The following is a 288,358-nucleotide window of genomic DNA, read 5'->3' as shown; positions in this document are numbered from 1 at the left end:
GCTCCTCCCACCAGCCTCCACTGATATGTATAGGATCATTTGTGCACAATCACACACAGCCATGTACACCACATACTTCACCCCTGTTTGTGATTTCAATCATGAGCGTGTGAATATTTTCCTGCCCATGCATTGACTGTCAAACAATTCCAACACGTTATACCACAACCTCATAACAACCATATTACACAGATACACTATTGAACATAACACCACAAATTCACAGAAATGGCGCTGGAGGGAATAGCAGCCGTTTTACGGGCTCCTGACCAATTGTACTATGTTGTGTATTTTTTTACTTTTTTGTACATAATGTTTCCACCATAATTTCCAATGACCGAAAGAGCTTCTGGACATCAGAACAGCTATCACTAACCTTGATTTGGATGAGGACTTCTACTTCAATGAGTCAGAGGCGAGGGACATATTGCTTAACCCGGACCAGGCCCAAATCCCCGACACTCAGAGAAGGAAGCGCTATAGAGCCCGGCGTGCAGGATACCTGAAGAGACTAATCGGAGAGTAGATAAACAGCCCCTACGCTCCGTTCTATTGGCGAATGTGCAATCACTGGAGAATAAATTGGATGAGCTCCGCTCGAGACTATCCTATCAACGTGATCTAAAGAACTGCAATATCCTATGTTTCTCAGAGGCGTGGCTGAACAAGGATATGGAAAATATACAGTACCAGTCAAAAGTTTGGACACACCTACTCATTCAAGGGTTTTTCTTTATTTTGACTATTTTCTACATTGTAGAATAATAGTGAAGAAATCAAAACTATGAAATAACCCATATGGAATCATGTAGTAACCAAAACATTGTTAAACAAATCAATATATATTTTAGATTTTTCAAAGTAGACACCCTTTGCCTTGATGACAGCTTTGCACACTCTTGGCATTCTCTCAACCAGCTTCACCTGGAATGCTTTTCCAACAGTCTTGAAGGAGTTCTCTCATAAGCAAAGAAGAAAATTCTCATCCAGAGGCGACGCTCCTAGTGGCCAGTAATTTTAATGCAGGAAAACTGAAATCCAGTTTACCTCATTTCTACCAGCATGTCACCTGTGCAACTAGAGGTGAAAAAAACTCTAGATCACCTTTACTTCACACACAGAGACGCATACAAAGCTTACCCTCGCCCTCCATTTGGAAAATCTGACCAATACTCTATCCTCCTGATTCCTGCTTACAAGCAAAAACTCAAACAGGAAGTACCGGTGATGCGCTTAAAACAGAAGTGGTCCAATGAAGCAGATGCTAAGCTTCAGGATTGTTTCACTAGCAGAGACTGGAATATGTTCCCGGATTAATCCGATGGTATTGAGGAATTTTCTGACAAACCATCAAACAGGCAAAGCGTCAATACAGGACCAAGCTCGAATCCTACTACACCGGCTCTGATGTTCATCGGATGTGGCAGGGCTTGCAAACTATCATGGATTGCAAAGAGAAACCCAGCCGCGAGATGTCCAGTGACGCGTGCCTACCAGATGAGCTAAATACATCTATGCTCGCTTCGAGGCAAGTAACATTGAACCTTGCATGAGAGCACCAGCTGTTTTGGAAGACTGTGATCACACTCTCCATAGCCGATGTAAGACCTTTAAACAGGTTAACATTCACACAGCCGCAGGACCAGACGGATTACCAAGACGCGTACTCGGAGCATGCGCTGACCAGCTGGCAAGTGTCTTCACTCACATTTTCAACCTCTCCCTTACCCAGTCTGTAATACCTACATGTTTCAAGCAGACCACCATAGTACCTGTGCACAAGAATGCCAAGGTAACCTGTCTAAATGACTATCGCTTGGTTAGCACTCACATCTGTAGCCATGAAATGCTTTAAAAGGCTGGTCATGGCTCATTTCAACACCATCATCCCAGACACTCCAGACCATCATCCCAGGCCGAATCCAATTCGCATACCGCCCCAACAGATCCACAGATGAAACACACCAAGACAGTTGTGAAGAGGGCACGACAACACCCTTTTCCCTCGCGAGACTGAAAAGATTTGACATGGGTCCCCAGATCTTCAAACATTTACACAGCTGCACCATTGAGAGCATCCTGATCGGTTGCATCGCCGGTTGGTATGGCAACTGCTCGACACCCGACCTTAAGGCGCAACAGAGGGTAGTGGGTATGGCCCAGTACATCACTGGGGCCAAGCTTCCTGCCATCCAGGACCTCCAGTTGAAGTCGTAAGTTTACATACACTTAGGTTGGAGTCATTAAAACTCGTTTTTCAACCACTCCACAAATGTCTTGTTAACAAGCTATGGGTTTGGCAAGTTGGTTAGGACATCTACTTTGTGCATGACACAAGTAATTTATGCAACAATTGTTTACAGACAGATTATTTCACTTATAATTCACTGTATCAATATTCCAGTGGGTCAGAGGTTTACATACACTAAATTGACTGTTCCTTTAAACAGCTTGGAAAATTCCAGAAAATGATGTCATGGCTTTAGAAGCTTCTGATAGGCTAATTGACATCATTTGAGTCAATTGAAGGTGTACCTGTGGATGTATTTCAAGGCCTACCTTCAAACTCAGTGCCTCTTTGCTTGACATCATGGGAAAATCAAGAGAAATCAGCCAAGACATCAGAAAAAAAACTTGTAGACCTCCACAAGTCTGGTTCATCCTTGGGAGCAATTTCCAAACGCCTGAAGGTACCACGTTCATCTGTACAAACAATAGTACGCAAGTATAAACACCATGGGACCACGCAGCCGTCATACCGCTCAGGAAGGAGATGCATTCTGTCTCCTGGAGATGTACGTACTTTGGTGTGAAAAGTGCAAATCAATCCCATAACAACAGCAAAGGACCTTGTGAATATGCTGGAGGAAACTGGTACAAAAGTATCTATATCCACAGTAAAACGAGTCCTATATTGACATAACCTGAAAGGCCGCTCAGCAAGGAAGAAGCCACTGTTCCAAAACCGCCATAAAAAAGCCAGACTATGGTTTGCAACTGCACATGGGTGGGGACAAAGCTCGAACTTTTTGGAGAAATGTGTTCTCATCTGATGAAACAAAAATAGAACTGTTTGGGCATAATGACCATTGTTATGTTTGGAGGGAAAAAGGGGGATGCTTGCAAGCTGAAGAACACCATCCAAACCATGAAGCATCATGTTGTGGGGGTGCTTTGCTGCAGGAGGGATAGGTGCACTTCACAAAATAGATGGCATCATGAGGGAGAGAAATGATGTGGATATATTGAAGCAACATCTCAAGACATCAGTCAGGAAGTTAAAGCTTGGTCACAAATGGGTCTTCCAAATGGACAATGACCCCAAGCATACTTCCAAAGTTGTGTCAAAATGTCTTAACTAAGGACAACAAAGTCAAGGTATTGGGGAGGCCATCACAAAGCCCTGACCTCAATCCTATACAAATTTGTGGGCAGAACTGTAAAAGCGTGTGTGAACAAGGCCTACAAACCTGACTCAGTTACACCAGCTCTGTCAGGAGGAATGGGCCAAAAATGTTCAGTCTCCTGAGGGGAAATAGGTTTTGTCGTGCCCTCTTCACGACTGTCTTGGTGTGCTTGGACCATGTTAGTTTGTTGGTGATTTGGACGCCAAGGAACTTGAAGCTCTCAACCTGTTCCACTACAGCCCCGTCAATGAGAATGGGGGCGTGCTCGTTCCTCCTTTTCCTGTAGTCCACAATCATCTCCTTAGTCTTGATCACATTGAGGGAGAGGATGTTGTCCTTGCACCACATGGTCAGGTCTCTGACCTCCCTATAGGCTGTCTCATCGTTGTTGGTGGTCAGGCCTACCACTGTTGTGTCAACAGCAAACTTAATGATGGTTTTGGAGTTGTGCCTGGCCATGCAGTCATGAGTGAACAGGGAGTACAGGAGGGGACTGAGCACGCACCCTTGAGGGGCCCCCGTGTTGAGGATCAGCGTGGCGGATGTGTTGTTACCTACCCTTACCACCTGGGGGCGGCCCGTCAAGAAGTCTAGGATCCAGTTGCAGAGGGAGGTGTTCAGACCCAGGGTCCTTACCTTATTGATGAGTTTTGAGGGCACTATGGTGTTGAACGCTGAGCTGTAGTCAATGAATAGCATTCTCACATAGGTGTTCCCTTTGTCCAGGTGGGAAAGGGCAGTGTGGAGAGCAATAGATATTGCATCATCTGTGGATCTGTTGGTGCGGTATGCAAATTGGAGTGGGTCTAGGTTTTCTGGGATAATGGTGTTGATGTGAGCCATGACCAGCCTTTCAAAGCATTTCATGGCTACAGACGTGAGTGCTATAGGTCGGTATTCATATAAAATCAAATTTTATTTTATTTTATTTTTCACATACACATGGTTAGCAGGTGTTGATGCGAGTGTAGCGAAATGCTTGTGCTTCTAGTTCCGACCATGCAGTAATATCGAACAAGTAATCTAACCTAACAATTTCACAACAACTACCTTATACACACAAGTGTAAAGGGATGAATAAGAAAATGTTCATAAAAATATATGAATGAGCAATGGCCGAACGGCATAGGCAAGATGCAGTAGATGGTATAGAGTACAGTATATACACATGGGATGAGTAATGTAGGGTATGTAAACATTATATAAAGTGGCATTGTTTAAAGTGTCTAGTGATACATGTATTACATCAATTTTTTCATTATTAAAGTGGCTAGAGATGAGTCAGTATGTTGGCAGCAGCCACTCAATGTTAGTGATGGCTGTGATGGCCTTGAGATAGAAGCTGTTTTTCAGTCTCTCGGTCCCCGCTTTGATGCACCTGTACTGACCTCGCCTTCTGGATGATAGCGGGGTGAACAGGCAGTGGCTCGGGTGGTTGTTGTCCTTGACGATCTTTTTGGCCTTCCTGTGACATCGGGTGGTGTAGGTGTCCTGGAGGGCAGGTAGTTTGCCCCCGGTGATGTGTTGTGCAGACCACACTACTCTCTGGAGAGCTTTACGGTTGTGGGCAGAGCAGTTGCCGTACCAGGCAGTGATACAGCTCGACAGGATTCTCTCGATTGTGCATCTGTAATAGTTTGTGAGTGTTTTTGGTGACAAGCCAAATTTCTTCAGCCTCCTGAGGTTGAAGAGGCGCTGATGTGCCTTCTTCACCACGCTGTCTGTGTGGGTGGACCATTTCAGTTTGTCCGTGATGTGTACGCTGAAGAACTTAAAACTTTCCACCATCTCCACTACTGTCCCATCGATGTGGATAGGGGGCTGCTCCCTCTGCTGTTTCCTGAAGTCCACGATCATGTCCTTTGTTTTGTTGACATTGAATGTGAGGTTATTTTCCTGACACCACACTCCGGGGGCCCTCACCTCCTCCCTGTAGGCCGTCTCGTTGTTGTTGGTAATCAAGCCTACCACTGTAGTGTCGTCTGCAAACTTGATGATTGAGTTGGAGGCGTGCATGGCCAAGCAGTCGTGGGTGAACAGGGAGTACAGGAGAGGGCTGAGAACGCACCCTTGTGGGGACCCAGTGTTGAGGATCAGCGGGGTGGAGATGTTGTTATCTACCCTCACCACCTGGGGGCGGCCCATCTGGAAGTCCAGGACCCAGTTGCACAGGGCTGGGTCTCGAGCTTAATGACGAGTTTGGAGGGTACTATGGTGTTAAATGCTGAGCTGTAGTCGATGAACAGCATTCTTACATAGGTATTTCTCTTGTCCAGATGGGTTAGGGCTGTGTGATTGCGATTGCGTCGTCTGTGGACCTATTGGAGCTGTAAGGAAATTGGAGTGGGTCTAGGGTGTCAGGTAGGGTGGAGGTGATATGGTCCTTGACTAGTCTCTCAAAGCACTTCATGATGACGGAAGTGAGTGCTACGGGGCGATAGTCATTTAGCTCAGTTACCTTTGCTTTCTTGGGAACAGGAACAATGGTGGCCCTCTTGAAGCATGCGGGAACAGCAGACTGGGATAGGGATTGATTGGATATGTTCGTAAACACACCAGCTAGCTGGTCTGCGCATGCTCTGAGGACGCGGCTGGAGATGCCGTCTGGGCCGGCAGCCTTGCGAGGGTTAACACGTTTAAATGTTTTACTCACGTTGTCTGCAGTGATGGAGAGCCCGCAGGTTTTGGTAGAGGGCCGTGTCAGTGGCACTGTGTTGTCTTCAAAGCGAGCAAAGAAGTTGTTTAGTTTGTCTGGGAGCAAGACATCGTTGTCCGCGACGGGGCTGGTTTTATTTTTGTAGTCTGTGATTGACTGTAGACCCTGCCACATACGTCTCGTGTCTGAGCCATTGAATTGCGACTCTACTTTGTCTCTATACTGATTGCCTTGCAGAGGGAATAGCTACACTGTTTGTATTCGGTCATGTTTCCGGTCACCTTGCCCTGATTAAAAGCCATGGTTCGTGCTTTCAGTTTTGTGCGAAAGCTGCCATCAATCCACGGTTTCTGGTTGGGGAATGTTTTAATAGACGCTGTGGGTACAACATCACCGATGCACTTGCTAATAAACTCGCTCACTGAATCATTGTATTCATCAATGTTATTGTCTGACGCTATGCGGAACATGTCCCAGTCCACGTGATCGAACCAATCTTGAAGCGTGGAATCCGATTGGTCGAACCAGCCTTGAACAGACCTGAGCACGGGTGCTTCCTGTTTTAGTTTCTGTCTATAGGCTGGGAACAACAAAATTGAGTTGTGGTCAGATTTTCCGAAAGGAGGACGGGGGAGGGCTTTATATGCGTTGCGGAAGTTAGAATAACAATGATCCAGGGTTTTGCCAGCCCGGGTTGTGCATTCGATATGCTGATAAAATGTAGGGAGCCTTATTTTCAGATTAGCCTTGTTAAAATCCCCAGCTACAATAAATGCAGCCTCAGGATATGTGGTTTCCAGTTTACATAGAGTCAAATTAAGTTATTTTAGGCAGGTTATCTTAGTGTTCTTGGGTACAAGGACTATGGTGCTCTGCTTGAAACATGTTGGTATTACAGACTCAAACAAGGAGAGGTTGAAAATGTCAGTGAAGACACTTGCCAGTTGGTCAGCACATGCTTGGAGTACACGTCCTGGTAATCCGTCTGGCCCCAGCGGCCTTGTGAATGTTGACCTGTTGAAAGGTCTTACTCACATCGGCTGCAGAGAGCGTGATCACGCAGTCATCCGGAACAGCTGATGCCCTCATGCATGTTTCAGTGTTTTTTTTAACAAGTTACACAACTCAAAATTAGTGGAATGACCTTTTTGACTCAAACATAATCATTTCAATCCTTGATTACATTGGAATATGATCACATATGTGATATGTCTCTATTTATGTGTGGGAATACTTGGGAGCAGATTTCCTAAATTAAAATCACTTTGAGCTATTTCGTGGTTATTTTACAGTCATTTATGTCCAAAATATATATATTTCCAGGAAGAAATACTTAGTGATATAGGCTATTGTAGTGTGGCACACAACTAGGCTAGGATATGGGGTCGTAATAAAGTGAGTCTGCTCGGTGCTCACTAAACCAAACAGCTTAACAGACCGACATGTGACACGCCGCCTCCGCATGTCCATGTTACCCATGTAGCCAAATAGTGTCCCACGGCCAAATAGTGTCCCCCTCTACGTCACAATGGGATTCAATGAGTTTTAGCTTCAACTTTAAGGTAATAAGATAAGTAACTGTGTCAAGCAGATAACACGTTTGCTTTGCCATTTCCGAAACGTAGCAATGTTTAAGACATGGATTTCATGTTGTAATGTTAACAAGGTACCCAAAAGTAGTTTGAATTAGTGTTTTCATTTTATTAGCTAAACAAAACTTGTTTAAACAGCGAAATTGTCGTGGAAATCAGCCTTGTTTGCATAGCGATGATGAAAATAATGTAATTTAGGCTGTAATGATCTCCAAAATTCTAATCATTAGGTTATCACCCCATTGATATAGCAACGGACGCTAATAGTTTATTGAAAATGTTCCATTTCATGCACTTATCAAGAGAAGACGTGGTCATCCCCACCTCCGCTGATCTGGCGAGAAGGGTCCAATTGCGGCCTGCAATTTGGGGTGATCCTGCATGTGGGTATTCCTGCATCTGCAATAACCCCTCTTTATACTTCTATTGATCCCCTTTTAAGCTCCGTTACACAGGCGGAAGGCAGGGGGCACTCCAGTACAGTAAGTGGCGGTAATGCACCATAACTTTGGATGCCAACCGCAGATAAACCCCACAGAAGAGGAGGTGGGGGCGACAACGGTAGCTAGCTAGTATGGACACCGGTAGACAGTGGTTAGCTAGGTAAGACTCATATACACAGCAGGCGGGTTGTGGAATAGGTAGCTAGCTAGCTAGGACACCGATAAACAGTGTTGTTCGCTCCCACCTGTCGTGCACTGCTTTCCCTCAGTTCTGTTAACGACGGCAAGGGCAGGTGTTTGGCAAGCGGGAGCGAAGGACACTGTGTGCTAGCTAGCTAGAAGGACTCCGGTACACAGCAGGCGGTAGGCTGTGGCGACACCGGCAGCTAGCTAGGACACCAGTAGACAGTGTCCTTAACCCCCCCAAAAAGTCTCAATACATGTATTTCCCTTTTAACCCACATTTTAAATTGCATAGATAATCAGGGGAAATCCAGAATATCAAAAGTGTCACACAAGCATGAAGATGGCGTGTTTGAGGGCATGCGTTCTTTTTATCAGTCAAGGAGGGTTTAGTATTATTTTTTTATCTGGTCCAGGGGAGGGTCATGTAATTTGTAATTGATGAAATTTCTATATTTCTTAGTGTTTTAGAATGAGTTGCTTATTAGGCTATATATCGATATGTGCCCAATGCTGCTGGGCACACAATATCAAGTGTGCCTATATGCTATTTAGTGTGGTCTCAATCAAATTATCCATAGCCAATAGGCTACGAAGTGAATGCTCGGAGAAGAAGAGAGCAAAGTTATATTTCTGAGATATCTGCTGGGATGGTGTAAATAAAACTAGGCTGCATTACACACTGCAATGGATATTCCAACCCTGAGCCCCGGCCTGCTCCGCTCTTGCTGATCAAAACCTTTTTTGTGTGCTGCTGCCTAACCAATGCTGTGCTGTGTAAGCCTATAGTGGCAGTTCAGGAGGAGAGGCAAAGGCTTCTTCGGAAAATAATTTTTGATCTTACACATGGACTAACCTATAGCCTATGTTCTGTTCACTTTGAGAAGGAGAGCGCTAAGATGAGGAGGACCAGAGATCAACTTTGATAGCTTGCTACTACTATAATTAATGTGATTAAAAACAATATATTTCTTGCCCATTATGTATTGATCAGAGTTATTGACCTCACAATAAGCCAGATTCAAGTAACTTGCATTGTGGTACTGAAACTTGAAGCAGATCAATCGAAAATTTACAGGTCATGGTGCTGAAAGTAAGTAAATTTGAGTGGGCATAATTAATTTAAACTGTCTTCATTTTAATTCGACTTTACTAACAAGAGGACTTTGTGTTGGAGCCTATTTAAGAAATAAGAGGTAGACCTACCTGTTTGACAGACAAAATTAGGCTATAGGCTGTTATATCCATAGATTTGTTGGTCAATTCCTCCACCCACCATGCGCTCTTTAACATCTTGACTGTAACTAAATGTAATTAACAAATATCTACATAAACCCCAAAAGTAATTATTTATCATGAGAGGGTCCTAAACAATAACTAGTAATGTTGCATACTTCAAGAAATGTTAAAATCTCACCTTTCTGGTCATTAAAAAATAAAAAATTACTGAGGTGCAGTCACTTTTGAGGAAACAAGCTCAAGTACACAGTACAAATATCATAAAAATATGAAATATTTGATATTATGTATTTCCTATTCAACAAAACTATGAAAAATACTTAGTCGTTTTATAAATAGATATTTAGAAAAAATAACTATAAGATTTCACCTTCTTTATAACTGTAAAATACATATTTGTATATTTAGTGTTAGAGAAAATGTGCATATTTTCTAAAGGTCTCTTGATCAAAACCTCTGCCCCCATCGTTGTGAACCTCACACATAGCTCTAGCTTTTCTTTCTGAACTCATTAGGAACTCGCCTTTCATCTCATAATAATCTTGTCCGTCTATGACAAACAAAGTGTTTTTTGTTTTAAATTCATGAATTCTTTTAGATTACTGGGTATGAATCGAACTCTGAATGTGCTACAGCCACGAAACCACTCTATCGCGCGAGGGCTGCAGGAGCTTCTGAAGCGCGCAGAAAGTGGAGCACGGAGAACACAACGCACGCATGCTCATCTATGATGTTGCTCAGATTATTGCAATCGATTTTCATTACTGAACTCGGAGACAAACACACTTCACAAGATATGCCTACTCTATTTCTCCGGAGCTAAAATCCTGTCATGAGCAGTAGTTTACACATTTTCGAAATAGAGACGCATAAATAGGACACAACGTGAGGAAGACTAGGCAGCCAAACCAACCGTGAGTGAGACAACATTTGGTCACAATTTGAAAATTCAAACATTCGAACTCGAAAAGGGGGCAGGGTACGTTTTCTGAACCCGTCCAAAACGATGGAGTTACATAACTTCAGAAAACAACGCCAGTTTGTGGGCAAGGCAAGCCCACTAGATGCTAATCAACCAAGGGGCACACACACCCCTCTATCGTCAACGCCCCCTCCACAATCTCCCTCCCGGATAGGTCCAGGCAGAGATGGAAAAAACAACAACAAGGGCTTTAAAAACATCCACATTGTTCCGTCCATCAGTAACATCTGGTCATCCAACCGGGGTACTGTGGCTACATTCTCCTGTTTTCCGGCGCATTTTTTATTCTCCTCCATCTCCGGGGAGGACAGAAATCAAAGTTTATAGTTCTTTCTTGCGTGAACCCAAAACGCGAACATGCCCAGCAAGAGGAAGAAGAACAAGCGCCGCATGAGAAGGGTGGTAAGTGCGGACCACCTGGGCTCGTTCGGTGTCTCAGTGTTGTAGCTAATCAGGCCAGTGGTTCACAACCAGGGGTACTAGGACCTGGGGGTACTTGGCCTATCAACAGGGGGTAATTGAGAAGACTCATGAGACTATTGGCAAACTGTTAAAATGCACATGAGGAGTACTTCAGGGGTACTCTGGGCAGAGCAAACTTCAGTTGGTGGCACAGTAACCGAAATAGGTTGGGAACCACTGAATTAGGCTATGATCACCTGCGATGTTTGGATGGAATTTGTGCTCCATGTTCACATCCACTCAGGTAATTGAAGTTCATTGAACATTTCATCCATTCAAATTATGCAATTTCAATGGATGAAATGTTCAATGCACTTCGATTACTATGTGTGTTTATGTGTGTGTATATGGAATGGATGAAGGATCGGTACCATGGATGAACAAACCTTGTATGCTAACTAAATTGTTTTTCAAACCTAAATTACTTCAGTCATGCATTTTTAAACCGAGTGGATGCATGTGAAGAAACCACTGCCAAAATGTCCGTCATACATGCCTAACATAATTTCCAATCCATCCATTCCAATCCACCCAACTACATGCCGGGCACACATTGGTTGTGGCTTTCCGTTCCTCTCCATGCGCGCGGTAACACAGCGCGCTGTTGGCAATGTTTGATAAGGGCCGTGCATAAAGTTTGATCTCGCTGTGTATGCTTCTCGGCCAAGTAGGTTATCTATAAATTGTTATAAACAATCAATGACGTGGTCATGCTGGTTCGTAGAGTTTGTCAATTGAATGAACGGTTTATCACAAGCACGCAACATCGGTGCAAATTGCGCTCATATGCAGTGGGTGCGCTCGAAGTTTGTGGTTGCAATTGCTTGGTCAGTCATTGGGCATAAACTGTCACCTATTCATTGAATTGTCGTGAGCGGAGTTATAGCATTTAACGTACTGGTCGGATTAGTATAACATCTTAATTGTATATTCAGAGGTGGAATGGCAATAATTTAGTATTTTACACAAGCACATATCTTGCTCTGCACACTCTGTACCTGGGGCTTGGGTGGAGGGCGGCAGAGCCTTTCCTTCATGGGGGGGGGGGGGGGGGGGGGGGGTTGATGGGAAGGGCCAGAGAACATGTGCCCCCCCTCCATTTATACCATGATCACCTTATGCAACAAAGGGCCACATTTCTCCAATGTTACCACCTCACAATGTGTATTCTTCAATTAACATCAATTAATTAGCATGTATATTCAACAAATCATTTAGATGTTATCCAAGGCTTTTTCATAGGTCTGCCGTAAGTCAGTTAACATTGTACATGCACTACACTTAAGATCCCTTGCAAATACTTCTCAGTATGGTGAGATTGGAGTTCTCCTAAGCACCCTCCCCCCTAACTCAAACCAAGGCTGTATTGGATAATGAATTTTATGCATGCCATGGGCCTGTGCAATCTTTGAAACCTGTCACAGAAGCCCAGATAAAAACTTATTATCCCAAATCCTTATCACCTTTGCATGCTCAAGATATCTATAGATGGGCATGGGTGTCTTTGATATTTACATGGATGATATTACTAAAGAAGTATGGTGAACAGTAATGTATAATATGCATTGTCATTACTAAATAAATATTGTGAACAGTAAAATTTGGAAGACAAGATGTCTATAAGAATATATATATATATATTTCCATGCACACTTAAATCTGTATAATGTTATGTAATTATGAACCTAAATGTATTGTTGTGTATTTATGTGAATGATTTGATAGTAAAATTAAAATGTGAAACTTCAATAAATATCTTTTTTTAACAAAAACAAGACAGCAGGGGACTCTCTTGCTGATTGACGCTCCGATCACTAACTAGGGCACATGTTCTGCTTCAGTGCTTTTCTTAACTTGTGCTTTTTACATGTGCTCCCCTGCCCCTTCAAACAAGTCTCTCTAGTTTCTTTCCAAAGGATGACGATGTCTGGTAAATGGTTTTAAGACTACTCCTATTGACTGGCTCAACTCTAAATCGTACCAGTGCGAAGGGGCGGGAGGGGTTGTTTTGACTGACAGACCAAAAGGCAGAGCTGTTTTTTTTATGTACACTTACTGGGCTTATGCGCTTGGCGGCTCTGTAAACTCTGCTGGCTGGCCGGGCCTCTCTCACAGCTAACGAGGCATAGGGTGTGATTATAACATGATTATAATAAGATTGATGTGATTAGTTCAGTCTGCCCTGCGGGGCCCCATCCCTAGCCCTGAGCCCTGCTGACTCGCAGGTTTCGGTCCCGCCTGACTTGACGTGTCAGAATCACTCGGAGTCAGACAATTTACCACCATTATCCAACACGTTTTGCCCCCCCTCCCCCCTCTCCGCCACATTGATTGGCACCATAGCCCAAAGGTTTAGTCCTCTGTCCTCTCTGGGAAAACATGTTTGTCCTAGTTTGATATTCCTGGTACTTCATCGAATAGAATAGGCCCTCTCCCCTTAACTCCAAACTAGACAAGTAATTCAATAACAAACAGCCCTCTGGCTGGATTACCTTCAGCAACCTCTCCTCATCTTTTTTCTCTCCATCTCTCACTGTTTAATCAAAGCAGAGGGATTCATAGTAAAGTTCATCAGACACACTTCTCTCTCTGTCTTTGTGTTGAGCAGCAGGCCCAGAGGAGAGTCCTTGAGGAGCAGCATTCTACTGGCGCAGGCAAAGGAACCCCAGGAGTGGCTGCCGTGGCACCCCCTGAAATATTAAATTGTCCCCCCCTTCTCCCACCCCCTCCAGTAGTAAAGGTTCCAGTCGTAAAGCCCCCTGAAATATCCAATTGTCACCCCCTTATTCCCCCCACTATAGTAGTAAAGGTCCCATTCGTACAGCCACCGGCCCCAGTCAAAGTACCAGAGTCTGAGCCTGTGGTGGCGGTGGTAGAGCCTGAAGTGGTAGCAGCTGAGGTTGAAGTTGAGACCCCAGTCGAAGCTCCAGTGGAGGTTGAAGTCGAGGCCCCAGAAGAAGTCCCAGTCGAGGCCCCAGAAGAAGTCCCAGTCGAGGCCCCAGAAGAAGTCCCAGCTGAGGCCCCAGAAGAAGTCCCAGTCGAGGCCCCAGAAGAAGTCCCAGTCGAGGCCCCAGAAGAAGTCCCAGTCGAGGCCCCAGAAGAAGTCCCAGTCGAAGCTCCAGAAGAAGTCCCAGTCGAGCCCCCTACAGAAGAAACTGCAGCAGGGCAGGAAGTTGAAGAAAGCATCATTCCAGAGACTGAGCCAGTAACTGAGGTAAGGACCCGCTCTCCCATTTTGAATTTGTTTGGGAAGGATATGGGTTCAGGTGGTTTCTGACGTGTTGGGCATGGACTGGGATTTTTTTACATTTCTTTTCACAAGTGACATAGTTTCTGTACTTAACATTAAACCTGCACCCAACACTTGAGTAAAGTTCTGTCTTTGCTGTGCAAAATGGTTCCCTGGTTGCTTTGCTGTGCAAAATGGTTGCCCTGGTTGCTTTCTATGGAAATGAGATGAAGTAGCGTTAGCGTGGTGTTGAAAGGAGATGGGGGGGCAGTAGGAGAACAGCATGTTCTATTTAACAGAGGCTGTACATGTACAGGAGTGTGGGCAAGCCCCTGTTGCAGTCACTATACATTAACCTTGTCTACTGTAATTTGTCTTGGATGGATTTGTCTGTTCTAAAACTGATTTCACTTGTGTTTTCCAGAAGATTGTGGTAAGAGTAACTTAATAACATGAGATTACTTTCCTCTAAAGCTGTTTTAAGGTTTTCTAATGAACCAGGTTAGCTAACGCTTTCCCCTACACATGACTGGCGTTAGTTCAGTTGCTATATTTTCTAAAGTTCCTCCGATGCTGTAGCTATGACCACATATGACGTGTGTGCTGACGTGCTCTCACATGTATGTGAGTGTGTAGCGAGGGATAAGGGGGTGGTTATATATGATGATGGACTCACGGTCAGCCGATAGAGCTCCACAGTAAAGTACCAGCCCCTCACTCCCCTTGCAGGCTCTGAGGGCCCAGGTGGTGTTCAGCCCTTGGATCCCCGCCCCCCCCAGCCCACCCAGCCCTCTTTTCCTCAGCCCTCTTTTCCTCAGCCCTATGCTGCTGCGCTCACCGTAGACAGGCCAGAAACGCCTTAGACACACACACACACACACTTTCATAAAAGTACTTTGGACTCACGCGCACACATAGTGGGTGTGTTATACACACTCGGTATCCGGATAGTTTTATTTAGTTGGTAAGATTTGCACATCCTTGAACTCTTAACATAGGAGCACTGAGACACTGCACTCGCCCAAATCCATAAGCCGTAGGTGCTGGTAGAGAAAGGCTTGACAGTTGGTGGCTCTGGTCAGTCAGTCGGTTGCGGTTTCTTCACGATGGGGCTCATATTCAGCTGGCTGAGGGGGCCAAGGCCCCTAGACTCCACACCCCTACTGGACGTCACCGTAGAGACACAGGTGAGCCCCTCTCTGATGGGGGGTGTGGTAATCTTATCCTGGAGGGAGGGGGCGGGGCATCTGAGACCAAACATTTTGTACCAGGCAGCTTTCTCTCTTGGCTCCTCCTCTTTCCTGCTCTTCCCCTCTTGTGTGCCCACTTATGGGGCCCCTATAGAGGTGCACTTTCTGTCTGGCACCTGTTGTCACCTAGTGCCTCTGCATGATGTCCCCCCACCCTTGAGCCCTCCACCTTTCTAGTGCCTGCCTTCCTGGGCTGACTGAAACAAGGCATTTGTTATGAAAGGTGACCATTTATTTTCTCCGCTTCACCCATCTCTCTCTGTCTCCCACATGTGGAAGCATTTACCACATAGGAAGCTTCTCCAGAATATAACACGAGGCTAGCTCTCCTATATGTGCTGAATCATTTCTCTATTTTGTTCTCCAAAAGTTCCCCTCCATTGGAATTGGAGTGCCATTTAGCTCTGTCCGGATTTCTGTAGTAAATGTCATTGTTTCATTTTTTTACATTGTGGGTATATTGTTCCCTAGCTTCTACAGCAAAAACAGGAATTTGGCTGCTAGGAAGGAGGAGGAGGAAGGGGGTGTGTACTAGGAACATTATGTCCATAATGTTCTCTGAAGGGGTTAAACTGTGGTCTGTCTGATAGAAAGGGCTGCACTAGGATCAGTTTTGTACATTTTAGTGCGACAGAGCTGCGATCAGACCAGTTTGGTACACAGTGTTCCACAACAGCTAGGGATGGTAGTAGCGGCTGTGGCTATGTGAATATAGGCTGCCAGTAGAAGGCCTGTAGCCCACAGTCTCTTCCTCCCTCTACACAGCTCTACCCGAGCTATATATTTACTTACCTGGAGCTATAGACTACGTGCTTGTTCAGTATAGTTATGGTGGCTCCTTTAAAGGTTCCTTCAACGGATCACTTTTAGACCCCTTATCTTAGTAACATAACGTGCTAGAAAAATGCTGCTGACTTTTTCTGTTAAAGGTCCCCAAAACACACACATCCCTGGGATGCTCGTCTTTTCAGTTCGCTGCAGCTAGCGACTGGAACGAGCTGCAACGAACACTCAAACTGGACAGTTTTATCTCAATCTCTTCATTCAAAGACTCAATCATGGACACTCTTACTGACAGTTGTGGCTGCTTTGCGTGATGTATTGTTGTCTCTACCTTCTTGCCCTTTGTGCTGTTGTCTGTTCCCAATAATGTTTTTACCATGTTTTGTGTTGCTATCATGTTGTTGTCATGTTGTGCTGCTACCTTCCTGTGTTGTCATGTGTTGCTGCCTTGCTATGTTGTTGTCTTAGGTCTCTCTTTATGTAGTGTTGTATTGTCTCTCTTGTCGTGATGTGTTTTGTCCTATATTTATATATTATTATTATTATATATATTTTTTAATCCCAGCCCCTGTCCCCGCAGGAGGCCTTTTGCCTTTTGTTAGGCCGTCATTGTAAATAAGAATTTGTTGTTAAGTGACTTGCCTAGGTAAATATAGATTAAATAAAATAAAAACATATAACTGCCCATTTGAACAGAGGTGTTCTATCTGCATTTTGTATAATTTCGGTGTTTGACCATGTTCTCTGAGGATTGGTCAATGTGGAGGTCGTGTATTAGTGTCATCTGCTGTGTTGGAAATGAGTAGGTGTGTTTTGTTAACGTGTTATTCTTGTTCACTTGCTAATGGAACACTATCTATCTCCCTCCAATAGGGTACCCATTTTAGACAGGCTTTTTTCTGGCCTGGTTAGTGTCATTTGTAAAGTAGCATATCGACTTTATGTAGGAGGGTATGCTCCAGTCCCAGAAATGGTCAATTATTTACAATCTCTGCACAAATGATGTGCTGTAGACCGTGTCAGTATTGGTCAACACACCTGATAGCACAGTGTGTGTGTTCAGTACCAAGTGTGCATGCTGTGAATTACACACCGAGGTGGAGAGATGGACCATGTGGCACAGAAGACAAAGGCTTGGCAGAGGGGAGGGGGTGAGGGCAAAGATGGTTTCCTCGCAACCTCCATCTTGAGCCATCAATAGATATTTGTTCTCTTTTCTCCGCCTGCTATGGAGAGAGGGAGAGAGGAGGGGGGCGTGGCAGATCTCTGGCATTATGTAATTGGCTCTAACGTTACTTCGTGTTCCATACCCCCCCACACACAGACTCCTATGTAGCCGAGACAAAGCCAGCACTGAGGGAGGTGTGTGTGCAGTGCACCCCTAGTGTATTTTCTAAGGAAAGGTTTATGATCTCTGAAAGTATATTTAGCAAAACCTTGCATTTTTTACACATGGATGAAAAACATAACAATTGGGCACCCACCACTGTTTCTAAAATAAAATGCCATCATGTAGTTGTATTAATGATTTAATACAGAATTTAAATCTGAATCTGCTTAATCCTAACCTGATGTTCCAAACCGGATGACTGCTGCTCTGCCACTCCAGTATCAGGCTAGTTTAACTTTATATCCATTTGACTATAGCAGTCAGTGAAATGTATATTTATAACAACTCCTTTCTCTCCACTTCTTCCAGGCCATACTCATTCCTGAGGCCCCTGTGTCAGCTCTTGCTGAATTTAAGGTAACCCCCCCCTTACCCCCCCTCCAATCAACTCACTGAACTCTGTTCCTCAACTCGCTGAACCAGTCATGGAGCCTCTGGGCACCCTGAAATTCTCCCACAAGTCATCTGCTGTTGCTCTAACATGGCTCTGGTTGAGCAGCAGGGTCTGAACAAAGAACAAGCCTGTCTACAGAAAGGTGTTCCTACATGCAGCTAGCAAAAATACATGGAAATGTCTGCTCTGTCCAAAATTACAACCAACTTATTGCAGCATTACCACAAAAATGGAAGAGGCAAGTAAGGAACTCGTCTGTTAGCCCTGCATTAAAGACCAACATTAGATAAAGAAAATTGTTATAGAAAAAATAAGTATACCAGTTTTATGTAAGGACCAAAAAATGTACAGATGTGACATACAGATTGCAAAATAGTTGGGAAGAGATTTTTGATGTACCGATTCCATCACACTTGGTTTATAAACGGATACACAAAACGACGCCGGATGCAAAATGTTAATTATTATACAAAATTCTTGCAACCAATAGAATGTTATATATATGGGGGATACAACCATCCCAGCTTTGCAGATTTTTCTGCGAAGAGGCAGAATCATTAGATAATTTTGATTTGGTACTGTCCATATGTAGCTTGTTTTTGGTTGCAGGTTCAGGAATGGCTGAAGAATTGCAACATTTACCTGGAGTTAACTCTGCAAATAGCAATGCTGGGTGGTCTGAAAAGTAATAGTCAATCGATCAATAATATAAATACACTCATAGCAAAAGTGTCTATCTTTAATTGACAATCTCTAAACTACAGTATGAGAATAGAAAGAAACATCACAGCACAGTTGAACAATTCTGAAAGTATTCAGGCCCCTTGACTTTTTCCACATTTACATCAGTATCCAGACCCTTTACACAGTACTTTGTTGAAGCACCTTTGGCAGCGATTACAGCCTTGAGTCTTCTTGGGTATAAGATTGGCACACTTTATTTGGGGAGTTTCTACCATTCTTCTCTGCAGATCCTCTCAAGCTCTGTCAGGTTGGATGGGGAGCGTCGCTGTACAGCTATTTTCAGGTCTCTCTAGAGATATTAGATCGGGTTCAAGTCCGGGCTCTGGCTGGGCCACTCAAGCACATTCAGAGACTTGTCCCGAAGCCACTCCTGCGTTGTCTTGGCTGTGTGTTTAGGGTTGTTGTCCTGCTGGAAGATGAATCTCTTTGCCCCAGTCTGAAGTCCTGAGCACTCTGGAGCAGGTTTTCACCAAGGATTTCTCTGTACTTTGCTCTGTTCATCTTTACTACTCTCCCAGTCCCTGCCGCTGAAAAACATCCCAACAGCATGCTGCCACCACCATGCTTCACCATAGGGATGGTGCCAGGTTTCCTCCAGACATGATGCTTGGCATTCAGAACAAAGAGTTAAATCTTCGTTTCATCAGACTAGAGAATCTTGTTTCTCAGTCTGAGAGTCTTTAGTTGCCTTTTGGCAAACTCCAGCTGGGCTGTCATGTACCTTTTACTGAGGAGTGGCTTCTGTCTGGCCACTCTCCCATAAAGGCCTGATTGGTGGAGTTCTACAGAGATGGTTGTCCTTCTGGAAGGTTCTCCGATCTCCACAGAGGAACTCTGCAGCTCTGCCAGAGGGACCATCGGATTCTTGGTCACCTACCTGACCAAGGCACTTCTCCCCCGATTTCTCAGTTTGTCCGGGCGGCCAGACTTCTTCCATTTAAGAACGATGGAGGCCACTGTTTTTGGAGACCTTCAATTCTGCAGACATCTTTTGGTACCTTTCCCCATATCTGTGCCTCGACACAATCCTGTCTCTGAGCTCTACGGACAATTCTTTCGACCTCATGGCTTGGTTTTTGCTCTGACATGCACTGTCAACTGTGGAACCTTACATAGACAGGTGTGTGCCTTTCCAATTCATGTCCAATCAATTGAATTAACCAGAGGTGGACTTGTAGAAACATCTCAAGGATGATCAATGGAAACAGGATGCACCTGAGATCAATTATTTGTCTCATAGCAAAGGGTCTGAATACTTATGCAAATAAGGTATTTGTTTTTTATTAGCAAACATTTCTAAACCTGTTTTCGCTTAGTCATTATGGGGCATTGTGTGTAGATTGATGAGGAAAATGCTTTATTTAATCCATTTTAGAATAAGGCAGTAACAAAATGTGGAGAAAGGGTCTGAATACTTCCCGAATGCACTGTATTTCATTAACACTACTAAGAATGCAAGATGCCAAAGCGAGGAACCCCCAATAAAGAACTGTCCATTCCACACTGGAACATAGTTGTACTTTGCAGTCATTAGAGGAAATGTTTAAATTCCATTAAATGTAATTGAATCTCCCAGAACTGTTACTGGCCTCAGCTCTTCCTTCCTATTTTGTTTTATTACAGATATCACATGTACACACAGCAATGCCGATGAGTACCTTGACAATGAAGACTGTGACTGATTTAATATATTTTAGAATAAAGCTGTAACGTAAAATGTGTAAAAATTCAAGGGTTCTGAATACTTTCCGAATGCACTGTATATGGCAAATCAAAAATCTAAACTGGATGGTGTTCAGAGATAGATGGGAGGGGTTGAGGGTAGCTGAAGCATGAGACTAAAAACAAACAAAAATAACTAATGTATTATATACTGTGTCCATAAAATGTATATAGTATGTAAAGCTGGAAGTTGAATCCATTAGCTTAGTCCAATTAGGGGAGGGGTGGTAGGGTTAGGGAAAAATAATAAAGTACAAATATATACATACAATTGCATTGACAGAAGCCACAATCTATTTGCATTATTAAATCTGATCCACCTCCTTAAATAAAAAAAGTTGTTCCTACTAGTATGACGCATTCCTCCCACCTTTTCACTACCAGTGTGTTCAACAACTTCCTCTCCTTCTGCATTAAGTTGGACCATTAACGGTACTCCTTATTTTATAAATATGTACACTAACTCCTTGTTGTCCCTATTCAGGTCCAGGTCGAAAACTACGTAGTCATTACCACAGAGATCGCACAGGTAAAATATTACCTTTGTCACTAGTCTGTCACTGTTCAATATGAAAATAATATAGTGCATGCCATTTTAGTCCAAGTGACACTGGGCCCGGTTTCCCAAAACCATCGTTATTAATGTTGCACTTGAAAACGTTAGTAATTTAATGTCTGCCTCAGACCACTCGTAGAACAGCTAAGTGCGTCGTAGGATGCTTTTTCCCCCCCTCCGGTGTCACTTTACACAGAAGATCTCCACTAAACATACAATCACAGGGTTTATCCATCTCTGTTGAGTTCTATTTATCTACTTCTAGACTACTGTCTGTAATTTCTCAATATATTTCATGATGTGTAGCCTAATGTGCACAATGATGAATTAATGGATTTTTATTGGGTAAGCATTAGAATTAGCCACCTCAATATTTACACCCGTAGGTGGTAATATTGCTCTAGGAGCTGATCAGTCATCTGTAGTGTGAAATAATTATAATGTTATGGTAAGATTTGAATAGAGAAAGCTGATCTGAGAGCAGCGCTCTCTTTTGATCCTATCAGTATTGGCACATGCTCCAACGATGCACTTAGCGACCGCTCTCTCTGAGGGGTGTTTTGGGAAACGCATCTTCAGCCGTTGTAAGAAAGATGCATCGTTAAAACACTCGCAAGCCTAAGTTCCATCGCTATCGGGAAACCGGGCCCAGGTGCAAGGTAGAATCTGCAGTGAATCTAAGGTGTTTCAGTAGTAGCCTACTGTGTGTATATCAGCCATACTGCTCTTGCATGGTGTGGCGTTTGACGGTGTTCCACTGCATGTTTAGACTCATGACGAGCCGTGGCTCGAGGCTGAAGTGGAGGCTGAAATAGTTGACGAGGTCCAAGCGAAAGTAGAGGCAGTAGTTGAGGAAGAACCAGAGCCCGATCCCGTGGTCAAGGCCGAAGCTGCCCCAGTTGTAGAAGCTGAACTTGAAGAGTCGGGAATCAAAGACGGAGACAATCCTATCGTCAAAGCTGAAGCCATTCCTGAAGATATTGATGCAGAAAAGGTGCTACATCTCTCTGCCTCTGTTGAAAACTCAACTCCAGCCCTTTGTGTTCTGTTACGTGATGTTGTCTTGTGTGAATGTGCATGTAGTGTGTGGTTTGCTCTGTTCCTTCCCTTTTCTCTTAAACAGCATTCAGAAAGCATCTGATAATTTTTTTCTTTTAGATGTTTTTCTTGTAATTTCTCCTCTTTTCAGCATGAGACTGTTATGACAGAGGCACCTGAAGAGGTTCCAGTGGTAAGCTGACATTTCTTACTACATTGAACAAAAATATAAACGCAACAATTTCAAAGAATTTACTGAGTTACAGTTCATATAAGGATATCAGGAAATTGAAATGAATTCATTAGGCCCTAATCTATGGATTTCACATGACTAGGAATACAGATATGCATCTGTTGGTCACAGATACCTTAAAAAAAGGTAGGGTCATGGATCAGAACCAGTCAGTATCTGGTGGGACCACAATTTGCCTCATGCAGCGCGACACAACTCCTTCGCATAGAGTTGATCAGGCTGTTGATTGTGGCCTGTGGAAAGTTGCTGGATATTGGCGGGAGCTGGAACACGCTGTTGTACACGTCGATCCAGTTCATCCCACATGCTCAATGGGTGACTTGTCTGGTAAGTATGCAGGCCATGGAAGAACTGAGCCATTTTCAGCTTCCAGGAATTGTGTACAGATCTGTCCAGTACAGTTGAAACTGGGATTCATCTGTGAAGAGCACACTTTTCCAGCATGCCAGTGGCCATCGAAGGTGAGCATTTGCCAACTGAAGTCGATTACGACGCCAAACTGCTGTCAGGTCAAGACCCTGGTGAGGACGATGAGCACGCAGATGAGCTTCCCTGAGAAGGTTTCTGACAGTTTGTGCAGATATTCTTCTGTTGTGCAAACCCACAGTTTCATCCTGGACTGGCGTGGTTACACGTGGTCTGTGGTTGTGAGGCTGATTGGACATACTGCCAAATTCTCTAAAACGACTTGAGGCGGCTTATGGTAGAGAAATGAACATTCAATTATCTGGCAACAGTTCTGGTGGACATTCCTGCAGTCATTATGTCAATTGAAAGCTCCCTCAAAACTTGACATCTGTGGCATTGTGTGTTGTGTGACAAAATTGCATGTCTTAGTGGCCTTTTATTGTCCCCAGCACAAGGTGCACCTGTGTAATGATCATGCTGTTTAATAAGCTTCTTAATATGTCACACCTGTCAGGTGGATGGATTATCTTGGCAAAGGATAAATGCTCACTAACAGGGATGTAAACAAATTTGTGCACAAAATATGAGAGAAATTAACTTTTTGTCCGTATGGGAAACTTCTGGGATATTTTATTTCAGCTCATGAAACATGGGACCAACACTTTACAGCACTTTATATTTTTGTTCAGTATCTTTTTTTTAATTGTGCAACTTCTTATACATTGTAACAATGTGTGCTGAGAGTCAGAACATAAAATGGGGCGGCAGGTACCCTAGTGGTTAGAGCATTGGACTAGTAACTGAAAGGTTGCAAGATCGAATCCCTGAGCTGACAAGGTAAAAATCTCTTGTTCTGCCCCTGAACAAGGCAGTTAACCCACTGTTCCTAGGCCATCATTGAAAATAAGAATTTGTTCTTAACTGACTTGCCTAGTTAAAGGAAAAAAATATATAATTAAGTGAACATTAAACAAGAAGCACAGACAGGAAACAGAAACAATGACGCCTGGGGAAGGAACCAAAGGGAGTGACATATATAGGGCAGGTAATCGAGGGAGTCCAGGTGAGTCATGGTGACAGGTGTGTGCCATAATGAGCAGCATGTTGACCTAGAGGCTGGAGAGGGAGCGCACGTGACATACATGGGACATATATTATCTAGATGCGTTCGTATCAGTTCAACGTAGGCTGGGCTTTTGAACTAGTGATCGTTCCTATTAGGAAGGATAGCTGGAGCACTTCACAAAGTTGACACTTCTGTGTTTGCTTAATACAAACAGGAAGCAATGGTAGATTGTCACCTAATTTTTGCTTTGATGTTAAACTGACACATGCCCCAACTTCTCACCTCCCAGGAGACAGAAATTATCCCAGAAAAGCTGTGGAAGCCCGTGGAAGCACTGGTCAAAGAAGCCCCCGTAGCCGAGGTCGCTCCAGCAGAGCTCCTCGTGGAGGTATGGCTTACCAAGATATGGTATTCTCAGTCCTTTCACTTTTCTATGTAAGAAAGTAGAAATGGAAGTGAAGTTGGAATTTGTATATCTGAACATTGGGCTCATGTGTAACTCTGTTCACTCTCTCCAGCCCCCAGTAGACCCTGTCATCAACATAATGGCTGACTTTGCCATCACAGAATCTGTTCCCGTTGTGGAGGCAGCCATGGCTGAACAGGTGAAACTCATGCTCCAATCATACCCACTCTTGACACATACACGCAATGACCACGTTTAGATGTGCACATGTAACCGATGTGAAATGGCTAGTTAGTTAGCGGTGGTGCGCACTAATAGCATTTCAATTGGTGACGTCACTCGCTCTGAGACCTGAAGTGGTTGTTCGACCTTGCGTTGCAAGGGCCGCGGCTTTTGTGGCGGGATGGGTAACGATGCTTCGTGGGTGTCAGTTGTTGATGTGTGCAAGGGTCCCTGGTTCGAGCCCAGGTTGGGGCGAAGAGAGGGACGGAAACTACACTGTTACATTGCATCCGGGTCATGGCACCAATGTAACAGTGTAGGTTCCGTCCCTCTCTTCGCCCCAACACAGTATTCCAGATAGTAGCACATACAGTGCCTTGCAAAAGTATTCATCCCCTTGGCGTTTTTCTTATTTTGTTGCATTACAACCTGTAATTTTAAATTGATTTTTAGTTGGATTTCATGTAATGGACATAACAAAATAGTCCAAATTGGTGAAGTGAAATGAAAAAAATTACTTGTTTAAAAAAAAAACTGAAAAGTGGTGCGTGCATTTGTATCCACACCCTTTGCTATGAAGCCCCTAAATAAGATCTGGTGCAACCAATTGTCTTCAGAAATCACATAATTAGTTAGATTGCACACAGGTGGACTTTATTTAAGTGTCACATGATCTCAGTATATATACACCTATTCTGAAGGGCCCTAGAGTCTGCAACACCACTAAGCAAGGGGCACCACCAGGCAAGCGGCACCATGAAGACCAAGGAGCTCTCCAAACAGGTCAGGGACAAAGTTGTGGAGAAGTACAGATCAGGATTGGGTTATAAAAAAATATCATAAACTTTGAAAATCCCACAGAGCACCATTAAATCCATGATTAAAAAATGGATTAAACCACAACAAACCTGCGAAGAGAGGGCCTCCCACCAAAACTCACAGACCAGGCAAGGAGGGCATTAATCAGATAGGCAACAAAGAGACCAAATATAACCCTGAAGGAGCTGCAAAGCTCCACAGCGGAGATTGGAGTATCTGTCCATAGGACCATTTTAAGCTGTACACTCCACAAAGCTGGGCTTTATGGAAGAGTGGCCAGAAAAAAGCAATTTCTTAAAGAAAGAAATAAGCAAACACGTTTGGTTTTTGTCAAAAGGGATTTGGGAGACTCCCCAAACATATGGAAGAAAGTACTCTGGTCAGATGAGACTAAAATTGAGCTTTTTGGCCATCAAGGAAAACGCAATGTCTGGCACAAACCCAACACCTCTCATCACACCGAGAACCCTATCCCCACAGTCAAGCATGGTGGTGGCAGCATCATCCTGTGGGGATATTTCCCCCCCCCCATCGGCAGGGACTGGGAAACTGGTCAGAATTGAAGGAATGCGCTAAAAACAGGGAAATTCTTGAGGGAAACCTGTTTGTCTTCCAGAGATTTAAGCTGGGACGGAGGTTCACCTTCCAGCAGGACAATTTATTTTTATTTTACCTTTATTTAACTAGGCAAGTCAGTTAAGAACATTCTTATTTTCAATGACGGCCTAGGGAGAGTGGGTTGTTCAGGGGCAGAACAACAGATTTGTACCATGTCAGCTCAGGGATTCGAACATGCAACCTTTCAGGTTACAAGTCCAACATTCTAACCACTAGGCTACGCTGCCGCCCCATTAGCGACAATGACCCAAAGCATACTGCTAAAGCATCGCTTGAGTGGTTTAAGGGGAAACATTTAAACGTCTTAGAATGGCCTAGTCAAAGCCCAGACCTCAATCCAATTGAGAATGTGGTATGACTTAAATATTGCTGTACACCAGCGGAACCCATCCAACTTGAAGGAGCTGGAGCAGTTTTACCTTGAAGAATGGCCAGAAATCCCAGTGGCTGGATGTGCCAAGCTTATAGAGACCTACCCCAATGGGGGGAAGGAATAGTTATGCACGCTCAAGTTCTGTTTTTTTTGTCTTGTTTCACAAAAGAAAATATTTAGCATCTTCAAAGTGGTAGGCATGTTGTGTAAATCAGATGATACAACCCCCCCCCCCCCAAAAAAAAAATATATATTTTAATTCCAGGTTGTTAGGCAACAAAATATGAAGAATGCCAAGGGGGTGAATACTTTCGCAAGCCACTGTGTACAGTACATTTCTACAAAAATATTGTAATTTTGCTTCATGAACAGGAGTAATGTGATTTCTTTCTTTCAGCATCTTTTAAGAAAACAAGTTACACGTGCATTTGCATTATCTTTGACACTTATGCAAGCAGACAGTATTTCAACCACATAAAATATGCACCCAAGACAAACTGAAGTCTTATCAGAAACGTGTTTAATTATTTTCTCAGCTACCTAAACGAAAGAGACAACTTTACTGGTGTTAACTACTGTAGATTACTAGTGCATTCATTCTGGTGAACACTACTTTTCACTTCTGAGCAACAAGTTATGACAAGAAGAGAAGCTGCATGTATCTAACTATAGTTGACAAATGGCCTACCAAATGTTGGAAATTATACGCAGAAAAGTATCCAAATTAGGGGTGAAAGTAGCATAAGCCAGTAGGCTATACGGTCCACTGTTGTATCAGCAAATAAATTATGGAGGATCGAACTACACAGATATAACATACTTTTTTAAATGACTTGTTTGACAGATGAAAACATCACACAACACCCATATGTGAAATAGCACCTGCACAGACCATGAAAAACAACAGTAAACGGGATAAGATGTTTGCATGCCACAGTATCCTGTCAAAAATCAACATATCCCAGGCTTCATATCAGGGTTTCGCATAACCGGGATACAAGCTTCTTCGTGTTATTGTAAACGGGATATGATGTTTATATGCATCAACTAAAAAAACAGAATACTTAAGTATCCAGAATAACAGGATATTGGTGTGCATGTAGATGTGGTCACATGTTGTTTTGGCACACCTTTAATCATACAGTATGACCACCTGCTGATGTCCCCTTCCTCAAGTCCAACTGCGTGTCATCTCTGTTCAGGTGCCCGCAGTCCCAACGGATTCACTTGACGCCCTATCGGAGTTGCTGAACGACATCACTCTAGTCACTGAGCCCGCCCCTGTCACAGCTGATAAAGTCATTGACGTGAGTCTCCTACATTTCTCTATGCAGATGCTTTAGTAGAGCAGACGTGACACACAAAACACACTCCTGTAACCCTGTTGTCTGGTTGGTCTCAGGAGCCAGAGTGTGAGGAGAAAGAGGTGAGAGACGACGTACTTCCACCCGATTACCGGCCCTGCTCGGAGGACCTGCTGGTCAGAGTTGAATCATAACCTAAACTTCTCATCCACTCACTAATTTTGAATTCAACCAACTTTACTCAATCACCTTGCTATATAATAAGCCTTAACAAAATCAAACACTTGGGTGTAGGCTATCCTCATTTTAAATGCTCTTGCACATTTTGAAATGTGGCATTTCAGGGGTTCTTCCTCTCTCATGGGTTTCTCTCTACCGTCTGTGGATCAATCCTCCCTCGACTCTCCTTGTGGTCTTCCTTTTTACATTCTGTTCTTTCCCTTGGTTGTGGGCTGCTCCAGCTTGTTGGGCACGCCAAATACTGTTGTGGGACTACTGGCTTATTTTTTTACTACTCTGGATATTGATTAATTAGGATCCCCATTAGCGACAGCTAGTCTTACTGGGGTCCGACACAACTAAAAATACATTACACCAAAAAAATACTTTACAATTGTTACACACGCCTCTTGGAGGAGGGAACGCAACACCCTGCTACACTCAACTCCCCGTGGAGTGAAAGAGGTATGTGATTGCAGGTAAGGATGACAAAGGCAGGGAATTTATTTCTTCACGCGGTAATTCTGGGAAAAAGGGGCTGGATGGAACCAAAGCAAAGAAATAAAAGTTAAAGAGCCCCCTCTCCTACCTTACCTACCCACAACTTATCTATTAACGCCATCTGGAATGCTAACCAAAATACAGGGGCTGTTCCACCCAGGTCTTACCTAGTGTGTATAGACAGAGTACATACTACGGGTTATGTCTGCCCGCATGCCTCTTGCCTAAGCACTCCCAAGGTGCGTTCCCCTTCCCCCCTGGGAACAAATGAAACAGAATAATACAAACAATTTCAATAATCAAAACAGTCCTTTTGACATAAACATACCTCTGCAGGACCGGCTACAAAATACTTTACAAAAAGTGTCTGAGCAACAACCAACACAGAACCTCGACGCTCTCCCTGAGCAACAAACAATACTGTGGCATACCCAGAAGCTATTTCCTCCTAACAAAGGAACTCTGGCTTTTAAGCTGCAGAAGGAGTCTAATTGAAGACAGCTGTATCCTTTGACGAGAGGGCGGGGTCAGAGCTCCAATTATCGATGGGGCCGACCAATCAGCTGACTTCAGGAAGCCATTTCCTAAAATACACACACAGACACATACAAATCCACAACAACACAGAAACTGGGGAACGTACCACAATTTACATACATTTAAAAACATGTAATGTGTGTGCATCTATCAGTTACACATGTCAGTACATACACACAAGTAGGTCACATGGGGTAAGAAGCATTGTTGGGAAAGAGCTTGCAAGAAAGGCACTTCACTGTACTTGTGCACGTCACAACTTGAAACTTAGTGGTGCGCTCAACAACATTGACTGTCTGCGTTTCCTTCCACAGGCTAAAGAGGAAATTGAAGCCCAGATGGAAATCGAGGCTAAAAAGGATGCCATAGATGAGAAGACAGTCCTTCACGTCATCTCTGGAGATTTATCTGCCCCCGACCCTGTCATCTCAGAACTGCAGTGTCACACGCAGCTCGCCGCCCCCAAGGTAGGAACCTATAGCGTATTGAACTCTCCCAACCAATTGTGATCAGTCTTTAAGTATTTAAAATCAACCACCCTCTGTTCTAAACTATTTTCTTGTTATTTTAGGATATCCCAGCAGAGGCAGTGCTAAATGGACAGATGGCAGCTGAGGTGGCCATTGAGGGATAGATCTCTATGGGTGACGACTTGTTTAATCTCCCTAAACACTGCGTTTGAATGCATAAGGTCTGGATTAGCATTAACATTCTGTTATTGTTCCTGTCTCTCCACAGATTTCCTTAGTCAGTATGAAGGACTGAAGAGAGCCTGACGGTGAGCCGACCAGCGAACTTTACTTTTCATTTTTTAGGGCTTAAAGGGACCGCTGGGAAATTTGACAGACATCCAACAATCAGTGCCTTTCTTGCTTGGGTTCTTACAAAAAAAATATTAAACAAGTTTAAAATGCGATATGAAGGTGGGGGAATAAGACTCTTTTTTTAAAAACCAGAATGTGAGAATTTGGAATAAACAAATGATGGCTTTCATAGATTTCTGTATCCCATTGCATGTATTGTAGATTTGCATCAATTGTAAATGGCATGCATTGTGTATGAATACTGTAGAATTGATGAATGTGGCAATGGCTTGTCTTCACATTTGGACCATGTTTGTATGGATGAGAGGGATTAATTCCTTGTACATGTTTCCTGTTTTAACCTGGTTTGACTCCTTTTTGCGAAGGGACAGTATCGCAGTTTGTACAGTACCATAGCTACCCCCTCTTCTCCCTATCACCATTGTGGTACTTTTGTTTTTTCAGGGACTGTATGATGACAGCTCCACCCTCTTTATTGTGTAGTGTCAGTGTGTCTACAGTCCCAAGTCTGTCCTGGGCAATGTGAAATGGTGTGTAGTTTTAGGTCCTCTGACCAGATGCTCTTAACATTTAATTACCTACGCTGCCAACTGAAAACAGAGTACGGGGCCTGTAGATCCTGTTTTTCTAATTCTGTTTTGTATAGACCATATGATGTGGTACAACCGCTGTTTGTGTTCAGTTACGTGCTTTGGAAGAGACCATGGAGTTGTCATGTAATTGAGGAGCTGGGTTGGATTTCATTCACCTTTTTGAATAAAGATGTTACTCACCAAGTCCTTGATTCAGTTGTTGGCCTGTGTTCTACATTCCTTAGTAATCATGTTTTTGTTTGTTTTAACACATTCAGCTTGAATTCCACATTAGCATGACGTTTGAAACTATAAATACTTTCAGGCAGCTGAAGTAAGCACATTTTGTGGGATGGAATACAGTTGTCATTGGCTCATGATCCTTTATCAATATTTAATAGTACCACAATCTAGAAATGTTGTGATCACACAGTTGGAGAGTGTTAACATTACATGGCAAAGCATAACATACGGGTATGTGAACTTGTTACTTTACCAAAGTGAGACATAATTACAATCAGGATTTCTGTCTGAAACCTGGTCAGGAAAAACTCCAGGCTCTAGTCCTCTGCTTCTAGGATGTTCAATTAGGAGACTGGAAGCATTTGACTTGTTAGGTGATTTATGTATTTATTTGGAGGATCTCCCCAGATCCATAGATGTCTGCTACTTCGGCTGTGTTTACACAGGCAGCCTAATTCTAATTCTAAAGTCCAATAAGTGGAAAAATATCAGAATAGGGTTGCCTGTGTTAATGCAGCCTTAAAAGGATTCTTCGGGATTTTGTAACCGAGATTAACTTCCCCAGAGCCAGATATACAAAAATACATGAGTTTCTCTGTTTGCAGTTTGAAGGAAGTTGCTAACTAGCATTAGCGCAATGACTAGAGGTCTTTGGTAACAGTTAGCATGCTATTACCATAGACTTCCAGTCATTGCGCTAACGCTAGTAAGGTTGGCTTCATGGCATTTATTACTATGGTTATTAAACACATGCTCCGGAACTTTGGCAACTAGTATATATTTTTTAAACCTCCCATTTTGGGCTGGATGTGTCAATATGTAGTTCATACATGTATAATCTATGAGCAGAATTACTGTCTTACCTCAATTAGCCACAAAATCCCTAGTTTGAAAGCGACTGTTTTATGGATCTGTGCAGCGCCATTTTCCCAAAAATGTTCCTCATGTGGGCCAGCCCCATAGTAATTCGAGTTCCAGCCAATCTGCTTCAGCCCCTTGCCATTTGAGTGACAGCTAGAAAGATGCGCACACACAGCAGAGCGCGACAGAGAGCAATGACGTGGTGCACATATCTGCACGTATGTGACGTAGTACACAATTTTAGGGGACCACTTTTGGCTCATGAGCGCTATATTCAGAACTACTGGCTAAAAACTATACAAAAGTGAAATCAAATCAGCGATCCAGAGTAAAAACTATAATTTAGAAATAGTAACACAAGAAGAATAAAATACACAAGAATGAAGCTACAGTATATACAGGGAGAACCAGTACAAGATCAATGTCCAGGGGTACGAGGTAGATATAGATATATATATACTATATATATATAAAAACTGAAATATCACATTTACATAAGTATACAGACCCGTCACTCAGTACTTTGTTGAAGCATCTTTGGCAGCAATTACAGCCTCAAGTCGTCTTCGGTATGACGCTACAAGCTTGGTACACCTATATTTGGGGAGTTTCTTCCATTCTACTCTGCAGATCCTCTCAAGCTCTGTCAAGTTGAATGGGGAGCGTCATTGCACAGCTGTTTTCAGGTCTCTCCAGAGATGTTCGATCAGGTTCAAGACTGGGCTCTGGCTGGGCTACTCAAGAACATTCAGAGACTTGTCCCGAAGCCACTCATGCGTTGTCTTGGCTCTGTGCTTAGGGTTTTTTTCCTGTTGGAAGGTGAACCTTCGCCCCAGACTGAGGTCCTGAACTCTCTAGAGCAGGTTTTCATCAAGGTTCTCTCTGTACTTTGCTCTATTCATCTTTCCCTCGATCCTGACTAGACTCCCAGTCCCTGCCGCTGAAAATCATCCCCACATCATCATGCTGCCACCACTACGCTTCACTGTAGGGATAGTGCCAAGTTTCCTCCAGACGTGACCCTTGGCATTCAGGCCAAATAATTCTGTCTTGGTTTCATGTGACCAGATAATCTTGTTTCTCATGGTCAGAGCCTTTTGGTAAACTCCAAGTGGGCTGTCATGTGCCTTTTACTGAAGAGTGTCTTCTGTCTGGCTACTCTACCATAAAGGCCTGATTGGTGGTGTGCTGCAGAGATGGTTGTCCTTCTGGAAGGTTCTCCCATCTCCACAGAGCTGGAGTGCTGTCAGAGTGACCATCGGGTTCTTGGTCACCTCCCTGACCAAGGCCCTTGTCCCCCGATTGCTCAGTTTGGCCAGGCGGCCAGCTCTAAGAAGAGTATTGGTGGTTCCAAACTTTTTCCATTTAAGAATGATGGAGGCCACTGTGTTCTTGGGGACCTTCAACACTGCAGAAATCTTTTGGCACCCATTTTACATTTACGTCATTTAGCAGACACTTTTATCCAGAGCAACTTACAGTAGTGAATGCATACATTTCATACAATTTCATACAATTGTTATTTTTTTATTTTTTTTCCTGTGCTGGCCCCCCATGGGAATCGAACCCACAACCCTGGCGTTGCAAACACCATGCTCTACCAACTGAGCTACAGATCTGTACCTCAACACAATCCTGTCATGGAGCTCTACGAACAATTCCTTTGACCTCATGGTTTGGTTTTTGCTCTGCCATGCACTGTCCTTATATAGACATGTGTGTGCTTTACCAAATCATGTCCAATCAATTAAATCTACCACAGGTGGACTCCAATCAAGTTGTAGAAACATCTCAAGGGTGATCAATGGAAACAGGATGCACCTGAGCTTAATTTCGAGTCTCATAGCAAAGGGTCTGAATACTTATGTAAATAAAGTATTTCTTTAAAAAAATTATACATTTGCTAACGTTTCTAAAGACTTGTTTTCGATTTGTCATTATGGGGTATTGTGTGTCGATTGACAATGATTTTTATTTTTTTATACATTTTAAAATACGGCTGTAGCGATACAAAATGTGGAAAAAGTCAAGTGGTCTGAATACTTTCCAAATGTAAATGTTATTTAACTAGGCGCGTCAGTTAAGAACAAATTCTTATTTACAATGACAGCCTATCCCGGCCAAACCCAGACAATGCTTGGCCAATTGTGCGGCACTCTACGCGACTCCCAATCACAGCCGGATGTGATACAGCCTGGATTTGAACCAGGGACTGTAGTGACACCTCTTGCACTGAGATGCAGTGCCTTAGACCGCTGTGCCACGCAGGAGCCCAAATGCACTATACACTACACTACACTACACACCACACACACACAGTGTGTGATAGGATGTATAGACATTATCTGGATAGAATATTTTGTATATCTGTATACAACATAGGATAGAATAGCACATATACAGCAATAGTTGAACAGGATGGCCTTTACTATAATGCAGTATATACATATGAAATTAGGCCTTCCCTGTGGCTCAGTTGGTAGAGCATGGTGTTTGCAACGCCAGGGTTGTGGGTTTGATTCCCACGGGGGGCCAGTATGGAGAAAAAAAGGGAAAAAATTTATGAAATATATGTATTCACTACTGTAAGTTACTCTGGATAAGAGCATCTGCTAAATGACTAAAAAAATGTGAGATTAGTAAAACAGTATGTAAACATTAATAAAGTGACCAGGGTTCCATTATTAAAGTGACCACAGGGCAGCAGTGTGTTGCAATGGTTATAAAATGTACCGCAGCAATGGAATGTAAATCACAGAAAAGATATGTTCTGGTGGCAGCTGCAGAGAAGTATTTGTGTATATGAGATCTGACTTCAGAAGAGTTACTGGATGTGTTGACTGGTGGTGTCCAGTCCCCTCAGGCCGTTGGTATGGTGCAAGAGTAGACGGGTCAAGGTAGTGGGTTTTTAATTAGTGATGGGAGAGTGTTTTATTTATTATTATTTTTCCCATTTTGTATCACAAAGTATGATGGATTTATATTATAGTCCAGTTGGGGGCGGTAATGCTACATATTGGATGCCAACCGCCGTTAAACTCCGAAGAAGAAGGTCAAGAAATAGTATGGAAGCATGCGCGTTGCTACTTTTCCGCCTAGCTGGTTCTGTCAGTACTTCCTCATTGGATGTAAGAAAGTGCCAAATTTATTTATTTTTTTTACAATAAGCAACGTTTTCAGAATAAGAGAAGGCGTAGCTACGGTTTAAAAGTCTGAAGATGTCCAAACCGCCTCCCAAGCCAGCCAAACCAGGTAAGTATTTTATGATAATTAGCTAACATTAGATAGCCAGTCTCCCGTCCCATCAAGCAAGTGAAACCTAAACACCTAGGGTGTGTTCCGTAAATTCAATTCTGGAGTGTGCTCTGGGGGTTCTTATATTCAGATTGTCTGTTCGTACATTTAGAGCGTTTCGCTCGCGGAGCTACACTGACTGGACGCTCTGGCCGAGGAGTTGGGTTGATCCGAGCGTTCTGACCTCACAGCGGAAGTCAAGCACCCAAGCTAACTGGCTAACGTTGGCTAGCTACTTCCAGACACATGAGAGAACACCTCACTCTGACAATTTTGCTCGCCCTAGATATCAGAGCTGGTTAGGCTGTTTTCATGATATCCAGATCATTGGTGACTGTAACTGTGCTGCTGGCAACAATTTAATTATGCCTTTTCGCCGATGTTTACTGACACCTGACATTCAAGGGGTGTTGAGCGTTCGTAAATTCTTCAGTTATTCTTCGCACTGGCACATTCAGAGGAGGTGATAGCGAATTTACCAACGAACCCCGAGAGTGACCCAGCCAGTCAGCAAACGTTTGCTAGCAAATATGCTGGACCAGTTCTCATTGAATAATTGGACATTTCAAATGTCAGTGTCTCTGCACTCTTCTTATCGCGGTTGTTGTCGATCGTTATGTGCAAGTATGTGGCCGCGATGGTCTGAATTTACAAGTGAACTAATGTGACTTCCCCATTTCGAGTAGCTGACGAAATCTGTTTGCAGTGGCGTATGTATGGGAGGAACTGGGTGCCTGCACACAAAAAAATCGGAATGGTGACATTTGCGAGATCGGTTTTCTATTGCTCATTTGCACGTCACGTCAATGATATCATGTCACCGTGTGGGACTGTGTCAATTAACCTTGTCGGAGTGGGCGCCCTGATTCTAGTTTGTGAGTTAAGCAGGCTGATAAGGTTTCCCACTCAGAAGTACGAGATGGGGCGGGGGTAGGTTGACCTCAGGACTCTCCACTGGAAGCCGGAGGTAGGTGGAGCGGGGAATCAAATAGCGCACCTCTAACTTTGTACAGTAGTAATGCAATTAGTTGTGCAATTTAGTTTGTGTTTTCTTGTTTGAAGTGCAATAGTGTAATAATCAGGTTCTCTTCTTTATAAGTGTGTTATTCTATTTGTGCAATTTAGTTTTGTGTATTTTTGTTAGCAATAGCGTAATAATTCAATTCTCTTTTTTATTTGTATCTATACTACAACCTGTTTTTATTTGTTTTTGTTACTACTTTTTGATATTTTAGTTATTTGTGTATATATTTTATATAGTTTTAAATGTTATTATTTATTTGTGGTGTTCCAAATGTCTGAATAAAAATTAGTTAGTGCAGAATGGTGCGATTCTCGTTATTTTTATTTTGTTACTTTTTGTAATTTTTTTACTTTTAGTTTATTTAGTAAATATTTTCTTAACTCTTTCTTGAACTGCACTGTTGGTTAAGGTCTTGTAAGTAAGCATTTCACCATAAGGTCTACACATATTGTATTCAGAGCATGCTCCACTCTCATGAAAAGCAAGAGCAGCAGCATCAATTATACAATTTCTCTCTTTACTGCAGCAGTTGCGTTCGGGAAATGCATGGGACCTTCCGGACAAGTTAGTTAAAATTGCACATACCCGTGACAATCATATTAGATCCAACTGAGAAATGTGACATTATTTAGAATTCTAGATCTGGACCCGCTCAGGTCCTGGATTGGGTATTCGGGTACAGGTGGATCCATGAAGACCTCTAGCTAAGAGTAGTGTGGGTGAGCTAGTCAGTACAGGCCCCAGAGTTTTCACAGGGGCAGGATGGGGCATGTAGGACCACAGTCACAGAACAGAGCAGGGTTTGTCTATTAACTAAACTGCACTGACTCACTGGAACACTGGACTAGTGTGTGGCTCAGTTAGGGTGTATGTAAAGAGAGGAAATCCCTCAAGGCTTGCATACCCCGTGTTTTTAAGTAGCAAACTGATTCCCATTCAAAGCCTTTTCTGTGTTTTGTTATTGGACAAGTAGACCTACAGGTATCGAACCCCTCCCTGTAACACTCAGTTTTGTGCCTAATGTTCATAACCCTGGTTTGTCTGTGCCTATCAACTAGTTAAGCTTTCTCTCAACACCACTCTGGTCACATTCAACCCTTGGGATTGAGACAAGGCAGTACAGTATTTCTTCAGAGGCCCTCCAATCTTGTAGCCTTGGGTGTATGGACGAGGGCCCAATGTCTGTTCACTGAGGATGGATCTGATAGAACAACATCTGAAAAGTTGAATAATTAAATTGTTTCTGAAGTTAGAAACCGATAAGATTAGCATTCCTGCAACATTATTTTGATGAAATTTGATCTGAGAAATTAAGCTAATTGTTTACTCGCTTTATATTTAAATACTATTATTGGCATAGCTCATCCATATAAATACTGTACATACCTTTAAAAAAAATGTCATACCGGACTCTGACATTGCTTGTTCATTTCTTCTTAATTTTTTTGGTGATTTATTTGTGTATTAGTATTGTACTGTTATTTACTGCACTGCTGGAGCTACATTGAACAAAAATATAAAGGCCACATGTAAAGTGTTGGTCCCATGTTTCATGAGCTGAAATAAAATGACCAAGAAATGTTCTATACACAAAAAGCTTATTATTTTAATTTTGTGCCCAAATTAGTTTATACCCCTGTTAGTGATCATTTCTCCTTTGCCAAGATAATCCATCCACGTGACAGGTGTTCCATGGCCTGCATACTCACTAGACATGTCACCCATTGAGCATGTTTGGGATGCTCTGGGTCGACGTGTAAGACATTGTGTTCCAGTTCATGCCAATATCCAGCAACTGCGAACAGCTATTGAAGAGGAGTGGGACAACATTCCACAGGCCACAATCAACAGCCTGATCAACTCTATGCAAAGGAGATGTCTTGCTGCATGTGGCAAATGGTGGTCACACCAGATACTGACTGGTTTTCTGATCCACGGCTCTACTTTTCTTTTCAAGTATCTATGACCAACCGATGCAGATCTACACTGCTCAAAAAAATAAAGGGAACACTTAAACAACACAATGTAACTCTAAGTCAATCACACTTCTGTGAAATCAAACTGTCCACTTAGGAAGCAGCACTGATTGACAATAAATTTCACATGCTGTTGTGCAAATGGAATAGACAACAGGTGGAAATTATAGGCAATTAGCAAGACACCCCCAATAAAGGAGTGGTTCTGCAGGTGGGGACCACAGACCACTTCTCAGTTCCTATGCTTCCTGGCTGATGTTTTGGTCACTTTTGAATGCTGGCGGTGCTTTCACTCTAGTGGTAGCATGAGACGGAGTCTACAACCCACACAAGTGGCTCAGGTAGTGCAGCTCATCCAGGATGGCACATCAATGCACGCTGTGGCAAGAAGGTTTGCTGTGTCTGGCAGCGTAGTGTCCAGAGCATGGAGGCGCTACCAGGAGACAGGCCAGTACATCAGGAGACGTGGAGGAGGCCATAGGAGGGCAACAACCCAGCAGCAGGACCGCTACCTCCGCCTTTGTGCAAGGAGGAGCAGGAGGAGCAGGAGGAGCACTGCCAGAGCCCTGCAAAATGACCTCCAGCAGGCCACAAATGTGCATGTGTCTGCTCAAACGGTCAGAAACAGACTCCATGAGGGTGGTATGAGGGCCCGACGTCCACAGGTGGGGGTTGTGCTTACAGCCCAACACCGTGCAGGACGTTTGGCATTTGCCAGAGAACACCAAGATTGGCAAATTCGCCACTGGCGCCCTGTGCTCTTCACAGATGAAAGCAGGTTCACACTGAGCACGTGACAGACGTGACAGAGTCTGGAGACGCCATGGAGAACGTTCTACTTGCAACATCCTCCTGCATGACCGGTTTGGCGGTGGGTCAGTCATGGTGTGGGGTGGCATTTCTTTGGGGGGGCCGCACAGCCCTCCATGTGCTCGCCAGAGGTAGCCTGACTGCCATTAGGTACCGAGATGAGATCCTCAGACCCCTTGTGAGACCATATGCTGGTGCGGTTGGCCCTGGGTTCCTCCTAATGCAAGACAATGCTAGACCTCATGTGGCTGGAGTGTGTCAGCAGTTCCTGCAAGAGGAAGGCATTGATGCTATGGACTGGCCCGCCCGTTCCTCAGACCTGAATCCAATTGAGCACATCTGGGACATCATGTCTCGCTCCATCCACCAATGCCACATTGCACTACAGACTGTCCAGGAGTTGGCGGATGCTTTAGTCCAGGTCTGGGAGGAGATCCCTCAGGAGACCATCCGCCACCTCATCAGGAGCATGCCCAGGCGTTGTAGGGAGGTTATACAGGCACGTGGAGGCCACACACACTACTGAGACTCATTTTGACTTGTTTTAAGGACATTACATCAAAGTTGGATCAGCCTGTAGTGTGGTTTTCCACTTTAATTTTGAGTGTGACTCCAAATCCAGACCTCCATGGGTTGATAAATTGGATTTCCATTGATTATTTTTGTGTGATTTTGTTGTCAGCACATTCAACTATGTAAAGAAAAAAGTATTTAATAAGATTATTTCTTTCATTCAGATCTAGGATGTGTTGTTTAAGTGTTCCCTTTATTTTTTTGAGCAGTATATATTCCCAGTGATGTGCTAGTCCATAGATTAGGGCCTAATGTTTAAGGCAGCCCTCCACACCTCTGATTCAGAGGGGTTGGGTTAAATGCAGAAGACACATTTCAGTTGAATGCATTGTTGTACAACTGATTAGGTACCCCCCTTCCCTTTTAATTCATTTATTTCAATTTACTTTCCTTTATGAACTGTAAAATCTTTGAAATTGTTGCATGTTGTGGTTTTTATATTTTTGCTCAGTGTGGAAACCAGCATGTGTATGCGACAAACTTTTTAATTTGATTGAATGTTTGATAGTCTGGTCCCAGGGTTCATTTTGTGCTTTACAGCCAACAATGAACAGGCAACGTTTGATGCACTGCGCAGTTATATACATTCACACTAATGCCCGTTTCCCTCTCTGTTCTCTCATAGGCCAGGTCAAGGTGTTCCGAGCCATGTTCACCTTTGACCCTCGAACAGTGAGTGTTTCTTGTCCTATAGGTTGGTCTAGTCCCTCCACTCCACCTCACACCAATCCAAATTAAAGTTGGTGTTTGTTTTGATTTTTGATTTTCAGCCAGATGAGCTCTACTTTGAAGAAGGAGACATCTTGTATATCTCTGATACGGTCAGTTACTGTTAACATCCCTTTCCCTCCTCTTGTCCACTTTTCTCCCTTTCTCTCTTTTAGTCCCTAGTATCATTTCTTCTTTCTGTCTCTGTTGCCCTCTCTCTGTTTTGTTCTGTTTCTGTTGTTTTTTTACTCTTCATCCATCTCCCTCAATTTTTCTCTTGTCTTTACCGTATCCTGTTCTTTTTTTTCTTTCTTTCTGTCGGTCTTTTCTCTCACCTCAGAGATGCTTGCTGCAATAATTCATTTCCACTGGCTCTCACTGCCTGTCTATCATCCTTAGAGTGACAGCAATTGGTGGAAGGGGACCTGTAGGGGAAGGAACGGCCTCATCCCAAGCAATTATGGTGAGTAACTTAACCATAACACTCCATGTGATGATATTGCAAGTGGCATGCAGGGATTGACATTTTAAGGGTTACCCTATTACCCGGGGTAAGTGGCCTGCGCAAGTGGTCATGCAAGTTGAGCCTGCTCTGTGGCTGCCCTATAGGGCAAGTGATATATTTTTACTGATAACAAGCAAAAGGCAAAGAATTCCAGTAGTCTGATCTTTCTGGTTCCACCTCTGTGTGTAGGTGAAAAATAGCCAGTGCTACTTTAACTTTTAATCTCTCGGGCAACCAAAAAAATACTCCTGACTTGCCCGATGGGTGAGTGCCTTTCAGACCTTAATGTCAGTGCCTGGTACGGTAAGGTGGACGTTGTGTCAAAATATAGGTGCCCATCCATGTTGCTAAATACATTATTCCATTGACTTGTCTTTAGATTGAGAAAGCAGGTTCTCTGTGTTTGATAATGTTGCCAAAACCACCTCTGTAGGCATTGTAGGCAACCCTTAAAGGGAAACTTCAACATTTTTCAACTTCATATTCATGATCTCCAGCACCACTCCAACATCAACATATGTGAAAACGGGGCTTTTCTATATATTTGTAAACTCAGCAAAAAAAGAAACGTCCCATTTTCAGGACCCTGTCTTTCAAAGATAATTTGTAAAAATCCAAATAACTTCACAGATCTTCATTGTAAAGGGTTTAAACATTGTTTCCCATACTTGTTCAATGAACCATAAACAATTAATGAACATGCACCTGTGGAACGGTTGTTAATAAGACACTAACAACTTACAGATGGTAGGCAATTAAGATCACAGTTATGAAAACTTAGGACACTAAGGAGGCCTTTCTACTGACTCTGAAAAACACCAAAAGAAAGATGCCAAAGGTCCTTGCTCATCTGCGTATACGTGCCTTAGGCATGCTGCAAGGAGGCATGAGGACTGCAGATGTGGCGAGGGCAATAAATTGCAATGTCCGTACTGTGAGACGCCTAAGACAGGACGGACAGCTGATCATCCTCACGGTGGCAGACCACGTGTAACAACACCTGCACAGGATCGGTACATCCGAACATCACACCTGTGGGACAGGTACAGGATGGCAGCAACTGCCCGAGTTAAACCTGGAACGCACAATCCCTCCATCAGTGCTCAGAATGTCCGCAATAGGCTGAGAGAGGCTGGACTGAGGGCTTGTAGGCCTGTAGTAAGGCAGGTCCTCACCAGACATCAACGGCAACAACGTCGCCTATGGGCACAAACCCACCGTCGCTGGACCAGACAGGACTGGCAAAAAGTGCTCTTCACTGACGTGTCGCGGTTTTGTCTCACCAGGGGTGATGGTCGGATTCGCGTCTATCGTCGAAGGAATGAGCGTTACACCGAGGCCTGTACTCTGGAGCGGGATCGATTTGGAGGTGGAGGGTCCGTCATGGTCTGGGGAGGTGTGTCACAGCGTCATTGGACTGAGCTTGTTGTCATTGCAGGCAATCTCAATGCTGTGTGTTACAGGGAAGACATCCTCCTCCCTCATGTGGTACCCTTCCTGCAGGCTCATCCTGACATGACCCTCCAGCATGACAATGCCACCAGCCATGCTGCTTGTTCTGTGTGTGATTTCCTGCAAGACAGGAATGTCAGTGTTCTGCCATGGCCAGCGAAGAGCCCGGATCTCAATCCCATTGAGCACATCTGGGACCTGTTGGATCGGAGGGTGAGGGCTAGGGCCATTCCCCCCAGAAATGTCCGGGAACTTGCAGGTGCCTTGTGGAAGAGTAGGGTAACATCTCACAGCAAGAACTGGCAAATCTGGTGCAGTCCATGAGGAGGAGATGCACTGCAATATTTAATGCAGCTGGTGGCCACACCAGGTACTGGCTTACTTTTGATTTTGACCCCCCTTTGTTAAGGTACGCATCATTCAATTTCTGTTAGTCACGTTTGTGGAACTTGTTCAGTTTGTCTCAATTGTTGAATCTTATGTTCATACAAATATTTACACATGGTAAGTTTGCTGAAAATAAACGCAGTTGACAGTGAGCCCGTTACTTTTTTTGCTGAGTTTAGTAAAAAAAAGAGGTTTCCAATGACATCAGCCAATTAGAAGGCAGTGTCTACTCACAATTTGTCAAAATCACACGATGCACACACATCTTAAATCGGTCAATTTTACTACAAAACCATAGAAATGCACAATTTTCTCATACTGTATGTTGATGGTGCTGGAGATAAATATGAAGTTGAAAAATTGTGAAGTTTCTGTTTTAATAGCTCCATCTCCTTACTAAGGCTTTCATAGAATTATGGTGCTCTGTTGAAATCCCATTCTGCTCTGACTTCCTCAACCTACAGTGGCCGAGCAGGCGGAGTCCATTGACAACCCAATGCATGAAGCTGCTAAACGAGGTGAGGGACCAAAAGAAGCCTGCTGCGTCACTCACTCTTCCCCATTAGCAACTACTGTGCACTGCACAACCAATAATCTTAAACTATGGAATAGTCCGATAACAAACTTTACATTTTTCTTCATATTGATTGTTTGTTTGCTCTACACTTTCTGTAACCTGTATGAATATGAATGGTGTGACTCTAGCTTTATTTGCATTGGGGTGTTTGTGTGTGTTCATTTGCATTATTGTGTGTGTTTGTGTGACGCAGGGAATCTGAGTTGGCTGAGGGAGTGTCTGGAGAACAAAGTGGGAATTAATGGACTGGACAAAGCTGGGAATACTGCCCTCTACTGGGGATGTCATGGAGGACACAAAGGTCACAGATCATCTACGACACACATACCACTACTCTCATTGACTGTATACAGAATGTACAGACACGTGCCTCAACAAAATCACACACTCAGCTTTTTTTCTTGAATGACAGGGCAAATGCATGTCAGCCCACACACACACACACACACACACTGCAGTGAGATGTATGACAATGTTGTGTTGTCATTTTTGTGACAGATGTGGTGGAGATCTTGCTGGGGCAATCTAACGTTGAATTGAACCAGCAGGTGAGAAGAACAGTTTAACATTTGTAAAAGGCTGTTTCAAACAAATATGGTTACATTTGAGTTATTTAGCAGACGGTCTTATCCAGAATGACTCACAGGAGCAATTAAGGTTACGTACCTAGCTCAAGGGCATAACAACTTTTTTTTTTTTTTTTTCTTCACCTAGTCGGCTCGGGTATTCCAAACAGCAACTTTTCAAATCAAATTTTATTGGTCACATACACATGGTTAGCAGATGTTAATGCGAGTGTAGCGAAATGCTTGTGCTTCTAGTTCTGACCATGCAGTAATGTCTTTCACAACTACCTTTTACACACAAGTGTAAAGGAATGAATAAGAATATGTACATATAAATATATGGATGAGCGATGGCCGAACGGTATAGGCAAGATGCAGTCGACGGTAAAGAGTACGTATGAGATGAGTAATGTAGGGTATGTAAACATTATATAAAGTGGCATTGTTTAAAGTGACTAGTGATACATTTATTACATCCAATTTTTAATTATTAAAGTGGCTAGAGATTTGAGTCAGTATGTTGGCAGCAGCCACTCAATGTTAGTGTTGGCTGTTTAACAGTCTGATGGCCTTGATAGAAGCTGTTTTTCAGTCTCTCGGTCCCAGCTTTAATGCACCTGTACTGACCTTGCCTTCTGGATGATAGCGGGGTGAACAGGCAGTGGCTCGGGTGGTTGTTGTCCTTGATGATCTTTTTGGCCTTCCTGTGACATCGGGTGGTGTAGGGGTCCTGGAGGGCAGGTAGTTTGCCCCCGGTGATGTGTTGGGCAGACTGCACTACCCTCTGGAGAGCCTTGCGGTTGTGGGCGTAGCAGTTGCTGTACCAGGCGGTGATACAGCCCGACAGGATGCTCTCGATTGTGCATCTGTAAAAGTTTGTGAGTGTTTTTGGTGACAAGCCAAATGTCTTCAGCCTCCTGAGGTTGAAGAGGCGCTGTTGCGCCTTCTTCACTACTCTGTCTGTGTGGGTGGACCATTTCAGTTTGTCTGTGATGTGTATGCCGTGGAACTTAAAACTTTCCACCATCTCCACTACTGTCCCGTCGATGTGGATAGGGGGCTGCTCCCTCTGCTGTTTCCTGAAGTCCACGATCATCTCCTTTGTTTTGTTGACGTTGAGTGTGAGGTTATTTTCCTGACACCACATTCCAAGGGCCTTCACCTCCTCCCTGTAGGCCGTCTCGTCGTTGTTGGTAATCAAGCCTACCACTAGTGTTGTCTGCAAACTTGATGATTGAGTTGGAGGTGTGCATGGCCACGCAGTCATGGGTGAACAGGGAGTACAGGAGAGGGCTGAGAACGCACCCTTGTGGGGACCCAGTGTTGCGGATCAGCGGGGTGGAGATGTTTCCTACCCTCACCACCTGGGGGTGTCCCATCAGGAAGTCCAGGACCCAGTTGCACAGGGCGGGGTCGAGACCCAGGATCTTGAGCTTAATGACGAGTTTGGAGGGTACTATGGTGTTAAATGCTGAGCTGTAGTCGATGAACAGCATTCTTACATAGGTATTCCTCTTGTCCAGATGGGTTAGGGCAGTGTGATTGTGTCGTCTGTGGACCTATTGGGGCGGTAAGCAAATTGGAGTGGGTCAAGGGTGTCAGGTAGGGTGGAGGTGATATGGTCCTTGACTTGTCTGTCAAAGCACTTCATGATGACGGAAGTGAGTGCTACAGGGCGGTAGTCATTTAGCTCAGTTACCTTAGCTTTCTTGGGAACAGGAACAATGGTGGCCCTCTTGAAGCATGTGGGAACAGCAGACTGGGATAGGGATTGATTGAATATGTCCGTAAACACACCAGCCAGCTTGTCTGCGCATTCTCTGAGGATGCGGCTAGGGATGCCGTCTGGGCCGGCAGCCTTGCGAGGGTTAACACGTTTAAATGTTTTACTCACGTTGGCTGCGGTGAAGAAGAGCCTGCAGGTTTTGGTAGCGAGCCGTGTCGGTGGCGCTGTATTGTCCTCAAAGCGAGCAAAGAAGTTGTTTAGTTAGTTTTCAGTTTCTGGCCCAATGCTCTTATCTGCTAGGCTACCTGCCGGCCAACATTGATACAATGTTTTTAAAGCCTGATTGGGCTGTATGCGATTGATAGCATATTTAGAGTCTAAATGCGCTAGGCTCTATTTAGGCTCTTAAAGGAATAATCCACTCAACTGAAAATTCCTACGATTTACATTGTTAAATAATGAAAATATGTGAGAACAATATATATTGTGAAAAATGTTTGCATTCTGTCGTTATAATAAATTTAGGAAGTTGTTGTGGAAATCTGTGGCGCTCAAGTCGATTACAAACCCCACAATACAATGCTCTTTAGAAAGGCTAGGTGGCTGGCTAGCTAGCTAGTTAGACAATTTAGCTACACACTATACTACGAAAGTCAATATCAGCATTTGAAGTAATTAGGTAGTTGGAAAGGCCCTGAAACAAACTGCACTATCAATTTAGGAGTTAGCCTACAATATCACCATGTTCAACCCGGTTGAGATCGCATTTCTAGCTCAAAGCTGTGTGAGTCGGGTTGATATGGCAACGGGCAAGGGCACTGCAAGCAGGGTGAGCAGAGGAGAAAAATGCTTTTGCGCCATGCTAGTTGAAAGAACAAAGGATATTAATCTGACGGCACACTTTGAGGACATTTGAACAAAATCTATACTTTGTCATGATTACATGGACAGATGGATGTTTTCTAGACAAGTATGCCCATAACATCTATTGGCTTATTTGGCGATCTGGAGTGCAGGTAATTGTTTTAAAAGCATTAGTTTATCTCTAGTGACAAGAACATTATCATGATGAAGTATCACGTCACATTTAAATCTAGGACTAGATTAAGTTTAGTCCTGAACTTTAAGTGTTATTTTTTTGTTGTATTTTCACCCCTTTTTTCTCCCCAATTTCGTGGTATCCAAATGGTAGTTAGTCTTGTCTCATCACCTAAACTCCCGTACGGACTCGGGAGAGGCGACGGTTGAGAGCCATGCGTCCTTTGAAACACAACCCAACCACGCTGCTTCTTGACACAATGCCCATTTAACCAAGAAGCCAGCCGCACCAATGTGTCGGAGGAAACGCCGTACACCTGGTGACCGTGTCAGCGTGCACTGCGCCCGGCCCACCACAGGAGTCACTAGTGCGCGTTGGGACAAGGATATCCCTGCCAGCCAAACCCTCACCTAACCCGGACGATGCTGGCTAATTGTGTGTCGCTCCATGGGTCTCCCGGTCGCGGCCGGCTGCGACAGAGCCTGGACTCGAACCCAGAATCTCTAGGTGGCACAGCTAGCACTGCGATGCAGTGGAGGCCCCTTTTTTAAAAAGTGTTTCAATGGAAATTTGCTATTGCGCAATCATTTTATGTCCAGGACTATGCTTAATCTGTGTCTGGGAAAATGTCCATATATGATGAGAATTATGCTACGATGTGGGTATGGTCTTTGATTAACATGTGGGCTGTTTTGTTCTACTGCAGAATAAACTGGGAGACACTGCATTGCATGCTGCCGCCTGGAAGGGATACTCGGACATAGTAGAGATGTTACTGAATAAGAGTGAGTCCATCTACTTTCTGTTTCAAGTTATCTTTTTCGTGCTCTACCAGTTTCATTTCCCATCTCTGTGTGTATGAGCCAGGGTTGGGGTAAATTCACATAGAAGTCGGTCAATTAAGGAAATTATATGAATTTTAAATATTAAAATGACACACATACCTTCTCTTTTTCAATTGATTGAGAATTCAAATACAAATAATTGTAGATTATTATTTTATTTTGTTTGCTCCCGGAATTGACTGACTTCCATTTCAAATTGACCACAACCCTGGTATGAGCATATCTGGTTATTTGTGTGTTTCTCATCTTTTGTCTTTGTTTATTTCTCTTTGTGTTTCAGATGCTAGGATGGATATTAAGAACAATGAGAAGAAGCTGGCTCTGGAGATGGCCACCAATGCCCAGTGCGCCTCTCTCATTAAGAGGAAACAAGGAGGCAGTAAGTCATTTAGGCCATAAGATGGAAGCCTTACGCCATCTTGGTCGGTTTCCCGGACACAGATAAAAGCCCTAGTCCCAGAACTCAAAAGCACTTTCAATGGAGAATCTCTATTGCACATGCTTCTTAGTCCAGGACCAGGTTTAATCTTTTTCCGGAAAACTGTCCCTTATTTTCAGTCGACTGATCCGGTTCATTGACTGTTAATGAGCATTTCTCATTTAGACACATTTATATATACACAATACCAGTAGAAAGTTTTGACACACCTACTCATTCATGGGTTTTAATTTATTTTTACTTTTTTAGAATAATAGTGAATACATCAAAATTATGAAATAACACACATTGAATCATGTAGTAACCAAAAAAAGTGTTAAACAAATCGAAATATATTTGAGATGCTTCAAAGTAGCCACTCTTTGCCTTGACAGCTTTGCACACTCTTGGTATTCTCTCAACCATCTTCACCAGGAATGCTTTTCCAACAGTCTTGGAGTTCCCACATATGCTGAGCACTTGGCTGCTTTTCCTTCACTCTCTGTGGTCCATCTAATCCCAAATCATCGGGTGATTGTGGAGGCCAGGTCATTTGATCCAGCACTCATCACTCTCCTTCTTGGCCAAATAGCCCTTACACAGCCTGGAGTTGTTGGGACATTGTCCTGTTGAAAACGAATCCCACTAAGCGCAAACCAGATGGGGTGGTGTATCGCTGCAGAATGCTGTGGTAGCCACGCTGGTTAAGTGTGCCCTGAATTCTAAATAATCAGACAGTAACACCAGCAAAGCTCCATCACTCCTCCTCCATGCTTCATGGTGGGAACCTACTGTCGCGATGTTGTATTGATTAATGTGACGACTGCTTTTCATCAAATGATTAACTGTTTTATAATTACGTGATTAAATCGGGTAATTATTAACTCAGTAACCGGGGGCACCATGGGATAGTTTGGCTTTATTGAGTTTCTATTTCCCAAATTAACTCAAAGAATATAAGAATATCGATTTTACAACAGTCGCTAATTAATTTCCTCTGTCTCATTCTGATCGTCACATAATCCGGGAATCTGCACAAACCCGAGTCCCACTAAATAAGTCCGTACCACACCAACTGAGTTGATTATTAATTTACTAGAAGCTAAAATGATAATATAAGATGCACACAGTCTGGGCTATTGATTAGAACTTAGTACAATGAAACAGGTCCCTAGTGGGCCAACGCAATATGAGTTACACAAAATGGGGATTTCAAAAGAGAAAGAAAAGCAAACTTGGGTACATTTGTAAACATTGCTTATTTTAACCCTAACCTTACCCTGAACTGCTGCTCTTATGGGTCAGACTATAATGATGTAATTACGTGTCAAAGGTCTCCGATGGGTTGTCTCTTCGTGGACCAGGTTCGCCTTCTCCTCTGATGACGGCACTTCTTTGGTTACCGAGTGTAACGCTGTCATCACAATTTCAGTGTCCTTTGTCTTAGTGATCCGTTTCCTCGCCCTTGTTCTGAAAGAGGGGTCTTCTGAGGATGGCTAATCAGCCATATAGGTGGTTCCAGCGTGGAAATGAAAGCAGTGTAGACACACGATTCCTTGGATAGAATAACCAGGTGGTCCTGCTTGAATTCACCCTCTTAGACACAGCTACTCATCCGTAACATAGATTGTTAAAAGATTCCTTTTGTCTTCTTCAACCTCGTGTTGCGTTTTGGAGTTACAACTAATTGGACCTTGGCTGCAGCTCGTGGTCACCTAGTCATAATTCTTAACTCACATGTTTTATACCCCTGGGTCAGAAAGTTTCCACCTTTTTAGGGCAAGTTCTCTGGGCGTAACTTGTTACGAGGCAAGGTCTGGATTTTACTCAGATCCAATTTAGACAACTAACTTCACATTTCATCAATACAAAAACATTCACTTTGATCTGGACATTTTCCACACAACGTGCATATTGTGAAAACTCTTCAAGTTACAATTTTTTCGTTATAACGTCGTCATTTAACTTTTAATAACATAACAAAAATGACATTCATTTTCATATTCCATCTATTGTCATTACTACTATGTTGGCTGACGAAACATATTGTCCCAAAGTCCATTTATTGCATGTTTCTGTTCTGAGGTAGGTTCTCCATAGGCCCATCATACATTCCATTCCTCCACAGTGAGAGGACAAAAAGGGATTTTGTCTGCTGTCTTAAGATTTAAAATGGGTATGAGGTGTTATAAAACCCCACACCTCCATACTTCTCGATCTCTCCCCCTCTGGCGGGTGTGAGAGATGTCTCTTGTAGGAGTGTGGTCCACGGTAACCTGACTCGAACAGGCCAGTCATGACACCACGCATCCGGCGATCATCCGTTTACCTACTCTGCATCTCAGAGACACAGCGGTTGGAACCAAAAATCTCAAATTTGGACTCATCAGACCAAAGGACAGATTTCCACTGGTCTAATGTACATTGATCGTGTTTAACTTATCCTTATTTAACTTATCCTCTGCAGCAAAGGTAACTCTGGGTCATCCTTTCCTGTGGCGGTCCTCATGAGAGCCAGTTTCATCATAGCACTTGATGGTTTTTACGACTGAAACTTTCAAAGCTCTTGAAATGTTCTTGATTGACTGACCTTCATGTCTTAAAGAAATGGACTGGCATTTCTCTCTGTTTATTTGTGCTATTCTTGCCATAATATGGACTTGGTTTTTTTTCCAAATAGGGTTATCTTCTGTATACTACCCCTACCTTGTCACAACACAACTGATTGGCTCAAATGCATTAAGGAAAGAAATTCCACAAATTAACTTTTAACAAGGCACACCTGTTAATTGAAATGCATTCCAGGTGACTACCTCATGAAGCTGGTTGAGAAAATGCCAAGAGTGTGCAAAGCTATCATCCAGGCAAAGGGTGGTTACTTTGAAGAATCTCAAATATAAAAATATACACTTTTTTTTGGTTACTACATGATTCCATATGTATTATTTCATAGTTGAGATGTCTTAGCTATTCTACAATGTAGAAAATGGTAAAAAAGAAATACCCTTGAACAAGTAGGTGTGTCCAAACTTTTGACTGGTACTGTACATGCACACATACAGTGCATTCGGAAAGTATTCAGACCCCTTGACTTTTTCCACATTAAGTTACAGCCTTATTCTAAAATTGATTTAAATATTTTTTTTCCTCAATCTACACATACCCCACAATGACAAAGCAAAAATAATAATACATTTACATAAGTTTTCAGACCCTTTGCTCAGTACTTTGTTGAGGCACTTTTGGCAGCAATTACAGCCTTTAGTATTTTTTATTTTACCTTTATTTAACTAGGCAAGTCAGTTAAAAACAAATTCTTATTTACAATGACAGCCTAGGAACAGTGGGTTAACTGCCTTGTTCAGGGGCAGAACGACAGATTTTTACCTTGTCAGCTCTGGGATTCGATCTAGCAACCTTTCGGTTACTGGCCCAACACTCTTAACCGCTAGGCTACCTGCCGCCCCACAGTATTCTTGGGTAGGACGCTACAAGCTTGGGGAGTTTCTCCAATTCTCTGGAGATCCTCTCAAGCTCTGACGGGTTGGATGGGGAGCGTCGCTGCACAGCTATTTTCAGGTCTCTCCAGAGATGTTAGATCTGGTTCAACTCCGGGCTCTGGCAGGGCCACTCAAGGACATTCAGAGACTTGTCCCGAATCCACTCCTGCATTGTCTTGGCTGTGTGTTTAGGGTCGTTGTCCTGTTGGAAGGTGAACCTTTGCTCCAGTCTGAGGTCCTGAGCACTGGAGTAGGTTTTCATCAAGGATCTCTGTACTTTGCGCCGTTCATCTTCCTCTCGATCCTGACTAGTCTCCCAGTCCCTGCTGCTGAAAACCATCCTAACACCATGATGCTGCCACCACCATGCTTCACCGTAGGGATGATGCCAAGTTTCCTCCATATGTGACGTTTGGCATTTATGCCAAAGAGTTCAATCTTGGTTTCATCAGACCAGAGAATCTTGTTTCTCATAGTCTTGAGAGTACCAAAAGGCACCTAATGCAAACCCCAAGCAGACTATCATGTGCCTTTTACTAAGGAGTGGCTTCTGGTCGGGCCACTCTACCATAAAGGCCTGATTGGTGGAGTGCTGCAGAGATGGTTGTCCTTCTGGAAGGTTCTTCCATCTCCGCAAAGGAGCTCTGGAGCCCTGTCAGAGTGACCATCAGGTTCTTGGTCACCTCTCTGACCAAGGCCCTTCTCCCCCAATTGCTCAGTTTGGCTGGGCGGCCAGCTCTAGGAAGAGTCTTGATGGTTCCAAACTTCTTTTAGACTGAGCCCACTGTGTTTTTGGGGACCTTCAATGCTGCAGACATTTTCTTCCACAGAACTGTGCCTCGACACAATCCTGTCTCGGAGCTCAACGGACAATTCCATCAACCTCATGGCTTGGTTTTTGCTCTGACATGCACTGTCAACTGTGGGACCTTACATAGACAGGTGTGTGCCTTTCCAAATCATGTCCAATCAATTGAATTAACCAGAGGTGGACTTGTAGAAACATCTCAAGGATGATCAATGGAAACAGGATGCACCTGAGATCAATTATTTGTCTCATAGCAAAGGGTCTGAATACTTATGCAAATAAGGTATTTGTTTTTTATTAGCAAACATTTCTAAACCTGTTTTCACTTAGTCATTATGGGGCATTGTGTGTAGATTGATGAGGAAAATGCTTTATTTAATCCATTTTAGAATAAGGCAGTAACAAAATGTGGAGAAAGGGTCTGAATACTTCCCGAATGCACTGTATTTCATTAACACTACTAAGAATGCAAGATGCCAAAGCGAGGAACCCCCAATAAAGAACTGTCCATTCCACACTGGAACATAGTTGTACTTTGCAGTCATTAGAGGAAATGTTTAAATTCCATTAAATGTAATTGAATCTCCCAGAACTGTTACTGGCCTCAGCTCTTCCTTCCTACTTTGTTTTATTACAGATATCACACGTACACACAGCAACGCCGATGAGTACCTTGATGATGAAGACTCTGACTGATTGCCATCTTCGGAGTGGGCTGTCTCATGGGGTGTGGGGAGTTCGGAGGTTGCAGTGTGTGGGACATATATAGCTTGGTGGGGGGGTAGGGGGTACATTCCAATTTTTACACATTTTATCCTAACATCTGTTAACAAAAGTAATATATTTCATAATGTGATGGGAACATGGAATTTTAAAACCTTAGGGCCTTGGTGAGGTGATGGGGTCGAGAAGGGAGAGACAGATGTTGTCTTTATAATTTAGACGATCGAGGGTTCCACTGTTGCTGCATCTCCAGGTGAGTCTGTGATTGCTAACATCAGAGAGGTTGAAACAGCTGGACCAATAAGCCTCTCTCACATTAAAGGTGGTCTAAACTTACATCGTGGCTTTTGCAGGAAGTGACCACATGTTGAGTCTCTGGGTTTATTTATCTCTGGCGCTAGTAAGCAATGGCTCGCACAAAGATGGCGCGATACTGGAATTAGGCTATCGACATACTTTCCTCTGCTTTGTTTGTTTACACATAACCTCATGCTGAAAGTAACTTAATGGAGTCGTAATGCATACGCAATAATGGTCTGTCAATGCATTTTCTGCATTGTCAAATGTGAACATTTACTGTCACCAATCATGCCATCTCTCATGGAATACGGTAATATTAGGTGAGCTGTGCAAAACATTTCCTTCAACATATCTTCTTTCCTGGGGATTTGGAAAGTGTCACTGCATTTTCTCAATTTCCTTTCTATTCCTCTTCATTTGTTGTTCGTCACCCACTGCTGCGCCATTGTTAAAAGATAAGTGCCTAATGAAGCCGTAAAAGATTGAATTTGTCTACAGATATTCATGTGATTGTATGTGAATGAGTCACCTGATCTGATGTCTTTCATAAAGATGTTTTCATCAGTCTTGATTGATTTATTGTCTAACTGCTTTGTCTGTCCTGTCAACTATGCAATAAAAACATTTTATCTAATGATTTTGTATATAGAATATTATTTGGGAAATGGAAATGTTGTTTATTGAAACCCCATTTTATTTTGGTTATTGTGCCACCTGCTTGCCATTTTATGTTATCACCACTTAGAACCGAATTTAAGCGATTAACCCTTTAACCTCACTCCAAAACTTAACCCTAACCGCTAGCCTAGCAACAGCACAAAGTGTTTGGGTCACTTTGTACTACTCCCACTCCGGCGCTCAACGTCGCTAGTCTACTAACCACCGGCCCTGGCAACCATCATTACGCACATCTGCTGCCCATTATTACTCACACCTGGACATTATTATTTCCTTGATTACTCTCCCTTTATTTAGCCCTCCATAGCCATCAGTCACTGGGTAGTTTTGTCTTGATTTACGTTCTGTATGCTTCTCTTGTTTATCTGCATTTATCCTTATTAAACTCACCCTCTGCACCTGCTTCCTGACTCCCGGCCTATACATAACAGAATACTACCTCGGCGTATGGAAGCAGCAGAAGATAAAACCATCTTCCAGGCGTTCAACAAACAGGGTCATCTACTCCACCAACACCATGACCAGCTGGTGCAACTGGGTACGGCTATGGAGGAGGTCCTCCGCATTCTCCACCACCTCGACACCACCAAAGATCTTCATACCACAGGTTGTCACACAGTGAGCCAGTCCAGCAGTCTGCCCAGGTCAGGAATGCCCGACTGTCCCTTCCATAGAAGTATGATGGCACTCCATCGAAATGCTGTGGCTTCCTACTCTCTCTCGCCCAAAAGATGGGAGCCCCCACCACAGAGGTCCAAAGTTGCCACAGTCATTTCCCTGCTGACCGGGCGGGCGTTGGAGTGGCCTACGGCAGTCCGGGAGAGGAGGAGCTGGGTTCCTACGAGAGGTTCATGGCTCTGTTCAGGGCGGTCTTTGGCTATCCTCCAGAGAGGGAGGTGAGTGACTTCTCCAACTCCATCAGGGTGCCCAGACTGCTGTGGAATACTCCCTCACCTTTTCTGACTGTGACAGCCTCCAGTGGATGGAATGAGCCACCGCTCCGCACCCTATTCCGGAGAGGACAGAGCAAAGAGGTCCAGACGGAGTTGGCGTGTCGGGATGACAACCTTTCCTTGGACGCACTCATCGCGATGGCCATCCGTCTGGAAAACCTTCTTCGGGAGCACTGGTATCCACCTCGCCACCCTCTTTGGCCATCCTGAGGCAGAGCCTGAACCCATGGAGATGGGTTCCACACACCTCCCCGGCGTCGCTAGAGACAGTTGGGGCTCTGCGCCTATTGTGGTCAGTAGAGGCTTCCGCGATGTCCTGTGTCCCAAACCAGGATCCATGAGAGCAGAGGGGTGGCCCTGTGAACATCTGTCTCCTGGCGCAGCAGTGGATGACGAACGACAACAAATGGCGTGAGTACTCCATCTTTTGCCGCCAAATCGTTCCTGGTTTCCATTTCTTTGGTTGGCTGTCCCTCTCGTGGTGTTTTTTACCGCTCTAACGGATTCACGGTGCCGTGGGGAATTTCATCAACCAGTCCCTCGTCTCCTCCATGATTGTCTTCATACCCACTCTCCTCTTCCCGTCCACGCCCTGGATAATCGACCAGTGGGAACCGGCATTATCTCACACGTCACAGCACCACTCCCCTTCACAGTGGTATCACAATGGCGCCAGAGGAAATGGCTGCCGTTTTTAAGGTAGCCTAAACAATTGTGCTATTTTGTTTTTGTGTTATTTGTAACTTATTTTGTACATAATGTTTCTGGCATTGTCTCTTATGACCGAAAAGAGCTAGATATCAGTACAATGATTACTCACCTCGTACTGGAAGATTTTTGTTCTTTAACGAGTCGGCCCCTAAGGATTTACTTCAGACATCCGATAAGGCCCTCATCTCAATCATATGCAGGAGAAAGAGACTGAGTTATCGGGGACATAGGTCGGGGTGCCTTGTAAGGATCCGACGGCGAGTGGGTAATCTGCCTTTGTACGTTGGCTAATAGCACTGATGTAATCATTGGATGACGAACTACGATCACATATCCTACCAACGGGACATTAAAAAATAAAATCTTATGTTTCACCGAGTCGTGGCTGAACGACGACATGAATAACTTACAGCTGGCTGGTTTTAAGCTGTATTGGCAAGATAAAACAGCCGCCTCCGGTAAGACGGGGTGGCGGTCTGTGTATATTTGTAAACAACATCTGGTGCACGAAATTAAAGAGTAAGTCTCGAGGTTTTGCTTGCCTTAGGTAGAGTACCTCATGATAAGCTGTAGACCACACTATTTACCAAGAGCGTTTATCTATATTCTTCGTAGCTGTCTATTTACCACCACAAACCGATGCTGGCACTAAGACATCACTCAATGAGCTGTATACGACTTTAAGCAAACAGGAAAATGCTCATCCAGAGGTGGCGCTCCTAGTGCCCGGGGACTTTAATGCAGGGAAATGTAAATCTGTTTTATCCTCGTACAAAGCTCTCCCTCACCCTCCATTTGGCAAATCTGACCATAATTATATCCTCCTGATTCCTGCTTACACTCAAACTAAAGCAGGACGCACCAGTGACTTGGTCAATAAAGAAGTGGTCAGATGACGCAGATGCTAAGCTACAGGACTGTTTTGCTAGCACAGACTGGAATATGTTCCGGGATCTTCCGATGGCATTGAGGAGCTGTGGTGTAAAAATACTATAAAGATTTAAGTAATTTTTTGGGTATCTGTACTTTACTATTATATATTTTTGACAACATTTACTCCACTACATTCCTAAAGAAAATAATGTACTTTGTACTCCATACATTTTCCCTGACAACCAAAAGTACTCATTCCATTTTGAATGGTTAGCAGGACAGGAAAATGGTCCAACTGACACTTATCAAGAGAACATCCCTGCTCATCCCTACTGCCTCTGATTTGGCAGAATCACTAAATACAAATACTACACTTGTAAATTATGTCTGAGTGTGACCCTGACTATCCGTAAATGTAAAAAACAATCTTGCCGTCTGGTTTGCCTGATAAGGAATTTGAAATTATTTGTACTTTTGGTACTTAAGTATATTTAAAATCAAGTAGTATTTTACTGGGTGACTTTTACTTGAGTCATTTTGTTATAGTAACTTTACTTTTAGTATGACAATTGGGTACTTTTTCCACCACTGTTGAGTACACCACATCAGTCACTGGCTTCATCAAAAAGTGCATCGATGACATCGTCCCCACAGTGATTGTACATATATACCCCAACCAGAAGCCATGGATTACAGGCAACATCTGCACTCAGCTAAAGGGTAGAGCTGTCGCTTTCAAGGAGAGGGATCCTAACGCGAAAGCTTATAAGAAATCCCGCTATCCCCTCCGACGAACCATCAAACAGGCAAAGCGTCAATACAGGATTAAGATTGAATCGTACTACACCGGCTCTGATGCTCGTTGGATGTGGCAGGGCTTGCAAACTATTACAGACTACAAAGGGAAGCACAGCCACGAGCTTCCCAGTGACACGAGCCTACCAGACTAGCTAAATTACTTTTATGTTCGCTTCGAGGCAAGCAACACTGAAGCATGCATGAGAGCATCAGCTGTTCCGGACGACTGTGTGATCACTCTCTCCGTAGTCGATGTGAGTAAGACCTTTAAACAGGTCAGCGTTCACAAGGCCGCAGGGCCAGACGGATTACCAGGACGTGTACTCCAAACATCCGCTGACCAACTGGCAAGTGTCTTCACTGACATTTTTAACCTGTCCCTGACTGAGTCTGTAATACCAACATGTTTCAAGCAGACCACCATAGTCCCTGTGCCCAAGAACACCAAGGTAACCTGCCTAAATGACTACCGACCCGTAGCGCTCACGTCTGTAGCCATGAAGTGCTTTGAAAGGCTGGTCATGGCTCACATCAACACCATTATCCCAGAAACCCTAGACTGCCCCAACAGATCCACAGATGATACAATATCTATTGCACTCCACACTGCCCTTTCCCACCTGGACAAAAGGAACACCTATGTGAGAATTCTATTCCTTGACTACAGCTCAGCGTTCAACACCATAGTGCCCTCAAAGCTCATCACTAAGCTAAGGACCCTGGGACTCAACACCTCCCTCTGCAACTGGATCCTGAAATTCCTGACGGGCCGCCCCCAGGTGGTAAGGGCAGGTAACAACACATCTGCCACGCTGATCCTCAACACGGGGCCCGTCGGGTGCGTGCCCCTTCCCATCCTGTACTCCCTGTTCACTCGTGACTGCACGGCCAGGCCTGACTCCAACAACATCATTAAGTTTGCTGATGACACAACAGTGGTACAGTAAACCTGATCACCGACAAGACAGCCTATGGGGAGGAGGTCAGAGACCTGGCCGTGTGGTGCCAGGATAACAACCTCTCCCTCAACGTGATCAAGATAACGGAGATGGTTGTGGACTACAGGCAAAGGAGGTCCGAGCACGCCCCCATTCTCATCGACGGGGCTGTAGTGGACCAGGGTCCTCAGATCCTCAAAGTTCTACAGCATCGAGAGCATCCTGACTGGTTGCATTACTGCCTGTTATGGCAATGGCTCGGCCTCCGACCGCAAGGCACTAAAGAGGGTAGTGCGTACGGTCCAGTACATCACTGCGGCCAAACTTCCTGCCATCTAGGACCTCTATACCAGTCGGTGTCAGAGGAAGGCCCTAAACATTGTCAGACTCCAGCCACCCTAGTCAGACTGTTCTCTCTGCTAACACATGGCAAGCGGTACCGGAACGGCAAGTCTAGGTCCAAAAGGCTTCTTAACAGCTTCTACCCTCAAGCCATAAGACTCCTGAACAGCTAATCAAATGGCTACCCAGACTTTTTGCATTGTCCCCTCCCCCCCTATTTTACACTGCTGCTACTCGGTTTATCTATGCATAGTCACTTTAACTCTACCTACATGTACAGTTGAAGTCGGAAGTTTACATACACTTAGGTTGGAGTCATTAAAACTAGTTTTTTAACCACTCCACAAATGTCTTCTTAACAAACTATAGTTTTGGCAAGTCGGTTAGGACATCTACTTTGTGCATGACAAGTGATTTTTTTCCAACAATTGTTTACAGACAGATTATTTCACTTATAATTCACTGTATCACAATTCCAGTGGGTCAGAAGTTTACATACACTAAGTTGACTGTGCCTTTTAAACAGCTTGGAAAATTACAGAAAATTATGTCACGGCTTTAGAAGCTTCTGATAGGCTAATTGACATCATTTGAGTCAATTGGAGGTGTACCTGTGGATATATTTCAAGGCATACCTTTAACCTCACTACCTTCAAACTTTGCTTGACATCATGGGAAAATCAATAGAAATCAGCCAAGACCTCAGGAATTTTTTGTTGTTGACCTCCACAAGTCTGGTTCATCCATTTCCAAACGCCTGAAGGTACCACGCTCATCTGTACAAACAATAGTACGCTAGTATCAGCATCATGGGACCACGCAGCCGTCATACCACTCAGGAAGGAGACGCGTTCTGTCTCCTAGAGATGAATGTACTTTGGTGCGAAAAAGTGCAAATCAATCCCAGAAGAGCAAAGGACCTTGTGAAGATGCTGGAGGAAACAGGTACAAAAGTATCTACATTCATAGTAAAATGAGTTCTATAGCGACACAACCTGAAATTCCTCTCAGTATAGAAGAAGCCACTGCTCCAAAACCGCCATAAAAAATGCCAGACTACGGTTTGCAACTGCACATGGGGACAAAGATCACACTTTTTGGAGAAATGTCCTCTGGTCTGATGAAACAAAAATAGAGCTGTTTGGCCATAATGACCATCGTAATGTTTGGAGGAAAAAGGGTAATGCTCGCAAGCCGAAGAACACCATCCCAACAGTGAAGCGTGGGGGTGCTTTGCTGCAGGAGGGACTGGTGCACTTCACAAAATAGATGGCATCATGAGGGAGGAAAATTATGTCGATATATTTAAGCAACATCAGTCAGGAAGTTAAAGCGTGGTCGCAAATGGGTCTTCCAAATGGACAATGACCCCAAGCATACTTCCAAAGTTGTGGCAAAATGGCTTAAGGACAACAAAGTCAAGGTATTGGAGTGGCCATCACAAAGCCCTGATCTCAATCACATAAAACATTTGTGGGCAGAACTGAAAAAGCGTGTGCGAGCAAGGAGGCCTACAAACCTGACTCAGTTAGCCCATTCCTCTTGACAGAGCTGGTATAAAGTTCACCCAACTTATTGTGGGAAAGTTGTGGAAGGCTACCCAAAATGTTTGACCCAAGTTAAACAATTTAAAGGCAATGCTACCAAATACTAATTGAGTGTGTAAACTTCTAACCCACTGGGAATGTGATGAAAGTAATTAAAGCTGAAATAAATCATTCTCTCTAATATTATTCTGACATTTCACATTCTTAAAATAAAGTGGTGATCCTAACTGACCTAAGACAGGGAATTGTTACTAGGATTAAATGTCAGGAATTGTGAAAAACTGAGTTTAAATGTATTTGGCTAAGGTGTGTGTATGTATATATATCACACTCACACTGCAGAACACCCATTTTTTTATACACTTTTCAGGACCTTGACAAAAATGTCTCTACGGTCTACAGCAGATGTTTTTGCTAAATCTGTAACAGTTATGTACATAGAGTGCAAAGTCTATAAGCAGTGCATTTTGGAACCTGCTCTTTTGACTAATGCGAATACTGTGTATTTGTCTGTTATACTGCAGTATTCACAAATGTGGTGGAAGATATGATCCAGAGTAGTGCATCGCAGTTAATTTATTAAAAAGGTTGCTGAAGTGTGGTTTGGCTCTTAAGTCTGCCAGTGAAGTAGTAGCTCACTTTTGCATTGTTGCACATTATAATGTACCAGACATACGTTTAACCATGCAGACCACCAAATGCACAATGGACATGAATTACACAGTTCTATAAAATAACTAAACAGAACATATAACCTGCAACACTTTTGTGTAATATTGCTCTATAATTTGCTGTGAGTTATTATCTAACAATGTCCCATGTCAATTGTTGCATTTACAATATAGTTTTAAAATATGTTGTGTTTGGGCCCTGTGCCAATCCCAAATGAACAATGTTGTGGTCCTTAGCAGGTAATGATTACACTGTTCAAATATGGTGGCTTGCCAGTACCAAACAAACGTCATGTTCAACCCCGGGACAATTTACTCCAGAAAAACATTCATTATAATAGTTTAAAGGCCCAGTGCAGTCACCACTTCAAATTAGTGGATTCGGCTATTTCAGCCACACCCGTTACTGACAGGTATATAAAATCGAGCATACAGCCATGCAATCTCCATAGGAAAACATCGGCAGTAGAATGGCCTTACTGAACAGCTCAGTGATTTTCAACATTGCACTGTCATAGGGTGGCACCTTTCCAACAAGTCAGTTCATCAATTTTCTGCCCAGCTAGAGCTGCCCCGGTCAACTGTAAGTGCTGTTATTGTGAAGTGGAAACGTCTTGGAGCAACAAAGGCACAGCCGCAAAGTGGTAAGCCACAAAAGCTCACAGAACGGGACTACTGAGTGCTGAAACGCGTAAAAATAGTCTGTCCTCGGTTGCAACACTCACTACCGATTTCCAAACGGTCTCTGGAAGCAACGTCAGCGCAATAACGGTTCGTCGGGAGCTTCATAAATTGGGTTTCCATGGTCGAGCAGCCGCACACAAGCCTAAGATTACAATGCCAAGCGCTGGCTGGAGCGGTGTAAACCTAGCCGCCATTGGACTCTCTCTGGAGTAAGGACTCATGCTTTACCATCTGGTAGTCCGACGGACAAATCTGGGTTTGGAGAACGCTACCTGCCCGAATGCATACTGCCAACTGCAAAGTTTGGTAGACTAGGAATAATGGTCTGGGGATGTTTTTCATGGTTCGGGCTAGGTAGGTAGTTCCAGTGAAGGGAAATGACACTAGACGATTCTGTGCTTCCAACTTTGTGGCAACAGTTTGGGGAAGGCCCTTTCCTGTTTCAGCATGACAATGCCCCCATGCATATAGCGAGGTCCAAACAGAAATGGTTTTTCGAGATCAGTGTGAAAGAACTTGACTGGCCTGCACAGAGCCCTGACCTCAACCTCAAAACAACTTTTGAATGAATTGGAACGCCGACTGTGAGCCAGGCCTAATCCCCCAACATCAGTGCCTGACCTCACTAATGCTCTTGTGGCTGAATGAAAGCAAGTCCCCGCAGCAATGTTCCAACATTTTGTGGAAAGCCCTCCCAAAAGAGTGGAGGATGTTATAGCAGCAAAGGGAGGACCAACTCCTTATTAATGCCCATGATTTTGTAATGAGATGTTCGACGAGCAGGTGTCCACATACTTTTGGTCATGTAGTGTATATTGAAAGCAGGTGCTTCCACACAGGTGTGGTTCTTGAGTTAATTAAGCAATTAACATTCCATCATGCTTGGGGTCATGTATAAAAATGCTGGGCAGGCCATTATTTTAGCTACCATGTCTACGCCCTCATAGGATGACAATGCCCCCATCCACAGGTCACAAGTGGTCACTGGATGGTTTGGTGAGCATGAAAACGATGTAAACCACACGCCATGGCCGTCTGTCACCAGATCTCAACCCAATTGAACACTTATGGGAGATTCTGGAGCGGCGCCTGAGACAGCGTTTTCCACCCGCGATCATCAAAACAAATTATGGAATTTCTTGTGGAAGAATTGTGTCACATCCCTCCAATAGTGTTCCACACAGTAGATTCTATGCCAATGTGCATTGAAGCTGTTCTGGCTTGTGGCCCAAAGCCCTAATAAGACACTTATGTTGGTGTTTCCTTTATTTGGCAGTTACCCGTCTACTGTATTTTCACAGTATGAGGTTGGAATAATGCCCTTTTAGTGGAAGAGATGTTTGAAAAGACCACCTTAAATTTCAGCCTATTTTGTTGGGATGGATTTTTGGCCTACCTGGTGAGATCACCCAGTTTTATAGATCAATAATAAGGAGTTCCAAACCTCTCTGCCAATAACAGCTAGTTTTCAGTTTTCCCCTCCCCACTCTGACTACTCCCAGACAGTCCTAGCTTAATTCTTGCAAGAGAAATTGCTATCTGCTAAATAACTATTGTTTCTTTTTTATCATTTTAATTTAAAATAATCACAGTAATGTACTTAATTGTTACACAGAAATGATTTGATATTGAGATAAAAATAGCTGCATTGGACCTTTAAAAAGCAAGTAGCTCTGTTGGACCAGTGCTGGATACCACAGAATACAAACATAACAGAATGAGAATACTGATATGGGAAGATAAAATGCAGTGAAGTTCAATTGCAAGTTTGAGATGAACAGTAAAAAAGTGTAAAAGTTTCATAAAATAAAGGCTTTTGAAGGTATACTACCCTGGCCCCAACTCTTGGCAAAATATGTTTGTTTACATTTGTCTCAAATTAACATTCTAGAAACTTTGCCATGTTCTTGTCCATCTCGGGGAAACACAGTGATGTAATACCGTGACTGTTAATGTGTAGTGAAATTGACCACAAAATCTATAAGCAGTGCAGACAGTGCATTTTGGAAGCTGCTCTTTTGACTACCGCTAATACTGTGTTTTTCTCTGTTATACTGCAGTGTTAAAACATTTTGTGGACAATACAGTATGATGCATGTTCCTGAGTAGTGCAAGGCAGTTCATTAAGGCGAGGCACCACACCCTAATATGGTATTTTCACAATTCTTTAACCAGCTGAATATAGACACCAAATTAATATACATTTTTCTGTATTACAACTTTTCTGAAATATTGTATTAAAATATGTAAATGAGGCAATTGTTACAACACTCCAGTACCCAACTTGTATAGAGCAGATTGTGGATATATACACCTTTTTGATTCTTTCTATCTGTAAAATAGATAGAATTGGCGCATATTTAAAAATAATCTAGAATCAAAATTTGAAAACATCTATACAAGTCTGGAGAATATATCCAATGATAACCACACAACATGTGGTGAATGCAGATGTTTCTGAATCTGAGAAAAATTAGTTGGCGTCTGACTTTCAGGAAATGGCAATTAAAAGAGAAGTACAATGAATTTAGCCTACCAATCGTCAAACGCCTATTTAGACCCAATCACGGTCTCTTCAAAAGGTACTACATATAGTCTAGTTGTGACGAGATTGTGTTTAGAGGTAGGTGAAGGAGTCAAGCGCAGGAGAGCAGAGATGTCCGAGATTAGTTATTTAATAAGCAAGTCCAAACATACAGGTCAGGAACAATACCAAAATAAACGCCCTTGACAGAGAAACCAGTTACTCACGGAAGGAGGAAAAAAAACAACGCTCCTGAATTTATACACACTTGGTATAATACGTGAAAACAAATAAGGCACAACCTTAACAAGCAACATCACATGAACAATCCCGCACAAACCTAGGCAGGCAAGAAGGGTAATTATACACACAGAAATGAAGGCAAATGAAACCAGGTGTGAAAGAACCGCAGACAAAACAAACGGAAAAGGAGAAAAGGATCGGTGATGGCTAGTAGGCCGGCGACGCCGAGCGCCGCCCGAACAGGGAGAGGAACCACCTTCGATGGAAGTCGTGACACTAGTTTGTAACATTATCTATGAAATGGGCTTTTAAATGATCTATGATTACATGTAGTGAGTTTAGAAATTATGCATTTATGTCCATTGAATGTGGTTAAAATTCTTTTTTTTTTTATGACGGTAGTATGATAAACATTTACATTAAGTTTGACTTTTTTTATTTAGCTTTTTGAAAGTACTAATATTAAAGGGCCAAAATACCCCAAAATATAAAAATGTACGTTAATTCAAAAAAATGTCATTTCAGCCTGTGGTGCTTCGCTGTAATTAATTGATTAATGGTTGCTGATGTGTGGTTTGGCGTGCCAATGAAGTAGGAGCTCACTATTGCATTGTTACACATTATAATGTACCAGACATACGTTTAACCATGCAGACCACCAAATGCACAATGGACATGAATTACACAGTTCTATAAAATAACTAAACAGAACAACATATAGCTCTATCATTTTCTGTGTGTTATAATCCAACATGTATTTTTGACAATGTTCCATGTCCATAGTTGCATTTCCAAAATGTCCAATATAGTTTTTAAAGTTTTAGTTGTCGTGTCCTGTGCCAATCCTAAATGAAAAAAATGTGTGGTCAGCACTCCCCTAAGCAGGTAATGATTACATTCTTTAAATATGGGGGCTTTGCCAGTACCAAACAAACATGTCAAAGTTCAACCCCTGATCAATCCCAAATGAACCACACACAGTATATAAAGTGAATTCGGTCCAAATTAAGACGCCAAAGCTACTGTCTGGAAGGGTGAGTAGGCTACTCTACTGCTATCTATCTCTACACTGGGAAATGTTTACTGGTAACTGGCTCTATAGCTCTGGGGCCGGTTTCCCAAAAGCCACTTAAGGCTAAGATCATCGTTAGAACCTTCATAGGAGCATTAAATCTTCGTGCTGTTTCCCAAAACTATTGTTACTAAAGTTGCACTTGAAAAAGCTTGTTATTTACTGCCTGCCTCAGAGCACTCATAGAACAGCTAAGCACGTTAGATGTTTTTTTGCCCTTCTGTATCACTTTATACACAGAAGATCTCCGCTAAATATAGAATCACAATGCTTATCTGTCTCTCTGTGACTGCCGATAACTTCAGATTGAAGTTGACTACAAATACAAAGTAGCCAATATGTTTGCAATTGTTACAAACAAGTGAAGGATAAAAATAATTTGAAGGTAAGATTTGGATGGAGAAAGCTGATCCGAGAGCAGCGCTGCCTTTCTTTCCATTCTATCAGTATAGAAAAGTATTCGGAAAGTATTCAGACCCCTTGACTTTTTCCACATTTTGTTACGTTACAGCCTAATTTTAAAATTGATTAAATTGTCCCCCCCCAATCAATCTACACACAATATCTCATAATGACAAAGCAAAAACAGGTTTTTATATATTTTTGCAAATGTATTACAAATAAAAAAGTGAAATATCACATTTACATAAGTATTCAGAACCTTAACTCAGTACTTCGTTGAAGCACCTTTGGCAGTTATTACAGCCTCAAGTCTTCTTGGGTATGACGTTACAAGCTTGGCACACCTGTATTTGGGGAGTTTCTCCTGTTCTTCTCTGCAGATCCACTCAAATTCTGTCAGGTTGGATGGGGAGTGTCACCGCACAGAATTTTTCTGGTCTCTCCAGGGATGTTCAAACGGGTTCAACTTCGGGCTCTGGCTGAGACACTCAAGGACATTCAGAGACTTGTCCAGAAGCCACTCCTGCATTGTCTTGGCTGTGTGCTTAGGATTGTTGTCCTGTTGGAAGGTGAACCTTCGCCCCATTCTGAAGTCCTGAGCGAATTGGAGCAGGTTTTCATCAAAGATCTCTCTGTACTTTGCTCCGTTCATCTTTCCCTCAATCCTGACTAGTCTCCCAGTCCCTGCCGCTGAAAACCATCCCTACAGCATGATGCTGCCACCACCATGCTTCACCGTAGGGATGGTGCCAGGTTTTTTCCAATCGTGACGCTTGGCATTCAGGCCGAAGAGTTCAATCTTGGTTTCATCAGACCAGAGAATCTTGTGTCTCAGGGTCTGAGAGTCCTTTAGGTGCCTTTTGGCAAACTCCAAGCAGGCTGTCATGTGCCTTTTACTGAGGAGTGGCTTCCGTCTGCCCACTCACTCTACCATAAAGGCCTGATTGGTGGAGTGCTGCAGAGATGGTTGTCCTTCTGGAAGGTTCTCCGATCTCCACAGAGGAACTCTGGAGCTCTGTCAGCGGGACCATCGGGTTCTTGGTCACCTCCCTGACCATGGCCCTTCTCCCCTGATTACTCACTTTGGAAGGGCGGCCACCTCTAGGAAGAGTCTTGGTGGTTTCAAACTTCTTCCATTTAATGATTGAGGCCACTGTGTTCTTGGGGACCTTCAATGCTACACACATTTCTTTAGTACCTTTCCCCAGATCTGTACCTCAACACCATCCTGTCTCGGAGCTCTACGGACAATTCCTTCGACCTCATGGCTTGGTTTTTGCTCTGACATACTCTGTCAACTGTGGGACCTTATACAGACAGGTGTGTGCCTTTCCAAATCATGTCTAATCCATTGAATTTACAACAGGTGGACTCCAAGTTGTAGAAACATCTCAAGGATGATCAATGGAAACAGGATGCACCGGAGCTCCATTTTTTTTGTCTCATAGCAAAGGGTCTGAATACTTGTGTAAATAAGGTATATTTTTATTTGTGATAAATTTGCTAACATTTCTAAAAACCTCTTTTCACTTAGTCATTATGGGGTATTGTGTGTAGATTGATGAGGATAAATTGAATTTAATCAATTTTAGATGAAGGCTGTAACGTAACAAAATCTGAATTCACTGTAGACACATGCTAGCTGCTTGCTTGCTAACCCGGTCTGCTAACTGCTAGATTGTTTAGCCCCAGCCTACTAACTGTTAGCATCGGCCTGAATCGCCGTGGCCCCAGTCAGCCCAACCACTCACTGGACCCATATGTTTACATTTTAATCATTTAGCAGACACTCTTATCCAGAGCGACTTACAGTAGTGAGTGCATACATTTCTTATTTATTTATTTTTTGGACTGGCCCCGCGTGGGAATCGAACCCACAACCCTGGCGTTGCACACACCATGCTGGCGTTGCAAACACCATGCTCTACCAACTGAGCCACAGGGAAGGCCACTTGGCTACGCATGCCTCTATCTAATATCAATATGCCTCGTCCACTGTCTTGGTTAGTGATTACTGTCTTATTTTACTGCAGAGCTTCTAGCCCTGCTCAATATGCCTTAACCAACCATGCTGTTCCACCTCCTACATATGCGATGACATCACCTGGATTAAACGTCTCTAGAGACTATATCGCTCTCATCATTACTCAATGCCTAGGTTTACCTCCAATGTACTACTACATCCTACTTTACCTTTGTCTGTACACTATGCCTTGAATCTATGCTATCGTGCCCAGAAACCTGCTCCTTTTACTCTCTGTTCCGAACGTGCTAGACGGCCAGTTCGTATAGCCTTTAGCCGCACCCTTATCCTACTTCTCCTCTGTTCCTCTGGTGATGTAGAGGTTAGTCCAGGTCCTGCAGTGCCTAGCTCCACTCCCACTCACCAGGTGCTCTCATTTGTTGACTTCTGTAACCGTAAAAGCCTTGGTTTCATGCATGTTAACATTAGAAGCCTACTCCCTAAGTTTGTTTTAGTCACTGCTTTAGCACACTCTGCCAACCCGGATGTCTTAGCCATGTCTGAATCCTGGTTTAGGAAAACCACCAAAAACCCTGAAATCTCCATCCCTAACTATAACATTTTCCGCTAAGATAGAACTGCCAAAGGGGACGGTGTTGCAATCTACTGCAAAGATAGCCTGCAGAGTTATGTATTACTATCCAAGTCTGTACCCAAACAATTCGAGTTTCTTCTTCTAAAAATTCACCTTTCCAGAAACAAGTCTCTCACTGTTGCCGCTTGCTATAGACCACCCTCTGCCCCCAGCTGTGCCCTCGATACCATATGTGAATTGATTGCCCCCCATCTATCTTCTGAGTTAGTGCTACTAGGTGACCTAAACTGGGACATGCTTAACACCCCGGCAATCCTACAATCTAAGCTTGATGCCCTCAATCTCACACAAATGATCAATGAACCTACCAGATACAACCCCAAATCCGTAAACAAGGGTACCCTCATAGATATCATCCTAACTAACTCGCCCTCCAAATACCTCTGCTGTTTTCAATCAAGATCTCAGTGATCACTGCCTCATTGCCTGCATCCGTAATGGGTCTGAGACCAAACAACCACCCCTCATCACTGTCAAACGCTCCCTAAAACACTTCTGCGAGCAGGCCTTTCTAATTGACCTGGCCGGGGTATCCTGGAATGACATTGACCTCATCCCGTCAGTAGATGATGCCTGGTTATTCTTTAAAAGTGCCTTCCTCACCATCTTAAATAAGCATGCCCCATTCAAAAAATGTTGAACTAGGAATAGACATAGTCCTTGGTTCACTCCAGACCATTCTGCCCTTGACCAGCACAAAAACATCCTGTGGATGTATATTTGTATGTGTGTGTATATATATATTTGTATGTATGTGTGTGTGTGTGTGTGTGTGTGTGTGTGTGTGTGTGTGTGTGTGTGTGTGTGTGTGTGTGTGTATACATACATATGTGTGTATATATACATACATGTGTGTATATATATGTGTATTATATATACATACATATACATATGTATACATACACATAAATATATATATATACATATATATATTAATGTGTGTATATATATACATATTAATGTATATATGTATATAGATATATGTATGTATGTATGTATGTATGTATGTATGTATGTATGTATGTATGTATGTATGTATTCGTGTGTATATATATATGTATGTATATAAATATATATATATATATATATACACACACATATATATAGATATACATACATGTGTATATATACTGCTCAAAAAAATAAAGGTAACACTTAAACAACACATCCTAGATCTGAATGAAAGAAATAATCTTATTAAATACTTTTTTCTTTACATAGTTGAATGTGCTGACAACAAAATCACACAAAAATAATCAATGGAAATCCAATTTATCAACCCATGGAGGTCTGGATTTGGAGTCACACTCAAAATTAAAGTGGAAAACCACACTACAGGCTGATCCAACTTTGATGTAATGTCCAAAATGAGGCTCAGCAGTGTGTGTGGCCTCCACGTGCCTGTATGACCTCCCTACAACGCCTGGGCATGCTCCTGATGAGGTGGCGGATGGTCTCCTGAGGGTTCTCCTCCCAGACCTGGACTAAAGCATCCGCCAACTCCTGGACAGTCTGTGGTGCAACGTGGCGTTGGTGGATAGAGCGAGACATGATGTCCCAGATGTGCTCAATTGGATTCAGGTCTGGGGAACGGGCGGGCCAGTCCATAGCATCAATGCCTTCCTCTTGCAGGAACTGCTGACACACTCCAGCCACATGAGGTCTAGCATTGTCTTGCATTAGGAGGAACCCAGGGCCAACCGCACCAGCATATGGTCTCACAAGGGGTCTGAGGATCTCATCTCGGTACCTAATGGCAGTCAGGCTACCTCTGGCGAGCACATGGAGGGCTGTGCGGCCCCCCAAAGAAATGCCACCCCACACCATGACTGACCCACCGCCAAACCGGTCATGCTTGAGGATGTTGCAGACAGCAGAACGTTCTCCACGGCGTCTCCAAACTGTCACGTCTGTCACGTGCTCAGTGTGAACCTGCTTTCATCTGTGAAGAGCACAGGGCGCCAGTGGCGAATTTGCCAATCTTGGTGTTCTGCACGGTGTTGGGCTGTAAGCACAACCCCCACCTGTGGATGTCGGGCCCTCATACCACGCTCATGGAGTCTGTTTCTGACCATTTGAGCAGACACATTCACATTTGTGGCCTGCTGGAGGTAATTTTGCAGGGCTCTGGCAGTGCTCCTCCTGCTCCTCCTTGCACAAAGACGGAGGTAGCGGTCCTGCTGCTGGGTTGTTGCCCTCCTAAGGGGTCCTCCACGTCTCCTGATGTAATGGCCTGTCTCCTGGCCCCCTTCCTCACCTGACTTAAATCCTATTGAGAACTTGTGGGCCCTTCTCAAACGTGAGATTTACAGTGAGGGAAGACAATACACCTCTTTGAACAGCGTTTGGGAGGCTGTGGTTGCTGCTTCAGCGAAAATTGATCGTGAACAGATCAAGAAACTGACAGACTCCAAGGATGGAAGGCTCATGGCAGTTCTTGAAAATAAGGGTGGCTATATTGGTCACTGAATATTTTTGAAAGGCTGTTGTCATTTTGTGTTACTTATCTGTTACACTTACTCTAAAAATTGAGAATCAACAAGTGAGTTCAGAGAAATTATTTTTGTAATTTAGTTGCCTAATAATTCTGCACACTAATAGTTGCCTAATAATTGTGCACACTTATATTTTCCCTGAGAAAGACAAAACTCACTTTTCCTTTGTTAAACATTCAGGTTTGAGGTTCAATAACATTTTGGATTGACTGAGAGCATTGTGTTTGTTCAACAATAAAATTAATCCCGAGGAATACAATTTGCCTAATAATTGTGCACGTATATATATATATATGTATATATGTATGTATATGTATGTATATGTATATATATATGTGTGTATGTATATATGTATGTGTGTATGTATATATGTATATGTGTATGTCACTGGCCAGAAAGTTCTACCAAGTTGTGTACCCAGATTCAATGGGTTTAGCCTATATCATTATTGAAATGACCAGTGAATAGTGATACATCTTCCAGATAGTGACATTAATTGTGGAATCGACACCAAATTGATTGACTAATGCTCATTTTTTTTACTTTGTGATAGTTGCCAAGATGAGGACAGCCCTGTGTTTGTGGATCGTTATGGGAGTGCTCTGCCCAGGAGAGGTCAGAGGTCACAAAGGTAACAGAGGTGACCGCCACCACAGTCACAGTCGCGACCATGGTGGTGACCGTGACCATAGTGACAGGCGTGACCATGATCATGGTGACAGGCGCAACCACGGCCACGACCATGACCATGGTGACAGGCACGACCACAGTCACGGGCGTGGCCATGGTCACGGGCGAGACCACGGGCATCATCATCATCATCATCATGAGCCCAGTGACAACAGCACTAAACCAGTGATCCAAGGAAACTTGGAGTTTGCTTGCAGCCTGTACAATCAGCTGGTGGCTCAGCCTGACAACCAGGGCAAGAACGTGTTCTTCTCCCCGCTGAGTGTGTCCCTGGTCCTGGCCGCCCTGTCCGTGGGGGCCAAGGGTCAGACCCACCAGCAGCTTTTCACTGGTCTGGGCTTCAACAGTAGCCTACTGACCCAAGAACAGGTGGACCAGGCCTTCCAGACCATCCTCACACAGCTCAACCAGAAAATAGGTGTGAACCTGACCGTAGGAAGTGCACTTTTCCTGCAAAACACCTTTACACCACGCCCCGAGTTCCTAGAGGACTTGAAGCGCTTCTACCTTTCTGAGGGTGTCACAGTGGACTTCACCAACACTGCTAAGGCCATTGATACAATCAATACATACGTGGGGGACAAGACTAAAGGCAAGATAGACAAGTTAGTCAAAGATCTGGACCCAACCACTGTCATGTACCTCCTCAGCTTCATTTACTTCAAAGGTAAGAGGATATTGCAAACTATAAGACAAAAAAAACAATAATACAAACACGAAATAGGGTCCTTGAAATGAAGTAGAGTTCACTTTTTCGATTGATACAGATCTTGTGGAATCAATTCCTTCTAACTCTGTCAATATGGATTTTTTTTTGTCTCTGGATGTTTTTAGTTATTGATGGCATTGTACCATTTGGCTGTATCTCTTGCTGAGTCTCCCCCTCAGAAAACCTGGTCTGGTAACTTTTACTCATCACATCACACCCCAAAATGTTTTATGATTTTCTAATTCTCAAGGAAAATGGGAGATTCCATTTAACCCTGAAGACACGAAGGAGGACACATTTCATGTGGATGAAAACACCACTGTTCCGGTCCAGATGATGAGCATGATGAAGAGGTTCTCTGTCTACTACGACCAGGAGATCTCCACCAGTATCCTGCATCTCCGCTACAACGACTCAGTGTCCATGATGCTGGTGCTACCAGAAAAGGGACTCGCTAGTCTGGACGAGGTCATATGCCTCAACCACATCACCAAGTGGCACAGGTGGAAGAAGGCCAAGTATGACCTGTCTCAATCATTAAGCATCACTCTCATAGAACTAATAAACGTTGGGTGGGTAAAACAACCATATATCACAATCATTGCAAGTAAAACCTTCTTTCTGTCCATGTTTGTCTTTAGGGAATACCATGTGTATGTTCCCAAGTTGTCCATCACCACAACATACTCCCTCAAGGACATTCTGAGTGGAATCGGAATGCCGGACATATTCAGTGATCGAGCTGACTTCAGTGGAATATCAGAGGAACTGAAGGTGGCAGTCTCAGAGGTGGGGAATTCATTCACTCTCAGTGATTCATAAAGACATAAATATACAGGGAAACAACAGCAATTCAGCAACAGCAATGCACTAACCTCTCGAGCACATCCATGTGATGACAGCCTTAATGTTGCGGTCATTTTCAATTGGTAGTTTTATCCCTGCTTTTTCAAGGAACCCCTGAAAGCTCTGTCTGGCTCCCCAGGGTGTCCTGGGAGAATCACTGCCCTAGAACATATTATATGTGAACCATGTGAACTAGGCCTACATCAGACCGCATTGTATGGTTGTTTTCAGGTGGTGCACCAAGCCTCCTTGGATGTGGATGAGGCTGGAGTGACCGCAGCAGCTACAACAGGTGTGGTCCTTATGCCCTTCTCCTCCCGACGCACCCCTGTCTTGAAGTTTGACCGTCCATTCATGGTCTTTGTCATGGACCGGGAGACCAAGAATATTCTCTTCATGGGCAAGATCATCAACCCAGCCAACAAATAAAACCGGTGCTATGTAAAACCAGTGCTGCAGAAAACATGTGGTCTATAATCACAAATTTAAATCTAAGTGCTGTTGTTAGGAAACCAGTAAGCAAACCCATCCAAACTCTTCTGGGTCAATCTAGCCTGGGAACCCAAAGCTAACAAGTGTATTAATCCTCGGTATTCACTTTGCTGGATATTTGTACAACTACTAAATACATATCACAATTTTCTGCCAGTCTTTCTTGTTATCTTTTGGTTCTATGCCTAATAAAGCATGTTACAGAATTTGGACACATACATGTTCTTGCAAAGTTCCCATGAAACGCGTCTAAAACATGAATATAATATATTCTGAGAACATGGTAACCATGTTGTGTATGTTTGGTGGGACGTTCATGGAATATTCTCCTTACCCACAGAAAACTGGACACATTCATTTGCTTGAAGTGTTCCAATGAAATGTGTCTAGACCATTAAAATCTTACGTTCTGAGAACATGGTAACTATGTTCTGGGTAAGTTCTAGCTGACATTAAGGGAATGGTCTCTTGGAAACATTCCTTGCACATCACAGGAACATTACTATGAAAACGTTAGTTAATGACCTACCTAGACTTGTAAGGGAACGTTCTCTAAAGTTCTGAGGAACGTTTGTTGGCTGGGTTTAAGGATCGGCGTCCCGTCAACGGGACAGTTGTAAATCATTCAGCGCATTATGTCAAGATCCCAGATTTTAGAGTAACAACAAATGTCGGTACATATAAGTGTCTATTATCGTCTGAAAGCTTAAATTATTGTTAATATAACTGCACTGTCCAAATTACATTAGCTATTACTGCGAAAAAAAATGCCATGCTATTGTTTGAGGAGAGCTCCTAACAACAAACCTGTTTTTTGACGCCGATTATTTTGATAAATTCACCTCTGAAGGTGAAATGTGTACTTACATTCTGAAATATTGCTCTGATTTATCATCCAAAGGGTCCCAAAGATAACATGAAGTGTTGTTTTGTTAGATAAAATCCTTTTTCATATCCTAAAAAAGTCCATATAACATGCACGATCGATTTTGTATTTGCACTCATTCAATTTCCAAAGAAATGAATCTGTGAAAATCTCACCCTAAACGTTGTTTCAACAAGTCAAATCACGTTTGTATCTATTCCTCAGAGATCCTAGAAGGTAACAAGACTTCACTATTTCATTAGGGGTGTAGTATATCCTATAGGACACCATATTTGGTCAGAGAGCGACGCCTTCATGGCACGCCGATGACACGGGCGGCCATCGCTTGAACGACTGTATCTTTGTCAAATAAGCACCAATCGGGGTCAAACAAAGCTAGCTAGATAGCCAATGAGCTGGGCTTTATGGGAATACCCGGAAACTATGCATATGTCGTAAAATGTAGTTTTTTAACCTTGTACGACAGCATGCCTTTTCATTTTGGACAAAAATTATAAGGATATTCAGAGCTATGAAGTTATGAAAACTGGTTGTTTTGCAAATGTTGAACTTATATTAAAATCAAATCAAATGTATTTGTCACAAACACATGGTTAGCAGATGTTAATGCAAGTGTAGCGAAATGCTTGTGGCTACTAATACTTGGAAAGCTAAATCAAAGTCCAAGTATACAGATTTGACAATATTCTCGCCAAAAAATTGAATAGTGAATGCAAATGTCTACTTCACGATTTGCCCAAATGTACATGGGGACTTCACACTAAAAGTCTTCAGGATCAGTCATACTCCAAGTTATCCATCGGAAACTTTGCACATACACTGCTGCTATTTTGTGGACACTATCGGAATTACAACCAGAGTGATGGCTATAACAGAGACCGTTCTCATGCATTTCAAAGATGGTGGTAAAAAAACACTGGTTGTTTTTCTCTTTGTATTTTCTTCAATCATATCTATTGTGTTATATTCTCCTACATTAAATTCAAATTTCCACAAATTTCAAAGTGTTTCCTTTCAAATGGTACCAAAAATATGCATATCCTTGCTTAAGGGCCTGAGCTACAGGCAGTTAGATTTGGGTATGTCATTCAGGCGAAAATTGAAAAAAAGAGGGCAATTCCTAAGAAGTTTTAACCAATAAACTATAACTCGCTTGCCAGCCAGATGAAATGTTGATTAGTTTTCCTGACTCACTCCATTTTTCGATTGGATGGGCCTGAGTAGGCTACTACATTCAGACATGGCGGGAGGGAACAGTGGAGCAGGCAATGGAGAGCAAGAAGAAGCATATTTTTATCGAGAAAGGATGAAAAGTACAACAGAAGAGGCAAGACTCCAAAGGCAACACTTTTGGAAAGTGATTGATGCGTTTAGATACTACAGGTACGGACTATTTCAAAACAGCAGTACTAACGTTATATGTATGGTTGTTAGCGCGCGAGTTAATCCACAACAAAGTGTTTTGACCCAGACAGTGTGTCTGGCTAGTTTAATGGAGTAATGTCACAGACTACGTTACTGTATTTGGTAACGTTTTGTATGAAGATTTTAGAAAAGAGATGACTAACTAATGATGATGCATTGCTAGCTAAAATCAATTCCTGTATTTATATTGGGGTCTGTTTTGGCTAATTACATTTTCCTATACCAAACCGAGATGAAATGTGTTTTATATTGGAATATTCGGTAGATACATTATAGGTATTATTCTAGGCATACTTTCAAGAATGCTAATTATTACTACAACTATCAATCGGGTATAGCTACCTCACAAAATGTCTCTATTCCTCTCCTGTGGTCTGTGTAGGGGAACAGGCTCAATGGATTTAGTTTATTCTATGGATTATATATTGGTTTGCAACAAACGTTAAGGTGCATTACCTCCACCAACTGTACAGGAGTGTGGACCAGAGACAGGGAAGGTAAATTCTAGAAAAATAAATACATAATTAAATAATACATCCCCTGAAGATTTTAGCAGCAGTTCATTTAAGCTTGGCTCTTCAACACCATTACTCCTTAAATCTAATAACAATATCTCCCTTTCCTTCCCATATTGCTGGCACTGAAAGAGAACGTGTTCCACTCAATGAGATATATACAGTGCATTTGGAAAGTATTCAGAACCCCTAAACCCCACATTTTGTTACATTACAACCTTATTCTAAAATGGATTAAATAAAATAAAAAAGTCCTCAATCTGCACACAATAACCCAAAATGAAAACAGGTTTTTAGAAATTCTTGCAAATGTATTAAAAATAAAAAAGCTATTCAGACACTTTGCTACGAGACTCCAAATTGAGCTCAGGTGCATACTGTTTCCATTGATCATCCTTGATGTTTCTACAACTGGATTGGAGTCCACATGTGGTAAATGCAATTGTTTGGACATGATTTGGAAAGGCACACATCGGTCTATATAAGGTCCCACAGTTGACAGTGCATGTCATAGCAAAAACCAAGCCTTGAGGTTGAAGGAATTGTCCGTAGAGCTCCGAGACAGGATTGTGTTGAGGCACAGGTCTGGGGAAGGGTACCAAAAAAATGTCTGCAGCATTGAAGGTCCCCAAGAACACTGTGGCCTCCACCAAATTTGGAACCACCAAGACTCTTCCTAGAGCTGGCCGCCCGGCCAAACTGAGAAATCGGGGGAGAATGGCCTTGGTCAAGGAGGTGACCAAGAAGCCGATGATCACTCTGAACCTTCCATAAGGACAACCATCTCTACAGCACTCCACCAATTAGGTCTTTATAGTTGAGTGGCCTGACAGAAGCCACTCCTCAGTAAAAGGCACATGACAGCCCGCTTGGAGTTTGCCAAAAGGCACCTAAAGGACTCTGACCATGAGAAAAAAGATTCTCTGGTCTGATGAAGATTTAACTTTTTGTCCTGAATGCCAAACGTCACGTCTGGAGTAAACTTGGCACCATCCCTACGGTGAAGCATGGTGGTGGCAGCCTCATGCTGAAGGAATGTTTTTCAGCAGCAAAGCCTGGGCAACTAGTCAGGCTCGAGGCATGCTTTGTGTAAGAGCTAATGAAAATTGAAAGCAAAAAAAATCTCTATTAAAAAAAAAAGGTGGATTTGTCTATCCTCCCCGATTCAGAATATATAATTTTCATAAGCATGGAATGCTTTAAGAGCTATTCAAGATTTTAAATACTAAATATTATTATACAAAAAATAAAAGGTGTGTTAAAAATATATACTTTTTTTATTTATTTTTATTCTCTCCATCCGCTCCTGATTCAGAATATTCCATCTTCATAGTCATGGCATGCTTGGTTCAATAGCTATCAACGAAAGAACCAAATATCCAATATAAAACAAATTTGACCTATATTGCTGACCACCACCTCTGTTTATCTATTAGCTAGCAGCTAACTAGCACAGAAGCAAAGGAAGTGGAGCTAACTAGCTCGAGAAAATAACAAAGATAAAAGATGATACTAAAACAATATGGGCTAAATTCCTGGCTGACAGAGACAAACATTTTACATTTCAATACGGTTGCTCATGTTATTTACAAACAAGGTTACACCTAGCCTATACAACCATGTTCACCAAGTAGAAGATGCTTAGAAAAGAAAGTGTTTTGTGGATCTTTGTGTCAAGTCAATTTAAGAAGTCTGCATATTGAATTTAGTGTTTTCATAATTCAAAAAGGCTATGAAATATAGCTAGGTTTCTATTTTCCCTTTTCTGGACTCCCTTATCCCCATCTCCTCTTCCCCTTGTCCACTTAATCTCAGGATGCATGTTCAGGCACGGGTGAATCGAGCAGAGCGTCAGTTCTGGAGTCTTCCGGAGCATCACCAGCTGCTGCTGCCCAGGGTCCTGCCCAACCTGGCCCGTATCCGGCGCAGTGTGGACCACAACCAGGAGGTGCTGCATGCCATCATGCTCGACTGTGTCCACATGTTTGAGAACATGCAGTATGGCGAAGAGGTAAGCTGAAGGGTCAGAAAGGTCACACTCATGCTTTCTCTAACACCTCAGTTAGATTAGACACTAGGCTACTAACCTTGGTTACATTAGACACCAGGCTACTTCTAGCAATCAAACTACTGGAAGGCAATCATTTTCAATGAAAGGAGGAGACAAGGAGTCATTCAACGATTTAATCACTGGCGACTAGAGAGCAGACAACGTTGAGAAAATTCCAAGTACGCAAATTATCAGTGCGACTCAATCGGAGGAGGGAGGGTCTGATTTACTAGCTTTGACACTGCTGGATAGGCTAACAACAAGTTTGCTGTTTTGCATGCTGTTCGGAAGATATCAATGATTCCTTACTACCCTGTTAGTCATCCTCTTCCTCGTGGTAGGAGAAGTAGTATGCTGCATCTAGGTGTGCAGTGCAATAAAAACATAGTAGTACAAGTATACTGAAAAAAAAATATAAAATGCAACAATTCCAGTTAATATGAGGAAATCAGTAAATTGAAATAAATTAATTAGGCCCTAATCTATGCATCTGTTGGTCACAGATATCTTAAACAAAATGGGCCTCAGGACCACGTCTGTGCATTCAAAGTGCCATCGATAAAATGCAATTGTGTTCGTTCAATGGGGCACTCTGTTCACAACGTTGACATCAGCAAACCGCTCGCCCACACGACGCCATACACCCTGTTTGAGGTTGTGAGGCCGGTTAGACGTACTTCCAAATTCTCTAAAATGACGGCTTATGGTAGAGAAATGAACATTACATTCTCTGGAAACAGCTCTGGTGGACATTCCTGCAGTCAGCATGCCAATTGCACGGTCCCTCAACTACTTCAGACATCTGTTGCATTGTGTTGTGACAAAACTGCACATTTTAGAGAGGCCTTTTATTGTCCCCGGCACAAGGTGGACCTGTGTAATGATCATGCTGTTTAATCAGCTTCTTGATATGCCACACCTGTCAGGTGGATGTATTATCTTGGCAAAGGAGAAATGCTCACTAACAGGGATGTAAACAAATTTGTGCTTAATTTGAGAGAAATAAGCTCTTTCTGGGATCTTTTATTTCAGCTCATGAAACATGGGACCAACACTTTACATGTTGCGTTTTATATTTTTATTCAGTGTAGTTGGAGGTGCTGCAGATGTTTTTCTATTCTAGTATACCGCACAGCACAAAATTCACAAATTATTGTATTAGTGGAAATTATATTTAGTATAGATCTTAGATACATTTTCTGTCATGATCCTTTCATCATTGGATGCATTTGAGGAGTTAAAGTGAATCTGTCTTTCTGTCCAAGATGACCTGAGGAAGGTGCGTACGTCCTCCATGTTCGACATAGACAAGCTGAAATCCACCATTAAGCAGTTTGTGCGTGACTGGAGTGAGGCGGGCCAGGCTGAGAGAAACTCCTGCTACCTGCCCTTCTTTAAAGAGATCCAGAGACTCTTTCCAAGCAATAAGTGGTGAGCGCACACAGTCTTGAAATCTAACTCAGTTGTGATTTTGTATTCTGTGATTTTGTATTCTGAATTGTGTGTATTCTGTCAGTGATGGCATGGTTGTTTCTTTAGTGATGTGTCTAAGGTGAGCGTGCTGGTTCCTGGGGCAGGGCTTGGTCACTTGGCATGGGAAATCACTCGTCTGGGCTACGCCTGCCAAGGCAACGAATGGAGCTTCTTCATGTTCTTCTCCAACTTTGTCCTCAACAGGTAGCACACACCCTCAGCCCTCATTTAAGCCTAGCATATAATGCAATAATTCAGTCCTTGCATATGTTGCATCATGTGTCATTTAATGATTGAGTTGGGCCAAATCAATTGCCTAGCATATAAAATTTGCCCCATACAATCCTCTTCGGGAAAAAAGTATTTATTGTTGTTGATCATTTTCTCACACTACTGTTGTTCAGCTTATCTAACTTGCCTCTGTTCTGTCCTTCCTCCTTCTTGAGGTGTGAAAAGGTCAACTCCATGACCCTGTACCCGTGGATCCAGCAGTTCAGCAACAACAAGAGGTCATCTGGCGTCAACCCCCAGAGCCTGCCTCCAAACTCTTACTTCTCCATGGTGGCCGGGGACTTCCAGGAGGTCTTCACAGAGCCTAGTGAGTGGTGAGCCCCACACAGGCTGTCTGAAAGATCAACAAAAACATTAAGTGATCAGGGCCTGTATACACAAAGCGTCTCAGAGTAGGAGCGGTTATTTTAGGATCAGGTCCCCCGTCTTATTCAGAATCTAAAAGGCTAAACTGAGCCTAGATCAGGAATCCTGCTCATAGACACAGGCCCTGTGAATATGGGCCCTGGCCCTTGAGTCTCTCAGGTTATGTCAATTGTCCACGTATTGGGAGTAGTCAATGGTGAAAGTGAGCACTCTACACTAGACACATAAATTATTTGTATAACCTGTGTTGGTTTGTATTAGCAATGATAGAATGAGGTGAAACGAGTATCATTGTGGTCTTCCCTCTCAGACACCTGGGACTGTGTGGCTACCTGCTTCTTCATCGACACGGCGCACAATGTCATCGACTATGTGGAGACCATCTGGAACATTCTCAAACCTGGAGGCGTGTGGCTCAATCTTGGTGAGTGACGATTGGTTCAACAGACCTCCTTACTGACCAGTGAAAGAGGTTCCCTTTTATTCTACGCATTTTTGGTGCAGTTGCTGTTTTAACTTACTGGTAGTGAGTTGTATACTGTATGTATACTTTTACCAAAGCTGCAATTCTTCCCTTTCCTCTAGGCCCGCTGCTGTACCACTTTGAGAACATGGCCAACGAGCTCTCCATTGAGCTCAGCTACGAGGACGTCAGGGTGGCCATTTTAAAATATGGATTCCATTTGGAGGTAAAGCAACAACAACAAAAATTATAACACAGGTGTACAGATCGGAGGACTACTACTATAGTTTACAGTAAAGAATAAAAAAAAATTTCAGTTAATGTTGTTTTGACAATCCTCCGTGGGCCTTAAACACCCTGGGTGTTTCTCAAAATGCATACTACCGTGCTCCGAGCACGCAAATTGGAGCACGGGAGGGTCGGAGTATGAGTCCAAATCAAAGTATTCGAAACGGAGAACGGAGAGCAGTTCTCAAAAGCGTACTCCGTTTGTATATATTTTGAAGCATGCATCGATGCAAGCTTCAACGGAAAGTATGCGAAGAAATAACACGCAACCACGTCACAAATGACGCAAAATGTATTGAAATCAATGGCGGGCAATTATTTGAGATGAAGCGAGAGAAAATATACTCTGACTTCGGAATGAAATGTTGCCTATTCACATATGTTGCCTGACTACAATATTTTATCTTGATACATTAATAAATACATGCTGTGATCATTTTGGCATGTTTACCTGCCTACGAAAGAGTAGATCGCAATCCCATAAGCCAAAAGGGCTAGCTACTACTGGTAGCTAGCCACGAAGAATTATTAGCTAGGTACCCACAAATAATTGACATAATATTAGTTTTAGGTCATTTTGCTGTTAAACTCTGGTTAGCTACATTTAAAAATATATATATATTACCCCGTTTTCGTGATATCCAATTGGTAGTTAGTCTTGTCTCATCGCTGCAACTCCCGCGAGACTCGGGAGAGGTGAAGGTCAAAAGCCGTGCGTCCTCTGAAACACAACCCAACCAAGCCGCACTGCTTCTTGACACAATGCCCAATTAACCCGGAAGCCAGCCGCACAAATGTGTCGGAGGAAACACTGTGCACCTGGCTACCTTGTCAGCGTGCACTGCGCCCAGCCCGCCACAGGAGTCGCTAGTGCGCGATGGGACAAGGACATCCCTGCCGGCCAAACCCTCCGCTAACCTGGACGACGCTGGGCCAATTGTGCGTCACCCAATGGGTATCCCGGTCGTGGCCTGCTGCGACAGAGCCTGGACTCGAACTCAGAATCTCTAGCGGTACAGCTAGCACTGTGATGCAGTGCCTTAGACCACTACCCACTCGGGAGGCCCTGGTTAGCTACATTATTACAATTCACATATAGCTACCTGATAGTTAGGAAGTAAACCGGTTGCATTATGTATTTATTGTTTCGTCTCTATTGTCCTGTCTGGAAGACAGTTCAGTGAATGGGTAAGTCAATAGGGATAACTAGCTAGCTACAAAGAATTGGTAGCTACCCACGAAAAATGTACATCTATCTTGCATAACATTTAGTTTTAGGTCATTTTTGCCTGTTTATCTAGCTGGCTAGCTAGATTATTATGATTCACATATCTAGCTGATAATTCTGAAATAAAATGTTTGCCTTGTGTATATCTTGTTTCGTCTATTGTTGGCATTGTCCTGGCTGGAAGAAGGTTCAGTGAATGGGGAGGTGAGGTAATACAGTTGGGGGAGTGCGAGTGCTTCTCAAATGTAATGTTTTATGAATCCTCCACACTCCTCACAAGAACGTACTCAAGAGGACGTCTTCGGAGAATGCACTCGGAGCATGACAGTGTGAAGCACGGTAGGATGCATATTGAGAAACACTGTCTTTCACTGCAGGTGGAGAGAGAGTCTGTCCCCACCACCTACACTAAGAATGATCAGTCCATGCTGAAGTACCTGTATGATTGTGTTTTCTTCGTGGCACGGAAACCTGACCATCTGAAAGCCAACGGGCTCCAGGTGGTCCACGAGAACAGACTGGAAGCTTTGCCACGTGACATTACAGCGTAACGACTGATTGGCTGCCGTCGAGAGCATTTAAAAAAAAAAAGAGTAAGATGACATACACAAGACAATGGAAAGGTTTGCTTTAAATGTGCTTATTTTCTATATCTCATTGCCGGAACTCCCCGATCACCTTACGTCCAAGCCTTTGAGATTGAGACGGACACCTATAATGGACTGAAATGACTAAATCATTCAGCCCTTGGACTGTTTGTGTCTTTAGTTAGATGTAAGGTGACGTCTCCATGCTGACCTGATGTGGTTGCATGCGTGTTAGACCCGCCTCTACAGCTTCCCAATGCATTTATTTTGTAAAATACAGTGTTACCAACTCTGGCTATTTAAAGTATTTTCTCACAGGGAAAAGTCAGTTCCTGAAGTGGCTGGAGTTGGTAATACTGAGGGTTGGACAAAGCTGTTTTTCTCTAATTATATGATTGAATTTCAGCATTACAAACTGGATCTAGCTACTGCCTCACGTACCAATAAAGGAAAACACCATATAAGAAAAAAATGTAATTCACATTTTAGTCTAATTTTGAATGGTATTGTTCATGACGTAATTCAAATGTATTTGTTCAAGAAGATCTATTTAGAATGAATCTCCTATATTCCCTCTGTTTTCAGTTATAGACAGAAATAATTTGAAGTATTATGACCAACTATGATCAATGTAATTATTCTACAACAATTCCCTTTTGTTAATTACTGTATACAGCCAGGTAGATCTAGAAGTTACAGAAGATAAACATCAGTGGTGAAGCCTTTATCATATCAATACAATTAGTACACAGCACATGAAAGGGAGATTCAATATTCGTATATAATTAACGGGAGATCCAGTCAGTGCACACATTTAATTATTCACTGACAATGATTGTCCCAATGACCATGTATATGAAGGACTGTCCTAATCAATTGAATGCCCTATTTGGCCATCTCAATAATGCTTTCTCAAGCAACAGGGCCTCTATCAGGTGGTGTGAAAGGAAGGCCTGGAAAATCACCCACTCCATTTGCTTACACACACACTCATACTGACTACACATACAATCATCATATATGCTGCTGCTGCTACTCTATCATATCCTGATGCCTACTCACCTTGTCCCTATATAGACACCTACCCCTACCACTCCAGTATCCCTGCACATTGTAAATATGGTATTGGCACTGACCCTGGAACTGATACTCTGTATAGCTTATTTACTTTCATGTTCATATTTCTATTTATTGTGTGTTTTGGTACTACTTGACTTTTTAAAATAAATATATTCCTAGCTCAAGCAAAAAAATACATTTCACTGTACTTATGCACGTGACAAACTTGAAACGGTAGGTGGCCTATATTTTCTAGCTGGAATCATCGGGACGTCCTTACCCAATTGAAATGTAAAATGTTTAGGGTAGGGTTATTCAACTGTTACCCTATGAGGTCCGACTGGAGGCAGCTGGTTTTCTGTTCTACCTGACAACTAATTTCACCCACCTGGCATCCAATGTCGAAACCAGTCCCTGATTAGAGGGGAACAATACAGTGGAACTGGCTCCGAGGTCCAGAGTTGTGTTTGAGGGGAGTAGAACACAGAATAAAAAATAAGGTTTAAGATATATATGAACGTCCTAATGATAGCAGATAGCACTAACCCTGTTGGTGCGGAGAAGAGCCTTGATAGTGGTGGGCGGGAAGAGAGGATACATCCTCACATTGGTTTCCACAAGATAAGACAGCCACAAAGTCAAAATTGGCTGTATCGTAACATTTCATGAAAACAAACGTGCTTTTAGGTGTTAATATGCAGTGTGGTTAAGGTTAGTTTTAAAATCAGATTTTAAATGGTAGAAATAGGCGGGGTTTATGACTTTGTTAACTAGTGACAACCACTCTCATTGGCCAGACCGCGTGTGTGTAATTTACACAGTAAGTGGTGCGCGGCTCAGTCAAAACATTGATACTGGAAAGATTCCAAGCAAAACTTACCTGGCACTCTGAAATATTTGGACAACTTGTACTCATGACGAAAAGGCGAGCTGAAGACGTGTTGTTCCACGACACGCCTGTTAAAAGATCATGTTTTCGTCCACTTGACAAATTTGATACGCAGTTAGAAAGCATGGCTGCAGCCGGGTGCGTGAGTCCGCCATCTCTGCTCGCTTTGTTGGGGAGACGCTGCAAAAAGAGACCGTATTATTTCGAAGATCAGGAGGAACATCAAGACACACTTAAACCGCGCAAGCTGTCAAATAGTGAGCATCGGGTCAGTGCGCCACAGAGTGTGCTGGTAAAGAATTCTGGAAGTTTCCTAGAGAGTGCATCTGCGAATTCTGGTTGCTCAACGGTGACCTCTAAGAAACGTGCACGAGATAACACTGTCACAAGATACGATGCTCCAAGGATTGTAAGTATATATATATGTTACTGCTGCCTAGAAAGTGTATACTGGAACAAACTGCACAAGGTTGAAATTGCTGTAATCAACATCCATTGAGCGCAATACTTGAGGTGTCCACAAGATGTTGCACGTTGTATTTTTTTCAGTACCCATTCTTCCTTTCAAACCATGTCACTAATTAAGTTCTTAAGTCACCACTACAACAGTTTCTTGTTTATTTTCCATGAATTAATTATTAAACGCTCTCCCTCTTCCTTTCACCTCTAGGTCACACACAAAGATGATGATGGCAATGACCTATGCACTTTCAACTCATTCCAGTACTGGAGGGTCCCTCTACCTGAGCTGGACATTTCACTCCTTCAGAATGGAAACCTCTCTGGATCAAATGGAGTACCCCCTGCCAAAGAATTATCCTGTGAAGCCATGGAGTCATAAATGTTAATTCATGAAGGTCTGCCCACCATGGAACTCTTATATGAGAGGTGGCCACCAGCAGAGGCTGGTGGGAGAAGCTATAGGAGGACTGGCTTTTTGTAATGGCTTGAATAGAATTAATGGAACGGAGTCAAATGTGGTTTACATGTGTCTGATTCCATTCCAGCCATTACAAGGAGCCTGTCGTCCTATAGTTCCTCCAACCAGACACACTGCCCATCAGAGCCATCGCTTTAGATCTATATTGTGTAGACCGTGTGGTACGTAGACACCTGGCCAGATTTCAAAATATATACTGAATATTATATTTTAACCTTAAACGTTATAAAATTAATATTATAAACAACATATTAAATTGCTTTGGGCCAAAGGATCTGTAGAATAAGTTTAAAGTGTGTAATACAGTGTGATATTATTAATCTACAATTGATGTTCTTAACCCTGGGCAACATGGGCCTGGGAGGCTCACAGGGATATTGGTATCCACTGTACTCCACCAATTATCAATATGTCAACTCCATACTATTCCCCAAAATGTTTGTTTTGACATGAATGGCCTGTAATTTAAGCTTTAAAGCCGCAACGTTACCTCTCTGCCTCATGGCAAAGTTGCACCATATTAGGAAATGAGCTTTAAAACTGCAACATTTTCGCTCTTTCACCTGGCCTGAGACTAACTCTGAAATCTGGCTTCATGGTTGTTGTACCTGCTTTGAACACAAAGATAAAGCTACATGTACAGTGCATTGGGAAAGTATTCAGACCCCTTGGCTTTTCCCACATTTTGTTATGTTACAGCCTTATTCTAAAATGGATGAAATAATTCCCCCCCTTTCGATCTACACACAATACCCATAATAACAAAGCAAAAACAGTTTTTTAGCAAATTTATGAAAAATAAACTGATCACATTTACATAAGTATTTAGACCCTCTACTCAGTACTTTGTTGAAGCACCTTTGCCTGTGATTAGAGCCTCGAGTCTTGGGTATGACGCTACAAGCTTGGCACCCCTGTATTTGGGGAGTTTTATCCCATTCTCTGCAGATCCTCTCAAGCTCTGTCAGGGTGGATGGGGAGTGTCACAGCAGCTATTTTCAGGTCTCTCCAGAGATGGTCGATCCGGTTCAAGTCCGGGCTCTAGCTGGGCCACTCACGGACATTCATAGACTAGTCCCGAAGCCATTCCTGCGTTGTCTTGGCTGTGTGTTTGGGGTAGTTGTCCTGTTGGAAGGTGAACCTTCACCCCAGTCAGGTCCTGAGCACTCTGTAGCAGGTTTTCATCAAGGATCTTTGTACTTTGCTCTGTTAATCTTTCCCTCGATCCTGACTAGACTCCCTGTCGATGGAAAAATATCCCCACTGCATGATGCTGCCACCACCATGCTTCACCGTGGGGATGGTGCCAAGTTTCCTCCAGACGTGAGGCTTGGCATTCAGGACAAAGAGTTAAATCTTGGTTTCATCAGAGCAGAGAATTGTTTCTCATGGTTTGAGAGTCCTTTAGGTGCCTTTTGGCAAACACCAAGCGGGCTGTCGTGCCTTTTACTGAGGAGTGGCTTCTGTTGGGCCACTCTACCATAAAGGCCATGATTGGTGGAGTGCTGCTGATATGGTTGTCCTTCTGGAAGGTTCTCCCACCTCCACAGAGGAACTCTGGAGCTCTGTCCGAGTGACCATCGGGTTCTTGTCCACCTACCTGACCAAGACCCTTATCCCCGGACTTCTCCGTTTGACCGGGCGGCCAGCTCTAGGAAGAGTCCTGGTGGTTCCAAACTTCTTCCACTGTTCTTGGGGACCTTCAATGCTGCAGAATTGTTTTGGTACCCTTCCCCAGATCTGTGCCTCGACACAATCCTGTCTTAGCGCTCTACGGACAATTCCTTTGACCTCATGGCTTGGTTTTTGCTCTGACGTGCACTGTCAACTGTGGGACCAACAGGTGTGCCTTTCCAAATCATGTCCAATCAATTGAATTTACCACAGGTGGACTCCAGTCAAGTTGTAGAAACATCTCAAGGATGATCAATAGAAACAGGATGCACCTGAGCTCAATTTCGAGTCTTATTGCAAAGCGTCTGAATACTTATGTAAATAAGGTATTTCTGTTTTGACTTTTAATACATTTGCAAGAATTTCTAAAAACCTGTTTTTGCTTTGTCATTATGGGGTATTTTGTTAATTTTAGAACAAGGCTGTAACGTAACAAAGTGGAAACAGTAAAAGGGTCTGAATACTTTCTGAATGCACTATACATACCAGGGCTACAGTGTCATTACCATGGAAATACAACTATATCTATATGGCTTACAGCATAAAACCAGAGTAAAATTATTTCCACCAGTTGGGACCGGCAGGGGTGAACTGGCCATCTGGCATTTCAGCCAAATGCCAGATGGGCTGGTCCATTGTTGGCCTGTCTAACTAGTTAATTTTTTTGTGTGCAAAATGATCATTACTTGGCTAATAATGGGGGCCTCAAGGAAAAAATGGGCCGGTGGGGGGGCCTCGGATAATAGGCCGACGTGTCAGAAATGCCAGTCCGCCCCTGGGGACCGGTATTTGTAAGAGCTTTTATAGACTGAACACTAATTGTTTTATTACTTTTAAGAGATAAATCATTGACATAGTGTCATTAAATGCGTTCAGTGCTCCTTTTTGTATCTTCATGTAGCCTACAGTGTATTGGAATGAAGGCATGAAATGTGTTGTGTATGCACCTAGTTGTTGGTACATTAACTCACCCTGGCTACTTCAAAGTGAATAGACTATTTTTTTTATCTAAACCTAAACTATGCTTTTCCTCTATCTGGGCTTGCTGTTGTTCATAGCTTGCTGTTGGATTCTTACTTTAAATTACATTCCAAATAGATGGATGGATTTATGGATGAAAGAATTGATGTATTAATCAATGAATGTCTATGTTAAGGCAAACATACAGAAGTCGTTACTCTGTTTACAAGTCTGCTCTTCAGTCTGTAAACTGCTGCTCAACATGTTGTATACAGTACCAGTACATTCTATGCGAGGTTTGTTTTTCACTTTGTCATTACAGGGTATTTTGTGTAGAGAGGTGAGGGGAATTGTTTTATTTTTTTATTAATCCATTTTGAATTTAGGCTGTAACACACAATTGTTTTTAAGTCAAGTGGTATGAATCCTTTCTGAAGGCACTGTAGGTAACACAAGGCAAGTTTGAGGTCTATGTTGGTCTGTACAGTTATCGCTTTGTACAATAAAACTATAATTATGTATACTGTTTATTGTTGAAATGACCAATGGGTGGGCGCTGCACTCCCTTAAAGAATGGAGTGCAGCAGACCACAACTCATTCCATGGGTGTTGGGTGAAGTGTGATCGACGGCACACATGTTTACTACACTCTGACAGCCATGTTCTTTGACCAAACAGGGTTGCCAAGGGCTTTCCTAGAGGCCATAACATTGTCCCAAAGTGCACTTTCACACCCCCCCATTATGGATTTAAAAGCATTTGATTGGTGGTTATGATGAGCGCTAGCTGTATGCAGCACCACCAACTGTTAGTGAAGTGGTAAATGGAGAACAGGAGTTCCAAATCTTAGCCTTTTTTCAATCTACCGCGAAGAGTTTTGAAATCTGCCACATCCCCTTTGAATCAGCTGTTGTTTTCTCATGTAGAATAGCATACCCACATTTAGAAACGATATGCAACTTATCCTTTTATATATATATATATAAAATATGTAGCATAATTAGCTACATTTCTTTTGACCACTACACACATGTATTTTGTGGCTCTTCCTCTGTAAATGTAACTTTCCTGATGACATGCTAGTGGGACAGGAGAGTAATTTCATACAAGCACATATGTTTTCTCTACTCAACTGACTTTGACCTTTTCCCGAAAGGAGGCGAGGAGAGGACGCAAGGAATAGAGCAATCCAATTGAGATTCTCCCAGTGTGTTTATGGTGGAGGAAAGCATGAGATCTTCAAAGCCTTTGTGAAGGAATGACTGACCCTTGGACCAAGGCCTGGTTAAAGCCTGTCTTCAACAATGATCAGCCAATGAGGGAGCAAGGGAGCTGAATGACCCATGTGTTTAATTACTGTATAGGATACCTGTGTCAAGTATACGTATGGACCTATGTTAGGACCATTTGTGTGCCTATATGAATGCAGATTCTACAATGGTAAGTTTGGATAAGTTGTCTTTATATTATCTGTATGGCTTCTTATACTGAAGGCAGTTCATTAGCAAGTTTCTATGAGTATTAGTGGTGCAAAATTGTAGCCTAACTGAAATGACTGATTTCAAGATATTTAACTTTTTTAATTCATTTGAAAAAAGTCCTCAAATGATTCTAAATCAGTCTTACTTTATTATATAATAATACACCTGCTTCTTATATAAACTAAAGTCAAATCGGTGTGAACTAAGGCTAAGTGAATTTATAGTGGGCATCGCATCTCATATCTATTGTGACACAGTTGTGATTCAAATCTGTTCTATTTTTGCCTTTGTCACCATGTGTTTCTAGAAAACAATGTTATCTCTTCCTTGCTATTCTTGTCAATGTGCTGTCTAAACGTTGCATTTATTTGTACAGTGCACAGAGCCTGAGACGAATTTGCTATTTGTTTCATTAATCCACTGTTTATACAGTCCTAAAATGTGTTGCATGTCAGCAATCAAGTTTTCAAGATATTGTCACTTGCCACATCATAATTATGATGCAAAATGCTAATGATATTAATGAAAAAAAATCCCAAAAGAGTTTTTGAGTGCATTTTTCAAAAAAATTTAAAAATCTGAAATCAAAGTTTACATATGAGAACATTTGTCACTAACCCAAAAATGTGGGGTGTGCAAAACATAAGCCTAAAGCTTGTTTGGTGCATAAATTACGAGCTTGTTGAGATGACCATGATGAATTTATATATTTTTGGGGGCGGCAGGTAGCCTAGTGGTTAGAGTGTTGGGCCAGTAACCGAAATGTTGCTAGATCAAATCCCCGAGCTGACAAGGTAAAAATCTGTCGTTCTGCCCCTGAACAAGGTAGTTAACCCACTGTTCCTAGGCTGTCATTGTAAACTGACTTGCCTAGTTAAATGAAGGTAAATCTCTCCTTTCTCTTTCACACACACCAGTGGCGGTCAGTGCCATTTAAGATGAGGGAGGAAGTTACATTTCTTTTATGAGCATGGCCTTATTTCTATTACAGAATATTGTATGACTGTCATTCACCCAGCTCAATGTAACATCAATAGGTTTAGGCTGCTACATGATACTCTAATTTTCTCTATAGCCATCATGAGGTTGCTACAACCCAGCCTATGAATGAAAGCTTACAACGTAGGTGCACAGCTCAAGATCATTTTTTGTAATCAAGGTGAGACAGACAGTGACACATTCAGTACCGCCTTCACACCTGCCTGCATCTATGCATCTAGCTTATCTAGGGTGTAATCATCAGTCCAACCATTGTAAAACGAGAGTTTCTACGGGACAAATTCAGGTATGTTTATCTGAATTTCGTTCCATTTTAAGAAAAGTTTTTCAACAGAATCAGTGGAATGAATACACCCCTGATCAGACACAAACACAGTTCACTTTCATAGCAGCCACATACAAACAGCATGATCACTTTGCTAGTTGTATAATTCCTTCTCGCATCTATGTGCTTTCCTCTCACATTTTCCCTTCGCTTGTGCACAACACATCAGCTTTCCAAGCCAAACCTTCATATCATATCCGCTAATCTCTACACACAGCCTACGTTGTTGTCACCATATTAGCTAACGTCATAGTCAACATAGCTAATAGAACGGGTTAGTAAACCCACTACAATCATGCAGTACAGTGTACAGTCAGCAAGCAATTTAGCAGTTACACTGGCGGGCCCAGGTGGCAATAAATACAACCAAAAGCTTACCTTAACTTGGAATAGTTCCAGTGTTGGATAGCCAGCTAGCTAACATAGGATCCCTATCTGTTTGAGCCAGGTGTTTGAGTAGTCTAAACTAGCTAGACGCATTCGCTAGCTAAGTGAAAGTGAAAAGAAAATACAAGGAAATATAGCTCTCTCTCGTTTGCTTCTTCATTTTTAAATAAATGTGTTTGAAAACTGTTTGATTGTCTTTCTCTTTGAGTCAACTGTTCATCACGTTTTATGCACTGCAGTGCCAGCTAGCTGTAGCTTATGCTTTCAGTACTATATTAATTCTCTGATCCTTTGATTGGGTGGACAACATGTCAGTTCATGCTGCAAGAGCTGTGATAAGTTGGAGGACATCCTCCGGAAGTTGTCATAATTACTGTGTAAATCTATGGGGGTGAGAACCATGAACCTCCTAGGTTTTGTATTGAAGTCAATGTACACAGAGGATGGAAACTACACACACACATTCACACAACGCTCAACAACACTCAAGGTCTGAATCATGTTAGATAATCACAGGAAAGGGATGTGTGTATGTTTCTATTTTGAGCTGGGCCAATGTTGAGCAAGAGCCTTTCAGGAAATACATGATTGAGGCTCTGACGAATGTGGAGTAACATGACGAAGGCTCACTGTGATGTTGAATGGTAGAGAGAGCTGGGCTACAGTCCAATGACATTGGTCTCGGTTTTCTCTCAGTCTCCAGAAATGAACAGACTGTTATGTTTGATTTTTTCTTATAGTCGGATACAGCATTAGGTAGCTTCTGTTAGCCTGATAGCACAGCATTGATGTCTCTCACAAATTCCTCTCAAAAGGTGCATTAGAAATTTTAATAGTATCAAGGCTTTCATGGTATTCCTCCCCCAGAAAGCATTGTGTTAATTTGTTGTGTGTCGTGTTCCAGTCACGGAGATCTTGGATTGAAGACACCTTCTGCAAGAGAGAATGTGGTAAATTCATCCCAGCATGCCGAGACCTACACAGGTGAGCTGGAATTGGTATTTGCTGAGCAGTGTCAAAATCTCATATGATAATGGACAGTAGTGCTGGAATTATGATATTTACCGTGGTAGGCAGAAATGCAAACTTTTGCTAACCATACTAACTGTTCCAGTAAAAGCCATTATGTTGCTGATGTATCATTTCCTGTTTGTTGCAGATGTTTTCCAATGTGTCAAGTATGCCAAAACCTAATAAGGTATGACTTTGCTAACTGTGTGTGTGTATGTATGTATGTATGTATGTATGTATGTATGTATGTATGTATGTATGTATGTATGTATGTATGTATGTGTGTGTTTTTAGAGTGAGGTTGTCCATTTTAGTGTAAAAGCACACTTACTGAAAGTAGTTCCATATACACTGAGTATGACAGACTGACCAGGTGAATCCAGGTGAAGGCTATGATCCCTTATTGATGTCACTTGTTAAATCCACTATAATTATTGTAGCTCAAGGGGAGGAAACAGGTTAACAAAATATTTTTAAGCTTTGAGACAATTGAGACATGGATTGTGTATGTGTGCCATTCAGAGGGTGAATTATTTTTAATTGAACTGGGTATTGTAGTAGGTGCCAAGCGTACTGGTTTGTGTCAAGAACTGAAACGCTGTTGGATTTTTCACGCTCAACAATGGTCCACCACCAAAAGGACATCCAGCCAACTTGACACAACTGTGGGAAGCATTGGAGACAACATGGGCCAGCATCCTTGTGGAATACTTTTGACACCTTGTACAGTCCATACCCCGACAAATTGAGGAAGGGGGTGCAAACTCAATATTAGGAAGGTGTTCTTAATGTTTGGTATACTCAGTGTCTATCACGACATTTATAGGAACAACAATGCATTTTTGTGCCAATGTTTTACAACCAGAAAGGTTTGAGTTTTGCCTCGATCCCCCTAACCCCCAGATGCTGCTGTGGACGTCTGGTAGGGGAGCACACCTTGCTGGAGACTGGCCCTTCCATGTCCAGCTGGCCTGGGCCTGGGACAGGGCAGCAAGAGGAGTGGTCAGTGGAGTGCCACACACAAACCAGTGCCACCGATGCCTACGGAACCATTGACTTCCAGGACAGTGCTGGACGTAACTGCCATGCCAAGGTCTATAGCTATTGCTACGTTCATGTGCTAGTCGGAACTCAGAAATATCCAAATGGGAAACTAGGGGTGCAATGATGCTACCTGAGTTTCCCACTTGTATTTACCATTTAGAAGCTTGTTAGGAACGGTTTTGGACGTCTGAAACTCAGAGTAACAAAAACGGGGTGTTTGTGTGTCAAACTGTGTGAATGGGCAATATGCCAACTGCAGTGTAATGCCAAATAGGATGCCAACGAGGACTAGCTGTTATCTCATATTAATGTGTTTGACCTGACCATGCTTTATGTGTTGACCATTCAGTACGTTCGTGTTGCGGTCGATGCCAAGGCTGAGGCTCTGCTACAGCTGATGCGGAGTGAATGGCAGATGGAACGGCCTAAACTACTGCTGACGGTTCATGGAGGGACAGAGAACTTCCCCCTCCCTCTCAAGGTTAGACAGGCCTTCAGCAAAGGCCTGATCACAGCAGCCCAGAGCACTGGAGCCTGGATACTCACAGACGGCATCAACACAGGTATGTGTGTGAAATAATGCTGATGAATTTGCAATTGGCTTTTAATTAAGACAGTAAGCCCTTGTGGATGTCAGCATATGTGTGTGATTTTGGGCTCATCTTACATGTATTATACTGTGTGTGGTGTGTATTACATGTACTTGTTTATATGTGTTGTAGATCAGTTTATATGTGTTTGTATGTATATACAGTGGCTTCGGAAAGTATTCAGACCCCTTGACTTGTTCCGCATTTTGTAATGTTACAGCCTTATTCTAAAATTGATTAATTAAAAAATACAATACACACAATACCCCATAATGACAAAGCGATTTCTTACATTTCTGTAAGAATTTTTTTTTAGATATATTTACGTAAGTATTCAGACACTTTGCTGTGAGACTCGAGATTGAGGCCAGGTGCATCCTGTTTCCATTGATCATCCTTGAGATGTTTCTACAACTGGATTGGAGTCCATTCAATTGTTTGGACATTATTTGGAAAGGCACACATCTGTCTATATAAGGTCCCACAGTTGACAGTGCATATCAGAGCAAAAATCAAGCCTTGAGATCGAATGAATTGTCCGTAGAATTCCGAGACAGGATTGTGTCGAGGCACAGGTCTGGGGAAGGGTAATAAAACATTTCTGCAGCATTGAAGGTCCCCAAGAACACAGTGGCCTCCATCATTCTTAAATGGAAGAAGTTTGGAACCACCAAGACTCTTCCTAGAGCTGGCCGCCCGGCCAAACTGAGCAATCTAGGGAGAAGGGCCTTGGTCAAAGAGGTGACCAAGAACCCAATGGTCACTCTGACAGAGCTCCTCTGTGGAGATGGGATAACCTTCCAGAAGGACAACCATCTCTGCAGCACTCCACCAATCAGGCCTTTATGGTAGAGTGGCCAGACAGAAGCCACTCCTCAGTAAAAGGCATATGACAGTTCGCTTGGAGTTTGCCAAAAGGCACCTAAAGACTCTCAGAGCATGAGAAACAAGATTCTCCGATCTGATGAAACCAAGATTGAACTCTTTGGCCTGAATGCCAAGCGTCACGTCTGGACACAACCTGGCACCATCCCTACGGTGAAGCATGGTGGTGGCAGCATCATGCTGTGGGGATTTTTTTCAGCGGCAGGGACTGGGAGACTAGTCAAGATTGAGGCAAAGATGAACGGAGCAAAGTACAGAGAGATCCCTGATGAAAACCTGCTCCAGAGCGCTCAGGTCCGCAGACTGAGCGTCAAAGGTTCACCTTCCAACAGGACAACGGCCCTAAGCACACAGCCAAGACAACAGAGGTGGGGCTTCGGGATAAGTCTCTGAATGTCCTTGAGTGGCCCAGCCAGAGCCCAGACTTGAACCTGATCAAACATGTCTGGAGAGACCTGAAAATACCTGAGCAGCAACGCTCCCCATCCAACCTGACAGAGCTTGAGAGGATCTGCAGAGAAGAATGGGAGGAACTCCCCAAATACTGGTGTGCCAAGCTTGTAGGGCCATACCCAAGAAGAATCAATGCTGCCAATCACTGCCAAAGGTGCTTCAACAAAGTACTGAGTAAAGGGTCTGAATACTTATGTAAATGTGATATTTAAGTTTTTTATGTTTTATAAATTAGCAAAAAAATCTAAAAACCTTTTGCTTTTTGATTATGGGGTATTGCATGTAGATTGATGAAGGAAAAAAATTATTGAATCAATTTTAGAATAAGGCTGTAACGTAACAAAATGTGGAAAAAGTCAAGGGTTGTGAATACTTTCCGAAGTCACTGTTAGTGGACTGAGAATCTGCCCCTCCTAGGTGTGTCCCGGTACGTAGGGGAGGCTGTGAAAAAATATGGCACCCATGACCTCAGGAAGAGGAACGCTGTAGGGGTCACGCCCTGGGGCGTAATTGACAATCACAGTGACCTTATAGGGAGAGATGTGAGTGTTGTTCTCTGTAAAGATATCAGTGCTTTTAAGGAAAGTTTCAAATGAATTCACGCTGTCACATTATAAGAAGGTTTGCAGGATTTTTTGCACAGATCTGTACTAATTTGCGCCATGAAAATGTCACCTTTTATCTTTCTTGAGCTGCCATGTGCTCTCACTTTCCTGCTTGGCCCATCTCATATCCTCTTCTGCTTTCTCTCTGGCCTGCTCTCTGACCTGTGTTCTGATACCTGACCCAGGTGCTCAGGCCCTACCAGCCTCTGGGAAACCCCTTGAGTAAGAGGGTGTGTCTGAACGGCCTGCACTCCCACTTCCTGTTAGTGGACGATGGAACTCTGGGAAAACATGGCTGCCAGCTGGGACTGAGGAGGAAGCTGGAGAGACACATTCAACTGCAGAAGATCCACCCTCGTGAGTGTGTGTGCGACTGTGTGTGTGTGAAAGAGAGAGTGTGTGTATGTGAATGGGTGTGAGAAAGAGAGAGAGCGATTGCATTGCATTGTGTGTGTGAGAGAGAGTATTGTAATACACGTGTGTAACAATATGTCTGTCTGCATGTGTGTGATGTTTCCCTCTATGGTAGGGCTTAACCAGGGTGTGCCAGTGGTGTGTGTGGTGGTGGAGGGCGGCCCTGACATTGTGTCCATGGTGCTGGAGTACGTGAGCAGTGTGCCCCCCATGCCTGTGTTTGTCTTCGAGGGATCAGGTCGGGCAGCTGACCTGCTGGCATTCTTACACAAACAGACTGCTATTGACAGGTGTGGAGTGCCGCTGTAGTCATGCATATAATGGCTTTTACGCCTTTAAGACTTTGGTGTTCATGTGCGGTGGAGCAGGGATGGGCAACTTTGATGGAGGTGGGGAACACAAAAAACGTAACTCTTCAAGAGGGGCCGCAGTGGCTTGTGGGTCTTTGTACCCACATCCATAACCCCCCCCCCCCCCCCCCCCAGCGAGCACAACATTTTAGCGGCCCCCCTCGTGATAGCGAGTGTATATACACTTGAAGTCAGAAGTTTACATACACTTAGGTTGGAGTCATTAAAACTCGTTTTTCAACCACTCCACAAATTTTTTGTGAACAAAATATAGTTTTGGCAAGTCGGTTAGGACATCTACTTTGTGCATGACACAAGTAATTTTTCCAACAATTGTTTACAGACAGATTATTTCACTGTATCATAATTCCAGTGGGTCAGAAGTTCAAATACACTAACATGACTGTGCCTTTAACTTCTATGGGCTACGTGGGACGCTAGCGTCCCACCTGCGGGACACAGCCAGTGAAATATCAGGGCGGCAAATTCAAAAACAACAAAATGTCATAATTCAACTTTCTCAAACGTACAACTATTTTACACCATTTTAAAAATACACTTCTCCTTGATGTAACCACTTTGTCCGATTTCAAAAAGGCTTTACAGCGAAAGCAAAACATTAGATTATGTTAGGAGAGTACATAGACAAAAATAATCACGCAGCCATTTTCCAAGCAAGGACGTGTCAATTAAACCCAAAACACAGCTAAATGACGATCTTCATCAGATGACACTCCTAGGACATTATGTTACACAATACATATATGTTTTGTTCGATAAAGTTCATATTTATATCCAAAAACAGCATTTTACCTTGGCGCGTGATGTTCAGAAAATCTATTCCCACCAAAATGTCCGGTGAATGTGCACATCAATTTACAAAAATACTCATCATAAATGTTGACAAAATATATAACAATTATTTAAAGAATTATAGATAGACTACCCCTGGATGCAACCGCTGTGTCAGATTTTAAAATAGCTTTACGGAGAAAGCACATTTTTCAATATTCTGAGTACATAGCTCAGTTCGGAGCAACCTAAACTCAGAATTAGTATTAGAAATATTCTCTTACCTTTGCTGATCTTTCTTAGAATGCACTCCCAGGACTGCTACTTCCACAAGAAATGTTGTTTTTGTTCCAAATAATCCATATTTATGTCCAAATACCTCTGTTTTGTTCGTGCGTACAGATCACTTATCCAAAGGCATAACGTGCGAGCGCGGAACCAGAGACGAAAAGTCAAAATGTTCCATTACTGTACTTAGAAGCATGTCAAACGCTGTTTAAAATCAATCTTTATGATATTTTTAACGTAACATTGCGATAATATTCCAACCAGAGAATAGTGTATTCATTCAAGGAGAAAAAGAAGGAACAATGTGCTCGTGTGACCGCGCATATCCAATCCCTTTGTTGCCAGGCAGACCACTCAGTAACTGAGCTCCTATTCTCTGCCCAGTGACAGGAGAAGGCTCAAACCACTTTCTGAAGGCTTTAGACAGCCAATGGAAGCCTTAGGAAGTGCAACGTAACCCCACGGATACTGTAATTTCGAAAAGGACTAGAAAGAAGAACTACAATTTTCAGATCCTCCACTTCCTGGTAGACTTTTTCTCAGGTTTTTGCCTGCTATATGAGTTCTCTTTTACTCACAGACACCATTCAAACAGTTTTAGAAACTTCAGAGTGTTTTCTATCCAAATCTACTAATAATATGCATATTCTAGTGTCTGGGCCAGAGTAGTAACCTGTTTAAATTGGGTACGTTTTTCATCCGGCCATGAAAATACTGCCCCCTAGCCCAGACAGGTTAAACAGCTTGTAAAATTCCAGCAAATTATGTCATGGCTTTTGAAGCTTCTGATAGGCTAATTGACATAATTTGAGTCAATTGGCGGTGTACCTGTGGATGTATTTCAAGGCCTACCGTCAAACTCATTGCCTCTTTGCTTGACATCGTGAAAAAAATCAGAATAAATCAGCCAAGACCTCAGCAAAAAATTTGTAGACCTCCACAAGTCTGGTTCATCCTTGGGAGCAATTTCCAAATGCCTGAAGGTACCACGTTCATCTTTACAAACAATAGTACGCAAGTATAAACACCATGGGACCACGCAGCCGTCATACCGCTTAGGAAGGAGACGCGTTCTGTCTCCTAGAGATTAACTTACTTTGGTGCGAAAAGTGCAAATCAATCCCAGAACAACAGCAAAGGACCTTGTGAAGATGCTGGAGGAAACAGGTACAAAAGTATCTACATCCACAGTAAAACAAGTCCTATATCGGCATAACCTGAAAGACCGCTCAGCAAGGAAGAAGCCACTGCTCCAAAACCGCCATAAAAAAGCCAGACTACGGTTTGCAACTGCACATGGGGACAAAGATCTTACTTTTTGGAGAAATGTCCTCTGGTCTGATGAAAAAAAATAGAACTGTTTGGCCATAATGACCATCGTTATGTTTGGAGGAAAAAGAGAGACGCTTGCAAGCCGAAGAACACCATCCCAACCGTGAAGCACGGGGGTGGCAGCGTCATGTTGTGGGGCTGCTTTGCTGCAGGAGGAACTGGTGCACTTCAGAAAATACATGGCAACATGCGGGAGGAAATGTACGTGGATATATTGAAGCAACATCTCAAGACATCAGTCAGGAAGTTAAAGCTTGGTCACAAATGGGTCTTCCAAATGGACAATGACCCTAAGCATACTTCCATAGTTGTGGCAAAATGTCTTAAGGACAACAAAGTCAAGGTATTGGAGTGGCCATCACAAAGCCCTGACCTCAATCCTGTAGATATTTGTGGGCAGAGCTGAAAAAGTGTGTGCGAGCAAGGAGGCCTAGAAACCTGACTCAGTTACACCAGCTCGGTCAGGAGGAATGGGCCAAAATTCACCCAACTTATTGTGGGAAGCTTGTGGAAGGCTACCTGATACGTTTGACCCTGTCACGATTGTCGTAAGGAGAGGACCAAAACGCAGCAGGGACATGTATACTCATCTTCTTTATTGACGGGAAAAAAGGAAGAAACCAAACAAACACGTATACAAAAATAACAAAACGATGAACGACAAAATAACAGTCTTGAAGGCAACACAGCAATCCAAGAACAATCTCCCACAAACACTAAACCAAACACATACCCATATTTTATTTATTTATTTTACCAGGTAAGTTGACTGAGAACACATTCTCATTTACAGCAACGACCTGGGGAATAGTTTCAGGGGAGAGGAGGGGGATGAATGAGCCAATTGTAAGCTGGGGATGATTAGACAGCCGTGATGGTATGAGTGCCAGATTGGGAATTTAGCCAGGACACCGGGGTTAACACCCCTACTCTTACGATAAGTGCAATGGGATCTTTAATGACCTCAGAGAGTTAGGACACCCGTTTAACATCCCATCCGAAAGACGGTACCCTACACAGGGCAGTGTCCCCAATCACTGCCCTGGGATATTGTTTAGACCAGAGGAAAGAGTGCCTCCTACTGGCCCTCCAACACCACTTCCAGCAGCATCTGGTCTCCCATCCAGGGACTGACCAGGACCAATCCTGCTTAGCATCAGAAGCAAGCCAGCAGTTGGATGCAGGGTGGTATGCTGCTGATATATAGGACTCAGAGGCAACTAGAAAACACCTGCCTCCAATTGAGAGTCCAACCCCAATAAACTAGGCATAGAAATACAAAAGACTAGAGACCACATAGAAATACAAACATAGAACATAACCCCAAAAACCCGGAACTAACTAAACCAACACCGTACTAAATAAATCACCACCCCGAACCACATAAACAAAATACCCTCTGCCACGTCCTGACCAAACTACAATAACAAATAACCCTTATACTGGTCAGGACGTGACAGACCCAAGTTAAACAATGTAAAGGCAATGCTACCAAATACTAATTGAGTGTATGTAAACTTCTAACCCACTGGGAATGTGATGAAAGAAATAAAAGCTGAAATAAATCATTCTCTCTACTATTATTCTGACATTTCACATTCTTAAAATAAAGTGGTGAATTTGTAAATGTATTTGGCTAAGGTGTATGTAAACTTCCGACTTCAACTGTATATATACTGCTCAAAAAAATAAAGGGAACACTAAAATAACACATCCTAGATCTGAATGAATGAAATAATCTTATTAAATACTTTTTTCTTTACATAGTTGAATGTGCTGACAACAAAATCACACAAAAATAATCAATGGAAATCCAATTTATCAACCCATGGAGGTCTGGATTTGGAGTCACACTCAAAATTAAAGTGGAAAACCACACTACAGGCTGATCCAACTTTGATGTAATGTCCTTAAAACAAGTCAAAATGAGGCTCAGTAGTGTGTGTGGCCTCCACGTGCCTGTATGACCTCCCTACAACGCCTGGGCATGCTCCTGATGAGGTGGCGGATGGTCTCCTGAGGGATCTCCTCCCAGACCTGGACTAAAGCATCCGCCAACTCCTGGACAGTCTGTGGTGCAACGTGGCGTTGGTGGATGGAGCGAGACATGATGTCCCAGATGTGCTCAATTGGATTCAGGTCTGGGGAACGGGCGGGCCAGTCCATAGCATCAATGCCTTCCTCTTGCAGGAACTGCTGACACACTCCAGCCACATGAGGTCTAGCATTGTCTTGCATTAGGAGGAACCCAGGGCCAACCGCACCAGCATATGGTCTCACAAGGGGTCTGAGGATCTCATCTCGGTACCTAATTGCAGTCAGGCTACCTCTGGCGAGCACATGGAGGGCTGTGCCGGAGGGCTGTGCCGGAGGGCTGTGCGGGGGAGCACATGGAGGGCTGTGTGGGGTGGCATTTCCCCAAAGAAATGCCACCCCACACCATGACTGACCCACCGCCAAACCGGTCATGCTGGAGGATGTTGCAGGCAGCAGAACGTTCTCCACGGCGTCTCCAGACTCTGTCACGTCTGTCACATGTGCTCAGTGTGAACCTGCTTTCATCTGTGAAGAGCACAGGGCGCCAGTGGCGAATTTGCCAATCTTGGTGTTCTCTGGCAAATGCCAAACGTCCTGCACGGTGTTGGGCTGTAAGCACAACCCCCACCTGTGGACGTCGGGCCCTCATACCACCCTCATGGAGTCTGTTTCTGACCGTTTGAGCAGACACATGCACATTTGTGGCCTGCTGGTGGTCATTTTGCAAGGCTCTGGCAGTGCTCCTCCTGCTCCTCCTTGCACAAAGGCAGAGGTAGGGGTCCTGCTGCTGGGTTGTTGCCCTCCTACGGCCTCCTCCACGTCTCCTGATGTACTGGCCTGTCTCCTGGTAGCGCCTCCATGCTCTGGACACTACGCTGACAGACACAGCAAACCTTCTTGCCACAGCTCGCATTGATGTGCCATCCTGGATGAGCTGCACTACCTGAGCCACTTGTGTGGGTTGTAGACTCCGTCTCATGCTACCACTTGAGTGAAAGCACCGCCAGCATTCAAAAGTGACCAAAACATCAGCCAGGAAGCATAGGAACTGAGAAGTGGTCTGTGGTCCCCACCTGCAGAACCACTCCTTTATTGGGGGTGTCTTGCTAATTGCCTATAATGTCCACCTGTTGTCTATTCCATTTGCACAACAGCATGTGAAATTTATTGTCAATCAGTGTTGCTTCCTAAGTGGACAGTTTGATTTCACAGAAGTGTGATTGACTTGGAGTTACATTGTGTTGTTTAAGTATTCCCTTTATTTTTTTGAGCAGTGTATTTTTTGTTTTAAAGTTAATTTCCTGCAATTCTGCACATTTTGTCTTGGGGCGTAGAGAAAATGTTGCTGTTTTAAATCAAGTTTGCTGAGCCCTCACCCAGTGGGAGGCTCAAAGTTTTCCCTGGTCAGATTAATGGGCTGAGGAAAATCTCAGGGCTCATTTATCTCTGTCGTCAGTGTGTATGCGGTATACTGTAGGTGTCCAGAGGCATAACACAGGCCGTATTTTGGGGTCAAAACATGCCAATTGAGAAATGAGAGTGGAGGCAGGTGTATGAGGCAGCTTGCTAACCAGAGCTCAGATCTTAGCATGTGGTTGAGCCAAAAGGACCCAGGTTGTTAGCCTATGTCTTACTTTACTGGTGTACCAGTATATGTTTACTGTGTTGGTACTGTTTACAGGCAGCTGGACACAGACATCCAGGAGGACTTCCTGCTGAGGATAGGGGGCATGTTTGGTCTGGAGAGAGCAGACGCCAGCCAGCTCTACAACCTTCTGATGGAGTGTATGGACTACAGACAGTCTGTGAGTAACGTGACTGTGGACCGGGTTCCCGGGCACAGATTAAGCCTAGTCATTGACTAAAATGCACTCTCAATTGAGATTCTCATTTGAGATTGATTTTTAATCCAGGACTAGGCTTTAACCTGGGAAAACCATCCCATCCTCGCCCATTTCTATCTTTATAAAACACAGATCACAATCTTCGACTCGGAATCTGAGGATCAACAGGAGGCAGACTGTGCCATTTTGACGGCCACATTGAAAGGTACCGCTCCTCCTGGCCTTTATGCCTGTGTCAGTCACTGGAAGAACCCAGTCCTGTCTTGTCTGTTCTATATGTTCTCTGGGCTGAATCCTAACTTGAAATCAGAGTTTTCACACAAATGACCTATAGATCTATGCATGATCTACAAAAGTTACGCAGGGCTGATGTCTGGTTAAGATTGGGCCTACTGATGCTGTGATGATTCACAGGCACCAAGACATCTCCTGGGGAGCAGCTCAGTACAGCTCTGGCCTGGGACCGAGCAGACATAGCTAAAAAACACATCCTGGTGTATGGCCAGCACTGGCAGGTAAGAAAACTAAACAACTCACACCCTACCGCTGTACTTACCTTTTTTGCACAAAAAAATGCAGTTTCTTGCTAGCACGGACTTTGCTGATGACGGCTTTATTGAGAAAAATGTTACTAGGACATTTTTATTTATTTTTATTTAACCTGTCGTGTCTTTGGCATCATTAAAACTGAAGACATATTTATCAAATAACTCTCTGTAATTATTATTACGCGATTAACCTGATTAATCATGTAACTGTAATTAATTAGGAAGTCAGGGCACCAAGGAAAATATTCAGATTACAAAATTATAATTTTCCTAATATAACTTTCAGATATTTTAATATCTGATCAATTAGTCTTTGAATTAATGACTTATTTACCTCACGTCAGTCTCATTCCAAACGTCGTAAATTGTTGGTTATCTGCACGAACCCAGTCTTCACTATGAGTCATCCATACATCAATTGTCTTAGAATCATTTATTTACTAACTAAGTAATTCCCAGAAATGCATAACAAACAGTAGATATGGTTACAAAGAAATGATAGGAGAATGTGCCCTAGTGGGCTAAACCGGCATGGCGGCTTGTTAGACAAAAGGGGGTCAACTGAGAAGGCACTACAGAGTTGATAATTATAACAATTGAAATGCTAATCCTTTGCACATGAACACTCACTCATTCGGGAACAACTGCAATCAATATATATATTTACGCTCAGTGTGTCGTCGGGATCTCTGTTGAAAAGTTTGTTTCTGTTGGAGAGTCTGTCCGCCCTCTCTCTCTGTCATTGTTAGAGTGGATAGTTCAAAGTGACATTCATTCATGTCGTTATAGAATAGCTGTTTTAGGAGGTTGTCGGTCTTCGCGTTCAATGGTACCGAATTCCTAGCTGCAGACTAGTAATTAATATCAAAGACTTGTTCTTATTCTGTCGGTATCGATAGTCTAAGAGTTTAACCACGTGGTATGGTTAGAGTTCAGAAAGAGGAATGCTGGTCTCCAACCTTTAGCCATCTCGTAATTGAGGAAAGCTCGGTCTGGTGATAGAAAACCAAGGTGGGGGTTTTATTCGGGACATAGAAAAAGGCTGTCTCATGACGCCAGGTCCTGTCTGTGTCCCTGGGGGCGTGCCAAGGACTTAGTTAAGACTCCAAAGGGAATTGGAGTTAATTCATTAAACAGTCCAAAATCACATTACACAATTTCACAAACAGTTCCATCCTTATTCATTCATTTTATACAACCATTTAGATGTAAGTCTCATAACTGAGGCTATTACATAAACAGCACAATGGTAGTATTGTCTCTCATGAGTTTTACAAAATTGTACCAAACGGACCAGTTCGTAGCTGGATTCTTCACCGATCTTTTATACCTTCTCCAGAACCTGAATATTGTTCGGTTGTCAAGTTCTATGAGGTAGAAGAATTCCTTTGTTTGGTCTATGAAAACTCACTCTCTCTCTATACTGAGGCCATGAGGCAGGATCTTCTCATAGGAATTTACGACCTATTCTGACCACAGCAGCCTGGGTGTGGGAGACAGAGGTAGGGGGATGGTGCATAGAAAACCCAAAAAGGGCAACGTCGTGACAAACCTTTATTTAACTTGAGATGTGGTTGGCACTGCTAGCCACCGTCAGGTGAATGCATTAACTGTAAGTCTCTCTGGATCGTCTGCTAAATGACTCAAATGTAAATGTACGACAGACCAGGGGGCAGGCAGGGCAAGGCTGTTTAAGCCTGCTACACACTACACAAACGTGGCGTTTAAGCGTCGTATATGGTAGGTTCCAAAACTTCAGCGGCACAAAAGTACGTAGAACTACATAGAACTCTAAGCAAACTATGCTCCATTTGTGTAGTGTGTAGAGCGTCCTTGTTTTTTTTTTTTTTTTTTTTGGTGGGGGGGAGTAAACTGAAATTGCTGTGCTTTTTTCAAATGTATTTGATGGTATGGCAGTCAAGCTTTATGGTGGGCTTGTGGTGGTTGTCTGTCTAGGTAGGCTCGTTGGAGCAGGCCATGCTGGATGCTCTGGTTATGGACCGGGTCGGCTTTGTCAAACTGCTGATCGACAACGGTATGACCATGAACCGCTTCCTGACCGTGTCACGCCTGGAAGAACTCTATAACACAGTAATGACGATCACTTTCTCCCTCTTGTTCTTTTCAGCTCTGTATTTATGAGTTACAAGAAGAAGCAATTCTGTGTTTTTCTATTGACAGTACAGTGGCCATTAGCTAACTCATATACCACAATTGCCATAGCAGTGGTTGTAATTGCAATCACAGTAATACAGTGTAAGTCTCTCGTTGGTTGTTTGGTTTTCCCACAGTTTGAACATGTTTTGTAGATCACAGAGCTCTTTGTCATGAGTCCAGCTGTGGATGGTCTTTCGAGTTATAAACAATATTCAATAATTAATAACTTTGTATATTATTTAACACCATATATTATCATATTCAATTGTGGAAGTTTGTTTTCTAAAAGTTGAAAGGATAACTTTTCATCTGGTCTACCACTTCATTCCATAGGAACAAATGTTGTATTGTAATCCAGATAACTAGCCACTGAAGTCTGGTTTGCGTTTGATGGTTTGTGATTGTGGATAATGAAGACATGACATGCCATTATTTTATTTTTTATAGCAGCAGGGACCAACAGACAATTTTCTCCATCTTCTCGTGGAAGATGTGAAACAGGTGAATATTGTGAAACTCAATTTTGTGTGTGTATGTCTACAGTATTTTGCATGTGGAAATATTGAGTTTCAATTACTCAGGTGTGTGTGCATGTGTGTGTTTGTGTGTAGACCCATATACCTAAAGGATACAGAGTCTCCCTCATAGATGTGGGGCAGGTAATTGAGTATCTGATAGGAGGAGCCTATCGGAGCACATACACACGGAAACACTTCCGGGCCCACTATAACCTCCTATATGCCCATTGCAAGGTAAGAGACCATGGTCACGTTTCAGGATGACTATTTTGCAGTTGCCTGCCAAATCTCACAGCGCCTGGATAGGTGTTTAACATATTGTAGGCCTACCAGCTGACCGCATTATATGATATAGCAATATGAAGCCTGACTACATAGTCAATGACATGGCACGTTGGATGCTAACTGGACAACGACTGCAAAGTTGCCTGAAACGCAGCCCATGTTAGATTTCTGTATACACTGTATACACCCAAGATACCACCTTTGGGCCCTCAAGCATTTCTGTATAAACGGTCACCATTAATATAGCAGTTTTTGTCTTTTGAGTTGTTGTTGTCTTGTTTTTGTTTAGACATTTTACCTTATTAAATACTCCTTTGTGTACTCTGCACTGATTTGAGTGACCATCATTTCCAGGAGACTGGACGGGATAGTTCAGGACCCCTTAACAAAAAGAGGAGGGCAGACTGCACCCTCCACCCGCACCAAAGCCCTAACAGCAGTCCATCAAGGCCACCCTTCTTCCGCACTGCTCAGCCCTATAAACGCAAGGTCTGTGAAAGATATGGGACCAGCCAAAACAAATCTGTGACAGAACTAACATGTCTTACAAATGAGAGCTCTTTTAAAGACACATGTCTCCACTAACACAGACAAAAACACACAGGCTTTTGATAGCTAGTACTGTATATTTTGTGGCTACAAATACCCCCTGTACATTAGTGTTCTAATTGGCTGGCTGCCTCTCTTCTCTCTCCTCTATCTCTACAGGAAAGATCCATAGCGCTTAGGGACCTGAAGGTGGCCCAGCAGCAGAGCTCCGAGCTGGGCGACTCTCCACTGTTTGTTTACAACTTCAATGACCTGTTTGTGTGGGCCGTGCTGCAGAGGCGGCAGCAGATGGCGCTGTTCCTGTGGCAGCACGGGGAGGAGGCCATGGCCCGGGCTACAGTGGCGTGTAAACTGTACCGTGCCATGGCCTACGAGTTTCAGCAGAGCAACATGGATGACACCACGGCGGAGCAGCTCAAAACCTACTCTATGTCAGTGTTTCCTCGTAAACATCAAATGTTTTGTGTAGTAGTAGTGTCGAGTGCTTGGGACTATAATCTTCTATCTACAAAAAGATTCTGAGATAATTGGCTTTAATGTTCTGAAGACTAATTGATTTGAATGGTGGCAGGGATTTTAATCTTGTATATTTTTGAGCTTAACAACATGAATTGGAGTATTTAGACTACTGTATAGGTAGAGAACATTGAACAGAACAAGGCTATGTCAATAAATATACTGCTCCAAAAAATAAAGGGAACACTTAAACAGCACATTCTAGATCTGAATGAAAGAAATAATGTTATTAAATACTTTTTTCTTTACATAGTTGAATGTGCTGACAACAAAATCACACAAAAAGAATCAATGGAAATCCAATTTATCAACCCATGGAGGTCTGTATTTGGAGTCACACTCAAAACTAAAGTGGAAAACCACACTACAGGCTGATCCAGCTTTGATGTAATGTCCTTAAAACAAGTCAAAATGAAACTCAGTAGTGTGTGTGGCCTCCACATGCCTGTATGACCTCCCTACAACGCCTGGGCATGCTCCTGATGAGGTGGCGGATGGTCTCCTGAGGGATCTCCTCCCAGACCTGGACTAAAGCATCCACCAACTCCTGGACAGTCTGTGGTGCAACGTGGCGTTGGTGGATGGAGCGAGACATGATGTCCCAAATGTGCTCAATTGGATTCAGGTCTGGGGAACGGGCAGGCCAGTCTATAGCATCAATCCCTTCCTCTTGCAGGAACTGCTGACACACTCCAGCCACATGAGGTCTAGCATTGTCTTGCATTAGGAGGAACCCAGGGCCAACTGCACCAGCATATGGTCTCACAAGGGGTCTGAGGATCTCATCTCGGTACCTAATGGCAGTCAGGCTAACTCTGGCGAGCACATGGAGGGCTGTGCGGCCCCCCAAAGAAATGCCACCCCACACCATGACTGACCCACCGCCAAACCGGTCATGCTGGAGGATGTTGCAGGCAGCAGAACGTTCTCCACGGCGTCTCCAGACTCTGTCACGTCTGTCACATGTGCTCAGTGTGAACCTGCTTTCATCTGTGAAGAGCACAGGGCGCCAGTGGCGAATTTGCCAATCTTGGTATTCTCTGGCAAATGCCAAATGTCCTGCACGGTGTTGGGCTGTAAGCACAACCCCCACCTGTGGACGTCGGGCCCTCATACCACCCTCATGGAGTCTGTTTCTGACCGTTTGAGCAGACACATGCACATTTGTGGCCTGCTGGAGGTCATTTTGCAAGGCTCTGGCAGTGCTCCTCCTGCTCCTCCTTGCACAAAGGCGGAGGTAGCGGTCCTACTGCTGGGTTGTTGCCCTCCTACGGCCTCCTCCACGTCTCCTGATGTACTGGCCTGTCTCCTGGTAGCGCCTCCATGCTCTGGACACTACGCTGACAGACACAGCAAACCTTCTTGCCACAGCTCGCATTGATGTGCCATCCTGGATGAGCTGCACTACCTGAGCCACTTGTGTGGGTTGTAGACTCCGTCTCATCCTACCACTAGTGTGAAAGCACCGCCAGCATTCAAAAGTGACCAAAACATCAGCCAGGAAGCATAGGAACTGAGAAGTGGTCTGTGGTCCCCACCTGCAGAACCACTCCTTTATTGGGGGTGTCTTGCTAATTGCCTATAATTTCCACCTGTTGTCTATTTCATTTGTACAACAGCATGTGGCATTTATTGTCAATCAGTGTTGCTTCCTAAGTGGACAGTTTGATTTCACAGAAGTGTGATTGACTTGGAGTTACATTGTGTTGTTTAAGTATTCCCTTTATTTTTTTGAGCAGTGTACACAGTGGGGGGAAAAAGTATTTGATCCCCTGCTGATTTTGTACATTTGGCCACTGACAAAGAAAGGATCAGTCTATCATTTTAATGGTAGGTTTATTTGAACAGTGAGAGACAGAATAACAACAACAAAATCCAGAAAAACGCATGTCAAAAATGTTATAAATTGATTTCCATTTTATTGAGGGAAATAAGTATTTGACCCCCTCTCAATCAGAAAGATTTCTGGCTCCCAGGTGTCTTTTATACAGGTAACGAGCTGAGATTAGGAGCACACTCTTAAAGGGAGTGCTTCTAACCGCAGCTTGTTACCTGTAAAAAAGACATCTGTCCACAGAAGCAATCAATCAGATTCCAAACTCTCCACCATGGCCAAGACCAAAGAGCTCTCCAAGGATGTCAGGGACAAGATTGTAGACCTACACAAGGCTGGAATGGGCTACAAGACCATTGCCAAGCAGCTTGGTGAGAAGGTGACAACAGTTGGTGCGATTATTCGCAAATGGAAGAAACACAAAAGAACTGTCAATATCCCTCGGCCTTTGGCTCCATGCAAGATCTCACCTCGTGGAGTTGCAATGATCATGAGAACGGTGAGGAATCAGCCCAGAACTACACGGGAGGATCTTGTCAAGGATCTCAAGGCAGCTGGGACCATAGTCCCCAAGAAAACAATTGGTAACACACTACGCCGTGAAGGACTGAAATCCTGCAGTGCCCGCAAGGTCCCCCTGCTCAAGAATACATATACATGCCCGTCTGAAGTTTGCCAATGAACATCTGAATGACTCAGAGTACAACCGGTGAAAGTGTTGTGGTCAGATGAGACCAAAATGGAGCTCTTTGACCTCAACTCAACTCGCCGTGTTTGGAGGAGGAGGAATGCTGCCTATGACACCAAGAACACCATCTCCACCGTCAAACATGGAGGTGGAAACAATATGCTTTGGGGGTGTTTTTCTGCTAAGGGGACAGGACAACTTCACCGCATCAAAGGGACGATGGACGTGGCCATGTACCGTCAAATCTTGGGTGAGAACCGCCTTCCCTCAGCCAGGGCATTGAAAATGGGTCGTGGATGGGTATTCCAGCATGACAATGACCCAAAACACACAGCCAAGGCAACAAAGGAGTGGCTCAAGAAGAAGCACATTAAGGTCCTGGGGTGGCCTAGCCAGTCTCCAGATCTTAATCCCATAGAAAATCTGTGGAGGGAGCTGAAGGTTCGAGTTGCCAAACGTCAGTCTCGAAACCTTAATGACTTGGAGAAGATCTGCAAAGAGGAGTGGGACAAAATCCCTCCTGAGATGTGTGCAAACCTGGTGGCCAACTACAAGAAACGTCTGACTTCTGTGATTGCCAACAAGGGTTTTGCCACCAAGTACTAAGTCATGTTTTGCAGAGGGGTCAAATACTTATTTCCCTCATTAAAATGCAAATCATTTTATAACATTTTTGACATGCGTTTTTCTGGATTTTTTTGTTGTTATTCTGTCTCTCATTGTTCAAATAAACCTACTATTAAAATTATAGACTGATCATTTCTTTGTAAGTGGGCAAACGTACAAAATCAGCAGGGGATCAAATACTTTTTTCCCCCACTGTATATATATATATTTTTTTAGGCAGATAGAACCTTATAGTCCCAAACTCTGTGTGCCTCTGAGATTTTGTGTATGTTGTTTCAGCAGAGTGAACTTTTGTGGTTGTGTATGTATATTACTATGTTTTTGAGCGTATGTTTTCCGGTCAGTGTTTCTCAATGTTTGTGTGTTGTGGCATGGATGGCTATAGGGACTTTGGTCAGCTGGCGGTGGACGTGCTGGACCGTGCCTTCAGACAGAACGAGCGCATGGCCATGAAACTGCTGACTTCGGAGATGGAGGCCTGGAGCCACTTCACCTGCTTGCAGATGGCTGTGTCCTCCCGGCTCCGCCCCTTCGTCTCCCACTCCTGCACCCAGATGCTGCTCACCGACCTGTGGACCGGCCGCCTCAACATGAGGAAGAACTCCTGGTTCAAGGTCAGGCTCTCAAAGTCCTTTTTCCTCAGGGGGAAAATTGTCTTCACAGAGATCCGGGGGGCAACTCTGTATTGCCTTTCCGTCGAAATCTGTGTGCCGCACTTACTAAGACAACTTACTTCTAAGGCGACTTACTTCTAAGACGACTTACTAAGACGACTTACTAAGGCGACTTACTAAGACAACTTACTGAGGCGACTTACTAAGGCGACATACTAAGGCGACATACTAAGACAACTTACTTCTAAGACAACTTACTTCTAAGACAACTTACCAAGACAACATTCTAAGACAACTTACTTCTAAGACAACTTACTAAGACAACTTACTAAGACAACTTACTTCTAAGACAACTTACCAAGACAACATGCTAAGGCGACTTACTAAGACAACTTTCTTCTAAGACAAGTTACCAAGACAACTTGCCAAGACGACTTACTAAGACGACTTACTAAGACGACTTACTAAGGCGACTTACTAAGACAACTTCTAAGACAACTTTCTTCTAGGACAAGTTACCAAGACAACTTACCAAGACGACTTACTAAGACGACTTACTAAGACGACTTACTGAGGCGACTTACTAAGAAAACTTACTAAGGCGGCTTACTAAGACAACTTACTGAGGCGACTTACTAAGACAACTTACTGAGGCGACTTACTAAGGCAACTTCTAAGACAACTTACTAAGACAACTTACTTCTAAGACAACTTACTTCTAAGACAACTTACCAAGACAACTTACTAAGACAACTTACTAAGACAACTTACTAAGACAACTTACTTCTAAGACAACTTACCAAGACAACATGCTAAGGCGACTTACTAAGACAACTTTCTTCTAAGACAAGTTACCAAGACAACTTACCAAGACGACTTACTAAGACGACTTACTAAGACAACTTACTGAGGCGATTTACTAAGACAACTTACTGAGGCAACTTACTAAGACAACTTACTGAGGCAACTTACTAAGACAACTTACTGAGGCGACTTACTAAGGCGACTTACTAAGACAACTTCTAAGACAACTTTCTTCTAGGACAAGTTACCAAGACAACTTACCAAGACGACTTACTAAGACGACTTACTAAGGCGTCTTACTAAGGCGACTTAATTAAGGCGACTTACTAAGGCAACTTACTAAGGCGACTTACTTCTAAGACAACTTACTTCTAAGACAACTTAATAAGACGACTTACTAAGACAACCGCGGATCGCATTAAATCATGGGCTATATCGGGCCGAAGTCCCACCAGTTTGAGTGTTTAAAGATTCTGAAAAGCAGAGCCAGTGCACCTGAGTGTTTTTTCCATGCTAAGATTGATTGACAGCATAAATAACCAGTAGTTGAAGTGTATTTTTAGTCTATTAATGTCAGTCGATGTTATGCTGTTCCAGCAGTTACCCCTCAGATTAGACTTGTGTTTATGTGTCTGAATCTTATTCCCTGGGTGTGTGTTAGATTATCCTGAGCATCCTCATGCCCCCTGCCATCCTGCTATTGGAGTTTAAGAGCCAGGCAGAGATGTCCCATGTGCCCCAGTCCCAGGAGGCTTTGCAGTTTGGTTGGGACACGGGAAGACCAGAGGCAGCCCAGGAGGGGGGGCATACGGTAGTTAAGGTTCCAAAATGTACACCATACACCAGTCTCCCTGAATGTCAGTCCTTCCAGTTCCTGTCTGTCATGGCGTTCTAATCTCAGTTTGATGCTAATGTTGATACCAGGGTCGTATTTATTAGGAACCAAATTGTAGAAAATGGACTGAAACAGTGAGGGACTTTGCTCATTATTGATTTCCGTTGCAAAGCGTTTTCTGTTGGGTGCTCTAATGAACATGACCCTGATGTTTTGGCTCACTGAAGGATGGCCAGGATGCGGAGAAGGGATCAGCGTGGTGGGAGAATTGCCCAGTCCCCGAAGCTGACACAATCACACCTGTTATCACCCAGTGTTACTTCTGGACCAGGAGGCTGTACGATTTCTACACCGCTCCTGTCGTCAAGTTCTGGTTCCACACGGTGAGCTAGCAGCATGCACTCATAATTCTCTTCTAAGCCTCAGGGCATGCATATTATATAAAGAGGGACCTTCTTTGTTGAAAATATTCCTCAGTCTGAAACGATTGACTGGGATTAGACTTGATCCCTTCTTCATTGTTCTCACTCTGGTCCATGTGTCTGATGCTGTTGCACTGTGTGTGCTCTAGATGTCCTACTTGGCCTTTCTCATGCTGTTCTCCTACACTGTTCTGGTAAAGATGGAGGACCGGCCCAGCACTCAGGAGTGGCTGGTCATTGCCTATATTATATCCACTGCTGTGGAGAAAACAAGAGAGGTGAGTGTTGTTATGATATGGAGGGTAGTTTAATTGTTAGCACACAGTTAGGCAACACACTACCAGGATACAATCCCACACTCCATTCCCAGGTGGCAGCACCAACCGGGTCAGGGGCAGGTGTTATGCCAAGCCTTATTAACCCCACGGGTGGAAGAATCGAGAGATGATTAGTGTGCAAGCTTGCAGAGCTGGTGGCCATGTGGCTTTTGGTTTTGGGTTGAGTCCTTCATTTTGGACATGTCCTTTTTTTAAAAATGTGTGTGTGTATATATATATATATATATATATATATATATATATATATATATATATAATGTGTGTATGTACAGTGAGGGAAAAAGGTTTTTGATCCCCTGCTGATTTTGTATGTTTGCCCACTGACAAAGAAATGATGAGTCTATAATTTTAATGGTAGGTTTATTTGAACAGTGAGAGACAGAATAACAACCAAAAAATCCAGAAAAACCATGTCAAAAATGTTATAAATTGATTTGCATTTTAATGAGGGAAATAAGTATTTGACCCATCTGCAAAACATGACTTTGTACTTGGTGGCAAAACCCTTGTTGGCAATCACAGAGGTCAGACATTTCTTGTAGTTGGCCACCAGGTTTGCACACATCTCAGGAGGGATTTTGTCGCACTGCAGATCTTCTCCAAGTCATTAAGGTTTCGAGGCTGACATTTGCCAACTCGAACCTTCAGCTCCCCCCACAGATTTTCTATGGGATTAAGGTCTGGAGACTGGCTAGGCCACTCTAGGACCTTAATGTGCTTCTTCTTGAGCCACTCCTTTGTTGCCTTGGCCGTGTGTTTTGGGTCATTGTCATGCTGGAATCCACGACCCATTTTTAATGCCCTGGCTGAGGGAAGGAGGTTCTCACCCAAGACTTGACGGTACATGGCCCCGTTAATCGTTCCTTTGATGCGGTGAAGTTGTCCTGTCCCCTTAGCAGAAAAACACCCCCAAAGCATAATGTTTCCACCTCCATGTTTGACGGTGGGGATGGTGTTCTTGGGGTCATAGGCAGCATTCCTCCTCCTCCAAACACGGCGAGTTGAGTTGATGCCAAAGAGCTCCATTTTGGTCTCATCTGACCACAACACTTTCACCCAGTTGTCCTCTGAATCATTCAGATGTTCATTGGCATACTTCAGACGGGCATGTATATGTGCTTTCTTGAGCAGGGGGACCTCGCGGGCGCTGCAGGATTTCAGTCCTTCACGGCGTAGTGTGTTACCAATTGTTTTCTTGGTGACTATGGTCCCAGCTGCCTTGAGATCATTGACAAGATCCTCCTGTGTAGTTCTGGGCTGATTCCTCACCGTTCTCATGATCATTGCAACTCCACGAGGTGAGATCTTGCATGGAGCCCCAGGCCGAGGGACATTGACAATTCTTTTGTGTTTCTTCCATTTGCGAATAATCGCACCAACTGTTGTCACCTTCTCACCAAGCTGCTTGGCGTTGGTCTTGTAACCCATTCCAGCCTTGTGTAGGTCTATAATCTTGTCCATGACATCCTTGGAGAGCTCTTTGGTCTTGGCCATGGTGGAGAGTTTGGAATCTGATTGATTGATTGCTTCTGTGGACAGGTGTCTTTTATACAGGTAACAAGCTGAGATTAGGAGCACTCCCTTTAAGAGTGTGCTCCTAATCTCAGCTCGTTACCTGTATAAAAGACACCTGGGAGCCAAACATCTTTCTGATTGAAAGGGGGTGAAATACTTATTTCCCTCATTAAAATGCAAATCAATTTATAACATTTTTGACATGCGTTTTTCTGGATTTTGTTGTTGTTATTCTGTCTCTTACTGTTGAAATAAACCTACCATTAAAATTATAGACTGATCATTTATTTGTCAGTGGGCAAACGTACAAAATCAGCAGGGGATCAAATACTTTTTTCCCTCACTCTATGTATGTATGTATGTATGTATGTATGTATGTATGTATGTATGTATGTATGTATGTATGTATGTATGTATGTATGTATGTATGTATGTATGTATGTATTTCTGTCACCATTTTGAGTGAACAATAGTCTTCTCGGAATAGCCGACCCAGGGGGAGTCAAGTCTGAGCTGGCCCTGGACCTAAGGTAGGGTTGCTTTCTCCTAAAATCAGGTTCCAGACCAGTTAACTAGACCCCTAAACTAAGTGAGAGTGTCAATATTAGCGGGCTAGATATTGGTTCCGTAACAGTGTATATAATAAGTTGAAGACTAAACCTGCCCTGACACACTGAGGCTGTCTTATCTCTGGCACGTTAGACTCAAAGGTCTGACACAGTTTATATGTTAGACCTGATAGGGTCTCTCTCTCTCTTACATCTCTCTCTTTCTTTTCCTCTCTTTCTATTTCCCCTCTCTCTCACACCATCCCACGCTGTCTGCGTCTCATTCTCTCTCATATGTTCTCCCCCTCTTTTATCACTGCTCAACCTCGTACCCATCAGAGGTGTAGATTCGAGTCACAAATTAGATGACTTGAGACTCGACTTGATATAAAATAAAATGACTTAAGACTTGACTTGGAGCCTCAAGACTCGGGACTCGACTTTGACTTGAGACTGATGACTTGAAATGATCTGTCCAGCTTTTGTAATGTTTTGGCACTCATTAATTTCCACTCAGCCAGAAACTGTAGCCGCAGCATGCCAGCATCACTCTAGCAGATTGGCTAGTGAAACGCACACTCTGCCCTCTGATTGGACAAGCAAACGGTCAATCAACACAGGTCAGGTGAGCCAGCGCATTAGAAGGTTTTGGGCGGTCACGACTCACAAGTGTGATATTTTTTATATTTTTTAAAATCATACAGTTTTTAAAGGATTACAAAAAACTGTAACTGTAATCCATTACGTTACCAGCAAAAATATTGTAATCAGCTTACAGATACTTTTGAAAAACTAGATCTTTGACACTTCTCTGTTTTCTCAATGACATTCAAATAAGCATTGAAAAAAGGTGCAAGTTTAAATTTGTTCTACCTGAGCGAGACCGACCACAAGTCAGAGACCACTATGATGACACCAAATGCGTTTAATGGATCGCAGGAAAAGAGCAGGAATAGGCTTTTCTAGGCTACAGTCCAAGCTATGTGTTCCAATGATGCGACTGCAGTCGGCATTCAAAGATTATCCAACTTGAATAAACGCTTTGAGGTAAGGAGGACAGCAGTTGTGTAGTCTACGGCGATACGGATATCACTTATTATTGATAGCTACATAGCGCATTGATGTGAATCACACTGCTGCTCTCTCATTTAGCTATTTGCGCCTTATGGATTGTGGCTGTTGTGGATGGCTGTTCACAAATTTAAATGTGTATTTGAACCCAACAATGGTTGAATTCAAGAAGTTTAAGCTGCCTATCAATCATTGTTTTTGAACCACTGGACATCCAGTGAAAAATGCGCTCTTGCAACAGCTGCACAGTGCGGATCCCAGCCTATGGAATAAAAGTGGGGCTTTTCTTGCTCAATGCTCAAACTTGCACACTTTTGATAGACTTAAAGGGGCCGTCTGTAGTTGCTACATCCATTTTTGGACGTACTTTTTCTTGCCACTGTATATATAATGTATGTGAACCCTTTGGAAAAACCTGGATTTCTGCAGAAATTGGTCATCAAATTTGATCTGATCTTCATCTAGGTCACAACAATAGACAAAAACAGTCTGCTTCAACTAATAACACACGGACAATATGTTTTCATGTCTTTATTGAACACACTGTGTAAACATTCACAGTGCAGGGTGGAAAAAGTATGTGAACCCTTGGATTTAATAACTGTTTGACCCTCCTTTGACAGCAATAGCCTCAACAAAAAGTTTTCTGTAGTTGCGGATCAGACCTGCACAACGGTCAGGAGGAATTTTGGACCATTCCTCTTTACAAAACTTTCAGTTAAGCATATATTCTTGGGATGTCTGGTGTGAACTGTTCTCTTGTGGTCATGCCACAGCATCTCAATCGGGTTGAGGTCAGGACTCTGACTGGGCCGCTACAGAAGGTGTATTTTCTTCTGTTGATGCCATTCTGTTTTTGATTTACTTCTGTGTTTTGGGTCATTGTCCTGTTGCATCACACATCTGTTGAGCTTCAATTGGAGGACAAATAGCCTAACATTCTCCTGCAAAATGTCTTGATAAACTTTGGAATTCATTTTTACGTCGATGATAGAAAACTGTCCAGGCCCTGAGGCAGCAAAGCAGCCCCAAACCATGATGCTCCCTCCACCATACTTTACAGCTGGGATGAGGTTTTGATGTTGGTGTGCTGTGCCTTTTTTTCTCCACACATATTGTTGTGTGTTCCTTCCAAACAACTCAATTGTAGTTTCATCTGTACACAGAATATTTTGCCAGTAGCGCTGTGGAACATCCAGGTGCCCGTTTGTAAACTTCAGACATGCACTAATGTTTTTTTTGGACAGCAGTGGCTTCTTCCGTGGTGTCCTCCCATGAACACCATTCTTGTTAAGTGTTTTACGTATCATAAACATAGATATTAGCATGTTCCAGAGATTTCTGTATGCCTTTAGCTGACACTCTAGGATTATTCTTAACCTCATTGAGCATTCTGCGCTGTGCTCTTGCAGTCATCTTTGCAGGATGGCCACGCCTAGGGAGAGTGGCAACAGTGCTGAACTTTCTCCATTTATAGACAATTTGTCTTACCGTGGACTGATGAACATAAAGACTTTTAGAAATACTTTTGTAACACTTTCCAGCTTTATGCAAGTCAACAATTCTTAATCTGATCTCTTCTGAGATCTCTTTTGTTTGAGGCATGGTTCACATCAGGCAATGCTTCTTGTGAATGGCAATCTCAAATTTTGTGAGTGTTTTTTAAAGGGCAAGGCAGCTCTTACCAACATCTCCAATCTCGTCTCATTGATTGGACTCCAGGTTAGTTGACTCCTGACTCCAATTAGCTTTTGGAGAAGTCATTAGCCTAGGGGTTCACATACTTTTCCCAATCTACACTGTGAATTTTTAAATGATGTTTTCAATATAGACAATAAAAATACAATAATTTGTGTGTTGTTATTAGTTTAAGCACACTATGTTTGTCTATTGTTGTGACTTAGATAAAGATCAGATCAAATTTGATGACCAATTTATGCAGAAATCCAGGAAAATTCCAAAGGGTTCACATACTTTTTCTTGCCACTGTGTGTATATACAGTACCAGTCAAAAGTTTGGACACACCTACTCATTCAAGGGTATTTCTTTATTTTTACTGTTTTCTACATTGTAGAATAATAGTGAAGACATCAAAATGATGAAATAACACATATGGAATCGTGTAGTAACCAAAAAAGTGTTAAACAAATTCTTCTACCCATGATGGCAGCTTTGCACACTCTTGGCATTCTCTCAACCAGCTTCAGGAGGATAGTCATCTGCAATGCATTTCAATTAACAGGTGTGCCTTGTTAAAAGTACATTTGTGGAATTTCTTTCATTCTTAATGCGTTTGAGCCAATCAGTTGTGTTGTGACAAGGTAGGGGTGGTATGCAGAAGAGAGCCCTATTTAGTAAAAGACCAAGTCCATATTATGTCAAGAACAGCTCAAATAAGAAAAAATAAATGACAGTGCATCATTACTTTAAGACATGAAGGTCAGTCAATCCGGGAAAATGTCAAGAAATTTGAAAGTTTCAGTCACACAAATGTGCAGTCACAAAAGCCATTAAGCACTATGATGAAACTAGCCCTCATGAGGACCGCCACAGGAAATGAAGACCCAGAGTTACCTCTGCTGCAGAGGATAAGTTCATTAGAGTTAACTGCACCTCAGATAGCAGGCCCAATAAATGCTTCACAGAGTTCAAGTAACAGACATCTCAACATCAACTGTTCAGAGGAGACTGCGTGAATCAGGCATTCATGGTTGAATTGCTGCAAAGAAACCACTACTAAAGGACACCAATAAGAAGAAGTGACTTGCTTGCGCCAAGAAACACGAGCAATGGACATTAGACCGGTGGAAATCTGTCGTTTGGTCTGATGAGTCCAAATTTGAGATTTTTGGTTCCAACCGCCGTTTCTTTGTGAGACGCTGAGTTGAACAGATGATCTCCGCATGTTCCTACCGTGATGCATGGAGGAGGAGGTGTGATGGTGTGGGGGTGCTTTGCTGGTCATTAAGAAAGTAGTAAAAATAAAGAATAACCCTGGAATGAGTAGGTGTGTCCAAACTTTTGACTGGTACTGTGTGTGTGTGTATATATACAGTGAGGGAAAAAAGTATTTGATCCCCTGCTGATTTTGCACATTTGCCCACTGACAAGGAAATTATCAGTCTATAATTCTAATGGTAAGTTTATTTGAACAGTGAGAGACAGAGTAACAAAAACAAAAATCCAGAAAAACAAAATGTCAAAAATGTTATAAATTGATTTGCGTTTTATATATATATATATATATATATATATAGCCTGTTCCTATATTCCCAATAAACAATGGCTTGACTTACTTTTTGTGAAGGTTTGGTGTGGTGTGGCTATTATTATGCTTTAGCTACTGCAAGCCTATGAAGGCAGTGCGCACCAGCGCTCCAACTGACTCAGACAGTTGAATTTGAGGTGAGAAAGAAGGTTTCAGGCCTATCAGAGTTATTCCTACAATCGAACAATATAATGCTTATCTTTATACAAAATATTCTGATTGAGAATTAACCTCCTTCCGTAAGTCTATATCTGTATAGCAGACGCAGTAACCATCTGACAAAGAAATGCATGTTGTTGTCATAGCATGCCGCCAGCATATCTCTATCTTTCTGGGGATAGGCCTAAGCTTCTCTTCCTTTATATATATATATATATATACAGTTGAAGTCGGAAGTTTCCATACACTTAGGTTGGAGTCATTAAAACTGATTTTTCAACCACTCCACAAATTTCTTGTTAACAAACTATAGTTTTGGCAAGTCGGTTAGGACATCTACTTTGTGCATGACACAAGTCATTTTGCCAACAATTGTTTACAGACAGATTATTTCACTTATAATTCACTGTATCACAATTCCAATGTGTCAGAAGTTTACACACACTAAGTTGACTGTGCCTTTAAACAGCTTGGAAAATTCCAGAAAATGATGTCATGGCTTTAGAAGCTTCTGATTGGCTAATTGACATCAGTTGAGTCAATTGGAGGTGTACCTGTGGATGTATTTCAAGGCCTACCTTCAAACTCAGTGCCTCTTTGCTTGACATCATGGGAAAATCAAAAGGAATCAGCCAAGACCTCAGAAAAATAATTGTAGACCTCCACAGGTCTGGTTAATCCTTGGGAGCAATTTCCAAATGCCTGAAGGTACCACGTTCATCTGTACAAACAATAGTACGCAAGTATAAACACCATGGGACCACGCTGCCGTCATACCGCTCAGGAAGGAGACGCATTCTGTCTCCTAGAGATGAACGTACTTTGGTGCGAAAAGTGCAAATCAATCCCATATATTTTATAAAATTATAAATATGGAATCAAAATGTTGAAATCGGATTCCACTAGCTGATCATTGTCTGCAACCACCTCTGATCATGAAGTAATATAACAGGCATGGAGAGTGAGCTCGTCTGTGGTGGTCGGTGAACCCTCAACCTTCTGGCCTGTAGCCCTGAGTGGCATCGTGCCACAAAAGAAGTGGCAAGGTTGATATCCACATTTGTAAACACACGGTCCCAACAGTTATTGTTATTTGTGGTCTTAAACATTCTTTTGAGTGAATTCTATGAGAGGGACGGTGTTCAATTTATTTTACAGTGCAATGGGAGGGTCATGTGAAAGTATTTTTAAAGTTGGGGAGGTAGGTGCATTTTCTTTTCTGACACCTTGCGTTGGACCAGCCCCCCACCCCAGACCAGTAAATGTTGATCTGTCCCTTAGAATGCAGGACTTGAACTTGACTCGAGACTTGACCCATTCTACTTGGGACTCAACTTGAAACTTGGACCTTGTGACTTGAGAATTACTTGTGACTCAAATAATTGTGACTTGGTCCCACCTCTGGTACCCACAGTCTGAATACAACATCCACTAGATAGCAGTAGGAGGTCACATCATTTCTCTTTGCTGCTAGAAACCAGTTGTGTCTGGTTTGGGTAGTGAGTCATTATGCCAAAAAATGGCGGAACGGATTTTCATGGCTGACATCATAAAATGACCTTAGCAATCAGGGCTTTCAAAAATAAAACCCAGAGAAGTGAGGAAACTTATAACTTATTTTCCTATTGTAAACAATGAGCTTGATAAATGGCACATGTGGAGGATGCATATAAGGTCATGTGGATGGAGAAGGAATTTCATTGATGGCCTAGTGGCTTAACTATCATGTTCGGGGGCAGAACGACAGATTTGTACCTTGTCAGCTTGGGGATTCGATCTAGCAACCTTTTGGTTACTGGCCCAGCGCTCTAACCACTGGGCCACCTGCCGCCCTAATGACCATCAGTTGTACCCTTTCCATGCATACTAAATGTTTGCACTTTGTAAATTGACCTACAATGCATATTCGATGAAAATCACCATTGCGCATGATTTATGGCCTTTATGGAGGGGTGCTGGGATCGAGATTTCCAAAAAGACAAGGACTGTAGCTTTCAAACGATATTTCACTTTCTATGGGGGGTGGTACAGGGTCCAAAACAACCACTCAGAGTTTAACAGGATGACAGGAGCTTCACAAAAAATCTCCATATCGTCTTGCTCACTGCTCGTCTAGAAAAATAATGACCATTCTGCACATCACTACCCATAAATATACTGTACGTTCACTGAATAACTCAGTGGTCATTATCTCACCATCTTACCATAAGTAATAATATTATACTTCAACTTACCATCAAGCATGTGAGAATCACAATAATAACCAATCACACTGCCAGTCATTATTCATACCATAGAGATCATATACAATGACTTCATTAATTGGTGTTCTAATTCCTCATTCTATGATTTATACAGTATGTTTGATGACATTACCTGATGCTAGAGGTTGCCATGGGAGACAACCTGTAGGCAACTCACAAAAATGTCCACAGTAGCCTAATTTTATTCAAATACTTTGATCATCATAGCAGTCTCTGACACGGCGTACAGCTATACTACATGGAGATCGACATAACATTGTTACTGTGTTGTGCAAAATAGCCAGCAATAAGGCTATAATCTGTTAATACAGTACTAGGCTACTAACAAACACTAACAACAGTGCTTTCTTCACCAATAGCACTGAATTCAACTAAATGTATATATACTGGCTGTATATGTATATTTAAAATTGTTAATTCATTTAAATTATAGTGAGGTGTGTGTTGTTACTACTTATTAGGTGTTCATGTCAGTGCCGAGGAAACCCAGTCAAAAGCTGAAGGTGTGGTTTGGAGAGTACTGGAATGTGACTGACTTCCTGGCCATCGTCCTCTTCCTGGTGGGGCTGGGGCTACGCTGGGACAGTGGGTCCTACCGGACTGCCGGGCGGATCACCTACTGCCTGGACATCATCTTCTGGTATGTTCGGGTGCTGGACCTGCTGGCCGTCAACCAGCATGCCGGGGCCTACCTCACCATGATCACCAAGATGGTGAGTAAAGCCATGTGCCTTTCCTTCCTTGGGTTAACACCTAGAGTGAGTACAACATGGCATGCTATGGGGCCTGGTCAAAAGTGATGCACATTTTGATAAGTTGATGCAGGTTTGTTAGTGCTGGGTTGGGACAAAAATGTGCACCATTGTGTGCCCCCTAGTGCTGGGATAGAACACTGACTGACCATACAGCACATATTTTAATTTATACAAACAAAATGGAGTCATTTGTTTCTTTTCTGTGTTCTCTACCCATCTGCTCAGACCAGTAACATGTTCTACATTGTGGTGATGATGGCGATTGTGCTGCTGAGTTTCGGCGTGTCCAGGAAGGCTATCTTGTCTCCAGACGAAGCTCTGTCATGGAGCCTGCTCAGAGATGTGGTCAACCAGCCGTACTGGATGATGTTTGGAGAAGTGTACGCAGGCGAAATAGACAGTGAGTAACCAGTGACCAGTCACAGTAGTGGCTCAATTGGTTGGCGCTGCTTGCAACACCAGAGCTGTGTAGGTAGACTCCTGCATGGGCAACAGTCTATGGGAATAGGGTGTTATTTGAGACATCTCTTGTGTGTTTGTGGCAGCCTGTGCAGGTGACACGCCGTGTGTCCCAGGTGCCTTCCTCACCCCCTTCCTCCAGGCCGTCTACCTCTTCTTCCAGTACATCATCATGGTCAACATCCTCATTGCCTTCTTCAAGTAGGGACTCTCTATCAAAAATATAAATTGTATTCTGACTCTGTGTGTCTCTGCCTGATTGTGTCTTTATGTTTTATGCTTTATGTACAAATGGGGTTTTGCAGCTTCTCTGAGTGCTGTACTGTTTCTTATGGATCCTTTTTGACAGCAATATCTACTTTGACATGAAGTCCATATCAAATAAGCTGTGGAAGTACAACCGCTACCGTTACATCATGACCTATCAGGAGAAGCCGTGGCTGCCCCCGCCCCTCATCATCCTGAGTCACATGACCCTGTGTGTGACTGCCATTTACCGGAAACACAGAGGCTTGTCCGAGCAGGAGAGGGACTCCTGTGGGCTTAGTGAGTGAGTGAGTGTGTGTGTGTGTGTGTGTGTGTGTGTGTGTGTGTGTGTGTGTGTGTGTGTGTGTGTGTGTGTGTGTGTGTGTGTGTGTGTGTGCGTGGATGCTTCTCTTTCTCGATGAAACAGCATTAAAAGTCTGATTTAGCCTTAGCCTACTACACTGTGTTTCTATGACAGTATTGATTCACAGCATTTCCACATGGTAGAAAAATGCTACAGTAGATCGTGTGTTGGAAAAATGTAATCTCTTTCTCCCTCTGTCAGAGCTTTACCTGGGCCAAGAGGACCTGAAGAGGCTGCATGAGTTTGAGGAGAGGTGTTTGATGTCGTATTTCCACGAGAAAAACCAAGATGTTCTCTGCAGCCAGATCAACAGGGTACGAGCCACTGCAGAAAGGTGAGACTGGGACTTAGAAAGAGTGTCATCTTCCTCTCAATAGCCATTGAGACCTTTTCTTTGTGATTCACCTGAATGTCTGTCTATGGCCTTTACCTGACAGGGCTGAGGAGATGGGTGTGGTTATGGGCGAGGTGTCGGACAGGGTCCACTTCATCCAGGATACCCTGCAGGTGCTGGACAGCCAGCTGGGTCAGCTGCAGGACCTGTCCGCCCTGGCCGTGGACACCCTCACCCTCCTATCGGCCTCCGATAGCCTGCAGCAGGAGGAGGCCCGCCTAGGCCACTGCCGGCCAATCACCCCCTCCCGTCACCATGTTCCCCACAGCTGGACCCTCCCCCACGGAGGTGGAGGCAGTGTTGACATCATGCCCTGCCACACCCCTAGGGCCTACCGCAGCACCCCACCCTCCCTGCTGTGGGGCCACACCTCCCGCAGCCAACGCCCGTCACTGGAGTGGCACACGGGGGTATGGGGGGCAGGCGACCATGGAGGGCAGGGGACTGGTGAGTGTTGTGTGCCTTCCCGCTGTGGCTCTCCCCCGTACCCTTCGGCCTGGGCTATAGACAGTTCTCTGGAACCCCCCCACGGCAAACCCAGGGTCTGCTGCGACCCTGAGATGTCCATGGAAGAGGAAGGGGAGGAGTTTGGGAAGTCCTTTGATGTGAATGTTTCCAGGGCCTCTAGTCGAGCCTTCCTGTTGTCGGACACCCAGGATGAGAGAGTCTGTGGGGCCAGGGGTTTGGTGAACCCCGCCTTCTGTAAGGACGACGACCCTGGGGCAGTTCACTCCAGACAGGGCCAGTGGGGCAGGAAGCGTCCTCACCGGTGGGCGGGTCTGTCCAGGGACCGGCCCTACAGTCACAGCCGCTCTCTCTCCTCTAGCATGGAAAACATGGCTCTCACTGGTGTCCCCCTGAGCCAGCTACGAGCCTCCTTCCCCGCTCTCGATTGCCTGTCGGAGGGGGGAAGCTTCACAGCTGACATACCCCTTGGCTGCAGTAAAAGCAGAGGTAATCTACCACCATCTTATGCCATGTTCTTTAAAAATGTTTTGGTCCTGAGCAAATTTCATGTCTGCTGAGCACTGAAAATGTTGTGCAACTTCCAGCGTGCGTTTATTGTGAACACTGACGCTGTACCCGCTTTAAGTTACAGTTTCAGACAGTGGTCAAGTAGGCTACAGTGACTATTTGATCATAATGTAGGCATACCAGAGTGGCCTACCATCAAAAACAATGGGGAAAATGCATCCCGTAACATTTAAACATGGAAATAGCTGTTCTATCATTCAGCCAACTGTTGCAGCAAATGTGTGTTCAGAGTAGGCCCACATTCCATTAGACATTTGAAAAAAACATGCAGGGCTTGACATTAACCTGTTTATCCACTTGTCCTTCAGACAAGGAGGTGACTGAAAATGTTGTGTTGTTTGATGCAAGAAACCACTTTACAAAAAAAATATATATACAGTTGAAGTAGGAGGTTTACATACACCTTAGCCAAATACATTTAAACTCAGTTTTTCACAATTCTTGACATTTAATCAGAGTAGAAATTCCATGTCTTAGGTCAGTTAGGATCATCACTTTATTTTAAGAATGTGAAATGTCAGAATGATAGTCGAGAGAATGATTTATTTCAGCTTTTATTGCTTTCATCACATTGCCAGTGGGTCAGAAGTTTACATACACTCAATTAGTATTTGGTAGTGTAACCGATGTGAAATGGCTAGTTAGTTAGCGGTGGTGCGCGCTAATAGCGTTTCAATCGGTGACGTCACTCGCTCTGAGACTTGAAGTAGGGTTTCCCCTTGCGTTGCAAGGGCCACGGATTTTGTGGCGCGATGGGTAACGATGCTTTGTGGGTGTCAGTTGTTGATGCTTGCAAGGGTCCCTGGTTCGAGCCCAGGTTGGGGCGAAGAGAGGGACAGAACCTACACTGTTACATTGGTGCCGTGACCCGGATCATTGGTTGCTGCGGAAAAGGAGGAGGTCAAAAGGGGGGTGAGTGTAACCGATGTGAAATGGCTAATTAGTTAGCGGTGGTGCGCGCTAATAGCGTTTCAATCGGTGACGTCACTCGCTTTGAGACTTGAAGTAGGGTTTCCCCTTGCGTTGCAAGGGCCGTGGCTTTTGTGGCGCGATGGGTAACGATGCTTCGTGGGTGTCAGTTGTTGATGTGTGCAAGGGTCCCTGGTTCGAGCCCAGGTTGGGGCGAAGAGAGGGACGGAACCTACACTGTTACAGTAGCATTGCCTTGGAATTGTTTCACTTGGGTCAAACGTTTTGGGTAGCCTTCCACAAGCTTCCCACAATAAGTTGGGTGAATTTTGGCCCATTCCTCCTGACCGAGCTGGTGTAACTGAGTCAGGTTTGTAGGCCTCCTTGCTCACACACGCTTTTTCAGGTCTGCCCACAATTTGTCTATAGGATTGAGGTCAGGGCTTTGTGATGGCCTTTCCAATACCTTGACTTTGCTGTCCTTAAGCCATTTTGCCACAACTTTAGAAGTATGCTTGGGGTCATTGTCCATTTGGAAGACCCATTTGCGACCATGCTCTAACTTCCTGACTGCTGTCCTGAGATGTTGCTTCAATATATCCACTTAATTTTCCTCCCTCATGATGCCATCTATTTTGTGAAGTGCACCAGTCCCATCAAAGCACCCCCACAGCATGATGCTGCCACCCCCGTTCTTCACGGTTGGGATGGTGTTCTTCGGCTTGCAAGCCTCCCCCTTTTTCCTCCCAACATAACAATGGTAATTATGGCCAAACAGTTCTATTTTTGTTTCATCAGACCAGAGGATATTTCTCCAAAAAGTAAGATCTTTGTCCCTATGTGCAGTTGCAAACCGTAGTCTGGCTTTTTTATGGCGGTTTTGGAGCAGTGGCTTATTCCTTGCTGAGCGGACTTTCAGGTTATGTCGATATAGGACTCATTTTACTGTGGATATAGATACTTTTGTACCTGTTTCCTCCAGCATCTTCACAAGGTCCTTTTGCTGTTATTCTGGGATTGATTTGCACTTTTTGCACCAAAATACGTTCATCTCTAGGAGACAGAACGCATCTCCTTCCTGAGCAGTATGACGGCTGCGTGGTCCCATGGTGTTTATACTTGCAATTTTTTTCTGAGGTCTTGACTGATTTCTTTTGATTTTCTCATGATGTCAAGCAAAGAGACACTGAGTTTGAGGGTAGGCCTTGAAATACATCCACAGGTACACCTCCAATTGACTCAATTGATGTCAATTAGCCTATCAGAAGCTTCTATAGCCATGACACCATTTTGTGGAATTTTCCAAGCTGTTTAAAGGCACAGTCAACTTAGTGTATGTAAACTTCTGACCCACTGGAATTGTGATATAGTGAATAATAAGTGAAATAACATGTTGGAAAAATTACTTGTGTCATGCACAAAGTAGACTTGCCAAAACTATAGTTTGTTAACAAGAAATTTGTGGATTGGTTGAAAAATCAGTTTTAATGACTCCAACCTAAGTGTATGTAAAATTCCGACTTCAACTGTATAAATATATAAATGTTTATTCCCATACCATTATTACAGAGAATCAGACAAATTATGCTACCCTCTGCCTATTAGCTACTTAGCTTATTCAAGCCTGTCTCAAAATATAACACTGCTGTTCAATCTTGTGCTTTTATGCGTGAGCAGAGATTTATTCTGCATGTCAATCCCGGGGGCGCAGTTTAGAGGGAACATTGCTCTTATGCTTGGTTAGCATTAGCAACAACATACATACAAGGCTCAGTTATATTTTTTGGTCCTCACATTTGTATTATATATCATATATCCATGTACAAATACCAATAAGGTAAAACATTCCATGACACTAATCAGTTTCCCAATGTATCTCAAGTGATTCTATCTATCCTGGTTGTGTTTTGCAGAGTGGTCCAACTGGTTTGACCTGGCAGTGACCTCAGGGAGCAGAGAGAGGTGTCAGGGCAGGAAGACAGTCAAGATCCTGGAGGAGAGATCTTCAGACCCTGTAAGACAGACAGTAGACAAACAGATAGACCGACACTAGACAAACAGACGTCTGAACACTGAATCTGTTCAAACTCTATCTGCCATTTACTACTAGGTCCTGCATGGTGCCACAGTCTAACAGAGCTGTAGCTATTTACAGTAGTACACGTAAAGCTGTGTATAGTCTGTGTATATCGATTGATTTGAGATTACACTTCATTGACCACTCTGCTCTCAGGGGAAAGAGGTGGACTCATACCTCTCTGACGTGTGCAGAAAGAGGAGGCGCAGGGGAGGAGAGCCTGTGTGCTGGTCTGCCTCTGCCAGCCTCAACCCGCTCAGTATGTACACATAGAGACAGAAAGAGGGCAGACCTTCTATCTTTGCCATTGATCAATTCTGTTCATCATCTCACCTTCTCGTGTCAATATTGTTTCAGATTCTGAACCCATGGATTCGTTGCAGAAAGTAGCTTTTTCACATCAGGTAAGATTTAATCTTGTGTTGTATGTACAAGTAGTTATGTTTTGTCAATATAAAGATGTTAAGTAAAAATAGAGGAAAAGGTACCAGAACAATATATAAAGATGTGTGGAGATTTATACTGTATATAGAGATCTCTTTAGAAATAGTCCATGGGCCAGCGAAAAAAATGTGTCCACTCTGGGCTGGCAAAAGTTTAATAGTCTTATCTTTGTCTCCCTATCCCTAGCTTTGTACAGTTGAAGTCGGAAGTTTACATACACTTAGGTTAAAACTCGTTTTTCAACCACTCCACAAATTTCTTATTAACAAGCTATAGTTTTCGCAAGTCGGTTAAGACATCTACTTTGTGCATGACACAAGTAATTTTCCAACAATTGTTTACAGACAGATTATTTCACTTATAATTCACTGTATCACAATTCCAGTGGGTCAGAAGTTTACACACACTAAGCTGACTGTGGCTTTAAACAGCTTAGAAAATTCCAGAAAATGATGTCATGGCTTTGGAAGTTTCTGATAGGCTAATTGACATAATTTGAGTCAATTGGAGGTGTACCTGTGGATGTATTTCAAGGCCTATCTTCAAACTCAGTGCCTCTTTGCTTGACATCATGGGAAAATCAAAAGAAATCAGCCAAGACCTCAGAAAATTATTTTTAGACCTTCACAAGTCTGGTCCATCCTTGGGAGCAATTTCCAAACGCCTGAAGGTACCACGTTCATCTGTTCAAACGATAGTATGCAAGTATAAACACCATGGGACCACGCAGCCATCAAACCGCTCAGGAAGGAGAAAAAGCGTCAGCGAGCAAGGAGGCCTACAAACCTGACTCAGTTACACCAGCTCTGTCAGGAGGAATGGGCCAAAATTCACCCAACTTATTGTGGGAAACTTGTGGAAGGCTACCCAAAATGTTTGACCCAAGTTAAACAATTTAAAGGCAATGCTACCAAATACTAATTGAGTGTATGTAAACTTCTGACCCACTGGGAATATGATGAAAGAAATAAAAGCTGAAATAAATCACTCTCAACTATTATTCTGACATTTCACATTCTTAAAATAAAGTGGTGATCCTAACTGACCTAAGACAGGGAATGTTTACTCTGATTAAATGTCAGGAATTGTGAAAACTGAGTTTAAATGTATTTGGCTAAGGTGTATGTTAACTTCCGACTTCAACTTGGAAACAGGTTTTTGGTGTTTCAAATATGGGGTATCGAAGAATGGGTTGTGGAAGTGGAGGATTTGTTACATATTTTCTGCTATTGCACCATAGTTGCTAACTTTTGGGCAAAAGTACAAGAGTGGTTACTCCCTGTTTTACATGATTTTATTATATCTCCACAAAAAGTTATATTGGGTGACTTAAGGTACAGATGCAACACGATATACAATCTCTTGATTCTGCTGGGTAAGGTTTTCATTTTTAAAACTCAGAAAACAAATGTTAGTATTGGATTATTTAAAAAATAACAGTCAAACGCTATTATACACTAGAAGGATTGATTGCAAAAGAAAGTGGGAGGTCTCAAGATTTTACTGATAATTGGGACCAAATAACACTTCAAGGGATGGGCCTGATTTCATAGACTACGGAAAGGTGCTCCTAATCGCCAGTCATATAACAATTTAAATATTATTTTTGTAGTTCTTTTTTCAAATCTTCCTGTTTATGTTCTTTTATATTTTGTTAGTGTAATTGGTTGTTTATTTGCCATTTGTGTCTCCACCACACTGAGGTAGTGGGCTGAAGTGGGTGCGGTGTTCTGTTGGATGTGTGTCGGGTAGTCCGGGGGACCATGAACCTTTAGTTACCACTTCCCTATTGTGGGATGGTTATTTGTAACAACTGTCAATGGTATTACACTGAGTACACAAAACATTAGGAACACCTGCCCCTTCCTTGACATCTATACCAGGCATTGTGATAGGAAGGCCCGGAAAATCTTTAAAGACTCCAACCACCCAAGTCATAGACTGTTCTCTCTGCATTCGCACGACAAGCGGTACCGGTTCATCAAGTCTGGCACCAACAGTCTCTTGAACAGCTTCTATACCCAAGCAATAAGACTGATAAATAGCTAACAAAATAGCTTCACGGGCTCTATGAGTTAACCTTGTATCCTTATTGACCTTATATTTTTGCACTCACTGGGCCCTACATACTCACTGGGCCCTGCACACTCGCTGGGCCCTACACACTCGCTGGGCTCTACAAACTCACACACACACTCACTCCATCATCTGCTCACTCACACATAATATGCACATACATTTATACTGACTCCACATACACACACACACACACACACACACACTCACTCACTCACTCACTCACTCACTCACTCACTCACTCACTCACTCACTCACTCACTCACTCACTCACTCACTCACTCACTCACTCACTCACTCACTCACTCACTCACTCACTCACTCACTCACTCACTCACATACAAGCTGCTGCTACTCTGTTTATCTTACGTTCTGTTGCCTAGTCCCCTTACCCCTATACATATCTACCTCCATCACTCCAGTATCCCTACACATGCAAATATGGCATTGGAACTGACCCTGTATGTAGTATGCTTTGTTCTCTAAATTATTGTGTTTTTCATATTTTTTCTCATGTTTTTTTCTAATATTACTTTGTTATTAATTATTGCATTGTTGGGTTTTGAGTTTGCAAGAAAGGCATTTCACTGTACTTGTGCATGTGACATTAACTTTAACTTGAATCAAGACTGACCAGGTAAATCCAGATAAAAGCTATGATCCCTTATGGATGTCACTTGTTAAATCCACTTCAATCAGTGTCGATTTTTAAGCCTTGAGACAATTGAGACATGGATTGTGTGCCATTCAGAGGGGAATTGGCAAGACAAAAGATTGAAGTGCCTTTGAATGGGGTATGGTAGTAGGTGCCAGGCGCACCAATGTGATTGTGTCAAGAACTGCAACGCTGCTGGGTTTTTCACTCAACAGTTTCCTGTGTGTATCGAGAATGGTCCAGCCAACTTGACACAACTGTGGGAAGCATTGGAGTCAACATGGGCCAGCATCCCTGTGGAACGCTTTCGACACCTTGTAGAGACCATGCCCTGACAAATTAGGAGGGTAAAGTGGGGTACAAGTCAATTTAGGAAGGTGGTCCTAATGTTTTGTACTCTGTGTACATGCCTAAAAAAAAGACGGCTTGGGGAGGAATCTAAACAGCCATAACGATAACCGATGAGAATTCTCTTGGGAGGTAGTGGACTCGGCATTTAATCGTCAGGTATTCCAGATCGGTTGAACAAAATGTCGAAAGAGTATCTACATTACGACAGTCGAGAGTTGTTGATCATGAAGCATACCCCACCTCCTTTGTTCTACAAACACTATTCTGATATATTTAGCTAAATACATACAGTATGTCTGACATACTTGGACCATCATTTTGTGTTGTCCTCATTATAACACACATTTTAAGCCAGTATTGGTCTTATTACACCAAATATTTATTCTGTTATGGCCATGCAAAATCAATGCAGTTCCTCCTCATTGAAATGAATGGAGGCCATCTTAAATATAGGCTGCTGCCTGCTGGGACTAATTATAGACAACATATATGATGACTCTGTATACTGTAGATATAAAACTTTTCCAATGGGTCTTCTTGTTCTGTGTGAAATTTGGTGGAGTTATCATCGGGCACCATGTGATAATAGAGTTATGTATGACCTTTGCCCCCAAAAGGTGGGCCTATAGGGATGTCATACCATTCCTATTGTTTCATATTAATATGTATTGTACTATGAAGTTAATAACATATGAAATTGCCTTAGTTTGAGAAGATTCTTCCCAGATAATACAAAATTACATTTCATACCCTCAATCCTGTTGGCCCAACTAACCGGATAGGGGTCATAGCATTTAATGCAGCTATCTCCAATCTGTGGGTATATCAAAATGAAAATCATCATTAGAATTTGCCACCCCAAAGTGGATAAATATGTGAAATTTGGCCTGCTGGCCCATGGAGTAATAATAGGTTAAAGAGTGTATAAAGATGCTCAGCTAAGACTATGGCTATGTTCCAGGCCGACTACATTGCAGTTGCCTGCCAAAACTCAGTCTGGATAGGTGTTTACCATATCAGCTAACCACATCATATGACATATCAATCTGATGCCCCACTGTGCAGTCGATGATGTGGCAAACAACCATTTATTGATGCAATGCAATAACTGTTATGTAATTCCTGCTCTTGTCCAGCAGGACTCCAGTCAGTCCGTGTGGACCAGCTGGGCCTGCTCTGTCAGCTGCAGGTCCTCGTAAGTCTACATGGGACGGTCCCTGGAGATCACATTTACCCTTTTTACATGTGCTGAACCGAAACAAACTCTGCTGGCTCGGATGTTTCCTTTCCATATGATCCTTTTCAGCATGGCTCCAGTTACTAGGGTGGATGCATACAGTAACTGTGCCATCTCCATGCAACTCAGTTTGCTCGGCCTGGTTCGGCTTAGTAGTATAAAAAGCCCAAATGGAGTCAGACCTGAGTTCAAATAATTTTCTTGAACTTTAAAATACTTTGAGTGTTTGATTGAGCCTACCTGGAGTGTCGGACATGCGGAATTTACATTTTTGGGACCATCCCTTTGGTTCCATTGCGCCAGGCAAGCTCAATCAACCGCAGCTAGTGATTGGCTAGCAGCTAGTATTTGAAAGAAAACCTGGTTACACTTTATTTTGATATAGTCCCATATTGATGATCTACAGATGGTCATGCTATCAACAAACTATCTGTTGATAAGCAACTGCTTGCTAAAGTTACAGTTAGGGCTAGTGTTAGGTTTAGAGTAAAGGTTTGGGTTAGGGCTAAGGTTAGGATAAAGGTTAATGTTAGGGCTAGAGTTAGGGTTAAACAGAGTTGTGGAGAAAGTGGTCATTGTCGAAGTACTGAAGTTGTGTATAGTTGTGTGGGATAGTTGTGTGGGATAGTTGTGTGAGTTCTGTATGTTCTTCTGTTGTAGAGTGCGGAGTGGGATCGCACCTGAAGGTAGGCAACCTGAATCATCGTATTAATGGCTTGTATTTAAAAAAAACTAAAAAAACACACCTATTAGTTTTCCTTGTCTTTATTTTTCTTAGCTTCCCCCTCTGCTAGAATATTTACCTTCCTAACCAAAAGCGGAATTGTTAACTATAATCGTTCATGTTTTGGTCTGTCTTGGTTGTTTTCCCTGTGTTTGTTTGTCTGTTAGTAAAATCATTTACATTTCAATCCACAGAAGACCTGGACCCACACTACTCAGGTACTCCCCAACAATCACATAAATCATACACAAAAAAAGTAGATCTGATAGCTAAATTATATGGCCTGTTTTTGTCTGGTTATGTTGCGTTACATCGTATTACGCTGTGTTGTGCCTTTCGTGAACTTACACCCCAACTTAACCCCCCCCTCCTCCCTTACTAACTCTGACTTTGCTGATAGCTACTTTATTGAGATAAAATGTACTTCCTATGACAGTGATATGTGGATGTCGCACCTAGCTATTTTAAAATGAATGCACTAACTGTAAGAAGCTAGATAAGTGTCTGCTAAATGAATGTAAATGTTAATGGTATGTTGTGTTGTAAATGTGTGGTGGTCGTGTTAGCCATGGAAAGGAACAACCTGATGAGGCTTGCTCACACCATACCTTTCACACCTGTCTCCACAATGGGTAAGTCATCAGCCAATCACGTTAAAGGGACAGTTCTTGACGTTTCAATTATTTTAGACTCCCCTAGTGTGTGGTTGTTTCTCCAAACGGTTCTTAAATTTGTTAGCTGGTTTTTTCAATTTCTAGAATGATCTCACTAGTATTTTTAAAGAACGTAGCAATGCTAGTGGAAATTGATTGTTTCTGTTTTGGGTGCATTCAAAAGCATGCCATTGCCTCCCTAATACCCATCTTCCCCGTGGTTTCATGGTCCCTGGCAGTGGGAGAGGAGGTGAGTGTCTACTCCCTGGAGGAGGTGGAAGTTGCAGGCCCGGAGTCCTCCATATCCTCCTGGTCATCCCAGGGGCTGTCTGCGGTGCTGCAGCCGCTGTCCAGCGAGGGCTGTCTGGATGGGGGGCTGCGCAGGGCCACGCTCGTACTTTGCACCTGGGCCGAGAGGGACGTCCTGAGGGTGGGCTGCGTGTATGTGGTCAAAGCCATCCAGCCCGATGTGGTCCGCACCTGGCAGAGGGTCTTCCACAGCGACACCCCCCTCCAGCTGTGTCTGCGGGTATAAACCTCATATATATGTACATACAGTATATAACATCATAGCTTGTTGTTAGGGCCAGAAGTGTCTGACCACAAGACCCGTTAAACATAAACTCTGGGCCCTGGCAATTGTAAGACAGGTCTTTTCCTGGTCAGGTCATAAACTCTGGGCCCTGGTTATTGTAATACAGATCTTTTCCTGGTCAGGTCACATAAACTCTGGGCCCTGGTTATTGTAATACAGATCTTTTCCTGGTCAGGTCATAAACTCTGGGCCCTGGTTATTGTAATACAGATCTTTTCCTGGTCAGGTCATAAACTCTGGGCCCTGGTTATTGTAAGAGATATTTTCCTGGTCAGGTCATAAACTGTGGGCCCTGGCTATTGTAAGACAGATCTTTTCCTGGTCAGGCCACATCAACTCTGGGCCCTGGTTATTGTGAGACAAGCATTTCGCTACACTTGCATTAACATCTGCTAACCATGTGTATGTCACCAATAAAATGTGATTTGATTTGAGATCTTTTCCTGGTCAGGTCATAAACTCTGGGCCCTGGTTATTGTAAGACAGATCTTTTCCTGGTCAGGTCATAAACTCCTGGCCCTACTTATATTCATCCATTTTCCACAACAAGGCGGAACATCACCTCATTTTTGTTATGTGCTCTCCTCTTTTTTACCCTCATGTTTTACTTGGCATTTGTTATATCCCTTAATAGCATCATTCTGGCCTTCTGTTTTTGTCCTTACAGGAGATACAGCAACAGAGAGCTGCTCAGAAACTCATGCATGTGTTCAACCAAGTAAAACCAGAAAACATGCCTCATTCTCCCAGGTTGGTACTCAACTCTAGAACTCAGTACTAGTACGTGTGTGTGTGTATGTGTGTGTGTGTGTGTGTGTGTGTGTGTGTGTGTGTGTGTGTATGTGTATGTGTGTGTGTGTATGTGTGTGTGTGTGTGTGTGTATGTGTGTGTGTGTGTGTGTGTATGTGTATGTATGTGTGTGTGTGTATGTGCATGTGTGTGTGTGTGTGTATATGTAAGTGTATGTGTGTGTGTGTGTGTGTGGGTGTGTGTGCACATGTCATAATAATAATAGTGGATTGGATTATATAGTGCTTTACATAGTAAGGGCGAAACTCGTGTGCATATGATATGTGTATGTCTATGGACTTACAGTATGTGTGCGTGTTACATGTGTTATGAATGTGCGTCTCCCTCCTAGGTTCCTGGACATGTCTCTTCTTCACTGGCACTCAGACGGCCAGTGGTTGACCATCGAGAGGAACATGACGGGAGACTTCAGGAAGTACAATAATAACACAGGAGAGGAGATCGCACCCTGCTGTGGGATGGAGGAAACGCTCCTGGCCTTCTCCCACTGGACCTACCAATACTCCTGCAGGGAACTGCTGGTGTTGGACTTACAGGGTCTGTCTGTCTGTCCATCCCATTCTGTTGAGCTGTCTGTCTGTCTGACTATGGATAGATTTATTTTGCAACGACATCACTTCACAGGGTTTGTCCTGTAAACTACTACATTGAACTGAAATCTCTCTTTCCCCTCCTAAATCTTTCACAGGAGTGGGATCGGAGCTTACAGACCCATCGGTCATCCGAGCAGAAGACAAAAGGTACTCGCCTCGTACAGTGGAGGTTCAGTGTGTGACACTGACACTTATTGTCATCTTGACATCCATTCTTTTGAGGTCTAAAGACATCTGAAATACGTTTATTTTGTCCTTCCCTCTTTTGTCCCTTGCCTTCCTGTAGCTCGAGTGATGACATGGTGTTTGGTCCTTCTAACCTGGGAGACGCTGCCATCCACAGCTTTGTCATCAAGCACACCTGCAACTCCTGCTGCGAGAACCTCGGACTCGCAGGTGAGAGAAAGGACCCCTTCAGACCACCACTTTTATAGGGGGATTATAGAGGATTGTGGGTGTGTGTATGCGAGCCTGTAATGTGTGAGAATGTGTGGTCTATTAGGCATGTGTTGTCGGAGAGTGAACTTCTTACATGTGTGTGTGTCACCTTTATGTCGTCACTCGGGAGGTTCGCTGGCCTGAGATTAAGCCCCGAACTTCAAATGAAGATAGAACCGGCTAATTAGGCCAAGGGAAGCATTTATTTAAATGACAACAGAGCATTGGAGGCAGGGGGAGGGACTTGCTTTGTGCGGTGTGCTGGGCTCTCTTTGATTACATATTAAACAGGGCTTTGTGTTGTGGAGAAATTAGCTTTGATTAGATATTAATTGCAATCGCTGAGTAGACACGAGACGCATGATACCAGCATCTAGAGGGAGCATCGCCTCGGAAATTCACTCAAAAACAAACAAGCAAGCAAACAAACACACGCAAACATTCAGCCATACTTGTTTTGATCTTTTCAAAGGTGGTTTGTTTTTTTCTTCTTGTTTTTTCTTTTTCTTATGTCCTCTCCAAGATTCCCATCAAAACAAATTATTCATGAAAAATCTATGGACTTCCTCTCCAGCCTGATCACATCCTCTTTTTAGTGGTAATGACTGTATAAACTGCCATGTAGCTGATTGATGTTTGTGTTGTCAGATTTGAGGAGGAGCACGGACATCCACGGGAAAACAGAACACAGGTCTTTTGAAAAGGAGAGTGGATTGATCATGACTAGGATGTAACCTCTGATCCGGAAGCAGAAGTACGCCATCCTAACCTCTGATCCGGAAGCAGAAGTATGCCATCCTAACCTCTGATCCGGAAGCAGAAGTACGCCATCCTAACCTCTGATCCGGAAGCAGAAGTACGCCATCCTAACCTCTGATCCGGAAGCAGAAGTACGCCATCCTAACCTCTGATCCGGAAGCAGAAGTACGCCATCCTAACCTCTGATCCGGAAGCAGAAGTACGCCATCCTAACCTCTGATCCGGAAGCAGAAGTACGCCATCCTAACCTCTGATCCGGAAGCAGAAGTACGCCATCCTAACCTCTGATCCGGAAGCAGAAGTACGCCATCCTAACCTCTCTTCCGGAAGCAGAAGTACGCCATCCTAACCTCTGATCCGGAAGCAGAAGTACGCCATCCTAACCTCTGGTTCAGGTGGGATGAAGTTGCCCTTAAAGCATAGACACTGATTTAATGTCAGTTTTGTGTTTTCCTCCCCAAATGGTTATGGTTAGGATCTGGGGAAGCTAAGCGGATCCAGAGGTGTACAAAGGTAACTTCTACCAGGAATGAAAGCACTCACTTGGTTGGTTTGAATGGATAGTGTACATTGTGTAGCTCTCTGTGGACTAAATCTTGTGTTAGATGTCTGGTAGGGCTTTTGTTGTAACAGCAGTTTACATTGCAGAAGTCTCAGCAGCAAGCCAGATGCTGTAGTCTTGCATTCATTCCGCCTATGGAGTGCATAGTGGAGGGACGCCACAGTGTCTGTTGTACCACAGGTAACCTATTAATCAATCAAACACTTTGCCTTATTGTAATGTTATGTATCATTAGACATGATGCAGAGGGCATTCTAGGAAGGTGTTTCCATTCACCAAGATATCATTTGTTTGTTCTCTGTTCTGTTTAAATTAACTCCTGGTTAATTTTGAAATGAGCACCACTTTTACCATCTTTTCATATCATCTGAGGAATGTTTATACCAGTTGTCATGTTTTTATCTGTTGCATAACAGTTTTTATGGTGAAATACCAGCTATTATGGCAGCCATTTTGAATGTTCAAAATATTTCACCTTCCTAGTTAAGTTTCAAACGGGCAGACATTCTGGGATGTTTTCAGATCACCCGAGGAATTTTTGTACCAAATGTCATGCTTATATCTGCTTCGTAATGTATTTTTTTTTATTAAGGCCTCAGACTATTAGGGTATTTCAAGTGTTATACTCTTGACATAATATTCTTACCAAACCTAGTTTGGTTTATTTAATCTTATACACATTCACAGCTAAAAGCTGAACTACAAGCGTAGCAAGGAAAAGCTGTATTTAAGTGACATATTGAAACCCTTGAAAGGAAACCATCTTCAGAGTCATGGACCATGTTCTTCAGTCTGGACTCAAAACTGGATCTTAAACAAAACTTGATTTAGAACAAATTATTAATCAGAGTCAAAACTACAATCTGGGATTTGTTTTTCAGCAAAACATCCCCTCTCAATTTCACCAATATATATTTTCCTGTTTTCAAACACTGTTGTGCATGTGTGAAATCATATTTTCGTATTTAGCAATGCTCAAATATATTGTTATGCTGATTATGTTAACAAGTGATTACATTAAAAAAACTACAATTAAGCATTGACACAGCTGGACTGGAGCATTGCTTATGTTATGGCTTAAATTCAGAATGAAAACGCTAATACAAGAATAACAAAATCTGGTCTCTTGGTGGTTGGAATTCACACTGCTCAGACTCAGATTATTCAAATTATCACAATGGATAGCACATCTTTTTTGTTGTTGTTGCTATAGTCCTTCACTTAAAGAGCAGTTCTGAAGAGTATCGAACCCTTAAAATGACAGTTTGTTTGTCCACAAAAACTCGACACAAAATCAATTCACTTTGTGTGTGTGTGTGCAGAACAATGGAAAAAGAACGAGCCAGAAATACATCCATAAAATTTCCTTTATTTTTCTTCCCACAAAGAAATGTCTACAAAAGCGATAAAATATAGAATTTAACAAAACTCACTTCAGACCTTGACTTGATTATTTACATCTCGAAGGAGGAGACACTGAGAAAGCTCAGGACAACTCAGAACTTCGACACAACTGGATCATCAAAGCTCTTAATTTATGACACACACACACACACACACACACACACACACACACACACACACACACACACACACACACACACACAGAGGTCTACATGTAAGCTTCGGGGACATAAAGCTGTGTCAAAGTTCCGAGGTTCGATCCGACTCACGAAGTGAAAAATGCAAACATACAAACAAATAATTCAATGTAATCAAATACACACTTGCCTCAAAATTCCCCTTTTTGATTGGTTCTCAAGTAAACTCACACAGTAAAGAAACTATTTCCCATTTCGCTAATCCAGCTCCTCCTCTCTAACTATGGCACTTGAAAAAACATTTCTTTTTTTGTTTTAGTTAGTCCGTTTAAAAGTGTTTGTACCCCAAGTACCTTTTTTAAGGGTTTTGGTCACAGATGCTGCACTTACTGTACTTGACTTTCTCATCATAGGACGCAAAGACATTCTAATGAATAAATAAAACATGTTTAACACTACTCCAGTTGCACGCATGTATAATGCATTAAGAAAGTTTACAAAGCGTCAATAGAGTAAAGAACCTGCTATTTGTTAATTCACTCTCTTTCAGCCTCTCACTCCACACACACACACACACACACACACACACACACACACACACACACACACACACACACACACACACACACACACACACACACACACACACACACACACACACACACACACACACACACACACACACACACACACACACACACACAGAGGTTCTCCAAGGAGGTGTTTTTGACTAAGTATATTAAATGTTTTTGACCAAGTATATAAAATGTCAGTGCACTTTGTGGTCTCGTTAGGGTAAGGACCACCTTTTGCCTGCGCTCTGTGGTGTCTCTGTTGATGGAGTAAAAGGTGCATGATGCATTCAGTCCCTCACACTGAACACAATACTCCATAACATTCAGAATAAAAAATAATCCCCAACCCCTGAACCACAGCATCGCATGAGAAAACCTAAAAGCCCCAATGTTTCATTGCCATGAAACAGCATGCAAAGATAACAGAACAACAATAGACTAATAGTATTATAGTAGTAATAATAGCAATAACAACAATAATAATAATAGTAATAAAATTAAAATAATTGTACAATGCAAACATGACAGTAGTAAATGCTTTCCAGTTATTATTGCTACAGTACCTTACAGTGTTTATTTGTCACTCAGATTACCAACCCTACCCTAAACCCCTGATTCACAGTCTTGCATTGGAAAATTAAAACAAAGTTGGGTTGAATTCACTGTCCTAAAGGCATGGAATGGGTGGACGCCAGCTTAGTTATGGTCTTCCTTCATTGTAAAACAACCAGTACATCTTGAACCGAGGTGGGTTTATGATTGCAGGAACATGATTTTCTGGGACTTTTGTAGAATAGGCTCTCCCCATTATATGGACTCAAAATGCATCCGGACAGTGAATTTATCCCCACACACAGATCCATTCACACGCAGACAGACACACACACACACACACAGATCCATTCACACACACACACACACACACACACACACACACACACACACACACACACGCACACACACACACACACACACACACACACACACACACACACACACACACACACACACACACACAGATCCATTCACACACACACACACACACACACACACACACACACACACACACCACCAAAGCCTTGTCTGGGTAGGTTCCTTCGCTGGGAGCCACCAGCGTATTTATATATCCAAAAAACGCTTACATTTTCAAAAATATTCAAACTCTTTTTATGCAAAGATAGAAAAAGAGTTGCTCCCTGAGAGAGATGCTGTGTAGTGCATCGAGACACGAGTGATTGTCTTTAACAAGCCACTGACCTCTAACTTCACACTCCTTTTTTGGCGGAGGGGTGGGCAGGATATGGTATGGGGTACGGGGGGGCGCTATGACTAGGAGAAGCTCATATTCTGTGTATATGGAGGATGATAGTGTTCACTGCATATGGGAAGGGTTTGGGAAAGAGATTGACACATTGACTCTGTATGGGTACCCCCTCTATATAGCCCCGCTATTGTTATTCACTGCTGTTCTTTAATTATTCGTTTTTCTTATCTCTTACTTTTTTCTTAATTTAATTTTTGGGGTATTTTCTTAAAACTGCATCGTTGGTTAAGGTCTACACCTGTTGTATTCGGCGCATGTGACAAATACAATTTGATTTGATTTGGTTCGATTCCAGGCTGTATCACAACCGGCCGTGATTGGGAGTCCCATAGGGCGGCGCACATTTGGCCCAGCGTCGTTAGGGTTTTGCCGGGGTAGGCCGTCATTGTTAATACAAATATGTTCTTAATTGACTTGCCGAGTTAAACAAAAAAATGGACATATTGGCGTATCCACTTTAGCTAATCATGACTACCCCCTGTGCTTAACCATTCTAGAATGATGAGGCTGAGGAGAGAAATGCAAGAATAAGGAAAAAGCAGTGTGAAACTTAATTTATATCGAGAGAGAGAGAGCGAGAGAGAGTTCTTTATTTAAGCAGCCCAGTGATTAGCACGGGTGTAGATTGTGCAAAATGTGATGGGGGGATGAGGGGATGTAGAGAGGAAGAGGTTCAGGAAGTGGCTTGGTTTCTTATTCACTGACTAGGTACTGTATGCCCTCATGAAAAGACACCAAGACCAACACACTAATTTTAGCTAGGTGGGTGGTGTGGTAAGAGGTGGTGGTGGGTTTAGGGGGGCTGGGCGGTAGAGGTCCCCCAACTAATCTCTCATTTGATCTGATTGTTCAATAGCAGTCCAACTTCGATGGACGGAGTTATTGCAGCGACAGAAAATGATTGACAGGATGGCAGCCTGACAAAATCTTTTTTTTCACGCAAAATATAATATTTATATACATATCTTCACCTTGAAAAGTAGCCATAATTGTTTAAATCCTTCTTTTACAGTTTGATAGTTCCGAACTGAAAGATGCAATACCCTCTTCACGTATCAGAGCCCAGACAAGGCTTTCTCGACATACCAAAATTACCTCCCGGGTTTACCCCAATATTCTTTAACAATTCTCTTTTTAACTTTACAAATTCTGTACACATGAAACTATCAAATAACAAAACAGACAAGGTATCAGCCACATAGAGCTGCTACAGTTTTAAATTAAGACTAAAATATTAACAGAAGATGTAATACTGGAATCCGATCTTCACTAAATAATATCTACAATAGCTTTTCTGAATCACACGAATCCCTCCCCCATCTTCAATATCACAATTTCATGTAAAAAAAACCAAAAAAAACAAAGATAAACAAATTGACTTACCCAGTTAAAAGACAGCTTAAATTAGCTAGTTAAAGTCTGTACATTTCTGGTCAGTTCTGAAGAGCCCCGTGGTCATGGGTGCATTATATACATTCTTTAGACTGTATCGGTGAAGAGGGTTGGATAAGTGCTGGACATTCCTAGTGTTTGCGGCTGTAAGTGTCTGGATGGTCCGGGCCTGGGGTCCGGGCTTTGCCGTTGCGTTAATGATGCGTCCGCGGTCACGTTGTGGTCCACTCTCTGAGGTTGGACCATAGGAAGTCACTTGGGCATGGTGATCGCTGCATTGGGGTCGGGATTGAACAGCTCCTTGTAGAGCGGGGGGAAGAGCACGTTCACCGTCTCGGGGTGAAGCTGCTGGAAGGCCTGCAGCTCCTCTGTGTGGAGAGTACACACGGCCGACAGCATGGGTATCCGACCAATCAGCTACAGAGGACACAGAGGGGTCAGAGGTCAGGGGTGATGGGTCAAGAAGTCCAGATCATAACCTAACTAAAGTCTCAGTCTGTACATGAAAACTGCAGCTAAAGTGAAAAGGGTTGTTTGAAATACACTGCCATCGAACAGTGCCTAGGTGTGACGCCCTTTGATGCCAATGTGAAGCCCCACAACAGCTGTACTGTATGAGGCACGGTGATGCGCCGCTGTGATGCACCCTACCTTAGCCAGCGCGTCCTCGTCCATGTGGTTCTTCTGCATGATGTGCTGCAGCGCAAAGTAGATCTTCTCCTGGAGCTTTTGCACCTTCCTGGGCTCCATCAGCCATGGACGGTCTGACAGAGGAACACACACCAACATCACGTCAGTCACTGTGTCTGTCTTACTTATAATAAAGACAGCTTCACTAATGCAGCACATGTCAATCACTGTGTTGACAGCAGCATTCTCCATCCAGGCAGTGCCTCAGTAAGGTCTGCCTGTAGGTGGCAGCAGAAGGTAACTGGTTGTGAGTGGTCTGTACTAACCTGTGGAGATGAGCACTGCTGCGGAGAACAGAGCGATCTCCTCCTCAGTGAGCTGCAGAGAGCACAGACTCTTGGCAAAGTCAAACACAGCGCTGACCAGGTCGTCACAGCCTGTGAGAGTTAATAACGAGGCGGTCAATATAGAATAACATGCTGTAGTCTCATAGTTATACTGTAGTCTCATAGTTATGTTGTAGTTTCATAGTTATACTGTAGTCTCATAGTTATACTGTAGTCTCATAGTTATGCTGTAGTCTCATAGTTATGCTGTAGTCTCATAGTTATGTTGTAGTCTCATAGTTATACTGTAGTCTCATAGTTATGTTGTAGTCTCATAGTTATACTGTAGTCTCATAGTTATGTTGTAGTCTCATAGTTATACTGTAGTCTCATAGTTATGTTGTAGTCTCATAGTTATACTGTAATCTCATAGTTATGTTGTAGTCTCATAGTTATGTTGTAGTCTCAGTTATGTTGAAGTCTCATAGTTATACTGTAGTCTCATAGTTATACTGTAGTCTCATAGTTATACTGTAGTCTAATTTACATTTACATTTAAGTCATTTAGCAGACGGTCTTATCCAGAGCGACTTACAAATTGGTACATTCACCTTATGATATCCATTTTACAAATTCTGTACACATGAAACTATCAAATAACAGTCTCATAGTTATGTTGTAGTCTCATAGTTATGTTGTAGTCTCATAGTTATACTGTAGTCTCATAGTTATGTTGTAATCTCATAGTTATACTGTAGTCTCATAGTTATGTTGTAGTCTCATAGTTATGTTGTAGTCTCATAGTTATACTGTAGTCTCATAGTTATGCTGTAGTCTCATAGTTATGTTGTAGTCTCATAGTTATGCTGTAGTCTCATAGTTATACTGTAGTCTCATAGTTATACTGTAGTCTCATAGTTATGTTGTAGTCTCATAGTTATACTGTAGCCTCATAGTTATACTGTAGTCTCATAGTTATACTGTAGTCTCATAGTTATACTGTAGTCTCATAGTTATGTTGTAGTCTCATAGTTATACTGTGGTATCCTAGTTATACTGATGTCTCATATTTATACTGTAGTCTCATAGTTATACTGTAGTCTCATAGTTATACTGTAATCTCATAGTTATGCTGTAGTCTCATAGTTATACTGTAGTCTCACAGTTATACTGTAGTCTCATAGTTATGCTGTAGTCTCATAGTTATACTGTAGTCTCATAGTTATGTTGTAGTCTCATAGTTATACTGTAGTCTCATAGTTATACTGTAGTCTCATTGTTATACTGTAGTCTCATAGTTATGTTGTAGTCTCATAGTTATACTGTAGTCTCATAGTTATACTGTAGTCTCACAGTTATACTGTAGTCTCATATTTATGTTGTAGTCTCATAGTTATACTGTAGTCTCATAGTTATACTGTAGTCTCATAGCTATACTGTAGTCTCATAGTTATGTTGTAGTCTCATAGTTATACTGTAGTCTCATAGTTATACTGTAGTCTCATAGTTATGTTGTAGTCTCATAGTTATACTGTGGTCTCATAGTTATGTTGTAGTCTCATAGTTATACTGTAGTCTCATAGTTATACTGTAGTCTCATAGTTATACTGTAGTCTCATAGTTATGCTGTAGTCTCATAGTTATGTTGTAGTCTCATAGTTATGTTGTAGTCTCATAGTTATGCTGTAGTCTCATAGTTATACTGTAGTCTCATAGTTATACTGTAGTCTTATAGTTATGCTGTAGTCTCATAGTTATACTGTAGTCTCATAGTTATGTTGTAGTCTCATAGTTATACTGTAGTCTCATAGTTATACTGTAGTCTCATAGTTATACTGTAGTCTCATAGTTATGCTGTAGTCTCATAGTTATGTTGTAGTCTCATAGTTATACTGTAGTCTTATAGTTATGCTGTAGTCTCATAGTTATACTGTAGTCTTATAGTTATGTTGTAGTCTCATAGTTATACTGTAGTCTCATAGTTATACTGTAGTCTCATAGTTATACTGTAATCTCATAGTTATACTGTAGTCTCATAGTTATACTGTAGTCTCATAGTTATGTTGTAGTCTCATAGTTATACTGTAGTCTCATAGTTATACTGTAATCTCATAGTTATGCTGTAGTCTCATAGTTATACTGTAGTCTCATAGTTATACTGTAGTCTCATAGTTATGTTGTAGTCTCATAGTTATACTGTAATCTCATAGTTATACTGTAGTCTCATAGTTATGTTGTAGTCTCATAGTTATGTTGTAGTCTCATAGTTATACTGTAGTCTTATAGTTATGCTGTAGTCTCATAGTTATACTGTAGTCTCATAGTTATGTTATAGTCTCATAGTTATACTGTAGTCTCATAGTTATACTGTAATCTCATAGTTATGTTGTAGTCTCATAGTTATACTGTAGTCTCATATTTATACTGTAATCTCATAGTTATGTTGTAGTCTCATAGTTATACTGTAGTCTCATAGTTATGTTGTAGTCTCATAGTTATGTTGTAGTCTCATAGTTATACTGTAATCTCATAGTTATGTTGTAGTCTCATAGTTATACTGTAGTCTCATAGTTATACTGTAATCTCATAGTTATGTTGTAGTCTCATAGTTATACTGTAGTCTCATAGTTATACTGTAATCTCATGTAAAATAAGAATACAGCGAACGGAAACACTCATACAAACCCAATGTCTACTGCAGTATTAACTGAAGTGTTTCCCATTCTACTACAGTTATGTATGCAATTCTGTTACTTCTGTGAATGTAATATGTAACAAATCAGAGTTCAAGGTCAGAGACTACCGAATATCTTGTCCAGAGCATTATGGGTACTGTAGTACATCATGCTACTTAGATGGCCGTAGATGTAGGCGGTACAGTATCACTAGCAGCAGTGCCTTACCTAGTGCTTTGAACATCTGCATGCCCCCGTACTTCCCCTCAAACAGCACTGTGTTGTTGAGAGGGTTAAACGCCCGACACATTCTAACCAGGACCACCTCCAGACAACCTAGAGAGAGACAGAGAAAGATGTTAAAGTCTTTTTGCAAATATAATACCTTTTCCCACATTGATACAATATCGTCTTGTCACCATTTGTTGTATGTTTTTGTTGAAAGGAGGTGGAAACAACTCTGTTTCAACCAGGAGACTTGTTTCCAATGGGCAAGCAGGGTGAGGTCACCTGACTTGAGCAGGAGGATCTGGTCGTTCTGGCAAAGCTCCATGAAGCCTGAGATGCGCTTGGCAAACTCCACCACATACTGGATGGAATGGGTGATCTGGATGGCACACTGCTGCCACAGCACGTCTCGCGTCTGCAAAGAAACACACACTTTGGTATGTTTTTATTTTTATTTCCCCTTTATTTAACCAGGTAGGCCAGTTGAGAACAAGTTCTCATTTACAACTGCGACCTGGCCAAGATAAAGCAAAGCAGTGCGACAAAAACAACACCACAGAGTTACACATGGAATAAACAAACATACAGTCAATAACACAATAGAAAAATCTGTATACAGTGTGTGCAAATGAAGTAAGGAGGTAGGGACATCTCCACAGACAAATCAACACGTGTGTTATGACAGCTGTGTACATATCATAAACACAATTTTGAAACACTACTATAGCACTTGTGCAAATACAAACAGTATTTCACCCACATGTTCATGCCATAGGACTGTGCACACAACAAGACATGCAGAAGAGTTGTATTTGGGTAATTTGGGTCATCCCTTTGTGCTGTTCAATGAAGTACACTACAAAGACAGGAATTTTTATAAAATGAATACTTGTAAAATAGTCAGCTCCATCGCTACTCGGAATATCCAAAGTACAATATCAGCAAATTGTCTTTGTGTGTTCTATAGTTTCTAGCTGAAAGATGAATCTCCATGGAGAATATTTCAAAGGGTTCTTCTGTAATGACCCATAATCCATTAGACACAGAGGAATGAGAGAGGTCACAGTGGTAAAGGAACTACTGCTCTGTTACATAGACTCCCACACACACACACACACACACACACACACACACACACACACACACACACACACACACACACACACACAGGCACAGAGGAGGAGCGAGAGAGAGAAACAGAAGAAGGAGAAACGAGCAGAGAAAGAGAACTTGAGAAAGAAAAGAGAAAATGTGGGAGGTGAGATACTAAAAAAAAAAGATTTAAATAGTGAATATAGGGGAGGGAAGAGACATTTGCATCGTGAATATAGGGTAGGAAAGAGACATTTAAATAGTGAATATAGGGTAGGAAAGAGACATTTAAATAGTGAATATAGGGTAGGAAAGAGACATTTAAATAGTGAATATAGGGTAGGAAAGAGACATTTAAATAGTGAATATAGGGTAGGAAAGAGACATTTAAATAGTGAATATAGGGTAGGAAAGAGACATTTAAATAGTGAATATAGGGTAAGAAAGAAACATTTAAATAGTGAATATAGGAGAGGGACAAGATTTAAATAGTGAATATAGGGGAGGGAAGAGACATTTAAATAGTGAATATAGGGGAGGAAAGAGACATTTAAATAGTGAATATAGGAGAGGAAAGAGATTTAAATAGTGAATATAGGAGAGGGAAGAGATTTAAATGCTGAATATACAGGAGGAATAAGACATTTAAATAGTTAATATACGGGAGGGAAGGGATATTTAAATAGTGAATATAGGAGAGGGAAGAGATTTAAATGCTGAATATACAGGAGGAATAAGACATTTAAATAGTTAATATACGGGAGGGAAGGGATATTTAAATAGTGAATATAGGAGAGGGAAGAGATTTAAATAGTGAATATAGTGGAGGAAAGAGACATTGAAATACTGAATATAGGAGAGGAAAGAGATTTAAATAGTGAATATAGGAGAGGGAAGAGATTTAAATAGTGAATATAGGGTAGGAAAGAAACATTTCAATAGTGATTATAGGAGAGTGAAGAGATTTAAATAGTCAATATAGTGGAGGAAAGAGACATTTAAATTGTGACTATAGGAGAGGGGAGAGGTTTAAATAGTGAATATAGGAGAGGGGAGAGGTTTAAATAGTGAATATAGGAGAGGGGAGAGGTTTAAATAAATATAGGAGAGGGGAGAGGTTTAAATAGTGAATATAGGAGAGGGGAGAGGTTTAAATAGTGAATATAGGAGAGGGGAGAGGTTTAAATAGTGAATATAGGAGAGGGGAGAGGTTTAAATAGTGAATATAGGAGAGGGGAGAGGTTTAAATAAATATAGGAGAGGGGAGAGGTTTAAATAGTGAATATAGGAGAGGGGAGAGGTTTAAATAGTGAATATAGGAGAGGGGAGAGGTTTAAATAAATATAGGAGAGGGGAGAGGAGAGGTTTAAATAAATATAGGAGAGGGGAGAGGTTTAAATTGTGAATATAGGAGAGGGGAGAGGTTTAAATAGTGAATATAGGAGAGGGGAGAGGTTTAAATAAATATAGGAGAGGGGAGAGGTTTAAATAAATATAGGAGAGGGGAGAGGTTTAAATAGTGAATATAGGAGAGGGGAGAGGTTTAAATAGTGAATATAGGAGAGGGGAGAGGTTTAAATAAATATAGGAGAGGGGAGAGGTTTAAATAAATATAGGAGAGGGGAGAGGTTTAAATAGTGAATATAGGAGAGGGGAGAGGTTTAAATAGTGAATATAGGAGAGGGGAGAGGTTTAAATAGTGAATATAGGAGAGGGAAGAGTTTTAAATAGTGAATATAGGAGAGGGAAGAGATTTAAATAGTGAATATAGGGGAGGGAAGAGATTTAAATAGTGAATATAGGAGAGGGGAGAGGTTTAAATAAATATAGGAGAGGGGAGAGGTTTAAATAGTGAATATAGGAGAGGGGAGAGGTTTAAATAGTGAATATAGGAGAGGGGAGAGGTTTAAATAAATATAGGAGAGGGGAGAGGTTTAAATAGTGAATATAGGAGAGGGGAGAGGTTTAAATAGTGAATATAGGAGAGGGGAGAGGTTTAAATAGTGAATATAGGAGAGGGGAGAGGTTTAAATAGTGAATATAGGAGAGGGAAGAGTTTTAAATAGTGAATATAGGAGAGGGAAGAGATTTAAATAGTGAATATAGGGGAGGAAAGAGACATTTAAATAGTGAATATAGGAGAGGGAAGAGATTTAAATAGTGTGGAAGGACCACCAGAGGGCAGGCTGGGCTCACGGATAGTAGCCCAACAAGGCATGTGAGACCAGGTAACCAGAGTCAATTAAGCACAGCTGACGGTACTAATGAGATATTCTCTTTCCCCTACAAGAGAGAGGATGGAACCAGCAAGAAGAGGGAAGATAAACTATCTTTGGAGAATGGCTACGGAGAGAGAGGTGCTATCCATGAAGAGCCATTAAGACGGTGATGAATATGTGATTGTTGTTATAGTTTGAAGATAATCGTAATGTGATCCTGTGTCCTCTAAAGAAGATGTATGTTGTTCCTTTGGAGATTCTCATTGACTGTGTTGAAGTGTTTGTATTGTCAGAAATCCCTCAATAGAGAACTGTGTTGAATCAAGAAAACCTACTCTGGACTCGTTTATTCCACCTTTCCACTTTAGAGTGACACCAAATGACTTGGTCCGCTCACATTGGTGGAGAATGTGGGCACTAGGTGGACGAGTGACACAAGGATAAGTGAGTAAATCAAGATTCTTCCAGTAGACAGAGGAACCATTCAAGAACGATGGACAACGCCCTACTACAACAGTTGATCACGGCACAGCAGACAACCATAGAACTCCTGCAACGACAGCTGAGTGGGCGAGAAGAACCTAGAGTGAAGCCTAGAGCGGCTGCTCATGCCATCTTACCTCGTCTCTCCAAGGAGGATGATATCGAGGCCTTCCTCATGACCTTCGAAAGGACGGCCACCTTGGAAGAGTGGCCGCCCACAGAATGGGCGAGCGCATTAGCCCCTCTTTTGACCGGGGTGGCCCAGGAAGCCTATTTTGACCTGGATTCCGGCGAAGCTGCGGACTATGGGCGACTAAAAACCGAGATCCTGTCCCGGTACCAGCTGACTGCCAGAGATAGAGCTGTAAAGTTCCATCAGTGGACCTATATGACTGACCAACCCGTCCGTGCCCAGATCTTCGCTCTAATACGACTGATGAAACAGTGGCTGGAACCCGGAAAGGGAGTAGGACATGTAATTGAGACCCTCGTTGTGGACAAGATATTGAGGGAATTACCCAGTGACTTAAAAAGGGTTGTGGGTCAAACCAACCCGTTGTCAGCCGACGACATAGCCCAGGCGGTGGAAACATACCGATCTACAGGGGAGTTGTTAAAAGAGGACAAGAAGGAACGGAAGGATTCTGCAAATCCCGTACCACGACTCGCCCCGGCACGTCCGCCACCGAAACCTCCAAACCCCCTCCGGAGGTGGGAGAAGTCATCCCCCACACAGCAGGGTCGGTGTTTTAAATGTCAGTCTCCAGACCATTATGCCTCACAATGTCCTAGCAAGGACGAGTCCATGGTCACGGAGTCATCGCTGCCCATCCCCACGCATCCCGGTTCGAGAGGACATGATCAACACTGTTGGTTAACAGAAATAGCCCCAGCCCCAGAGATTCCGGTTCGAGTAGAAGGACAAGATGTGGTAGCCATTCTCGACTCGGGAAGTATGGTTACGTTAGTAGAGGAGCGGATGGTGACTTCAGCAACACTGCTACCAGACAAAGTAGCCGTGTCCTGTATCCATGGAGACACCCACTATTACCCCACCGTGAATCTGTCTATTCTCACTCCGAAAGGAAGGTGTACAGTCAGGGCAGGGAAAGTACCCCAGCTGAAGGTGCCATTATTGATAGGGAGAGACTGTCCTCTATATAAAAAGCTGCGGCAGATGACGTTATGCATGGGAAGAAGGGGGACAGGAAAGAAGAAAAAACCCGACAGGAGGAAGAAGGTCCAACTCTATCACATAAACCTGTTGAAGAAGTACCATGGAAGAGAGGAGGAGGTGGCTTTGATGGCCATGGAGGGCCAAGGAAAAGAAGAGGTTCTACCACAGGTGCGCCATGGCCAAACTCTCTTGCCGGAACAGTCGAGACAGCTAGACAAGCTGATTATTCACTTCGGCCGGGTATTCTCTCCATTCCCAGGACAAACAGATGTCTTGTTCCACCATATCCACACTGAACCCGGCAAGAAGGTGCATATCCATCCGTACAGGATTCCTGAGGCCCGCCGAGTCATCGTCAAGAACGAGGTAAGGGAGATGCTGAGGATGGGTGTGATCGAGCCATCGACAAGTGAGTGGTCCAGTCCCATAGTCCTGGTCCCCAAACCCGATGGTAGTATAAGACTCTGCAACGACTTTAGGAGCGTGAATGCAATCTCTACATTCGACGCATATCCCAGGCCCCGCGTGGATGAACTCTTGGAGCGCTTAGGAAAGGCCAAGTTCATCACCACCCTGGATTTGACGAAGGGATATTGGCAAGTGCCGGTGGCTCCAGAGGACCGCCCAAAGACTGCCTTCGCCACACCGGAGGGGCTCTTTCAGTATGTGAGGATGCCCTTCGGACTGCATGGTGCTGCTGCAACTTTCCAACGCCTCATGGATGCCATTCTACGGCCCCATCAAGAGTACGCAGCGGCATACATAGACGATGTGGTCATCCACAGCGAGGACTGGGATAGTCACCTCCTACGACTACGGGCGGTGCTCATGAGTCTGGAAGCCACAGGGTTGACGGCCAATCCAAAAAAATGCTGCCTGGGTCTGTCCGAAGCGGAATACCTGGGGTACACCGTGGGGAATGGGAAAATACGCCCACAGGCAGAGAAGACCAGGGCAATTCGGGACTGGCCTCGACCCCAGACCAAGCGGGACGTTCGGGCCTTCTTAGGGATAACGGGATATTATTGCCGTTTTATCCCTGGATATGCAACCATTGCCATCCCCCTCACAAACCTCATCAAGAAAAACTTGCCAAACCGGGTAGAGTGGAAAGATGAGGCGGAGGAGGCCTTTCAATTGCTAAAAGAGGGCCTGTGTTCTGATCCCGTCCTACAGGCTCCGGACTTCTCACAAGAGTTCATTGTACAGGTAGACGCCTCGGATACGGGGCTCGGGGCCGTACTAGTTCAGGGTGAAGGCGAAGCAGAGAGGCCGCTTCTCTTTATAAGTAGAAAGCTCAGCGATCGGGAACAGAGATATGCTACCATAGAGAAAGAGGCCCTAGCCATTAAGTGGGCCCTCGATTATCTCCGGTACTACCTACTGGGTCGGAGGTTTGCATTAGTTACGGACCATGCGCCCCTCACGTGGATGGCTGGTAAGAGAAACAATAACAACCGAATAGCCAGATGGTTTCTTGCTTTACAACCGTTCTCTTTCCATGTCATCCACAGGGCCGGATCGAGGAACGGGAATGCAGACGCGCTGTCCCGACGCGACCAATACGGTGCGTCTGGCGCCCGACCCTCCGGTCCGGTCCTGAGGGGGGAGGTATGTGGAAGGACCACCAGAGGGCAGGCTGGGCTCACGGATAGTAGCCCAACAAGGCATGTGAGACCAGGTAACCAGAGTCAATTAAGCACAGCTTACGGTACTAATGAGATATTCTCTTTCCCCCACAAGAGAGAGGATGGAACCAGCAAGAAGAGGGAAGATAAACTATCTTTGGAGAATGGCTACGGAGAGAGAGGTGCTATCCATGAAGAGCCATTAAGACGGTGATGAATATGTGATTGTTGTTATAGTTTGAAGATAATCGTAATGTGATCCTGTGTCCTCTAAAGAAGATGTATGTTGTTCCTTTGGAGATTCTCATTGACTGTGTTGAAGTGTTTGTATTGTCAGAAATCCCTCAATAGAGAACTGTGTTGAATCAAGAAAACCTACTCTGGACTCGTTTATTCCACCTTTCCACTTTAGAGTGACACCAAATGACTTGGTCCGCTCACAATAGTGAATATACGGGAGGAAAGAGACATTGGATGACAATGGAGTTGGGGGGTGTATAGGGGAGGAAAGATGCATTGGATGACAATGGAGTTGGGGGGGTGCTCAGAAGTTGTAGGTAAGTGAGCAGTGCAAGGTCAGCTGGCCACAAGGAACACACAGACACACACTGGCCACAAGGAACACACAGACACACACTGGCCACAAGGAACACACAGACACACACTGGTCACAAGGAACACACAGACACACACTGGTCACAAGGAACACACAGACACACACTGGTCACAAGGAACACACAGACACACACTGGTCACAAGGAACACACTGGTTACACACTCACTTTGCTCTGGTACATCTTGATGTCATCGTAGGAGTGTGTTTGCCAGGCCAGCTGCTGCAGTTCATCTGCTGTGTATTGACAGGTCTCCAGGTGAGACTTTATAATGTTCTGGGCGATACGATCTATGGAGGGAGAGGACAGAGAAGAGACAGTCAGACACACACTTTGATCAAAATGGTAGTTTACCATTCATTGTCTATGGGAGCGTGAAACTGATGAACCGATCATAAGTTTAGTGACAATTATCGCACTTTTATTTAGCTTTGTTCAACCTCCCAAAGTTTCAGTCTTCACGCAACTTTGTATGTGGTCTCGTCCACCAGGCTTTGAGACGAGGTTGCATCATTTTAATCTGTATTGTAGAAATGTTCTTTTTTTTTGTCTGAATGTTGGCGCTAATTGAAACGGGGTATAGAAAACAGCAGAACCGATCTTTACAAGAATCAGGGAATGTATTGTATACCTCCATCCGAGTAGATGTGTGACAACTCAAATATGGAGTGCACTAGTAAAACTGTGTTCCACTAAATTGACATTACAGCCTTAGTAAGGCAGGCCGCACTCTCAATGTTTTTTTTTTGCATTGATGGGCTAAGCTTAAATATGACGCATGGACAGCTCTCTCTCTCTCTTCTTCCCTCCCTCTCTCTTTCTTTCTCTCTCTCTTCCTCCCTCTCTCCCTAAGCCTGTTTGATCTCCTGTCCCACACACAGCTTATCACACTGACTCACACTCCTTTAGCCTCACCATGACACCCTCCTATTCAAATCATCAATTAAGGCCTGGTATCTTCCTGCACTATGCAACACTCACTCAGAGACGTCATCATGCATGTTTTCGAGGGGGCACTGACGGCCAAATTTGAAATCTTTGAATGAACTTAACCGTAACCCTTAGTTACCTAGCTCTCCCATGCTGACATTGCTGTGCGCCAGCTGACTGTCCTGGTAGGTGCTATAGTTGAACAGGTTAGCCACAGGGGTCAGGTCGTACACCGGCTCCTGCTTGATGTGCTTAATGCCCGCCAAGTCCAGGCCTGACTGGTCCGGGGAGGGCTGGGTGGAGTCCATACCATGGTAGTAGCCACCTGTGGCACCACCGTTCACCTGGCCCTTGGGGAGCTCGATGACGTGGCCGTTGGCGTAGGTGCCTCCGATCTCGTGGTTGAGGGTGCTGAGGCCGTTGGTCAGGCTGGAGGAGTAGACGCGCGCCAGGGCCTCGGCCTCACACGTCTGCTGCTGCCGCTCATTCAGGATCCGCTGCTGGTGCTTCTGTACCTCGGCGTACAGGCTGTCACGCTGCTTCTTGGACATGCGGCCAAACTTCACCGCTACGCACAGAGAGGGAGGGAGGGAGAGACGTTGTTTATTAGTCACATTGTGTTTATTTTCTCTCTCAGCTTCACCTGGGCTTTAGACATTGTGTAGGTGACAATCTTTATTTTTTATTTTTTTGTATTTTTTACTTTTACCCCTTTTTCTCCCTAATTTGGTATCCAATTGGTAGTTACAGTCTTGTCTCATCGCTGCAACTCCCGTACGGACTCAGGAGAGGCGAAGGTCGAGAGCCGTGCGTCCTCCGAAACACAACCCAACCGGGAGAACCCATAATCTCTAGTGGCACAGCTAGCACATAGCAGTGCCTTAGACCACTGTGCCACTCGGGAGTAGGTGACAATCTTAAGTAAGTAAGAGTCTACAAGTGTGTGTGTGTGTGTGTGTGTGTGTGTGTGTGTGTGTGTGTGTGTGTGTGTGTGTGTGTGTGTGTGTGTGTGTGTGTAAGCGGTCTCACCATCTCTGGACATTCCAAGTGCAAGACATTTCTGTAAGCGGCAGTGCTGGCAGCGGTTTCGGTTGGTCCTGTCGATCAGACAGTTCCTCTGGCGAGGGCAGGAGTATGCAGCGTTGTTCTGCTGACTTCGTCTGAAGAACCCCTACAGGACAACCACAAACACAGCAGTCAGTTAACGGTCAGTCTATGATTTGGAAAATAAGGAGAAGAAAATAATAGAATAGAAAAGAGCTGACGGAGAGTAGAACACAGACGCTGGAATAAAAATGGAGATATGAAACAGAAATGACAGGAGAATGATGGGGATAGAGTCAGACAGAGGGAACTACAGAGCTGTGTGGAGAACTCACTTTGCAGCCCTCACACGTGATGACTCCATAGTGGATTCCTGATGACTTGTCTCCACAGATTTTGCACGGTATAACTTCGATTTGGGCTGTCGACAGAGAGATGGGAACACACACACACCTGGGTTACATAACCGTTTCATTGTGTCACACACACCTGGGTTACATAACCGTTTCATTGTGTCACACACACCTGGGTTACATAACCATTTCATTGTGTCACACACACCTGGGTTACATAACCATTTCATTGTGTCACACACACCTGGGTTACATAACCATTTCATTGTGTCACACACACCTGGGTTACATAACCATTTCATTGTGTCACACACACCTGGGTTACATAACCATTTCATTGTGTCACACACACCTGGGTTACATAACCATTTCATTGTGTCACACACACCTGGGTTACATAACCATTTCATTGTGTCACACACACTTGCCTGTACTGTACCAGTATTAATGGCCACTCAACGTTCCCCCGACTGTCAGGGGGCTCATTAGGGTGGGTGCGTGGTTGTGTGTGTGTGTGTTTCTATCACACGACCCAGTGAGAGGGAACAGTGCTCCCAATCAGAAGGAACCTCTCCAGTCAACAGGACTCTGTGACATCCTGTTCATTTTAGCAGTGTTTTATGGTGTGGTTATGACAGGTGACAGACATTTTGTCGTGAGGATGAGCAGGGGTCCTTAGATCTGGTCCCTGGATTGTAGTGGGTTTGCATCACCAAAGTATCTTCATTCACTCACTCGCTCACTCACTCACTCACTCACTCACTCACTCACTCACTCACTCGTAGTGTACATGTAACGTACTATAGGACTGAACTGTGTACTGTAGGTCTGAAATCGGCACACACAGAAACCTTTAGGAGCATCATGTGACCACAGTAACCAGTGTGGCCACGTAGTTCGAGACGGAGAAGGATAGTGACAGATAGACAGATAGCTAGAGAGAAATGATAGATATATAGAGAGAGAGATAGATGGCACATATCTGCTGAGAATGCACACTCACTATAAGGAGATTAGACGCACAATCTAATCCTACATTATTTCCTTCCCCACCCGCTGTTTCCCTGCGCTGCACACTGGCTGGCTAATCCAAAGCAGTAGGACCCTAATAACCTCTCTGCACCTGCAACTGCACTATTCTCCCAGAAATCAGGTAAAATGGCTACAAACAGACTAGACAAAAAAAATCATCCTATGCTATCCTCTCTGGGAAAAAAAATCTCTCTTAAAAAAATAATCATCCTTTGCTATCCCCTCTGGATTAAAACCAAATTATGATAATATTACGTATTGGATCGCTAAAAAATGCACATTTTACATTACCGTGTAGTTTACCAATTAAATGGTCTGACGGAGATGTGGACATACTCGGTATACAAATCCCAAAAGAAAGAAATGATCTCACTCCAATAAATTTTTATAGAAAGTTGGCAAAAATAGATAAGATCTTGCTACCATGGAAAGGAAAATACCTGTCTATTTGTGTAAAAATCACCCTGATTAACTCTTTAGTCATATCACAGTTTAGCTATTTGCTTATGCCTACACCTAGTGACCTGCTTTTTAAATTATATTAACAAAAAATTTTCAATTTTATTTGGAACGGCAAGCCAGATAAAATTAAAAGGGCCTATTTATATAACGAATATGAATTTGGAGGGCAGAAATTATTAAATATTAAAGCATTAGACCTCTCACTAAAGGCATCAGTCATACAAAAGTTATACTTAAATCCAAACTGGTTTTCTAGTAAATTGGTACGAATGTCTCATCCTATGTTCAAGAAGGGCCTTTTTCCCTTTATTCAGATTACACCTGCCCACTTTCGGTTGTTTGGAAATAATCTCCAAAATATCTTTATTTTTTTAAACAAGCCTTAGAAAGTTGGTTGCAATTTCAGTTTAATCCACCTGAAAAGACAGAACAAATAATACAACAAATATTGTGGTTAAATTCAAATACAGTAATTGATTAAAAAAACTATTTTTCGAAGAAATTTTTAAAAAAGGTATAATTTTAGTGAATGATATCATAAATAGTACTGGTGGAGTGATGTCACACACGCAGCTAACACAGACATATGGAAATGTCTGCTCTACCCAAAATTACAACCAATTAATTGCAGCATTACCACAAAAATGGAAGAGGCAACTAGAAGGGAAAAAAGTAATGAACGTGTATGTCGGCCCTGCATTAAAGAACATAAATGGTTAAAGAAAAGTGTGATAAATAAAAACATGTACCAATTTCATTTAAGGACCAAAAAACTGACAGCTGTGCCATATAAATTGCAAAATAGTTGGGAAGAGATTTTCGATGTACCCATTCCATGGCACATGGTTTATGAATTGATACGCAAAACAACGCCGGATTCAAAATGTAGAATTTTTCAATTTAAATTACTATACAAAATTCTTGCAACCAATAGAATGTTATATATATATATGGGGGATACAATCTTCCCAGCTCTACAGATTTTGCTGTGAGGAGGCAGAGTCATTAGATCATTTATTTTGGTACTGTCCATATGTAGCTTGTTTTTGGTCACAGGTCCAGGAATGTCTGAAGAATTGCAACATTTGTCTAGAACTAGTGCTGCAGATAGCAATACTGGGTGATTTGAAAAGCCATAGTCAATCAATCAATAATATAATAATTATTTTAGCAAAAATATTTATTTTTAATTTACAATCTGTAGAAGCTATAAGAATAGAAATGTTCAATTGTTTTGTGAAGCATCACAGCACAGTTGAAAAATATATGGCAAATAGAAATCTGAAATGGATGATGTTGAGAGATAGATGGGAGGGGTTGAATGGAGCTGAAGGGTGGGACTAATAACAAGATAAACAATGTAAAACATACGGGGTCTGTAAAATATATATAGGTTCAGAACGTTTGTGATATAGCACAGTTACAAATAAAAATCAAACTGGATGGACATCAGAAATTGAGGAAGGACTAAAAACAAACAAAAAATAACTATTGTAAAATAGACTGTGTCTGTAAAATGTGTATAAGATGAATAAATTGAAGGTAAAAGCCAAAGTGTTTATTAGTTTACTCCAATTGGGGGATCGGTGGTAGGGTTTGCGGGGAATAATAATAAAGGTATATTATTTTTAAAAGTATGTATGTCTCTATAGGTATGTGTATGTATATATGTGTATTTGTATGCATGTGTGTATGGATATATATATTTACCCCCAAAATATATGGGGGATTGGAAATGATGCAGACAATTACATTGATGGAAGCAACAATCTTTCTGCACTATTAAGCTGATCCACCCCTAAAAAAAAAATAATCATCCTATTTTTGGTTTATGAAATAGTAATATTCCTCAAATCTACAATAATCAATTCTTCAGATTTTGCCAGAAACATAGAAAACAGAAATGACACATAACTTTGGTGACCCTGAGTATAGTCCCACCAACAACAAAAAAAGGGACCGAAAACTGAGGTATAAGGAACAAAACGGACTGAAAATCGGAGGGACTACCTGGATTTGTCCAATAAGGAACATACGTTTTTGTTAAACATGTGCCCTATGAACACGACCAAGGATCCATTCACAAGCTGTAGAGCAATAACAGAAAAGCTGCAAAGTACACAGAGAAATGACTGTAAGGGTTAATCTTCTAACGTTCTAACCTAAGCTTCTGATATTAATGTAGTAATTTAGGGCAAAAGGCAATGTCCAAAAGTATGTCTTACCTACGACATCCGTTTTCATTTTCGGTGGAGACAAACACGCATAAACAGATGTACACACACTGTTCTGTGTTGCAGCTGCAATAGGATGACAGGTGTTTCAATGTGTGTGCTAATGAATGTGTCCATAGGTATGTATGTCTTGTGTGTCTGATTGGTTTACGGCTAGGACTTAATTGGTCTGATCAGCAGTGTTTATGAAGTGTGTGTGTATGTGATCTGTGTGTGCAGTGTCATAATGGGATTAGCGCAGAAAGATGATGACTACTCGGGAGTTGCGTCTGCTGTCTAAGCTGTATGGGGCTGTCTTGTACCTCTTACCCAGGAAGGGACGTCCCACTCCCCCCTCAAAGCCTGAGTCAGAGAGGGTCTAACTGGGGTTCTTAATGACCATGACCTCTGTGACCCCTGAGCCCCAGACCATGTGCTGACTTAAGGTCAGTTTGATCCCGACCCAGGACACTACTAGACAGACAGACAGACAGACAGACAGACAGACAGACAGACAGACAGACAGACAGACAGACAGACAGACAGACAGACAGAGACGGATGGACGGACGGACGTACTGACTGACTCATAATCAGCAAGACAGACAGAAATTTTCAAATCAAATTTTATTTGTCACATGCGCCGAATAAAACAGGTGTAGACCTTACAGTGAAATGCTTACTTATAAGCCCTTAACCAACAATGCAGTTATAAGAAATGCCCTAAAAAGTAAGATATAAGAATAACAAATCATTAAAGAGCAGCAGTGAATAACAATTGCGGGGCTATATAGAGGGGGTACCGGTACAGAGTCTATGTGTCAATGTGCGGGGGGCACCGGTGTCAAGGTAATTGAGGTAATTATGTACATGTAGGTAGAGTTATTAAAGTGGCTATGCATAGATAATAACAGAGAGTAGCAGCAGCGTGGGGGTGGGGGGTTGGTCAATGGAAATAGTCTGGGTAACCATTTGATTAGCTGTTCATGAGTCTTATGGCTTGGGGGTAGAAGCTGTTTAGAAGCCTCTTGGACCTAGACTTGGCGCTCCAGGACCACTTGCCGTGCGGGAGCAGAGAGAACAGTCTATGACTAGGGTGGCTGGAGTCTTTGACCATTTTTAAGGCCTTCCTCTGACACCACCTGGTATAGAGGAAGCGTGGCTCCTGTGATGTACTGGGCCATACGCACTACCCTCTGTAGTGCCTTGCGGTCGGAGGCGGAGCAGTTGCCATACCAGGTGGTGATGCAACCCGTCAGGATGCTCTCGATGGTGCAGCTGTAAAACTTTTTGAGGATCTGAGGACCCATGCCAAATCTTTTCAGTCTCCTGAGGGGGAATAGGTTTTGTCGTGCCCTCTTCACGACTGTCTTGGTGTGCTTGGACCATATTAGTTTGAGGGTGATGTGGACACTAAGGAACTTGAAGCTCTCAACCTGCTCCACTACAGCCCTGTCGATGAGAATGGGGGCGTGTTCGGTCCTCCTTTTCCTGTAGTCCACAATCATCTCCTTTGTCTTGATCACGTTGAGGGAGAGGTTGTTGTCCTTGCACCACATGGTCAGGTCTCTGACCTCCTCCCTATAGGCTGTCTCATCGTTGTCGGTGATCAGGCCTACCACTGTTGTGTCATCAACAAACTTAATGATGGTGTTGGAGTCGTGCCTGGCCGTGCAGTCATGAGTGAACAGGGAGTACAGGAGGGGACTGAGCACGCACCCCTGAGGGGCCCCCGTTTTGAGGATCAGCATGGCGGATGTGTTGTTACCTACCCTTACCACCTGAGGGTGGCACATCAGGAAGTCCAGGATCCAGTTGCAGATGGATGTGTTTAGTCCCAGGGTCCTTAGCTTAGTGATGAGCTTTGAGGGCACTATGGTGTTGAACACTGAGCTGTAGTCAATGAATAGCATTCTCACATAGGTGTTCCTTTTGTCCAGGTGTGAAAGGGCAGTGTGGAGTGCAATAGAGATGGCATCATCTGTGGATCTTTTGGTGTGGTATGCAAATTGGAGTGAGTCTAGGATTTCTGGGATAATGGTGTTGATGTGAGCCATGACTAGCCTTTCAAAGCATTTCATGGCTACAGATGTGAGTGCTACGGGTCGGTAGTCATTTAGGCAGGTTATCTTAGTTTTTCTTGGGCACAGGGACTATGGTGGTCTGCTTGAAACATGTTGGTATTACAGACTCAGACAGGGAGAGGTTGAAAATGTCAGTGAAGACACTTATCAGTTGGTCAGCGCATGTTCGCAGTACACGTCCTGGTAATCCGTCTGCCCAGCGGCCTTGTGAATGTTGACCTGTTTAAAGGTCTTACTCACATCGGTTGCGGAGAGCGTGATCACACAGTCGTCCGGAACAGCTGATGCTCTCATGCATGTTTCAGTGTTACTTGCTTCGAAGCTAGAATAGAAGTTATTTAGCTCGTCTGGTGGGCGCATGTCACTGGGCAGCTCTCGGCTGTGCTTCCCTTTGTAGTCTGTAATAGTTTGCGAGCCCTGCCACATCCGACGAGCGTCGTCGCCGGTGTAGTACGATTCAATCTTAGACCTGTATTGACACTTTGCCTGTTTGATAGTTCGTCGGAGGGCATAGCGGAATTTCTTATAAGCTTCCGGGTTAGAGTCCCATTCCTTGAAAGCGGCAGCTCTACCCTTTAGCTCAGTGCGAATGTTGCCTGTAATCCATGGCTTCTGGTTGGGGTATGTACGTACAGTCACTGTGGGGACGACGTCCTCAATGCACTTATTGATTAAGCCAGTGACTGATGTGATGTACTCCTCAATGCCATTGGAAGAATCCCGGACCATTTTCCACTCTGTGCTAGCAAAACAGTCCTGTAGTTTAGCATCTGCTTTATCTGACCACTTTTTTATAGACAGAGTCACTGGTGCTTCCTGCTTTAATTTTTGCTTGTAAGCAGGAATCAGAAGGATAGAGATATGGTCGGATTGCCCAAATGGAGGGCGAGGGAGAGCTTTGTACGTGTCTCTGTGTGGGGAGTAAAGGTGGTCTAGATTTTTTTCCCTCTGGTTGCACATTTAACATGCTGATAGAAATGAGGTAAAACTGATTTAAGTTTCCCTGCATTAAAGTCTCCAGCCACTAGGAGCGCCACCTCTGGAAGAACGTTTTCCTGTTTGCTTATGGCGGAATACAGCTACAGTGAGGGAAAAAAGTATTTGATCCCCTGCTGATTTTGTACGTTTGCCCACTGACAAAGAAATTATCAGTCTATAATTTTAATGCTAGGTTTATTTGAACAGTGAGAGACAGAATAACAACGACAAAATCCAGAAAAACACATGTCAAAAATGTTATAAATTGATTTGCATTTTAATGAGGGAAATAAGTATTTGACCCCTCTGCAAAACATGACTTAGTACTTGGTGGCAAAACCCTTGTTGGCAATCACATAGGTCAGATGTTTCTTGTAGTTGGCAGCCAGGTTTGCACACATCTCAGGAGGGATTTTGTCCCACTTCTCTTTGCAGATCTTCTCCAAGTCATTAAGGTTTCGAGGCTCACATTTGGCAACTCGAACCTTCAGCTCCCTCCACAGATTTTCTATGGGATTAAGGTCTGGAGACTGGCTAGGCCACTCCAGGACCTTAATGTGCTTCTTTTTGAGCCACTCCTTTGTTGCCTTGGCCGTGTGTTTTAGGTCATTGTCATGCTGGAATACCCATCCACGACCCATTTTCAATGCCCTGGCTGAGGGAAGGAGGTTCTCACCCAAGATTTGACGGTACATGGCCCCGTCCATCGTCCCTTTGATGCGGTGAAGTTGTCCTGTCCCATTTGCAGAAAAATCCCCCCAAAACATAATGTTTCAAACTCCATGTTTGACGGTGGGGATGATGTTCTTGGGGTCATAGGCAGCATTCCTCCTCCTCCAAACACGGCGAGTTGAGTTGATGCCAAAGAGCTCCATTTTGGTCTCATCTGACCACAACACTTTCACCCAGTTGTCCTCTGAATCATTCAGATGTTCATTGGTAAACTTCAGACGGGCATGTATATGTGCTTTCTTGAGCAGTGGGACCTTGCGGGCACTGCAGGATTTCAGTCCTTCACGGCGTAGTGTGTTACCAATTGTTTTCTTGGTGACTATGGTCCCAGCTGCCTTGAGATCATTGACAAGATCCTCCCGTGTAGTTCTGGGCTGATTCCTCACTGTTCTCATGATCATTGCAACTCCACGAGGTGAGATCTTGCATGGAGCCCCAGGCCGAGGGAGATTGACAGTTCTTTTGTGTTTCTTCCATTTGCGAATAATCGCACCAACTGTTGTCACCTTCTCACCAAGCTGCTTGGCAATGGTCTTGTAGCCCATTCCAGCCTTGTGTAGGTCTAAAATCGTGTCCCTGACATCCTTGGAGAGCTCTTTGGTCTTGGCCATGGTGGAGAGTTTGGAATCTGATTGATTGATTGCTTCTGTGGACAGGTGTCTTTTATACAGGTAACAAGATGAGATTAGGAGCACTCCCTTTAAGAGTGTGCTCCTAATGTCAGCTCGCTACCTGTATAAAAGACACCTGGGAGCCAGAAATCTTTCTGATTGAGAGGGGGTCAAATACTTATTTCCCTCATTAAAATGCAAATCAATTTATAACATTTTTGACATGCGTTTTTCTGGATTTTTTGGTTGTTATTCTGTCTCTCACTGTTCAAATAAACCTACCATTAAAATTATGATCATTTCTTTGTCAGTGGGCAAACGTACAAAATCAGCAGGGGATCAAATACTTTTTTTCCTCACTGTAATTGAGTGAGGTTTTAGTGCCAGCCACGGTCTGTGGTGGTATGTAAACAGCTTCGAAAAATACAGATGAAAACTCTCTAGGTAGATAGTGTGGTCTACAGCTTATCATGAGATACTCTACCTCAGGCGAGCAAAACCCTGAGACTTCCTTAGATATCGTGCACCAGCTATTGTGTACAAATATGCATAGGCCCCCGACCCGTGTCTTACCAGAGGCTGCTGTTCTGTCCTGCCGATAGAGTGTATAACCCGCCAGCTGTATGTTCTTAATGTCGTCGTTCAGCCACGACTCGGTGAAACATAAGATATTACAGTTTTTAATGTCCCGTTGGTAGGATACACGTGCTTTCAGTTCGTCCCATTTGTTTTCCAGCGATTGAACGTTAGCTAGCAGAATGGAAGGGGTTAATAGTAGAAAAATAAAATAAAGATGTATAAGGGGTGCGAGAAGGTCGTCTTCGAGAACTGAAAACCCTTAGCAGTCAGAACAGACAGGACAGATTGTACTTACTGACCCTCTTCAAACCCCCATTCATATCCTCTTCTACCTATTATTTTCTCTAATGGATCTACGTACCCATTGTGAATGACAATTATCCATTTAGAGCACTAGCTTGACAAAGTTATCTGCTAAATTGCCCATACCCCACCACATAGAAAACCACCACAAGCATCTCTTTCAGGCTCAACATTAATGAACAGATAGCACATTAATGAACGAAAGCACAACCAACAATTATTGAGCATGATCTCTCTGTGTGTGTGCGTGTGTTAAGTTTCAAGTTTCAATGTATATGTTTGATAGCTGGTGTGTGTGGACTGGGACTGTGAGTGTTATGAAGTTAGTACTCTCTGGATTGGTTCTAGAGGTGACCCAGTTCCTGCCCAGCGCCAAACTGGGTCAGAAGCAGCACAGCACAGCGCAGCGGGATGGACTGGGCTGGACTGGGGAGGAAAACACACACAGACACATACACACACTGAGTGCTACAGTGAAGATGTCATTGGAAGCGGTGTCTAACAGTATATTTATAGTGAGAACAGGTCAGTTGTGCTGCAGGACATGAAGGTAATAAACAGAGACCGAATATAACCAGTAAACAAACACAGAACAAAACTCTGTGTGCATCCGTGTGTGCGTTTGTGTGTGTGTGTGTTTATATATATATATGTGTGTGTGTGTGTGTGTGTGTGTGTGTGTGTGTGTGTGTGTGTGTGTGTGTGTGTGTGTGTGTGTGTGTGTGTGTGTGTGTGTGTGTGTGTGTGTGTGTGTGTGTGTGTGTATTCCACCACTCTCATTTAATGCCATGTACCACCTTGTTCTGCTATACATCCCAGAATGTCTCTTTGTAGATCCTTTAAGAACAACTTCTACTTGGACTTTACGGATGAACATGTTCAAAAGGTATTTATCAACCGACCACTCTAAAGTTTATAATAACGGCTTGAGGGGTGTGTGGACCGACAAAGATTATAATCCGACTGTTTCGCTTGTGTTTCTGTGTTCGTCTGTGTGTGTGTGTGTAGACGTCTGTGTTGTTATGTGTGTGTGTTTGAGAGTGTCTGTGTGTGTTTCAGAATGTGTGTGCATGTGTTAGAGAGAGTGTGTTTCAAATTGTGTGTGTGATTCAGTGTGTGTGGGTGTGATTAGAGTGTGTTTCAGAATGTTTGTGTGGGTGTGTTTCAAAGTGTGTGTGCATAGCCACCGGGCCTGTCAGGTGGAATAAGGAGCCAGTCATGACAGTTTGGCTGTTGCTAAGGCGACCACTCACTTGCTCCTGTCGTCTGGCTGTCAGAGCAATGATTCGCTGAGCAGTCACACACATGCCTACAGGAAGTGATATCACCAAACTCCGGAGAATGTCTTGCTTACTATCACATTCTAAGTAGGATCCTTCTTACTGCCTCCTCTCACTTGGCGTTGGTCCCAACACTATGGTCATACTTTACACCAAGTGGCTCTAGAACTGTCTATTTACATAGTAGTAACACAGACAGGTACATGTGAATACAGTTCAGTAACGACTGTATATGGAACACCTGTGCTTCAGGAGATTATTCATGATTCTGCAAAGTTTAGAACAGATAGATAGCATATAGATAGCAGATAGAGAGCTGCAGATAGAAGTGTGGTTTATAGAACTACATTAATGATTCCTAGGCCCTCTAACTGGCTGGCTGTGTGGGTATGGCTGCTCTCTGACTGGCTGGCTGTGTGGGTGTGGCTGCCCTCTGACTTGCTGGCTGTGTGGGTGAGAGCTAGGCCCTGACTGGAAGTCCTGATTTATCCTGAAGTTATGTAAGAGCCGTAGTGCAGCGCTGGCGATTCCATGGCCAAGATGAGCTCAGCCCCACAATCTCCTCAGAAAGAGATACAGAGAGAGACAGACACACATCCAGACAGACAGGCAGACAGACAGACAGACAGACAGACAGACAGACAGACAGACAGACAGACAGACAGACAGACAGACAGACAGACAGACAGACGTGTTACAGTCATCTAACAGAAAGAGTTTTGTGAGGTGGACTGTGGGTGTCTGGTTGGTACAGTGAGTGATGTGTAGTGAACTGGCACGTGGAGTGTGTTAATTGATTTTTAATGAAGTGAGGAACACCACTCAGTCTCATGGGCTCCCCACTCTCTAAATAGAGCCTTAATTAGCTTCATTTGAGGAGATGGGAGCATCTGCACATGAGCACTGGCTTACCATAACTCAATTTGTAGTGAACAAACACATGCACGCACACACACACACAAAGGGATATGGGCACAAAGCAGCAAGACAACATCAATACTAAGCGCAATGTTCAACCAGCAGTCGTCCTTACCCTGAGCACCTCTCAAACTGTGTGGTGATGTTTGTTACCACTAGGTGTTGCTGTATTTCAACTGCCGTAAGGGCTATTTGTTATGTAAGTGTGAACAGAAGGGGCAGACTGGACATGCATGTTTCATCCATTAGCTAAAGGGGGCTAGTTACAAAAACACACCCAGGGCTATACTGTGTTCAGCATGCTGTTGCCATGGAATAGCAGCAACAGGGGTTATGTTGTTACTTGTGTTGCTGCTCACACACACACACACACACACACACATGCACACCACACACACACACACACAGCCTGACCCCCACACCTGTGTTTTCACTAGGGTCACCAATGCCTACATTGACTCACTTGGACGGCTCTGGCATCGTGGCAGCAGCCGGGTATTATGGGTAATTACTCAGACCTGATTGTATGGTTGGCACTGTCTCCATGGGGTCCGTCCAGACTGGGTAATAACGCAGGGCAGGCAGGGGCCCATCCCCCCTCCCTTCTCCTCTCCCCTCCCCTGATGCCTGCCTGTGTGTTGTGGGGCAAACATGTCTTTGTCCAGTAGCCATGTTGAACAGTAGCCATGATGCATCATGGATGTTAATTATTGCTCCCCTCCCTCATATGTCAGAGGGAACAGGATCATCCAGTTTTCCGTGAGGCTGCAGTGCACTCTGGGTAATTGTTCATGGGGCGGCAGGTCTGGGATCAGCTGCATTGGGCTTATGGAATCCAGCTCTGTGTTCTGATTGGACACGTCAGAGAGGGAACAGAAGGGGGCCACTGGCTGACGTCCAACGCATCGATACACACTCACATGCGCACGCAGACACATACACAAAAGTGCACATATGTATGCACACGTATAAATCACATCGTGATACGCAGAAATGTACTGTACTCTCAAACACAGCGGTAGGTAATACATAGGATTTAGAAATGCTATGGCAACACTATAAAGTGAGTGGTTCCCAAACTGAGGGGTCGGCGGGGTCCCCCCCCCAAAAAATATAAATTATAATATTTATACAGTACCAGTCAAATGTTTGGACACACCTACTCATTCCAGGGGTTTTCTTTATTTTGACTATTTTCTACATTGTAGAATAATAGTGAAGACTTAAAAACCATCAAGCGCTATGATGAAACTGGCTCTCATGAGGCCCGCCACAGGAAAGAAAGACCAAGAGTTACCTCTGCTGCAGAGGATAAGTTCATTAGCGTTACCAGCCTCAGAAATTGCAGGCCAAATAAATGCTTCACAGAGCTCAAGTAACAGACACATTTCAACATCAACTATTCAAAGGAGACTGCGTGAAACAGCCTTCATGGTCAAATTGCTGCAAAGAAACCACTACTAAAGGACACCAATGCTTGGGCCAAGAAACACGAGCAATGGACATTAGACCGGTGGAATTCTGTCCATTGGTCTGATGAGTCCAAATTCGAGATTTTTGGTTCCAACCGCCATGTCTTTGAGAGACACAGAGTAGGTGAACGGATGATCACCGCATGTGTGTTCCCACCGTGAAGCATGGAGGAGGAGGTGTGATGGTGTGGGGGTGCTTTGCTGATGATACTCTCAGTGATTTATTTCGAATTCAATGCACACTTAACCAGCATGGCTACCACAGCATTCTTCAGTGATACACCATCCCATCTGGTTTGTGCTTAGTGGGACTATCATTTGTTTTTTAACAGGACAATGAACCAACACACCTCCAGGCTCTGTAAAGGCTGTTTGACCAAGAAGAAGAGTGATGGAGTGCTGCATCAGATTACCTGGCCTCCACAATCACCCGACCTCAACCCATTTGAGATAGTTTGGGATGAATTGGGCCGCGGAGTGAAGGAAAACAGCCAACAAGTGCTCAGCATATGTGGGAAGTCCTTCAAGACTGTTGGAAAAGCATTCCAGGTGAAGCTGGTTGAGAGAATGCCAAGAGTGTGCAAAGCTGTCATCAAGGCAAAGGGTGGCTACTTTAAATAATCTAAAATATAACATATATTTTGATTTGTTTAACAGTTTTTGGTTACTACATGATTTCATGTGTTACTTCATAGTTTTGATGTCTTCACTATTATTCTACAATGTAGAAAATAGGAAAAATCACAAAAAACCCTGGAATGAGTAGGTGTGTCCAAACGTTTGACTGGTACTGTATTTCAAAATTATTATATATATATATATATATTTTTTTTTTTAAAGGAACTTAGTCCGGCTTTAAACTTGCTCTTGAAAGTTGTAATAGCAGAATGCACAAGGTGCGATTTCGAAATTGGGTAGTGCATCGTCAGTTTTCCTTTGTCATGTCAGTCATTGCACACCTATTTGTAACTTTTCAGAAATGTCCAGATTAACTCAGCTAATGTTTTTATATTCTGTATAGTTTTTTTTAGGCCATAGATATTATTGTAATTTTTTTGGCACTCAAATATCACGAATACACATTAGACATGGCAAAATGAACAGTTTGTGTCATGAACGGTGCTTGTGCCCATAGAAATAGACATGGTGCAGGGGAGGGGTGGGGGCAGCGGATGTTCCCCAATGCTAGAAGGCCCCGAGTGAAACATTTTGGGAACCCCTGCTATAAGTGAAGCCCACACAACACTGTGGGGTTCATGGTAAGTGGCCCTGAAATGGGGAGGTATGCAAGGGAGGCTTGGGAAATACTCCACAGGGTAGACTCGATCCCAATGCCCCTTTCCCTCCCTAAACACCCTCCCCCATCTTGTCCCTCCCACCCTTCTGTCCCCTCAGGTCCTTCCCAACACCCTCCTATGTGATCCCCCCCACAGGCTTGACCTCTGAACTTTCCTTAGAGAGAGCGAGACAGAGAGGAACAAGTCCAAGGGTGATGTGTGACCACAGCATCTGGTCTAGACCTTCTGAGAGCAGGGGTAGGCTACACACTGTATTGCAGAGCTACTGATGATAATGATCCAAATCATGTATTTGTAAGTAAATGCCTGGAGCACCGCTCCCTAACCCTCCCTTAAACAGACCCACTCTGTTCTTCCTATAATTTTGGTCTTGGTCCTAATTGTAGATGATGTGTGTGTGCTTGTGTACATGTGTTTGTGTGTGCGTGCATGCATGTGTAAGAAGGGAAGGGTATAGGGGACTAATAGCTTACAACTTAATTTAGAAACATGCATATTCCTGCTCATCTTGAAGGACACTAGCTAATCACATGGATCCAAAGGTACCAAACTACAACAATTGCCTTGGAGAGAGAGAGAGTGTGTGTGTGTGTGTGTGTGTGTGTGTGTGTGTGTGTGTGTGTGTGTGTGTGTGTGTGTGTGTGTGTGTGTGTGTGTGTGTGTGTGTGTGTGTGTATGTGTGTATGTGTGTGAGTGAGAGTCTCTCACTCTCAGGGATGGATGCTAATAGCTCGCCTTAGGCTACAATTTAACTGTCTAACAAGGTTTTCCCCAAAGTGGCCCCAGGGGCATCTTTCTCAAAGACAATCAAAAAGCTCTCTTCACATGCACTGTCTCTCTCTCTCTCACATACAGTACATACAATACAAGTATTTCATCAAACTTTAATATGAAGACACTGTTTCAAACAAAAAGGCTATTATGATTCTAGAAAATATATGAACACTATACATGGAATACTGAGGCTAGATCAGACCTGGGTTCAAATACTATTTGAAATCTTTCAAATGCTTTGGGCTTTTGCTTTAGCCCATCTGGAGCACCAGATTGGCGGGGTTTACAATGTCAGGACTTTATTTGTTCCATTGCAACAGGCAATCTCAATCAAGCACAGAAATAGTATTTGAACCCAGCAGGTCTGGTACTGTGGTTCAAGATGTGTAAGTTCAGCAAACAAGAGAGAAATAGAACTGATAAAGCCCTGGAGACTCTCCTCAGTGAGATTAGGCACTGACGCTAATACAGGCTAATCTTTGCCACTCACAAAACATGCCACACTGACGCTAACCCCTACCTGAAGCTCATCCGTATAGTCAACACAGTAAGTGCTATAGGTATGCCACCACAAACAACCTTCTATGGGATACGATGGTGGGCAATGCCTTTTTAAAGCATCTAATTGTGTTGTGGAATACATGCTAAATGAATAATTAGTCTTCAGAAAATAGCTTTAGGTAATTACAAATCTGTTACTTCCATGGTAGCTATGGTCACCTCCTGTAGCACGCATATAAGTGCACTATATAATGACAGAAATGACACCTATTTTCCTCCTAGTAGACAGTAAAGTGTGGAATGTAACAGGGAAACTCAACACTAATTTGGGGTAAGCAGCTGTGAGTGCAGTCATGGAGCTCTGGTGGTGGAGGTTACAATAGAAGCTAAGTGCCAGAAAGTACCACAAAGGGTTCTGCCTGCCTACACACCGTCCAAGAAATATGAACAAGGTTACAAGTTTAGTAGCTGTCATTGTTCAGTTGGTAACGTACATGCGCACACACACACGCACACAAACACACCCATCTGGTGAATTGTACACGTACAGAAACCCAAATTAACCCGCTCACAAGATTATAATTTCACCATTACATAACTCTCTCTCTGTCCCCCATCTCTCTCTGCATCTTTCTATCTCCTCTTTCTCCCTCTGCCCTCTCTCTTTCTCCCTCTGCCCTTTCTCTTTCTCCCTCTGCCCTTTCTCTTTCTCCCTCTGCCCTTTCTCTTTCTCCCTCTGCCCTTTCTCTTTCTCCCTCTGCCCTCTCTCTTTCTCCCTCTGCCCTTCTCTTTCTCCCTCTGCCCTTCTCTTTCTCCCTCTGCCCTCTCTCTTTCTCCCTCTGCCTTTCTCTTTCTCCCTCTGCCCTTTCTCTTTCTCCCTCTGCCCTCTCTCTTTCTCCCTCTGCCCTTTCTCTTTCTCCCTCTGCCCTCTCTCTTTCTCCCTCTGCCCTTTCTCTTTCTCCCTCTGCCCTTTCTCTTTCTCCCTCTGCCCTTTCTCTTTCTCCCTCTGCCCTTTCTCTTTCTCCCTCTGCCCTCTCTCTTTCTCCCTCTGCCCTTTCTCTTTCTCCCTCTGCCCTTTCTCTTTCTCCCTCTGCCCTCTCTCTTTCTCCCTCTGCCCTTTCTCTTTCTCCCTCTGCCCTCTCTCTTTCTCCCTCTGCCCTTTCTCTTTCTCCCTCTGCCCTTTCTCTTTCTCCCTCTGCCCTTTCTCTTTCTCCCTCTGCCCTTTCTCTTTCTCCCTCTGCCCTTTCTCTCTCTACCCTCTCTCTTTCTCCTTTGCCCGTTACTTGTTCTCTGTGATTCACATCATGATGACCACCACCCACAATCTCTAAAGCGTACACTTGGGATATAGCCAGGTGCTACTGAACAAAAGTGAGCTGATGAGGTCAAAGTTCAATCCCATATTGCACCACATCACACTACACCGCACTACCGGAGTGTGTCTGCTACCATCACTACCAGCCAGTGTATTAGACTAGATGAAGAATCCTGTCCGGATGCACTGCATCTATTAAGAGATACTGCCAGTGTATTTAACTAGGACTTTCTAAAGAGAGAAAGCTTGTTTATTTAACTCAGAGTCAGACAGCACTGGGGTGCTAGGGATCTCTTATCCCTCACAGCTGAAATAAAGTAGAAGAAATGTACTGTGCTGCAATGTAATGCTAGTCACACACATCACACTGACTGAACATATTCCATTGCTCTCAGCGGGGTATTGCCTAGACTCCCCTCAAAAGCTGACGAAATAAAATCAACACGGAGCAGTCCCTAAGCAAACACACTTGGATTCCACTGGGAACCACACTGATACAAACACGGTCTACAGGCTACAGTATCTAAAATACACTGATAAATCAAACATGCACACACACACACCACCTCTCCTCATTTGAGTTGAAAGCAGGAGTGAAAGATGAGCAGACAGGTCGAGTGAAGAGAGACAGTGATACAGGGTTAGAGAGGGGATAGAGGAGCACAGTTAGAGATAGATAGAGACTATACATAGTCATACGTGGATGTGTGTGTTGTGGAGGATTAGCTCTCCTGGTCCAGGCTTTGAGTAATCTTTCCCCCAGTTACATAACACGGGGCCATTAGTCAGCAACACACACAATGAAAACATTTACCTCTCTTTTATTTTGGTCATTCTTTAGGTACATTGACAAACATTTTACCACCACCAATAAAGGTTTGTAGGGATGCTTCTTCACCACAATGATTAATACTCAATGAAAGTAAGTTTGATTTTCCTAACTAAGACAATAATACACTGAACAAAATATAAACGCAACATGCAACAATTTCAAAGAGTTACAGTTCATATGACAAAATCAGTCAATTGAAATAAATTACAGCCTTCCCTGTAGCTCAGTTGGTAGAGCATGGTGTTTGCAACGCCAGGGTTGTGGGTTCGATTCCCACGGGGGGCCAGCACAGAAAAAAATGTATGAAATGTATGCATTCACTACTGTAAGTCGCTCTGGATAAGAGCGTCTGCTAAATGACTAAAATGTAAAATGTTAATTAGGCCCTAATCTATGGATTTCACATGATATGCATCTGTTGGTCACAGAGAACTTTAACAAAAAATAGCCCTCAGGATCACGTCTTGGTATTTCTTTGCATTCAAATTTCCAGCGATAAAATGCAACTGTGTTCGTTGTCCGTAGTTTATGCCTGCCCATACCATAACCCCACTGCCACCATGGGGCACTCTTTTCACAGCAAACCGCTCGCCCACACGATGCCATACACGTGGTCTGCGGTTGTGAGGCCAGTTGGATGTACGGTTAACGATGTTGGAGGCGGCTTATGGTAGAGAAATGAACATAAAATTCTGGCAACAGCTCTGGTTTACATTCCTGCAGTCAGCATGCCAATTGCACGGTCCCTCAAAACTTGAGACATCTGTGGCATTGTGTTGTGTGACAAAACTGCACATTTTAGAGGGGCCTTTTATTGTCCCCAGCACAATGTGCCCCTGTGTAATGATCATGCTGTTGAATCAGCTTCTTGATATGCCACACCTGTCAGGTGGATGGATTATCTTGGCAAAGGAGAAATGCTCACTAACAAGGATGTTAACAAATGTGTGCACAACATTTGAGAGAAATTAGCTTTTTGTGCGTCTGGAACATTTCTGGGATCTTTTATTTCAGCTCATGAAACATGGGGCCAACACTTTACATGTTGAGTTTATATTGTTGTTCAGTGTATAAAGAATGCTGATCATGCTTTGGGAAATGTTGATGAAATTATGAGATGGATCATGCAATGTGATATAAATGATGTGTAGATTATGTAAATGATTAGACTATGCATTACAGTATAGATTATGTAAATGATTAAACTGCGCATTACAGTATAGATTATTTAGATGATTAGACTATGCATTAGAGTATAGATTATGTAAATGATTAAACTGCGCATTACAGTATAGATTATTTAGATGATTAGACTATGCATTACAGTATAGATTATGTAAATGATTAGACTATGCATTACAGTATAGATTATATAAATTATTCAACTAGGCACAACAGTATATATTCTTTAAATTATTACATTATGCACTACAGTATAGATTATGTAAATGATTAAACTATTCATTACAGTATAGATTTTGTAAATTATTAAACTATGCACTACAGTATAGATTATGTTAATTATTAAACTGCACTACAGTATAGATTATGTAAATGTTAAACTGCACTACTACATAGATTATGTTGGGGATTGCTTCCGTAGAGCTTCAGGAGGCATCGATCCCCTGATCACGCTGGGATTGACTGATCAATGCAGATGCAGGATGCCTCATTCTATTGGCATTGGGACCTCATGCATGACATTCTGGCTATTTGTGTTTTACAGGCCAGAGCAAAGCTGTGTGTGTGTGTGTGTGTGTGTGTGTGTGTGTGTGTGTGTGTGTGTGTGTGTGTGTGTGTGTGTGTGTGTGCGCGTGTGTGCGCGCGCGCTTGGCATGAGTGTGAAACAGAGAGCGAAAAAAGCGATAGATAAAGTGATGTGAAAGAGAGAGAGAGAGTAGAGAGGGGGGAGGAGAGAGAGGGAGGAGAGAGACTGTGGGCTTGTTTGAGTGGTAAGGCTGAAGCAACCAACTGCAGACGAAAGTCGAGGAGTGAAGTCGGAGGAGGTGCATCTGCTACAGCTGAAAGTCAGACACTGATGTGGTTTTCCAACAGTATGGCTTAGTGCAACATGGCAGTGTTTGTTTGACCTGACCAAAATCGATTTTGGATCAAAACCTTGTCAATAAAGCAGTGAATTGGGAGCTTTAACAGTGTGCGGGCTTTCTTGTTCTTTACTAACATGGCAGTGTTGCCATTGTTTATAAACGTTTTTCTTTGTAACATGTCTCCAACCCCCATATGTGTGTACATTGTACTGTCAATTGGGGAGAGAAAGCCTCAAATATCACATTCATTTTCATGGGTGTAAAGTACTTAAGTAAAAATTCTTTAAAGTACTACTTAAGTAGTTTTTGAGGGTATCTAACCTTTACTATTTATATTTTATACTTTTACTTCACTACATTCTTAAAGAAAATAATGTACTTTTTACTTCATACTTTTTCCTTGACACCCAAAAGTACTCTACATTTTGACAGGAAAATGGTCCAATTCACACACTTATCAAGAGAACATCCCTGGTCATCCCTACTGCCTCTGATCTGACAATCACTAAACACAAATGCTTTGTTTGTAAATTATGTGAGTGTTGGAGTGTGCACCTGGCTATTCGTCAATTTTTTTCAAAACTATAAAATGGTGCCGTCTGGTTTGCTTAATATAAGGAATTTGAAATGGTTTATACTTTTACTTTTGATACTTAAGTACATTTTTAGCAATTCCATTTACTTTTGATACTTAAATATACTTTTACTCAAGTAGTATTTTCCTGGGTGACTTTCACTTTTACTTGAGTCATTTTCTATTAAGGTATCTTTACTTTTACTCAAGTATGACAATTGAGTACTTTTTCCACCACTGTTAATATGTACATATCCACTGTATACATATGAATCGCGACAAAGTTGCTTGCTGTTTAGTCACGTCTTTGGTCCCGTTCATGTGGGTCAAACAAGACACTCTAATGATTGGATGACAAATAGTGCCTCCCACAATCCATGCGATGACTACAAGTTGCAGCTGGTGAAGAGCAACTGCAGAAAATTGAAGTCAATCACAGTCGAAACATCATGACCTTTGATCACATGGTTGTTGTTCATGCAGTCAACATGTAAACATGCGTCTAACAATTTTTAGCCCCATAATGCAACAGACTTTGAAATGCTAGTCCCCGACTTGAAAAAAGTGATCCACTCAAATGCGCCGAGAGAGAGAGAGAGAGAGAGAGAGAGAAGACAGTGAAAGGGGGAACCAGGGTTGCAAAGCTACTTGTAATATACCAAATTACTGGAATCTATAGAAATCAATGGCAACTTTGGTCATTTATACATTAATAACTTGTATGTCTGTGTCCATATTGTCCATGAGTTTTTAATGGATAGACCATATGGTTGTTAATGGGATCGGGGTATAAACTAAGGTGTTGATGGAAAGGCTTTGTTAACTAGTCCTACAGGCAGAAATTAGCAGTTTGGGAATATATCTATAGGATTACTGATATGACATTTTTGGCCGATACCGATATCTGATATTTTCCTTGCCAAAAAAAACGATACCGATAACCGATATTTAAAAATGTTGCGGCCTTTTAAGCATTCTAGTACAGTTAAATAGTTAACACACACACACGGACGCAGCGGTCTAAGGCACTGCATCTCAGTGCAAGAGGCGTCACTACAGTCCCTGGTTTGAATCCAGGCTGTATCACATCCGGCCGTGATTGGGAGTCCCATAGGGCGGCGCACAATTGGCCCAGCGTTGTACGGGTATGGCTGGGGTAGGCCGTCATTGTAAATAAGAATTTGTTCTTAACTGATTTGCCAAGTTAAATAAAGGTGTTACACACACACACACACACACACACACACACACACACACACACACACACACACTGAACAAAAAGTTTTTTTGCTGGCATTTAGGCATTTAGGCATTATCAGTAAAACATAATCAAGACCCATTTCTTTCACTTACTTGCTGTGCTGTTTCGTTGTTCATTTGTTCAGTCGTTTCATTCTGAACCAGGATTTGATCATATACGTCAAACAGTGAAGTTTCAGCTCTGTCTATCCGTGGCCTCTCTTCCTCGATGCGCACTGTCACTGTGTCCGTTTCCATCTCGTCCAGCTGTGTATGTAACATTTCACGTAAACCCTGTTTCTTGTCTGCATCGAAGTAACGGTCCTTGTACCTAGCATCGAGCATGGCGGCGACACAGTACAGAGGCTCAGAGAGAATGCCACCGAATCACTTGTTCACAGCCTCGAGTACTTTTGTAAGTTTTAACCCCCCGGTCTGTCGGCGGTTTTGTTGAGCAGCGTTTCAATGCCATGACAGAGGGTATCACGTCTGCTGCAGACGCAGTTGATTAGCTTATTTCTCCAGTCAGTTGTTCAAATGGCGCTAGGAGTGTGTTCATATTTCCAAGTTTCAAACATGTTCTCAAATGCCATTGAAATGGCAGCAGCGGTATGAGAATCAGCACATTCTTGAGCATGCAATACGGCTTTCCTCAGTACGAAATCCTCGTCGACCCACTGTGCTGTCATACTCAGCATGCTCATGGGACTGACATCGCTGGTCCAAATGTCAGTCGTGAAGCTAATAGCAGTGACGCTCATAGCAAGTAGCTCATAGATTAACATTTCAACAATACTGTGTAACTCCAGTAGGGCAACATCTGAAAATTAGTATGTACCGGGGCTCGACCAGTCGGCGAAAGCCAACATCCTCCACGAGAGAGGATGGTTGATTGTCAAGGGCAATGAATTCCATTATCTTGGTGTTAATGGATTTCACCTTTGAGTTGTCTCGCTGAAATGTTCTTACTCTTTCAAATGACTGCTGGACTTGAACTTGTTTAGTTGTTGGAAGTGTCCACTTAGTATCTTTCTGCTTTTGTTCTGTGTAGCTCTGTATTTTTTGTGGCGTCATTACGTCATCTACTTACGTTATATAGGTATGCATGTCAGCTTTGACATCGATTTTGCAAATTGGCGTTAAACTAGACATTGGGCTGATGCCGATTTTTGCATTTTTAGCTAATATCGGCCGATTTCGATATGCTCACCGATATATCGTGCATCCCTAATTACTTGACTGAGATTTCTGTGCATAGGATGACCAGATTAAATGAATGTAATGACGTTCACTTCAATACCTCAGAGAGTATTTTTCCCCAACACAAAACAGAAATGGAGTGCACACTGGAGGACAACAATGTTTATCTTTGTGCTCTAAGTGATACCTACAGAATCACCACTATAGTTATACTGCACGGCTTTGTGCTCTAAGTGATACCTACAGAATCACCACTATAGTTATACTGCACGGCTTTGTGCTCTAAGTGATACCTACAGAATCACCACTATAGTTATACTGCACGGCTTTGTGCTCTAAGTGATACCTACAGAATCACCACTATAGTTATACTGCACGGCTTTGTGTTATGTTGATAATAAACATCTCTAAGTGATACCTACAGAATCACCACTATAGTTATACTGCACGGCTTTGTGTTATGTTGATAATAAACAGCTCTAAGTGATACCTACAGAATCACCACTATAGTTATACTGCACGGCTTTGTGTTATGTTGATAATAAACAGCTCTAAGTGATACCTACAGAATCACCACTATAGTTATACTGCACGGCTTTGTGTTATGTTGATAATAAACATCTCTAAGTGATACCTACAGAATCACCACTATAGTTATACTGCACGGCTTTGTGTTATGTTGATAATAAACAGCTCTAAGTGATACCTACAGAATCACCACTATAGTTATACTGCACGGCTTTGTGTTATGTTGATAATAAACATCTCTAAGTGATACCTACAGAATCACCACTATAGTTATACTGCACGGCTTTGTGTTATGTTGATAATAAACAGCTCTAAGTGATACCTACAGAATCACCACTATAGTTATACTGCACGGCTTTGTGTTATGTTGATAATAAACAGCTCTAAGTGATACCTACAGAATCACCACTATAGTTATACTGCACGGCTTTGTGTTATGTTGATAATAAACAGCTCTAAGTGATACCTACAGAATCACCACTATAGTTATACTGCACGGCTTTGTGTTATGTTGATAATAAACATCTCTAAGTGATACCTACAGAATCACCACTATAGTTATACTGCACGGCTTTGTGTTATGTTGATAATAAACAGCTCTAAGTGATACCTACAGAATCACCACTATAGTTATACTGCACGGCTTTGTGTTATGTTGATAATAAACATCTCTAAGTGATACCTACAGAATCACCACTATAGTTATACTGCACGGCTTTGTGTTATGTTGATAATAAACAGCTCTAAGTGATACCTACAGAATCACCACTATAGTTATACTGCACGGCTTTGTGTTATGTTGATAATAAACAGCTCTAAGTGATACCTACAGAATCACCACTATAGTTATACTGCACGGCTTTGTGTTATGTTGATAATAAACATCATAGAAGAAGTGACATCATTCATTTAGAATGAATATCTCCGATCCTCCTCTTTCTTTCTTTCTTTCTTTCTTTCTTTCTTTCTTTCTTTCTTTCTTTCTTTCTTTCTTTCTCTCTTTCTTTCTTTCTTTCTTTCTTTCTTTCTTTCTTTCTTTCTTTCTTTCTTTCTTTCTTTCTTTCTTTCTTTCTTTCTTTCTTTCTTTCTTTCTATCTTCACCTCAGGTGAAGTGAAATGGTAGGTGAGGGTTAATTAAGGTTGTTATAACAGAAAAAACCTTGACGGTTAAGTTTAGGCATTCATTCTGACTGGTTAAGGTAAGGGTTAAGGTTTGAGATAAGGTTAAAACAGGAAAAAAAATACAAAAAGTGCCTAGCACTGAGTTAAATAAAGATTAAATATATATATATTTTTTAAAGCACTGCGATTGAACCTGCAATCCTCAGAGCCGAAGCTCACAGTTTAACACAATGCCCTAATAAGCTGCGAGCCTACTAGATGGTAATACGTGCTCACGTTGGCCCTAGTGGACGGTATGAAGGCATCTCCTGACATCCTGGGGACCTGGACAAATGTTGAATACTGAAGTCTATCTGGTGTGATCTCGCTGCAAATAGCCCACCTCTGACCCATGAGCCATCCTCCTTCTGCCCTGGACTAAACTCAGTGACCTATACCGTCTATGGGAGGGTTAGCCTGGGTAATACTGGCATCAGCAGCATAATCTGATCAGCAATACAAAGCACAAGACTCAGTCTATCTCACTGAACACCCACACACACACAAACACACACACACACAAACACAGGAATAAATCGTATGAAGTGTAGACAATTGGATTGCATTGCAGTAGATTGTCATTGCCTGTGTGTGTGTGTGTGTGTGTGTGTGTGTGTGTGTGTGTGTGTGTGTGTGTGTGTGTGTGTGTGTGTGTGTGTGTGTGTGTGTGTGTGTGTGTGTGTGTGTGTGTGTGTGTGTGTGTGTGTGTGTGTGTGTGTGTGTGTGTGTGTGTGTTTATTTGTTGGTATGCATTCGTGCATGCAGCCTACACACACATATATATATATATATATATATATATATATATATATATATATATACACATATATATATTATTAATTTAAGTGTGTTTGGCCATGTTTATTAGGCCTATGCATGTATTCCCATATCTTTGAGAATGTATGTATGTGATCTTGATCATGTGCACTTGCATGGAGGCATCATTGTGCTTATTATAATGAAGGACTGTTTTGGGTGGTTCACTGTGTTTGTGTGTGTGGTGGTGGGAGTGTACAGTAAAATGCAGGTGGTTTCTAAAGCCCCCTGACCAAACATAGGCCTAATCAAATCGAAAGAAACTAATCCATCTGCACCAATATGATTCTAGAATGTGAATTGATTTGAGGTATGAAACCTTAGAAAAAGATGCAGAAAATAAACCAAACATGATTTAATTTGAAAGGACAATGTTTGTTAATTAAAGAAGTAGACTGTTTGATTATTAGAATGACAGAAAAATAAAGTTCAGTGATTAGAGAACTTGTATAAACCAATTATTAGTGATAGCCTGGTCAACAAGATCATAACGGGTTTGAAGTTATTTAATTGGCAGTAAAAAAGAAATCAGGAGAAGGTTCACTTGGGAAACTAAATGCTCGGACCCCAAACATTAAAATCTAAGAATGAGTTAATGGAATCAAATCAGGGAAATAAAAATACCAGCTATTAACAAGAATACGTAAAAAACATTTGACTTGAGCGCGTTCTTATTTAAAAAAAATGTTTTAGGGCAGTTCAGGTTGGGCTTTACGCCAGATGTGTCAAACTCATTCCACAGAGGGCCGAGTGTCTGCGGGTTTTCGCTCCACCCTTGTACTTGATTGATGCATTAAGGTCACTAATTAGTACGGAACTCCCCTAACCTGGTTGTCTAGGTCTTAATTGAAAGAAAAAAACAAAAACCCGCACACACTTGGTTCATGTGGAATGAGTTTGGCACCCCTGTTATATGCTAATTGTTTCAGAGGGTTTCCAACATGTTTGACCTTGAATAACGTATATTTAGCCTAACAGTAGGCCTATAACAGCCGCGACAATGAGAATTATTTGATAACCAACTTATCTATTTTTCACTATTTTCCTTTCTCCCTTGTTTCGTTGTGATTATTAGTCTAGCATATGCTACATCATCGTCCGTCAGTCAGTCGGGACAGGAATTTTGGCAATTGCTAAATGATAATTAAACAAGACATATTGTGGGGCCCTTTATTTTTTTATAACCTCGTGGATGGGAGTGTATTTCTCTGTGAGCAGCATAGACTCCACAGGCCGCAAAGGTTGGGAGAGGGGCCGCCTGGCGCACACTGATTTAATCATATCCGACAAAACCCTTTGGGGCGTGCAGAGAGAGAGAGGAAGACTGGGAGGGAGAGAGAGAGCCTCTTTTACCCACCACGACTATAACGTAAAAGGTTAATGCAAGGAAGCGCTTGACTTTCAAAGCCAAATAGCATTAGCTAGCAAGGGACACCATAATAGTCACGAAAAGAAAAGAGAAAAATACTATTAATATCACAAAAGTGTTGTGGCCTAAATTAATTATGTTAAATAGGCTAAATATTGACTAGAATATCTAGAACTTCAACAATTGGCAAATATTAACAGGGGAATAATATAATAATAATAATAATTTGAATGCTATTATTACAACAGCAATGTCTGTATGCACCATCCCATGTTTTCTATTTGACAAACTCAAATTAAGCTACCCGTTGATAATCAATGATTAACGTTAAATTGCCTATAATTCAGAAGTCTACAGTTTAGTTAAACCTCACTTCATTATTAACATAATTATGTTTTATTATCATTTGCGATTATAGGTATACAACGTAGAATGAGTATGTTGTCTGAACAACAGAGGCAATAGCCTACCTCCCAGTGAGGCTATCACCTGTCTTTCATTAAAAAAACAGATTATAGGCTACTTTTATGTAATGATAATCATTTCTGTAGGCTTAGTTTCTTCATGGGTTATATTTTTAGTGATTGTATTTATTTTACAATGAATACGTTATAGTGATCATCTTAATAACACTACCTATGTAATTTGCCCACAATTAGTAATCATGTATACGTTAATTTGTTCAATTATTGGCAGGAACTGTATTGCCACTGTTTTGCCATTCTGGCATAATTTGTAGGAGATGTAAAATAGGCCTACTATTCAGCATTAAAAGCCTTTGATCTAATGCACATGATTGAGACCGGGAGAAAGAGGAAGAGCTGTGGAGTGAACTTCCGTCTGGAAGACGGGGGTCAGTTCTTTATCACTCACTCTCTCTGGTGTGTGTGCGTGTGCGTGTGTGTGCGCGCGCGTGTGTGTATGTGTTGGACCTGGGGGGCACTGCATTTCGATGCTTTCGGCGCGGTGCGGCGCTTGACTGACGGAAATGGGTTAGTAGAGCGCATAACGCGTTGGAACACAGAACCTCCGCGCTTGGCCCTAGCACCATGGCGGTCTGGTACACACAGCCTATATCTGCTGCTCTCTGAGAAAATAGTTGTTTCTTTAAATCATCACTGGCAATAGAGGTCTTCACGCGCGCCCATTTGTTTGTAGTGAGTAGAAGTTCCTCCAAACTAGTGGAGTGTGGAGTTAACTCAAACACTGTCACTCACTTAATGCAAGGTGTTTGATGGACCACACACACACACACACGCACACACACACACACGAACATCCGAATAGGCTACAATAATGACAATACATGGCCATGTTATCCTCACACTTGGGCTAATAGTCTGACTGAGGCTGTATGAGCAAGTTAGGCTGAAAAAACTTCCAGAGTAAGTTTACACAGCCCACACACAACATAACTACAGTCCCGAATGGATGTGTGGGATACCAGTGTGATGTGAGTGAGTGGATGTGAGGGATATAGCAGCCGGGCGCCACACGCGCTCCATGGCCAGCTATTTAAATGAGCTGTCAAAAGCAGTTGGATTCTCCTTACCTCGCATAGTGGTTGTGGTGCGATTCGCTTCCGAATGCAGCAGTCATGAAGAAACAAACATAAAGACTTAAAAAAGCAATATCCTCTGGCAAAAAAAAACAATGTTAATATTCGGCGTCGTCCACGTTCATTCAAGGAGTGTTTTTTATGTGCAAAAGCATTCCAGTCCAGAACGGGCTCGAGCTTGGTGACGCACTGGGCAGAGCGCGGACGGTGGAGTCTGGAGCGGTAGTCGGACGGTTTGAGTCGTGCGCGCAGCGAGCATGCGAGTTTTCACATGACATCTGCGTCTGCACATCAACCCGAGGTTTTCACTGTTTCCCCCCGGCGGAGGGGAGAGCGCTAGAGGCTTACAGGAGCAGGGATTGGACTAGCACTTTCTGCTCCTCCCACTCTCGAACGTCCCCAATGAGTGTGAGTGTAGTAGCCCATACTAGACAGTATCCGTCTGCGCGTGAGGGCACTGTCATCTGTAACGCACATACATAATAGTGAGGATAAGATATATCATCCTCCCAAATACATTGTGTTTACAAACAGTTAGTTAGCCTACAATAACACATAACCTAACTATCTAACGGACATATGTAGAACCTATTGAATTGGAGTCAAAAGATGGAGCGTTTGGGTTAAGTCTGTCTACATGAATACGTTTTCTTTAGAGTTGACTATGGAAGGCGGGGGAAATCACACGTCTCTAAGTTCACAGACAGTTTGCAGTCTAAGCAATAGGTTACAGAAATGCTGTTTGAATGTATAGGCCTATACATATCTTACAATTAGGTATTATAGCCTAGGCTACCCCAGTTAGATGAGCAAATCTTGAAATCTTTCAGAATTGGGATTTGATAAATGGTTGTATCTAAATAGTTTATTGATACACAGTTCAACATTCTCTGGTAAATATTTAAAATGTTCCTTGGATGTTAAACACTGTAATGGCTGTGAATTAAATAGTAGAACAGAACCATGGAAATATATATATATATATTTAAATAGGCTATTCAATTGGTAATCAGTAAAATGTTGCTGTTCAAATGCTTATGTGTCACTGAGAGGATGCCATTAGGCTACATGTCTAGTGTTTCTTCTGCAAAGCACATACAGTGGTTCCCTGTGCATATGCCCAGGATGAGTGTGTTTTTTTACAGAGCAGGAGAAACTGACAAACTATATGTACAAAACAGAATAAGAAACAGGATGATGAAAATAAGAAACATACACTGGGGATAACTGCATGTAACTCAAATCATAGTAGTCAAAATAACCAGGGCTCAATCCCTAACTGGCAGCATGCCAACATTGCCCCTCTCTGATCAGGACAGAAATGAAGGAGTTTAAATACACTTTAAAACCTGGCCTTCATCTGGACCATACCATTATTGGAAAATCATAAATCAGCGGCAGGAAATAAATACACAAAATTACTGTACGGCTATTTTATGAGGATTTATGTTTTGTTTTAGTGAACTAACCTGTTTTTTCTTTATGGCATTTTACACATGACTAATATATGATGAATCTGTGTTTTAGGAAATTATTGTGTTTACCAAATGTTTTACCTTGAAATTGCTTTATTGAAAACAGACATTTTTTATTTGTGGCCCTCAGTGGTTGTGGGTGATGGTGACCATCCAGTCCTTGCTCCTACAGGAAGTCCTCCATCCACCTGTACTCTGACCCTCAACTTACATTACCAATAACCATATTCAGGCATATTCAATTAGAGTGAAGAAACATGCAATGTTTTATGCAGAGCATCACAGAGATGAACAAACAATTCACATCTTCAATAACGAGGAATTACCGGTAAGTAACACACAGAGCCAATTCAAATTAAGCCTATGTTCAATGTAGGCCCCTGTGTAGTGAAGAGGGATTAAAGGTCATGTGTGGTGATGATCATGGAGTTGTCCCATTGTGCCATCACTAGCACATAGAGGCATGCTGCCTATATATATATATATATATATATATATATATATATATATATATATATATATATATATGTAGACTTGAAATCACTGACCACTTTAATAAATGGAACACTAGTCACTTTAATAATGTTTACATATCTTGCATTACTCATCTCATATGTATATACTGTATACTTCTATTCTATTCTACTGTATCTTAGTCTATGTCGCTCTGACATTGCTCGTCCATATATGTACTGTATATATTCTTAATTCCATTCCTTACTTAGATTTGTGTCTATTGGGTATATGTTGGGAAATTGTTAGATATTACTTGTTAGACATTACTGCACTGTCGGAGCTAGAAACACAAGCATTTCACTACACCCGCAATAACATCTGGTAAACATGTGTATGTGACCAATACAATTTGATTTGATTTAGAGATCTTATTATGCCATTCTTACCCCAGCCTGACCAGCTCTGACCCCTGACTGACCCCGCATTACATTACTTCCTATTATGTCTGACTTCACTGTACTTCAGTGTACCTACAGTTTCACTCTATCGCAATCTGAACCGTTATGTCATAAGCATGCATTGCAGTGACTCTACCTCATCACTTATGGGATAATTACTGCCTTACTGAGATTTTAGCAACACATCTTGTTTTTTCATTCTGAGTAGCCCAGCTACAGTTGTATTCCAATTGTATTTCATGGAGATTATTAGGCTTATGATGGACATACTTTGACCATAGATGTAAGCACCTTTACATGCAAGAGTATATGTTGGTTTGCAGTCTATAGCCCCCTGCCCCATAGCCCCTGTAGTTGTGGCGTCAGAGTGTTGGACCTGGAAAGGCAAGGAAAGAGAGAGAGACAGAAAGAGGGGGAGAGAGAGAAACAGCCCTGAGCACATCTCCACTGACCTACATTTCATTCCTTGCTTTTTTCATCCATTATATTTTTATCTCTCATTTCTCTTGTACCAACAGCTCCGTAATTGTGATGTAATGACCAAAGCAAGTGTGACAAAAGGCTAGACTGGTCAAAAAGATGGTCCTGAAGAGAGACAGACATCCAGAGGGAGAGAGGGAGAGAGGGAGAAGGGAAGAAAGGAAGGAGTGGGCTGTGTCAAAATACAAAAAGCTTTTCCTTTTTGTTCAGGCAATACAACCTGTCCTCATGTGCTCTTTGTTTGCTTCAGTGATCTTAATGGCATACAGCATAGTAAGCAGGAGCCATCTGAGCTCTAAGGATCCATTAAGGAGGATTACCTCTCATACTGATGCCTTATCAACTGAGAGAAAACCTATTGATGACATGGAACTAAAATGATGTGACACTACATTGTTCCTTGAGAAGGAAAAAAATAGAGGATAACATTCTTGTGTTGGTGGAGGTTCCTTTAGCTAGGAAACGGAAGATAGACCGCCATAGAAAAAAATATAAAATAATATTCATTCTACTATAGGCTTATGAAATATCCTCCTTGTAAGTACAACTACTGGTATACTAAGTGTGTAATTCTGAATTGAAGAAGTCTGCTGCCATATGGTGTCTAAGCAGAGTGAGAAAGGAAGTGACTGGGCCATGCCCAAGGGCTTAGCTTGGGGAATGCATTGAAAAGCACTCAGACCAGAGACAGGATCCAAGGTCTCTCCCTCTCAGTCTGTCTTTCTATCTGATTCAGCGCTACTGCTTCACTTTACCTCCTTGGATTTGTTCTCTTCCTCTCATAAATGTTCTCCTATGTGGTCTTTCTACATTTGACCTGCTTGTTTCACCCCAGCCATGTTTAAAACTGTTATGAAATGATCTCTCTGTATCACTTTCTCTCTCATTGTATCTATCTCTGTATCTCTCTCTCTCTCTCTCTCTCTCTCTCCCAATTTCAATTGAATTACATTTTGATGTAAGGGCTTTATTGCCATGGGAAACATATGTTAACATTGCCAAAGCAAGTGAAGTAGAAAATAAACAAAAGTGAAATAAACAATAAAAATTAACAGTAATCATTACACTCACAAGAGTTCCAAAATAATAGACATTTCAAATGTCATATTATGTGCAAATAGTTAAAAGTACAAAAGTAAACATAAACTCAGCAAAAAAAGAAACGTCCTCTCACTGTCAACTGCGTTTATTTTCAGCAAACTTCAGCAAACTTTTTATGAACATAGCAAGATTCAACAACTGAGATATAAACTGAACAAGTTCCACAGACATGTGACTAACAGAAATTGAATAATGTCCCCTGAACAAAGGGGGGGATCAAAATCAAAAGTAACAGTCAGTATCTGGTGTGGCCACCAGCTGCATTAAGTACTGCAGTGCATCTCCTCCTCATGGATTGCACCAGATTTGCCTGTTCTTGCTGTGAGATGTTACCCCACTCTTCTACCAAGGCAACTGCAAGTTCCCGGACATTTCTGGGTGGAATGGCCCTAAACCTCACTCTCCGATCCAACAGGTCCCAGATGTGCTCAATGGGATTGAGATCCGGGCTCTTCGCTGGCCATGGCAGAACACTGACATTCCTGTTTTGCAGGAAATCACGCATAGAACGAGCAGTACAGTGAGGGAAAAAAGTATTTGATCGCCTGCTGATTTTGTACGTTTGCCCACTGGCAAAGTGTAACGGTCGTCGTATGGAGTGGACCAAAATGCAGCGGGTATATTTATCATCTTCTTTTATTGAAGGAAAACAAAACACAATACAAAAACAGTCCCGTAAGGTGCACAGACTAAACAAGAATCAACCACCCACAAACACAAGAGAAAACTAACCCACTTAAATATGGCCTCCAATTAGAGGGAACGACAACCAGCTGCCTCTAATTGGAGGTTGTTCCAAAACCCCAACATAGAAATACAAAAACTAGATAAACACATAGAAATAGAATAACATAGAACAAAACCCCAAAAACCCGAAACACAGAAAACAAACACCCCCTGCCACGCCCTGACCAAACTACAATAACAAATAACCCCTTTTACTGGTCAGGATGCGACACAAAGAAATGATCAGTCTATAATTTTAATGGTAGATTTATTTGAACAGTGAGAGACAGAATAACAACAAAAAAATCCAGAAAAATGCATGTCAAAGATGATATAAATTGATTTGCAAATAAGTATTTGACTCCCTCTCAATCAGAAAGATTTCTGGCTCCCAGGTGTCTTTTATACAGGTAATTAGCTGAGATTAGGAGCACACTCTTAAAGGGAGTGCTCCTAATCTCAGTTTGTTACCTGTATAAAAGACACCTGTCCACAGAAGCAATCAATCAATCAGATTCCAAACTCTCCACCATGGCCAAGACCAAAGGGCTCTCCAAGGATGTCAGGGACAAGATTGTAGACCTACACAAGGCTGGAATGGGCTACAAGACCATTGCCAAGCAGCTTGGTGAGAAGGTGACAACAGTTGGTGCGATTACTCGCAAATGGAAGAAACACAAAAGAACTGTCAATCTCCCTCGGCCTGGGGCTCCATGCAAGATCTCACCTCGTGGAGTTGCAATGATCATGAGAATGGTGAGGAATCAGCCCAGAACTACACGGGAGGATCTTGTCAATGATCTCAAGGCAGCTGGGACCATAGTCACCAAGAAAACAATTGGTAACACACTACGCCGTGAAGGACTGAAATCCTGCAGCGCCCGCAAGGTCCCACTACTCAAGAAAGCACATATACATGCCCGTCTGAAGTTTGCCAATGAACATCTGAATGATTCAGAGGACAACTGGGTGAAAGTGTTGTGGTCAGATGAGAGCAAAATGGAGCTCTTTGGCATCAACTCAACTCGCCGTGTTTGGAGGAGGAGGAATGCTGCCCATGACCCCAAGAACAACATCCCCACCGTCAAACATGGAGGTGGAAACATTATGTTTTGGGGGTGTTTTTCTGCAAAGGGGACAGGACAACTTCACCGCATCAAAGGGACGATGGACGGGGCCATGTACCGTCAAATCTTGGGTGAGAACCTCCTTCCCTCAGCCAGGGCATTGAAAATGGGTCGTGGATGGGTATTCCAGCATGACAATGACCCAAAACACACGGCCAAGGCAACAAAGGAGTGGCTCAAGAAGAAGCACATTAAGGTCCTGGAGTGGCCTAGCCAGTCTCCAGACCTTAATCCCATAGAAAATCTGTGGAGGGAGCTGAAGGTTCGAGTTGGCAAACGTCAGCCTCAAAACCTTAATGACTTGGAGAAGATCTGCAAAGAGGAGTGGGACAAATCCATTTTTTTTTTTTTTTTTTTCCCTCCTAAGATGTGTGCAAACCTGGTGGCCAACTAAAAGAAATGCCTGACCTCTGTGATTACCAACAAGCGTTTTGCCACCAAGCACTAAGTCATGTTTTGCAGAGGGGTCAAATACTTATTTCCCTCATTAAAATGCAAATCAATTTATAACATTTTTGACATGCGTTTTTCTGGATTTTCTTGTTGTTATTCTGTCTCTCACTCTTCAAATAAACCTAGCATTAAAATTATAGACTGATCTTTCTTTGTCAGTGGGCAAACGTACAAAATTTGCAGGGGATCAAATACTTTTTTCCCTCACTGTATGGCTGGTGGCATTGTCATGCTGGAGTGTCATGTCAGGATGAGCCTGCAAGAAGGGTACCACATGAGGGAGGAGGATGTTTTCCCTGTAACGCACAGCGTTGAGATTGCCTGCAATGACAACATGCTCAGTCCAATGATACTCTGACACACCGCCCCAGACCATGACGGACCCTTCACCTCCAAATCGATCCCGCTCCAGAGTACAGGCCTCAGTGTAACGCTCATTCCTTCGATGATAAACGTGAATCCGACCATCACCCCTGGTGAGACAAAACCGCGACTCATCAGTGAAGAGCACTTTTTGCCAGTCCTGTCTGGTCCAGCGACGGTGGGTTTGTGCCCATAGGCGACGTTGTTGATGTCTGGTGAGGATCTGCCTTACAACAGGCCTACAAGCCCTCAGTCCAACCTCTCTCAGCCTATTGTGGACAGTCTGAGCACTGATAGAGGGATTGTTCATTCCTGGTGTAACTCGGGCAGTTGTTGTTGCCATCCTGTACCTGTCCCGCAGGTGTGATGTTCGGATGTACCGATCCTGTGCAGGTGTTGTTACACATGGTCTGCCACTGCGAGGACGATCAGCTGTCCATCCTGTCTCCCTGTAGCTCTGTCTTAGGCGTCTCACTGTACAGACACGGCAATTTATTGCCCTGGCCACATCTGCAGTCCTCATGCCTCCTTGCAGCGTGCCTAAGGCACGTTCACGCAGATGAGCAGGGAATATGGTCATTCATTTGGCAGGAGGTTAGGATGTGCAGCTCAGTTTCAACCTCATTTTGTGGGCAGTGTGCACATAGCCTGTCTTCTCTTGAGAGCCAGGTCTACCTACAGCGGTCTTTCTCAATAGCAAGGCTATGCTCACTGAGTCTGTACATACTGTAGTCAAAGCTTCCCTTAAGCTATGGTCAGTCACGGTGGTCAGGTATTTTGCCACTGTGTACTCTCTATTTAGGGCCAAATAGCATTCTAGTTTGCTCTATTTTTTCAAGTAATTATCTGTTTGTTTTCTCATGATTTGGTTGGGTCTAATTGTGTTGCCGTCCTGGGGCTCTGTGGTGTCTGTTTGTGTATGTGAACAGAGCCCCAGGAAGAGCTTGCTAAGGTGACTCTTCTCTAGGTTTATCTCTCTGCAGGTGATGGGTTTGTTATGGAAGGTTTGGGAATAGCTTCCTTTTAGCTGGTTGTAGAATTTAACGTCTCTTTTCTGGATTTTGATAATTAGCAGGTATCGGCCTAATTCTGCTCCTCATGCGTTATTTGGTGTTTTACGTTGTACACAGAGGATATTTTCGCAGAATTCTGCATGCAGAGTCTCAATATGGTGTTTGTGTAAGGGCTGTCGTGAGAGAGAGACCAAGGTGCAGCAGAGTTAGTGTTCATCATAAAAGGTTTTAATGATCAACGAACACTATACAAAAGCAACCAAAAAACGACTAGCAACAGTTCTGTTAGGAACACACTAAACAGAAAACAATTACCCACAAAACCCAAAGGAAAAACATGCTCCTTATGTGTGACTCCCAATCAGCAACAACGAGCTTCAGCTGTGCCTGATTGGGAGCCACACACGGCCCAAAACAAAGAAATACAAAACATAGAAAAAGGAACATAGAACGCCCACCCAATGTAACACCCTGGCCTAACCAAAATAAAGAACAAAAAAACCCTCTCTATGGCCAGGGCATTACAGTTTGTCCTATTTTGGGAATTCTTGGTTGGTGAGCGGACCCCAGACCTCACAACCATAAAGGGCAATGGGTTCTATGACTGATTCAAGTATTTTTTTGCTAAATTGAATTGGTATGTCGAATTTGATGTTCCTTTTGATGGCATTGAATGCCCTTCTTGCCTTGTCTCTCAGATCGTTCATAGCTTTGTGTAAGTTACCTGTGGTGCTGATTTTTAGGCCAAGGTATGCATATTTTTTTGTGTTCTGTAGGGCAATGGTGTCTAGTTAGAATTTATAGTTGTGGTCCTGGCAACTGAACCTTTTTTGGAGCACCATTATTTTTGTCTTAATGAGATTTACTGTGAGGGCCCAGGTCTGACAGAATCTGTGCAGAAGATATAGGTGCTGCTGTAGGCCCTCCTTGGTTGGGGACAGAAGCACCATATCATCAGCAAACAGTAGACATTTGACTTGGCCGGGTGCTGCAGACTGTTCTAGTGCCCTCGCCAATTCGTTGATATGTATGTTGAAGAGGGTGGGGCTTAAGCTGCATCCCTGTTTCACCCGACGGCCCTGTGGAAAGAAATGTGTGTTTTTTGCCAATTTTGACCACACACTTGTTGTTTGTGTACATGGATTTTATAATGTCGTATGTTTTTTCCCCAACACCACTTTCCATCAATTTGTATAGCAAACCCTCATGCCAAATTGAGTCAAAAGCTTTTTTGAAATCAACAAAGCATGAGAAGACTTTGCCTTTGTTTTAGTTTGTTTGTTTGTCAATTAGGGTGTGCAGAGTGAATACGTGGTCTGTCGTACGGTAATTTTGTAAAAAGCCAATCTGACATTTGCTCAGTACGTTGTTTTCACTGAGGAAATGTACAAGTCTGCTTTTAATGATAATGCAGAGGATTTTCCCAATGTTACTGTTGAATTTGTCTCCACTTTTGTGGATTGGGGCGATCAGTCCTTGGTCCCAAATATTGGGGAAGATGCCAGAGCTAAGGATGATCTTAAAGAGTTTAAGTATAGCCAATTGGAACTTGTGGTCTGTATGTTTTATCATTTAATTGAGGATACCATCAACACCACAGGCCTTTTTGGGTTGGAGGGTTTGTATTTTGTCCAGTAGTTCATTCAATGTAACTGGAGAATCCAGTGGGTTCTGGTAGTCTTTAATAGTTGATTCTAAGATTTGATAATGTATTGTCACGTCCTGACCCTAGTAAGATGTCATTTTCTATAGTAGAGTAGGTCAGGGCGTGACAGGGGGTGTTTTGGGTTTTTCTATGTTTTCTATTTCTATGTTTAAGTTGTTGTTTTTCTATTTCTATGTTGGGGTTGTTTGGGTTGATCTCCAATTGGAGGCAGCTGATCCTCGTTGCCTGTGATTGGAGATCATATTTAAGTAGGGGCTTTTTCTTCCTGTTTTGTGGGTTATTATCTTTTGAGTAGTGTTTGTTTCTCTGCGTCACGGTTTGTTGTGGTTGTGTATTCAAGTATTTAGTGTATTGCATTTAGTTTCACGGTAAATAAGATATGTGGAACTACGAACACGCTGCATTTTGGTCCGATCCTTCTGACAGACGTGAATTGTATATGTTTTTGCTGTTTGTTCTTTGTTATATGGACAAAAAGATTGGATATCTGGTTTACCCATACATCTCTGTTTTGGATAGATAACTCTTTGTGTTGTTCGTTTAGTGTTTTCCAATTTTCCCAGAAGTGGTTAGTCTATGGAATGATTTCTGACGTGCTGGCTCAGGTTTTCTGGGTCTCTGTTTTTGGTTGGGTAGGTTTCTCAATTTCTTTCTTAGGTTTTTGCATTCTTCATCAAACCATTTGTCAATGTTGTTCATTTTCATTTTTAGATTTGATAGGGAAGCTGAGAGGTCAAATTTACTGTTTAGGTTTTCTACTGCCAAGTTTACACCTTCACTATTACAGTGAAACCTTTTGTCCAGGAAGTTGTCTAAAAGGGATTGAATTAATTGTTGCCTAATTGTTTTTTGGTAGGTTTCCACACTACTTTCCTTCCATCTATAGCATTTATTAATATTATTCAGTTCCTTTGGATTTGATGCCTCATGATTGAGCATAGCTCTGTTCAAGAAGACTGTGATTTTGCTCTGATCTTAGAGGGGTGTCAGGGGGCTGTGAACGCTCTGAGAGACTCTGGGTTGAGGTCAGTGATAAAGTAGTCTACAGTACTACTGCCAAGAGATGAGCTATAGGTGTACCTACCGTAGGAGTCCCCTTGAAGCCTACCATCTCTTGCTCTCTCTGTCTCTGTGTGTGTGTGTTGCACATGTCATTTTGATTACAGCGCACACATACAGACTTGAACGCACATGCGCACACACACACACCCAAGCACTTTGTGCGTACAGCACAGAATTAAAGAGGATAATATTAGGGCTATTGTGTGTGTGAGCAGGAACAAGAGACAAGAAGAGATGGGATTGTGTGCTGATAGTGTGCTGATTGTCCTGTTTTTTGAGGATAGAACTCATTCATACCACTCTGTCCCGCCCTTGAGTCGACCATCAGGAAGTTAACTTACATATAATTAGATCGTTTTCCTCCTGAAAATAAGAAATTAGGCCAATGGTCTCTAAGGATTCCCCCTCTCGTCTCAAACGACATGTACAACATTGCCTTTTATTTTCTCCTGAAACAAGCAGGTGATTTTCACTATGTGTGTGTGTGTGTGTGTGTGCATTTGGGTCTATGTGTGTCTGTAAATCTATGCGAAGGAACATTTCTGTCTTTGTGCATAAATAAGTGTCGGTGGGATATCATCCACCTTGAACTTTCTGAAGTGTCAAAGTAGAGTGAGCGAGAATGAGAGAGAGAGATTGAAAATACACTTGAGAAATGTACAGAGAGATACCACAAGTGACATAGGCAATTTCTGGAGAAAAATGACTTCATCATAATTTCAATCCCAAAAAGAATTGAAAGGCAAGCCCTGAAGGAGGATGGAGTCCGTGTCACCTTGAGAAGCATTAGAGAAAATGTCAGCGCACGCACGCACACACACACACACACACACACACACACACACACACACACACACACACACACACACACACACACACACACACACACACACACACACACACACACATAAAGAAAAGTACAAATAAAATTTAAAATAAACAATTAAGCACATGTATGCCCTTCATAATGTTTGTAATATGTGTAAAATCATATCAATATTATTGAATAATGAAAATGACTGTAGGATTTGGTGCTGTGTTTAGCCACGGCACAGGCTTAATCCTGTTGTTGCTTAACAGTGTTGCACTCCAGTTAAAGTAAAAGGCTGTGGTAACCAGCGTCATCTCATCAAAGCTTTAAATAGTCAGTCACTTAGACAAAACAGGCCTATTTCCCACACTATACCTCACAGTACCAATCATCTGATTTTAATTGGATTTCTGTTTTATCCCCTGTTTTTTCCACACAAAGCCATTAAGATATTAAATCTAGTTTTCATGTCCTTATTTTGGTACGCATTAGAATATGCCTGTATGGCCTGAGGCGCACTTTGAAAATTATTTAGCCGTTGATTTCGTTCGGAGCGCTTAATATAGTAAACGTTGATGTTAAAATTGTGAGTAATAGCAATCAGAGAGTCAGAAGCTTTCATGTTCAGGGTCTGTTGTTTGATATGTTCTGGATGGCTCTAGCAAGGGAGACAAATCCCAATACATACTCCTCTCAGATCAGTTTCTAAAGGTTGAACAATTCATCATACTTTAATAATAACTGTTCCCCCATCAGCCCTTATTTCAAAATATCCTCTATAGCAGCTCTGAGTGACTTAAAGCACCAAGAAGACTGGCTCCAGTATTACTGTTACTGACGATTCAGTCTCCAATAGTAATGTTGGCTATGACAGCTTGACTGTAATTAAAAGGTCAACAAGTTTTTCTTTACATTTACATTTTTAAATCTTTCAGTAACAGCAGGTATTTCCACTCTCTATCCATCTTATTTCCTAACGCCCTAGAGTCGATGTCCACGTCCCCCTGAAATCTAATTAGCATAATACAACAATCCCCATCAAAATCCGTCTGTTAAAGCTAGATATATTTTTTAAATGGGCTCCGTCTCAAGACTTGTCTGAAGGTAGCCCAGTACCAGTTTAAAAAATGAATGGAAGTATATATGGAAGTACTGTAGTGCCAAAAAAGGGGTTAAATATGGCAAGAAGAAATGTACATATATATACACTATATATACAAAAGTATGTGGACACCCCTTCAAATTAGTGGATTTGACTATTTCAGCCACAAGTCAGTTTATAAACTTTCTTCCCTGCTAGAGTTGCCCTGGTCAACTGTAAGTGCTGTTATTGTGAATTGGAAACATGTAGGAGCAACAACGGCTCAGCCGCGAGTGATAGGCCACACAAGCTCACAGAAGGGGACCGCCGAGTGCAGAAGCGCGTAGCGCGTAAAAATCATCTGTCCTCGGTAGCAACACTCACTACCGAGTTCCAAACTGCCTCTGGAAGCAATGTCAGCACAATAACTGTCCGTCTGGAGCTTCATGAAATGGATTTCCATGGCCAAGCTGCTGCACACAAGCCTAAGATCACCATGCGCAATGCCAAGCATTGGGTGGAGTGATGTAAAGCTCGCCGCCATTGGACTCTGGAGCAGTGGAAACGCATTCTCTGGAGTGACTATCTGGCAGTTCGACGGACAAATCTGGGTTTGGTGGATGCCAGAAGAGCGCTACCTGCCCAATTGCATAGTGCCAACTATAAAGTTTGTTGGAGGAGGAATATGGTCTGGGGCTGTTTTTCATGGTTTGGGCTAGGCCCCTTAGTTTCAGTGAAGGGAAATCTTAAAGCTACAGCATTCTAGACATTTCTATGCTTCCAACTTTGTGGCAATAGTTTGGGGAAGGCCCTTTCCTGTTTCAGCATGACAATGCCCCCGTACACACAGCGAGGTCCATACAGAAATGGTTTGTAGAGATCAGTATGGAAGAACTTGACTGGCCTGCATAGAGCCCTGACCTCCACCCCATCGAACACCTTTGGGATTAATTGGAACGACGACTGCAAACCAGGCCTAATCCCCCAACATCAGTGCCCGACCTCACTAATGCTCTTGTGGCTCAATGAAGCAAGTCCCTGCAGCAATGTTCCAACATCTATTGGAAAGCCTTCCCAGGAGAGTGGAGGCTGTTATAGCAGCAAAGGGGGGACCAATTCCATATTAATGCCCATGATTTTGGAATGAGCTGTTCAACAAGCAGGTGTCCACATACTTTTGGTCATCTAGTGTATATATAATTTCCTGATCTTTCTTAAATCTCTCAGATACAGGACAGACACTTCAAAACATACTCCGTTTGATTTATTTTTTGTCTCTCTATTTTGACATGTATGAATCTGTTATTCAATGTGTTTCTATAAGCTAAGAGCAGTAAGGCCAAATTCAATGTTTCATCAAAAACTTCATAAAAGTTTTTATACCTACAGGGGTCTTACAATTCAAAATCAATTAGCTAAATGATCCTTGTTTAAACATCTTAAAACATTTCCATATGTTAAGTTAGTCGAAACCGTGCTCTGTGCCATTACATAAAAGTCCAATGAAGCAGTTTTTATGTCAATATCAAATCATTTCTGGGTTTCAAGAATTTTGCTAGGACTATCTGGGAGTGTTTTGAGTGGGGAGGGGAAGCAGTACATTTACTGTTATTGGCAGAGAGGTTTTGGAACATTCTTTCTTATTGGCCTATTAGCTAATTTATGTCATGGTGATGTCACCATGGAAGGCCAAAACTTCCTCCCACCAAAACAGGCTGAAATTTCAGTTCTTACACTAAAAGGGCATTATCATTATTTTCACAATTTCACAGTATTATTCCAACCTCATAGTGTATATACTGAACAAAATTAAAACGCAACATGCAACAATTTAAAAGATTTGACTGAGTTACAGTTCATATAAGAAAATCAGTCAATGTAAATAAATCTATTAGCCCCTAATCTATGGATTTCACATGACTGGGAATACAGATGTTCATATGTTGGTCACAGATACCTTGAAAGAAATTAGAGGCGTGAATCAGGAAACCAGTCAGTATCTGGTGTGACCACCATTTGCCTCGTGCAGCGCAACACATCTCCTTCACATAGAGTTGATCTGGCTGTTGATTGTGGCCTGTGGAATGTTGTCCCAGTCTTCTTTAATGGCTGGGTGAAGTTGCTGGATATTGGTGGGAAATGGAACACGCTGTCGTACACGTTAATACAGAGCATCCCAAACCTGCTCAATGGGTGACATGTCTGGTGAATATGCAGTCCATGGAAGAACTGGAACATTTTCAGCTTCCATGAATTGTACAGATCCTTACGACATGGGGCTGTGCATTATCATGGTAAAACATGAGGTGATGGTGACGGATGAATGGCACGACAGTGGGCCTCAGGATCTCGTCACGGTATCTCTGTGCATTCAAATTGCCATCGATAAAATGCAATGTGTTCATTGTTCGTAGCTTTTGCCTGCCAATACAGTGAGGGAAAAAAGTATTTGATCCCCTGCTGATTTTGTACGTTTGCCAACTGACAAAGAAATGATCAGTCTATAATTTTAACGGTAGGTTTATTTCAACAGTGAGAGACAGAATAACAACAACAAAATCCAGAAAAACGCATGTCAAAAATGTTATAAATTGATTTGCATTTTAATGAGGGAAATAAGTATTCGACCCCCTCTCAATCTGTAATGGTTGTCCAAAGGAGTAGACCAAGGTGCAGCGTGGTACTTGATATTTATTTTTACTCAGAACACTTAAACAAAATATTAAACAATGGTAAACGACCGTCAAGTCTCGCAGGCAGCACAAAAATAAGATCCCACAACTGAAGGAGGGAAAAAGGGCTGCCTAAGTATGGTTCCCAATCAGAGACAACAATAGGCAGCTGCCTCTGATTGGAAACCATACCTGGCCAAAACATAGAAATATAAAACATAGAATGCCCACCCCACACCTTGACCTAACAAAATAGAGAAATAAACCGTCTCTCTCAGGTCAGGGCGTGACACAATCAGAAAGATTTCTGGCTCCCAGGTGTATTTTATACAGGTACTGAGCTGAGATTAGGAGCGCACTCTTAAAGGGAGTGCTCCTAATCTCAGCTTGTTACCTGTATAAAAGACACCTGTCCACAGAAGCAATCAATCAATCAGATTGATGTGATTACTCGCAAATGGTGCGATTACTCGCAAATGGAAGAAATACAAAAGAACTGTCAATCTCCCTCGGCCTGGGGCTCCATGCAAGATCTCACCTCGTGGAGTTGCAATGATCATGAGAATGGTGAGGAATCAGCCCAGAACTACACGGGAGGATCTTGTCAATGATCTCAAGGCAGCTGGGACCATAGTCACCAAGAAAACAATTGGTAACACACTACGCCGTGAAGGACTGAAATCCTGCAGTGCCCGCAAGGTCCCCCTGCTCAAGAAAGCACATATACATGCCCGTCTGAAGTTTGCCAATGAACATCTGAATGATTCAGAGGACAACTGGGTGAAAGTGTTGTGGTCAGATGAGACCAAAATGGAGCTCTTTGGCATCAACTCAACTCGCCGTATTTGGAGGAGGAGGAATGCTGCCTATGACCCCAAGAACACCATCCCCACCGTCAAACATGGAGGTGGAAACATGCTTTGGGGTATTTTTCTGCTAAGGGGACAGGACAACTTCACCGCATCAAAGGGACGATGGACGGGGCCATGTACCGTCAAATCTTGGGTGAGAACCTCCTTCCCTCAGCCAGGGCATTGAAAATTGGTCATGGATGGGTATTCCAGCATGGCAATCCAGTTGAAGCTCGCATCTGCTACAAGACCATGGTGCTTGCCTACGGAGCTGTGAGGGGAACGGCACCTCCGTACCTTCAGGCTCTGATAAGTCCCTACACCCAAAGCAGGGCACTGCGTTCATCCACCTCTGGCCTGCTCGCCTCCCTACCTCTGCGGAAGCACAGTTCTCGCTCAGCCCAGTACAAAACTGTTCGCTGCTCTGGCACCCCAATGGTGGAACAAGCTCCCTCACAACACCAGGACAGCGGAGTCAATCACCACCTTCCGGAGACACCTGAAACCCCACCTCTTTAAGGAATACCTGGGATAGGATAAAGTAATCCTTCTAACCCCCCCGCCCCCCCAAAAAATATATAGATGTACTATTGTAAAGTGGTTGTTCCACTGGATATCATAAGGTGAATTCACCAATTTGTAAGTCGCTCTGGATAAGAGCGTCTGCTAAATGACGTAAATGTAAATTAAATGTAAATAACCCCACCGCCTCCATGGGGCACTCTGTTCACAACGTGCCCCTGTTTAATGATCATGCTGTTTAATCAGCTTCTTAGGATGCCACATAAGTCAGGTGGATGGATTATCTTGGCAAAGGAGAAATGCTCACTATCAGGGATGTTAACAAATTTGAGAAATTAGCTTTTTGTGCATCAGGAACGATTCTGGGTCATTTTATTTCAGCTCATGAAACACGGGACCAACACTTTACATGCTGTGTTTATATTTTTGTTCAGTATATATAAAACACAGGAAAATGATGTTTTTGACTGAACTGGGGCATTCATGTTAAGCCTCTCCCTGGAATGATAAATCCCTATTCTCGGATTGATAACACACCACACAGGCCCCTATCTTCATCAAGTCCTGCCCACCTCTAACCCTTACCTTTTGACCTCCACTCTATCAGAGGGATGCTTGACCAGAGGCTTTTACAGGAGACCAATAACAAATACCTGGGGTACACCCCAAAATCCTCTTACTGTCTGTTTCACAGGGGCAGCCCTAAGCACTTTAATCTGGAGATAGCGACTATATGGATGTGGGTGGTGGACATGGGTAGAAGAGCGGGGGCTCATGTTTTTAACCCCTTGCTCGCCCCCCTCTTTAATCCCAAGTCTAGCATGGGGATTAGAGGGCAGTGGGCCGCACCACTGTTTGACATGAAGCAGTGTTTCTTATGGCACATCTATAAGATTACGTCTATAAGCAGTTTACCCTTTCTGCACTGTGAGAATATTACAGTCAGCAAATGGCTAAGGCTAATGACTTTATATGCAATCAGAACATCCCTCCATACATCCACCATGCAGCATCAGGGCCTGGTATGTCTACAGAAGTGTGTGTGTGTGTGTATATATGTGTGTGTTTGTGTCAACAACAGGTGTGCCCATCAATGTGGCCCTGTCACTCACTCACTAGACTAGAGAATCTGGCTTCTCCCTTTTCATTCTCTCCGGCTCACTGGTAACCCCCCCCTCGCACACCCACCCCACCATGCAAATACGAACCATACCGTTAACTGTTGGGGGATGATTTGACATCTCTCTTGGTTTGGACTGACGTAAAATTAATCTGTTAGTCTATTAATCTGTAAGGATTAAGAAAGAACAACAATCCCCCATGGTGTGTGTGTGTGTGTGTGTGTGTGTGTGTGTGTGTGTGTGTGTGTGTGTGTGTGTGTGTGTGTGTGTGTGTGTGTGTGTGTGTGTGTGAATTTAATGACGTTACCAGATTTTTGTAGAAAAAAAACTTGTCATGATACAATATATTTAGATAATATGTATATTAAGAATAAAGCTAGAATTTATGCAAAATATTTTGTATTTCCAAATCAGTCCCAGTGTCATCAGCTCTCAGTCTTGGCCAGAGATCTGATGTTAAGATTTGACAACTCTTGATGTTGTTTCATTGACAGTATGTTGATCATCTGACCACACGGAGGATAAGTTCCTAAGTAAGACACAGTAATAATGGTTTTGGGATTGCTAATGTGAGAGTTTAAAATGAGAAGGGGACGCATCAGGGATTACATGATTGTTCTCTGGTATTACATACGCTTTGATAAGCATCTACTTAAGTCCTGCCTTATGTGCTGCTGTCTGGAACACACACACACACACACAAAGTACCCTGTTCCATTCACACATACAAAGACCATTAGTACAGTCCAGCTGATACTCTCAATACACAGAAGAAAGGAGAAGAAACATGTCAAGTCTTTGTCTTCCTCTGTCTGGCTCATTCATTGTCTCGCTTATAGGAGGAAGGATGGGAAAGAAAAAGTGGACAGATTTATTCATTGAAGTTTATGGTTTTAAGTGGTAAACACTTTACTTTACATTGGCTATACTGAGCCGTTTCATAAACAAATACACACCACTACTCCACCTCAAGTATACTAGACGTACACAAATAAACTTTTGTTGTTATCATATTAATTTTGTTGTGCTGAAACACAATTACCATTGTATCAAATGCAGCTGCTCATCATGTAAGTAACATGTAACCTGCATTATAGACTTTTTACACATTTTGGGATATTATGGTTTTCTAGATACCATTACAAAATAATTGTTTAAACTGTTTAGTTTCTCTATGAAGAATGTGGTAACACTTTACATCAAGTGTAAAGCATGTGGAGGTCTCGCTCTCAACTGATTCTAAACATTATTAAACACAGATTCACTTCTGGTTGAAAAGTTTTTTTTCTCTCTCTAGACAGCTTGGCGCGAGCACAATTGCAAGCTTGATTGGCTTCTAACACTGTAAGACAGTTGAGTGAGTTTTAATATCAAAGTCACAAGTCACAAGTATTTCGCTTATGAGGGGCAGTCTGAGATTCTGGGGATGTTCCAGAAAAGTTGCTATCGTCAAGAGACGATTTGCATTGAGCGATAGTTTTTGGATGCGGTGCTTCAAGAATTCACAAAACTTGTGCCACGAAGGCTCAACGCAATGCTCAACGCAATGCTCAACGCAATGCTCAACGCAATGCTCAACGCAATGCTCAACGCAATGCTCAACGCAATGCTCAACGCAATGCTTGTTCATGGTGATTGCAAGGGTTATACCATCCAGGTAATATTATTTATCTCCCAGCCTCTGTTCATTTAAATGGCAAAACCAGTGTGGCTCCATGAACGCACTCGAAGTTCACAAAAAGCACACGCTAGGGTTTGTACAGAAGGGCAAGAATCTGTTTAAATATATTGACAATATATTTTAGGCGGGCATGAATCCAAACATTTATGGAAGGGTATGTTTTGTTTAGTCCATATGTGTAAATGATTTATGATTATATAGGCCCAAATGTATTCACACAATATTAATGAATGCATGAAGGAATACTATGTAATGATTTACTAACAGTTTAGGAATATTAACAAGTCATTTAATACTGGCATTTTCCACCGGCACACCATCAAACTAAGTGTTACCAAAGATGCAAATTGCAAGGGTTTGACATACTGTATATAAACCATTTAGGTATTTTCTATGTAAATGTATTAATCTGTTACAAAAGATCTATAAAGTATCTATTCTTGCCTTTCAATAGTAACTACTGAACTGCTTACACCCTATCAAACCTTGATTGATACTTTAACAAGTGTTACCAAGGGGATTAACACAGGCATTCCTTTGAGTTGGGCTTTAGAATATTTTGTTACGCTGTTCAGTGACATAATGCTATACGCACTCCAATCTGTCTTCTCCTGGGGTGTTTTTCTTCTTCTGGGTTTTGTTCCACATACTTAACAATTTTTCTCATTTTGCTTCAGTGACTTCCATCTCTCACCACGCCCTGCTATCCCCCTTTGGACCTCGTTCTGAATTATCCATACCGATCTCTCTTCTCTTCTTCATCCACCTCTTTCCTGTCCTCATGCATGCATGTCTACAGTACACCTCTCTCCCTCTCCGCCTCACATCCCCATCTCACTTTACTCTCTCCTCCTCTCTCTGCTCTCTCTCTCTCCAGTTGCTCTCCATTTCCAACACTCTATCACAGCCCTTCCTCTCTGTCTCTCTCTCTCCCTTTTTCTCTCTCTCTCTCTGTCTCTCTGTCTCCCTTCCTCTCTCTGTCTCTCTCTCTCTCCCTGTCTATCTCTGTCTCTCTCTGTCTCTCAGTCTCGCTCCCTCTCTCTATCTGACTCTGACTCACTCTCTCTGTGCGGGTGTGCAGTAGGATATAGGTCAGCAGGGCGGCTTGGCTGGCTCGTGTCTAGACTCAACCTGTCTTGGGGGCATGCAGTCCCACAGTGAAGCACAGTGACCAGCACAATCAGCAAAGCACAGAGCTGCTCCAATGCACACTCCACTGTATGTGTGTGTGTGTCTGACAAGCATGAAACCTCACTTCCCTAAACAGAAACAGGAGGGAGTACTAGACACGAGTGCCCAAAACATCTGCACAAACACATACACACTCAGGCATCTAACACACACACACACACACACACACACACACACACACACACACACACACACACACACACACACACACACACACACACACACACAGGGCATTAGTGCTTGTTAGGAAGCATCACAGCACACTGAGCATTACCAAAAACATTCACACCGTCTGCGAGGACAAAAATGTACCCAGTCAAATGTCAGTCAAATGCCATTAGTTGATATTTACATCAGGGCTAACTACAGGCAGTCTTTAAGTGATATGAAATTCAAAGAATGCATCCATGCAAATATACATATTCATGAATACAAAGTGTACATGTAAGCATACAGTGCTTTCCATTTTGTTTGAATGGCAATAGAAATAAAACCCAGCTATTCAAAATAAAACATTGAAATCTGCATGTCTACAGAACACATAGTATAATGTAAGATAATAGTATTGTAGGTGTGTGTGTGGGGGGGGGGAAGCTATATGGCAGTGGGTGCTGCAGGGTGTAGGATGATGTGGGGAAGGGTAGAGGGGGGCAATGAGGAGCGGGGGCATGATTCATTAACGTGAATCTAGCCATGTAACCCCATCCACTTTTCTTCCCTCCCCCCTCCAATTCTGTAAGTCCAGATGTGTGTGTGTGTGTGTGTGTGTGTGTGTGTGTGTGTGTGTGTGTGTGTGTGTGTGTGTGTGTGTGTGTGTGTGTGTGTGTGTGTGTGTGTGTGTGTGTGTGTGTGTGTGTGTGTGTGTGTGTGTGTGTGTGTGTGTGTGTGTGTGTGTGTGTGTGTCGCCAGCCTTCCCTGTGGCTCAGTTGGTAGAGCATGGTGTTTGCAATGCCAGCATGGTGTGTGCAACGCCAGGGTTGTGGGTTCGATTCCCACGGGGGCCAGTACTAAAACAACAAACAAAAAAATGCATGAAATGTATGTATTCACTACTGTAAGTCGCTCTGGATAAGAGCGTCTGCTAAATGACAAAAATGTAAATTGTGTGTGTGAGAGTATTTTCTTTTGATATTGCCACAATCAGGGTGACGACAGGAGAAAATAAGGGATTCTGCCCTTAATGTCATGCTGAAATATTGATAGGTGAATTGTGAATGGAGTAGAGTGGAGGTGTTGATGAAATGTGAGTGTGTGTGAAGGAGTGACTTTTTGCATGTATACTGGAGAAAGAGAAGTTACTGTATGTTTGTTGTGAGTACAGTATTATCCACTCTACCACCACCACTACCACCCCCCCAACACCACTACTACCACTACCAACATCCATCCACAACAACAACACCACTACCACCACCAACACCACATACATGCAACAACTCACTCCTTCACTGTATTATGATGCCAAGATCAATGATATAAAATCTTCAGCGTACTTTAAATGAAATTATGGGTAGAAAGATAAATTCAAGTTAATCTTTCATCGAATCAGATGGCTTATTCATCACAACACCATTTGATGTTGGCAATTATTCGAATGATTACTTCATTGGCAAACTGTGCAAACTTAAGCAGGAAATGCCAACAGTACACAGTGAGCCATCCTATTCATGCTTAAAAAAACAAATAATGAAAGTAAACTTTACATTTTGTAAAGTTAGTGTAGGACAGGTGGGAAAATTATTGTTATCGATCAATAATGACAAACCTCCTGGTACTGACAACTTAGATGGAAACCTACTGAGTATGGTAGCTGACGCTATGCTCACTCCTATCTGTTATATCTTTAATCTGAGAGTAGAAGAAGGTGTTTGTCCTCAGGCTTGGAGGGAAGCCAAAGTCATTCCGCTGCCCAAGAGTGGTAAAACGGCCTTTATTGGTTCTAACAGCAGACCAATCAGTTTGCTGCCAGCTCTTGACAAAAGACGTGCAGCATCATTATAGAGAAAGGTACTGCACTGACACAAATGACTGATGACTGATTGAAAGTAATTGATAATAAGAAGATTGTGGAAGCTGTACTGTTAGATTTCTGTGCAGCCTTTGATATTATTGACCATAGGCTGTTGTTGAGAAAATGTATATTTTATTGCTTTTCAAGCTTTGCCATATTGTGGATTCAGAGCTATTGATCTAATAGAACTCAGAGGGTTTTCTTTAATGGAAGCTTCTCTAATGTCAAACATGTAGGATGTGGTATACCGCAGGGCAGTTCTCTAGGCCCTCTACTTTTTATATTTTTACCAATGACATGCCACTGGCATTAAAAAAATCCTGTGTGTCCATTGATGCTGATAATTCAACCATATATGTGTCAGCAACCACCGCTAATGAAGTCACTGAAACCCTTATCAAGGAGTTGCAGTCCGTTTTGGAATGGGTGGCCAGTAATAAACTGGTCCTAAACCTCTCTAAAACTAAGAGCATTTGGTGCAAAACATTCCTTAAGCTCTAGACCTCAGCTGAATCTGGTGATGAATGGTGTGGCTGTTGTACAAGTTGAGGAGACTACATTACTTGGTTTTACTTTAGATTGTAAACTGTTATTGTCAAAACATATAGATTCAATGGTTGTAAAGATGTGGCGAGGTCTGTCCATAATAAAGAGATGTTACGCTTTCTTGACTCCACAAAGCAAGTCCTGCAGGCTATAATTTTGTCTTATCTTGATTATTGTCCAGCCATGTGGTCAAGTGCTGTTAAAAACAACCTAGTTAAGCTGCAGCTGGCCCAGAACAGAGCAGCACGTCTTTCTCTTCATTTTAATCAGAGGGCTAATATAAATACTATGCGTGCTAGTCCCTCTTGGTCCCTCTTGGCTGTGTCGTGACTTGACTTTAACATTAATCTGAAGATTTATCTAATCAATTAACTATTTTAAATTTTTACCCAGTTAAATTAATCATGTAACAATGAACTCATTAGGATCTGGGGCACCACAAGATAGTTTTTTAAAGAGTTACCATCTCCCAAATTAAACTCTAAAAGGTCTTTACCTATAACATCTTTAAACAGTAAACTTATTAATCATAACCTCATATCATATCATCATTCTGAACAGTCGTAACCTCCTGCATCTGCAAAAACCAGAGCCTTACTTATTATTCAGTACTACACAAATGTGTTAAATTGTTTATCTACTAGCTAATTAAATGGTAACACAGGATAAACATTCACACTTAATCTGTTAAAAAAGGTCCCTAGCGGACTGACAACAATATGGCTGCTCATTACAAAAGAGATGGACAGGGCGAGAGAGAGAGGGACAGAGACACTTAACGTTGGTACATTTAGAAACCACTCTCACTTACAGTAACCATATACTTTGCAAACGAACTGCCATGGTTTTTCAACCACTCCACAAATTTCTTGTTAACAAACTATAGTTTTGGCAAGTCGGTTAGGACATCTACTTTGTGCATGACACAAGTCATTTTTCCAACAATTCTTTACAGACAGATTATTTCACTTATAATTCACTGTATCAATATTCCAGTGGGTCAGAAGTTTACATACACTAAGTTGACTGTGCCTTTATAAAAAGCTTGGAAAATTCCAGAAAATTATGTCATGGCTTTAGAAGCTTCTGATAGGCTAATTGACATCATTTGAGTCAATTGGAGGTGTACCTGTGGATGTATTTCAAGGCCTATCTTCAAACTCAGTCCCTCTTTGCTTGACATCATTGGAAAATCAAAAGAAATCAGCCAAGACCTCAGAGAAAAATTGCAGACCTCAAGTCTGATTCATCCTTGGGAGCAATTTCCAAACACCTGAAGGTACCATGTTCATCTGTACAAACAATACTACGCAAGTATAAACACCATGGGACCACGCAGCCGTCATACCGCTCAGGAAGGAGACGCGTTCTGTCTCCTAGAGATGAACGTACTTTGGTGCGAAAAGTGCAAATCAATCCCAGAACAACAGCAAAAGACCTTGTAAAGATGCTGGAGGAAACAAGTACAAAAGTGTCTATATCCACAGTAAAACGAGTCCTATATCAACATAACCTGAAAGGCCGCTCAGCAAGGAAGAAGCCATTGCTCCAAAACCGCCATAAAAAAGCCAGACTATGGTTTGCAACTGCACATGGGGACAAAGATTGTACTTTTTGGAGAAATGTCCTCTGGTCTGATGAAACACAAATAGAACTGTTTGGCCATAATGACCATCATTATGGTTGGAGGGAAAAGGGGAATGCTTGCAAGCCGAAGAACACCATCCTAACCTCCTAACGTAGTCAACACTGCTAGCTAGCCAACTAGCCAACTTCTACCGACTAGCAGCACTGTAGAAACTATTACATTACAACGGAACGACTTGATTAGTGTAGTGTTAGTGTTAGTTAGCTAGCTACATAGTTGTCTTTGCTGTCTTTGTATCTAAGATAATTGTGTAGTTTAGAGTAATTATCGAGGTTAGCTAGCCAGCCGCGACGCGACGCCGTTGTCCAGGCTCCAGACTTAGTCAACACACCTAGTCATCATCAAACCCACTGCTAGCTAGCCAACCGTTACCGACTAGCAGCGCTGTAGATACTAATACATTACAACGGAACGATTTGACTAGTGCAGTGTTAGCTAGCTAGCTACATAGTTGTCTTTGTCATAGCTTGTCATAGCTTGATAATTGTGTAGTTTAGAGTAATTATCGAGGTTAGCTAGCCAGCTATTTTCGTCCCCCGCGACGCCATTTTTCCAAACCTAGCCAACTATTACCGATGAGCAGCATTGTAGAAACTAAATACATTACAAAGGAACGTCTTGATTAGTGTTATGTTAGCTAGCTAGCTATATAGTTGCTTTGTATCATGACAAGGTGTAGTACTGAAACTATCGAGGTTACCTAGCCAGCTACACGTTCAAACAAAGTCAACAACGCAGCCACTGCTAGGTAGCCTACTCCACCAGCCAGCAGTACTGTATCATTTTCGTCATTTTAGTCAATAAGATTTTTGCAACGTAAGCTTAACTTTCTGAACATTCGAGACGTGTAGTCCACTCGTCATTCCAATCTCCTTTGCATTAGCGTAGCCTCTTCTGTAGCTTGTCAACTATGAGTCTATCTATCCCTGTTCTCTCCCCTCTGCACAGGCCATACAAACGCTTCACACCGCGTGGCCGCTGCCACTCTAACCTGGTGGTCCCAGCGCGCACGACCCACGTGGAGTTCCAGGTCTCCGGCAGCCTCTGGAACTGCCGGTCTGCGGCCAACAAGGCTGAGTTCATCTCAGCCTATGCTACCCTCCAGTCCCTAGACTTCCTGGCGCTGACGGAAACATGGATTACCACAGATAACACTGCTACTCCTACTGCTCTCTCCTCGTCTGCCCACGTGTTCTCGCATACCCCTAGAGCATCGAGCCAGCGGGGTGGTGGCACTGGAATCCTCATCTCTCCCAAGTGGACATTCTCTCTTTCTCCCCTGACCCATCTGTCTATCTCTTCATTTGAATTCCATGCTGTCACAGTTACCAGCCATTTCAAGCTTAACATCCTTATCATTTATCGCCCTCCAGGTTCCCTTGGAGAGTTCATCAATGAGCTTGACGCCTTGATAAGTTCCTTTCCTGAGGATGGCTCACCTCTCACAGTTCTGGGTGACTTTAACCTCCCCACGTCTACCTTTGACTCATTCCTCTCTGCCTCCTTCTTTCCACTCCTCTCCTCTTTTGACCTCACCCTCTCACCGTCCCCCCCTACTCACAAGGCAGGCAATACGCTTGACCTCATCTTTACTAGATGCTGTTCTTCTACTAATCTCACTGCAACTCCCCTCCAAGTCTCCGACCACTACCTTGTATCCTTTTCCCTCTCGCTCTCCTCCAAAACTACTCACTCTGCCCCTACTCAGATGGTATTGCGCCGTCGCAACCTTCGCTCTCTCTCTCCTGCTACTTTCTCCTCTTCCATCCTATCATATCTTCCCTCTGCTCAAACCTTCTCCAACCAATCTCCTGATTCTGCTTCCTCAACCCTCCTCTCCTCCCTTTCTGCATCCTTTGACTCTCTATGTCCCCTATCCTCCCGGCCGGCTCGGTCCTCCCCTCCTGCTCCGTGGCTTGACGACTCATTGCGAGCTCACAGAACAGGGCTCTGGGCAGCCGAGTGGAAATGGAGGAAAACTAGCCTCCCTGCGGACCTGGCATCTTTTCACTCCCTCCTCTCTACATTTTCTTCCTCTGTTTCTGCTGCTAAAGCCACTTTCTACCACTCTAAATTCCAAGCATCTGCCTCTAACCCTAGGAAGCTCTTTGCCACCTTCTCCTCCCTCCTGAATCCTCCTCCCCCTCCCCCCTCCTCCCTCTCTGCGGATGACTTCGTCAACCATTTTGAAAAGGAGGTTGACGACATCCGATCCTCGTTTGCTAAGTCAAACGACACCGCTGGTCCTGCTCACACTGCCCTACCCTGTGCTTTGACCTCTTTCTTCCCTCTCTCTCCAGATGAAATCTTGCGTCTTGTGACGGCCGGCCGCCCAACAACCTGCCCACTTGACCCTATCCCCTCCTCTCTTCTCCAGACCATTTCCGGAGACCTTCTCACCTCGCTCATCAACTCATCCTTGACCACTGGCTACGTCCCTTCCGTCTTCAAGAGAGCGAGAGTTGCACCCCTTCTGAAAAAACCTACACTCGATCCCTCCGATGTCAACAACTACAGACCAGTATCCCTTCTTTCTCTTCTCTCCAAAACTCTTGAACGTGCCGTCCTTGGCCAGCTCTCCTGCTATCTCTCTCAGAATGACCTTCGTGATCCTAATCAGTCAGGTTTCAAGACTGGGCATTCAACTGAGACTGCTCTTCTCTGTGTCACGGAGGCTCTCCGCACTGCTAAAGCTAACTCTCTCTCCTCTGCTCTCATCCTTCTAGACCTATCTGCTGCCTTTGATACTGTGAACCATCAGATCCTCCTCTCCACCCTCTCCGAGCTGGGCATCTCCTGCGCGGCCCATGCTTGGATTGCGTCCTACCTGACAGGCCGCTCCTACCAGGTGGCGTGGCGAGAATCTGTCTCCGCACCACGTGCTCTCACCACTGGTGTCCCCCAGGGCTCTGTTCTAGGCCCTCTCCTATTCTCGCTTTACACCAAGTCACTTGGCTCTGTCATATCCTCACATGGTCTCTCCTATCATTGCTATGCAGACGACACACAATTAATCTTCTCCTTTCCCCCTTCTGATAACCAGGTGGCGAATCGCATCTCTGCATGTCTGGCAGACATATCAGTGTGGATGACGGATCACCACCTCAAGCTGAACCTCGGCAAGACGGAGCTGCTCTTCCTCCCGGGGAAGCACTGCCCGTTCCATGATCTCGCCATCACGGTTGACAACTCCCTTGTGTCCTCCTCCCAGAGTGCTAAGAACCTTGGCGTGACCCTGGACAACACCCTGTCGTTCTCCACTAACATCAAGGCAGTGACCCGATCCTGTAGGTTCATGCTCTACAACATTCGCAGAGTACGACCCTGCCTCACACAGGAAGCGGCGCAGGTCCTAATCCAGGCACTTGTCATCTCCCGTCTGGATTACTGCAACTCGCTGTTGGCTGGGCTCCCTGCCTGTGCCATTAAACCCCTACAACTCATCCAGAACGCCGCAGCCCATCTGGTGTTCAACCTTCCCAAGTTCTCTCACGTCACCCCGCTCCTCCGCTCTCTCCACTGGCTTCCAGTTGAAGCTTGCATCCGCTACAAGACCATGGTGCTTGCCTACGGAGCCGTGAGGGGAACGGCACCTCCATACCTTCAGGCTCTGATCAGGCCCTACACCCAAACAAGGGCACTGCGTTCATCCACCTCTGGCCTGCTCGCCTCCCTACCTCTGAGGAAGCACAGTTCCCGCTCAGCCCAGTCAAAACTGTTCGCTGCTCTGGCACCCCAATGGTGGAACAAGCTCCCTCACGATGCCAGGGCAGCGGAGTCAATCACCACCTTCCGGAGACACCTGAAACCCCACCTCTTTAAGGAATACCTGGGATAGGATAAAGTAATCCTTCTAACCCCCACCCCCCCTTAAAAGATTTAGATGCACTATTGTAAAGTGGTTGTTCCACTGGATATCATAAGGTGAATGCACCAATTTGTAAGTCGCTCTGGATAAGAGCATCTGCTAAATGACTTCAATGTAAATGTAAATGTCTAACCGTGAAGCACGGGGGTGGCAGCATCATGTTGTGGGGGTGCTTTGCTGCAGGAGGGACTGGTGCACTTCACAAAATAGATGGCATCATGAGGGACGAAAATTATGTGGAGATATTGAAGCAACATCTCAAGACATCAGACTGGAAGTTAAAGCTTGTTCGCAAATGGGTCTTCCAAATGGACAATGACCCCAAGCATAAAGTTGTGGCAAAATGGCTTAAGGACAACAAAGTCAAGGTATTGGAGTGGCCATCACAAAGCCCTGACCTCAATCCTATAGAAAATTTGTGGGCAGTACTGAAAAGGTGTGTGCGAGCAAGGAGGCCTACAAACCTGTCTCAGTTACACCAGCTCTGTCAGGAGGAATGGGCCAAAATTCACCCAACTTATTGTGGGAAGCTTGTGGAAGGCTACCCGAAACGTTTGACCCAAGTTAAAGAATTTCAAAGCAATGCTACCAAATACTAATTGATTGAATGTAAACTTCTGACCCACTGGGAATGTGATGAAAGAAATATCCTAACTGACCTAAGACAGGGAATTGTTACTAGGATTAAATGTCAGGAATTGTGATAAACTGAGTTTAAATGTATTTGGCTAAGGTGTATTTAAATTTCCGACTTCAACTGTATTTACGTGAAATGCCTTAGTTCGCCGGATCTCTCTCGGTGGACAGTGCCGCCTTGGAAAGGGAGTTGGGCCTTTTCGCGGCACTCTTGTAAGACTCTGATTGTCTAAAAGGGTTCCAAGAAGTCTTCTACTGTTGTTCTTCTCTGTAGTTGTCCGGTATCTGGTGACTTGTCGTGTAGTCCTGAACAGAACTACAGAGTTTATTTTCCTTCCATTAGCTCTTTGAAGATAGGCTAGTCAGCCGTGTCGATTGTTCCTAGTGGGGTGATGAGAGTAGCGTAATACAATGGTTTGAGCAGAGTAGTAGAATGGTCCCACTTAAATTTGCTTTAGAAGATATTTTACTTAGGACAGCTAAGGTGTTAAGAAGCAAGGTTTTGCAGGTCATGTTTTGGAGGACGCATGACTTGACCTTCGCCTATCCTGAGCCCTTTGGGGAGTTGCAGCGATGAGACAAGGTCGTAATTTGATATCACAAAATTGCGGAGAAAAAGGGGGTAAAATAAAAATGAAAAAAAATTAAAATAAATCCAAATTGTTTGCATAGTCAACTTATGAACAGCTCTGACAGACAAATCAAATCAAATGTATTTATATAACCCTTCTTACATCAGCTGATATCTCAAAGTTCTGTTCAGAAACCCAGCCTAAAACCCCAAACAACAAGCAATGCAGGTGTAGAAGCACGGTGGCTAGGAAAAACTCCCTAGAAAGGCCAAAACCTAGGAAGAAACCTAGAGAGGAACCAGGCTATGAGGGGTGGCCAGTCCTCTTCTGGCTGTGCCGGGTGGAGATCATAACAGCACATGGCCGAGATGTTCAAATGTTCATAAATGACCAGCATGGTAAAATAATAATAATCATAGTAGTTGTCGAGGGTGCAACAAGTCAGCAACTCAAGAGTAAGTGTCAGTTGGCTTTTTCATAGCCGATCTTTGAGAGTTTCTCTACCGCTCCTGCTGTCTCTAGAGAGTTAAAAACAGCAGGTCTGGGACAGGTAGCACGTCCGGTGAACAGGTCAGGGTTCCAGCAGGTCTAAGACAGCAGGTCTGGGACAGGTAGGACGTCCGGTGAACAGGTCAGGGTTCCAGCAGGTCTGGGACAGCAGGTCTGGGACAGGTAGCACGTCCGGTGAACAGGTCAGGGTTCCATAGCCACAGGCAGAACAGTTGAAACTGGAGCAGCAGCACGGCCAGGTGGACTGGGGACAGCAAGGAGTCATCATGCCAGGTAGTCCTGAGGCATGGTCCTAGGGCTCAGGTCCTCCGAGAGAGAGAAAGAAAGAGAGAAAGAGAGAATTAGAGAGAGCATATTTAAATTCACACAGGACACCGGATAAGACAAGAGAAATACTCCAGATGTAACAGACTGACCCTTGCCCCCCGACACATGAACTACTGCAGCATAAATACTGGAGGCTGAGACAGGAGGGGTCAGGAGACACTGTGGCCCCATCCGATGAAACCCCCGGACAGGGCCAACCAAGCAGGATATAACCCCACCCACTTTGCCAAAGCACAGCCCCCACACCACTAGAGGGATATCTCCAACCACCAACTTACCATCCTGAGACAAGACCGAGTATAGCCCACAAAGATCTCCGCCACGGCACAACCCAAGGGGGGGGCGTCAACCCAGACAGGACGACCACGTCAGTGACTCAACCCCCTCAAGTGACACACCCCTCCCAGGGACGGCATGGAAGAACACCAGTAAGCCAGTGACTCAGCCCCTGTAATAGGGTTAGAGGCAGAGAATCCCAGTGGAGAGAGGGGAACCGGCCAGGCAGAGACACCAAGGGCGGTTCGTTGCTCCAGCCTTTCCGTTCACCTTCACACCCCTGGGCCAGACTACACTTAATCATAGGACCTACTGAAGAGATGAGTCTTCAGTAAAGACTTAAAGGTTGAGACTGAGTCTGCGTCTCTCACATGGGTAGGCAGACCATTCCATAAAAATGGAGCTCTATCGGAGAAAGCCCTGCCTCCAGCTGTTTGCTTAGAAATTCTAGGGACAATTAGGAGGCCCGCATCTTGTGACCGTAGCGTACGTGTAGGTATATATGGCAGGACCAAATCGGAAAGATAGGTAGGAGCAAGCCCATGTAATGCTTTGTAGGTTAGCAGTAAAGCCTTGAAATCAGCCCTTGCCTTAACAGGAAGCCAGTGTAAGGAGGCTAGCACTGGAGTAATATGATCAAATTTTTTGGTTCTAGTCAGGATTCTAGCAGCCGTATTTAGCACTAACTGAAGTTCATTTAGTGCTTTATCTGGGTAGCCGGAAAGTAGAGCATTGCAGTAGTCCAACCTAGAAGTAACAAAAGCATGGATTAATTTTTCTGCATCATTTTTGGACAGAAAGTTTCTGATTTTTGCAATGTTACGTAGATGTTAAAAAGCTGTTCTTGAAACAGTCTTGATATGTTCTTCAAAAGAGAGATCAGGGTCCAGAGTAACGCCGAGGTCCTTCACAGTTTTATTTGAGACGACTGTACAACCATCCAGATTAATTGTCAGATTCAACAGAAGATCTCTTTGTTTCTTGGGACCTAGAACAAGCATCTCTGTTTTGTCCGAGTTTAAAAGTAGAAAGTTTGCAGCCATCCACTTCCTTATGTCTGAAACACAGGCTGCTAGCGATGGGGCAATTTTGGGGCTTCACCATGTTTCATTGAAATGTACAGCTGTGTGTCATCTGCATAGCAGTGAAATTTAACATTATGTTTTCGAATGACATCCCCAAGATGTACAATGCATAGTGAAAACAATAGTGGTCCTAAAATGGAACCTTGAGGAACACCGAAATTTACAGTTGATTTGTCAGAGGACAAACCATTCACAGAGACAAACTGATATCTTTCCGACAGATAAGATCTAAACCAGGCCAGACAGAACTTGTCCAAGTAGACCAATTTGGGTTTCCAATCTCTCCAAAAGAATGTGGTGATCGATGGTATCAAAAGCAGCACTAAGATCTAGGAGCACAAGGACAGATGCAGAGCCTCGGTCTGACGTCGTTAAAAGGTAATTTACCACCTTCACAAGTGCAGTCTCAGTGCTATGATGGGGTCTAAAACCAGACTGAAGCGTTTCGTATATATTGTTTGTCTTCAGGAAGGCAGTGAGTTGCTGCGCAACAGCTTTTTCAATTTTTTGAGAGGAATGGAAGATTCGATATAGGCCGATAGTTTTTTATAATTTCTGGGTCAAGATTTGGCTTTTTCAAGAGAGGCATTATTACTGCCACTTTTAGTGAGTTTGGTACACATCCGGTGGATAGAGAGCCGTTTATTATGTTCAACATAGGAGGGCCAAGCACAGGAAGCAGCTCTTTCAGTAGTTTAGTTGGGATAGGGTCCAGTATGCAGCTTGAAGGTTTAGAGGCCATGATTATTTTCATCATTGTGTAAAGAGATATAGTACTAAAACACTTTAGTGTCTCCCTTGATCCTAGGTCCTGGCAGAGTTGTATAGACTCAGGACAATGGAGCTTTGGAGGAATACGCAGATTTAAAGAGGAGTCCGTAATTTGCTTCCTAATGATCATGATCTTTTCCTCAAAGAAGTTCATGAATTCATTACTACTGAAGTGAAAGCCATCCTCTCTTGGGGAATGCTGCTTTTTAGTTAGCTTTGCGACAGTATCAAAAATAAATTTCGGATTGTTCTTATTTTCCTCAATTAAGTTGGAAAAATAGGATGATCGAGCAGCAGTGAGGGCTCTTCGATACTGCACGGTACTGTCTTTCCAAGCTAGTGAAGCCATTTCCGTTCCAATTTTCTGGAAGCTTGCTTCAGAGCTTGTGTATTTTCTGTATACCAGGGAGCTAGTTTCTTATGACAAATGTTTTTAGTTTTTGGGGTGCAACTGCATCTAGGGTATTGTGCAAGGTTAAATTGAGTTCCTCAGTTAGGTGGTTAACTGATTTTTGTCCTCTGACGTCCTTGGGCAGGCAGAGGGAGTCTGGAAGGGCATCAAGGAATCTTTGGGTTGTCTGAGAATTTATAGCACGACTTTTAATGGTTCTTGGTTGGGGTCTGAGCAGATTATTTGTTGCGATTGCAAACGTAATAAAATGGTGGTCCGATAGTCCAGGATTATGAGGAAAAACATTAAGATCCACAACATTTATTCCATGGGACAGAACTAAATCCAGAGTATGACTGTGGCAGTGAGTAGGTCCAGAGACATGTTGGACAAAACCCACTGACTCGATGATGGCTCCGAAAGCCTTTTGGAGTGGGTCTGTGGACTTTTCCATGTGAATATTAAAGTCACCAAAAATTTGAATATTATCTGCGATGACTACATGGTCCGATTGGAATTCAGGGAACTCAGTGAGGAACGCTGTATATGGCCCAGGAGGCCTGTAAACAGTAGCTATAAAAAGTGATTGAGTAGGCTGCATAGATTTCATGACTAGAAGCTCAAAAGACGAAAATGTCGTTGTTGTTTTTTTTGTAAATTGAAATTTGCTATCGTAAATGTTAGCAACACCTCCACCTTTGCGGGATGCGTGGGGGATATGGTCACTAGTGTAACCAGGGGGTGAGGCATCATTTAACACAGTAAATTCATCAGGCTTAAGCCATGTTTCAGTCAGGCCAATCACATCAACATTATGATCAGTGATTAGTTCATTGACTATAACTGCCTTGGAAGTGAGGGATCTAACATTAAGTAGCCCTATTTTGAGATGTGAGGTATCACAATCTCTTTCAATAATGACAGGAATGGAGGAGGTCTTTATTCTAGTGAGATTGCTAAGGCGAACACCGCCATCTTTAATTTTGCCCAACCTAGGTCGAGGCACAGACACAGTCTCAATGGGGATAGCTGAGCTGACTACACTGACTGTGCTAGTGGCAGACTCCACTAAGCTGGCAGGCTGGCTAACACCCTGCTGCCTGGCCTGCACCCTATTTCATTGTGGAGCTAGAGGAGTTAGAGCCCTGTCTATGTTCGTTGATAAGATGACAGCACCTCTCCAGCTAGGATGGAGTCTGTTACTCCTCAACAGGCCAGGCTTGGTCCTGTTTGTGGGTGAGTCCCAGAAAGAGGGCCAATTATCTACAAATTCTATCTTTTGGGAGGGGCAGAAAACAGTTTTCAACCAGCGATTGAGTTGTGAGACTCTGCTGTAGAACTCATCACTCCCCCTAACTGGGAGGGGGCCAGAGACAATTACTCGATGCCGACACATCTTTCTAGCTGATTTACACGCTGAAGCTATGTTGCGCTTGGTGACCTCTGACTGTTTTATCCTAACATCGTTGGTGCCGACATGGATAACAATATCTCTATACTCTACACTCGCCAGTTGTAGCTTTAGCCAGCACCGTCTTTAGATTAGCCTTAACGTCGGTAGCCCTGCCCCCTGGTAAACAGTGTATGATCGCTGGATGATTCGTTTTAAGTCTAATACTGCGGGTAATGGAGTCGCCAATGACTAGGGTTTTCAATTTGTCAGAGCTAATGGTGGGAGGCTTCGGCGTCTCAGACCCCATAACGGGAGGAGTAGAGACCAGAGAAGTCTCGGCCTCTGACTCCGACTCGCTTAATGGTGAGAACCGATTGAAAGTTTCTGTCGGCTGAATAAGCGACACCGGTTGATCATTCCTACAGCGTTTCCCTCCAGAAGCCATGAGAAAGTTGTCCGGCTGCGGGGACCGTGCGAGGGGGTTTATACTAACGTTACTATCTGTACTTACTGGTGGCGCAGACACTGTTTCATCCTTTCCTACACTGAAATTGCCCTTGCCTAACGATTGCGTCTGAAGCTGGGTTTGCAGCACAGCTATCCTCGCCGTAAGGCGATCGTTCTCCTGTATATTATGAGTACAACGACTGCAATTAGAAGGCATCATGTTAAAACCTGTTTGGGATAGGGGGCAGTATTGAGAATTTTGGAAAAAATATGTGCCCATTTTTAACTGCCTCCTACACCAACTCAGAAGCTAGAATATGCATATTATTGTTCAGGTTTGGATAGAAAACACTCTGAATTTTCTAAAACTGTTTGAATGGTGTCTGTGAGTATAACAGAACTCCTATGGCAGGCAAAAACCTGACAAGGTTTCAAGCAGGAAGTACCCTGTCTGACAAGGAGTCGTGCGTCTTGCATCTGTTTATTGAAAAGTAAGGATCTTAGCTGTAACGTGACAATTCCCAGGGCTCCGATAGGCTCTCAGAACCCGGGAAATAACTGAAGGTTGACGAGGCAGCCTCAGGCTGAAACACATTATCGGCTTTGGTAAGTGGCGGCTCAGAGGACCTTTGAATGAGGCGCGTGCACGATTCGCTCCTGAGGAGAAATTTAATTCGGCTGTTTAGGCTCAATGCATATTCCCGGTCAGAATATTATCACTTTTCTACGAGATAAATGGCATAAAAATTGGTTTTAAACAGCGGTTGACATGCTTCGAAGTACGGTAATGGAATATTTAGACATTTTTTGTCACGCCAATGCGCCATGCTCGAGACCGTGATGAAGCATTCTGATAGTGTCTAGAACTCACGAACAAAACGTCGCTGTTTGGATATAACGATGGATTATTTGGGACCAAACCAACATTTGTTACTGAAGTAGAAGTCCTGGCAGTGTATTCTGACGAAGAACAAGCAAGGTAAGAACATTTTTCTTATAGGAAATGTGATTTTGGTGGAGGCTGACCTGGGTGGGTGTCTAAATAGCTAGCCCTGTGATGCCGGGCTATGTACTTAGATTATTGCAAAATGTGCTTCATCCGAAAAGCTATTTTAAAATCGGACATATCGAGTGCATAGAGGAGTAATGTATCTATAATTCTTAAAATAATTGTTATGCTTTTTGTGAACGTTTATCGTGAGTAATTTAGCAAACTGTTAGTAAATTCCCCGGAAGTTTGCGGGGGTTATGCTTTTTCTGAACGTCACATGCTAATGTAAAAAGCTGTTTTTTGATATAAATATGAACTTGATTGAACAGACATGCATGTATTGTATAACACAATGTCCTAGGTGTGTCATCTGATGAAGATCATAAAAGGTTAGTGCTGCATTTAGCTGTGGTTTGGGTTTATGTGACATGATATGCTAGCTTGAAAAATGGGTGTCTGATTATTTCTGGCTGGGCACTCTGCTGACATAATCTAATGTTTTGCTTTCGTTGTAAAGCCTTTTTGAAATCGGACAGTGGGGTTAGATTAACGAGATTCTTGTCTTTAAATAGCTGTAAAATAGTCATATGTTTGAGAAATTGAAGTAATAGTATTTCTAACGATTCAAAAATCGCGCCACTGGATTTCAGTGGCTGTTACGTAGGTGGGACGAGTTCGTCCCACATGCGCCAGAGAGGTTAATGTTACTTAGCTTCGGCTGTTGGAACTCCTGTCGAACCATGTCCAGAGAAAACCTCCGGAGTGAAAAAGTTGAGTGAGGGAAAAACTAAAAATATAAGCGGTTATCAAAAAGTAAAAACCGTGAAGTTGTCAGGTAGCAAAGTAAGATTGGCAACAAAACGCACAGCAGCACATAAACCAGTCTGCAAGTCTGTTCTATTGAGTCTGCCGATAAGAATGCGATGATTGACAGAGTTGAAAGCCTTGGCCAGATCGATCAGTTGATGTTTGTACACACACACTTACCCCACAAGAAGAGCCACCAGGGGTCTTTTCACAATCCCCAAATACAGAACAAATTCAAGAAAGCATTCATTATTATATAGAGCCATCATTGCAAGGAACTCTCTTCTATCTTATATAGCTCAAATGAACAGAAAACCTGGTTTCAAAAAACAGATAAAGCAACACCTCACGACACAAAGCAAATCCAAGATGGCGTAGCAGTGCAGACGTGGTTTGTTGTCCTCTCGTTTACTTTTTGCATTTTTTGTATTTTTTGTATATATTCCAATTTATTTTTCAATCTCTTTTTCCATTGTTAAATTTAATATACCTTCCGGTAACCCGCCTCACTCAATGTGACACGGATCCGCAATTCTATTGGACCCTATAGCCAAAACTTTCATCAGAAGGTAGCCAGCTAATTAGCTAAGTTACTAGCTATTTAGTCATTGTTAGCCACTGCTAGCGGCCTTTACCCTCTACTCAGGTACCCGACGTTTTTTTTAGCCTGGATAATACCTGCCAGCTTCGGACTGTTTTTCTCCACTACAACGCCAGATTCCTGCCGTAAACCCTGGACCATTGATCATCACAGCTAGCTAGCTGCCACTGAGTGACCCAGCCCCGAAGCTAGCCCTGAGCCAGGCGCATCTCCCGGCTAGCAAATGAAATTACCACAACTACAATACCTCTTTCGCCATCTGGCCCGGTCCCTTCGTCGACACGGCGCCCCGCTGTACCAGCACGACTGGTCCACAGACGTAATTCCATCAGCTGTGCCTTCAACCGGCCTTTGCCGGACGACGGAGCAGATGCTTCTACTTACCCCGGACTGCTAACTTTAAACGCCGTGTCTCCCGCGTGCTACGGTAGTAACGACTACCTAGCGGCTTCCCTGTTTCATCTATTGCTGTACACTGGACCCTGTGATCACTTGGCTACATAGCTGATGCCTGCTGGACTGTTCATTTATCACGGTACTCCACTTTGTTTACCTTTGTTTATCTGTCGGCCCTAGCCCCGAACTCAGGCCCTGTGTGTAGTTAACCAACCCTCTCTGCCCATTCCTTGCCATTTTACCTGTTGCTGTTGTCTTAGCTGATTAGCTGTTGTTGTCTTACCTGTTGTTGACTTAGTCCCTAGTCCCACTGTACATGCCTTAGAAACCTCCTTTGTCCCACCTCCCACACATGCGGTGACCTCACCCAGTATAACCAGCGTGTCCAGAGATGCAACCTCTCTTATCATCACTCAGTGCCTGGGCTTTCCTCCACTGTACCCGCACCCCACCATACCCCTGTCTGCACATTATCCTCTGAATCTATTCCTCCACGCCCAGAAATCGGCAACATTTTTTCTCTGTCCCCAACGCACTAGACGAACAGTTTTGCTAGCCTTTAGCCGTACCCTCATCCTACTCCTCCTCTGCTCCTTGGGTGATGTGGAGGCTAACCCAGACCCTGCATGTCCCCAGGCACTCTCATTTGTTGACTTCTGTAATCGAAAAAGCCTTGGTTTCATGCATGTTAACATCAGAAGCCTCCTCCCTAAGTTTGTTTTACTCACTGCTTTAGCACATCAACCCTGATGTACTTGTACTTGTGCCTGAATACTGGCTTGGGAAGGCCACCAATAATTTGGAGATTTCCGTACCCAACTACAACATTTTCCATCAAGATAGAACTGCCAAAGGGGGAGGAGTTGCAATCTACTGCAGAGATAGCTTGCAAAGTTCTGTCACACATTCCAGGTCTATGCCCAAACAGTTCGAGCTTCTAATTTTAAAAATAAATCCTCCAGAAGTAAGTCTCTCACTGTTGCCGCCTGTTATAGACCCCCCTCAGCTCCCAGCTGTGCCCTGGACACCATATGTGAATTGATTGCCCCCCATCTATCTTCAGAGTTCATTCTGTTAGGTGACCTAAACTGGGATATGCTTAACACCCCAGCAGTCCTACAATCTAAACTAGATGCCCTCAATCTCACACAAATCATCAAGGATACCCCTAGGTACAACCCTAAATCTGTAAACATGGGCACCCTCATAGATATCATCCTGACCAAATTGCCCTCCAAATACACCTCTGCTGTTTTCAATCAGGATCTCAGCGATCACTGCCTCATTGCCTGCATCCGCTATGGGTTCGCAGTCAAACGACCACCCCTCATCACTGTCAAACGCTCCCTAAAACACTTCTGCGAGCAGGCCTTTCTAAATGACCTGGCCCAGGTATCCTGGAAGGATATTGACCTCATCATGACAGTCGTGGATGCCTGGTCGTTCTTTAAAAGTGCTTTCCTCACCATCTTAAATAAGCATGACCCTTTCAAAAAATGTAGAACTAAGAACAGACATAGCCCTTGGTTCACTCCAGACCTGACTGCCCTTGACCAGCACAAAAACATCCTGTGGCGGACTGCAATAGCATCGAATAGTTGCGATATGCAACTGTTCAAGGAAGTCAGGAACCAATACACACAGTCAGTCAGGAACGCAAAGGCTAGCTTTTGCAAAAAGAAATTTGCATCCTGTAGCTCTAACGCAAAAAGTTCTGGGACACTGTAAAGTCCATGGAGAACAAGAGCACCTCCTCCTACCAGCTGCCCACTGCACTGAGGCTAGGTGACACAGTCACCACCGATAAATCCGTGATAATCGAAGATTTCAATAAGCATTTCTCTACGGCTGGCCATGCTTTCCTTCTGGCTACCCCAACCCCGGCCAACAGCTCCGCGCCACTCGCAGCTTCTTGCCCGAGCCTCCCCAGCTTCTCCTTCACCCAAATCCAGATTGCAGATGTTCTGAAAGAGCTGCAAAACCTGGACCCGTACAAATCAGCTGGGCTAGACAATCTGGACCCTCTCTTTCTAAAATTATCCGCCACCATTGTTGCAAACCCTATTACCAGTCTTTTCAACCTATCTTTAGTTTCGTCCGAGATCCCTAAAGATTGGAAAGCTGCAGCGGTCATCCCCCTCTTCAAAGGGGGTGACACTCTAGACCCAAACTGTTACAGACCTATATCCATCCTGCCCTGCCTTTCTAAAGTCTTTGAAAGCCAAGTTAACAAACAGATCACTGACCATTTCGAATCCCACCGTACCTTCTCCGCTGTGCAATCCGGTTTCCGAGCTGGTCACGGGTGCACCTCAGCCACGCTCAAGGTACTAAACGACATCATATCCGCCATCGATAAAAGACAGTACTGTGCAGCCATCTTCATCGACCTGGCCAAGGCTTTCGACTCTGTCAGTCACCGTATTCTTATCGGCAGACTCAATAGCCTTGGTTTCTCAAATTACTGCCTCGCCTGGTTCACCAACTACTTCGCAGACAGAGTTCAGTGTGTAAAATCGGAGGGCCTGTTGTCCGGACCTCTGGCAGTCACTATGGGGGTGCCACAGGGTTCAATTCTTGGGCCGACTCTTTTCTCTGTATATATCAATGATGTTGCTCTTGCTGCGGGTGATTCCCTGATCCACCTCTATGCAGACGACACCATTCTGTATACATCTGGCTCTTCTTTGGACACTGTGTTAATTAACCTCCAAATGAGCTTCAATGCCATACAACTCTCCTTCTGTGGCCTCCAACTGCTCTTAAACGCTAGCAAATGCATGCTTTTCAACCGTTCGCTGCCCGCACCCGCCCAGAGTAGCATCACTACTCTGGACAGTTCTGACCTAGAATACGTGGACAACTACAAATTCCTAGGTGTCTGGCTAGACTGTAAACTCTCCTTCCAGACTCATATCAAACATCTCCAATCCAAAATCAAATCTAGAATTGTCTTTCTATTCCGCAACAAAGCCTCCTTCACTCACGCCGCCAAACTTACCCTAGTAAAACTGACTATCCTACCGATCCTCGACTTCGGCGATGTCATCTACAAAATAGCTTCCAATACTCTACTCAGAAAATTGGATGTAGTCTATCACAGTTCTATCCGTTTTGTTAGCAATGCGCCTTATACCACCCACCACTGCAACCTGTATGCTCTAGTCGGCTGGCCCTTGCTACATATTTGTCGCCAGACCCACTGGCTCCAGGTCATCTATAAGTCTATGCTAAGTAAAGCTCCGCCTTATCTCAGCTCACTGGTCATGATAACAACACCCACCCGTAGCACGCGCTCCAGCAAGTATATCTCACTGGTCATCCCCAAAGCCAACACCTCCTTTGGCCGCCTTTCCTTCCAGTTCCCTGCTGCCAGTGACTGGAACGAATTGCAAAAATCGCTGAAGCTGAAGACTTACATTTCCCTCACTAACTTTAAACATCAGCTATCTGAGCAGCTAACCGATTGCTGCAGCTGTACATAGTCCATTTGTAAATAGCCCACCCAATTTACCTACCTCATCCCAATATTGTTTTTTTTATACTTTGCTGCTCTTTTGCACACCAGTATCACTACTTACACACCATCATCTGCTCATCTATCATTCCAGTGTTAATCTGCTAAATTGTAATTACTTTGCTACTATGGCCTATTTATTGCCTTACCTCCTCATGCCATTTGCACACAACTGTATATAGACATTCTTTTTTTTCTATTGTGTTATTGACTGTACGCTTGTTTATTCCATGTGTAACTCTGTGTTGTTGTTTCTGTCACACTGTTTTTCTTTATCTTGGCCAGGTCGCAGCACACACACACGCACACGCGCAAACACACACACCCACACACACATACACACACACACACACGTGACAGGTTAAAGGAAATACTCATAGCCTGTTATACATTAAAAAGTATTAGTAAGTTCATAGTATGTGAGGATCTTAAAACATCTAAGGTTAAAAAGATGATGCATTCAGTACTAGTTGATAGAGATTGATAACATTCATAGAATTGTGTTAAAAAGTTACAATCCGTCAAGCGTACAAAGGGTAAGAATTGTAAAAGGAATGTGTAAACGTTATATTGATTACTTTATTTTGTGGTGCCTAATTGAAGGGGAAAAGTGTTAATCTGTGATCTACTAAATGCTCTTAATCTATGAGCCTGAGATCGATTGCTCTGGTCTCCACCCAAGTTCGTGGGGAAATCGCGTGTTTTTCCTCATTGCACTAAAGGTTATTGAGGAAACAATACCGTATCACTGTCGTGATTATTTCTCCCCTTTTTCAGGTACGTTAGTGATGATAAAACAGAGTAATTTAAATGTAATAACTCGCTAACATGTCAAGAGTGTTTAAGGTGTGTCTTAGTAACATCTGGAGGAAGTTAGAGTTAAGTTTGCTGAGGGTAATATGAGCCCTGCTCGGTTGCAGCGAAGGCTAGCTTCGTACTGAGAGTAGCTGCCATTTTATGTCGATCGTCAATGAACATCTGCGTTGTTAATAAGATATTTTGCGGTGTTGTTTGTATAATGGTTTTTCAAACACTTTATTGACTGTTGATAAATTGAGTTATGGTTTACTGAGTTAAAGCTTTGTGCTTGACAGTTACATTGAAATTAGTGTATGTTTCAGTGAATTACAGTGTATACTGTTGTGACGTGAATAAGCCTTGTACCCTACAACACTAGCTCTTTCCTGTAGATCTGTTCTGTAAAATGTGTTACTTTTGAAAAATGATTGCACTAAAGGTTATTGAGGAAACAATACCGTATCACTCTCGTGATTATTTCTCCCCTTTTTCAGGGGCGTAACACACACACACACACACACACACACACACACACACACACACACACACACACACACACACACACACACACACACACACACACACACACACACTGATCCTGTAGAAATTGGATTGTGTGTTAGAGGATAACCTCAGTTAATTTCCCTATTTAGCGTAAGATAATTTGCTTTTTCATTAAAAATGTTGTTGGTTAAATGTTTATCTGTCCATTATGTCGACTTGTCAATCAGATTTCTGGACCTCAGACAGCCTCCTTAGCTTATACATGCTCAGATGACTGAACATCTCCTTATGGGGCATTAAAACATGGAGGGGCATTTTGATTACTCTGCAACAGTGGATTATCTCTCAAATCTATCAATCGTGACACAAGAGGACATTGTGTTCAAATCAAATCAAAGTTTATTTGTCACATGCGCCGAATACAACAGGTGTAGACCTTACAGTGAAATGCTTACTTACAGGCTCTAACCAATAGTGCAAAAAGGTATTAGGTGAACAATAGGTAAGTGAAGAAATAAAAACAATAGTAAAAAGACAGTGAAAAACAGTAGCAAGGCTATATTGTGTTGTCTTTTGCACAGTGCAATCAACAATACAGTATACGTGAATCATTTTCCTTCTCTTAAAGTATGGACAGCTTGACATTCAGTGCACAATATCAGACTGGCCTCTAGTGTGTTTGTCTGTGTTTGGTATCAAATGATCATGGCATACTATACATACATTCATTCCAACAGGGAAGTTTAATGAAAGTGAAGCAAAGAAAAACAATAACAACACAATATGTCAAACAATAAAAATGTGTCTGCAATGTTGAATAAAATAAAATAAAGTCAAAGAAAAAGACAAAACCAAAATCTGTTGCAATGCAGGTAGCACAGTATGGAACAAAATGTAAAAAGGTTACTATTTTCCCCATGTCTGTAAATTCAAAATACCCATGATAAAGGTAGTCATGTATATCTTGTGTGTTATGTTATTATGACAAAAAAATAAAAAATACGAAAATGTATGCACTCACTACTCTACCTCGCTCTCGATAAGAGGTTCTTCTAAATTAGCAAAATATCAATGTAAATGTTACTGTCTGGGATCTGGTTCAGGAGGGGCCAGTTTGATCCACAAACGGTCCCAGAAGGCAGACTGCAGGGCCGGTTCCTGAGGCCAGTCCAGGTAGGTCCTGGTCTTGACCAGCCTGGCCAGGCGGTGGTGGGCACACAGCTGGCGAGGAGGGATGTCCTCCAAGAAGACCAGGATAAGGATGTCCCTGTTCTCCACCAACAGACGCAGGGTGGCCAGTCGTAGCTCCAGGGAGCACCAGTTACTGCGCAGGTAGTGACGACTCACCACACACAGGGTGTGGCGGCTGCTGTAGAGGCTGTCTGTGATGTTGTCCACAATGTCCTTCCCCAGCTGGAAGTCCCTGCTATGCAGACATAGACGCAGGAAGGGAGGCCCCCTCTGCTCCAAGCCCGGCAGCAGCTGCTCCACCACCCAGCGCTCGTCTCTACCGCTGTACGACACAAACACATCATAGCAGTAGTGCCCTCTGGGGTTGGGCCTCCGCAAGGCCTCCTCCAGCCAGCCACGGAGGATGTGGCAGAAGGCGAGCAGGTAGTCCCCAGCCAGCTGATAGAGCACCGTCACCAGCATGAAGAGGAGCAGGCCCAGGGAGGTGCAGAAGAACAGGACAAAGCCCACGTCCAGGGAACAGTTGGCCTCTGAGTACCTGGCAAAGTTTTGGATACCGGTTTCATCTTTGCAGGTCAGATCAGCCTCATTGGGGTGCCAGATGATGACCTGGATATGCCTCTGACCCCTGGCCCAGTTGTCTAGCCAGGTGTTGTCACAGCTACAGTGCAGACGAGGTCTGTAGAACAACAGGTAACTCAGGCTGGTCAGGGGCTCTGGAAAGGTCTCTAACATACTGAACTCCTCTTCAATTTTGATTGACAGCTGCACGAGGGAGTGCAGGTCTCTGCTCAGCTCCTCCTCCAGAGTGAGGATCCTACAGGAGATGAGGTTCAGGCTTTCCAATTTGGTCAGATTGTGGAACATGATGGCCAGCCCTGGTTGCAGGATAAGGTCAACTCTCATCAGCTTAAGATACCTCAGCTGCACAAGTGTGTTCAGGTCAGTCATATCTACAAACTCTGCATAGAGCATAGACTGGAAGTCAAAATACTCCAGGGAGGGGAAGTACTTTGCAGCAAAATGAGATCCACACAGGAGGTGCTCCGTCATAGCTGTGAGTCTGACGACGGACTTGAAGAACGGCCTCCAGCAGTCCTGGAAAGACACATTTTGGGCACGGACCTGAAGGGCCAAGCCTAGTTTAGGGGTGCTGTTGCTGCCGATGATGATGTTGATACAATCGAAAAAGGAGGTAATGTTCATGTACATCAATCCCGGAGGGAAGACCCCAAATATGTGCGTCAGATTTAAAGTCACATGCTTCTCCCACTGGCTGGCTGGATGGTGAATGTCCCCTAAATCTACATTCTTCAGTGAAGTGAGGTGAATGAACGCAAAAGCTTCAATCTGTACAAGTGGGTTTAGTTCAAGTGTTAGGGTCTCTAAGTTGTGCAGGCCAAATAAACTGTTCTTTGTAATCTGTGAGATATTGTTACCCCTTAAATTTAGGATCCTCAATTTACCAAGTCCGTTAAATGTAAAGTCCGAAATATTGTTAATGTTGCTGGATTCTAGATTCAGATGTTCCAGATTTTTCAAGCAACTGAACTGCTCTGAGGTGATACTTGGCATGTGTAGGGTCAAGGAAAGTCTCTTCAGCCATGTGATTGGGCCCTGAGTGTGAGTGTCACAAAGCTCAATGAGCTCAGGGTTCACTTCCCAGTATCTTAACACTGACACATCAGTGAGATTCTTCAAATAATGGATCAAGTTGACTCTAACATTATCACTATGACAGATGCTGAGTCTGAGCACCTCGATCCCCTGACAATTTCTTATTGCAGACTCTGAGTAGTTCTCAGTTTTATGGTCACTTATATAAACTTGTCTGATTGATAGTTTGAATACAGTCTCACAAACGGATTCAAAAGAAATGTTATTGTTGAACACAAAACGACGCAGCCTGCTGATACCAGACTGCAGAAGCTGTGTCTGTAGCGCATCATTGTCAGGCAAAAAAAGAGATGAAATGTTTTCAAAGCATTTTAATGCTCTTTTTTCTAAACGGTGGGCATTAGGGAAGTTAAGAAACACCTCTTGAAGACGGTAGAAATAAGGAAGCTCAAGAATAGCTCCGCTGGTGTCAGAGCAGTTTGGGTGCCTTAAAATGACTATCCCATCTGAAGTAAAGTCCAGGGCTGTCAATGACTGTGACATATTGACTATCCTACATAGCAAATCAGAGAGTTCCTCTGTACAACTATCGACTGTGAGTTTCTTCAGAAGAGGTATCCCTCCTAATGCGTCCGGTGCCATCACAGAAAGCCTGTAGTTCTCAATGGACAATTCCTCAAGATTAGTCAGGTCACTGAATGTGTTAGGTGGAAGTGAGGAATTGTAACACTGTCCCATACACAACAGATAGAGTTTCTTCACATGGGAGAGCCCCTTGAAGGTTCCAGGGAGAATCGTGGACAGACATCCGCGTATGTGAATGGTCTCAAGGACGGAGAATCGAGAGAGAGCGCCAGACTGCATCACAGACCCACTCCTGATCTCGAGACAGAGAGCCTGGTAGTTTGACGGAACAATGGAAAGGTTGAGTTTGAGATTGGATAAATCCCAGCAAACGGCAGTTAGGTTGCTGTGAGGGCAGGAACTGGAGTGAATGGATAGCCAGTAATTAGATTTCTTGTCATAGAGGACGCATTTATTACTTAACCAACCCCAGGAGCCGATGATCCAAACTACCAATAGTCCAAACTGAGCAGAGACCAGCCTCATCTTTCTTTTGAAGTAGACACCGGTCTGCTAGGATGATGTGAAGCCGTCTGTAGTTTGTCCGTAGGAAATCACTTTCAGCATCCAGTTTCTTATCCAGTTGAGATTTTGTCATGCAGTGTAGGTTGATTAACAAATCTGTCTGGGATTGTAGATTGATAATCAGAATACTCCTCTATCCTATGGGATGAGGCGTCAGTGGGATTGCTTGTCCATTGGACTGAAGACCTGGTGTTCTTCCACTGCTGTGGCTGTTATTAACTGAGTTGTATCTGTGTGCATCTCCTCTTGATATTTTGACTATATATGGCTTTTGCATCTCTGCAATCTCTTCCTGGTCTATTTTTTATTAACTCTTAGATACTTTGAGAAAGGCTGTAGGTTACAGATAAGATTATTCTTAACACCTCTTTCTCGCTTCCTCTTAGCTTCTACATAAGAGGAAGTGGTTAGCACTGTCTTTTACTTCTGAGTTTGTCTTTAGTCCCAAGACCCGAGAAAAATCAGCTTTTCATTTATCGGACATTCATTTATCTGCATATCCTGCCCTTATATTTAGCCTCACAATTAAATGTTTTACCATTTTCTTTTCAGGGCAACCAGGGCTACAAGTAGAACACAAAAGTATTTGACATTAACAGTTGAGTTCATGAGTTTTATTGACAAATGTCAATAAAAAAATAAGGTCAGCCAAAGTACAGAAATTGTTTGCTCAGTGGGAAATTAATATCCAACTAGTCAGTGATAACTGTGCGGAGTTTGGAGTTTGTGACAGCGACAATGTGAGTTTATTACAGTATTATAAACACTATGTCCAGGGATTTCCTAAGATTTTTTATGTAGAAGAACCCCTTACCTTCTAACAACTCTTGTGTAGATTGTGAGCATCATAGAGCAAAACATGTTACATGAGTGTGTTCGTGAGAGTCTCAGCTTTTCATAGATAGCTCAAACCATTCTGACGTTTTTGGGAAAATACCCGGCACGGACCCCTTGTGGGCCCTTGTCTCACAAACACCACTGTAGCTCAGCCCCCGTTAATCAAACGAATCACATAAATGCAGAAGAAATGGCTGGGGTGTTGTCTTGTCTGCCACTGTGTCAGACATGCCATGTTTCTGTGGTCCATCAATGTGGGTTACTAAAAGAGCACCTCCTGCTCTACTCTCTGGGTGAATGAAGAGATGCAGTATGTGCATGTGGACAGGTTTGGGTGTGTGTGTTTTTAAATGTGTGTGTGTATTTGTGAGTGTGTCTGTGTCTGTGTGTGTGTATTTCTAAGTGTGTGTGTGTATACCGTGTGTGTGATGAAGCAGCATGGCTCACCCATCCTGGCCCCCTCTATTAGACCCCGCCCTCTCCGTGGCTGCCCCAGGCGCTAATGTCACTTCCCATCATGCCGTGGGAGCGCTGCGTTGCTAAGAAAGCACTCTCTAGATGTACGCTTCAAAGTGGATGGAACTGCACCGTCAGGGTCAGGGACATATTTCGGAAATGTATTTCATTACATGGATTATTATTTGATGATTATTGCTAATGAACTTGGCAACTTGAAAGCGTGTTCATGCCCAGAACTTGCTCCTCTTTTCCTCATTCAGCTTTCTGCACTTGTGTGAAAACAACATTGTGTCAACATTTGCGTAAACCCCTGTGTAGTCAATATGATAACAGCGCTGCAAAGCACAAAAGCACATTGATTCCTTTACTTCCCACTTCCAGCTCAACAGCAAAACCCCAGCTGTTTCCAATCAATGATGGTCAATTTGCCATCCATCCATCTGCCCATGAGCTGATCCATTCATCCATCCATCCCTTTATCCATACCTCCATCCATGCCATTATCCATTCATCCATCCATCCATCCAGCCATCCATCCATCCATTTATCTATACCTCCATCTATTCAACCCTCTACACTATGTGATTCTGTGTGTAGTAGTATGGAACCCGTGCTCCTGTACTGTTGCCTGTCTCCTTGCCCTGGAAGTCAGAGTATTACAGCCTGGCTCAGACCATCCATATTTCATACAGCATTTTGCAAACAACAGATTAATAAAATATGCTGTAAAAATGCCCCCCTGCATCAGCATATCACCATGGCCTATTTCTCCGTTTTTTTGAATGGGTGCACGTTGGTGGGTGTGGGTGTGGGTGTGTGTTTTCGGTGTGACTGGGCCGGTGTTGTGTCTCTGTTGTGTGTGTGAGAGAGAGAGACTGATATGCTGCCTTGCCAGCTATCTCCACTGTCCTGTAACGTTATTACTTCCATAAAGAGGTAGTTACATTTGTCCCTCCATTAACGGCTGCCATAACAAAAGAGAGAAATGTAATTACCAGCATGAATAACACTTCCTATTTTCTTGTTGAGAGAGGGAAGGAGAGAATGGAAAAGACAGAAAGAGCGAGTGTAAGAGAGATAGAGATTAAAGCGGGAGAGGATAAGTGAAAAGGAGGAAGAGAAGAGCAAGGGGAAAGAGGGGCAAGAGATGGGTGTAGATAGATAAACCCTCTAACTATGTGTGAACCTGAATGCATGTGTGGGTGTGTGTGTGTGTGTGTGTGGGTACATGCGTGTACAGGAAAGGTTATGACCCCATGGTTATCTGGGTTATCTTGATGATATACGCATGCAGTACAATAATAAACGTAAATATCTCTAATTATGGTAGTATGTTCTCTGTTCTGAAGTAAAGAGAGAGAGAGGCAGTGCTTGGTGCCATGTTGTTGAAGCAAAGTCATGTCACAATGAAACCTGCCAACGAGGCTAGTGGCAAAGACACACGGTTACTGTGTGTGTGTGTGTATGCGCGTGTGTGTGTGTGCGTGCATGTGTGGGTGTGAGGACGTGTTCTTATGAGTGAAACATGCCAGTGGCAAAGACGAAAAAAGCACATCGTCAGTTGCTGTCTCCAGGAGAGAGAAGGACTGACAGAAGACCTCTCTATGTCCTCCAGTAAGAGATCTGGTGTGTGTGTGTGTATTTGTGTGAATGTTTGTTTGTATGTTTGTCTTTCTCTGTGTGTGTGTATGTGTGCATGTTAATTTGCGTCACTGCATTTGAAAGCATCTGTGTTTCACAAATAACAGAAATGAACAGCATTAACCTTAATGGTTCAACCTACATGTGTTCGTCAATATGATGTAGGTATGAGTCATTTCTCAGTTATCCTGAGTGTGTCATGCCTCAGATGGTGTGTGTGTGTGTGTGTTTCAAGTTTTCAAGTTTTTATTGTGTGCACAAATACAGTGAAATGGCTTTTTTGCTTGCTCTTTCCCAACAATACAGTAATGATATCAGTAGTACTAGAAAAAAAGTTAAGTACAACAAAGCACACTAGAAATAGAAATAAGAAGAACACGAGAAAGTATATAAAGGGTCAGTTCAAATCAAATCAAATCATCAAATCAAATCAAATCAAATGTATTTATATAGCCCTTCGTACATCAGCTGAAATCTCAAAGTGCTGTACAGAAACCCAGCCTAAAACCCCAAACAGCAAGCAATGCATGTGAAAGAGGCACGGTGGCTAGGAAAAACTCCCTAGGAAAAACTCCCTAAAAAGGCCAAAAACCTAGGAAGAAACCTAGAGAGGAACCAGGCTATGAGGGGTGGCCAGTCCTCTTCTGGCTGTGCCGGGTGGATATTATAACAGAACATGGTCAAGATGTTAAAATGTTCATAAATGACCAGCATGGTCAAATAATAATAATCATTGTCGTTGTCGAGGGTGCAACAAGCACGTCCGGTGAACAGGTCAGGGTTCCGTAGCCGCAGGCAGAACAGTTGAAACTGGAGGAGCAGCATGGCCAGGTGGACTGGGGACAGCAAGGAGTCATCATGCCAGGTAGTCCCGAGGCATGGTCCTAGGGCTCAGGTCCTCCGAGAGAAAGAAAGAAAGAGAGAAAGAGAGAATTAGAGTGAGCATATTTAAATTCACACAGGACACCGGATAAGACAAGAGAATACTCCAGATGAAACAGACTGACCCTAGCCCCCCGGCACATAAACTACTGCAGCATAAATACTGGAGGCTGAGACAGGAGGGATCAGAAGACACTGTGGCCCCATCCGATGATACCCCCGGACAGGGCCAAACAGGCAGGATATAACCCCACCCACTTTGCCAAAGCACAGCCCCCACACCACTAGAGGGATGTCTACAACCACCAACTTACCGTCCGAAGACAAGGCAGTTCCAGGGTCAGTTCCAATACCATAAATATTATTTACAATGTGCAGGGATACTGGAGTGTTAGTGGTAGGTATATATATAAGGGTAAGGTGACTAGGCATCAGGATATATGTTAGCCACGGCTAGCGGTCTTCACCTTTTTCTCGGTCACCAGCCAGCCTTACGTCGGACAATACCTGCCAGTCTGCACAGCGCGATATCAACCCAGAGCATATTGGACTGCTTCTCTCTACCACATTCCTGCCGCTCTGGACCATTGCACTGGATCATCGCAGCTAGCTAGCTGCAAACGAGTGGCTACTGTTAGCTAACGCCTTTGTCCCAAAGCAAGCACCAGTTAGCCTTGAGTTGGCCTCGAGCTAGGCCCATATACCAGCTAATTCTAGGGCTACAATACCTCTTTTGCCAATTGGCCTAGACCCTTTGTTGTCAACACGGAGCCCCGCCAATCCATCACGACTGGACTGCTGACGCGATCGCCAGATGTGGTCTCAACAGGCTATTCTGTTACGATGTCGCCCAAAAACCATCTGCTAGCCCCGGCCCGCTAGCTTTCTAAATGCTGTGTCCCCTGCTCACCTAGCGTAGTAGTGCCTACCGAACGGCACCCTGATTCACCTATTGCTGCTCTTTTGACCCTATGATCACTCGGCTACACAGCTGATGCCCCCTTGACTGTTTCAATAACACGGTACCTCATTTTGTTTACCAGACGGCCCCAGCCTCGAACTCAGCTCCTGTATGTACCTAACCGACCCGCTCTAACCATTCATCACCATTTACCCGTTGTTGTCTTCGCTCTCCTGATCAACACCTGGGATTGCTTTATGCCTCTCTCTAATGTCAATATGCCTTGTCTACTGCTGTCTTGGCTAGTTCTTATTGTTTTATTTCACTGTAGAGCCCTCAGTCCCGCTAAACATTCCTTAACCTCTCTGGGGCATGTGGGACGAACTCGTCCCACCTACGTAACAGCCACTGAAATCCAGTGGCGCGATTTTTGAATCGTTAGAAATACTATTACTTCAATTTCTCAAACATATGACTATTTTACAGCTATTTAAAGACAAGAATCTCGTTAATCTAACCCCACTGTCCGATTTCAAAAAGGCTTTACAACGAAAGCAAAACATTAGATTATGTCAGCAGAGTGCCCAGCCAGAAAAAATCAGACACCCATTTTTCAAGCTAGCATATCATGTCACATAAACCCAAACCACAGCTAAATGCAGCACTAACCTTTGATGATCTTCATCAGATGACACACCTAGGACATTGTGTTATACAATATATGCATGTCTGTTCAATCAAGTTCATATTTATATCAAAAACCAGCTTTTTACATTAGCATGTGACGTTCAGAAAAAGCATAACCCCCGCAAACTTCCGGGGAATTTACTAACAGTTTGCTAAATTACTCACGATAAACGTTCACAAAAAGCATAACAATTATTTTAAGAATTATAGATACATTACTCCTCTATGCACTCGATATGTCCGATTTTAAAATAGCTTTTCGGATGAAGCACATTTTGCAATAATCTAAGTACATAGCCCGGCATTACAGGGCTAGCTATTTAGATACCCACCCAGGTCAGCCTCCACCAAAATCACATTTCCAAAAGAAAAATGTTCTTACCTTGCTTGTTCTTCATCAGAATACACTGCCAGGACTTCTACTTCAATAACAAATGTAGGTTTGGTCCCAAATAATCCATCGTTATATCCAAACAGCGACGTTTTGTTCGTGAGTTCTAGACACTATCAGAATGCTTCTTCACGGTCCCGAGCATGGCGCATTGGCGTGTCAAAAATGTCTAAATATTCCATTACCGTACTTCGAAGCATGTCAACCACTGTTTAAAACCAATTTTTATGCCATTTAACTCGTAGATAAGTGATAATATTCCGACCGGGAGTATGCATTGAGCCTAAACAGCCGAATAAAATTTCTCCTCAGGAGCGACTCGTGCACGCGCCTCATTCAAAGGTCCTCGGAGCAGCCACTTACAAAAGGTGATAATGTGTTTCAGCCTGAGGCTCCCTCGTAAACCTTCAGTTATTTCCCGGGCTCTGAGAGCCTATCGGAGCCCTGGGAATTGTCACGTTACAGCTAAGATCCTTACTTTTCAATAAAAAGATGCAAGACGCACGACTCCTTGTCAGACAGGGTACTTCCTGCTTGAAACCTTGTCAGGTTTTTGCCTGCCATAGGAGTTCTGTTATACTCACAGACACCATTCAAACAGTTTTAGAAAATTCAGAGTGTTTTCTATCCAAACCTGAACAATAATATGCATATTCTAGCTTCTGAGTTGGTGTAGGAGGCAGTTAAAAATGGGAACATATTTTTTCCAAAATTCTCAATACTGCCCCCTATCCTCAAAAGGTTAAATAGCTCTTTTGTCCCACCGCACACACATGCGGAGACCTCACCTGGCTTAACTGGGTCCTCCAGAGACGAAACCTCTCTCATCGTCACTCAGCGTCTAGGTTTACCTCCACTGTACTCACATCCTACCATACCCTTGTCTGTACATTATGCCCTGAATCTATTCTACTACACCCAGAAATCTACTCCTTTTATTCTCTGTTCCCAACGCACTAGATGACCAGTTCTTATAGCCTTTAGCCGCACCCTTATCCTAGTCCTCCTCTGTTCCTCTGGTGATGTAGAGGTTAACCCAGGCCCTGTAGCCCCCAGTTCCACTCCTATTCCCCAGGCACTATCATTTGTTGACTTCTGTAACCGTAAAAGCCTTCATGCATGTTAATATCAGAAGCCTCCTCCCTAAGTTTGTTTTATTCACTGCTTTAGCACACTCAGCCAACCTTGTTGTCCTAGCCGTGTCTGAATCCTGGCTTAGGAAGGCCACCAAAAATTCGTAAATTTCCATCCCCATTCTCCGCCAAGAAATAACTGCCAAAGGGGGTGGAGTTGCAATCTACTGCAGAGATAGGCTGCAGAGTTATGTCATGCTGTCCAGGTCTGTGCCCAAACAGTTCGAGCTTATACTTTTAAAAATCCACCTTTCCAGAAATAAGTCTCTCACTGTTGCCGCTTGTTAGGGACCCCCCTCAGCCCCCAGATGTGCCCTGGACACCATAAGTGATTTAATTGCCCCCCATTTATCTTCAGAGTTCGTACTGTTAGGTGACCTAAATTGGGATATGCTTAACACCCCGGCCGTCCTACAATCTAAGCTAGATGCCCTCAATCTCACACAAATGATCAAGGAACCTACCAGGTACAACCCTAAATCCGTAAACACGGGCACCCTCATAGATATCATCCTGACCAACCTGCCCCCTAAATACACCGCTGCTGTCTTCAACCAGGATCTCAGCAATCACTGCCTCATTGCCTGCATCCGTAATGGGTCCGCGGTCAAACGACCACCCCTCATCACTGTCAAACGCTCCCTAAAACACTTCTGCGAGCAGGCCTTTCTAACCGACCTGGCCCGGGTATCCTGGAAGGATATTGACCTCATTCCGTTAGTAGAGGATGCCTGGTTATTCTTTAAAAGTGCTTTCCTCACCATCTTAACCTCTCTTGGGTAGGGGGCAGTATTTTCACGTCCAGATAAAAAACGTACCCGATTTAATCTGGTTATTACTCCTGCCCAGAAACTAGAATATGCATATCATTGATTTGGATAGAAAACACCCTAAAGTTTCTAAAACTGTTTGAATGGTGTCTGTGTGTATAACAGAACTCATATGGCAGGCCAAAACCTGAGAAGATTCTATACAGGAAGTGCCCTCTCTGACCATTTCTTGGCCTTCTATAGCCTCTTTATCGAAAACAGAGGATCTCTGCTGTAACGTGACATTTTCTAAGGCTCCCATAGGCTCTCAGAAGGCGCCAGAATGGGGAATGATGACTCTGCAGTCCCTGGCTGATAAACAGTAGCGCATTTGGAAAGTGGTCGATCTGAGAACAATGACACGGGCGAGCGTGCACATGAAGACACCATTTTTTTCTTTCAGTCTTTGAACGAAAACAACGTCTCCCGGTCGGAATATTATCACTATTTTACGAGAAAAATCGCATAAAAATGGATTTTAAACAGCGTTTGACATGCTTCGAAGTACGGTAATGGAATATTATGAAAATTTTTGTCACGACATGCGTCCGCGTGTCACTGTTTCGGATAGGGACCTGAACGCACGGACAAAACAGAGGATATTTGAACATAACTATGGATTATTTTTAACCAAAACAACATTTGTAGTTGAAGTAGAAGTCCTGGGAGTGCATTCTGACGAAGAACAGCAAAGGTAATCCAATTTTTCTTATAGTAATTCTGAGTTTAGTGAACGCCAAACTTGGTGGGTGTCAAATTAGCTAGCCCGTGATGGCGAGCTATTTACTCAGAATATTGCAAAATGTGCTTTCGCCGAAAAGCTATTTTAAAATCTGACACCGCGATTGCATAAAGGAGTTCTGTATCTATAATTCTTAAAATAATTGTTATGTTTTTTGTGAACGTTTATCGTGAGTAATTTAGTAAATTCACCGGAAGTTTGCGGGAGGTATGCTAGTTCTGAACGTCACATGCTAATGTAAAAAGCTGTTTTTTGATATAAATATGAACTTGATTGAACAAAACATGCATGTATTGTATAACATAATGTCATAGGAGTGTCATCTGATGAAGATCATCAAAGGTTAGTGCTGCATTTCGCTGTGGTTTTGGTTTTTGTGACATTATATGCTAGCTTGAAAAATGGGTGTGTGATTATTTCTGGCTGGGTACTCTCCTGACATAATCTAATGTTTTGCTTTCGTTGTAAAGCCTTTTTCAAATCGGACAATGTGGTTAGATTAACGAGAGTCTTGTCTTTAAAATGGTGTAAAATAGTCATATGTTTGAGAAATTGAAGTTATAGCATGTTTAAGGTTTTTGAATATCGCGCCACTCGATTCCACTGGTTGTTGACTAGGTGGGACGATTTACCCGAGAGAGGTTAAATAAGCATGACTCATTCAAAAAACTTAGAACAGATATAGCCCTTGGTTCAACTCCAGACTTGACTGCCCTTGACCAGCAGAAAAACATCCTGTGGCATAATGCATTAGCACCAAATAGCCCCCATGATATGCAACTTTTCAGGGAAGTTAGGAACCAATATACACAGGCAGTTAGGAAAGCAAAGGCTAGCTTTTTCAAACAGAAATTTGCATCCTGTAGCACAAACTCCAAAAAGTTCTGGGACACTGTAAAGTCCATGGAGAATAAGAACACCTCCTCTCAGCTGCCCACTGCACTGAGGTTAGGAAACACTGTTACCACCGATAAATCTACGATAATCAAGAATTTCAACAAGCATTTTTCTACGGTTGGCCATCTTTCCACCTGGCTACCCATACCCCGGCCAACAGCTCTGCACCCCCCACAGCAACTTGCCCAAGCCTCCGCCACTTCTCCTTCATCCAAATCCAGACAGCTGATGTTTTGAAAGAGCTGCAAAATCTGGACCCTCTCTTTCTAAAATTATCCGCTGCAATTGTTGCAACCCCTATTTCTAGCCTGTTTAACCTCTCTTTTGTATCGTCTGAGATCCCTAAATATTGGAAAGCTGCCGCGGTCATCCCCTCTTCAAAGGGGGAGACACTCTAGACCCAAACTGTTACAGACCTATATCAATCCTTCCTTGCCTTTCTAAAGTCTTCGAAAGCCAAGTTAACAAACAGATCACCGACCATTTCGAATCCCACCGTACCTTCTCCGCTATGCAATCTGGTGTCCGAGCTGGTCACGGGTGCACCTCAGCCACGCTCAAGGTCCTAAACAATATCATAACTGCCTTTGATAAAAGACAGTACTGTGCAGCCGTCTTCATCGACCTGGCCAAGGCTTTTGACTCTGTCAATTACCGCATTCTTATCGGCAGACTCAACAGCCTTGGTTTCTCAAATGACTGCCTCACATGGTTCACCAACTACTTCTCAGATAGAGTTCAGTGTGTCAAATCGGAGGGCCTGTTGTCCGGAACTCTGGCAGTCTCTATGGGGGGGGTGCCACAGGGTTCAATTCTCGGGCCGACTCTCTTCTCTGTATATGTCAATGATGTCGCTCTTGCTGCTGGTGATTCTCTGATTCACCTCTATGCAGACGACACCATTCTGTATACTTCTGGCCCTTCTTTGGAGACCGTGTTAACTAACCTCCAGACGAGTTTCAACGCCATACAACTCTCCTTCCTTGGCCCCCAACTGCTCTTAAATGCAAGTAAAACTAAATGCATGCTCTTCAACCGATCGCTGCCTGCACCTTCCTGCCCGTCCAGCATCACTACTCTGGACGGTTCTGACTTAGAATACGTGGACAACTACAAATACCTAGGTGTCTGGTTAGACTGTAAACTCTCTTTCCAGACTCACATTATGCATTTCCAATCCAAAATTAAATCTAGAATCAGCTTCCTATTTCGCAACAAAGCCTCCTTTACTTATGCTGCTAAACATACCCTCGTAAAACGGACTATCCTATCGATCCTTGACTTCGGCGATGTCATTTACAAAATAGCCTCCAACACTCTACTCAGCAAATTGGATGTAGTCTATCACAGTGCCATCCGTTTTGTCACCAAAGCCCCATATACTACCCACCACTGCGACCTGTATGCTCTCATTGGCTGGCCCTCGCTTCATATTCGTCGCCAAACCCACTGGCTCCAGGTCATCTATAAGTCTTTGTTAGGTAAAGCAGCGCCTTATCTCAGCTCACTGGTCACCATACACCCACCCATAGCTCGCACTCCAGCAGGTATATTTCACTGGTCATCCCCAAAGCCAACTCCTCTTTGGTCGCATTTCCTTCCAGTTCTCTGCTGCCAACGACTGGAACGAATTGCAAAAATCACTGAAGCTGACGACTTATATTTTCCTCACTAACTTTAAGCATCAGCTGTCAGAGCAGCTAACCGATCATTGCACCTGTACACAGCCCATCTGTAAATAGCCCACCCAACTTCCTCATCCCCATATTGTTATTTATTTTTTTGCTCCTTTGGACCTCAGTATCTCTACTTGCCCATCATCTTCTGCACATCTATCACTCCACTGTTAATGCTAAATTGTAATTATTTCGCCACTATGGCCTATTTATTGCCTTTTCTCCCTAATCTTACTTAATTTGCGCACACTGTATATGTGTGTGTAGAGTCAGTATAAATGTGTGTGCGTGTTATGTGTATGTGAGCAAATGAAGTGTGTGTGTGAGTGAGTGTGTGGAGTGCGCATAGAGTGTGTGTGTGTGTGTGTGTGTGTGTGTGTGTGTGTGTGTGTGTGTGTGTGTGTGTGTGTGTGTGTGTGTGTAGAGTGCGCATAGAGTGAGTGTGTGTGTGTTGGAGTGTGAGTGTGTGAGTGAGTGTGTAGAGTGCGCATAGAGTCAGTGTGTGTGTGTTGGAGTGTGAGTGTGTGAGTGAGTGTGTAGAGTGCGCATAGAATGAGTGTGCATAGAGACTGCAAAAATCGAAATAAGATAGAAGGGTCCGTGTAGCCATTTTGTTAACTATTTTGCAGGATTATGGCTTGGGGATAGAAGCTGTTCAGGAGCCTGTTGGTTTCAGATGTGTTTCTCCGGTACCACTTGAAAGTCATTTTAAAAGTCTCCTTGTATTAATTACATAATAACCAAAGCTTCAATAAAAGGTAAGTGAAGCAGTTGTTTTACTGGCAAAAGTATTGTTGTGATCACACCGAATGTGTATTGGTTTTAATGGCTGACATGTGAGCAGGGAAAATATATAATTTAGAGTTGTTAATTCCACTTTAAAGTTGTAATTTTGTTTGTGTATTGAAAAAAGATCAGTTGAAGATCTCTGTTTTGGAGCACTTTTGAGGTGTAGGTGTGAGGGAGACTGAGGAGAGGCAGGCATCTGGTTATTTCTGGCCCTGCTGACAGCTGTTGATTTATGACCGTGTGTTGGAGGGGAGAGAGGCTGATAAAGGTCTCAACTGGTGAATTGGCTGGCTGAGGGCCTGTTTGAAATAGAAAAAAACAGTTTATGAATAAGGAAAATATGAAAAATACGAATACATTGACGCCTGGGGGGCCACTAGAGGGTGCTGAAGCAGGATCAGGGTAAACGGCTTCATTTTGGCTTCAGTGTGCTATTGAGTCTTCACATAGGAATGAATGGTGTCACGTGATCGATGGCTTTGTCCATTCATATTTACAGACATTTTGCGGCAGTGTTCCGTTCCCTTCTCAAAGAGTTCCCAAAGATGAAATTGTTAAAATATATATATACAGTGCCTTCAGAAAATATTCAGACCCCTTGACTTTTTCCACATTTTGTTACGTTACAGTCTTATTCTAAAATGTATTAAATACTTTTTTCCCTCATCAATCTACACACAATACCCATAATGACAAACCAAATGTATATATAAAAAAACGGAAATATCACATTTACATAAGTATTCAGACCCTTTACTCAGTACTTTGTTGAAGCACCTTTGGCAGAGATTACAGCCTCGATTCTTCTTCGGTATGACATTACAAGCTTGGCACACATGTATTTGCATAGTTTCTCCCATTATTCTCTGGAGATCCTCAAGCTCTGTCGGGTTGAATGGGAAGCTTCGCTGCACAGCTATTTTCAGGTCTCTTCAGAGATGTTCGATCAGTTCATGTCCAAGCTCTGGCTGGGCCACTCAAGGACATTCAAAGACTTGTCCCGAAGCCACTCCTGCGTTTTCTTGACTGCGTGCTTAAGGTTGTTGTCTTGTTGGAAGGTGAACCTTTGCCCCAGTCTGAGGTCCTGAGCGCTCTGGAGCAGGTTTTCATCAAGGATCTCTCTGTACATTGCTCCGTTCATCTTACCCTCAATCCTGACTAGTATCCCAATCCCTGCCGCTGAAAAACATCCCCACAGCATGATGCTGCCACTACCATGCTTCACCGTAGGGATGGTGCCAGGTTTCCTTCAGACAGGATTCTTGGCATTCAGGCCAAAGATAATCTTGTTTCTCATGGTCTGAGAGTCTTTTTGGTGCTATTTGACAAACTCCAAGTGGTCTGAAATGTGCCTTTTAGTAAAGAGGGGCTTCTGTGTGGCCGACTCTTCGATAAAGGCCTGATTGGTGGAGTGCTGCAGAGATGGTTGTCCTTCTGGAAGGTTCTCCCATCTCCACAGAGGAACTCTGGAGCTCTGTCAGAGGGACCATCGGGTTCTTGGTCACCTCCCTAACCTAGGCCCTTCTCCCCCGATTGTTCAGTTTGGCCAGACGGCCAGCTCTAGGACGAGTCTTGGTGGTTCCAAACTTCTTCCATTTAAGAATGATGGAGGACACTGTGTTGTTGGGGACCTTCAATGCTGCAGACATGTTTTGGTACCCTTCCCCAGATCTGTGCCTTGACACAATCCTGTCTTAGAGCTCTTCGTACAATTCCTTCGACCTCATGGTTTGGTTTTTGCTCTGACATGCACTGTCAACTGTGGGACCTTATAATGACTGGTGTGTGCCTTTCCAAATCATGTCCAATCAACTGAATTCAGCACAGGTGGGCTCTAATCAAGTTGTAGAAACATCTCAAGGATGAGCAATGAAGGATTCACCTGAGCTCAATTTCAAGTCTAATAGCAAACTGTCTGAATACTTATGTAAATAAGGTATTTCTGTTTTTCCTTTGTCATTATTGGGTATTGTGTGTAGATTGATGAGGAAAATAATGCAATCAATTTTCGAATAAGGCTGTAATGTAACAACATGTGGAAAAGTGAAGGTGTCTGAATAATTACTGAATGCACTGAACGTCCATATCATTTCCCTATTTCGAAATCTGAAACTGAATCTGAATCCTTTTCAAACAATGACTTTTCTTCCTCTATTTGAATGTAAACTGAGTAGTGTAGTTGTGTGCTGGGTGTTAGCGTAGCTTGTTAGCACTGTATAATACTCCTGGCTTTATATATCTAACTAACATGGAAATAAACATTTATTAGCTTTAGCTGGAGCAGACTGCGCATTGCAAATGCAGAATTACAGATTTGATGTAAACAGTAAGCCTATGTGGAGTCTCAGTGAGGAGGAAGGAGGAGAGAGCTAGGATGGTGCCTCTCACTCGAAAACAGATCCTGATTATCATGTTGGCAGGATCTGAAAGATTAGAAACATCAATAGTTGATGACTCTCTACAGAGTTGCACTCAATTCCCACATCTATAAATTACTAAATAAGGACATTTACATCACAGCGCCACAGCAAACTTTTGTCTCTTCTTCCTTTTCTTTCTGTTCTGTTTCGTAAAAAAATATCTGACCCTTATGAGAGAACACAATGCGCTGAGTAAGAAAACAAATTATCGAAAAAGAATGAGGGATAGAGGAAGAGAAAGAAGTTGTTGTAATGTACCTCTTTTTGTTGTTTTGAGTCAGCGAGTGAGAGAGAGAAAGACGTGGTAAAGACGTGAGCACCTACAAAGAAAGACATCATTAATAAATGCGGCCCGCTGACACACATGAATAATGTAACTTTTATATTGAAGAAAATTACAAACACAACCCATTGGGAGAGAATGGAAGGAATCATTACCCGCAAACTAGAACCTTTGTAAAATGCAGCAAACTTTTAATAATTAATCTGCATAAACAAATAACACATGAATAAAAAACATTAAAAAAGCCACCCAAGACACAGGAGTTGCGCAAACTTCTAGTGCAACTTTTAGCATCTGGAGAGAGGGAGGAATAAAGGAATAAAACAAGTTTTCACAGAGCAGTATTCAAATGAAGACAGTTTGCTAAGTTTGCTCATCATTTTTTCACTTGTGCAGTTTGCTGCCGATGAGTTTCCGAACTTATAGATTTTATCCTCTACTTTTAGAGACGAGGTTTTCAGGAAAAAATAGGCCTCAAAGGTTCTAACGACAACAAAACCCATTGCAACTTTGTGATATATAAACCTTGAACGAGAAGTAACAATGTGTGATTTGGTTTTATTATGCATGGCAATGTGTGATCTATAATCTAGCGCTGGACAGCGACAATTGGCCTTTTAAGGGCAATTTTCCAGACGTTTGCGAATATCACATTCACGGATAATGCTACACGTGTCGGTTCAAGCGTCAATTACCTTTCAAAAGTCAAATACAATGTGCTTCTCTATAAAACATATTATATTTAATCCTGGCTACATTTCTCTAGACCCGTTCCTCAGCTTCATGCCTAACAGAGTGATGTACCTGTCTAACAGGGGCTAAAACACACATTAAGGATTGTGGCTATATGCCTGTCAAGAGACAGAAGACGGACCCAGAATTATTGCAGAATGGAGTAGAGAGTGTAATGTTTTTGTGCGCATGTGTGGACGTGACCTTCTCACAGTAACACCCTGGAAATCAAGGTCATATGTTGCTGTTAACAAGGACACACACGATTTACGATTTCGGTTTAACACATGTATGCATGTACACACCAGTGGAGGCTGCTGAGGGGAGGTCGGCATGGAGTTTAATGGCTGGAATGTAGTGAATGGAATGGTATCAAACACATGAAACACATGAAAACCATGTTTGACACCATTCCAATCACTCCATTCCGGCCATTATTATGAGCCGTCCTCCCCCCAGCAGCCTCCAGTGGCACACACACACACACACACACACACACACACACACACACACACACACACACACACACACACACACACACACACACACACACACACCACACACACACCACACACACACCATTATCAAAAAGACAAACAGACTCACACCCAGTCAGAAAAATAGAGATACTGTACATTCTAGTTTACAGCATGGTTTCCCTCTCTCACATCCTGGCTCTCATCCTTTGGTCAGCTCGACTGTCTCTCTCTCTCTCTCTCTCTCCTCTCTCTCTCTCTCTTTTTTTTCCTTCTTTTCCTGTTCAAAGCTCAAACCAGTCAAAACACTAACACAAAGTTAGTCTGAAAACTGGGACAGTTATGGTCTTCATGTGTCATTGGGAACTTCCATCTAAACTGTACACTTGTCTGTTTATTCATTCTGCAACAATTGTACATAGATCACCTTGTGCTTTAGAGAGTTAACAACACAATGACACACACACATGCACGCACGCACGCAAGCCACAGACAGCATTTAATGTGGGCTATATTGGGATTATTTTAACTCACAGCTGGAGGCCATTCTATTAAAATGAAACGGTTCATGCTTTTCTACGTCTATACCTGGTCCCATCGCTCTTCCCCTCTCTGTCTTTGTTATAACTCTCTCTTCCTCAATCTTTATCTCACTTTGCCTCTTTTTGACTCTGTAGTCGACTCTGGTCACTGTTTCTGTCATTATCACGCTGACACTGTTTCCCTTTCACTGTCTTCTTCTCTGTCTTCTTCTCTGTCTTCTCTGTTTCTCTCTCTGTTTATCTGTCTGTTTCTCTCTCTGTTTATCTGTCTGTTTCTCTCTCTGTTTCTCTCTCTCTCTCTCTCTCTCTCTCTCTCTCTGTATCTGTATCTCTCTCTATCTCTGTATTTCTCTGTATCTGTATCTCTCTCTATCGCTGTATCTCTCTCTCTATCTCACTCTGTATCTCTCTCTTTCTCTCTCTCTCTTTCTCTCTCTCGCTCACTCTCTGTATCTCTCTCTCTGTCTCTCTCTTTCTCTCTCTCTTTCTCTCTATCTCTCTGTATCTCTTTCTGTATCTCTCTCTCTGTATCTTTCTCTGTATCTCTCTTTCTCTCTGTATCTCTCTCTTTCTCTTTCTCTCTCTTTGTATCTCACTCTATCTCTCTGTCTATCTCTCTCCGTATCTCTCTCTGTATCTCTCTCTCTCGCTCTGTATCTCTCTCTTTCAATTCAATTCAATTCAAGGGGCTTTATTGGCATGGGAAACGTGTTAACATTGCCAAAGCAAGTGAGGTAGATAATATATAAAAGTGAAATAAACAATAAAAAATTAACAGTAAACATTACACATACAGAAGTTTCAAATGAATAAAGACATTACAAATGTCATATTATGTATATATACAGTGTTGTAACAATGTACAAATGGTTAAAGTACACAAGGGAAAATAAATAAGCATAAATATGGGTTGTATTTACAATGGTGTTTGTTCTTCAGTGGTTGCCCTTTTCTTGTGGCAACAGGTTACAAATCTTGTTGCTATGATGGCACACTGTGGTATTTCACCAAGTAGATATGGGAGTTTATCAAAATTTGGTTTGTTTTTGAATTCTTTGTGGATCTGTGTAATCTGAGGGAAATATGTGTCTCTAATATGGTCATACATTGGGCAGGATGTTAGGAAGTGCAGCTCAGTTTCCACCTCATGTTGTGGGCAGTGTGCACATAGCCTGTCTTGAGAGCCATGTCTGCCTACGGCGGCCTTTCTCAATAGCAAGGCTATGCTCACTGAGTCTGTACATAGTCAAAGCTTTCCTTAAGTTTGGGTCAGTCACAGTGGTCAGGTATTCTGCCACTGTGTACTCTCTGTTTAGGGCCAAATAGCATTCTTGTTTGCTCTGTTTTTTTGTTAATTCTTTCTAATGTGTCAAGTAATTATCTTTTTGTTTTCTCATGATTTGGTTGAGTCTAATTGTGCTGCTGTCCTGGGGCTCTGTGTGGTGTATTTGTGTTTGTGAACAGAGCCCCAGGACCAGCTTGCTTAGGGGACTCTTCTCCAGGTTCATCTCTCTGTAGGTGATGGCTTTGTTATGGAAGGTTTGGGAATCACTTCCTTTTAGGTGGTTGTAGAATTTACCGGGTCTTTTCTGGATTTTGATAATTAGCAGGTATCGGCCTAATTCTGCTCCTCATGCGTTATTTGGTGTTTTACGTTGTACATGGAGGATATTTTTGCAGAATTCTGCATGCAGATTCTCAATTTGGTGTTTGTCCCATTTTGTGAATTCTTGGTTGGTGAGCGGACCCCAGACCTCACAACCATAAAGGGCAATGGGTTCTATATCTGATTCAAGTATTGTTAAGCCAGATACTAATTGGTATGTCGAAATTTATGTTCCTTTTGATGGCATAGAAGGCCCTCTTTGCCTTGTCTCTCAGATTGTTCACAGCTTTGAGGAAGTTACATGTGGCGCTAATGTTTAGGCCAAGGTATGTATAGTTGTTGTGTGCTCTAGGGCAACGGTGTCTAGGTGGAATTTGTATTCATGGTCCTTGCAACTGGACCTTTTTTGGAACACCATTATTGTTGTCTTAATGAGATTTACTGTCAAGGCTGAGGTCTGACAGAATCTGTGCAGAAGATCTAGGTGCTGCTGTAGGCCCTCCTTGGTTGGGGACAGAAGCACCAGATCATCAGCAAACAGTAGACATACGACTTCAGATTATAGTAGGGTGAGGCTGGGTGCTGCAGACTGTTCTTGTGTCCTCGCCAATTCGCAAATCTGCATCCTTGTATCACCCCCCGGCCATGTGGAAAGAAATGTGTGTGTTTTTTGCCAATCTAACCACAGACTTATTATTTGTGAACATGATTTTATAATGTTGTATTTTTTCCCCCAACATGCCAATTTGAGTCAATAGTTTATTTGAAATCAACAAAGCATGAGGAGACTTTAGTAGCACACATGAGGACATTTTTCTCATGAATATCCTCATTCATTTCTAGCCAGATGTAAAATGTTCCCATTTTGACCGATTGAATAGAGTGGTTTAGGTCTGCTCTATACCCCCTGAGTCTCTTCCCTGTTTCACAGCTGGTAGTTTGGTGGATGGGACTATCAGCTCTCTGTAACTTAGAGGGCAACCAGTGGGTCCATCTCCTTTATACCATGTTAGGATGATAATGTCTGTATTTCCAACTTCTTTGATGAAGTCTGGGTTCCTGCTCTTTAGGCCAAAGGCAGATGACCTCAGACCTTGTGTATTCCAGGATGAGATAGTAAAAGCTTTGTGTTCCACAGTGTCTAGTGTTGTTTTTGTGTGGTTTAGGCTCAGACCATTATAGTAGGTGTGAGCAGAGCATGTTGAGCATCTAATACATACCTCTTAGGTCGCAGGATGGGGCTTGGGCGGATGTATTAGTGAGTGCTGGGTCTGTTGCTCTGCTCACGACTTGGGCATCTCTCTCTCTCTCTCTCTCTCTCTCTCTCTCTCTCTCTCTCTCTCTCTCTTGGTATCGCTCTCTGTTTCTCTCTCTCTCTCTCTCTCTCTCTCTCTCTGTCTCTCTCTCACACTGTATCTCTCTCTCTCTCTGTATCTTCCGCTTTATCTCTCTCTTGATCTCTCTCACTGTATCTCTCGTTCTCTGTATCTCCCTCTCTATCTCTCTCTTGATCTCTCTCACTGTATCTCTCTCGTTCTCTCTGTATCTCTGTCTCTGTCTCTCTGTCTCTCTGTCTCTCTCTCTCTCTCTCTCTCTCTGTGTGTGTTTCTATCTCTCTCCCTCTGTAGTTGTATCTCTCTCTCTCTCTGTATCTCTCTCTCCCTCTCTCTGTAGTTCTCTCTCTCTCTCCCTCTCTCTGTATATATCTCTCTCTCTCTGTATCTCTCTCTCTCTCTGTATCTCTCTCTCTCACTGTATCACTCTCTCTGTATCTCTCTCTCTCTCTGTATCTCTCTCTCTGTATCTCGCTCTCTCTGTATTTCTCTCTCTCTGTATCGCTCTCTCCCACCTCTTTTCAGTGTGGTGCAGCTAGAGACTTGAGCGAGCTGCAACAATCATGCAAACTGTGTCACGTCCTGGCCAGTATAAGGGTTAATTAGTATTGTAGTTTGGTCAGGACGTGACAGAGGGTATTTGTTTTATGTGGTTCAGGGTGGTGTGTTTGGTTAAAGGGTGTTTGATTTAGTATTTCCGGGGTTTTGGTTTATAGTCTATGTTTATGTATTTCTATGTCTAGTCTGGTGAGTGTGTTTCTATGTTGTGTTGATTGGGGTTGGGACTCTCAGTTGAAGGCAGGTGTTGTCTATCTGCCTTTGATTGAGAGTCCCATATATTAGGGTGTGTTTGTGGTTGTTATTTGTGGGTGATTGTTCTGTGTTGAGCTTAGGCTTTGCCAGACTGTTTGTTGTCGTTCGTTCGTTCCTCGTGTTTGTTATTTTTGTATTCATTTTTTGAAGTTAATAAATCATCAAAATGAGCATACACGTACCTGCTGCGTTTTGGTCCTCCTTCACCGACGACAACCGTGACAAACTGGACAGTTTTATCTCAATCTCTACATTCAAAGACTCAATCACGGACACTCTTTCTGACAGTTGTGGCTGCTTTGTGTGTTGTATTGTTCTCTCTACCTTCTTGACCTTTGTGCTGTTGTCTGTGCCCAATAATGTATGTACCATGTTTTGTGCTACTACCTTGCTGTGTTGCTACCATGTTGTTGTCATGTTGTGTTGCTACCATGCTGTGTTGTCATGTGTTGCTGCCTTGCTATGTTGTTGTCTTAGGTCTCTCTTTATGTAGTGTTGTGTTGTCTCTCTTGTTGTGATGTGTGTTTTGTCCTACACTTATAGTGTACAGTCATGGCCAAAAGTTTTGAGAATGACACAAATATTATTTCCCACAAAGTTTGCTGCTTCAGTGTCTTTAGATATTTTTGTCAGATGTTACTATGGAGTACTGAAGTATAATTGAAATCATTTCATAAGTGTCAAAGGTTTTTATTGACAATTACATGAATTTGATGCAAAGAGTCAATATTTGCAGTATTGACCCTTCTTTTTCAAGACCTCTGCAATCCGCCCTGGCATGCTGTCAATTAACTTCTGGGCCACATCCTGACTGATGGCAGCCCATTGTATAATCAATGCTTGGAGTTTGTCAGAATTTGTGGGTTTTTGTTAGTCCACCCGCCTCTTGAGGATTGACCACAAGTTCTAAATGGGATTAAGGTCTGGGGAGTTTCCTGGCCATGGACCCAAAATATTTATGTTTTGTTCCCTGAGCCACTTAGTTATCACTTTTGCCTTATGGCAAGGTGCTCCATCATGCTGTAAAATGCATTGTTTGTCACCAAACTGTTCCTGGATGGTTGGGAGAAGTTGCTCTTGGAGGATGTGTTGGTACCATTCTTTATTCATGACTCTGTTCTTAGGCAAAATTGTGAGTGAGCCCACTCCCTTGGCTGAGAAGCAACCCCACACATGAATGGTGTCAGGATGCTTTACTGTTGGCATGACACAGGACTGATGGTAGCGCTCACCTTGTCTTCTCCAGACAAGCTTTTCTCCAGATGCCCCAAACAATCGGAAAGGGGATTCATCAGAGAAAATGACTTTACCCCAGTCCTCAGCAGTCCAATCCCTGTACCTTTTGCAGAATATCAGTCTGTCCCTGATGCTTTTCCTGGAGAGAAGTGGCTTCTTTGCTGCCCTTCTTGACACCAGGCCATCCTCCAAAAGTCTTTGCCTCACTGTGCGTGCAGATGCACTCACACCTGCCTGCTGCCATTCCTGAGCAAGCTCTGTACTGGTGGTGCCCCGATCCCGCAGCTGAATCAACTTTAGGAGACGATCCTGGCGCTTGCTGGAAATTCTTGGGCCCTGAAGCCTTCTTCACAACAATTGAACCGCTCTCCTTGAAGTTCTTGATGATCCGATAAATGGTTGATTTAGGTGCAATCTTACTGGCAGCAATATCCTTGCCTGCGAAGCCCTTTTTGTGCAAAGCAATGATGATGGCTCGTGTTTCCTTGCAGGTAACCATGGTTGACAGAGGAAGAACAATGATTCCAAGCACCACCCTCCTTTTGAAGCTTCCAGTCTGTTATTCGAACTCAATCAGCATGACAGAGTGATCTCCAGCCTTGTCCTCGTCAACACTCACACCTGTGTTAACGAGGGAATCACTGACATGATGTCAGCTGGTCCTTTTGTGGCAGGGCTGAAATGCAGTGGAAATGTTCTTTTTTGATTCAGTTCATTTGCATGGCAAAGAGGGACCTTGCAATTAATTGCAATTCATCTGATCACTCTTCATAACATTCTGGAGTATTTACAAATTGCCATCATACAAACTGAGGCAGCAAACTTTGTGAAAATTAATATTTGTGTCATTCTCAAAACTTTTGGCCACGACTGTATATATATATATATATATATATATATATATATATTGTTTTTAATCACAGGCAACCGTCCCCGCAGGCCTTTTGCCTTTTGGTAGGGTGTCATTGTAAATAAGAATTTGTTCTTAACTGACTTGCCTAGTTAAATAAAGGTTAAATAAAATAAAATAAAACATCTCTCTCTCTCTGTATCTCTCCCTCTGAATCTCTCTCTCTGTATCTCTCTCTCTCTCTCTCTGTTTCTCTGTCTGTATTCCCTCTCTCTATGTCTTTCTCTCTCTCTCTCTCTCTCTCTCTCTCTCTCTCTCTCTCTCTCTCTCTCTCTCTCTCTCTCTGTATCTATCGCTCTCTCTCACGGTATCTCTCTCTCTCTCTCTCTCTGTATCTCTCTCTCTCTGTATCTCTCTCTTTATCTCTCTACTTCTCTCTATATCTCTCTCTATGTTTGTCTCTCTCTGTATCTCTCTCTGTATCTCTCTCTGTATCTCTCTCTCTCTGTATCTCTTTCTCTCTGTATCTCTTTCTCTGTATATCTCTCTGTCTCTCTCTCTTTCTCTCTCTCTGTATCTCTCTCAATATTTATCTCTCTCTCTGTATCCTTCTCTAGTTCTTTCTCTCTCTCTCTCTCTCTGTTTATATCTCTCTGTATCTCTTTCTCTCTCTCTCTCTCTCTCTCTCTCTCTCTATAGGTCTAAGACAGAGTGCATGTGCGCTGTGTCATTAGAATGGCTGGTAATTGTTTCATTACGGTAACATTTACCAATTACCCATAATTACCTGATACACACTGTATGCTCCCTGACTGGGAAAAACCATTAACCTCTGCCAGAACTCCGGCGGGCTACCTCTCCATTCTCCATCCTCTGAATATCAGAATGTTCAACCTGTCTGGGAGCGGGTCGGCACTCCGATAGCATGAAAGAACACAAGCGGGAGTCTCCGGTGGGATTTCCGTGGAGACCCGGGATCATTTGGCTCCTAATTGCTGTGTGCCACAGAGGCCTCGTGAGCCAATCACACAGGCAATCTCCAAAGACACCCGCCCGGTAATATGTTAACAATACTCCCATTTCTCTCTCTCTCTCTCTCTCTCTCTCTCTCTCTCTCTTTCTCTGTCTCTCTCTGTATCTCTCTCTCTCTCTCTCTGTATATCTCTCTCTTTATCTCTCTCTGTATCTCTCTCTCCAGTGTTCGCTTGCTGTCCCAGCAGTGTGTAATGACCTTGCTTGGGGTAGAAGTGTTGATGACAGACAGTCAGAGGCAGTGACAGGATAGGGCCACTCCTCAGTAGAATAGGAGATAGTTGTGTTAGTTATTATGTGTATCTATTTGTCCATCTAACTCTGAACTTGTCTGTGTGCTTAGGTGTGTTTTAGAGACACACCTCATGGCGCGTGAGAGCAGAGCAGCTGTGGTCAGACAGTGAACACACAGGAATTTGGCAGCCTGTTCTGTTTGTGTGTATCTCAGTATCTCCAGCTTCAAAAGGCAGTACCTTTCACTCCACAAAGTCATCTCTCTGTGTGAGAATACCAAATGTAATACCTTGAGACTTGACTTGGACTTGGTGACTCAAGACTCGGGACTCGACTGACTTGAGACTTTGACTTGAACGTGTCTGGCCAGGTTTTGTAACATTTTGTCACTCATTTTGTGGCACAGAGTCTCCGTGGATTACTCTACACGCAGCCAGAGACAGTAGCCGCAGCAAAAAAAACATTCAACAGATTGGCTAATGAAACAAACGCACACTCGGACCTCTGATTGGATTAGCAAACTGTCAATAAACACAAGTCGGGTGAGCTAGCGAACAGATTGATTTGCTGTACAGCTATAGGATCGGGTGCAGCGCAAACGTCAAATTGTAGGGAGAGAGGATTGGCCAAAATAAATATGCAGCCTCAAAAATTGTTTGGTGATCAATATAAACTGTTTACTTTGCAAGCTCACCGGTGATGGGGCATCAAGCTAGAATTACTAGTATAGTCCTACTGGACTTTTGGTATGTCAAAATTGCTTGAAATGTATAATTTACTTAAGAAGCTTGCATTTGGAATTTGTTGTTAAAATGAATTATTACACAATAAAAATAGGTTGTAGACAAAGGTCTGTCTGGTATCTTCAATAAATTAACAAAGATTTGTAGTTGAACAAGTCATTGCAGGTATAGATTTTTATTTTACTTGACTTGTGACTCGACTTGACTTGCTCTTAGAATGCATGACTTGTACTTGACTCGAGACTCAACCCGTTCTACTTGGGACTCGACTTGAGACTTGCTTGTGATTCGAATAATAGTTACCACCTCTGGAGAACACACACCACTCTCTTAAAACATGCTACTCTCAGGATGAAGTGATATGTTGTTGTGTAATGCTGGCAGTGAGTAGCTCCCCACTGGGAGGGAGGGAAAGTAAGGAAAGAAGACTTGATTTGTTTTAATTCCAGATAATCTGATGGTGTTGTACCTCAAGCAATAGTTTTTAAATACACACCCCCACGCAGACTTCGAGAGACATGTAAACACACAGACACACACATGCGCACACACACACACACACACACACACACACACACACACACACACACACACACACACACACACAAACAGATACAGATTATCTTTTTCATGATAGCTATTTTGATTATAGCTCCATCTTGATAGCTTTTGAAATTACCACTTTTAATCTGTTGTCACCTTGGGAGAAAAGAACGTTGCATTCAATCATAGTCTAATTGGATCTCAGAAAGATTAAATTAGATATTCATCTTATTAGGTGACAATAATGGCTGAATACAGTAAAACACACACACACGCACACACATACTCGTCCCAACACATGCACACACGCATGCACATACATGTCTCAACACTCACACGCATGCAGAACAATGTATCATGTCGACAAAATGAAGTCAGAGGGCTCGTTGTCTATAATATTTCATCACTTTACCATGTAGTGCTGAAAAAAGGCGCACAAAGAAAGATAAAGAATATAACTACAGAAAGTTTAGATGGGGCTAAACCATATGCCTTGGAGAGACATTATATAACTTGTTAAAATAGCATAGAATGTTTTTTTTTTCTCAGATCAAATACCCAGTCACTAATGACACCATGCCACTGTGGACATGTCCTAAGCTCTCCCTTTTGACCTCTGAGGTGGAACATGTCAGCCTCCATTGTTAGAACTCACGGAGGGGTCAGGGGTCACCCCATTGCTTCATGTCAGATGGCTTCACTTTTCCACAACGTTCGTCCCTCAACCGATCTATCTTGTAGGATGTGGAACTAATATACCCATTTTAATATTGAGCATCCACCATTCAAAAAATGAAAATATAGTTCCAAATTTCACAATATCAATGCACTCTCGTATGACTCATCATGAAATATGCAGAATAACAAGCTAGCTAAATTAATACAAACGTTGTGACAGTGATTTAACAGTTTACAATTGTGAGAAAATAAAAACAAACGGGTGGCAATCTCTTGCACAAATTCTGTGCGTGGACATTGGTCTCCAGTGCAGTGACTTTATCAGCTGTGTAGCTAACTAGCCAGCTTTTAGGCACAGTTATCTAGCTAGTTGGTTAGCTCTTCCTTCACTGACAAAAAAGCTTGCTTAGCCTGTTTAAATTACCCTGAAGTTGTAGACATGCAGCCCCACAATTAAGAGGAACCGACAGTTATCCGAAATCAGTCCGTAGATCAACATGTTTCTCAGTGATGGGCACAGTCAGCAGCTGACTTGTGGCATAACAGATGCTTAATGAAAACTCATAATAATATATGTATTAGCACTGATTTCAGTGACTGGCTCAGCTAACGTTAGCTTTAATGTTGGACAAATGTATGCTATATTTTGTGCCAATGTCAAACTTCAGAAATCCTGCTCATTGAAGCACAATCCTTCTTAGCTTAGATCAATTTAGACACTTTTAGCCATTCAGCAGATTATGTCACCTAGGTGGACAACACATTATAGCAGAACTACTTTCGAGTTATCCCATTACCCTTTGCGAGATACGAGACAGATCAGTGCAGGCGGAATCGACGCGCTATCTGACATAAGACAATGTGGTCACCAGGGTTAAGGATGACAACAAAGGTCTCCTGTTGTGTCAATTCTAAAAAAAATGATTTTTACACTTTGTTGTGGATGGGCCTCTGGACGTCATCGACAAGACAAGAAAATAAATGTGTTTTTCTCGAGAAGAGACACATTTTCTTTTACAGCTAAATTAATGAAGAATACTTTATACTGAATACACCACTGAGTACTTTTATGTGTCCCCACATAATGACCATTTGAATCTGATTCATCCTGACATTTGAATTTCAGTATTTTTATCTGCTAAGCAAACATTGGGGGGGGGGGGAGGCTGAATACCTACTCCCATTACAGTGCCTGTAATGTTAAACTAACATTAGGATGGGCAGAGTGGGCAGGGGTGGGCAAGGCTGGCAGCACCAACACCAACACACACTAATGAGTGGTTTCACTGCTTATGAATGCCGTTCCCGTTAGTGTTGACGACCACAGACACATCGCGCCGTGACGATGAGCAGAAGGAATGCCCCGAGAAGTAGACGATATTGTTCAGCAGCGTCCAACCGAGCATCCACCCCCTGTCTCTTGCCCCTTTGCCCCCCCGACCCCCCTCCCACCAGGCTATCCCATGCCCCCTCCCACCAGGCAGGCTCTCTCTCATCCCAGACCCCCTGGAACCCCCCAGAACCCCATGGAAGCCCCCAGACTCAGGCCCCGGCTGACCAGGGGGAGCAGGCCGTTGGTTCCCAGGCCGGGCACGCACTTGTCATGTAAATGAAGAAATCACAACCAATTAGAGTCATAGCAGCGCATCGCCTTGTCTTCGCTACGGAGTCGAGAGTTGTGGAGAGAGAGGGAGGGAGAGAGAAAAAGAAAATGGGAGGCAGGGGGATGAGTTGAGAAGGGGAGTTGAGGTTCCCGGTCTCGCATTTCCTGTCTCTTCTTGCAGGGGAGCTTTTTTGTGTGTGTTTCTACATTCTTGTTTATTTGTCTGTTTTCCATTGTGTGTATGTTTGTTTGTGTGTGTGTGTGTGCGCACTTCCGGAGGAGGGGGGGGGGGGTCACAGCAGGTGGTAGGGCTAATGGAATCCCCTATGGCCTATGGGGGGTGATGGGGGGGCCGTGATGTATCTTTACTGACAAAGCTGTTGTAGTTTACAATAACGTCCCTCCACTGTAAGCAAGAGAGAGAGAGAGAGAGAGAGAGAGAGAGAGAGAGAGAGAGAGAGAGAGAGAGAGAGAGAGAGAGAGAGAGAGAGAGAGAGAGAGAGAGAGAGAGAGAGAGAGATGAAAATAGATTTAAGCCTATAGTGGCAGAGAAGGAGGCAAAAAGAGGTGAGAGAGGTAGGGCTGACATGGAGCAAATAAATGAGAGAGAGTGAGTTTTAAGATCTCTTTCAAACATACTCCCGGTCAAAAGTTTGGACACACCTAGTCATTCCAGGGTTTTTCTTTATTTTTACTATTTTCTACATTGTAGAATAATAGTGAGGACATCAAAGCTATAAAATAACACTGCCTTGATGACAGTTTTGCACACTCTCAACCAGCTCTCAACCAGCTTCATGAAGTAGTCACCTGAAATACATTGCAATATACAGGTGTGCCTTGTTAAAAGATATTTTATGGAATTCCTTAATGCGTTTGAGCCAATCAGTTGTGTTGTGACAAGGTAGGGGGGTATTCAGAAGATAGCCCTATTTGGTAAATGACCAAGTCCATATTAATGGCAAGAACAGCTCAAATAAGCAAAGAGAAACGACAGTCCATCATTATTTTAAGACATGAAGGTTCAGTCAATAGGGAAAATTTCAAGAACTCTGAAAGTTTCTTTAAGAGCAGTCGCAAAAACCATTAAGCGCTATGATGAAACTGGCTCTCATGAGGACCGCCACAGGAAAGGAAGACCAAGAGTTACCTCTACTGCAGAGGATAAGTTCATTAGAGTTACCAGCCTCAGAAATTGCAGCCCTACTAAATGTTTCACGGAGTTCAAGTAACAGACACATCTCAACATCATCTGTTCAAAGGACACTGTGTGAATCTGGCCTTCATGGTCGAATTTCTGCAAAGAAACCACTACTTAAGGACACCAATAATAAGAAGAGACTTGCTTTGGCCAAGAAACACGAGCAATGGACATTAGACCGGTGGAAATTGTCCTTTGGTCTGGAGTCCAAATTGGAGACTTTTGGTTCCAACCGCCATGTCTTTGTGAGACACGGTGTGGGTGAACGGATGATCTCTGCATGTGTATTTTCCACAGTAAAGCATGGACGAGGAGGTATTATGGTGTGGGGGTGCTTTTCTGGTGACACTGTCTGTGATTTATTTAGAATTCAAGGCACACTTAACCAGCATGGCTACCACAGCATTCTGCAGTGATACACCCTCCCATCTGAATTGAGCTTAGTGGGACTATCATTTGTTTTTCAACAGGACAATGACCCAAAACACACCTCCAGGCTGTGTAAGGGCTGTTTGACCAAGAAGGAGAGTGGTGGAGTGTTGTGTCAGATGACCTGGCCTCTACAATCCCCCGACCTCAACCAAATTGAGATGGTTTGGGATAAGTTGGACCGCAGAGTGAAGGAAAAGCAGCCAACAAGTGCTCAGCATATGTGAGAAGTCCTTCAAGACTGTTGGAAAAGCATTCCAAGTGAAGCTGGTTGAGAGAATGCCAAGAGTGTGCAAAGCTGTCATCAAGGCAAAGGGTGGCTATTTGAAGAAGCTCAAATATAAAATATATTTTGATTTGATTAACACTTTTTTGGTTACTACATGATTCCACATGTGTTATTTCATAGTTTTGATGTCTTCACTATTATTCCACAGTAAAAAATAGAACAAATAAAGAAAAACCCTTGAATGAGTAGATGTTCTAATACTTTTGACCGGTAGTGTATGTCCACAGTCCCCCCCCCCCCCCCTCATGTTCTCTGGCAGGCTATTCCAGAGGCTGGGGGCATAATAACTAATGGCTGCCTCTCCATGCCTCTTGGTCCTAGGCTTTGGGATAGTTAAAAGGCCAGTGCCAGAGGACCTGAGGGACCTACTGGGTACATAACTTAAAAGCATGTCTGACATGCACTGGGGTCCACAATCATGGATTGATTTAAAAACCAATAGAAGAATCTTAAAATTAATTCTAAAACTCACAGGCAACCAGTGCAGAAACCTTAAAACCTTTAATGGTCTGAGGTGTGGCCAGTCCTCTTCTGGCTGTGCCGGGTGGTGATTATAAAAGTACATGGCCATTAAAGACTGTTCTTTAAGATGTTCAAACATTTATAGATGGCCAGCAGGGTCAAATAATAATCACAGTGGTTGTAGAGGGTGCAAATTTCAGTTGGCTTTTCATAGCCGAGCATTCAGAGGTGGAGACAGCAGGTGCGGTGTAGAGAGAGAGAGAGAGAGAGAGAGAGAGAGAGAGAGAGAGTGAAGGAGAGATAGAGAGAGTCGAAAACAGCAGGTCCGGGACAAGGTAGCACGTCCGGTGAACAGGTCAGAGTTCCATAGCCGCAGGCAGAACAGTTGAAACTGTAGCAGCATCACGACCAGGTAGATTGGGGACAGCCAGGAGTCATCAAGCCAGGTAATCCTAAGGCATGGTTCTAGGGCTCAGGTCCTCCGAGAAAGGGAGGGATAGAGGGAGATAATTAGAGGGAGCATTCTTAAATTCATACAGGATACTTGATAAGACAGGATAATTACACCAGATATAACAGACTGATATGTGAAGTGATCGATATGTGAAGTGGTTCACATTCTGGAGCTCAGATCCACTTAGGTGGATGCTGGGGACCACTGGGTTAGACAGGGATGATGGTTGACTGAGGACTACAGTTTGTTAAAGCTGATGGTAAGACTGAAAATCTTGCAAGCTTCATCAAAGTTGTCCGCCAAAGACTGGAGATCTGCCTCTGTGTGTGCGAGTAGGGCACAGTCATCAGCAAAGAGGGCCTCACGGACAAGATGTTCTTGTGTTTTGATCTTTGCTCTGAGCCTGCGCAGGTTGTAGATTGAACCATCATCCCTGTATCTGATGTTGTTAAGATCCACAGTGTCGTGGTTGAGGACGGCAGTGAAAAAGAGTTTGAACAGCAACGGGCCCAAGATACATCTTTGCTGGATGCCATTGGAGATGAGAGAGGCTTCAGATATTTCACCACCACAGCGGATCAGGACTTGCATTCCGTCAAGCAGTAAACGGATAATGTTTTAATTTAATTTAGTTTATTAAAAAACAAGCACACATAAAACATGAAAAGCCATACATGCACATGAGTAAAATCATTGAGGATATCACACAATAAAGTCTGTAACTTATTTCCATTGTTGTCCTCTTGAGACAAGATGGCTAGGCAAAATCCAACACGGTTGTACACAGTATGACAGTGAGAAGAACATCTATCTCATCACTGCATTTGCATCGTAGGGTACATTCAAATGGGAACAGAAGACATCAAACAGTTTTTTACTTTATTTTTAAAGCTGCCCAGAGAGGACGTTGTTTTTATGGGCAGAGGCAACACATTCAACTCTGAGGCTCTAGTATACAAGAAAGTACCTTTCCCAGCATTACTCCTGAACCTGTATAAGCATACATTAGTGTAACCGATGTGAAATGGCTAGTTAGTTAGCGGTGGTGCGCGCTAATAGCGTTTCAATCAGTGACGTCACTCGCTCTGAGACTTGAAGTAGGGTTTCTGGCTTTTTTATGGCAGTTTTGGAGCAGTAGCTTCTTCCTTGCTGAGTGGCCTTTCACGTTATTTCGATATAGGACTCGTTTTACTGTGGATATAGATACTTTTGTACCTGTTTCCTCCAGCATTTTCACAAGGTCCTTTGCTGTTGTTCTGGGATTGATTTGCACTTTTCGCACCAAAGTATGTTTATCTCTAGGAGACAGAACGCGTCTCCTTCCTGAGCGGTATGACAGCTGCGTGGTCTCATGCTGTTTATACTTGCGTACTATTGTTTGTACAGATGAACGTGGTACCTTCAGGTGTTTGGAAATTGCACCCAAGGATGAACCAGACTTGTGGAGGTCTACAATTTTTTTCTGAGGTCTTGGCTGATTTCTTTTGATTTTCCCATGATGTCAAGCAAAGAGACACTGTGTTTGAAGGTAGGCCTTGAAATACATCCACAGGTACACCTCCAATTGACTCAAATGATGTCAATTAGCCTATCAGAAGCTTCTAAAGCCATGACATCATTTTCTGGAATTTTCCAAGCTGTTCAAAGGCACAGTCATCTTAGTGTATGTGAACTTCTGACCCACTGGAATTATGATACAGTGAATTATAAGTGAAATAATCTGTCTATAAACAATTGTTGGAAAAATTACTTGTGTTATGCACAAAGTAGATGTCCTAACCGACTTGCCAAAACTATAGTTTGTTAACAAGAAATTTGTGAAGTGGTTGAAAAACAAGTTTTAATGACTCCAACCTAAGTGTATGTAAACTTCCAACTTCAACTGTAGGTATAACTTTAGCTTGTTTCATGTCCCTGGGGAAGATGCCTTGTTCAAGAGGGAGATTAACAATATGCGGAATACAAGGGGCAATGTGCTCAGCAGAATCTATTAGAAACCTTGCAGGAATATTATCCAGGCCTGTGGCTTTGGAGCATTTAAGCTCTGCTAGCATACTGGCTACTTTGGCTGTTGTTACCTTTGCAACAAAAAAAAAAGAGTTTGGCTGAACCACTAACTCGGCATATTACTTCTTGACTTGGTCGTTTCTATACAATCCAGAACTGGTGGGCAGCTTGCTAACCAGCTTGCTGGCAACAGAAGTAAAAAAAAGAGTTGAATTCATTGGCAAGCTCATCTTTTTCATATACTATCCTCCCTCCTGATGTTCAGTCCTATATTGTTTAGTTTGTTTTTGGTAGTACTCAGTGCTTAATTTGTAAATCGGGAGGTGCTGGAACAAAAAGTGAGTGCGAGAGGCGGGTGACCTGGAACGCATGAGAAAAAAATCACCTTAATAATAAAGTATTGCATCAAATCAAATCAAATTTATTTATATAGCCCTTCGTACATCAGCTGATATCTCAAAGTGCTGTACAGAAACCCAGCCTAAAACCCCAAACAGCAAGCAATGCATGTGAAAGAAGCACGGTGGCTAGGAAAAACTCCCTAGGAAAAACTCCCTAGAAAGGCCAAAAACCTAGGAAGAAACCTAGAGAGGAACCAGGCTATGAGGGGTGGCCAGTCCTCTTCTGGCTGTGCCGGGTGGATATTATAACAGAACATGGTCAAGATGTTAAAATGTTCATAAATGACCAGCATGGTCAAATAATAATAATCATAGTAGTTGTCGAGGGTGCAACAAGCACGTCCGGTGAACAGGTCAGGGTTCCATAGGCAGAATAGTTGAAACTGGAGCAGCAGCACGGCCAGGTGGACTGGGGACAGCAAGGAGTCATCATGCCAGGTAGTCCTGAGGCATGGTCCTAGGGCTCAGGTCCTCCAAGAGAGTGAAAGAAAGAGAGAAAGAGAGAATTAGAGAGAGCATATTTAAATTCACACAGGACACCGGATAAGACAAGAGAAATACTCCAGATGTAACAGACTGACCCTAGCCCCCTGACACAAACTACTGCAGCATAAATATTGGAGGCTGAGACAGGAGGGATCAGGAGACACTGTGGCCCCATCCGATGAAACCCCCGGACAGGGCCAAACAGGCAGGATATAAACCCACCCACTTTGCCAAAGCACAGCCCCCACACCACTAGAGGGATGTCTCCAACCACCAACTTACCGTCCTAAGACAAGGCCGAGTATAGCCCACAAAGATCTCCGCCACGGCACAACGCAAGGGGGGGCGCCAACCCAGACAGGAAGACCCCGTCAGTGACTCAGCCCACTCAAGTGACGCACCCCTCCCATGGACGGCATGGAAGAACACCAGTACGCCAGTGACTCAGCCCCTGTAATAGGGTTAGAGGCAGAGAATCCCAGTGGAGAGAGGGGAACCGGCAAGGCAGAGACAGCAAGGGCGGTTCGTTGCATGCATATCATCACATTTGCGTAGAGGCATAGTGTAGTAGAGTAGAGGCAACTGGGAACTCAGAGCTGGGAAATCTCAGTCTTCTGACTTCAGTGCATTCAAGACAACTGGGAAATCTGGGAAAAACGAGCTCCGACTGGGAAAATTAATTTTGAACGGTTATCAAACTCGGAATTCCAAGTGGGGAACTGGCCTCTTTTTAGAGCTCTGATTTTCCGACCTGAAGATCACTGACGTCATTATTCGACCTCGTTTTTCCCCAGTTGTCTTGAAAGCACCATAATACCGTACAAATGATCAAAATGACAGGCTACTTTGACACTGACAAACTGAGAATCTGAGATCAATGAAAACAAACTTTTCTTGAATCCATCAATAGCCTAGGCCTAGGTGTGTGGAGACATTGTTTGCTACAATGAGGAAATTATGTTCCTAAAAATGCTTCCAAGTTTCACTGACTCACCCAATGATGTGCAGGTCACTCGCTGGTGATGGTATATGCCTTTGTGCCGAAAGCCACTCTCTCTCTCTCTCGTTTTACTTTGTAAAAAAATATGGAGGTTGATAAAATATTTTGATAGATTACAGCTAACAGATTAGAGTCTTCTCTTTTCAGCAGGAGCCGTTTGCTTTCCAACCTGTGTTTTCCCACGATTGTAGACTATTTGAAATATTGCGAAAGGCCAGTTTTGTCTGCAGGCTGTTTGTGCACTGACATATTTGCCGCGCATTCCCGACTGTAGGCTATGCCTTGTTATTGGGCTACGCTCCACAGCTAGGCTATTTTTTAAATAAGCTATTTATCCTCTGTGGCAAAATGTTAAGCTTTCTCATGGTGTAGTAGGCTATTCTGAATTATTTCATATCTTTCTGAACAGACAGCAGTAACTCTATAACTTTGGCCAATGTATTTTAAATTATCAGGTGTGCTGCAGCTCCTCCAGAATGCTTTGCGTGGCTATATAAGGAAATAAATTATGAAGTGCAATGCTGGAGAGACGAGAGTTGCAGGTGTCATAGGGGTTGTTGAATGGAGACCAAGGTGCAGCGTGTATAGTGCTCATTCTTTGACTTTAATGAATACACTTTCAACAACAAAACAACAAACGACCAACCGAGAACAGTCCCGTCAGGTATACTAGACTAAACGGAAACAACCACCCACAAAACCCCATGAAAAACAGGCTGCCTAAGTATGGCTTCCAATCAGAGACAACGATAGACAGCTGCCTCTGATTGGAAACCATACCTGGCCACAACATAGAAAATGACAACATAGAATGAAACTCTAGACAACCCACATAGAAAACAGAAAACCCAAAACACATAGACAAAACACCCCCCTGTCACGCCCTGACCAATCTACTAGGGAAAAATGACCTCATACCAGGGTCAGGACGTGACAGCAGGCTCATATTTATCAGAGCAGAGGGAGATAGATCATAGAAAGTGAATCTCATTCTAGTTCCTTAAATGATTTCCAAAGCTTTTTAGGGTTGTTTTTGTTCTCAATGATTTTATCAGCAAAGTTACCCCTCTTAGCTTCATCCATCCTGCTCTGTGCTTCATTTCTGTGATGTTTATATAGGAGAAAATCAGGCTGCTCTTGAGAGTTCTTACATTTCTTAAAGGCCTTATTCCTTGCTTTGATAGATTCTAGAATCTCATGATTAAACCAAGGGCTAGATCTCTGCTTTCCTCTGACCCGTCTAATGGGAGCCATCACATTCACCACCTCAAGGAATCTACATTTAAAGGCTTCCCAGGCACTGTTAACCCCTATACTATCCAGCATAGTAGACCAGTCAATTTTACCCACTTGCTCCCTATTTTTTTCAGTTTTGTGACACTTGAATATATTTTAGAAAACCCTCCTCCACTTTCCAAAAGCGCTAATGTGTTTCAGCCTGGGGCTGGAATTACATCATTCAGCTTTTTCCCGCCTTCTGAGAGCCTATGGGAGCCGTAGAAAGTGTCACATTACAGCAAAGTCAAGAAGCTCAAGGAATGGTCAGACAGGCCACTTCCTGTAAGGAATCTTCTCAGGTTTTTGCCTGCCATATGAGTTCTGTTATACTCACAGACACCATTCAAACAGTTTTAGAAACTTTAGGGTGTTTTCTATCCAAAGCCAATAATTATATGCATATTCTAGTTACTGGGCAGGAGTAGTAACCAGATGAAATCAGGTACGTTTTTTATCCGGCCGTGCAAATACTGCCCCCTATCCCCAACAGGTTAAATCCGATCTGAAGTTATAAGCAATGTCGGATCTGACGAAGGCACATATCCCCCCAAAGTTCCGATTCCATACTGACAATAGAGTAATTGCCTATCTCAGTGTTTGAGTCACAAACAGATAAATCCAACCCTGTCTCTGTAAAACATAAGTCACCCACCTCTGATTTGCGAACCAACAGGCGTATCTCATCAATCTTTGTTAGTAAGCTTCAGACATTTAAGTGCACAAAATGTAAACTTTCTTCCCAAAGGCCTTGCTGAATTCCCGATCCACTTGTAACTCACCTCCCGCTGCACTGCTATCTACCCGCTGCACTGCCTCTGGTGGCCTCTCTGCTGCTATGGAGCACCCCTCCCCAGGTGCACGCATTGCCAGCTCACCTTCCGCTGCACCGTCGTCCTCACCACCACATCCCCCACTCTCGCCTCTGGTGGCCTCTGTGGTGCTGTGGAGCTCCCCTCCTCTAGTGTGCTCTCCGTCCTAGGTGAGTCCTCTGGTCCCACATCACCCTTGATGCTCACACACCCTGCAGGTACAGCACACTGACAGCAAAGCTACGTTTCAATGACCCCATACCCAAAGCTTGGATCGCTGCATTTTAGATTAATCAACTGCCTTGGTGAGATAAATCTATGAACATACAGTAGAGGTCCATGTTTTGCGCAATACTTTTTTATTGTATTTGCCTGGTAAATATTAGGTACATTGTACTGCTACCAGGCCTGAATCCACATTACACTTCTGGAATGTTCTCTTCTGAGATGGAGGTTAGCCTATTGAGGATGACTTGGGCAAGAATCTTGGCAGGTATGGAGAGAAGTGCAATCCCTCTATAGTTTCCGCAGTCCACTTTGCTGCCTTTGTTTTTATACAGGGCAACAATGGTAGCATCCTTGTAGACTTGGGGCATTTCCTGGGTTTCCCAGATGTTGGTAAAGATGTCATCGAGTATTTATGTCACTATTGGGCCAGCTGTCTTATAGAGTTTGTCAGGGATACTGTCTTTGCCTGGTGCTTTCCCCGAGCTCATCATGCTAATAATTTTTTTTCAGTTTCCTCGAGTGTAGGTGGTTTGTCCAGGTGATGTTGGATGGCTTTTTCGGGCATCAGGTTTATGGCTGAGGAGTCAACAGTGGATGGTCTGTTCAGGAGATTGCTGAAGTGTTCCTCCCACCTCCCTGCAAAACCTGCTTTGTCTCTGAGGAGGGTTTTGCCATCTGCTGATCTCAGAGGCAATGTGCAAGACTTCACCGGTCCGTAGATGGTTTTGAGCCATTCAAAGAACTGTTTGGTGCAGTGTGTGTCTGCATACATTTTTGTGCATTCTGCGAGTCCCTCCCACCATTGATCATGCATTGATCATAGCTGTTTCTGCAGTTTTTGAACTTGTCTCGCTTGGAGGCAGATTGGGGGTTGTTTTGGAAAGACAGGAATGCAGCGTTCTTTTCCTTCAGGATCATCATGATTTCGTCATTGTTGTCATCGAAACAGTCTTGATGTTTTCTCTTTTTAGTGCTTAAGTATTTCTGTTGCTTATTCCTGTACAGTCTCTTTGAACTTCTCCCATTTTTCCTAAGGCGTATCAAAGGGGAATGATGCAGTTTTCAAGTTGAGCTTCCAAGCTGACTTGCAACTAAGCCCTGAGATGTGCACCTTGCAGCTTCTGGACATCTAGGGAGGGTCTAGATTATTTTGTGCCGCCTTGGGTGGTTTGACATGATTTGCATGCCTAGGATCGCTCTGACCATTCTATGGATTGTGCAACACTCTTCACCACACATGGCTCTTGTAATCTTGATGTCCTTAATGTCGCGCTTTTGCACAATGACATAATCCATCAGGTGCCAGTGCTTGGATCTTGGGTGCATCCATGTAGTTTTGTATTTGTCTGCTTGCCTGAAGATGGTGTTGGTGATGGCAAGGCTATGCTCTGAGCATTTCTAGATCGGCAGGTAAGGGTGCTCTCGAGTGACTAGATGTTCTTTACCATTCGGCCATCAGATTTGCCACCAATGCTCCTTATAGGACACATCACTGCACTCTATACTCCTCTGTAAACTCGTCATCTCTGTATACCCGTCGCACTGGTTGATGCTTATTTATAAAACCCTCTTAGGCCTCACTCCCCCCTATGTGAGATATCTACTGCAGCCCTCATCCTCCACATACAGCACCTGTTCTGCCAGTCACATTCTGTTAAAGGTCCCCAAAGCACACACATCCCTGGGTCGCTCCTCTTTTCAGTTCACTGCAGCTAGCGACTGGAACGAGCTGCAACAAACACTCAAACTGGACAGTTTTATCTCAATCTCTTCATTCAAAGACTCAATCATGGACACTCTTACTGACAGTTGTGGCTGCTTTGTGTGATGTATTGTTGTCTCTATTTTCTTGACCTTTGTGCTGTTGACCGTGAACAATAATGTTTGTACCATGTTTTGTGCTGCTATCATGTTGTGTTGCTACCATGTTGTTGTTAAGTTGTGTTGCTACCATGCTGTGTTGTCATGTGCTACTGCCTTGCTATGTTGTTGTCTTAGGTCTCTCTTTATGAAGTGTTGTCTCTCTTGTTGTGATGTGTGTTTTGTCCTATATTTGTAGTGTTTTTATTTAAAACAAATTATCACAGGCCCCCGTCCCCGCAGGAGGCCTTTTGCCTTTTGGTAGGCCGTCATTGTAAATAAGAATTTGTTCTTAACTGACTTGCCTGGTTAAATAATGGTTAAATAAAATAAAATAAAAAATCTTTCTCTGTATCTCTCTCTCTGTATCTCTTTCTCACTCGGTTGGTAGGCCGTCATTGTAAATAAGAATTTGTTCTTAACCTACTTGCCTAGTTAAATAAAGTTTCAATAATTTGTTATTTTTTCTAAAATATGAAAACATTTGCTCAGGAGTAGGAGGCCATTTCCATTAGTGGTTCCCACTCCATTTTTGCCAATCACTCCTTGCCAGTTGGTGCTGTCTTTGCCCATCCTGTCATTGAAGTCTCTAGCAATGATTAGTTTGTCACTCTGGGGAGTTGATTGGATGATGTTGTCTAGCTCTGAGTAGAACTGCTCTTTCACATTGTCAGGGCCTGCAGTGTAGGCACGGATTATTGTGGCATGCCTGGTCTTGTTGAGAGGAGTCCTGATTTTCATTAGCCTCTCATTTATGCCGGGTAAGTCTTGAAGGTGCCTGGGAAGGTTGGTTCTTATGGCAAGTCCCACCCCATGTACTCTGTCCTAATCAAACGATTTCCCGTTCCAGAAAAACATATAGCCACCTGGTTCAGTGATGGTGCCATCGTCAGCTAACCTTGTTTCACTCATAGCTGCTATGTCAATCTTATGTCTGCTCAGTTCCATGAACAGCAAGGCAGTTCTTCTCTCGGGACGTGGGACAGAGTTTTTGTCAATCATTGTTCTAATGTTCCAAATAGCTATTACAAACTACTTTTCCTTTTTTGTTTATAATGCTTGTGTTTGGAGGATGATCTGCCAGTCTTAGTTTGCTGGCCAGATTCAGTAGGGCAAACAGACAGTACACACACATCTAGACACAAACATACAGCACACAAACAAAGTCATAGCACATTGACACAAAGAAAGACAGCTTAAGAAAAATAAGAGAACACACACACACACACACACACACACACACACACACACACACACACACACACACACACACACACACTGGTTTCTTGTCCACCCATGCAATGTTTTAAAATATCATCAGTACCAAACATTGATGTCGTGTTATAGCTGACATACTCAACGTCATCCTAAATGCCCCCCCCCCCCCACACACACACATTGCATTTAAATAAATGACACTTTAATATACTGTGAACATTCCCATACAGTGCTTCCCCATAGAGTTGGTTGGGGGTAGAGAGAAAGAGGCCTCTCAGAGGGAACAGGGGATCCAGCATGTCTGCCTCCATTTAGCCCCTGAAACATTCATGTGGAGAAGGACTTTCAGAAAAAGAGAGCGACCCCAACACAGTCTGACCACTGCTCTCTAAAAGCAGCTCCGGCTCATCTGCTTCATGAATACTGTATGATAGTGTCTGTTAATTGATAAATCTTAATTACGGATAATGAAAACGTTCAGTGATTCGGCTTTAATGGCTGTTATGCTAACGTTAAAAAATCTAGCTAACACTGGTGTGTAGAACTGGAGTCTACACCAAGTTCTACACCAGTTCTACTGGTCTCCAGCTTTCACAGTATAATCCAACCTGGTCTCTAGCTTTACACTGCTTTACATGGCCGTAACTACATATGAGGACAGAGGTCTGGACCTCAGTAATTATTTTATATATACACTACTGTTCAAAAGTTTGGGGTCACTGTCATTTTTCAAAGTTGCAAAGAAAAAGCCATATCTTAGACTGGCCAATAAAAAGAAAAGATTAAGATGGGTAAAAGAATACAGACACTGGACACTGGACAGAGGAACTCTTCCTAGAAGGCCAGCATCCCGGAGTCGCCTCTTCATTGTTGACGTTGAGACGGTGTTTTACAGGGACTATTTAATGAAGCTGCCAGTTGAGGATTTGTGAGGCGTCTGTTTCTCAAACTAGACACTCTAATGTACTTGTCCTCTTGCTCAGTTGTGCACCAGGGCCTCCCACTCCTCCTTCTATTCTGGTTAGAGCCAGTTTGCGCTGTTCTGTGAAGGGAGTAGTACACAGCGCTGTACGAGATCTTTAGTTTCTTGGCAATTTCTCTCATGGAAAAGCCTTAATTTTTCAGAACAAGAATAGACTGACGAGTTTCAGAAGAAAGTTGTTTGTTTCTGGCCATTTGGAGTTTGTAATCGTACCCACAAATGCTGATGCTCCAGATACTCAACTTGTCTAAAGAAGGCCAGTTTTATTGCTTCTTTAATCAGAACAACAGTTTTCAGCTGTGTTAACATAATTGAAAAAGGGTTCTCTAATGATCAATTAGCCTTTTAAAATGATAAACTTGGATTAGCTAACACAACGTGCCATTGGAACACAGGAGTGATGGTTACTGATAATGGGCCTCTGTACGCCTATGTAGATTTTGCATAAAAAATATGCCGTTTCCAGCTACATTAGTCATTTACAACGTTAACATAATGTGATGTTAATGGACAAAAAAATTGATTTTCATTCAAAAATAAGGAAGTTTCTAAGTGACCCCAAACTGTTGAACGGTAGTGTATATATATATAGTTTGGACACACCTACTCATTCAAGGGCTTTTCTTTATTTTTACTATTTTCTACATTGTAGAACAATAGTGAAGACATCAAAATGAAAATGATGAAATAACACATTTGGAATCATGTAGTAACCAAAAAAGTGTTAAACAAATCAAAATATAGGTTATATTTTATATTCTTCAAAATAGCCACCTTTTGCCTTGATGACAGCTTTGCACACTCTTGGCATTCTCTCAACCAGCTTCACCTGGGATGCTTTTCCAACAGTCTTGAAGGAGTTCCCACATATGCTGAGCACTTGTTAGCCGCTTTTCCTTTACTCTGCGGTCTAACTCATCCCAAACCATCTCATTTTGGTTGAGGTCGGGTGATTGTGACTGCACTTGATGAAACTTTCAAAGTTCTTGCAATGTTCCTTATTGACTGACCTTTATGTCTTAAAGTAATGATGGAATGTAATTTCTCTTCACTATTATTCTACAATGTAGAAAATAGTGAAAATAAAGAAAAACCCTGGAATAAGAAGGTGTGTACAAAGTTTTGACTAGTACTGTATATACAGCATATATTGGATACAATAAATACATTCAATTATGGGTCAACATCTAAATATTGCTTCCATGATTGCTCAAAGCTCAGAACTCTTATATTCTTGATCTGATGGAGTTCTAATTGCACCTGCCTCTTTGCGAATGAGTGGAATCATGAACAGGTAGGCCGTCATTGTAAATAAGAATTTGTTCTTAACTTTATTTTATTTTTATTTATTTAATCTTTATTGAATTAGGCAAGTCAGTTAAGAACAAATTCTTATTTTCAATGACGGCCTACCAAAAGGCAAAAGGCCTCCTGCGGGGATGGGGCACAGATTAAAAATAAAATAAAAAAATAGGACAAAACATACAGTTGAAGTCAGAGGTTTACATACACTTAACTTGGAGTCATTTAAACTCGTTTTTCAAACCCTCCACAAATGTGTTAAGAAATTATAGTTTTGTCAAGTCGGTTTGGTCATCTACTTTGTGCATGACACAAGTAATGTTTCCAATAATTGTTTATAGACCGATTATTTCACTTATAATTCACTGTATCGCAATTCTAGTGGGTCAGAAGTTTACATATGCTTAGTTGACTGTGCCTTTAACCTCTATGGGCTTGCGTCCCACCTACTCAACAGCCAGTGTAATCCTGTGGCGCGATATTCAAATACCTTAGAAATGCTATTACTTCAATTTCTCAAACATATGACTATTGTACACCATTTTAAAGACAAGACTCTCGATAATCTAACCACACTGTCCGATTTCAAAAAGGCTTTAAAACGAAAGCAAAACATTAGATTATGTCAGCAGAGTACCCAGCCAGAAATAATCAGACACCCATTTTTCAAGCTAGCATATAATATCACATAAACCCAAACCACAGCTAAATGCAGCACTAACCTTTGATGATCTTCATCAGATGACACACCTAGGACATTATGTTATACAATACATGCATGTTTTGTTCAATCAAGTTCATATTTATATCAAAAAACAGCTTTTTACATTAGCATGTGACTAGCATGTGACTAGCATTCCCACCGAACACTTCCGGTGAATTTACTAAATTACTCACGATAAACGTTCACAAAAAACATAACAATTATTTTAAGAATTATAGATACAGAACTCCTCTATGCACTCGCTATGTCCGATTTTAAAATAGCTTTTCGGTGAAAGCACATTTTGCAATATTCTCAGTAGATAGCCCGGCATCACAGGGCTAGCCATTTAGACACCGACCAAGTTTAGCCCTGACCAAAGTCAGATTTACTATAAGAAAAATGTTATTACCTTTGCTGTCTTCGTCAGAATGCACTCCCAGGTCTTCTACTTCAATAACAAATGTTGGTTTGGTTCAAAATAATCCATAGTTATGTTCAAATATCCTCTATTTTGTTCGTGCGTTCAAGACACTATCCGAATGGTAAAGAAAGGTGACGAGCACGATGCATTTCGTGACAAAAAAATTCTAAATATTCCATTACCGTACTTCGAAGCATGTCAACCGCTGTTTAAAATCAATTTTTAGGCCATTTTTCTCGTAAAAAAGCTATAATATTCCGACCGGGAAATCGTTTTTTAGTACAAAGAGAGCGAAAGTAAAAGCATGGGATCCCCTCGTGCACGAGCTTCAGTCTGATGGCCCTCTGGTCGACCACCATCCAAACGCGCTAAAGTTTTTCAGCCAGCGGCTGGAATTACATCATTCAGCTTTTTCCCGGGTTCTGAGAGCCTATGGGAGCCGTAGGAAGTGTCACGTTACAACAAAGATCCTAAATTTTCTTTAAACAGAGCCAAGAAGCTCAAGGAATGGTCAGACAAGCCACTTCCTGTAAGGAATCTTCTCAGGTTTTTGCCTGCCATATGAGTTCTGTTATACTCACAGACACCATTCAAACAGTTTTAGAAACTTTAGGGTGTTTTCTATCCAAAGCCAGTAATTATATGCATATTCTAGTTTCTGGGCAGGAGTAATAATCAGATTAAATCGGGTACGTTTTTTATCCGGTCGTGAAAATACTGCCCCCTAGCCATAACAGGTTAACCGCCAGGAGTTCTCGGTTGTCTACATCGTAGTTCCTCTCTGCAGGATTGAGATGATGGGACAGGAAGGCACAGGATTGTACTTTTGGAGCCAGGGAAATCCCAAAACAACCGGAACATGGGGAGATGCAATGAGGAGGAACTGTATGGTCTCACTGTGGTTACCAGAAACCCGGAATTTAATGGGCACAGTACTATGGGTGACTTCCCCTATAGAGCGGCTGTCCAGTGCCCTAGCATCCATGGGAACAGAGAGGCATACCAAGCTCGGAAGCAATAGTGGCATCCATAAAACTTTCATCAGCCCCAGAGTCAATGAGCACTCGGAGAGACTTAGATTGGTCTCCCCACAGCACAAGCACAAAAAGGGTGTGCGGGTGATGGGAATTAGGGAACTCCCTGTCTGACTCACTATAGTACTGCTACCCAGTAGAAACAAGGGTTTCCTAATAGGGCAGGTAGTGTCCTGCCCCTCCACAGTACAGACAACAGTTACTCTTCATCCAACTGATAACCTAGCTCTTCCCAACTGCATAGGCTCAGGAGTATTCAACTCACCCGTCGTAGATTCACGAGAGCGCTCGGGTGGCTTTGAATCCTCTCGGAAAAGCTGCCTTCGGAAACTTCCGGATTCCCTCAAAGGTGAACGAGCCATAGCGGGTGCACGAGTGTGCCCGAGACCAGATCTCCTCTCACTCCTGCGTTCCCTTAGGCATCCATCAATTGTAATGTTTAGGGCGATAAGGGAGTCGAGGTCCACCGGCAATTCCTGAGCAGCTAGCTCATCCTTTACCTCCTCAGATAATCCATGCAGAAAAGTCTTGAAAAGAGACTCCGGATTCCAGACACTCTCGGCAACCAACCTGTGAAAATCAACCGCGTTGTCTGCCACACAGTTTTGACATAAGTCAAGCAGTTTACTGGCTGCCTTTCTCCCGGATACCGAAGACTCAAATACCTTTCACCTCTGCCATAAATCCCCCCAGATGACCACAAATGGCAGAATGTTGCTCCCAAACTGCCGTAGCCCAGGAGAGCGCCCTTTCCGACATTCGCGTAATAATATACGCTATCTTCGATCGGTCTGAAGGAAACGAAGATGGCTGTAGCTCAAAAATAAGCGAGCACTGAGAAAGAAAACCCCGGCAGCTACCAGGATTCCCAGAATATCGTTCCGGAGGAGGTAAGTGGGGTTCTCGGGGAGCCGGGATAGGCTGTACAAACTCACCACAGATAGGGAAAAAATTACCAGGTGATTGGGGTTTGTCAGAGGTGGCAGGCAGCCTCAAGAACTGAGCCCTTCCAAAAGGCCCTGAAACAACTCCTCATGTCTCCTAATGGTGGCTCCCTGCAGTGAGACAGTGTGGCGGAGATGGTCCGTCTGCTGGGTCTGTCATAGCCAGTTCGTACTATCAAGACCCAGATGCCGACACAGGAGGCAGATGGTTGGAGTCTTACAATGTTTATTAATCCAAAAAGTGGTAGGCCGTGAATGGTCGTGTACAGTCAATAGGTCTAAACCAGTTCAGAGTCCAATAGGTACTGAAGGGCAGGCAGATTCAAGGTCAGGGCAGGCAGGATGATCAGGCACGCAGGAAAGTAGTCCAGAGTCAGGCAGTGGTCAAAACCGGGAAGACTAGCAAAAGAGAATAGAAAAGGAGTACAGGGGAAAACGCGCTGGTTGACTTGACTAAACATACAAGAGACAGGAAACACAGGGATAAATACACTGGGGAAAATAAGCGACACCTGGAGGGGGTGGAGACAATCACAGGGACAGGTGAAACAGATCAGGGCGTGACACAATACCCCATAATGCCAAAGGGGAATTATGATTTTCAAAATTTGTACAAATTCATTTAAAATTAAAAGCTGAAATGTCTTGATCCGATAAGTATTCAAACCTTTTGTTATTTAATTGAATTTTACATTTTTTATTTAACCTTTATTTAACTAGGCAAGTCAGTTAAGAACAAATTCTTGTTTACAATGACGGCTTGTGCGCCGCCCTATGGGACTCTCAATCATGGCCGGATGTGATACAGCCTGGATGGCAAGCCTTAATAAGTTCAGGAGTAAAAATGTGCTTAACAAGTCACATAATAAGTTGCATGGACTCACTCTGTGTGCAATAATAATGTTTAACATTATTTTTGAATGACTACCTCAGCTCTGTACCTCACACATACAATTATCTGTAAGGGCCCTAAGTCAAGCAGAGATTTTCAATCACAGATTCAACCACAAAGACCAGGGAGCTTTTCCAATGCCTCGCAAAAAAGGGCAACTGTTGGTAGATGGGTAAAAATAAAATAAATCAGACATTCAATATCCTTTTGAGCATGGGGAAGTTATTAATTTCAGTTTGGATGATGTATCAATACACCCAGTCACTACAAAGATACAGGCGTCCTTCTTAACTCAGTTGCCGGAGAGGAAGGAAACCGCTCAGGGATATCATCACGAGGCCAATGCTGACTTTAAAATAGCTACAGAGTTTAACGGTCGTGATAGGAAAAAAGTGAGGATGAATCAACAACATTGTAGTTACTCCACAATACTAACCTAATTGACAGAGTGAAAAGAATGCATCCTGTTTGCAACAAGGCACTAAAGTAATACTGCAAAAAATGTGGCAAAGCAAGTCACTTTTTGTCCTGAGTACGTCAGTGTTATGTTTGGGGCAAATCAAATACAACACATTACTGAATACCACTCTCCATATTTTCAAGCATAGTGGTGGCTGCATCATGTTATGGGTATGCTTGTAATTGTACGGACTGGAGAGTTTTTCAAGATAAAAAATGTACAGAATCGAGCTAAGCACACATAAAATCCTTTCCACCAGACTCTGGGAGATTAATTCAACTTTCAGCAGAACAATAACCTAAAACACAAGGCCAAGTCTACACTGGAGTTGCTAACCAAGAAGAAAGTGAATGTTTGAGTTACAGTTTTGGCTTAAATGTTCTTGAAAATCTACAGCAAGACTTGAAAATGGTTGTCTAGCAATGATCAACAACCAATTTGACAGAGCTTGAAGAATTTTTTTAAGAATAATGCGCAAATGTGCAAAGCTTTTAGAGACGTATCCAGAAAGACTCACAGATGTGTCTGTTACCTGAACTCTGTGAAACATTTATTTGGGCTGCAATTTCTAATGAACTTATCCTCTGCAGTAGAGGTAACTCTGGGTCTTCCTTTCCTGTAGTGGTCCTCATGAGAGCCAGTTTCATCATAGCGCGTGATAGTTTTTGCGACTGCACTTGAAGAAACCTTCAAAGTTCTTGAAATATTCCTTATTGACTGACCTTCATTTCCGAAAGTAATGATGGACTGTTGTTTCTCTTTGTTTATTTGAGCTGTTCTTGCCATAATATGGACTTGGTCTTTTACCAAACAGGGCTATCTTCTGTATACCACCCCTACCTTGTCACAACACAACTGATTGGCTCAAACTCATTAATAAGGAAATAAATTCCACAAATGAACTTTTAACAACCCACATCTGTTCATTGAAATGCATTCCAGGTGACTACCTCATGAAGCTTGTTGAGAATGCCAAGAGTGTGCAAAGCTGTCATCATGGCAAAGGGTGGCTACATTGAAGAATCTCAAATATAAAATATATTTTGATTTGTTTAACGCTTTTTTGGTTACTACATGATTCCATATGTGTTATTTCATAGTTTTGATGTCTTCACTTTTATTAATAGTAAAAATAAAGAAAAACTCTTGAATAAGTAGGTGTGTCCAAACTTTTGACTGGTACTGTATGTCAGTCAGGTGGATATCTGCCGGCAGAGGCTTCTATTGCAATAACGTTGAGGGAGTCTGGCTAGTATTACTTAGACACCTAGAAGGATGAAGTAAGAATTTAACGTTAAACAGAGCCTATTTCAGCAGGAACAAAAAATACGGTACTAAGTTCTCATAATAACTTTGCTTTACAGTGAATAGACTACTGAGACAGACAGTGATGTGGCGCTCAGTGGTGAGGCTGAGGCAGTTTGCAATATTAATGCAGGAGGAAACAGAAGACTGAGAGAGAGCGGAAGCAAGCAGAGAGAGAGAGGTTAGTACAGTGGTTCACAAACTTGGGGTCGGTGCAAAGTTCTGCTCTTCCCCTCCCTCTGCCAGGACTGACCATCAGATGAAGGTAGCCTACAATCAGTCCAGTAACGCAAATTTGATCAATTTATGGTCAGCTATGACTTGCAAGTAATACAACTGATCTATTTTGTTATCATAGAGTTTTGAAATATAATATGGTCTAAGAAGAACAGTATTGGCAGGCCAATCATAGCCAATTTAATGTGATAATGTATTAGGCCTACTCCAAAAAACGGATTTTATTAGGTTAATGTTGCATAGGCTTACAAGTCATGTTTAAAAAATAATCTGAGAGGTAGATCTAGGCTTGCATTTGACTCTGAAAGTGATCTTGACTCAGAAAAGGTTGGTAACCACGGATCTAAAGGATTGCCTGAGTACTCATATAACTGCTTGTGTTTTTGGCGCTGCTGTCCTGTCCCCCTCCCTATCAGCTTGTTTTGGGTTTCACCATACAGCAGAGCAATACCAGCCCAGTCTAGGAGTGTATATGCTTCTCCATTTATGAATTATGAAAAGAGTTAGCTCTTTTGTTTATGAATTATTACTGATCCGCTTGCCTCAACAGAAAATAAGCTGGAACAAAAGATTTTACAGCGTTAAGACAACCAATATTGTTATTTTTTTTATCTGAATTACTATTTGAGAGGCTCTACACCAATGGGGTCAAACAAAAACAAAGCATACAACTCATTTTGAAAGGAGAATTCATTTGGAGAGAAGAAACAGTGTTTTTCACATGCCATAGCTTTGTATGAAGTTATGAATAAATATAACCACATGCATTTTGATTGTGTCTACACTAAATAACAAAAACAGCAGCTACACAGACACATTAAAGACATCCCCTGGATCTGATCTTCTTCAGTGTATAGGGCCCATTGTCACGTCCTGACCAGTGTAAGAGGTCATTTTCTATAGTAGATGGGTCAGGGCGTGACACCCGTATTTATTCAAAGCGCGTTCTACATCTGCAAAAGTGCGTTCTACGGCTGCACGCTGAACTACCGACAATGTGCTTTTTAAAGGGAATTTTCCCAACGTTCGCGGAGATTATCATTCATGGTAGACGCTGCGGATGTCGGTTCAAGCGTAAATTACCTTTAAAAGGCACCTTCGACATCTACTAAACAAGAGCGATGCGTTCATCGGTTAATTTGTTTTCAGATTGAATCCCGGCCTAGACTTCCATTGGCTGCCACTGAAGAATAACATTTGAAACCAGGGAACTGCTAAGTTCTCCCTCTTGAATGTGAACTCATGTAAACTCATTTGTTTTAATTATTTTATTTTAATGAGCAGTTTGTTCTTTCATCTTGAAATAGGAATGTCTACTATTATATTTGATGTTGTTATGACTTGTTTTCAAGAAGCAAACATAATGCTATGTGTTCAAATGGATGGAAGAGAAAATGAATGGGTGAATAAGGGATAGAACATCAGAAAGGAAAGCAAAACAAAAACAAAGAGGTCATGAATATGCAACGGCGATTTCCATATTATTTAAATATTCATGACAGGACGTTTAGTATGTCATAACGCAATTATCTGATACAACACAGAAACAAAAAACTCTGGCTTGATTGATCTCATCACAATATAATCAATAATGGATTCCTCCAATCATAGTTCTGGTAACACACACAGACACACACACGCACAGACACACACACACACACACACATGCAAGCATGCACACATGTTTGCACAGTCACACAAACGCAAGTATGCATGAGATCAAACAGCAGCTACAGAGACACATTACACATGTACACACTCACTCATGCTTGCATGGTCTTGCGAACCCATTAACATACACAAACACACACACACACACACACACACACACACACACACACACACACACACACACACACACACACACATTCATACGTTTGCACAGTCACAAACGCATGCATGCATACGTACACACACGTACACACTTACTCATACTTGCATGGTCTTGCACACCCATTAACGTACACAAACACATATGCACACACACACACACAAATGCTATACGCACCTTTTCTGTTCACATACTGTCCATATCTAAGCTTACCTCTTGAGCTGTCTATATTCTCCTGACTGGTGGCTATTTTTTTAAATAAATTAAATATGCTCCTCTGCAGCTCTGGTAAAATATTTAAAGGAATGTGAGTCTTATTCAGTACTTTTAGTTGTTGCTTGCTTTTCTGAAGTCTACCAACCTTGCCAGCACACATACCAGCTAAGATAGTTAGACAAGCTAGCTACTCTAACTTGATTGATAGCCTGAAATGGCTTCTTGATAGCTAGTTAAGAGGTTGGGAGATTGGGAACCTATATGGGCTAGCTTTTGCCAACTTCATAAAATTGCTAGGTGTCTAGTAGTAATATAACAGAGAAACAACAACAACAACAAAATGTAAACGGGACAAATCTGAGGGGGCACATGCACGGAAGCAACATTTCTGCAGTTCTATCCATTTTACCATGAGGTTCTGTACTGTGTATTTAAATACTGTGTTCTAACATACTAACATTCTATTAGTTTTACTACTGTACATTGCATTTTAGTTACACTGTTTATATACTTCGCATATTTATTTATATACTGGATTCAGAAAGTATTCAGTACCCCTTGACTTTTTCCCAATTTTGTTATGTTATGGCCTTATTCTAAAATGGATCAAATTTATTTTATTCCTCATCAATCTTCACACAATATCCCATAATGACAAAGTGAAAACAGGTTTACATTTTTTTTCTCACATTTATTCAATATAAAAAACAGAAATACCTTATTTACATAAGTATTCAGACAGTTTGCTATGAGACTTGAAATTGAGCTCAGGTGATCCTGTTTTCATTGCTCATCCTTGAGATGTTTCTACAACTTGATTGGAGTTCAATTGATTAATTAAATTGACATGTTTTGGAAAGGCACACACCTGTCTTTATATGGTCCCACAGTTGACAGTGCATGTCAGAGCAAAAACCAAGACATGCGGTCGAAGGAAGGACAACCATCTTTGCAGCACTCCACCAATCAGGCCTTTATGGTAGAGTGGCCAGACAGAAGTCATTCCTCAGTAAAAGGCACATGACTATCCCACTTGGAGTTTGCCAAAAGGCACCTAAAGGACTTTCAGACCATGAGAAACAAGATTCTCTGGTCTGATGAGACCAAGATTGAATGCCAAACATCACATCTGGAGGTAACCAGGCACTGCTCATCATCTGGCCAATACCATCCCTACATGAAGCATCATGCTGTGGGGATGTTTTTCAGTGACAGGGACTGGGAGACTAGTCAGGATCGAGGGAAAGATGAATGGAGCAAAGTACAGAGAGATCCTTGATGAAAACCTGCTCCAGAGCGCTCAGGGCCTCAGACTGGGGCAAAGGTTCACCTTCCAATAGGACAACAACCCTAAGCACACAGCCAAGACAACGCAGGAGTGGCTTCGGGATAAGTCTCGGAATGTTCTTAAGTGGCCCAGCCAGAGCCCGGACTTGAAGCCGATCAAACATCTCTGGAGAGACCTGAAAATAGCTGTGCAGCAACGTTCCCCATCCAACCTGACAGAGCTTGAGGGGATCTGCAGAGAAGAATGGGAGAAACTTCCCAAATACAGCTGTTTTAAGCTTAGGATTTTAAAATGTAAATAATAAATTCAAACCAATCATAACATACCGTTGCATTTTGTTCTTTGATGTTCAATCTCTGATCCCCAATGAGAAGGCTATGCACCCCAACCTCACTGAGCAAGGGTCACTACACTATGGTGGAAGAGCTGAGGCTAAAGAGCTAACATAACAAATAAGCCCTTGTTGACGTGGAAGGACACTAAGGCTAATGCCAGTAGGGAATATCTGTGGTAGTCAAATAATGGTAAACAACTGCTGTTTGTTTTGTAAAATATTGTGTACGGTATTAGTGAGGAGATGTTGTACACAAGGTCAGTTATTCCCTTCTTCCTCTCATCCTCACATCGCCCACGGAGAGAATCTCACAGACAGATCATGTGGAAGCCTTGAGCTGTGTGTGTGTCTGTGTGTGTGTCTGTGTGCTGAGAGCGTGAGTAGATAAGGCAGGATAGAGCTTTGGGATGGGTCCTCCACTTGTAAAGTGTTCCATTGTGCATAACGGTGCCCTGAGTGTTTAGACATGCCTACATGTAAAGTTCATTCTGATGCACTTAAAAACCTTTCTCTCTCTCTTCCTTTTCTGTCTGTCTCTCGTTTGCTCACTCCATCTCTCTTCCACAGTCCCTCTCTCTCAGCCTGCCTAAACATAGAGGCCTTATGAAAATGAATTTCAATAAAAGAAGAGTTACCCAGGGATGTTATCGTACCTAAATAAGTGCTATCCTAATAAGATTGCAAAAGAACAAAACTAAAACAAAACATTAAAAGTACTCCATCCTGAACAGAATTTCCAGTTTTCCTTGCTCTCCATATCTAGCCATCACCCCACCACGATGGTACTCTTTTACTCTCTCTCTCTCTCTCTCTCTCTCTCTCTCTCTCTCTCTCTCTCTCTCTCTCTCTCGCCACTGCATTTCCTCCCTTGTTCTCTGTGGTTGCTCATCTTCAAATGGGTGTTACTGCCTGAGGGCATGAGACATGTACTTAGTGTGTCTAGTCACTGTACAGCTGTGCTCGATGCCCCCCTCAGTCACCACACAGAGAGCTATGCCTCATAACACAGTTCTGAGGCCAAGGCCAGCCATGCCCATCTCTCCTTCCCACTCTTTCTCTTCTCTCTTCATCCGTTCACCTAGCCCTCTAGCCTTCTATCCCACCATTTCCTCTCCCCATTCATAACTTTCTTCTCTCTTCATCCGTTCACCTAGCCCTCTAGCCTTCTATCCCACCATTTCCTCTCCCCATTCATAACTTTCTTCTCTCTTCATCCGTTCACCTAGCCCTCTAGCCTTCTATCCCACCATTTCCTCTCCCCATTCATAACTTTCTTCTCTCTTCATCCGTTCACCTAGCCCTCTAGCCTTCTATCCCACCATTTCCTCTCCCCATTCATAACTTTCTTCTCTCTTCATCCGTTCACCTAGCCCTCTAGCCTTCTATCCCACCATTTCCTCTCCCCATTCATAACTTTCTTCTCTCTTCATCCGTTCACCTAGCCCTCTAGCCTTCTATCCCACCATTTCCTCTCCCCATTCATAACTTTCTTCTCTCTTCATCCGTTCACCTAGCCCTCTAGCCTTCTATCCCACCATTTCCTCTCCCCATTCATAACTTTCTTCTCTCTTCATCCGTTCACCTAGCCCTCTAGCCTTCTATCCCACCATTTCCTCTCCCCATTCATAACTTTCTTCTCTGCTTTATTTTGTATTTTATTTTATTTTATTTTATCCAGGTTCTAGGTCTTTTTAGGATAAAGAAACCTCCTTTGGAAAAGAGACGTGGCGCAAATAGCTGCAGGGTGATCTCATCTGTTCTTCTATTCTCTCTTAAAAATATGTATTTGACCTGTGGTGTTTTGAGCAGGTCTGATAGACTGGTGTCCTCAACTCACTAGTCTAACGTAGAGGGGAGATGTTTGGGCTGCACCCTACTGTCTGCTAACACACTACAATAAGACAGGAGTCTCGGGTTTGATTACTGGGTGAGATTATTCCCAACGTGACAGCTAGTGCCCACTTTTTTTATTTTTATTTTATAGATGGAAGCCATGCACACAGGCATACCTGTTACACACTCTATTCTTTGGGGCAAATAAGAAAGCATGTTTTCTCTTTGGTAATGTTACTTTTGTTCACAGTGAAGAAGCAATATCTGCCCACTCTCAGATTTCCTATTCATCTTCTCATATTCATTGTGTGGTCCCACCGGTTACACACACACACACACACACACACACACACACACACACACACACACACACACACACACACACACACACACACACACACACACACACACACACACACAGTGAGAGGACAACAAGTTTGCCGTAGAGAGGAAGTTCCAAAAACATTAAAGCAAAGGCTCATGGGACAATTGGATCAAAACATACCGTACATACTGAACATCAAAGGTATCCATTTATTCAACCCTGGACTTGATCAGCAGTATTCAATGACACCCTCTTTGAAAGACACAGTAGTACTGTGACAGTACCAAGCAGAACAGACTTGGGACGTGTTAATTAGGGCACTCAATGGAAAATGTTTTAAAACTGTTTACAAAAGTGTGTTTTTTAATGTAAAAGTAGTCCCTTCCTGTTTTAAATCCATTTTCTTCTGTTTGGTACCTAATGAACATGGCCCTGGTGTCTGGGTTAGCCTCCGAAGGAATGGTTGTAGCAATGCGAATGCTCCGCCCACCTGTCCATTTGTCCTTTTCAGACATCGATAGTATCTCCTGTGTTTGCGGGGTGCAAAATCCACTTGTCACTTACATCTGGTTGGATTGATTGCTTTCATTTTACTCCGGCGATACTTTTCCACTTGTTTTTGCCATTCCTTTTTCCCCGTTTACGTAACGACCACAGAAATGTTTGCAACGACCTGTAAAACACACTCTGGTTATAGTTGAAATGGGGTCACTGGAATACATTGGCTTAATGTTGCATTTTTAAAAACACTGACTCTTCGTCAGTGATTTAACGCACCATCTCGATACTTACATCACAAGAAATAGTTAATTTCTTGTGCAATTGAAAAATGTTATAATTTAATACAGTTGAAATGTACAATGACATAGACTGACCAGGTGAATCAGGGTGAAAGCTATGATCCCTTATTTTAAATCCACTTCAATCAGTGTGTAGATGAAGTGGAGGAGACAGGTTAAAGAATGATTTTTAAGCCTTGAGACAATTGAGACATGGATTGTGTATATGTGCCATTCAAAGGATGAATGAGCAAGACAAAACATGTTAGTGCCTTCGAACGGGGTATGGTAGTAGCTGCCAGGTGCACCGGTTTGAGTGTGTATAGAACGGCAACGCTGCTGGGTTTTTCACGCTCAACAGTTTCCCATATCTTTTAAGAATGGACACCACCCAATGGACATCCAGCCAACTTGACACAACTGTGGGAAGCATTGGAGCCAACATGGGCCAGCATCCCTGTACCTGCATTTCCACTGGAATGCTTGAACTCCATTTATTTGTTAGTGCCAGTAGAAAGTTTTATGTGCTATAACTCAGTCAATATCTGATGGATCAAAAAAGTATCAATGCGTTTGTAGTATCTTCATCCATTGTCCAATGGTTGCATTTATTAGAATAGATTTTTAAACCTTTTAAAAATGTCGATGTCCGTTGCTAATGGTTGTCTGTCCCACACTGGGATCACTATGACCAATATGTTATGTCATGTCTCTGTCATGTGTGCCTCCTTAAGCGTTGTTTGTGTTGGTTGTTAACCTCTCCCTCAACAATGTGCTTCTAGTGGATATGTTTGTATTTTTGTTGAGGGTGTATTATGTCCTGTAGCATTGTTTCTGCCCTGTGTTGTACGACTCCCCAAGCTTCATTGGTGCTGTGTGTCTTACGGCATAGTTTTTGTATTTTGCATTATCTGTGCTGAGTATGTGTGTGTGTCCTACAGCGTTGTTTCTGTTGTCTGTTCCACTGTAATGCTGTTGCCCTCAGTGAGAGCAGCCCAGCCAGCAGGCCCAGTTCTGTTTTGCTTCCATGTGTCACTTTGAGTCATCAGTCAACCTGTCTTCGCCATGGCGACTACAGTGACATATGCCCACTTGTCTACTCTATGACGGACACGTATGCTGGACAGATACCGAGAGATGGAAACGCTATGGCACCAAAACTCACACCTCTATATCTTGTTTCCAGTGTGTGTGTGCTTGCGCGCGCGTGTGGGTGCGTGTGCATGTGTGTGTGTGTGTGTGGGTGGTGGGGGGGCTGTGTCTGTGTGTGTGTGTATCTGTGTGTGTATCTGTATGTTTGTGTCTGTGTGTGTATCTGTGCGTGTGTGTGGTGCAGTTGTGTGCCTAGCAGGAGTCAGACTTATAATGCTCAGATTTCCAGAACAGGCAACACGAGTAAACTGTCTCACATGATTTGTTCATTGTAAATTTGCACATACATACAGTGCATTCTGAAAGTATTCAGACCCCTTGACTTTTTCTACACTTTGTTATGTTACAGCCTTATTCTAAAAACAAGTTTTTAGAAAACCAGAAATATCTTATTAACATAAGTATTCAGACCCTTTGCTATGAGCCACGAAATTGAGCTCAGGTGCATCCTGTTTCCATTGATCATCCTTGAGGTGTTTCTACAACTTGATTGGAGTCCACCTGTGGTAAATTCAATTGATTGGACATGATTTGGAAAGGCACACACCTGTCTATATAATGTCCCATAGTTGACAGTGCATGTCAGAGCAAAAACCAAGCCATGAGGTCGAAGGAATTGTCCGTAGAGCTCTGAGACAGGATTGTGTCGAGGCACAGATCTGGGGAAGGCTACCAAAAAAATTCTGCAGCATTGACGGTCCCCAAGAACACAGTGGCCTCCAGCATTCCTAAATGGAAGAAGTTTGGAACCACCAAGACTCTTCCTAGAGCTGGCCACCCGGCATCTAATGGACTCTCAGACCATGAGAAACCAGATTCTCTGGTCTGATGAAACCAAGATTGAACTCTTTGGCCTGAATGTCAAGTGTCACGTCTGGAGGAAACCTGGCACCATCCCGATGGTGATGCAATAGTAAAAAATAATAGTAAAAATAGAGAAAAACTCTTGAATGAATTGGTGCGTCCAAACTTTTGACCGGTAGTGTATATGGATGCATTTGTGCGTTAAGGTAATGCTATGTTTACGCATGCTACAGATGTAGGATATTAACCCAACGTGGTCTCAGAGCATTTCCTATTATTCTGTTCGTAAATCCGAGCCACTCCATTTAGTATGAAACGTATGTTGCATTTCGTATTGTTTGTATTATTTTGTGGATAACCATAATCCATTTTGTGTGATATTTTACAAATTACAATTCGTAGGATACAGTATCTTACAAATTTCAATTCGTACGATATGTTACGAATTGCAATTAGTTCAATATTTTACGAATTTGCAAAACGTATGATATGTTAAGAATTCCAATTTGTTGTGGCTAACGTTAGCTAGGTAGCTAACATTAGCTAGGCTAGGGGTTAAGGTTAGGATTAAGGTTAGGGTTCGGAGTTAGGTTAAAGGGTTAAGGTTAGGGTTAGGGGAGGGTTAGCTAACATGCTAAGTATTTGCAAAGTAGCTAAAAAGTAGTAAGTTGCTAATTAGCTAAAATGCTAAAGTTGTCCGTGATACACTTCCGGCGCCGACAGAGATGCCCGCCTCGCTTCGCGTTCCTAGGAAACTATGCAGTATTTTGTTTTTTATGTGTTATTACCCCAACAAATATTAGGTGTTATTACATACAGTCGGGAGGAACTATTGGATATAAGAGCAACGTCAACTCACCAACATTACGACCAGGAATACAACTTTCCCGAAGCTGATCCTCTGTTTGGTCCACCACCCAGGACAATGGATCGGATCCCAGCCAGCGACCCAAAACAACGGCGCCGCAGAAGGGGCAGACGGAGCGGTCTTCTGGTCAGGCTCCGTAGACGGGCACAGCACGCGCACCACTCCCGAGCATACTACTCGCCAATGTCCAGTCTCTTGACAACAAGGTAGACGAAATCTGAGCAAGGGTTGCCTTCCAGAGAGACATCAGAGATTGTAACGTTCTTTGTTTCACGGAATCATGGCTCACTCGGGATACGTCATCAGAGTCGGTACAGCCACCTGGCTTCTTCACGCATCGCGCCGACAGAAACAAACCTCTCTCTGGTAAGAAGGGCTGGGGTGTATGCCTTATGATTAACGAGACGTGGTGTGGTCATAACATACAGGAACTCAAGTCCTTTTGTTCACCTGACCTAGAATTCCTTACAATCAAATGCTGACCGCATCTACCAAGAGAATTCTCTTCGATCATAATCACAGCCGCATATATCCCCCCTAAGCAGACACATCGAAGGCCCTGAAAGAACTTAATTTGACTCTATGTAAACTGGAAACCACATATCCTGAGGCTGCATTTATTGTATCTGGGGATTTTAACAAG

The 288,358-nt window shown here is 43.0% G+C and overlaps 6 protein-coding genes and 1 pseudogene across 11 annotated transcripts; 5 read left to right on the top strand and 2 right to left on the bottom strand.

Annotated features, from left to right (window-relative positions):
- The first annotated feature begins 10,653 nt into the window (after positions 1–10,653).
- LOC115164816 (calphotin) lies at positions 10,654–30,401 on the top strand. Of its 4 annotated transcripts, XM_029717634.1 has the most exons (14): positions 10,654–10,904; positions 13,573–13,911; positions 14,008–14,178; positions 17,926–17,973; positions 20,961–21,005; positions 21,802–22,026; positions 22,222–22,263; positions 24,087–24,185; positions 24,316–24,402; positions 27,438–27,542; positions 27,638–27,715; positions 29,111–29,263; positions 29,368–29,440; positions 29,535–30,401. In XM_029717634.1, exons 1-13 carry the CDS (start codon positions 10,860–10,862, stop codon positions 29,428–29,430), a joined length of 1,500 nt encoding a protein of 499 aa, XP_029573494.1. In that variant the 5' UTR covers positions 10,654–10,859; the 3' UTR covers positions 29,431–29,440; positions 29,535–30,401. The 4 variants fall into 4 exon arrangements, with proteins under 4 accessions (XP_029573494.1, XP_029573493.1, XP_029573492.1 ...); XM_029717633.1 differs by having other exon boundaries at positions 13,573–14,178; positions 27,638–27,661; XM_029717632.1 differs by having other exon boundaries at positions 13,573–14,178.
- Positions 30,402–34,352: 3,951 nt separating this feature from the next.
- Positions 34,353–53,161, top strand: LOC115164815 (osteoclast-stimulating factor 1). Of its 2 annotated transcripts, none has more exons than XM_029717630.1 (10): positions 34,353–34,548; positions 39,599–39,645; positions 39,744–39,794; positions 40,081–40,144; positions 42,490–42,543; positions 42,796–42,903; positions 43,101–43,150; positions 46,640–46,718; positions 47,059–47,157; positions 52,142–53,161. In XM_029717630.1, the coding sequence occupies exons 1-10, from the start codon at positions 34,515–34,517 to the stop codon at positions 52,198–52,200; spliced, it is 645 nt and encodes a 214-aa protein (XP_029573490.1). In that variant the 5' UTR covers positions 34,353–34,514; the 3' UTR covers positions 52,201–53,161. The 2 variants fall into 2 exon arrangements, with proteins under 2 accessions (XP_029573490.1, XP_029573491.1); XM_029717631.1 differs by lacking the exon at positions 34,353–34,548 and adding an exon at positions 35,453–35,557.
- Positions 53,162–63,734: 10,573 nt separating this feature from the next.
- On the top strand, positions 63,735–73,025 carry LOC115164814 (alpha-1-antitrypsin). Of its 2 annotated transcripts, none has more exons than XM_029717629.1 (5): positions 63,735–63,768; positions 70,630–71,433; positions 71,726–71,993; positions 72,117–72,264; positions 72,553–73,025. In XM_029717629.1, exons 2-5 carry the CDS (start codon positions 70,638–70,640, stop codon positions 72,748–72,750), a joined length of 1,410 nt encoding a protein of 469 aa, XP_029573489.1. In that variant the 5' UTR covers positions 63,735–63,768; positions 70,630–70,637; the 3' UTR covers positions 72,751–73,025. The 2 variants fall into 2 exon arrangements, with proteins under 2 accessions (XP_029573489.1, XP_029573488.1); XM_029717628.1 differs by lacking the exon at positions 63,735–63,768 and adding an exon at positions 64,440–64,523.
- A 1,727-nt stretch (positions 73,026–74,752) lies between these two features.
- Positions 74,753–83,638, top strand: LOC115164813 (carnosine N-methyltransferase-like; annotated as a pseudogene).
- Positions 83,639–85,110: 1,472 nt separating this feature from the next.
- LOC115164811 (transient receptor potential cation channel, subfamily M, member 6) lies at positions 85,111–139,874 on the top strand. Its single transcript, XM_029717625.1, has 40 exons — positions 85,111–85,190; positions 89,064–89,347; positions 92,004–92,083; positions 92,259–92,297; positions 93,014–93,203; positions 93,504–93,717; positions 95,500–95,624; positions 95,873–96,044; positions 96,217–96,391; positions 102,582–102,705; positions 102,877–102,949; positions 103,159–103,259; positions 105,249–105,383; positions 105,897–105,950; positions 106,061–106,201; positions 106,607–106,741; positions 106,961–107,232; positions 110,852–111,080; positions 112,546–112,695; positions 112,947–113,102; positions 113,291–113,419; positions 122,767–123,018; positions 123,286–123,460; positions 123,606–123,720; positions 123,869–124,065; positions 124,331–124,463; positions 124,567–125,477; positions 128,381–128,481; positions 128,701–128,803; positions 128,902–128,948; positions 133,207–133,265; positions 133,968–133,993; positions 134,199–134,249; positions 134,598–134,663; positions 134,924–135,213; positions 135,947–136,029; positions 136,422–136,627; positions 136,779–136,830; positions 136,970–137,079; positions 137,770–139,874. The coding sequence occupies exons 2-40, from the start codon at positions 89,327–89,329 to the stop codon at positions 137,853–137,855; spliced, it is 5,778 nt and encodes a 1,925-aa protein (XP_029573485.1). The 5' UTR covers positions 85,111–85,190; positions 89,064–89,326; the 3' UTR covers positions 137,856–139,874.
- Positions 139,875–142,254: 2,380 nt separating this feature from the next.
- On the bottom strand, positions 142,255–184,815 carry LOC115164812 (nuclear receptor ROR-beta). The gene is made up of 10 exons (XM_029717626.1): positions 184,544–184,815; positions 156,656–156,741; positions 156,306–156,447; positions 155,416–155,844; positions 154,515–154,636; positions 147,416–147,548; positions 147,134–147,241; positions 144,231–144,341; positions 143,926–144,038; positions 142,255–143,691 (listed from the first exon to the last, which is right to left on the bottom strand). Exons 1-10 carry the CDS (start codon positions 184,548–184,550, stop codon positions 143,527–143,529), a joined length of 1,416 nt encoding a protein of 471 aa, XP_029573486.1. The 5' UTR covers positions 184,551–184,815; the 3' UTR covers positions 142,255–143,526.
- A 42,863-nt stretch (positions 184,816–227,678) lies between these two features.
- Positions 227,679–231,129, bottom strand: LOC115164810 (toll-like receptor 13). The gene has a single exon (XM_029717624.1). It carries the CDS (start codon positions 230,870–230,872, stop codon positions 228,035–228,037), a length of 2,838 nt encoding a protein of 945 aa, XP_029573484.1. The 5' UTR covers positions 230,873–231,129; the 3' UTR covers positions 227,679–228,034.
- Between the last annotated feature and the right edge of the window lie 57,229 nt (positions 231,130–288,358).

The sequence above is a fragment of the Salmo trutta genome, chromosome 27 (genome assembly GCF_901001165.1).
Source record: "Salmo trutta chromosome 27, fSalTru1.1, whole genome shotgun sequence".
NCBI classification, from domain to species: domain Eukaryota; kingdom Metazoa; phylum Chordata; class Actinopteri; order Salmoniformes; family Salmonidae; genus Salmo; species Salmo trutta.
This window is presented reverse-complemented; position numbering and strand designations above follow the sequence as displayed.

Coding starts and splice junctions, on each gene's coding strand:
- LOC115164816 (XM_029717632.1), top strand. CDS start 10,860: ATGCCCAGCAAGAGGAAGAAGAACAAGCGCCGCATGAGAAGGGTG. Junction 24,403..27,437: donor AGGCAGCCATGGCTGAACAG/GTGAAACTCATG, acceptor ATCTCTGTTCAG/GTGCCCGCAGTCCCAACGGA. Junction 27,716..29,110: donor CCTGCTCGGAGGACCTGCTG/GTCAGAGTTGAA, acceptor TTCCTTCCACAG/GCTAAAGAGGAAATTGAAGC.
- LOC115164815 (XM_029717630.1), top strand. CDS start 34,515: ATGTCCAAACCGCCTCCCAAGCCAGCCAAACCAG. Junction 39,646..39,743: donor TCACCTTTGACCCTCGAACA/GTGAGTGTTTCT, acceptor TTTGATTTTCAG/CCAGATGAGCTCTACTTTGA. Junction 40,145..42,489: donor CCTCATCCCAAGCAATTATG/GTGAGTAACTTA, acceptor CTCAACCTACAG/TGGCCGAGCAGGCGGAGTCC.
- LOC115164814 (XM_029717629.1), top strand. CDS start 70,638: ATGAGGACAGCCCTGTGTTTGTGGATCGTTATGGGAGTGCTCTGCCCA. Junction 71,434..71,725: donor CAGCTTCATTTACTTCAAAG/GTAAGAGGATAT, acceptor CTAATTCTCAAG/GAAAATGGGAGATTCCATTT. Junction 72,265..72,552: donor TGAAGGTGGCAGTCTCAGAG/GTGGGGAATTCA, acceptor GGTTGTTTTCAG/GTGGTGCACCAAGCCTCCTT.
- LOC115164811 (XM_029717625.1), top strand. CDS start 89,327: ATGAATGCAGATTCTACAATG. Junction 113,103..113,290: donor TCAAGTTCTGGTTCCACACG/GTGAGCTAGCAG, acceptor TGTGTGCTCTAG/ATGTCCTACTTGGCCTTTCT. Junction 136,030..136,421: donor AACATGCCTCATTCTCCCAG/GTTGGTACTCAA, acceptor TCTCCCTCCTAG/GTTCCTGGACATGTCTCTTC.
- LOC115164812 (XM_029717626.1), bottom strand. Junction 156,448..156,655: donor TCACGTGTGAGGGCTGCAAA/GTGAGTTCTCCA, acceptor GTTGTCCTGTAG/GGGTTCTTCAGACGAAGTCA. Junction 154,637..155,415: donor TGTCAGCATGGGAGAGCTAG/GTAACTAAGGGT, acceptor CTCCCTCCATAG/ATCGTATCGCCCAGAACATT.
- LOC115164810 (XM_029717624.1), bottom strand. CDS start 230,872: ATGAGGCTGGTCTCTGCTCAGTTTGGACTATTGGTAGTTTGGATCATC.